This window comes from Gymnogyps californianus, chromosome 7 (assembly GCF_018139145.2).
Source record: "Gymnogyps californianus isolate 813 chromosome 7, ASM1813914v2, whole genome shotgun sequence".
Lineage (NCBI taxonomy): Eukaryota > Metazoa > Chordata > Aves > Accipitriformes > Cathartidae > Gymnogyps > Gymnogyps californianus.
This window is the reverse complement of record NC_059477.1, coordinates 37,906,894-38,150,686: the sequence shown is the minus strand read 5'-3', so window position 1 is coordinate 38,150,686 and position 243,793 is coordinate 37,906,894. Positions and strand designations below refer to the sequence as shown.

The window sequence follows — 243,793 nt, the reverse complement described above, 5'->3', positions numbered from 1 at the left end:
GCTTATATTTCAGCAGTTTTTAAACCCCTCTCATAGAAACACGATGTCAGCTATGACTGCAATAATCTGAAGTTAGTGTCGTCTGCTTTAAAATCCTCACGAGCGGGCATGTTTGGTTTACAACCCTAATTTCTCCAGGATCACCTCCTACCACCGACGCTGAGGGTACATGCTGTTCTCACCCTCCGTGTGTGCGCGGGTGTGTTACCGGGTGTGTAAATCAGAGCAGCTGCAGCCAGAGCAGCTGCAGGGACACATGCTCTCTGCTGATCTGTTTGTGGGGGGGGGGGGGGTGAGTGTGGTTTGTGTATAGCTGGAGGGCTTCCCTCTTGGAAATTCTGGGATTAATGACACATTAAGCCCTCTGCAAGAGAGTGGATTGAAAAGAATGAAAGAAAGAAAAAAAAAAAATTGAAACAGGCAGGCAGGCTGATGGCTTTTCCTGCAAAGTTTAGTACTTCAAAAGTTGACTTCTAAGCAACAGCAGATGCACGGACAAAACCTATCTTGGACAATATGCAGCAGCCCTTTCCTTTCCATCAGCATCTCCAACTTGTTGCGTACCTCTGTTGGATTCCCTTGTTGGCCATTAGCACTGAGTCAGCTCCATTAGGTAAGGATTTTGTACTTTTTAATTATTTGATAGTCATTTGGGGGATAGAGTTCATGTGTATTTTGAACTGAGGTGATCTTGTTTACATTTACTTTTGAATGTGGGTTACAGTGATAGAGGGCTATTATTAGAAAGAGTCTCCAAAATAGAATGGAAGTAAGGTTAAAATAAACAGGTTCTAAGGTAATGAAGAAGGTCACAGTGATAACCAAGCATGCTTACAGCACACAATGTTTATTGTCCATTAGAGGACTTTCATTTTCCTTTTTTTTTCCTTTTTTTTTTAAATAAAGAAATTACAAAGCTGTGAAGATTCTTACTTCCTACTAGAAAAAAATCTAATGATTAAAGAATATTCATAACATTTTCCCATAAATGGAATATATGAATTGAAACATAAAAGAAGAAAAAGCTTTAAAATAAGAATCTATTCCTCTAAGGAAAGAAGTATATACACCATATATCAGAGCAACATTATAGATTAGTTAATTACACATATAATAATACACAGTGTCTGGCAATAAAAAGTTCATGAGCAATTTTTCTACTACTGTACACATTAAATGTAAGGCTTGTTTCACTCTAGCATAGAGTTCGAAGAGGACATAGATTTTACATATGTAGTTTGTTTATACAGCTTTATTAATCTACTGCAGGAATACATTGAAAATCATGTTAGACATTATTCAACTAGTAAAAACAGAGTTAATAAAAAAACCTGAGAAAAGCGGTAGGACCAGAGCGTAGTGCTGTGAGTGATTATGGATACAGCTTTGGCAAACTCTGTGGAGGCACTCCCCCCTTAATGGAAACACGTTGCAATATTTTACAAAATTTAATTCCAGTAGAGTTTCAACTAGTCTTAAAAGTGATTGTCAGCCAGCGCTCATTAGCTCTATGAAGATAAAACAATTTAAAGCACTCTTCATTTGAATATCAAAGGGTCACCCAGAAAGGTTTACAGGACTAAACACAAGGCAAATGACCTCATCACCTTTATCTTCAAACAATGCCTTTAATTTCTGAAACCTTTTGAAGGGTTGCCAGTTTTATGGAGTGTAGCAGCTACTTATCTGATAGAACAAGCTTTTCATCAAGGGGAAATGACCTTTTAACTCCTAGTAACTAAGTAGCTGTATTTTCCACTGTATTTTTGTTACTGAAGGTAATACGTATAGACATACTTATTAAACTGGGAACATGAAACAAGAATTAAGAAATAGCTTGCTGTCTCTTAGATGATGCAGGAGGATTCATCAGGCTTGTTGGGTTTTTTTTCATAGTGTGAACTTGAAGTAAATGAAACTGCTCAAAAAAGTTTACGTTCTGACAGATTGTGTTGTGACATTATAAGGATATTAACAAAGCCATATGCTGTTTACTTTTGTGCTCTAACAAACCTACTAATCCCATAAAAATTTTGCTGTGAATAAGGAACGTCTGACCAAACAGCTTTTTGCAGATGCCTTGTTAAGAAGGAGAAGATGAAAATGTCCTTTAAAGACCAAGGAAGAACTTTATCATCTTCTGCAGTCTTATTTTAGGGAATGAAGCTCCTAGTGACTGAGGATATTCTCATTATTTGGGGTTTTTACATCATTTCCTGTGACTGAGAAACCTGAAAGGGTTGCCAGTAACGTCCATAGCTGCTCTCTGGTAGAAGATTAAGTAAAGCATCAGGGACAAAAGCAACTGGTGAATCATAGATGTGGGAGGGCTGACACAACACAGAGCTTGTCAGACTTGTCTCAGATGAAATTCTGTAAATAAGTCAATCAAAAGAAAAAGACAATAGATTTTTTACAGAGGTATTTTAGACAAAAGCATTTATCTTAAAATAGATAGTTGCTTGTAACATCACCATCGAGACAGAATTGCTCCCCATCCCCTCTGGAGCCTTTTCATAACGTACAATTGAAAAAGTTTTTAATTCGGATATGAGCTTCCTGCAAAGGCACCAGCCTCCCTCAAAGCTCACAAAATCCACTGGAGCTTCACTGCAAGGTGTTACATATGTAGTAAAATCAGATACAATTAATTGTTTGCAAGTTCACTCCTGTGGATTTTCCTCAACTCTGAAACACATAAGAAAAAATTTGAGCTTATCCTGATGTGAAGAAAGAGGAGAAGAGAGAGGATGGTGTCAGAGGAAGGCTGGGTGCCCACAGCCAGCGGGAAGATGGTGCATTCTCAAACGATCTGAATGGTCTAATTTGATTTAAGAAAGTAAATGAGAATAGTCTAGCATGGCAAAAATTGTTCAGTATGTCTTGCAATTTTATAAACCTTGGTCTTGCTTTCACTAGAAGAATGAAACGAAAATCAGAGTATGTAATCTGCTTTGTGTGCTACGCACAAGCAACCCATGATCTCACTGTGAGCTTCTGCTGTAAAACCTGAGTGCCGTGGACTTTCCACGCTTTAAGCAAAAATCTACTGGAGGTGAGAAAACATTTCCCCGTGAGTATTTCAAAAGGAATAATTAAAACTATTCAAAACCTTTCCCACCTGCTTCATGTATCTACTGCAGATGACAAACTCTCCCATCCCTTGGTCAGACCTCAAACATGCCACCCAGGACCCCAGCAACCCCCAGGAGCCCCAGGGCTCCTGCCACCCTCTGGGTCCCCAAGCACAGGAGGGGTGCAAACACCCCCAGGGAAGCCCCAGGGTATCTGGCCTGGAAACAGCTTGCAGGGATCAAGCTCTCGGGCTGTGAGTGGGTTTGGTCAGGGACATTCCCGTGACTTAGAAATTACACTGGGATTATTCTGGCTCCATGTCTTCGCTCTGTGGAAAGCACAACAGACATTTATAGCACTGTGCAAACAAAAAATACCCTGCTGAATGCTTTCCTGCAGAAGTAAAACCAAGACTCCCTGGCCATGGCAAATAAGCAGTAACAACTCCCAAAGGGAGAGGAACAACCTTTACAGCATGTGTCTCTCCAGATAGTATTTTTAATTGGTAAAAGCCGTTTACAGGTTAATATTTTATTTCCCTCTTATTTAAGTTTTTGTCAACATCAAGTAACCCCATTGGCCTCATTGTCTGGAATTAAGCCAGTTCGTATTGTTTGACCTAAGAGTGAAATCTGATTTTATCTGATTATCTGCCGTCAAAGTGAAGCTAGTAGCAGGGGTTGTACAATGGTTTCTGTTTGCTGATAACTTTTTTGTTCTGCTCCATTTTATCTGCAAGACAACAGGGTTACGCTTGCTGCAGGAATAGTTCTTTCATAAGGAAGGCAAAATCGGGTGGCTGTTGCAGTCTAGGGGTGAGGGAACCTCTTTCACCTTACGATGAATGTGTTTGTGACTCTCCCGAGCAGTGTCAGTATGTCACTACTGGATTTTAGGACTTTGAAATTTGGTACGGGAATAATTTTTAGCTCATGCATTTGCCTTTTAATCTTCTGATGACAATTAATGATTGTTTTCAAATTTATACAGGCTGACAAAATACGTTTGGTGTGAGAGGGCTGCCTTTCACAAGGATTTGCCTATTTCCCACTGACCTGCCAAATGTGTAAGCTGTTTAAACTTCTTAACAGCTATGTATTACTCTGTGCTGTACTAAAATTGAGGATCATTTTATTAGACACTGTTCATAACAGTATAGGACATTCATGGGCAAAATGTTTGCTTTAATGGTCCAGTTCCTCAAAGTTATTTTGTCTCCAAATGCCAAATCCGAAGAAGTATTGTATACATCTAACTTCCTTTGCAATCGATAGGAGCTGCAAGTAGTCAAGACAAATCAGTGTTTGTTCCTAAATTGACAAGACAAATTGCTGTGGAGAGAAAGCATCATCATTCTGTTTTACAGATGGGATGGAGATGTGAAGTGGCTCAAGGTCATGCAGAAAATCTTTTGGTGGAGCTGAGATCTGTACCGAGGCCTCATGAGTCACAACTCAGCCCCATTAACGGCAGCACAACTCATAACCAAAAAGAAAGCCAATATAGTAAATAGGAGTGTAATAAAAATGCTGAACCTTTCTCCATCTTCCTTGTAAACTCTGAAGTCAAATGGCTACACACACAAACTCAAGGGGACACAAAGTATTGTTGGTGGGTGTTAAACTACTTAACATATTTTAGATGACCTATACTTGAAATTTCCCTCAAATCCCCTTTGATTTCAATCAGGAAAGGATCCATTCACTTCCAGAATGCTGTATCTACTTTATCATACAAATATAGTTGAAGAAAAGAAGGAAAAGTCATTCCTGCACTAACTTCATTAGAGACAGAATTTCTTTTCTGTTTGTTCCTACTTCTTCCTAGACCACTTCTGGAGCCTAATAAAACATTTCTGGGTTTGGAAATGGCTCTTTCATTCCAATATATTTCCTCCAATTTTTTTTGTGACCTACGCTTGCTGCTTCAAAAGGCTGAGAATATTGTGAGAAGTACCACTTTGTTTATTTTTCACTGGGTTTGTACTGTACCTCTTTGAATAGTTTGTTGGGAAAAGTTCTCAAGGCAGCCAGATTACTGGTTTGTCTCATTTTGTCTACAAATTTGTTTCCTTAGACATTTGTAGGTTTGTTCTGACTTTTTGGCTACTTTCTTCCTGGATGAAGCGTCTTTCTTGTCACCTCACAGATGGACGTTTAGTGTTGGACGTTGCTGATGCCCAATCCACTACAAAAATGGATATTGTCTTTAACGCTTGGTTAGCAGCATATATTGCTTGTTTAATGATTTTTAAGTTTTCTTCAAAGTAGTGTATTTTACCTTCAGTTATGACGTTTATTAATTTCATTGTGGCAGCTACACTATGTGTTTTGCCCTAAGTAGAGATTATTTATGGTGAAATCTGAAAAAAGCGGATTAGTTTGAAGAATATTTTTCATCTGACTTTGAAACACCAGTAAAACCATGTGTTAGTGCAGGCAATTGTTTGTACAGCTTTTCTGGAAAGAGTTTTGTGTGTTAAGCTCTTAGGAGATTTACTTAATGAATGTATGTACTCATTTGCTTCTTTCTGACACATATTATTTTGATTATTCTGACGTCTATTACTTTGATTGCTGTGTTCACACTGCATGGCATCCACAGGGAGCCGCAAGGGAATATTCTACATATTGAAAGGAAAAAAATTGATTGCCTAATATAGTTGAGGGATTGTAGTAGTCTGCTCTGCTCCTTTTGCTGGTTTTGTATTAATTCATCGATTGAGAACGAGTTTATCTTATTCCCCTATTTTGTTCACAAAGCAGCTTCCGCAAGCTGGATAGCAATTTATCTGCGTACCACAATAAAGTAATGCATCTCCTGTGGTAGCTGGAGCATTTTACAACTCAACTGTCCCTTGACAGCCTTGTGTGTTGACAGTTTCAGTAAATGGTCCCTCATGTAGTATCTTGCTAATGCCTCATCAGCTCAGTAGCTCTTGCACTTTCCATGAACTGGTGGATACCCTAACTTTTCCTCCTCCTTATGCTAATAAGAAAAGGCATAACATTTCCCATCCTGGACTCGCAGTCTTACTTTCTCTTCATTTTTTAAATGGCTGATCAAGTTATGTTTGATTTGTCTCAGAAGGCAAAAGTCTACGGAAAAAATCTAGAAGATGATACAGAGACAAGAGGGTTCTCAGAAGTTCCTGAATTAATAACTTTATAATGAGTTTAATGGTAAATGTGGAGAATGACTTGGGATCTGAACTAGACCATTCCTTTACAGAAAGGAGCCTGTCATGTCAACTCCTGCTTGCTTCTCATCTCCGTTTAAAATTGTATTTTGCTGGTGTTTGACTGTCATGCAAACTTTTCATGGAATTTTATCTCACTGATTTTCTACAGACCTATATGAAGAGCAAAGGGAGGTAAAACTCCATCACTAGTTTATTTAATAGCTAAGCTAACGTTTTGTTATTCATAACTTAATAATTAAAAATTTCTTTAGAATTAGCATTATTAGACCTCACTGCATTAGTCAGATATGTTATTTGTTGATCTGGTCCAGCTACCAGTACAGGCAGATTTGCAAACATCTTTCAGAGATTATTTTTAATAGTCTTCTTTGTCCCTTTCCTCCAATTATTTACTTTATAATCAACTGTGGGTATGCTATAAAATTAGTTGACTGTGACTCAGCCTCCCTCAATAACACAGCATAGATACTTTGATTCACTCAGGCTACCTTATCGTCAGCTCTGTTCTTTTCCTAAGGGGCTAGAGAAAAAAATGTATAAAAATTCACACAGCCATTTGCTCTGTTCTTTTATTAGATGTTAAGATTAGAGCTAGCAACAAAGACATAAACAGGGTAAAAATCTAATTAATTCCTTGTTTCTCTTTTGCAAGAAATACAAGGAAAATGAAGAGGAGGCTATTTCCTACCCCAATGTACTTGCAACTCATTCTTCAAGTGCTAAAATATGTGGGCATTTTGTTTTCTGAATGTGTATAAAGCAGAATAAAAATAAAGGTAAAAGAAAGCTATCCTTCTCCCTTAGCTAGCCCGTTAGTCTTGTAGTGCCAGTGGGACTCAGCCACCAGCCACCCACACCCCATAACATTCCTGAAATATTTGGGCTTCTTTTCTCCTATAATATCCTTTAAAAGTTTCACTCATAATTGTTGAATATAGGAATCCTCCAGTTTCAGAAAATTTTCAGTCCTTTGCCTGGACTAGTTATTTCAACTGATCCTGTAAAAGAAATCCCTAATAAACCACTGTGAACAGTTACACTGGGAAAGCTGGAGTAGCTCGTAGCATTCCCAGTCTGGAGCAAAGATGCATTTTGTTCATCCTCCACTCCCTGCGTGGGGGTACCGGTGCAGGGACACGACCTGCCCTGCCCAGTGGGCCAGCATCTGCCGAAATGGCGGCAGGCAGGACTCGCTTGTGGCCGCCCAGCTTGTACCTCCCAGCACAGCACCGGTGCAATCCTGCCCACTGCAACACACCTCATTGCAGTGAAGGTTTGATATATCCTTAAGATACCATAGTGAAAGACTACGGCCATGTGGAAGCACTCGGGCTTGGATGTGGAGGGCTGAAGTTCAACTTAATCCCTTTCGCTAGCTTGGGCTTGTGTGAGGGCATTAGGCTTAAAGATACTGATGTACTCCAGGATAGCTGGATTCGAGTTGCAGACTATGATCCCAGCACAAGCTATACATCTCCCAGAGGACTTTTACAACTATTTTCTCCTCTTGACATGATTGCTGCCTTGCAATACAAATAGCTTTGACATAAATCATAAATCTACTACCCACCCCCATTCCTTCACTTCTACTTCCTTTTTCGTATTTTCCCAATAACTGATATCTTAGTCATGAAAATCACCCACAGTTATTCCTGCTGCTTCATAATGTCTGTTATCCGCTAACATTTCTTGTTCCGTTTGCTGTTACTTATACTTTTTGCATGAGTGTGTAGATACTTTCTGTCATTAATACACTCCTGACAATATTATTCGTCTGCTGTTTCAAAACAACTTCATCTTCTGTCTTAGGTCTGAGCTTGCAGATTGCCTCCCGAGAATACCAAGCATCCTCATTAAATGCCAACGGGATGTGAGGGGACCTGGTGAGCCGTGCCTGGTCAGCCCTGCGCGGCTCCCAAGGACCCTGGCACAGAAGTACCCACAAGGTCAAAAAACTGTGCTGGAAGGAGCCTCTTTAACACTCAGAAAGGCTGGTGGCAGAGACGCTAAATAATAGCCGTATATACAATGATGAGCTGGAAAACCAGCTGTATCCCAAAGTCTGGTTTATGTGGTGGTATTGCATTTTATTTTTTTAAGACCCTTGAAGCAGACAACTTTATTCTGGCTTCTTTTAATCAGGTTTGGTGAGAAATCCTTCCCTGGTAGTGAAGCATAGGCTTTCTGGAAGACCTTTTGGTGAGGTTCTCAGATTTAAAATCTTGCAGCTGGTCAGCACACGGGGATAAGGTATGCCTTTGACAACCTTGATGTGTATTAATACTTATGTTGCTTTCAATGGGGCTAAATTGAATATAAAACTAAAACGTTGCAATCTTGTAAAAGGTAACACAGATGGCCATGTGTGTACGTAAGCATAGGAAACATCATTTTGGCCACCACTATTATCACTGCTTCATGTACTTATCGCCAAAATTAGTGCTGCAGAAATACTGCGAGAAAAAGTATGATGGCTGTTATAGCCCAGCTCTGCACTGTGATTATCTGCATAACAGTTTATAGACTATACGACTTCCCAAAGATAACCTATTTCAGGTTAAGTAACTGCTGTTGATCCACACAGGAAGGTTTTTTTTCTGTCTGATTGCTTTAACAATTGAAAACAATTAAAAAATTTACTTTCCCACTGAGACAGAACCGGGAAAAACCCAAAGTGCTAACTGATAGCCTGATATTTTGTTAATCACTTCTGACAGGAAAGATGTTGTGTTTTAGAATAGAGGAGCTGGATCGATCTCTTCTGTCACAGACAAGTGCCCTCAGAACTGGTCTATTGATTATGCCGGAGACAATATCTTTAGATCTCTTATTTGAACTGTTTCACTTTCTATTAGTAATTAAATACATCTTGGAATAAGTGCCAGTCTTCCATGTGTTTGTCTACTGTAAAGGTGTAAATAACTGCGATAGACAGCAGGTTCATTCATACTATGGCGTAATGTATATTTGCTATTTATAAAAAATAAAAATAAAGATAAAGCAAGTCCAGTACAGAGTTAGACAGGTAGATAGACTGATCATTCAACTGATCAATACATGTTTTTTTGTTCAAAACCATATGCCCAAGTGCGTGAGCCTCCAAATTCCTCCCTTCCTAAGATGAAACCTGTATCAAAAAAAAGTACAGGTCTTCTCAAAACTTGCACATTTCTATGAAAAGTTTCATTAACAGCATATAAAATAATCAACACTTAAAATTCCTGACCAGCTCTAACCCAAGCATACATTTTTTAGAAGAATGAACAAGCTAAATAAAAGGGACAGTAAATTTCAATATTAGTAATGATACTTGTTTGCGAGTCCCCAACAATGCAGAAAGGAGTGATTTATGTTCATTTGTGCTTATGAAGCAATGTTCTAACACACTGATTTTCAACCGGTTTTTTTAATCAAAGGTCCTTTTCTGCAAAAGGAAAGCCATTGAGTATCCTGTATCCCCTATTGTTTTATGCTTAAGAGAGGGCATAAGGAAAATGGATATTTTGGATAAAGAAAACAGGATAAAGTAAAACTAATTTTCGCTTTACAAAAATCATAATTTTACTGAAGGCAAAGGAGTCCTTAATTTGGGAGGCTCTGATGAGGGCCCTGGAGCTGGGGGCAGCACGTACCCGCTGGCACACAGCAGACAGCTAAACAGGGATATATTTGAGTAAATTCTGCATGAAGGGGGCTGTTGCACTATTTGTTACATGAACTGAAATTTGACATCTTAAGAGCCCCCATAGCTTAAATAATATTTCAGCCTATAAGATGTGCCTGGGAACACCCGTTCTCTAATATCAGAGGGTTTGAGCAAGGGGCTGGCACGGCGTTCCCCCTCCCATCCAGTGCAGGCAGCTGGGGGTGAGAAAGGCTGCTCTGGGTCTTGCTCCATACCCGTATCTAATAACTTCTTCAAGGCCATGGGATTATTCCTCCTCCTTAAAGCCACCTTCATTTCCTAAAGTGTTGTCTAGCACTAAAGTGCACTGTTAAGCTGCTGCCATGTTTTTCAATTCTGGTAGAAATTATTGTTCTATATAGTTTGATTTTAAGAGTGCATTCTGGCATCCATTTGGGGAAAAGGCACTATATAAAAGCAAAATCAATACGAGGGACAGTTATATTTCCTGAGCTTTTTCATTAGCTATAAAATATATACATTCAAGAAGGGAGGGAGAAGCAATGTCAGTTTTACCTAGACTGAAGGAGGACAAGACAAAGCACGGAAGAATATGCATGAAGGTGCACTGGCAGGAGTATGAACTATGCAGCTTTGCTGGGCACCGGCAGATCTCTGCTCTCACTACATCCAAACACTCCTGCAAGACACTGGCCTCTCCTGTGACAGACATCAAGCCACTGGAAAAATAGAGAAATATATGTATTTTGGTAAAGGAGGTGTTTCTTGACTTGTTCTCAGTTTTTGTTAAAGCCAAACTGACTGTTGGCTGAATATTCACAGGGAAACTTTGCCTTTGCTCAGCACTAAGAATGAATAGAAGAGCAAAAAAATAGTGCTGAGCCAAATTCTTCCTCAAATCCTCGCTGAACTCCACCCATGCTCTCTTTGTTCTTTTCTTCCAAAGTATATCAAAATAGTCTTTTTTCTAACGTGAGCAGGCTGTCCTTTCAAGCATCCTTGGATTAACTTCTCATCACCTCATGGAATATATTTTCTAAGATTTGCAAGCATAGAGCTGGAACAAATTCTGAAAAACTGCAATCTATATTTCTACAATTATAAACTTAAAGATATTGCAGTGAATTTTTACCAAAAACAAATCATTACTGCTTTGTTCAAGCCCAGCTGAAAAATTAAAATTCATACTGCTATATTAGCCAGTATTCTAACACAGGTTACTAAACCGTAAGAGCAAGCACCTTATTTTAGCTTGGAGTAAAATTTCAAATCACAGTGTCTTTTCAGTATCAGCATGCAATTATGTGAGTGAGAAATTGCACACAAGCCTTTTTTTTTCTTTTTAACATGGGCCTTCTATAATGACATTTTCATTAGTAGGAAATACCTGTCGTCTGTAGAAAAATAATTTGTCTTGGTTTTTGAAAACTAAATTATCCCCTTTAAAAGATTAGCTGAAAAACACTGTAGACGTTTATAACCATTCCAGATTAAATACAAAGTTTTCCTTCTTTCTGGTGACCCCTAGCGATCTGTTTTGTAAGAGAGTTCAAGAATGAACCCAACAAGTTATTTGTTTCTGAAACTCAGATAAGGCATCTGGAAGATTTTATCAGTGTGATTTTGCCACTAGCCCATAATTCAGGGAACTGGGAAATAAAGGCCCAGAAAACTTATCAGCATATGATTGTTCATTTGAAACCCAAGTGAATCTGCGAAGGAACGTGCGAGCTGACAATAACAGACGGCACCAAACAGCAGAAGAGCATTTGTAGGACAGCCACTGCGTAAAATTGGTCCCTTGGGTTTAACATGCCACTTACACTACGTGATTACCACCAAGAAGCTTTATGTATATCTTCCCATGTTTTTCTTTTTGCCTTATGCTCTCAGTTTTGTTATTCACAGAAACTCCCATCCTGTGTTGGATTCTCTTAGGGCTCTCAGTGGGGTAAGATAGTGAAGCAAACCAGAATTGGGCTGCAAAACTAGGGAAAAAGTAGCTATTAAGTGGAATTTCTTTTTTATTATCACAGATATCTGGCATACAGATCAAAACTTATTTCAAACCCACTCCATGAAGGTGCATCAGAAAGATGTCTCTCTCCCTGTTTGCACGACCATGGTATGATACGACTATGAGGCATAGCTTGTTGAACATATAATTTCATCATGAGAGAGTGCTCCTTGCTGTGCATACACTGCTGCATTATAGGAAAGGTTTGGATTAAAACGAACAAGCCTCCAGCTAGCACTGCCCTGCTGCAATTGTACAGCATGTCTCATACAAATAAGAGTCATTTGTCCACCTGATTCATTCCTCTTGAGTTGATAATTGTAAGATGAGCTTTAGCAAGATGTTTTGGTGCCCTTGTGCCATCCGTCACTGTCCCAGGACTCTGCTTTCCTCCCACCCTGCCCAGAGCCCACATTGTCCCAACATCTGCTGATTCCAGTCTCCAGCTCCTGCTCAGTCTTTTCCTGGGCAGCAGCTGGAGCTTGGACATTTTGTCTTCCCCAGCACCCTTTTTCCAGGGGGAAGGGGTAGGAAAGCATTTCTTGCTTCATCTCTAATAGTAGCAACAAGGTAGAACTTTACATTTTTAGCAGTGCTTTTGCACATCTCAGTATCCTGCTCAAACAATTGAGTTTTGGTTTCATACCAAATAAAATGGAATAGTGTGTCTAATTTCTTACACAGGGATCTCATGTTATGAACCCTGTAATACCGGGTGAAATTCAAGGCTGCTGGTCCCGTCCAACTCCATGGATTTTCACTGGGCATAGAGCAGTTGTACGGAGAGCAGAGTTTGGCTCATTTTTGCATCACAACAGCTGCCCTCAAACCCATTTTCATTAAAAAAACATTGAGACCAGCCTTACATGTAGCAGATTCTTGTTGCATATTTTTTTCATTGCTCCTCCCAAATCAAACTATTGAAAAAATAACATTCACCATCTGAATATTTTGATTTCTAACATGAGGAAAGGCAAGAAAATTTCCCTTCTGTTTTTACAGCAGAAAGATTTATCACAGCTTGCTAAATTCTGGAATGATTAAGTCATGTTAAAGAAATAACTAAAACAAGTGTTTGATTTCTGGCTTCTGAAGTTTTATACTTGGTTCAAGAACATGTTTTGATTTTGAATGTGATAATACTTCTTCACTATAATACAAATATTGCTCTCCTTCCACAATTGGTCACAATGAAGTCAATAAAATATGCACAGAAGAAATGCAAGCAGCATTTGGCTCAATATAAAGATTGATAATGTAACCACCTAAAAAAAATGCTTTTTATCATCATAAGTCTCTCCTGGTTTTTTATAGTTTTCATTGAGCAAAACAATCCATCATACCTGAACTTCAGGCACGTTCCTGAAGCCAACAGGTAGTACAAGTCAATTTTTAATTATGATATTTTTATAAAACCTACAATTTATTTCCTGATTTTGTAAAACACTTTAAACAGCAAGTCATCGATATAAATTATGTAAATCTCAAGCGACCCCAAAGTCATTAATCTGACTGGATTTCACAGTGAAACATAATATAGCAATAACCCACTAGCTCTCCATCTGACATCACAGAGCAGCAAAGATGGTTACAGCAGTGATGAACAATGGGAAATCACAGTTTTGTTCTAGACTAGTGCGATTTTAAACCTTTTAAATAAAACGCCCATTGTGTTTAGAATACCTGTTGCACTCTCACATTTAGGGCCAAAGGAAAATGGGTCTGTTAACTCTGAAAAAGAGAATAAAATGTTATCATCTATAGCAGCGTGCAAAGAGCGATGAACCCCTACTCCAAAATATTGAGCTTTACAGTCAGCCTGCCGGTGAACTTGTCGCCATCCTGTTCCTACAAAAAACCACAGCAAATCCTGTTGTCAATGGCAGAAGGAAATCTGCCCAGGAGGACTGAGAGCAACGGTCGCCCTTTGGTAGCAGCAGCAGCAGCCTCGTGCCGGTTTCCAGCAGTCCTTTCTGCTTTGAAGGAAACCGAAGGAAGTCTATTGTGCCAAACCCCTTCCCCATGGTTTTTTACTGCTACAGCCCAAAGGCTGCAGAGCTGCTAGAAAGGTATTTATTTTCCCCAACCTGTATGAAGTGCTAACTCCCCCTTCTCCTTTCCATCTCCCGTTACTGCTCCTTCCCCGGGGTCACCCCCCGGCGAGCGCTCCTGCAGCCTGCGAGGCAATCTCGCCGCTCCAGACCCGACACCTCTTTCTCTCAGTTAAGCCAGTTGGTGTGTGCCTCCTTTAAAACCTCTTTTTTGGTTTTCCAGCTGTTCTCCCTTTTGGTGGCCACCTCAGGCCTTTCCAGCTGCTATCTCTTTAGGCACAGCTGTGCTGGCTCCATCCTCATCTGCTGGCAGCAGCCTTCTGCCTTCCCTTCATTTGTGTGCGTGGACATCGCCTGTATCCTTGTTGACTTAGTGTTATTAAAATGCCATTGAAGTATGTAAAGGATGAGAAGGTGGCACAGGGACGAATGAGGATTTTTTTGCTCACGCACAGGAGAGAGAATCACAGGATTTAGCTTGTAATCTTCACTAAAAAGAGTACTTCGTGTGTATTGATTTTTTTTTTTCTTTTAGAAGCAGGATGTGGTTATTGTCTGGGTCTCAGTCTACATGAACTAACATCAGTCAAGTTCACATAGACCAAAAAGAAGAGGAACTCTTAGAAGGCAAAATATCCTGGCTGTTAGACCTTTCCAGCTTCTCTTGCTTTCTATGCTCTTTCTTTCGTTTCATGAAAGTTTGTGCAGGAGACCAGCAGGTGAGAGGAAGCAACTGCAGCATTTTAGGATGTTTGCTAAAATGCAGTTGCAGAGTAGAGCAAGATGGCTTAAAAAAATCCGATGACTTTTTGCCTTTCCTAGGGGACAATTCCCACATACTCCATTCTTTCTTCAGCACTTGAAATGGTTTCTCTTCCTATTTATAGAGTAAGATATACAGTCTGTACTTCAGTTCATATTTTCTGAACTTCAGATGCTCTTCTCCATATTAAAACATCTCACAGGCAAATGCATATCCTTATTTATACTTCTTATATTAACCCAGTTACACGGTTGCAATAAAATTCCATAATAAGAACTAAGAGCTCTCATTGCACGTTCAGAAAGCCCTCCAAAGAACAGAGGCAGAACAGACCGTAAGTCTCATAAATCCAGCTTAATTTATTCATAGTAAGAGTCTACAAATCAGACATTTTTATATTCCAGGATATTTATGATAAGGTGGTGAATGTATAAACCCCCCCAATAATTCAATAATTGATGATAAAATAACAAAATAGATAATAGTTTTCAAAATTTTTTTATCAAAAAGTGAAATATTATAAACAATAATGTGCCCTGTAGGCATTAAATCAAATCTGCAGTGGGTGAGGGCAAGAATAACATTTCAAAACTTTCGGAGCTCTCTGATCCCCTGAACCAGAGCCTTCCAGCTTCGCTGCTTCAGTAGCTGCAGTAATATGTAGATATTTTCCCTTCATCAAATATACCCAGGTAACCTGTGGGGGAGATTCGATGCATCATACTCATTTTCACTCTCCAGAAGGTTTTTCAGGTGTTACATCCACAAGAGAAAGGGGGTGGTCTGCTAGAGCTGTCAGTCCAGCCAGCGTGGTTGGAGATACCTTTGGCTTTTTGCAGGCCACACAGAGGAGGACTTGTTTCGGTCACACTCAGGTTCTGAGAAAATACACTGGAAAGAGGATTTGGCTAATGCCACCATGCAGAGCTCCTTCAGTTACATTATAAAAGCCCCTCCTGTACGAACCATGTCATTGCTCTTGCTCAGTCCAAGTCCCCTGCTATAGAGGCAGCCTTCAAATCCATCTTAGAAACAGATATTTTGCTCAAGTCACCCAGATCTTTACCTTTCAGTAGGTAGAAATTCCCTATTTTCCACCCCAAATATGTTCATAGATGTTGCTCCTGGAGCAGATATTCTCACAACAATGTGCTCCCTTAGCCTACAGAGTTCCCTTCCCCGCTATGTACGTATCAGCAACATGAAATGCACCCTCAGTCTCCCTTTTGCTAGGCTAAGCAAATTAATTTTCATCTCTACTTACGAAGCAAGCTCTTCATTCCCCTGATTATCCTAATAGCCATTCCCTCTGCTTGCACAAATCTGAACATGTACGCAGGGATCCAAATGAGGTCTATACAGTGGCATTAATTTAACTGTTGCTCTACTGTATTTTCAGCACTGAAAGTAGCTTTTCACATTACAGTGGAAACAGTCACCTTGTGATCAGATAGTATATCCTTCTTTTATTGACCCAATTCTATTGTTAATTCCCAGGGTTGCTAATGTACTGCTCTGCCCTGGAAGTATTCAAGTCTCATTTGTATGTGAACAGGACTTAAAAGGGTTTTTGGAGGTAATTCTAGATAACAGTATATAAGATGTGTGCATACTCAATTCAATGGTATTTGTTAGAGAAGAGGAAAACGAATGTGCAGCAACAAAGGAAATTCTGTGACTCAGCTAGAAAGGTAAAAAGCAGGAATCCAGTAAATATCAGTCTTTTGAGATAATAGCTTTCACTGTTCAGCTATTCTTCACCAGTTCCTTATCTAAAGCCTCTGTGGCACACACTGATGAGAGAGAATTCAACCCGCAGAGCCTCACAGGAGAAAGTGATGTACACTCTAGGCCCACTTTTCAGCCACTTAACGATTATGAATGCTTTTTGTTGATCATATAGATTAGAAATCAAGCAAACAGGACTTTCCTACCTGGAAGGAGGGTTCTGATTTACAGTATTTTTGCTTATGGAACCTATTTCTCCTGTTTAAAATTGTTCAAGTCTGTGTCAAGGTCAATCTTCTGTGAAGATAGAGTGGCCAACAATGCAAAATCAGTGCTTGGATGATTTTGTGTGATTATGAAATTCTCTTGCTGCTCTCAGGAATTCCCACACAACCAATCTTTTCTGCCTTGCTCTTTCCCGTTTAAGTCGTTGTGAAACACTCCAAAAAATATAAATGTAAATGCAGATCGGCCTGCATCCCACTTGACAGCAGCTTACAAAACTGATGGTGAATCTCTTCACAGCTCTGCTTTTTTTTTTTTTCTCCCGGGTGAGTCTATCTTTCTCTAGGAAAGATGAGGCATCCAGCCTGGTTTCTTAAAAGTCAGGCTAGTGAGTAACACGCAGCACCGCCAAAGCCCGTGTGTTTTTCCTGCCTCTACCTCCCAAAAGAACATGCCATCTAGACGTCTAGGAGGGACCAATCCTATCTCATTCTTCATAGTCACAGAGGGCTTTTATAAAAACAAAAGGCGCTGCATGGGGCTTGAAGAAGCAGGACAGCAATCCCGCAGCCCGGATGGCCTCAGCCGCCGCCGCGGTCCCCTGCCCCTTGCTGTGCATGAAATGCAGGAAAGTCAGGCAAAATATAGACATGTTGGAATCAAATGGCCTTTTTCTAGAGTGAAAGGAACAAGTACTTAGATACCTCTTTTAGCCAAGACCTGTAGGAGAAGATTACTTTTTGCTGTCTGGTGTCTGCAGAGAGCCACAGTCTCGCTCTCACTCAGCCTAATGACACACTGGTGTTCATGCTTTATTTCAGTCTTCAGCAAGCATTCGCAATTAACATAAGGAGGGTAATACTTATGTATTAGTTTCTGTATTTGACTTGAAGAGGCAGATGAATAAAACTAAATAAATGTCAGCTGTCAGACCATGGGACTTAATGTGGTTTTGGAAACAGGCGACGGAAGTTTTAATTGCATGCAGAAAGATTTCAAGATCATTGAGATCACTTCCATCTGATGCTAATGACTGTGGTTTCCCAAATCAAATCCCAGAATTTACAGCCAGGCTCAGCACCCATTTTGCTTAGATCACTTCTTATGAGCAGTAATGACCAGTAATGAAACAGCCAAAAGCCCAGGTGGCTCTCCTGCAAATGTACATTTTAGAGCCTTGAGACCTGATCCTGCAGCTGCCAGCTTCACCCTGTGAAAACCATTAGCAGCTGGCTTCACGTCTAGAAAAAGCAAATGAAATATGCTGCATTTTCACAGCCATCAATCAGCAGATGCAGTGCCAGGAAAGCTTCATAATGATGTAGATATTGCCAACTGACTTTGCAAAAAAATGTGCTTTTCAGGAGAGAAACGTAGGCAAAAAACAACAGATGATCTCAGCGTACACTTGTGTGCATGCGGTAGTGATCACTTTCTTCTTTGGACGGGAGGGGACTGAGACCAGAAAGCACCTCCCCTGCCAGAGGTACCAGCGCTCGCCCTTGTACCTACGGGCGGCAGCGGGAGCAGGAGGGTGCATTTCTCGGCACCCTTCTGCACTACCTCCCTGGAGCCGTGGCAGCAGGCTCATCCCCAGCCTTACATCATTAGATGAGTGACTTTGCTTGCCTTGCTGAGCTTTCTGTTATTCTTACCGAGAAAAAAGTTCTGAGCGCAGAAGGCCTTAAAATGAAAAATAAAGTTGGAAACTTTAGAGTTACGTAACGGATGCAAGTAAACACAGTGGGGAGCAATGCAAAGGTATTAATGAACAAAATGTTACTTTTGGGGGTTGGTTGCTTTTTTTCTTAATGTTCTGCAAAATGACTGAAAGCTATCAGCAGCATTGCTGCTCTTAAATGTTGTAGTTCCAAAGATTTGTCTGCATGTACCCCTTTTTATTATCCTTCCTGACTTCCTGACAGAGATACTGAAATGTCTGGCATGACTCACGCTGTGAGCAATCCTTTTGTGAGAACTGAATGAAAATAGGCTGATAACAAGGGCGATTTCATTAAAAATACAGCCAGGTGACTGGTTACATGGGATGTTATTGAAATTATGCATGCAGAACTCTAACACTGTCCTATTGTTTTAGATCATGTTTTCCATGGTGCAGGAGAAAGTATCTTTGTCAGCTCAGTGGAGAAAGGTTGGAGATGATTGAAGTAAAACAGCAGGAGGAGGCTGATATGATTAAGTCACATAGCCAACTGCCCATGTATAACACAGTAATGGAGGTGAAAGTAGAGGGCAAACTAAAATTAAGTCGAAAGGACACAGGAGACAAAAGGCTACACATATAGGACAAGGAGAGGATGTACAATGAGCCGATCTGTACAGCAGGTAGAGTGCAAAATTTTCATGCCCAGTATTTAGATATTTCCTGTTAATATTGATGCAAATGCTGGACTAACTAGTGCTGGAATGGACAGTCTGTTTAGCGAGCATGCATGGAGAGAGGCATGTTTAATTAATTTTACAGTCGTGGGCAGAGAGGTCAGATGACAGCCTGTGAGTATAATCCCCAGCAGCTAGATTGGGACAACAGGAGGAAAAAAAGAGTATTTGGGAGAAAACAGGGGTCAGCTCTGGACCCGCTCTGGTGATTGTTCACACCTCTTCAGCAGAAAATAACATCTTAATTTTGCTACAAGCCACCAGGTAAGAATATAATTATTGTAGGAAATCTTGGTTGCTGCAATGACAACATAGTCTACTTTAAATTGTGCCCTCTAGGTAGAACGATGCTAGATACAAGTCACAAAACAGCTGGTCATATCAGCCATAGGGCAACTGGGATATCAGCACCGTAGTGCTCTCCGAGGAAGAAACGAACCATAAAAAGTCATTAGAAACTTCTGCAGTTTGGTGCAGAGGCTGCTGGGGGTCACATCATGTCAGATTCTCATTTGGTCCCCAGTAATCTCAAGCAAATATGTTGGGGGAACCGAAAGCTTGCAAAGATCACTTTTGCTAGTCATCTTCATGGTACTATTTCAGTCTTTCATGGTGCTGTTTTGGCTTGAGGCCTGAGTTCACTTCAGAATAATTTCCATTAACAATTTACATCATTGCATACACTCACAAAGAGTTGTGCAAGTCACAGTTATCATCTCCAAATGTTTCTAGAAGACAGTAAGACTGCCTGGTACAATCATGCAGTCATCAGACACTCTAGGAGGGGGTGCTAAAAATTCCTATAAATTTATGTAATCACTAAGAGCATATTGTTCTCTCCGTCTGTGGATAAGGAACTACAAAAACAGAGAACAGTAACAGGGTCCTAGTTACAATCCCAGGCAGGAGTGAAAGACCTAACTTCAAGGCACTCAATGCCTTGAAGAAGCCAACAGGACACTACCCAGCACTTGGGGCAGAGCAAAGATTTCACCTTCCATCTATCGACACACAAAGTTGTGATGGGAAGCACTCACAAACCAGGAAACGCCAGAGCTAAGGTTGTTTGTGCTGCCTTAATTGGCTCCTCGTGCTTGCAATTTCTAATGCAGTCTCTGTGGCATGACCACACTCTGATTTGCTCGAGGACTGGCACTTCCTTCAGTGCCCAGGATAGATGGCACTCCATTACCGAGCACTGAGCCAGTATTTTATGTCATTGTTATTTGTGAGCAAGTGGCTTTAATGCACGTATGCCACAAAGTAGCAAAACCCATCTTGGAAGTGCCATTCATTTCCTGATAGGCTTTTTCCTTCTTTATTATAGTAACTGGGTGCTTAATGCACAGTCATTAATTTACTTTCACAGCCTTTGTGGGGTGAAGGGCAAATATTATTAATGTTATCAAGGCAAAGGAAAGTAGTGCGGGTCCATTAACAGGGAAGGAGAGCAGGTAAAATGACATAGGGAATACAGATGCATTCGAAGTCTTTGTTGCTTCAGTCTTCTCAGAGAAATTTAATTACAATCAGATATTTAGCACAGTTAATTTCAAGACGGTAATAGGAACACAAGGCACAAAAAGAAGAGAGACAGCTAAAAATGGGTATATCCAGATTGTCAGTAACTGCTGAATCCACCTTGAGTAACAGCCAAATCATTATTTGAATCATTAAAAATTATGTTCAAAACTTATGGAGAACCTCTGAGATCCAAAGAAGGACAAAGACAGAAGCACAAATTCACTACTTAACATCAAAAAGTGAAGAAAGGGTGATTTGAGAACCTACAAACCAGCCAGACTACCTTCAATGCAGGTTCCTAATGACTCGCGACTTGCAGTTATTAGGAAAAATTAACAAGAATAAAATTTGTTACTGAGAGTAGTGCACATAAAGCACAGCAACTCATTAGACCTGGGCACTTGGGCTTGAGAGGCCACAGCTGGAGTACTATGTCTAGTTTTGATCATCATACTTAAATAAAGCTGGACAAATTAGAGGCAGTTCAAAAAGGGAGCAGCAAAGCTAACAAGTGGCCTGGAAATGTGACCTGCAAGGAAAGTTAAAAGAAATAGGCTTATTTTAGAGAAGAGAGCACTGAAAGGGGTTGCATTTAGTCTTCTAACATGGGGAGTAGAGAAGGCAGCAGTTGGTTATTCCCCATATCCGCAGAGGAAGAAGGAGACCAGCCTGACCTCGGCACAGATGAAGGCTGGACACTTTCTAACCATGAGAAAGTTAAGTGGTGGGACACCTTGTCTGGGGAGATCGGTGACCACAAAACTCCCTTCACCTGGAGCTGAGAAGGGGATAGGCAAACCCCACAGGTGGGTGGCTTAGCAATATTAAATCCTGCCTCCGAAAAGGGGAAAATAAGGTGAGGGGAAAAAGCTGGCATGGATTATTAAGAACAAATTGCACCATATAGGCCAATTTCCTTCTCTGACAGCGTTACTGGTCTAGTGAGTAAAAGGCAAGTGCGAGGTGTGATGTATCCTGACTTCACCAGCATCTCCAGACCAAGAAGTTAATGGTTTCAGACAGGGAAATGGGGTGAAAAGTGTCCCATCCACTGAGGTGTCTGATCTCTGAACCCAGAGCTGCCCAAAGGGGAGCCAGGCATGGAGCTGCTCTTCCCTTCCATGAAAAGCACAGAGACTTTTTTTTTCACTCTTTCCCACTGGAATGAAACAAAACCCCTTTGAAATGTTTAGTAAAAGCACTTAGAAAGAGAGGGAAAGGGAGAAAGATTCTCTTCTCCTCCTCCTCTCCTCCCCCACCGATCCCCTAATAGCCATCAGCCCAGGAGATAACGGCATTAATTTGGGAAGTTTTGCTCAGGCAGACCCAGAGCAGAACCCAAGCCTCTCATTTTGTGGTTTCTCATGTGCTTTGATTATTCCAAAGCGCAGAGCTTCCTCCCTTTTCTTTTCTCCCTTTTTTTCCTCCAGCAATTCTGTGCTAAAAATCATACAATGATAACTTCAATGGAAAAACACACTTCTGTGAAAATCTCAGCTGTGGCAAGTCAACATTTTCCAACAGAAAAATTTTTCATCAGAAAGCTCGCAGCCAGCTCCGACATCGAGATTTCAGTAGCAGCTAAGCTTTAAGTGCTTCATATTTCTGTATATCAGGGTCGTCAGTCAGGCACCCAGAAAACGAGGAGCATAAAAGTAATGATCACCTCTGACACGGCTGGAGTGACTTTTCTGGTGTGACACAGGCCCCCGTGGCAGCCGTATCAATCACCTCCTCGGGGCAGCGTTCTCGGAGTATTTTTTTTCTCCGAAACGTCAATACTAGCTAACATCTTTTAAACACTGCCAGCCATTTCAGTCAATCTTATTCTTCATAATTTCAGTCTCTTTCTATTGGGAAATTTGGAGTGTATTTCATAGTATGAAGTGTCAAGAGAACAACTGCATCAAGGAACAACATCCTTTCCCTTGCCACTTATATTTGTTTGCCTGAGAAATATGTGCAGTAGCAAAATATACACATCCACCCAAGGAAGAGAGTAAGTAACAGTTCTAATGCACCACCACATACTAAGCATCTCTTAGACATGCTAAAAAGTTTAATATTCCAAATCTCTGCATGACCAGAGATCAGACTTTTAAGTAGTTTGATCTTGCTACCCAACCTTCTACTTATTTTTTTCCTCCTTCTTAACTTCTGGATTATTTAGATAAAATCTTAATGGGTAAAGCTACTGCTTTTCTAGTTTATCCATGCAATTGCCTTAACTCATTTATATGCAATAATCTCACAAAGAGCTTATACTTTTCACTTTTATCAGCCAAAAAGCATACTGGAATTAACATATGGTATCTCACTCTATTCACTTTATACTGATTCCAAATACTCAGGGGCAAGTTGTTAGCAGACAAGAGAGTAAAACAAGCATGTAAAATCCATGCCAAGCCCTATATAGACAAGGGTGTGAACAAGCCCCCCCTTGTTGTTGAGCGACAGGGGACTGCTCAGAGCCCTCTCCTCAGAGGGACCCTGCAGATATCCCCTTGGGGCAGCACCTGAGGCCCTGAGCAAAAGAATTTGCAAAGTTTTTAGGGAATTTCTGGGAGCTGCTCAGGAAGATAAGTTCTGCATCAAAGCAATGCACTCTGCTAAGAGCACAGACCAAGCAATGGTAACGTCTCTAAAGTTCACAAGTGTTATCCCGCGTGTGGAAAATGGGATTGTGTATAATCCGTGGTGTACGTTGTTGAATGCGGGTGGATTACGTGACCTTCCCCAGTCCTCTCCTGCCCTATTTGCTTTGACCTTCTATTGCATTTCCCAAGTGTCTCTTAGTTCCTTGCTCCTGGCTCAGGCTAGACCTCAGGGAAACAGGGACAGGCAGTCTGTTTTCCCCAACATATTTCTCTCTTTCTCCTTCTAGCAAGGTTTTGTCTCGTAGACAGGGATTTTTTTCCCCTGTCAGTATAAGAGGGGCTAACTCAGCTGTAGTGTTAATTTTACCTGGGCCAGAAGAAATGATTAATTGGTTTGTTTATTCTCTTTAATCTTAATGTTGTTTGTTAACAGCTCCAACTCCTACTTGATCTGGCAGAAAAAAATCAACTCTTATTTTAGGTATTATACATATATATACCTATCTTATGAAAAGGCTGAAAAGCAGACTCTTCCACTGTCTCCACATATATCATATGCACACACACATATGATCACATCTCAGTTCTTTACATCCTGCTCTCATGGGAAAGGAGATTTAGCTTAAAGACTGTTTGCAGAGCCTTTTGCAAAGATCTGGACTGCTCTTCTCGTGAAATCACAGCCAAAATAACCTGCTGCTGTAAGAAATCTTTGAAAGGATTTTGGCGATGCAAAAATACTGCAAATTGTTATTGCAAATAAGAATCAATCTGTATAAAAATCTATGTCATTCTTGGCATATACCCATGAAGTCTATGGACTATCCTAAGAAAAGGTTTGCCTTGAAAGAGAAAAGGTCATTTTTCCTACATTAGAAGAGGATTTTAAACGATGGGACACATTCCAAGAATAGGTCTGAGAAGAAAATATGAAAGCTGCAATCCTATGATCAGAGTGATAATGTTTTTGGTCCCTGATTAAAGAGAAATATTCAGCTTTGATGTGCTCTTTGTAGTCAAGGAGTCATAATGAATAAGTAACAAATATCAAGAAATGAGTTCGAGAGAAATACAGAAATTAACTGGTTCAGATGGCCACTTCAAGTCAGACCTACACTGTATTATCCACATCAGTGATTGAGACCCTAATGGCAGATCAGACTTGCTGGCAACATGAACAAATTTGCATCGTGGCAAAGAAGAATTGCAACCTAAAAGGGTGCAAAAATGTAGGAAGGGCAGTTGTCTCTCAGGACAGATGAAGTTGAAGACTGTGTCTTGCTGTTGAAGAAATATGCAAAAATATTGCAGATGACAGGGATCCAGAGTGTTTTGGACGCATAGCTAGGGGAGTCATTCATTTGTGTGGCTGATCACTGCAGTATGAGAGATAAATCAGAATTAAACATCTTTGCTTGAGGTGGAGGGCAGGGAAATACCTCTATTATAGAAGGACTGTCAAGAGACCGAAGTGGTCTCCTCGCTTCATGTTCCCATGCAGATGCTGTAGCAATAGTTTAGAGATAAGAAGGATTATCATGAAAAGCAGTAGGCTGACCCTCTTTTCAGCACTGCTCATGCCAAAATGCCTCTGTGCTCTTTACACTGGGTAATCAGGGTTGGGATAAGTGCCATGCCAAGACACACTTCATTCTTCTATATATTTATGCTGTGTGCATGCATTGCTTTCCTGACACCAGAACAATAGGAGCTGTGTAACTTCCAGCTTGTAATGTGATGGGGGTCTTGCAGGAGACCTGTGTTTTGGATCTGGCTGTCCTGCAGTCAGAATAAAAAGAATAAAAAACAAGGGTTGATCATACAGAGCAGTTCATGTGAATGAAGGCAGTTGAGATAGGGAAAACAAAAGCACAGAGACTGTGCTCCTTGGAGCAAACTCAGTGATACGAGCGCCCTCAGGAGCGTGTTCCGAGTGAACAGAGCTTGGGTTAAAATGGCATTGGCAACACTTTCCTCTACATCAGCAAGATCTACCATAGTTTCATTTTGAATGTGACAAACTATTTGGCCTAGAGAAAAAGAGGCATATTTTTCTAAAAGTTGAAATATTTCCTTTCAATGTCTTTGCAAATGAAATTACTTGATGCCTCCTGTTTCCAAGATATTTAATTTCAGGTTGAAGAGGAGTTTAGTCTGACTTTCAATAATTATCAGTCTTTCTTTGTCATTTTAGAGATTCTGTTTCTCTGGAAAAACTGAAAGCTTTCATTTTAGATTAAAATAAGTCACTTTTTCTCACTGGACTAGTGAATTGCAAACCATCTACTTACTGTATTTTCCATGTGCCGGTAACATCTGTTCAACAGTTGCCTTTTTCAAAATTTACTGCAGCACAGTATTATAGCTGTGTCTTTCTGTCCCTCCTACATGCAATCTTTTCCTTTCTGCTTTGCTCTGGGTGCTGTCTGTACTTATATTATTGCAGCAGAAAAATGTAGAACATTAGCATCTGTTAATCCTTTTATACCTCAAGTCTTCACATGTTTGGCCAACTCTGCTTTTCATTGTGCCTGTCTGTCTCTGGAATAGCCTCAAAATTCCAGATACAGCAAAATAACCCAAAGTGTAGCCTGGCCCCGTGGTACTGCTGGAAGGCTATTTTAGAATTAAGATAATTCAATGGTTTAAGTGTGTTTGCCGGATCCCTAGGAGCAAACTTTTATCCCAGTTTGCAGGGATTTAGCCATTCAGTTGTTATTAATATTGAGCCATGCTGCTGAATCTACATGTTCTGTAAGGAAATAACCTAGATTTTAATGCTTTCCTTTACACTAGACACTTATTTCAGCAAATAATAGAAAGGATGAAATGAAACTTGTCCTTAGCCTACAATTTTACAGTGGCATGACAGAGAAGGAATGAGAGGCTAAAAAATAGCTAGCAAAGATCTTCACAGTAAATTTGGACCCTGGCTTTTCTTTCACACCACATTTGAAAGTAATATGTGGGGTAAAATAGAGAGTTGCAGTTCCTGCCAAAAGGGTAAGTTGGAGGTAGGTGGGTAAATGGTGGGGGCTGAAGTGAAAAAGGGAAAAATAGCTGCATCTCAGTCCTGCGATCCCAGCGTGATTCGCCTTGGCAGGCCTGAACGTTGGGTCTTCTGGTGTTCGTCAAACAGAAACAACACAGACCTGTCCACAATGTGCTTCGAATGAGAGACAATAAGCCTTGTGCTGCATACTTCTGTTGATGAAAAGCTGATTTTTGCACTGCTGAGACTGAAACATGCCAAACATTATCAGCTGCAGAATTAGTCTAACCAATGCAAAAGACTCCAAAAAACCCAACCCAAACTAACCTAAAAACCAAACATCAATTTTTCAAAAGAAACAGAATTAATTAAAAATCAGGCAGGTAGGGAAGTTCTTTGAGAGGCACGATGATGCTATTTTTGACCACCCTTTGTCTCTGAACTTTATTCACAACAAATGTGATTTTAAATGTAAAGGTTGCTTAAATAACATGGGGTGAGAGTTAGTCCAGTAAGGATGTTTACTCAAACTGCAGTGCAGAATAAAGTACCCGGTCTACCTCTAAAACAAGTGAGTGCACTTATCCAAAGCAATTCAGCTTTGATAGTCCACGAGGAGCAATTTTCTTTGCTGCAGAGCATGTGGACCAGAAAGGCAGGAGGGCAGGAGCCACCACAACCAGGAGGCTGAGCAGGGAGACGCTTAAATTCCCACAGTGAGACTGGAGCAAGTGACAGCAGGTAAACCTTGTCCTTTAGGGACTTTGCATCTATCTCACCCACTTCAGAAGTCTCATCTGTGAAACCCTCTACCGCAGTAAGTGCTTCTGTCAGAAGCTCTCTTGCCTAGGAAAAAAAGGAGACATTTTCCGTCTCATTATAGCCAATAAGCAGAGATTAGGGCAAAGAAACTGGTTTTAATATCCCGATTCCTGGTTTCTATTCCACCGGGATATCATGAGGCAGCAGAACATTTTGGTATCAGACCTGTAGATTTTCTTGATGAAATTATGCATTTTGTAAATGTAATTGAATATGCATTGCTGCAAAGAAAAATAAAAGGAAGGGAAACAGCTTTGGAAGCTGGCAAAGTTGGCATCTTCTTATTTATAGTTAACAATATATACTTACGAGAACTATACGAAAGAGAGCAGTTTCAGTGGGAGGGGGCTCTGCCATGGAATAATCAAGTGCTTAGGCCATTGCCCCAGCACATGGCAGACCTGGTTTCAAGTCAGGGAAAACCAGCCAGCTCCAAATCTGCCAGTGGAGCCCAAAGCCGGTAGAAGATGTCCCCAAGTCACTCCCCCTCCTCTCGCCTGTTTGTTTGCCTTTCGTTGCTCTTCTGCCAGGTCTATTCTGCAGACTGTGCTCCGAACACATCCAGTGCCTCTCTGAGCATATCCACTGCTTGCAAACAATATTTATACAACTCAGTTCGACATCAAGGCTAAAAAAGGTTAATGGGATCCTCATTTCCAAATGCAGAAAGACGAACGTTGTGGGGGATAAAAAAATAGAAAGCCTTCTTGAGGTCCCCTATGAATAAATGTGAGCAGGTGTAAGGTCTGCGCAGCAGCATGTGGCACCACCACTTCTCAGTCTCTCTCAGGCAACCCCCGTTTTATTAATGGGCTGACAGGCGTGTTATTCACACCGCGGGGTTAAAAACATCATTACATTTCTGTAATATTCCACCCACACGGCGGATACCGTAGGAGATGCAATTGTCAGTCTTGCACGTGGGACCACAGCTGACTCATGCACTGATTTGGAGATGCAGGTCCACAGTGTGTCTTTTGAAGTGGCATATACCTGCTTTAGTGGGAACTAAACCTTCTCTGAACTGTGTTAACAGTAAAAAACAACAGAAGTAGAGCTGCCAGGGCTTCCGTGCTAAGTTTTAGCTATGTGTGCTTGTGCAGGATATTAGCAGATGCCAGACAGATCTACCTATACAATCTCTCTATTCTCTAAACAACTCAAAAAACACAACACAGAAGTGACCAAAGCCTGACATTCACTAGGTTTCGCATAATCAAATTTTACAAGTTTCAAAAGCAACTCGGCAATGACTGCAAATTGCTAAAGAATAAAGTAGCAAATGATAAATTGATTGCCTGCCGTTTCTTTGTGTACTAATTTGTGTTATGGCTTTCCAATCTGAAATTGCTTGAGTAGATTTTTGCTGTTTGTTTTTTTAGCTCAAATTGCAAATGAAATGACTGTGGTAAACTGAATGCATCGAGTGTAATGAAGAATTGATCAATTGTTATGTTGTAGGGCTTTTCTGAACAGTGGTTTCTAGCCTATCTTCTTAAGATGAAAATTACGGTTATTAGCGAATTACCAAGTAAGAATGCAAAATTGGGTCTGCTTTTGATAACAGAAAGATGGAAGAAAACCTGAAATAGTGAACGTCTGCCTGTAATCACCTTGTTTTACCTATGGATGGTGATACACAGATAACATTTTCCGTTGAGTTATTCCCTAGCAAAAGAATTAAGCTCTGGTTACTTCCTCCTTCAGTAACGCTGTTTTTTAAACCATCTTTTTCAATAAAAGGTGTAACTCTATTTTATGAGCTAAAAGTCTACTCTCACTGTTATCAGGCAAGAAGGAGGTGGAGGAGTAGAATTGAAAGCTCAGCATGGAAATGGCTCCACAGAAATAAAAAGTACTAGGATTCATCGTGTCTGGTGAGAAGAAACTATACTGCGTTATCAGTGTCTAAGAAAGAAAGAGAATGGTTCCCATCGAGAATACTCCATCCGGCAATCTGATTTTCTTTTACTTTCTAAAGAACTAGAAAGTGCCAGTGCTGCACCTCCTGTAAAAAGCTCCGGCACCACGTCAACTATGGTGGAGGAAATCTCCATCCCATCCCAACCCATCCCTACCCATCCCTGCGTGGGGAACCCCACACGCAGCCTGACCAGCCACTGAGGGACACAGCTCATTTCCTGGCTCAGAAGACCTCTGAGGACACAAATCTCCTCAGCATATTTGGAGTTGGTTTTAAGTGAGCATAAATTTTAAAACACACAAACCTACACTGTGATCAAAGTTAGTTCAGTGTAAATGAGAAAAAATCAGTCGATTTAGCTTCTGCACGGCTGAACCTGATCAAAACACATCTGCCTATAATATGCACCATATGGGGCAACAATTGTCTCGTGTTTATTCCTATGCCTCCTTAATCCCCTGTGTCCTCTGTAGGCATGCATATCTGTACCTGCAGCTCTAGCTGGACGGCCAGAGAAAGGCATTTTGCTTTACGCACATATAATTATGGAGATGTTTTTTGTTATTATGGTAATTACATCCTAAAAGATTGTGCAGGTAGCAGCTGTAAATGTAATGAAGACAGCCGATACCAGCTGAACTGGATTTTCTTTTATGTCAAAAAGCAGCTTATAGCTGAAGTCCTTACAGATTCCTGAAACCTTGCTATTTTTATGAATGCTTCTACTAATCTTGGTAAATAAGCGGAGATCTGTGGAGCAACCAAAGCAGAGATGACCCTAAACAAAAAGGAAAATTAGTACCTGTTAGAACAGTGAATGGGGACTAAATTCCTCTAAATAAAAATAGTAAATGCATTTATCAGGAGGTTTTCATGTGTAGGAACTGAAAGCCTTGCCCTTTCACGGCGTGAACAGATCTTGTTCAAGTGCTAGACACGCAATGGGCAGCGTTTTCCACAACCAGAGGTACGAGATTCCCCTGAAATACCACCATGGCTGAGGGAAACTGATGGCTGAAACTGTGACCTTCCTGTTTCTATAGGAGGAAGGCACTGATGCATTTTAATTTTGAAGATAATTATGACTATATGTACAGAAACCGTATCTTTCAAATGTTGAAGAAACAAACAGTGAGGATTGCTGATAAACTTGGTTTCTAGAAATCTATTAGACTTAATGTCGCACTTCCATGGTTGGGAGTACACAGCTTTATCTTATCATGCTGGCCAGGCAGGCTGCCGACTACTTCTAGCTCATAACCTTTTATTTTAATATTTTTAAATCCATCCAAAGTGCTATAATGCATGGGAAGGGGTTTTGCATCCGCAGCAGGAACTGCTATGTCCTTGAGCCTGTTTTGCATCAATTCTTTCCAAGTTTCGAAGAGTGAGCAGCCTATGAGAGGATGAAGGACAGGGTCAAAGAAGACCTGAATTTTGGTAGGAAGGTGGTGAAATCCTACCAGGTTTGTGCGTTAGCTGGGAAGTGGAGCGTGTCCATGTACATTGCTGCAGAACAGTAACGAATAAAGCCTTACTCCAAAGACAAGAGCAAACCCAACCATTCTTCCTAAATGTCAAAACCCTGACAGAAAAGCCCATTATAAACGTGTGAGGAGTGTGCAGCTGCCGAAACCACTATTGTGCCAGTGAATGGAATGAATAATAGCGATGAATAACAGCAAAACAGTAGCAGGAAAAATTGCCTCGTCACCCTGCATACATTAGGAACTAAATAACACCCAGGACACACACACGAATGTGGCATTTGGCAGCGCTAAGCTGCCTTCAGTCGGAGTCCCCTTATCTTTCCACCAGTCTCTGCTGCATCCTGGATATACTGGCAATAAGTTAGTGGTGACTCTTTCCCCAACGCTAGATCATCCATATACAGAATTAAATTGAAGAAGTGGGGGGAAATGTGGCCAAAATTCAGCATTTGCCATGGGAGCAGTCTGGAAAAATGTGTGGCTCGCAAATTGTAATTAGCCTGCATCGCAGTTTAGGCATGGAAACAGCTCAGGCTCTCAAAGGGGTAAACCATGAAAATCAAATTTCCATCTGAATAGAGCCCAGTGGGTTCGAAAATCAAAACATGTGAGTTCGTTTTTGCTACTGCTATTTAGGAAAGCTACATTTGCAAGTGTATGTTCAACTGAGATTAGGAGGTAAGAAAGAACCTTTTCATTTTGTTTCACTTTTTCATTCTGAGGGATGAGAGCAAAATAGACCAATCAATAACAATAATTATAATTTTCTTTTTATTGATTGCTCAGAAATCCTTAAAGGCATCATCATTAACTTAGAGATAACTTGAGGAAATTTATGAGGTTTTTAATTCTCTTCTAACACAGCAATAGTAAGTGATTTCTATATTCAGATGTTCAGCCTTCCTGGCTCTGAAGCTGAGCCAGAATTAGCGAGGATGAGACTTGGTAAAATTTAATAGAGTAATTGACACAATTTGGCTTCGTTGCTTTTTCTAACTAACTGGCACATTCAATAGATGAGGCTATATTTTGTAAAGCAGGGGAACTACAGACTTCACCTGTCCTGTCCAGCTGCCCGTTGCTTTTTATCCATGTGATCATGTGTCGTCCCTCTTGTGCCCACGTTGGTGAGAGATGCCAGATAGCGAGTCCTGGAGACTGAAATATTTTAAAGGACAACACTTCTGCTGGAAACTTCTTGGCTCATCCAGGTCAGTCGGCCACACATGCGTTGTTGTCCCTGAAAATAAATACTTGGTTCCTTCATCCTCTCTATTTATGGAGCACTGAAGAAAGCCCTTTTCAGCACATCTCCTGTGACAGTGCTCCAAACTCCACACTAAACTGCCCAGAAGTTCCTCAGACTTTGCTCACGTTTCTCGCAGGGACCTCTTGTTGTCACCTACTTTGTCAGCCCCTCTTGGCACCTCTTCTGGCCCCATGCGAAATGCATGTCTGCCTCTATCTGCGTCCTCCTGTGTGAGCTGTATGTAGTTCATTATTCTGTAAAGCATTCAGGGGGAACACAGACTAGAAGAAAAGTTTCATATAATCAATTCCTCCTTTCTAAACCACAAGTTAAAAATAGAAATGCAAGCCAAGATAAGTGATACTAGCATGAATAAATAATTGTTTTCTCTGGAACTGAACGTTGGCCCTTGGTTTGTCAATAGTATATTGCTTTACTTCATAGAAGACCAGGATGATAAGTGACCTTGTTCCCAGGCAAATGAAACTCAGATGCATCATACAGACAACATCTTGAGATTGTAGGAGGATTTTTTTCAACTACACTTTCTCTCAGGGCCCCGTGCTATTGCCTTTGTGCAGAAAAAAAGAATTCCCAAAGCATTAAGCAATAAGCTCACTAATCCTGCCTGATGGGAGCAATCTCTAGTAAGAGTTTCAGTTACATATACTGTACGTACAAAATATCAAGGGTGTTGTATAGAGCATCCATGGGACTGAGGGAAGAAGGAAAGGGATCTCTTCCCACATCACTGCCTCTGTCATTGGTGTTTGGATCACACTCAGGCACTGCAGGAGGATGTATTGCAGGCAAAGTTTTGTTTCCAAACATAGCAGATCTCTAGAGTTGAACTGTCTAAAGCCTGCCTCGAAAGAAGAGTGCTTACTCTGTAAGACACACATGTGAAAGAGTCTTTAATTGATGCTGAGTTCCCTGGGTTACAAGAAGACACCTTATTTTCAAAACAGTGTAATATCTAAGGGGAAGCATTAAGCAGCAGACTCCTAGAAAACCATGTTCCTGCTTGGCTTGATTTTCCTTCTTCTTAATTCTGTCTGTTATTCAGTACAAATTATATGTATGAAAAATGTCTTATTCTTTTCAGCGGGTGCTCAGCCTCTTCCTGGGTCAAATATTCTATAATTACATTCATTTTACAGAATGGTTCATTTATCTCTATCAATTTTGTCTTCTGAACGCATTATGACTTGTTCAAGACCTGGCCATTAGGAGTACGTGGTGTTTATACAATTTGCCTCCTTATCATTTCAGTTCAGTAGGAGGTTCTTCTGCTTCTGAGTTATCTGAAAATAGCTTTATTTATTAGCTATGAAGGTTTTTAATAAAATTATTATGTTTTACCTACCAGAGGAGCATGCATGTTTCAAGCATTTTTATGTAGTTATCACTTTCACATTCACAACAAATTCCTGTCTCTGAATATTTTTAGGAATAAAATTTTTGTCATCAGCATGCAGAATAATTGCATTAAAATCTTAGCAAGTATAGCTGAAATAAGACAGCAACTTTCATCTGTAATAAACTGTCAGATGTTCCTTAGCTACTAATGCCTGATCTATTAACAGATTATTGTTCACCTGGAACTTGCATCCGCCAAAAGAAATTGTTAAATGTTGTCAGATCAGAGCCTTCTACTGTTATTTTGAACACATCCATTAAGAGCTTGGAAAGAATTTCCCTTTCCCAACATGTGCCTTCCTTTTCTGCCCAAACTCTCTTTCAACGTATGGTAAATCATAACACAGGGAAGTGGATGGCACTGACACACTGAAATCTTCAGAATCTTTCACTTGAGCTTTCCTACATCAGTGAAATGCAGCCACTGGGCATGGAAGTGGCTGGCGATTACAAGGTTTCCTTCTGTCTCTAAAACAGAAAGAGAATAAAGTGAATACATCCTTTTTCTGCAACTAATTTGGAGTTACGGCTTAATAGCCTAGGCATTTCAGACCTATTTTTCCAAATGAAAATCTTTCATAATTTTCCTGTGAAAAGAAATTCAGATGCTCTGGAAAATGTTTTGTTCCACTATGGATTGTAAGAAACAAAAAGTGGAAATCTGAAAATCTGCCACAGAGGGACTTCAAAAATTTACTGTATGTCATACAAATGTCAAAAATACGAGTATTCTCATACATAATTTGAAATATATATACACATTCATATACACATATGCATACTTACATATACCTACGCGTGCATATTCTCAAATGTTGTACTTCAAAAGCTCCCCAGCACCTCCTCTCTCTGCCTTTGAGCGAAGCAATGTGAAAGCCAGCGGGCAGCCCCGCTTCCCTGGCCCCGAGGCTCGCTGCGGTTTTTGGGGGAAAGCTCCAGCCGGGCTCCCACGATGTGGGGGACGACAGCGAGAAAGAAATCTGCATCTGGGAATATATCTTTCCCGGTCACAGAACAATTACAGCACATCACCAAATGGTGCTGTTGGTTAGTATTACCTCGATCAGTCACTGGATTTTCATTCACCCTCCACACAAAAATTATTTTGCGATCGGCCAGCTATTTCTCAGAGCTTTAGAATGCCCTTTAAATATATTGCGTGGCTGGCACTGCTTTGCCCAAAACAAACATGCACCTTGGGCTTGAGGACTATATTTCTTTCAGGGTTTTCTAGCTGCCATCACCTATTGATATTATTTGATTTGCAGCCGCTATTCAAAGCAAACAAACAAAATCTCACAGCTTCTTAAACCTTCCTCCACATAAGGCACTGATATTTACTGGGAGCAAGAGCGACAGGTAGAGCTCTGTCACACCCGCACTCACCTGCCTTTAGAAATAAAGGCAAACGTTTAGTGAATTATTTCCTTTCAAGTTTTCAGCCTGCCGCTCCATTTTTCCTGGCATCCCTCCCTCACACGTCTGATGCTTCCTCCCACGGCAATGAGCATCAGTGGGGACGGATGGACCCTCAGCAAATGCCTGGTGGTCCCCACAGCAGCATCTTTTCCACCAACGCCTCTGCTCCAGAAGTGCATGGGTGGCTCGGCTGCTTGCAGATCATCCAGCTACCAACCTGCTTGAAATAAGCTCCAGCCAGCAGGCTTTTAAAGGTGTTAAATGTGTGGGCCTGTGCTGGGGGCATCCCAGAGTAATGCCCTAAAAACACCTTTCCAGACTCTTGTTTGGCTGGTCCCTGGTATAGCCCTGTGGAGCCTCTGTCCTCCCCAGCACAATATTGAGCAACCCACCAAGAACTGGCTTCTGGGCTGCTGCCCCCAGGATCTACTGACATGCATGTCTTCCTCCAGCCATGGTCACATCCATGTTTCCTTTAGCTGAGATCCAAACCCCAGGTCCAAAATAGTATTTCAGCATGAAAGACCAGTTCAGATATCCACTTTCTGCTCATTTTCCATCAGATATTTCTGGATGCTTCTGCCTTCTGCAGGAGGTTCTCCTCTTCCCAGCGAGCCCACAGGCTGCCCCTCATTTCATTTGCACATAACAACTTCCCGCACGTTAACGTCAGGTGAATCTTGACCTCCAGGCATTAACAGCAACTTTCCTTATGGCTTCAATGGAGACAGATTTTTCCCCACAGGACTTGCTTTATTTTGCTGCTAGAGTTATTCAAATGCCGTTTTCACTTAGCAGCTGCAACACGTATTGTTATTTGTTTGCTTTTTGTGTCAAAAAGGAGCTACTTAGTGTCTCTTTGCAACAAGTTGCTGCCACAAAATTGTTGGGTTTAAAAAAAAAACGCTTTAAATCTACTGAAGTGAACAAATCCTTATGTCTTAACAACAGCTCCTTGCCTATATCAAGGGTGATGGTGGTTCAAGAAGCAGCTCTTTGCAGGAGACTAAAGCACCAGCTACCGTGCAACATTTAATTCCAACAATACTCTGGACTGAGAGCAACAAAATCTCACTGCACAGTTTAATTTCTTCCTGAAGGAAATCTGAATGGTCATAATGACAATGAGCACTCAGCTCCCTGAAAAGCCAGCATTTTTTTTGTAAGCCCTTTTGATGCAATTATAGGAATAAAGCTGGGTGATTAAATTAAAAGTATAGGTTTCTCATACGTAAAGAAATAAATATTTCCTTTTAAGGGCAACCTAGCCTGCACACCAGAGAGTAACAGCAACTCCGTACAAGACATGGACGTGGACTTTTATTGTTTCCCCCAACAGAGGGGACAATTGTGATATTAAACACTTCATCACTGTACACAAACTTGACATCTGCATCTGACTTTGTCATGAATTAAAAATGAAGAGGAAGGCTTCATCTGATTAGAGTGTAGCTGCAGTCACCATAAGGTACAGGTGGGCATCCCTCAGATGAACAACCAACAGGGCTCAACTGTATCTTCTTGGGGTTTTTTTAAATAATGTTTTCATAATATGGTCTGATTACAGTGATGCCTTTATTTATTTATTTCTCCGGGAAAGGCAGTAGTAATTAACTTGTACCATGGCCTGCAATTTACATGTTAAAGTTTACAATGATTCTGTCTTAAGGCCATAATAAGCACCATTTTACAAGGGAAACTTAATAATTGAGGGATTGTTTTGCTCATGGCTTGCTGCAAAACCTGGGCAAGCTTTCGCTTGGGCTCCCTCCTGCTCCGTGCCAGCGCACTGCCATCGACTCCGGCGTGGTTCGGTCTGATCTGCATCAGGGTGAGAACAAAATCTGTCAGTCTGGCTCCAAGGGAGCTGACAGCGGATCAATTTATCTTGCTGCCTCCTCGATGACGTCCTGCAAGCATAACTAAACCCAGTCACAGGTATATAAACATTCTCTGACATTTAATGCAGAATAAAATACACCTTTAGTGGTGGTGGCTGCTTGAGCCGGAGCTTCACATATATGCTCTTTAGGGAGTGAACACATGGCGTTTATCCCAAATACTGTTAAATTGAATGGGTGAACCCCCCTCTCCTTACTGACCTTGCATGCCTCCCCCGTGTGCTCCTCCGAGTCCCTCCCTGCCCTTTGCAAGTCCCATCCGCAGCATTCAGCTCCTCTAACGTTAATATGCGAAACAGCATTTTCTAAACTTTGGCAAACAAAACTATGCAAAGGATGAAAAATAATTAGCTGTGTCTCAGTGTCTAATATATTTGCATTGTTTAGACAGAGTAGTTAATCATTGGTAAGACCACAACATGTTGTGTGAATTTGGATTATAACTAATACATATTGAGCAGAAGGTTATTAATTACATTTAAAGGGAGTATTTGATATTATTATTATTGAGAAACTGAGTGCTATTAATTATATTACAATTCTCTGGCAGGATTCCTGTGGCAATACTGTGCAAACAGCCGTTTACTTTTAGATTCTTTTGTTCAGAAAGGAGGTACTTAGGGCAAGCAAAAAGCACCACGAGCCAAAGTCCTGTTCCCATTAGCACTCCTGAAGCACTGAGTGATATTGAAGGGGTCAGCAAGGGCCTGCATTTTTTAACGGTTTTTAAATATAGGGTAAACTTTTCATTTGCTTAAAATAGTTGGTCGGCTGAAATGTAACTTATTCCCTTGGGTTGGGAATTGGCAAAGGACGGTCTCCATGTGGTCCCCACCGCTGGGCCCAAATCCCCAGAAAGGACATCTGAGGGATGGAATCGGATCCCAGATTTAATTAGCGGTGCAGTATTTCCAAATGTTCCCTCTCTAAAATGGCTCTTACCTGTAGAAAAGAAAAGCTTAGGGCACTCCTTTTTTAGGTAAAAAGGCAATTATATTAGTTCAGCTGAATTTTGCATTGGAATTGCACTATCGCTTTGACAGTTTAGTTCCCTGAAAATTGCAATAAAGGCTCTGTTACGCTACATTTTGTCCCCATTTGTCTTCTATACCATTGCCTTGCCTTTGGCACAATAAAAATAATCTTTAAAAATAGTACCATAAATGGATTGACTTTGACCTTCTGAGTATCTTGTCAATAAAATAAAAATGATAAATCTGTTTCAGAGTGCCACTGGCATAATATTAAAGCAGAGTTATAATCTGAAAAGTGACATTTGAAAAATGATATTATGGGGAGGGGTCTTATTCTCTGTCAACAGTGTCACATAAATAAGCTCTATTTACAGTGCAAAGAGGTGATTTAGCTAACTGCCAGGCTTGCTCCTGAAACCAGGTTGTGCAATTCCTGCGATGTGCTCTCTGCCTCTTACACCATCGTTAACAATTAAAGATTATTGCAGCAAGAAATTAGCTGAGCCTTCTGTTGCTGATGCATAAAGCAGAGCAACCCCACCTTGGTCTCCTCCTGTGACCCGCTCTGCAGTGCCAACGCAGCGAAAATGGACTTTGCCTCACAGAGAAATGGCTGAGACAACCAAGAAAAGGCCCTTTGTTCTACGTGATCAGCTTCTTGAAAATAAACCACTTCTAAAAGAATCACTGCAAGGCTTCTTTTTATTAGGTGATAAGAAACTACTGAATATTCTGTAAAAAAATCAAGAGATGTATGAAAATAAACAGGGCAGGCGTGTAAACAAACATACGTCGAGGGGCAGCAGTTTTGATTCGAACTTTGCGATGCATGCACAGAAGCTCTGATGTATTTGGCTTTATGGGTACATGCCTCAGGCGGGTCTGGCCTGTGGCTTGAATATTTGCAAGCCTAACTTGAGCTTATTTCTAAAAACCCTGTACTGTTGGTTTTTCACCATTTGTTTTTCTCGTTTTAGCATTTCTTGTTTTCATTATTCTAAATATGTATTTAAAAGTATGTGAAGTGCACTTTATACTTGACCATCAATTTATATCATGATTAAAATGCTCATGCATATAGTAAACTAAATTAAAAAAAATATTTTCAAAGATCACGAGGCTTTGGAAGCTCAAAACATTACTTGATTTCTGAGGAGGAGCAATTCAGATGTTAATCCCTAAAACTAGAGTGAGATCACATTAAAGGGTTAAGGTTTCTGGTTCTGATTCAGATATGATGAAAATCTAGATAAGTAAAATCTTTATGTTACCAAGCTCCCAATTTTATATATTTAATTCCAAATTTGGTCTTTTCCCAGTGTTTGCCTTGAAAATTAGCCCAATTCTAAACTGAATCTGAACATAAGAGGATGTACCCCCCTTTAAGTGGTTATTAAGAGTATCCAATTGAATTAACTTGAATTAACTTATGTAATCATTGTCCTTTTTCACCCTTTCCAGCTCCCGAGTGCTTGCCGGAGGGACACCGCGTCCTCCGCAATCCCTACCGCAGCACCAGGTTTGACTCACTGGAGCTGCAGCGAACGGCAGTTGAGGACCTGGTTTGTGACCACTCCTTGCCACCAGCATGGTACCGTTTCATGATCAACAACAGGCCCGCAGAAATGCCAACGAGATGTGTCGAAGTCAGTAAAACTTAAGTACTAACCCTGGTGAACTTGAATAAATCCTTTGATGTAGTTTTCCTTTCCAGCCACCTCTATGCTCTCATAGCCAGTAGACTGCAATGGGGACTGGTGTGTTGTAATGGGAAAACCACTTTTCCCATAATAATAATAATAATAGTACTGTCATATCCAAGGGCAGTAGTCAGAGACCAGGATCCCTATGGACTGAGCATTATGCAAACATAAACTTTAAAGAGAGATACTTAGTAATCCACATATGTCACCGTAAGTTATACTTTTTTCAAGTAATTCTGCTGCTTTAAGAACGGGTTCTGGAACCTGACTCTTTCCCCATATAATTTATTGTGAATTAGGAATATGTCCTTATTATGAAATCAGAAGGGAAAAATCAGAAAAATGAATATTAAAAGAGATTCTTTAGTGATACAGAAGGAAAAACTAAATTTGAGTCTTTTTCCACTATTACCATTTCTTGTATTATTTAGTTTCATAAGTATGCTAAAGGCTTTCTAGTGCAAAAAAGCTCTACCACATAAGACTACTCCCTAAAAAGAAAAAACAATAATTATCTGGTTTTATGTATATTTAATATGCATGACAATAACATTTAACTTGCAATCATTGTTGCCAGAGCAACTTGAGACCCTAACTAAAGTCGTTGCCATCTCAAATAGCCCAGCTGCAAGAGGTTAGAATAATTTCAAACACACTGTTAAACAAAATTATTCAGAAAATAATAAACTAATTACCATAAATGACTTTAAAGATGAAATATTCCACCTAGAGTACCAGGAAGTTTAATATTAGGTGATGCTACCCTAGCTGGAGAACCTTCTCGAAATTAGCAAACAACATTTCCTATCCATTCAAAATGGACCTATGAACTTGTCACAATAGAAGTATATCTTAATAATCTAAAGTTAAATGAAATGTTAAGAGATAATTGTTACTTCTGTGGGATTTCTAGCTCTCTGCATACACAAACCATAAATCTAATTAACGTGAACAAATTGGCATGATTATTATTGAAATATTCATTTCATGGCAGGTCATCCTTGAATATCCCAACTCATTATGAAGTTTTTTACAAGTTGCTCTATAAATGTATATATATTCTATGAAGTTATTTAATTTGTCATTGTATTTCAGCAATTTTGAGTATGTACTAATGCTCAACTGTATGAGATTTCTTTCCCACAATACATGCTTTGTTTCTTTTAATCTCTTCTCTGGAGTTTTTTATTCAGGTTCGTAGAGCTATATTCATTAGTTTAGTTTCTTATCTTGTAACATAATTCTTGCCGTTGGTTTCTTCATTATCCTCTGAATGACAGTAAATCTCTGCTTCGCTATGCTGATGAAGGATTACACCTGTTAGATGTCACAACTGGAAGAATATGCTTCTTTTAGATCTTCACCTTCTAAATCTGCCTCTACGTTCTATCTCTTCCACTTAATTAAATCATTGTTTAATTTGGTTTTCCATTTAATTTGACCAAAACCTCTGGAACAAAATAATTTAAATTAATAACTGCACAGCTTCCACTCCTTAATAAGCAGTTATTATTGGACATTCCAGCCCGGCTGGTGTGAGCTGATTTTAATTAAACAAGTCAAAGACAAAAAATTCTGAACAGATAGAAGAGAAAAGAGACCAAATAAAGCCCGACAATACAGCTGGAGAGTTAAGAAGTGCATTACTCCAGCACCTTGTAAAATACATGGCTGGTGATATTCTGTTGATACTGGCGAGATACAATTAGCTGCTTATCGATGGATAAGATTAACTTCTTAATTCAAAGTAATAGCAGGTAAGGATTCTTGTCACTCAATTGAGCTCAAAAGGGATTTAAACCATAATGGAGATTTAGTGGTCCTGCCCAGCTCAGGAGAGAATAGCGGCACGTGCTGGGTGGGCACGAGGGAGGTGAGCTCCCCAAACTGGCTGCGGTGCCTGGGCAGGGGTAGCTGACTCCTTCAGACACGCTCTCAAAACCTGTATTCTGAACCTTGCCACAAAAAAAGCTCCACAATAAAAATGTGGCCACGTCTGCATATAGTTTCATAACCAAAGTAGTGTATTCAACAGAGAGCAGAACCGTGTCACATACAGAAGTTATGAAAGCCTCAGTCTACAACCATGTCACACCTAAGAGGCACAGCAATTTTTGTAATGAAAAATGAATAACAGCTCTTAAGAAGCTGCTTCTCATCCACTAATTTAACAAACAAGTGAAAAACAAAGGGAAAAAAGACAGAAGAAAAACCCAAAAGCTTTTACGTCAAAGAGAGTGAAAACATGAATTGTGTTCATGAATTCTCCATCCTTTGAATCCAACTGCTGTCCATAAACTTATTCCTCCAGTGGCAAAATACTTTTGATTGAAAGAGCTTTCCAATTTAGACTTTGCCTGTTGAATTTCTCTGGGGGGTAAGGAATGATCCTGACCTTCCTCCCTCTATTTCTTCCTCGCCTCTCCCCCTGTGCTCCCGAAGGAGGCGCAGCAATTACCAGAGCCCGGGCATGCACTCTTTGCCACAGCCACTTCCCCATCCAAAACCAAATCCTAGTAGAACAGCAACACAAACTTGCAAATTTAGTATCCCCAGGTATTGAGGCTGCTGCCGACAGATCACAAACAACAGTTTGTTCTTCAAGAAACGCCAAATTCACTGTGAAAGGCAAAAACACTAAAGGAGGAAAGCGTAGGGAAGCTTTTACTAAGATTAAGGCACTGTACTAAGGAGCAAGAAAGAATGCACAGACATGGCCGGACCTAGTAGTGAAATGACCTTCAGAGAAAGAACAGAAGTGACATAAAAATTAAAGCTCAACAGAAAATCTATTAAAAATACAGAGGAGTACCTAACAGTCAATATAGGAAAAACATACATCAGTTACAGAAATTCAGGCTTCTGAATTAAAATAATATGGGGTATACATATACATCTGTATACATGTACATATGGGCAAGCCCCATGAAAGGAATGAATACTAAAAAGAAATGTGAAAGAACACAACCCACTAATGTTATTGAAGATCTGCTCTACAGTCAGATAAAAGATCAATCTGTGGATTACAGAAGAGCGGTGCATGCTGCTAACTGTAGTGCAAATCCAAATGCCACGCCATGCTAACGACAGGCAGGCCTTGCAACGCTGGCTCACGCCTCACGATGAAGCCAGAAACATAGCTGGAAATGCACTTCTTCCCCTTGTTTACATGGGGGTAAAAAAGTATAGATTATACTCTGCAACCTTAAGGAAAACATCAGTTAAGAATGTGATTATGCAAATAGTAACTGGTTCTGGAGCCAGCAATAATACTCTCGATACCACATGCACGAGTCGGCTTCATTACTTCTCAAAGCAATGTTAATATTTCCAGCTTTGAGTAGTCAATTGCAAACAGCAAATGATAAGTTAAAAAGAAAGGGATTAAAAAAACCTAGAAAACCTAGACAACTAGGAAAACTGTCACTGTCAAACTCTCGTCCTCTGAAACAGAGGGTTCGTGGTACCATAGTCCTTGAGCAGAGAGATTAAAACAGACGTTACCACACTGACCACAAAAATCACTGCACACCCACTGCCGAGGTGAGACACTGGTCTCACTGGTCTCCACATCTTCTGAAATGTCAGAGTACCTCATCAGCCAACAATTCTCCCACAACACCCATCAATACAGATGGCCCAGATGTATGGTTCAGTATTTATACATGAAAGCATACAAAAATATGCATACTACCTGGACTGATGGGCACATACCAGGTGCGTACACATACATTTACACAGATGCACACACACACACACATATACGTGCAAAGCACCACATCCCAACAGCTCAAGTTCAGCCTCTCAGAGCAGCCACTGCTTCACTCCTGGTTTCCTCCCAGTCTTAAGGCAACCCCTCACTTGGGTTCACTTTCTTTTCTGCGATCCTGTTGGCATGCATGGCAGGAGCCTCCAAGTGACCTCTTGCACCATGGCAGAGGTCCAGCAGCCCCAGGCGCTCGTCCCTGCTGGCAGCCAAATGTGGTTGTCCGGAGGGAAGGGCAGGAGCAGGGCAATAGTTTCGGTTTTGCACGTTATCAATCTCCAGCAACCCCTGGTTCAGGGGCTTCTGGAGTCAGACATGGGTGGTATGAGACTTTAAAGGGATTTCTCTCCCATGAGCCAGCCCAGTCACTGTAATTTTTTAGCATCCACGATCCTGCAGCAAGGATTTCTACAGGTTAGTTACGGACATGACACTCGGTTTTGGAAATGCCCAATAATATTACCTGCCTGTGACTGTATAGCAAGATTACTGCCAATATCCTCCTACAGAAATTTAATTCTCTAAATGAGCAAAGCCGTCTCCAAATTTGTATATGCTCTAAATTCATGTACAATTGTAAATGTGGCATAAGGACATGTTATGCAGTCAGGGCTAGTGTTTTCTCAACAGGTGCATTTTTAACAATATAAATTTATTTTTATATATATATACACTAGGCTCAAACACAGGCTTAAATACTAATCTTTGGTGTATAAAACAAGGTCATGTTAAAGTGTGTCAAATCTAACCTGCTTATGATGCTTAATATTGTAGCCCCTGGAGAAGAAGAAGATTTACTTTTTCCCATGCTCGGTTTAATTTCCTCCTCTACTTAACCTGTTGCAGAACATTTTATACTCACAATTAAAATACAATAGCTCAACTGCATACTATTATTTTTTTATTTTGTTTCAATTTTTGTTTTGCTCTGAATCCAATCCTACTTTGATTTCAAATTGTTTTATGAACTTAAAAGCAAGTGACACTTTCAAGGTATTATTTCCTGTTTTCATCTGTAATTCTCTTTCTGGCATGTATACGTGAATACTCCAAGATCATAATGGTAGGTATGAAGAGGTTTTGTTTTTCTTATTTGTTTTTCAGGCATACAAAAAGCCTTCTGTAGAAATTACAATTACAGCCTCTATTGTTCAGAAGCATGTACTTAAAAGAAACACAAGACAGGCACCGGTTTAATTGCTACTACAGATATTCCTGACGTAAACTGATTTCTGTGGAGTTTGGCCCCAGATCGAAACAAAAAATCTTATTTACTTTAACTTACTACAAAGAAATTAAAAAAACTAAGACAAAGTAAAGTTTTGAGTGGATAACAGATGCAAAATGACAATGCTTTAACTACCAACCAACAGTATACCAAAAAGCCTTCCATCTCCATCTAACCAAAACAATGCATTTCTCACATATGGTGCTACTTATTTTTAACAGCATAATTTCAGTGCAATACCCAAGTGACAAGAACAATCAAGCTTGATTTGTTTGTGCAATTATAACGAACCTTAGAGTGTTCAATCAAACTCGTTGATTCTCCAAACCCCAACTAAATGGAAGGAGACATCATTGGATTAAACAATAATGGTAGTCCTATTGTTTTGGCAAAGGGGGAACAAATTTAATTTTTTTTCATTTAAGTTTTCTGAACTGAATTATTTAAAAGATTAGCTGGTGCCTAATTATGAATCAAAAATACTTAATGAATGCTTACCTGCCACATAGAGGTGTTGTGAAGATTAATTAGGTAAGGTTTATAAAATGCTTTGAAGATTAAAAACACCATTTAATTATAATTGGATAAAATATGAAAGGATACTGAGCACTAAAGAAGCCTGGCAACAGCCTAAAAACTCCTTTTCCTGTTAGGTAAGTTCTCCTTTGTGCAAGCTGTGTCACTGGATACCTAATACAGATGCACTGAATGACCTAAATTTAGCGTTTACAACAATATCGTTTACTTCACTAACTTGCTGTTACATTGACCCGTTGCAAGTCCAAGTAAACATGTCAACTGAAGCAATCAAACGCTTGTGATCTCTTCTATGGAGTGTTGATCAGACGTCCACTGCAGCTCACCATCCAGACATATAAGGGAGACAGGATCTGTAGGGAGAGAGACTATTTCTCATTAGACCTACCAACATACTCAGAAATAAATGGACAGACTGTGGGCGCACACGTGTTTTCCAGTGTCGCTGGTAATGTAGCTTATTTTTCTTCCTGCTGCGTAGCTTCCATTTCGAGTGAGAAAGGCTGATATTTTGCACGCCACAGCAGCAGCGCTGCCGTGCGGTCTGCGTTACGTAGATCACCCGGAGAACCCCGCAAAGCCATGGTCTGATCCTCGCCGCTGGCTTCCCAGCAGACGAGCTCCTGCCTGCGAGAGACTGGCGGAGTTTGCTCTTCTGTGGAGGCAGCTGTATAATTCCTCTTCTTCATTTTGGAAATGCTGCTGAATTATGATGTGAGATTACCACAGCTTTATGCTATTCTTAACGCAGCCATGACTGTAGTTATTGCAGGTAAATGCTATATCGTCAATGCCAATCATTTACTACCTCTGTATTCAATTTTCTGGTTACTCTCCCAAATGACTGCTACAAAATTTAATGCTAATTATGCCACAGCTGGGACTTGAAAATTTTGGCTCTTTGAAGTCTCTTCTCCTAGACTTTTTTTTTTTCAAGTATTTTTTTCTTTGTTTTTTCTGTTCTTATCCGTACCGCTGGTTGAATACATGAATATACATTTGCCCTTGCCTTCTAATTCACAGAGGCCTCATGCAGCAAATCCTTTTGGCTAGCATGGGGCAACTTGCCTGACTCAGATGGACAGCATGTAGCTCAAAGCAGAAAATAAGTGCATGTATTTCATAAAGCTGCCAGGAAAACAGAAACACTTGATTTATACCAAAATTCTTCCTTGGCCAGCCTGTAATACTGTATCATAGTTTGTCACAATAACTTGCTTTCTCACAGTCTGACTTTTCCTGGGTGCAAAATCAGTCAAAAGGGTTCATTATTGCTTGTAATTTGTGCACATTACATAATAAACTATTTTGCTCAAACCGTTTCAGTGCAAGGTTTGCCAGAACAAATCCAGGGTGCTGCACATCACAGCGGGGGGTTATCAGAAAGCCAGCACACAACGCTGGTGGCTGACGTCAGCGATGCTAATCCATACTTCCTCGAACACTGAAATGGCTCACAGACTTGTGGCGAGGATAAATACAAAGAGGGAGAAAATCACAGTCCTCTTATTTCAGCGTTTTATTTTTTTCCTCTACACGTTAACAGGCGATACAGACCCACTTCTACGTACGGATCACATTTTGTCTTTTCTCACAGCCAGAATGCACTTGCATCTGTCTCTTTATCTACACAGCCCACAGCACAGCAGATAGATGAGTGTCTCATTAATGAATTTATCTTTTCAGCACTGCTGCAAGGCAGGGAAGTACTATTACCATCTCAGCCACCTCTACCTCTGGTTTAGAGATAAGGAAGTGAGGTACACAACGAGTAAGTGATTTGCCCAAGGTCAGGCAGCAGCCAGGGAAACTGAGGCACCGCGCATGCCTGGCCAGAGGCAGCCCAGTGGCTGCACTCCCAATGGAGCAGCGCTGACACGTTGGAGCCAGTTACACTGGTAAAGGCAGAAGCAAATGGATGCAACAGCTTATTTTGAGCAGCAAAGTCTTCTATAGAAAATTGTTAGAGTATTTTTTCAGTTTATTCAGTCACGGGTGCAAATGTTCCTTGAGACACAGGTATTTGCAGGAGATCGAGTCACCTCAAAGCAAGGAAGGTCACTTTCCAGCAACCGAATGTCAGTAAATGGCGGCAACAGCCCTTTGCAGTGGGTGTTAGCAGCACTGGGAACACTCCCCGGGGCATGAGCGGTGCCAGCATCCCTCCTCCTCCTCCTCAGACAGCAAGCTCCGGTGCCAGCCACGAGGTCAGCTCTGCAGGGCAGTGCCCCGGGAGGGGTGGGTAGGCTGCACTATGTCTGCTTGCCAAAACATGTTCCTTCAAGGCTTTCGGCGAGCTTGCGCACACTCAATGAGCTCCAGCCTCATTTATCTCTTCTGCTCTGCGCCCCCGTACTCTAATTCTTCCCAGCTTGTGGGGTTCAAAACACCTCCGAGGTACACTCACAAATACCTGTATTTTAATGTAATTTGAAAAATAATGATTCAGTCCAGCAATCTTTACTCACACATGCAGAGGCACTGAAGTCAGCAGTTACCTGGAGTAAGAGGAAATTCAAAGTCCAAGTATCTCATCAAGAAGATAACGTGAGTTTGAAGCAGAGACCACTGAGCTCCAGTTGCCATCCTTCTCTCTGCACCCGTCCTTCTTCCTTTGCATACAGTACTTCTCTGGATGACGTTTGCTCCACTCTTCTGTGTCATTACAAGCGTAAGCTCAGAAATGTGCTTTGGAAACATGTTACTTCACAACAGATCTCGCTCTCTAGGTCAGAAGTTCACCAGGATACAACAAATTCCCGACATCTGCATTTTTCCCAGCACAGAAAGCACCGGTGTCCCTTAAAGCTGTAAATAAACAAACAGAACAAATCTCTTTCAAAGTTACAGACAACATGGCTTTTAAATAAAGGAAGGGAAGGGATTCGTCTAAAATTCCATGTAAAAGCATTTTCATGCTGATCCCCTCTTCTCCTTTGCTAGCGCAACGCCGGCATGCTGTTCCTCAGGGACCTGTGGCGCTGGGCGAGCTCCGGTGCCTTCCGCAAGGACACCGGGAACATGGGCACCCGAATGGGAGGACAGGGTCAGCCCCTCTGCTCAGCTGCTGCCGCATTTCTGGGGGAAAAAAGACTTTGAGCAATTTTAATGGTGTCTCTCTGGAATCCTTGTTTTTAGAAGCCTGACGATAACTAGCTCCAAATGGAAATCAGACCATGTCATGCTATATGCTTTATTTTCTTCAAATACCTTTCTTTTTCTGGGTGTGCAGCCCCCGCTCCCCCATCCCCACTTTCTGGCTTGTATAGCTCCCAGGTAAAATTCAAACTACAGGAGGGCACTGGCGCATGACTTAATAAATTTGTCCTTTGACTTTCACCGCTTTCCCTGCTGTCGCAAACAACTTCTGATCTTAAAAAGTGAAGAAAGAAACCCAGGCCAATGGGAAAAAATGGTGGGATTTTTGTTTTTTTCAATGTGGTGTATAGCCAAATGTTCACAGCGGGAGGAAGCGTGTCCCCCAAGTCGGACTATTAGAGATAGTTCACTATCACTGGCTGAAGAAATGCAAAAACAACGGCAGCAGTCATTCACTGCGAAATATGACTGATACCTGAGAGTAAATTATTGTCAGTATTTGGTAATAATTTTCAAACTTCAGCTCGAATATCTGTATGCTTTGCATATTGGCAAATGATAGGTAACAGTGCAGAATAACGAGTTACCGTTGTAATTGGCTGTGTATATTTTGTTAGGCTCCTGTTATACCTAGTCTCCTCACTTGAGGTACTTAAATTAAAGACAGCTTTGGGTAACCATGTCCCTTGAGTCAGTGGAAAGAGCCTGGCAGGTACAGAGGGCAATTCAGATCTGAGGTGCCCGAATATCCATCTGTAAGATGGGAAAGGTAAATCTGGTGCAGCCTCTCCCAGCCGTGACCCCAAATGCCATAGTTTAAACCATTTAGGACAAACCCCTTCTGCTTTGGGATTTCCTGTGTTCAGGGTATTCAGGGAATCTGTTAACAGACAGAAGCCCAAAGGTCAAAAACCCCAGAAAATTTGATCAAATCATGTATGTCCTGCACATGTGTTTTGTATATCCTGCATATGTGTTTCTCTTCAAGAATGAGGGAGAGGCTCGGGCCCCAAAGACAAGTCCAGTATGTGCTGGAGGGGTAGGGCAGAAGCTGTCAGGACAATGGCAGCTGAAGCTGTGGCTGGTTTGGAGGAAGGTGTTGGTGTGTGATGCTCTGAGCATAGCAGTGTCCTGCTTCGGGATGGTCTTAACATCTTCTTGCCCCTCATGCTCTGTCAGCCTTTGCTTTCTTCAGCCACAGATGAAGCATGGATGGGAATGGCCAGCTGATGTGGCCCAAAGTGTGCTTCCCAGAGAAGGGATCTAGCCTGTTTACATGCTTTCATCTTTTTCATACAAACCAAGCAAAAATAGAGGAAAATACTTTGGAATTCAGTTATTGTGTTCTCTGAGAATTTTATCTGTGTAAAGTCACCTCTCTAAACTGAGCAAGACTTTTTCATCCCCACCTACACAGCTTTTTCACTGACCCTCCAAGTTCACCACACTCAAATTCTTGGGTTTTAGTGATTCTCCACGGAGTCTTACCACATTTACTGTAAACAGTTTCTTTTGTGTACATCCTCAGATGAATAAATGCGGGACGCAAGCTCCGGTGTGGCTGTCACTGAAGTCTGAATCCCTGCCGGTTCCCGGTGAGAGCAAGCGGCTCACAGCCTGTGCTACCTGGCAGGTCTTCTTCGGGGGCACCAAGGACTGCTGCTTGTTTCGGATACCCATTGCTGTCAGGAACTGTGGCGAATTCTTTGTGTATCTCCTGCAGCCTACTCAAGGATGCATGGGCTACTGCGCGGAAGGTGAGGATCAGCAAAGAATTTATCAATAAGATTGCATATGCCTCTCTGGCTGTGTGTTCAAAGGTCCTGGTATTGCAATGCACATCTCGGTGACCTTGCAAGTCAAGGATCACTCCCAGTAAGATGCAGAGCGTGTAGAAAATAAATCAGCAGCAGTCCAAGGTGTTCCTGAAGAACAGCTATTATTACCAGTGCAAAATGTAATCTGGTGTGTATTACTGAAGAGTTCTTTGCTTGGTTACAGTTCACATATAACCTTTCCTATTGTCTTTGGCTCCACTTTGGCTTGAAGTTGCACAGCTAGCGAGCGGAGGCATCTCGGTTTTATTGAGGCACTGTATCCAGGATACTGTATCTAAGGTCTGTTCTTATCTTCAGTAATCCAGTATCCCCCCAAAAAAGATAATTCTGAAACTCTGGAAGGAAAAAAACCCAAACTGATAACATATTTTTCAGGACATTCATATAATTACTCTCGTCAGAAATAATTTTCAGCCTGCTACAAGAGATCTAACCTCTGTTCAGTAACTAGGAAACAAAGAAAAAGCAGAAAGCAATTGCTCACTCAGTTAAACCTTCTGAACTTCAGAGCATGTTCAGGTGCATATAGATTTAGTCAGAAAAGACAGTTCTTTCTGAAAAGGAAAAAATTACCTTTATACTTTCCTTTTAGCATTTTTGGACAGAGACGTGACACACTGAGAAACTAGGGTTATCACCTTTCAACCAGGCAAAAATCAAGCTTAAATAAATTTTAAAGAGAGAGAGAACTATTTTCTTATCTTTATCAATATTTTAACATTCCCATATGAAGAAAAGGAAGGAAAAAAGGCTCAAAGAAAGTGAGATTAATTCACTATTTGAAATAAAAAATATCCATTAAAATAAATGAAACCGCTCTTTAATTTCCATGATTCTTTCTCAGAAATGACTTTTTAACTGAATACAGTCATTTTGCAGTTTAATCTTGGCTTTTTTTAAAATATAAGATTTCCACTACCCTTGTTTGAAGAATTTTTTACCAATACCTTTTGGGTGATTAGTTTTGTCCTTTCTGTCGATCCATATTTGTTTAGTAATGTAAATCTGCCTGCATTTTTCATAAAAGAAAGTTTATCCCATCCCATCTCTCCCAAACCAATGACTTTCTGCCTTTTTCTTACCACTGCTGTTGAAGCTTTCACCTTTATCCCAGGCATTTCTGTGAGGTCCAGCTCTCCTGAGTCTTTAACTTCTTGTCTTTAGGATGTTTTTGCAGTATCATGTGTTGGATGGAAAACACCCAAAGCTGCAGTATTTTTACTGGAGGTTGTTAACTCACTGTCTTAAATTCAGCTGTGAACATTGCCCCACAGGAGCCTCTACGCAGCCCCAGAGCCAGGTCCAGCTGGCATCGTCACGGCTTCTTGCCAGGGTCAATCCCCCAGCCCCATCCGCTGGAGGCTCAGGAACGGGACACCGGTCAGCACTTCCGAGCTGCAAAACAAAATGAATTTAAAGCTTCATAGCTTGGCAGAAAGGACACGGCTGGGGAAAGCAGCGCACGTGCTTGTAATTCTGCTCACTTCCTCCCATGAGCTGATCACCTAACTTTGTCCTTCTGGAATAATTTCCTGCAGAAAGTCATGATGTGAGCCATGAGTTTGAGGCAGCTTTCCTTAGAAACAAAAGAGAAAAGGATATAAACAACTGGGCCTTATTCATATTTTAAGTTAATTGTTTCTTTTTCTTACCTCTTGTTATTTGCCCTGGACAGATGTTAACATACTGGTTCTTTATTCTGCTATAACAGCCTCATACCTTATTCTTTTGGGCTTCCATAATATTTTCTACACTCCTCCAAAAAAGTTACTTAATTTATCATTTCAAAGCATCTGAACCACCTTCATGTTCCGCTTGAGTCCAAGTCTCTAAAGATGAAAGAACATCACCCTACAGTATTATACACCTCTTTGTTTCTACTTTCTAGGTGAGTTTAACAGGAAGAAAATTTTCAGACTTCATTACTTGTTGAAGCCTATAGAAAGCATGATGTATTTTTAGAGCAATGACATTATTCTGGGCAGAGGGAGACTATATTGAGCAGACTCAGCCTAGGTATGTCCCAGAACAGCCTGGAAAGGATCTTCACAGCATGGCAATATGGGCTGGCTGCTCTCTGAGAGTCGGTTTACCTCTGCAACATAATGATTTCTCATATCTCTTCTGTACTTATTGCAAAACTTGGATCAAAAGGCTGTGCTTCAGGGGAATGCAAAGCTGATGGCCTTTGCCAGAGTAATTAGTTTGTATTAATCTGAGTGCTTCATTTCAATAACATTTCTCTTCCTGCAAAATAGAAAAAAAAACCAAACCAAAAAACCAGGTCAAATATTATAGCAATGGGTAGTCAATACACAAATAGCAATTTTTGCATTTCATATGAAATACATTTTCTTGCCTGCATAGCTAATAATCAAATCACAAGAGTATAAAATTTAGTATTTCTCCCATGTTTAGTTATATTGAAATCTTCTTGTTGAGTGAACAATTGTAATATTAAAATAACATTTTGTCCTACATCCTTCTTTTGTTCCTCCTTCCAGACAAACTCACAAGCCTGGCTTTGCAACCAGTGATAACTCCCGAGCTTGTGCAAGGTCGCGTCCACCTGAAGTGCACCTACAGCCGCCCCTCCTCAAAGCCGCCGCTGCAGTACGTGGTGGTCTGGTCGCGCCTGTCCACCCCTGGCAAGAAAGAGCAGATTCAGCGTGACACCACCCTGCAGTCGTTTTCCTACGTAGAGATGAACGGCGTAAATCTCAGATTGGGAGACACGGTAATGCCACCTCGCCTTCAGCAAAAAAGGTCAAACACTCAGGGGGATCAAATCCTTTTCTTAAATCTTTGTTGTGTTTTTATTAGTGCTGCTCCTCACTCATTATACTTACAACTACTGCAGAAAAAAATACTGAAACGGTTTCACCACAAGATTATTAAATAGCATTTCCCAGATTCAGGATCTGTAACATGTCTTTGAATTGCAGTGAGTTCACAGAAGCTATCCATTTTACTATTTTCTAAAGGCAACTTGAATGTTTGCACTTACATTACAACTTGAATGCCGTGTAGTTGGTATGAGTAGTAGGTACATGTGCCTGAGCCAATTTTTGCTTAGCATTTTTTGTGTCTTGCAGCAGCGAGAATTTGTAGTAGAGGCAGGCTCAGCTGTATGCACTCAGTAATTTTTATACTCATGGACCAGAGACACAATAACATCTTTTCACAGAAAAGAAGGATGGTACATTTTAAAATAGAGGGAGGTTTGTTTTATGGTCTTTTTCACGGTGTTCTGCCTCTCTGATTCCAAATTCTTGGTTCAATAGCATACTGAAAGATAGAGTTCGTTACAAAACAATCTTTAAGAAGTATATTTGATGGCTTACATGGCAACACAGATCTAGTTTCAACAACAACAACAACAAAACAGAAGCCAATACAAGATGTGAAAAAAATTGACTTGTGTATGAATTCATGGCCTTTCATGGTACAGAAACAAGACTTTTAAAGTTAAATTAGGTTCATAACTTTTATAGGCAGAGAGCCGTTAGTGATGCTACAACGAACTGAAAGAATAAACAGGGATAATGGCCTTGTGTTAAAAGTAGGTTGGAAATAGTCCTGGCATTTTGCAGCTCTTCTTTGAGATATTTAAGAAACGTGAATAAGCTTTTTCCAGTTCTTGAAAGGATGAGTCATTTATAACAGTAGCACAATCTAGATAGTTTTTTCTCATTTCTCCTTGTAATTATGCCTCCTGAGTTCAGAATCTGACTGATGCTGCCCTCACTTATAATATAACCAGGCAGACAATTCTTCCAGTTTAAGACAAGTTTGTGTTATGAAGAGATATTTTCATCAAAATAATTTCACTTGCAATCTCTTCAAATCTAGTTTTAACAATCCTGAGGGATTCAGAGAAAATATAGTTCTGTTAACTAGTAGCATCACCAAATCTTTATAAGACCATCTTTATTATATTAAGTTTCCAGTAAGCCCTTCTTTGTCCTCTGCTGAAACTACATGTTTAATTTAGTGGGTTTAGTGAGACAAAAATGTTCTCTTCCTTGCTAGATTTTTTTTTAAAGATCTTCATGGCCTATTTGACTAATTATAATTATCCATAAATCATCACTGGTGAAAACCAAGCAGTGAAGCCTCAGCTGTAACTGAGAATTCAGTTTTACATAATAAAGATTAAAAAAAGCATTTCACCGTGTTTGCTGTCCTGCTCTGGGTGTCCAATAAGAGTCACAAAGGGGCAGACTCTCCTTTCACCTCCAGTGGTGTAAATCGGAAGCAACTTAGTAAGCGTTGGTAGCAAAGGAAGGGTGATGCCACTAAAGGGAGAACCAAACCCCAGGGACCAAACTCTGCCGCACAGAGGCCGTTTGTAACTTCCACCTGCCCACGAAAGATGCAGGCGGAAGGCTTTTTTCTCAGGCGGCTTTAAAGGGAGGCCAGATCCCCACTGATAAAAGCCGTATTAGAGAGGAGACAATGAATCGGGGGCATTTCCCAGTTCTCTTTCCCCTTCTCCATGCACAGCCCAGTGGTAACATCCCCACGGCTGCACACTGCCAGGGTGCATGGGTGGCATTCAGAGCAGAATTTGTCCCCCAGGATGCAGAATTTGCAGCGTTTTGAAAACTGCTTGCTTCTTTTAACCTACTCTTCATCTACCTGCACATAGCTCGAATTTGGTCTCCGTGCTTTTGGAGCCTGAAATCAGCATCTTCTCTGTTCATTTCTTGATAAAAAAACTACAGCCAAGCAAGAAGATTTTTTTTTTTAATCACCTTTTAGGTGATTGATATCTATGCTATTCTTTATCCGTCAAAAAGTCTCCAGGTAATAGGTTAGTCACAAAATAGAATATCTATTGATATATTTTAATACACAGTCAAACCTTAGAGAAGAGTTGAGATTTACCGGCCAACATTTCTGAACTTGTATTGACTAAACAGCCAGTTATTTTTTAATAGCCATCATGTGTGCTTTTCTCCCCCATCTTTGGGCTCCGATTTTGTTATTTCAGACAGTAAAGTTGGCAGCATAATGTTCGCGAAACTATTGCAGCCTTAAATAAATCTATAACATGCCGCTATTTCTATATAAACACTGAAAAAAGCCTACTCCATCTGATATGAAAATCCTGGCATTCCTAAGCCTTATTAATGCAATAGTGACAGAGGTCATTTCATTCCTCGAGGTACAGCCATCTATAAATTATAGTGGCACACTGTGAGTAATGAGTTATGCTAAGAAAGGTGTTTAGAAGAAAACCGTGCAGATTTTGCTCAGCACAGCAATCCAAAAGTTCATACGGCGAGGAGCATTTTTCACCTTACATAAACTGTGATGCACATTGTAAAATAAAAATGTTTAAGTAAAACCAGCCTTTCTGAGCTGTGTGCTAGACGTGGCTGCTTTGCACAGCACTCTGCAACAGTAGAAGAATATGCCCCAGCCAAAAAGACTGTAAATTGGTGCCTCAATATATAAAATAACTAATTTTCACTCAAGGGAAGAGGAGTGAAATTTCCCCCTGCTTAAATACTAATCCCATCCCAACCACTGGACTTGACAAAATCAACAACAGAAATAGGAAGACCTGCCTATTTGTAGGTCACACCTGAATTTACAATTTCTTTCTCAACCTTCAGGTAGAAAAATGAGGAGCAGCCCCACAGAAACAGAGCACTGGGTGGACTTGAACAGAGATTTTAAAGCAGAAAGGGTCAGAGAGATGATGAGCCAAACTCTGCAGCTGATAAGACACCTTACTACTACCCTGGGAAAATTTCTTTCCTTAGTGGATGAATGACCTACAGTCAGCCTCCACATACTGTTTGGCCATTTGGCAACCGGAAAGAGCTGCCTTCTTTATATATAGCGAGTAGCAAAGTGGCTAGAGCTGGACTTCCTGCAGTGTCAGGTCACGCTGCTGCACTGGCTCCCTCCCTTCTGCAGCCAAGAGCCCATCACAGGGAGCAATTCACAGTGTTCAAAAGCTTTAAGGTCTAGGTTATTAATTGACTCAGAATCAGATTCGCCCTACTTTCCCCTTCCTGCTAACCCTTCTGGAAAGCCTTTCCAGAGACTTTGTTCCTATTCCTTTCTGCAAATACCTACAGCCAGATCATTTCTTCGAGCTAATATGAGAACTACTTTTTTTTCCCTCCAGCTTCCCTAGAAATGCCATCCTTCAGCTCTGCTCATCCTTTGCTCTTTTCAACAACGCTGTAAACCACAGCTCCCGCCCGCACACACTCCCCAGCTCCCAGCAGAGCGACTCCTCGAGGCTTTTCTAACCCCAGCCCATTAGCTTTTAACAGAGCAGACAACGGCAGCTCGGAGGCCTTGATAGCCATCGAGAGACACCCTTTCACCTGGCCTGATCGATTCCCTGCCCAACCCTTCACCTGCAAGCCATGAGTGTGGCTCAGTGACTCTTACTCTTGCAGCCCCAGCCTGCCTTTTGACATGAGTGATGTAGCTAGGAGGGTAGATCCAATCCTGGAGTTAATCGAGTTAATCACCCACAGCTCAGGCGCCTGCACCTTACGAGCAGCACGCAGACTTCCCTGCCCAGTGAATGGGAAGAAGTAGATATCCCTAAACAGTACCTTATGTTGAGAAGGGAGCTTCCCACAGGTGAACAACATAAATTACTGACTGGAGCAGCATCCCTGAATTCCTACGCCACTCAGGAGATTGGATGTCCGGGTCAGGAACGTGCCTCCATCTACTTTTAATCCAGACCTTCAACTCCTACTGAGATGTACCAGGCTGTATGTAGTCTTTGAAAGATCACTACCAGTAAAAGTAAATGTTTCAACTTTAAACCATCGCTGTCGTCACTATGGGGCCTCTGGCACTACAGTACAACTCAAGTGCTTGCTGGAGAGATGGGAAATGGGTAGCTGGTCCTCCCAGCTGTGAGCTGCATGGGTGTCCTGCCCTTCCCTAGGGAGTGTCCCACCCCCAGGGCATGGGCTGTACTAGGAGAGGAAGCAGGGACAGCCACCCGGGACTGGCACGTGCATTTGCTTATTTTCTCTGGTGATTGTTTAGGTAAAACACGCGAGCAGTCCTGATGGGCAGACCCAAACCCAGTACTCCCATCTGCCAGCTCTCCCCATTTTGGGGACAAGTGCCATTGCCCCTGGGACACTGTTGAGATGGGTGGTGGCACCATTTCTGCCAGTGCTTTGAGAAGCATGTGGCTGAGGTTGGCCTTTTTGAGAGCTCCCAAAATTATCTGGCAAAACCAGGAGCCTTCACAGGTACCTGACTGATGAGCAGGGATGGGTTTTGATCACAAAACAAGTATCTCCTCTTTTGCCTTTGGGAACCCAACCCCTTATCTGAACATGGCTGGGAGAGGCTGATGAAACTGGAGGCATGGCCATGCTGGATGTGCAGCAAGCATCCCCCTCCACGTCCCAGCCTACGTTCCCCACGCTACATTCAGAAGTAATTAGGGGCACGGAAAAGGGTGAAACTGGAGGCATTTTTATGCTCAAAATGAGTATAAACAACTGATTTGGAGGAGCTTTGGATTCTGAAAGCTCTGGAAAAAAAAACCCAAAACATTTTGGTGTGCAAGTTGTTAGGGGCAAATTTGCCAGAGATGGTGACAGGTCCTAGGATTAAAATACTCTCCCAAATTGTTTCCCAGAGCTACCTGACCCTCACCAAATAGTGACTGAATTCTGCTTTTAGCTAAATATGCTGCTCACGGGGTTCACGGCAAAATGGGAAGAAATTTGATTAAGTCCGTGTAAGGGTGGAAATCTGCTCCAACTCACAGGAAAGGAGAAATTTCTTAGCTACCAGGGCCTTTTTCGATCAGAATTTTGTGCCTAGAAGTAGTTTTCTGCCCTATGGGAAGATCTGCCAGTGTACTGGGGAAAGGGAGCAGCCCATGCCAAGAAGCAATCCGGTCATCCTGTCCGAGGGTACCTTACATTTCTGTCCCTTTAAAAGGGATGATGAAAAAACATAATTTGATTTTTTTTAACAGATCCAATGAGTTTGTGGAAAAATACTGCCTAACCTGTCACGGCCATCAGCATACTCCTGTCAGTGATGCTTTTATCTCTTTGCTTTAAAAAGGCTGCATCCTGAGATGGGGGGGGGGGGGGGGGGGGGGGGGGGGGGGGGGGGGGGGGGGGGGGGGGAGGGGGAAGAAGAGAAGGAAAAAGTTGATTACTGAACTGGAGAAAAAAGAGCTAGTATTTAGCTGAAGGCAAAAAAAAACCTCCTTGGAGTGACTATCATAATAATTATGTGACAAACTGTCAACCTGTAGCTCGGTAGCCGATGAACATATCCACTGATTGTGAAGTGTGCACCTAACTAGGTAAAGGCACTACAAGGGAAGGAACAATATAAAAGACAGAAATAAACTGTAACTCATGACGGCTGTCCGTACACTTTGAATTTGTAAAGTTTGTGCTAATCTCCAAAAGTGCTGAAGATAGAACTGGAATGGACTGATGGTCTAAGAATATCTCAGTGTATCGTTACGGAGTAATTTTTTATTTTAGTATTCAGTGTTTGTATCGGGACTGCGTGGCAAGATTTTGGTAGTGCAAGTGCTACAGGGATGGCTTCTGTGAGAAGCTGCTAGAAGCTTCCCCTGTGTCCGATAGAGCCAATGCCAGCCGGCTCCAAGACGGACCCGCTGCTGGCCAAGGCCGAGCCCATCAGCGACGGTGGTAGCGCCTCTGGGGTAACAGACTTAAGAAGGGGAAAAGTTACTGTTCAATTGCAGCCAGAAAGAGGAGTGAGAATATGTGAGGGAGACAACTCTGCAGACACCCAGGTCAGTGAAGAAGGAGGGGGAGGAGGTGCTCCAGGCGCCGGAGCAGAGATTCCCCTGCAGCCCCTGAGGAAGACCATGGTGAGGCAGGCTGTCCCCCTGCAGCCCATGGAGGTCCACGGTGGAGCAGATCTCCACCTGCAGCCCCTGGAGGACCCCACGCCGGAGCAGGGGGATGCCCGAAGGAGGCTGTGGCCCCGTGGGAAGCCTGTGCTGGAGCAGGCTCCTGGCAGGACCCGTGGCCCCGTGGAGAGAGGAGCCCAGGCTGGAGCAGGTTTGCTGGCAGGGCTTGTGACCCCGCGGGGGACCCACGCTGGAGCAGTCTGTTCCTGAAGGACTGCACCCCATGGAAGGGACCCACGCTGGAGCAGTTCGTGAAGAACTGCAGCCCGTGGGAAGGACTCACGTTGGAGAAGTTTGTGGAGGACTGTCTCCCGTGGGAGGGACCCCACGCTGGAGCAGGGGAAGAGTGTGAGGAGTCCTCCCCCTGAGGAGGAAGGAGCGGCAGAGACAACGTGTGATGAACTGACCCAAACCCCCCTTCCCCGTCCCCTGCGCTGCTCAGGGGGAGGAGGTAGAGAAAATCAGGAGTAAAGTTAAGCCCAGGAAGAAGGGAGGGGTGGGGGGAAGGTGTTTTTTTAAGATTTGGTTGTATTTCTCATTATCCTACTCTGCTTTGACTAGTAATAAATGAAATTAACTTTTTCCTCAAGTCGAGTCTGTTTTGGCCAAGACAGTAATTGCTGAGTGATCTCTCCCTGTCCTTATCTCAACCCACGAGCCTTTCATTTTATTTTTCTCTCCCCTGTCCAGCTGAGGAGGAGGAATGATAAGTGGCTTTGGTGGGCACCTGGCGTCCAGCCAGGGTCAACCCAGCGCAGTGCTTTATCAATAAAATATACCTCTAAAATATATATGTGAGAAAATACAATGCTCGCAGGGAATGAGGCTGGGTTCTGACATTTCCCAGGATGTCACTTTGGGGAAGATCACCAGGAGATGCCTCCGTCAGTGCCGGGCATCCTCGTGCACAACTTTCATTATAGCTCCCTCCTTGGCAGGAATGCTCCACGTGGCGTGCTCAGAGGGAAGTCTCCATATGAACGTTTTTGGTAAAAAGCATTGAAGCCAAAAGTGCAAACAGCCCAGCAAGTGTAAATATAGTATCTGCAATGCAGGTGCATTCGGTTTGCTCAATGAACTCTGCAAGGGGATCAGTATTTTTTTTTTTTTAAGTAGGGGAAATATACGTTATCTGAACTGTTTCTCTGTTGTCACCGCCTTGTTAGATCCTGATTTTGCAGACTCTCCCCGTGACAGCTGTAGGAGAAGCAGCAGGAGGAAGATCAATTCTCACCTTCCACCTTCCCAGAAGAAGAACTGTTTTGAAAACCCCGTAAGCTGAACACGAGCCTTTAGGGAATGCTTGGAGATAATAAATGTCTAATGATAACAGGGGCTTATTACCTTGAGGAGACAACGACTTGTTCTCCCTTGGAGGCAAACTGGCTAACTACGAAGTATCTGAGGAATTTTAACTGTAAAGTATCTCTGTGAGGCCTGTGTCTTTTTTTCCCCCAGCACACCCAGTACAACGTCAAGGCTTCCATCTAGTTAACAGAACAAATAACACCATTTTCACTGGGCCAAACTGGCTGGAGCTGTCAGCAAGAGTGAGAAACTTTATGAAAGTAAAAACAGCCTAAAAGGCACATAAACCTGGGACTGAGCTGGACTGGAAATAATCTACCTGAAGAGCACAGAAAACACTTGGTTTTTCCCATAGCCGTACAAATGACTCTATTGCCGGTGGGGCATTTTCATTGTGCGCAAACGAGTTAGGCAAGAGGATTCTTCAGTTTGGAGGAAAATCATGACTTGATGGTAATGAAGAGGGATTTTTAGGGTGGTAAAAGAAATATCCCAGAGTGGTATGCAACTTATGCCCACCTGACCGTATGAATATGGGAATATTCTGGTTTTGAGCTTGTTCTGCTGCTACTGGTCATGAGGGTCGTGCCTTAGCAGGCAGGTGAAAGCAAGTGAGAGCAGCATGGCCGGTGGGTGGTGCTGGAAAATCCATCCAAAGGAGTTTATCACAATGGAAAATAAATTAGATTGGTCCAATTCTTCCTCATGGATTACTCGAGACTTAAAAAAGGCAGTAGCTATAAATATGCCATCTGACTATTTGGAACTGATTTAGTATGTCACAATCTGTTACTCCATTTCCAAGAAGAGGCCAAAAAAAAAAAATTCAGAACTACAGTTTCAGAGCCTATTGTCATTTGCTTTAAGGAAAATTTCTGTAGTTTAATCTTACGATCCTAGAAATGATGTTAGCAGTTTGGGTTTTCTGAAACCAATGAAACATTAAGATGGCAGATGGTGTGCGGGCTTAGCAGAGATAAAGGTTGTGTGACTGTGCTAGGAATAAAACATAAACGGCCTGGTACATTGTGTTTGGTGGAGTTTTTTGTTTTGGGGGAATTTTTATTACTTTTTTTTTTTACAATATAAACCCTGTAGGCACATCTGCATCATCTTTTATAATGCAATAAGAAAAAAAAAGATCTTCTTATATTGCTGACACAGTTTCTGAGACCGGATGACTGTTAAACTAATTTAAATTTTAAAAACTGCTTATAAACATGGTACAGAGAGAGGATATTTGATCCAGTGGACAGACTGAAGTCGGGGATCCCAAGGGCTGATGTCCTAATCCTGACAGTAACGTCTATGAACAACGTAATTCCCCCTATTTAAAATGAGTTAGTATCACTAACCAAGGTGCTTGAAAAACCGCAGAAGGAAACACATTGTAAGCATTCAGTGTTACTAATTGTTGAGACAGAAGCCATGTTTCTTTGCTTATTAAATGCGTCAAAAATTCTTCCAAATCTCAAGATTTATGCATAAATATTTTTAAAGGCTAAACCCCCAAAATATGTTTCAATAGTAGAAAAAATGCTTAACAACTCTGATCAACAGGAAGATGCATAACTATATGAATTTTCTTCAAGAAAAGCTATAGCATATGCTGTTTATTTATTACAGGTCTTTTGCACTGTCACCGCTTTCACGAGGGACACTCCTGAGCAGCAGTCGTTGCCTGAAGAGAGCAAAGGTTTCTATGCCGGGATTAAGGTAATGCCGATGGCCCTGATTTACTGATTTGGCATATCCCTAGGGAATATTTACGCATTATCTGACATGCTCTGAAAAACAAGACCCAGAAACATAAGCCCTGATCATCATAACCAGTGCTGCTTTTATGATCACTTTGAGAAAATGTCTCAATAAATTATATGGCTTTCAGTCTCTTTGTAAAACACCCTAAAGTACCTATCATCAGCACCGTGTGCAGGTGTTGACACTAATGCACCATGAAGAATGTGCAAAACTACATCTTCCAGTAAATACACCCCAAAGTACTCTGGTGGTTGTGTATAAAGGGAAGACACACCTACAAGGATGCAGAATTTCATTGTAACCAAACCAGAACAAAGTGAAGACAAAAGTGAGTTTTTATCCATCATCTTCTTACGGTCAAGCACTACAAAAAACAAATTGCTGAAGATAAATTCACACTGAGTGCAAAAACCAGGAATAATCCCACTCAAGGATTAGACTGGCAGTCTGGCAGTCAAGGAGATTTTGAGATCTTCTGAGTATCTAAGCTTCATACCTCCACGAATGGTGTTTGAAAAATCTGGCAGCCCATTCTGTGTGACGTTTGAAAAACAGTTTCGTTTTTTTTGTAAATGTCAGAATTTCCCAGGGAATGGAAATTCCCATTTCTGACTAGCCCCGAGTGCTGTTTCTGCTCTTGCCCCAGGAAAACAGACAGGCAGAAGTGGCACAGCCCAAGCTCTCTCCCTGGCACAAGAGCCACCGAAGCTGTAATATATTATGCACAGAGAAATCCTTCTTCCTGCCATAGCAGGGAAGAGGAATCAGGCAAAAATTGCACTCAATGTGCACCTGGGGCAGAGTACAAACATAGAGTCCATGACCACGAGGTAATGCCATACTTTAGGCCATGGTATTTCTCCTAGTGCATTGGAATTGGAGCTCCTTTTAACCAGGGATATTAAAAATGAATAAATTCTATGGTATCATACTATTTTCAGGCTTAATAAAAACCTGTTTTGAGATTAGGAGAAGAGAAGCAATTAGACACTATATATGACAACCGCAAACATTTTCTTAATCACCAAGAGTTAAAGTATTTTAACAAAAATTTCACCTTATAAAGTTGAAGATAATTATTACAAAGATTATTCTTATTATGAGGATTATTAAGACGATTATTATTATTTTACAAGCAATTATATCTTTTCATAATTGATTAAAACCACTCAAAATTTCATAAATATCAGTATTGCCTAATTAATCTGTCAAAATGATCTAAAAATTATTTTCTTATTTCCAGTTTTTACCAGAATCACTACAAATTGCAGAAGACGGCAAAGAGCATGTTTTGACCATTCTGAGCACTGTACCCATTGCCTGTCCTGGGCATGACGATTCCTGTAAAATCACTTTGCAGCTAAGTACTGAGGATTTGGGTAAGAGTTTTACACATTGGCATCGAGTCAATGTGATTACTTTTTCCTGTATTTATGTTACAATGAATTCTAATAGAAATTATAAGAAGTAAATAACAACAAAGGGCAGAAGCAATAAAATCAACAAACTAGGCTATATATTTGTTTGCAAAATAAAATAGATGATAATATACGCAGGTTTTTGAGAAAAAAACCCCATCTGACTAGCAATAACCTGAACGGTAGTCCGTTGAGATTTAAGGATGAAATAACTATGAGTAGAAGAACTTATTTTACATTCCGGGAGTATAAAATTCCATTTTAAGTTTTTGTAGCAGCAATGGTCTTAGGTAGAATAATTTCATTAATTATCAATAAGAAGCTCACCTGCAGATTTATTATTCAGTAAATGTGTACTGAAGCCTTTTTTCTTTCTTTTCCTGGCTTACAGTTTTTGTCTAACTTAATATAGAAGAAAAAAATCATTCTTATGCTTATATATTATTCTTTCTAAAGGTTGTTTTTTTTACTTGAAAACATTGACAATGTCACTCAGAAAATTCTTGCCCTTTTAATCAGTAAATGCTTTCCTCAGGTTAATCTGATGGAATATCATGCCTAACCGAGGGGGGGTGCATATACATATATATATTTACTTTCCATTTGCACTAAATAAAACACCCACCCCTTTTTCTAACAAGGCATTTATTTCTCTTCCATAGGTGACTCAATGAGAAAAATGTTTAGAGATAGGATTACAGCCACAGTTTCTCTACCCACAAAAAGCCAGCTCAAAAAAATGTTGGCAAAACCCAGATAGTTCCTGATATTTTTCCTTTTCTAAATCCCTCTCCTTTCTCTCCCCATCATCAGCCAAGAGCCGAGACAGAAGAAAAAAATAATTCAAATTGTATCATAACACAATGATCTTAAACTGAACGGCACCTTATGGTTCCAGCAGCTGTGTTGGCTCTCGTATGTGGAGTACTTTGCATTTCTCCATGGCTCAGTGCTGCTCTGTTCTACATACTGCTCTTGGCTTAGAGTCTCTGCCGGTCCATCAGGCAAACATCCGCTGAGCTCATGGGAACAGATTTTCTTAGATATTGAGGTAGCTAAAAGCGCAGGCTGGTGTGTGGTGGGACGTCCCCACAGACTCCAAGCAACTTAGACACCTACCATTTATGAGGATCAAATGAGAATTAGTCACATAGATTGTCAAGGTCATTTTTTTAACTCACATTTTCTTAGGCATCGATAAAGCCTTTCAAAATCTCACTGATAATGAATGCATGGTCCAGGAGCTCTCAAGTGGGGGAGGCTGAGTTCAACAGATCAGGCTGAGACTGAGGCTGACCCCTTGCCAGGGTCTTCTCCAGTCTCACAACATGCATTTGACTGGAAGAAAGAGGGGAGGCAAGGCTTGCAGAAGCAGCTTTATTTTCAAGCTGTCAATGGGCTTGATGTATTGGTGCCAAGGGGTGCCAGGATGGAGGCAGAACTCAACTAATTAACTAATCTTTGAAGGAAGTTGTCACTGAAGTGGAAAATTTCCGTTAGTTTTAATCAACTCATTTCTGCAGCTTAAACTAATAACCAGCTCTAGCCCTTGATTGCTCCATCCTGAGGCTATTTCCTTGGATGACACTTGGGCTGTTTATGATCAATTGGGATATCTATATATACTTAAGGTTGAGTATCTGCTGCTGGGTGTTTGCATAACCGCATGTTTGTTTTGTGCCTTTATTGTCTTTAGAGTCCGTGTGTTTATCTGAAGGAACACTGTGGGCTTCTGAAAAACGTAGGGTCAGCCACAGTGCTATAAATTGAAAATAAAAACAATTTTAGCTGAGATTCGTTTATACTGAATAAATTAACTGACAAGCTCCTTGTCTGACTGAATCCATATAACAACACTGTTGTGCTAATTATGTAGGGAATAAGTGATAAGAAAGCTAATTACAAGCACAGAAATATCTCTCTAAGTTCAGACAATATCATAATGAATGCCAAGACACAGCAGAGCCACTGGAGTTCGGCTTCTGTTAAGTTTATCATTACTATTTTGACAAGATGATTTTCTTTGATTTTAGACTTTTTTTCTGGGTTGTGAGCACAGCTCATGGGGCTGTAATGGCAATAACTATTCCTCATGGAAACCTCCAATTTAATTGAATCAAGAATCTTGAAAATGAGCCAGGACTTTTCTATAAGATGTGAGGAAGCCTTTAAGGATTTGATATGAGAGATAATATGCTATTAATATTTGTAGGTTTTTAGTTCAGTTCCTATAGAACTCTACAGGGTTAACTTAAATGATATTTTATGAGTCTTTTCCATAAGGAATAAAAAATTGATTACTTGATCGTGTTAGAAATACCATCTTAAAATACTTGAATGCCATCTCCTATAAATTATTAAGCAATTCTACAAATGGGAAAAATGATATGAAAATCACTTATTTTCATATCAGATTAATTACATTGCCACTGTTTCTAGAACTTTGTTCTTATCAGCTGATAATTAATGGTCTGGGACAGAAAACTAAATACTCAGCACAAACACTGGCGGTCCTGAAATCAGCAGCGAGATTCTGCCTGGCTTCAGTAGGGCCACAATTTCATTTTTTACCCACCAAAGCATTCATGAAGGGTTGAGTGACTTCTTGAGGAGCTGATACACACTATGTAAAATGCGGACCAGATGGCTCAGAACCAAATGCTATCATAATTCAGTGTTTGTAAATAAAAAACACTTCTATGGAAATAAAAATCCAGGTTTGTCCTTTACCTGAGACCTCAGCATGAAGGGTCAGGACCCAAGAGAAGTGGACACTACCAGTCTTGCTGCTAGAGGAGGTCCCTTTAGGAAAGATATGATGTGCAGAGGCAGAGCTGCATGAATGACTTGGATTGCCATTGCCATACTGATTTTATCACGACCCATCGTTCCCTACCCGTCACAGATACTTACATAGCCAATACCACCATAGCTTATTACTTTTCCAATTCTTTTAGTGAATTTATCCTCACAATGCCTCTGTGAAAGATAGAAATAAAACTACCATTATTGTACAGACTGGAAAGTAAGGACCATAACCTAGCTAAGCCAAAAATACAAATACAAATCTGCTGCATTTGCCTTTCTGTCATGGCTCCGAAGTTCACTAAAAACTGACTGGAGAACCCTCCCTTTCCAGATCAAGAATTCTCTTTATTTTAAACTAAATAACTTCCAGCAGATACCTCCTTATAATAAAGCTAGTGAAAGATAAATGTTTTCCAGAAACACAGACTCATCTCTTTCTTTGTCATGAGAACTACTCGTCTTCATTCCCTGGGCATGGACCCATAAAGATAAGACTGTCATTCCAGAAATATTAGCACCTGTGGAAAGAAAAGCACCACTGAGTTTTAGTAAACTGTCTACTGCAGGGGAAAAAAAAAAGCACAGTAAAATGTGCAGAGGGATGCCAGACTGAGTCAGTCACAACTGTCTTCATGCAAACCCCATCTGGTTTCAAGGCATGTGTGTCCTGGAATGTGAAACATTTGTGTTGGACGGTAAACAGGGTACGGGCAACTGTTTGGTTAACTCTTGTCAGACTCGGTGTTCGTGTTCATTTTAGATAGCCAATTACTGGGGCCCCCAAACATCGCCCTTTCGGCATGCCAGGTGGATCTGCTGCGGGCGCCCTGCTCGGAAAGCAGCTGTGCAGCAGCCGCGCTGACAGTGACAGCCGTGACAGACTTTGCTCAGGATGGGAACCGCATCAGCCGCATCAGAGCTGAGCCAGTCGGATGGAGGGATTTGCTTTGGAGGGCTTACACACCCAAGGACGTGAAGGTCGGGTCCTAAAATAATTTGGAAAACGTGTCAAATTTAAATGGGAGGTTTCGTATTGAACAAAATGAGACGCTGATAAACCTTAACCATATAAACATTTGGGGATCGCTGTCAGCAAAGTAAACCAAAACAGCCTCTTTATACACCAAGAAAATTAACATGTAAAGCCTTGTGCTTTAACAGATTTAGGTTTGATTATTAGTCAGCACATCAGTAAGGCCAACAGCTGGATTATAGATGTAACAAGGCGTGCTTGTGTACGCTGGAAGAGGCGAGAGGGAGAACCTGGTTTAGGGAATTAGCACCTTTTCGAGAAGGAGGGAGAGGGAGAACCAAGGGTTTGGAGAACAGTTTCTGAAAAAGCAGAGGAAAGGCAATGCCTCGGTAATGAGAAAGGAGGACCGGGACTCAGCAGTGCCTTGTGTAATTTGTGACGGTGCCAGGAATCACCGGGACACCTCTGACGACACACATGGCTGCTCCGTCTCTTCATTTATCGCTGTACAAAATGTCCAAAACAAAAATAATAAGAAGCAATGAAAGAGGCAAGCCGCGCTTTCCCTGCAGAAAGCCTGGCCGAAGGAGCATGGCGAGCAGGGACCGCCCATTGTCTGTGAAGTTGTTTCGGGGCCTCGGCTGGGAGGTTTGAGAGCTGTAATCCCACCGCCCAAGAGAATAAGAGCACAGATTTGACTCAGCGAAATTTCTCAGAGCAGTGGCACATCCAAGCTGGTATATTTTAAGTAACCGAAAACAAACCCCCAATGAAATCTATAATTTCACTGCCCTAATTTTTGTGGATTTGCTCATGAGAGAATGAGATTAAACTGGATCAAAAGAATTTTTGTCTTCAAAGGTAGAATGCCTAGCATGGGACTATATCCTTTCCTCTCCAGCATAGGCTTCTTTTAAACTTAAGATTTTTAAATCAGAAATTGCAGCTAATTCAGTGTAGTACACTCACATACCCATATTTTTTCTTGAAGTTACAAATGCTTTCATTAAAATATGAAAATGTAGCAAGTGTGAAATGGAATTAATCAATTTTAATAATAAATTCCATCTATCTCAGTTAAAACTTGATCTATGGAAGCATAATAAACATTACCTTCCCTCCCCCCCATTTCCCCGTTGCTGCTTTGCAGTTATTTAGAGGCCTTTATGTAACACAGTTCCTGCAACATATCAAGGAAAAATCCATATATTAAAATCCACATAATCTTTAGTCCTTCAGACTTGTTCAAATATTTTTGGTTTATCTGAAAATTGAACGGAAATGGTGGGCAGAACATCCTGACACATTCAGACACCCGATAAAGTGGATTTCTTCAGCAAACTAAGACTTCCTACAACTAGGGCTTGCATCCTCTGCTGGTATCATGCAAGAAAAGAGCAAAGTAGAAAGGGCCGGGTGGATTTGTTTGTGCAAATGTTTTACTTAGGAAGGTTGCGGCCGTGGAGAAAATGGGAAAATTCTGAGACACTTCTTTATATTATGCTGTAGATACAAATGACAAAATTGACCTCAGGTCAAAATGCCGTTCAAAGAGGTGTTCAGTTTTTCAGTCCTCAAGACCCTCACTCTAATAGTTTGGTATGCCAGACACTGGTGGGTGTCTAAGCAGTGTCTCTGTGTGATGGTTAAGAGGCATTTGGAAATACAGATGATGTATTGCCACAGGTGAGGAATTTTGTCATGAAGTGGGGTTCTATCTTCACCTTCTTATTCATTTATTTAATTTCACCACTGTTCCTAAGAGCTAAGTTCTGCTTTGTCACTGAAAGACTGCACGAGAATATAGCAGCCATCCTTCTTCCCTGCTCCGCAGATCGTGGTAGAACTAACTGAATTGCACCTCTGGACTTCTCATGGGCAAAGAGCGAGCAAAGAATTAACAGCCCTGGCCAAGAAATCAGCCTGGCAGGCTGGATATGGGAAAACCATAACACTTCATGACTCCCACCAGTATGACTGGGAGCTCTTCATATTGCAAATCACTACACAACCCAGTCTTGCATTTCTGAGAACTGGATAGCAGACTATTCAGCCACGAAAAAAACCACCATCTTGAGCAGACGTGGCAATGCAGGCCCAGCACTGCCTGAGATTCAGGTATTGCAACTTCAAACGAGTTGCCCTACCTCTGGCTTTTGCAGACATATCTGCTCCTTGCAGGGCACCAGGACTCTCAGACCTCGTCTGTGACCCAACTTGTGCCCAAGTAACCAAGAGCTGATGCAGCTGAAGATCTCTGTTGCTATAGTAGATCTTTTCCTCTTTTATTCACGTGCTGAAAGCAGACAGCTCCAGCAGCCTGATGTGGGGCCTCGTCACCAGTACCTGATCAATAACCTGCACATCAAATATATAAATCAGCCATTCAGGTGCTGTATCAGGAAATCTAAGGTCAAATTAAGGGACAGGCAGTGACTACTACTAAAATATGCTAATGCTACTTAATTACAGCATACCTTATACCATACTTCAGGCATTAAAATTAGTACAATTTAATAAGCACTCCACTCTCCTGATAATTTTAGTGAATGATCTACTTAGCAAAAAAGTTTAATAAAAAAGCTTCGTTTTTTACCAGATAAAGAAAGACAGTGCATTACATCAGGTGGAATAGGAGCACTTTGAACTCCGTTATTGCATGTGATTAAACTCCATTGTTTGAAAGCGAAGCCTATTTTGTACTCATTCGCAATCATGTTTTAGAAGTCAGATTTTAGTTTGTACTTGACACATGAATCCTGCTCCTAATGTTTTGTGAGGAACAGTAATGAAGAAAAACTGCTGTGTAGACTGTATTCATTACGCATTTCATTTTAACTAGGTCACAGTTCGAGACCTCCCAACAGGGAACTGCTACTCTTTCACTGATCCACACATTATCACATTTGATGGATGGTGAGTATTCTACTTTGAAATAATTTTGCTCAATTACTGCAGTTTTCAGTTTCTGGATGTAGCATGCATTTGGTTTTACATTACAATATCAAAAGAGTGTTGTACTAGTTTGCTTATAGTGATTAAAGTAGTGCTTCAATAACATACATGATTTCCTTCCACCTGTTTATACTCCTTTTAAAGAAAGGACTAGAAATTGATTAATCTTGACGTGGCAATGGTTTTGAGTCTGAATAATTTTTACAAAACAAAGGTCAGATTCCAAAATGTTCTTCAAACAGAACCATCATTAATGACTTTGAGAGGGATTCTACACCATGCAGCATCGTGTTAGCAACACCCCGGTTCCGCACAAGTGAGCCATTACGTCCCTGTAGCATCACAGCACGCAGGGACAGCCTGGTCCTTCTCAGCAGTTTAGTAACACTTGATGCAAAGCCACTCAGCCCAAGGATGCTCTTGCATTCTTCTACTTCCAGAGCTGGTTTATGCACAGCTGCATCTCTGCATGGAGTTGACAGTCATAATCACAACCAAAAAACCATAAAGATGGCTGTACTGTCTCAGATAAAAGAAGTCCAGAAAGGATAAGTGGCAAGTATAAGGGAAAGAGTGCAAAAATAAAGTTGTATGTCCTCCTATACTGTCCAGATGCCCTCCTTTATTATCCACCAATAAGTTGCTTAAAGACTTACTGAGCCAAAGGTGGTATCTTTGTGTTTGACAGTCTGTACTGTACAGAACTTTTCTCCAGTTAACTTCCCTAATCATTCATGAATCTATTTACCCCTGCTATTTAACATAACAGAAAGTCTTTAAAGTTTGCATCTGGCACATTTGATCCAAAGTTGCTAATATTTCAGATCACATTCCAGGTTTGTCATTCCGCCGTTAACCTCCTAATGGCACAGATAATGACTTTAGGCGCACAGCATCCACAGGGGCTCGGCAGGCGTGATATTCTAATTTTGATATCCTAATGTCCCAATTTCAGTCCAGCATGCTCTGGAGGTAGCGTGTGAAGTGATGTTAAAGCTGGAGAAATCTGTCAATGAAATGTGAGTAAGAAAGGCAGTGACTCCATTAAAGGTTATATGTCTGCCCCAAAGAAAGATTTCACCTAAACTGGGTAGTCTCAGCTGGGAGATTAGCTCTGCACATCTCGGGTTTTCCAGTTTCCCTCCTGCTTTGCTGAATACCATCTATAATGTGGTCAGGCACTTGTTTCATGCAAGTTTGGTTGCTCGACATGAAGCTGCGGAAGAGCTGCAAGAGATGCAAAGACATTCCCATGCCTCATGTATCTGCAGTTATTTCAACTCTGGGATGTTAAACTGGATTAGAGTATTATATCAAAACTCTTTATACATTTATATTCTAAAATATTCCTTTCTGATTTAGGGCTAAGAATGGACAGTGATCTGCCAGGTTGTTGTGTTTAGGAAGTCATCAATTACTGAAAAGTGCCTCTTGGAATGGGGGAATGCTCTCAGCCACCTAGCACATTTTTACATTGCTTCCATGGGAAAAAAGTTCTAAAATAAAGTAAAGCAATTTTATTTGAATAACTCATTTTGCAACCCTGTTGTTGATAGCACACAGAAATGCTTCTAAGCAATTTATGATTCTGTTTGAGCACAGGGAGTTTGGAAAAGCCCGCCCGTCTGTGGCATCCTGCCTCAGAGTCACACAGCCTTGAAACAGAAAAATCCCAGGATTAGCTTGGTCCCTCGATAACCGCACGTTTCTTCCTTGTGGACGGACATTCATTACTGCTCTGTCCAGTGCAGCTTTAAATAAGCCAAGCTGATGGGGCTTCTGCCATCTCAATAACTAGGTTATTTCACTAAGATATATAACTTCTTGATATTCAGCCAAGTTTCTTACTCATCATTTCACAGTCCCATTACTCCTACTTATATTCCCATTTATTATTGTAAATAATTTCTCTTTCAATTATTGTAATGATTATGCCACCCTATTACACATCAGTTAAGCAACTTCTCTGTCTGCCTATCCAAAAAAATGTTAACACATTAGCAAATGATTTTAAAGCTCTGTATTTAAGGAGTGGGGAATACAATTCCTGCTTCTGTCCTGATACAAACCTATCACCTAAAGACAGAGGCTGACGCAGAGGTACGGAACTGAAGCATTCCCCATTAGTCGTGAAAGGGTACGTGGTGGGAAATCATGTTTGAAATGACGTGTGCATTAGGTATTGTGAATGGAAGAATTGTACAAAAAGCTTGTGGGCTCAAGGAAGAAACCATATGAGTGTCCCTCAATAATAATAAAATATCGGAAAGAGACCTATCTGCAGATTGTAAACAGCGAAGCAAGAGGAGAGAAAAAGCTAAGAGAAACTTCTCCTAGGGACTATGAAGCAACAGGCTGAGAGGATGAGTAGAGCATCAGCACTTGGGCATCCAGAGCTACGTCGACTATAACTGATCTGTAGACACAGGCTCAGGTGAGAACATTACACAAGAAAGAAAAGAAACATCCAAAATTAGTCAAAGAGAACTGAAGGAAATAACAGCCTTTACTCACCTCTATATGGCTACAAAGATGGCAGCAAACAAAGCTTAGTAAACTATAAAAACTGCTTCTGAGATCAACAGCAGAGCATCCATCAAACAATATAACCCAAGGAAATCCATTTGTCCCACCACAAAGCCTGTAGGCCAGCTTATGAGGAGACAGCAGACTCTAAGAGCAAAATGTTGTAGGCAGAGCAGCTGTGGATGGGTGGGGATCAGCTGTCTCTTTGGCACTCTTTCCACCCACTTGAGTCCTGGGGATGGCTCGCTGAAGGACTGTCACGTGAAAAGCAAGGGAAAGTCTGAAGGTGGGGAACATTGCCAACAGCAAAATGGTAGGAGTGTTTTCTGTGCAAACAGGCATGCACATAAACATACTCCTGCCTTCCACAGAGTTGCTTACCTTCTTTGACTTTCCCGTTAGCAAAGGTGAAGAGAAGGAAAAATACACAATGGGGAAAAGCAAGGATGAAAACAAACATGAAAATAGAGAACTGCAACCTTTTTTGGTTTCCAAAATTTAAATGAAAATCATTAAAAATTTAAAATTTAACTTAATTTAAAAATATTTACTAGAATAATTTCTTTAGCAGATTTGTTGGAAAATTGAAAAATGGCATGACAATCAAAAGACTGGAAGATTTTTTTCTTTTGGTAGTAAAATTTTCCTGCTGAAACGGTCAATTCCAATGTATATGTTGTTTTGTGAGATTTCACAATAATATTTCATTTTGTAACTTCTATAGTGATGTTTTCAATGGTTTTTGATCTGACATACTGAGTTCACATTACATGTGAGGTAGTTAGCTATTCGTTAGATAACTCAAATACCTAACTCCCACTTCTAATGATAACACTCCCCTTTGGTATGCCTCCTGCTAATATATTTCTGTAGAAATATTTATCTTGTAATCTTTTCATTCTTTTGACCAAAGGAAGTGACTGAAAATCAAAGAAGAATGTGTCATATTTTACAGTGTAAGCACAATCAATTTGTGTATAATGGAGCATAGATGTGAAATAGCGTTAATTATACTAGCTAAAATCCAGAGAGAGCACTTCCTTTTATAGCAAAGTACTTTCTAAATTAAACAAATGTAAAAGCCTGGTAAAGCAAAAGTATAACCCTCATTACTAGTTATGGCACATTATAAATATAAAAGCTTTTCATGCCATAAATTGTAGATTCTTAAATATGAAGTACTAGCTTAAAACTAAATATGCAGAGAATCCCTGTAAGGCAAAATATAAAAAGGGAAATATTTCTTGATTGGTGAGCTGTATATATCATTCATGTTATTTTGCATTTTACCTTAAGAAAAGGAAAAAGATTTTTCAGATTTCTCAAACATTTACGCTTATCATCATAGAATCATGGAATGGTTTGGGTTGGAAGGGACCTTAAAGCTCATCTAGTTCCAACCCCCCTGCCATGGGCAGGGACACCTTCCACTAGACCAGGTTGCTCAAAGCCCCATCCAGCCTGGCCTGGAACACTTCCAGGGAGGGGGCAGCCACAACCTCTCTGGGCAACCTGTTCGAGTGCCTCACCACCCTCACAGTAATGAATTTCTTCCTCACATCTAATCTAAATCTACCCTCTTTCAGTTTAAAACCTTTACCCCTCATCCTGTCACTACACTCCCTGATAAAGAGTCCCTCTCCATCTTTCCTGTAGGCCCCCTTTAAGCACTGGAAGGCTGCGATAAAGTCTCCCCGGAGCCTTCTCTTCTCCAGGCTGAACAATCCCAACTCTCTCAGCCTGTCTTCATAGGAGAGGTGCTCCAGCCCTCTAGTCATCTTCATGGCCCTCCTCTGGACCTGCTTGAGCAGGTCTATGTCTTTCTTATGCTGGGGACCCCAGAGCTGAATGTGGTAGTCCAGGTGGGGTCTCACGAGAACGGAGTAGAGGGGGAGAATCACCTCCCTTGACCTGCTGGTCACGCTTCTTTTGATGCAGCCCAGGATGCGATTGGCTTTCTGGGCTGCGAGTGCACATTGCTGGCTCATATTCAGGTTTTTGTCCACTAATACCCCCGAGTCCTTCTCGGTAGGGCTGCTCTCATTGCCCAGCCTGTATTTGTGCTTGAGATTGCCCCGACTCATGTGCAGGATCCGTCCATCAATATTGTTACAGGGGCAATAGCACCATTTCCTGCACAATGACAAAATCCCTCAGCTTGCACAGCTTCACGCTTCTGGTTGGCTTTAATGGCATTCATCATAGTAGCCCACAACTAAGTCCTGGGCTTGAGTAGCCCTGCCAGAGGTGGTGTTCTTTTTGATAGTCTGTAGAAGTTTATACATCCCCGAGAATCCGGTGACTGCTGAATACGATCCAACAGCTTCGCTTCCCGAGAACAACATGACCAGTCCTTAGCGATGAGCGCTCTGAAACCAGGGAACATCCTCCAGCATCACCCAGCACCTCCTAGGGTCACAACTAGCATAGAATAGTTCCTACTAGCAAGGAAGGAGGGTGCCCAGAGGGACATGGCAACAAATCAAATCATTTGGTGGCAAAACTGCGGTGGAAAATCTTTAGGAGCAGCCACAATAATAACTGAATTAATAAAAAGATAAAGTGTAGGTTGGTGAATAGTAAGTGCATTGTGTTAGTTAATCTAATGCTACTACTACTAATTGTTTACGTATATTTATATTCCCTTCTGTCCCTCTCTTACAATAAACCATGATTCCTATAGCATTTCACTGTCATAACCAAAGACTTAGGAGTGTTTTATAATTCTTGGATTAAGAGCACAGCTTGAGCCATAACTTCATGCTGGGACAAGAACTTGCTGCACCCCTTGAAAACCAACCCAAACACATAGATGGGGAGGGAGGGAACCACTTTCCACCCAGTACATCCATTGCTACAGACTATTAGGGAAGCAGGATGGGGAATTGCACTGTGGAGGGCAATTTAGACACAAGCAGTGGCGCCTGGTTCACAAGGAACACAGAGCTCCCTCATGCAAGAGCTCCAGTAACTCTACTTCATGCTTTTAGTGCCACGAGCAATTTCTCAAATGTTGTCCAAAGAATCATTATCACAATTACAGTTGTATAAACATCACAAAAGTTTACGTGACTACATTCAATTATCCACTCAAGTAATTCAAAGGCAGCTGAAAGCTTCAATTTAGACACACTGCAGATTTGTTATGTGCTATGCAATCTACGGCATGACTTAATTGAAGGACTCTAAGTGACTTCCAGGAGAGTTGGATTGGGTCCACTGTCAATGCTTATTAAGCGGTAAATAGCTCCCATAACTGCAATGATATTTATATGTATATGCTAATATAGTCTTATTTACCAGATACAGCAGATTAGTCTGGGTACAGCCATTCTGATGCCTTATTTTCCATCAACCTCTCTAAACACCTTTCCTTCTAAGCTCCCCCTGTTGAAGGAAACTGTGGAAGGTGATTCTCATAAAATATCCTGTCTCCTCTGTCTCCCCTGTGAAGATGTCCAAATGGAGGTAGTACTTGATGGTGAAAGAGATTATCTATTTTTTATGTTGTCCTTAGTTCTAATCAATCTTAGCAACAGCATCTGCGCAGTGTACTTAGGATTTATGTACCTGATTAGAAAATAAAATGAGACAGAACCATTCAAAATCTTACCGTTTTATGGCTGACTTCACTAAGTTTTTCAAGATGAAAGATAAAGTCAGACGTGTTTTCTAGCAGAGAAAACCAGCTGGAGTTTAAATTCTTACTGTGTTTTAAGCTACATAGTTTTCTATGGCTATTATTCTGAAGAGAAATAAAATGCAGATATATACATGCTAAAAAATCTTGGTTCTTGAGCCATTTGTTCCTCTGTATAGGAAACATTAACAGACTGAAAAAATATTGATGTTTGTATGACAGTGCTTAAAAATAATCCTGTTATTTAGCTGAGGTATTTTATACATTCCTTTTTACATTTTCTTTTTTTATTGTAGAAAAGAATAACGCTTATTATTATAAGCTTATAGCTTAGTTTCCATATTACTTAATTTCATAAAATCATGTTTAAAACTAAATGCAGTGCCTTAAAAGGAAGTAGAATAATCCGTCATTTTTAAAGATGGCAGCTGTTGGTTTGTGAGGAGAAAACTCCGGCAACATATATAAAGTATAGAGCTACTGTTTTCTTTACTTTTATACTTCACGTTAGAGTAAAATAGAGTAAGAATAAGACAAGCTTACGGAGTGAGAAAACAAAGAATAAAACAGAGTAAGAATAAGATGAACTTATGGAGTGAGAAAACAAAGAACAAGCAGAGGAGGATCCTCTCGCAGGTTCCTGTTGTGGAAACCCAAGGGGCTGCAGGCGGGAGGAGTTTTACCTGGCTCGGGCAGAGGGGAAAACACTCGCAAAGTTATGAAAGTTATTCTGCTCATGGCCTCGCTCAGATGGAGCAAGGACTTTCTGTACAGAGAAGAACGAAAGTCCCAAATTGTTCAACACACTGCACTGTGCCGAGAGCAGAAGTTGTGCTTACAGGGAAGTTGTTGAGGGGGGGAACCAACTTCATTTTAACAGGTTTTCAGTAGAATCCCAGTTTTTCACATGAAGTGTTCACCCATCTAGCCACAGTCAGTCTTGTAAAAGTTAGTGATTAGTCACAGAAGAGGTTATTTGAGCACTGATTTTGCTTTGAAGAATATCATGCTGTAAAGCATCCAGTTAGAACCAAAACATATTTATTAAGGCCTGGAGGCAGGGACTTTTTCCCATTTGCTTTTTATCAAATGTTTATCCTTTTTATCCATGCCCGTTGCCATAGCAGCAGCTGGGAGACAGCTACCCACTTTTCACATGAATTCTTATGCACTTCCAGCTAATAACTGCGATGGCGTTCCCTTGCTTACGGTGCCAGAGAAACGCTTCCCTGTGTGTTGATTTTTCCCTCCTTCAAGGCCAGCCACCACGCTGGTCTAATTAAGGAGCGTTGTTGTACGAGTACCAACAAACAGCCGTCGCAGGTGGACGCTCTGGGTCTCTAAATCCTCTTTTTTGTTTGTTGCTGTTTAGGCGCTACGATAACTATAAAATCGGCACCTTCCTTTTATGCCGGAGCATGTCGCGGGCGTTTGAAGTGCATGTTCGGCAGTGGGATTGTGGAGGCCACCGCTCCGCCACCGCCTGCAATTGCGGCGTAGCTGCGCGAGAGGGGGGTGACACCGTGGTGCTGGACACCTGCAATGGCCATTTTCGGGAGAGCAGACCCCAGCTAGCTGTCAAAAGCACCGAGGCATCGCCACATGTCAAAATCCTAAAGTCCTACGGAGGGAGAAAAATAACAGTACGTGGATATTTGAGTACTTTTGTTGTTGTTCTTTAAAAATGTGAGTTTACTATTTCTGAATTATTAATGAGGTTGCTACAAAAATATCTATCTGAAGCCATAAGAGCGCCTGCAGCAAAATGTACCGAAAAACACGATGCAGGGAAGAAGCTGGTTAAAGTGTTAGTTTAACAAACTGTAAAACAAAACAAGACAAATATCTCTGGAAATTTCTCGGAGACATAGCGGAGTGCCAATATTGTTACTTACTCACTGCAGTACAGCAATCCGCTCTCAGTTTGTTTATGCTAGGCACTACCCAACTGCATCACATAAAGCAATTTTTTTTGCAGAGCTTATGATATAAATATTCAAGGAAAGATCACAGGTAGCAGAATAATGTAGTTTTAGAGTGAAACAGTAAGGCAATATTGGTCAGATCCAGATAGCCCCCAAAGCCATGAAAATGGGCTGCAAATGTGCAACATTTGGTATAATTTAAAGTATTTGCCTAAAAAATATATGGCCACAACATACTTTGCATGCTTATCACTTATCCACACTAATCCAGTGAAATCACTGGAAGAATAAGAGCAAGCTGCACCAGGGGCTTTGGTGAGGAGAAGGGCCACAAATTATGGCCAAGAAGATAATTTTATCCTAGAGTTGTACCATCAAGATTTATTGCCAGGAAATGTTTTGGGTGAAGATAGGTCCACAGTAGAGCCAGAATGATGCTTGGCTCTCCTTGTGATCTCACTTGGAATAGATCTCAGTAAGGTAGTAATTGAAAGTCTGTTAATTATAGAATAGAGAAAAAGCAGGAAGCAAGCTGTCATTTCATTTTGCAACTGAATGCAATATAATTACTGTTTTATTACTAGAATAATCTTAGCAAGGAATCCCTATTCTCATTTACACCTCATGTAAGTCTCAGTGAAACAAATCAGGACACCCCCAGGACATGAATATGAATCCTGCCCTGATCTGAATGGGAATCTCTAGGAACTGTGCAGCAATGAACGCAATCCCTGATCACACCGCTGTGCACGGTGCATCCCGATTTGCTCAGCAGTTGCCCGTCGCCAACTTTGCACAGCACAGGAGCTGGCTCCCCCACACCGTTCAAGGCTGATGCTTTGAATGGGGTGAAGTGACTGTCTTTTCTGTGCAAGGTAGCAGCTTCCAGCAGCCAGTCACTATGTATCTCTGCAAACTGAGGTCTCAAAAAAGCTTCTTCAAAGCCTCAATTGGCAGTCTTAAATCCAGGTGGGTTACAGAAAACCTGGGCAGTTGTTAGGTCCTCAGTGGCAGGTGGGATGCCTTGCCTGGGGCAGCAGGAGAAAAAAGGGTTACAGCCCTCCAAATTCCTGAAATAAATCCACACCTGGAAATATTAATCCAGACAGCACAGAAGACTGAAGCAGCTCATGCAGTCCCGAATGCGAGGATTTTATATCCAGCCTTATAGGAAATGCTCCTCCCTGTAGTAAAGCATGTAATTAGAAGGCACATGTTTATCTGAAGAAGGAAATCAAATCCTACCCAGCACTGTGTCAACTGCAGTTCTCCTGCTCTACCTGTTAAACGACTAAGAAAAAATTAACTCATCAGGCCATTTGAGCTTTATGTTGGGGAATCTTTTTATTTTTTTAAACTTCCCTTGGGAAGTGAAACATGCAGCCAAGGTGGAGGTGCAGCCAAGGTGGAGGTACAGCCAAGACCTTCTGACATATTCAGAGAACTGGTTTTATATGATGACTTCCATTATTCACCAAGGCCAATAATTTTTGAAAAGAGGATGTTTCAAATGCCCTGATCAAAACACAGGGGGCCTGAGTTCAAAACACAGTGTCCCCAGCTGTTATTGCCATCAGTGGTACTTTGCCACTCTGCTCAGCTGGACAAGGAGATCACTCACGGAGAGCTCCTCAAAAAGTATTCTCATGCCTGAAATGATGACTGGGAAGCTAAAATGGGCAAGAATATAATTTAGTGCAGCCGAAGTGTAAACTCTGGATTCCAGCACAGAAATACAACTATAAGCTAGTTGCTTATTCACAGATATGAATAGATTTGGTGGGGAGGAACTTATAAGGGACCAAAAAATCCCCACCAAAAGAAAGAAAAGCAATGGATGTTATTTGGCTGAATAAATTATACTTAAGCAGGAGTCACTTAAAAAATGGAAAATAATTATTTTGAAATTATTGTAATGAGATGTTTCCAACTATTTAATGTACTTTTTAAGATTAAATGAAAACATTCAATTTTGGATAAAAAAAAAAATGCAGGTTACTTACTTATCAGGATAGAGAGCTCCTGCTCCCACTGCTGGCACAGATCAGTTTCAAAATAATTTTCTTTTTACCTGTAAAAATAACGCAAAGAAACAGAAATACATTTCAGTTGAACAGATTTTTTCTTTTCTTTTTTTTTTTTTATTATTTGGTTGGGACACCAACCTGAAAAATCCATTATCCACACAGTTACTTCTTTGTCTTAACCTCAAGATTTTTTTTTCTTTTAAAGGTCAGTGTAAGCCTACCACAAGTTCTTTAATGAGAAAATTGCTTTATCCACTTTAAAACACAGTCATTTTCTGGGTAATCCGGCCTTGGACAATGAAACGATTTTCCAGAGGGAAGAAAGTTGTTTTTCAAACTTGGCAGTTTATCTAAAAGAAATGATTTCCCAGGCAAAGACACAAGGGTGGCCTTATTGTCATGGAAGTCACTTCAAAAATTAGCTGGTAACTTACCAGTGGGAAAACTTCAATGGATGTAATTATTAATTGAAAAAGAAAGTACTTGTGCAGTTTTATATTTATGCAATGCTATCAGATATTAGTACCATAGAATCTGAAAGCAAGCTAAATAATAGCACAAATAAATATTTATAGTGTATCTAAGTGATCTTAAATTACCTCTGCCATCGCCAACGTCCTACTTTGATATTTTTGTTTATAGAAAGGGACACTTCTATGGCATAAAAAGCTTGGTAACAGCTTCAGTTCACTGGTTTTTTTCCTGCCTCTTCAGATCCTGTTCCCTTCGGGAGCGTTTGTTCGAGCCGACGTGAGCGAGTGGGGAATGGGTCTGACGGTGAGGACGCTGGGCAGCGACTTCAACAGCACCAGAGGTTTGTGTGGCCTCTTTGACGGGATCGGTCACAACGACCTGAGCAATGTGCCTGAGGAAGACTTCATAGAGGAGTGGAGGTACAAAGCGAGAGAGGATCCCGGCCCGCGACATGCTCTGTAGCGCTGTTTCAAGGGGTGCTGATAGGTTTATTTCATTACATACTCCCCTAATGACCCGGCAGAGAGATCTGCTTAACCTAGTGAGGGAAGCCTGGAGATCCATTACCATCCGAACAGCACGGGGCCTTAATTTTCAGTCAGCACAATACACATAAGCAGTTATGGAGAGAGAAGTTTTATATTCGTAAGCGATGTCATGTTAACGGCTGTGTTAAGATCCCACTCAGCTGTTAAAAAAAATGCAGTTCTCACCCACACTAGAAAATGCAGATAACTGACAATAGGGATTAATTAAGGGGTTGGTATTTCCCTTGTTCTTTTATTCCCAAACACTAATTACAATATGTGAGTATAGATTAAATGTTACATTTTGACAAAGTGTGGTAATATATGTACCATGCTAAAACTTAATATCTACTCGACTAATGATGACAGTGAGCTCTAAAAACTTGCACTTTCTGAGACAGATGGTCTGAAACCAAAGCCAGGAGTCTGGCGCGCTGACATACTCCTGTCCCTCTCCCTGTCCCTGTCCCTATCCTTATCCCTGTTCCACATTTTAACTCCTGTTGCTGAACTCTAAACGTGCCTAATAGGTGTTCCTAAAACCTAAATGGGTTTGGTTGACTGTGTAGTTTTGTTTGTGAAGTATGTTTTGCAAATAAGGAAAAATAAGGTGAAGCACCTTAACGTACCACTTAATCTGTACATGGGAATTTAGCGCAATCCTGTAGGAACAATAAATTTTAGACCTATTGCATTTCAGAAAATAAACAAACACCTCTACCATATTCTAGTTATATTCAATGGGCCTAATTAATGGCTATTTAATGGCAGTTTTGACCTGTTGTTACAAATTATACTATTTAGAATTCAACAGCCATCTTTAACATCTTAGTAATGTGATAATCAGTCAGAGCTTGCTTCTGGGAAGACAAATGTAGAAATAGTTTGGTGCAAGAACCGACCAACTGCTGACTACCCAAAAAGGGCCTAACGAGATCCTTAGGAGGACCTATTCAAAGCAAGTTTGTTGAAAGATCAGAAGCCAAAGCACAATATATAGGAATTTACTTATAAAACAGCGAGGAGTTTTCTAGGGCTCGGCACACATGATGGAGATACTTCAGGGAAGGCAGGAGAAGCTCCTGCTAAGTGAGAAGGGCAAGAGGGGTGATGAGTTTCACCTTGCAGTACTCCGAGGGATGGATTCTCAAGGACCCTTCAGAACCTGGTTAAAAAACCAAGCCAATGGAAAGGCTAAGGCCACCTGCAGAGGAGACTGGATCGGTCTCTGATCCACCAACGGAGAAATGGCACAGTAAAAAACAAAACCTAGAGGGTGATTTTTCTGCTGCTGTTTTTAATTTCATTTTAAATAACACTGAAAGCATGTTAGGTTTTCTCCAGCACCTGAAGCTAGTCTTAGTGCTCACCATCTGGCAGTTGAGCTCTTTCCCTGGCTCCCCCCTCTCTCAAGCAAATGCAGGGCTCTGAATGGCACAGATCTGTTTTAAACATCAGCTTTCCAATGCAACTTTTAAACAATAAAACAACATTAGAGCCTCCCAGCCCTTAAATAGTGTCTGGACAAAGAAGAGCTGAATTTTAAAACATGTATTTTAAGTAGGTAAAATAAATTCTTCAAACCGTTTTTCAAATCTTTTGCGAAACCAGTAACAATGCTATCAATTTTGGACTCTCTCTCTATAATAGCATCCAACTCAGTTTGAAAAACTTGTCTTTAGTTCTTCCTTGACTATAATGGGCAGCTAAGAGGAATGATAGTCTAGTCATCTTATGCAGGGGACAGAAGGCACATCCTAGCTTACTGAGGTGCTGTCGGTATGTGCACACCTGTGAGGAAGGATGGGGTTTCCAGTGGCTCCATCCTTTCCACACCAAACACCTTTGTCCTGTTGACCAGGGCTGACCAAAGCAAGGTATCTGGTTTCACATAGGAATAAAAAAAGGAACTTAAATAAACTTAATAACTTATATAAACTATATATAACTATATAAATAAACTATAATAAATAAAATATCAAGGCAAAAGAGTTTCATTTTACTGAAATTTTCATTTGTGTTTTCAGTTTCTGTCCTGATTCTGGACCAGTTTATGTGATTTTTATTTATTTATTGGTTAAATATATGATATTTACCCTAGCCTCTAGTTTATGTAGTATTCCCTCAAAGAAAGAGCTACTTCTGCTGCCTTAGTTTAGGTTTACAGTTAGGTCATGATGCAAGTCTGGGCAGCTTCAGCTGCAGGTAATCCCACCATGCAGAGCCAGAGGAACAGCGCACGCAGGAAGCCCACTCAGACGCTAAACTGTGTTGTCCAAAGGACTAGCACTCCCTCAATCACCAAATATGTTTGATTGTTCTAGACTGTAGGAAAGTGTAGGAAATAGGTGGTGCATTTCTGTGAGCATGAAAGCCGTCCTGTTGTATCAAATTGTATTCTGCTCTGCCCACACTTTGGGAAAAAGGGTTTCATAAATGTCTGGGCTCATGTTTCAGAAGGAGAAATTGGTTCATTTTGCCTGTGTCACTGTGATGTTTTATTTAAATGTTAGTATTGTATCAATGATCAAAATAGTAATATCATATATGCCATTTTCAATATATTTTGGAAAAATTGGATAAAGGCAATTACATTTTCTACAACAGTATCTAGCGTCTGGCTCCAAAATGTTGGCAAATGCTTTCACTTTCCTGAGATCTCTACATTGTGGCTGCAAAACAAAATTAATGCCAAAATAATTTAAATTTTTGGTGATATTTCAAATTTGTCTGGAAATGAAGTGCTGCTAACTATTGGGACAAGAAGCCTACCTTTTTCTATAAAGCTCCAGGATTCCTCTTGTGCTGCAAAAATAAGATCAATAAGAGATCTTGTGCTCTTGAAATTTCTGAAGAAACTTTAATCATGGCTGCTATTCAAACTGAACTCTCTAGAAGTTCATCCATCATTAAAGCTGGACTAAATTAAAAAGGGGAAAAAAAAATCACCTCACCTTATTTGATAGCCTAGCCCTATGATCAATAGAAGACTGCTTTGTGTCAAAAGAAAAACTCAAAGAAAGCTCCATTAGAAGACAAGAATGAAATGAAGTATGCACGAAAAAATTTTAAAGGAAAAAAACTTTAGAAAGAAAAAAACATAGTGACCCAAGTCTTAGAGGAAACACCTGGTAAGGAGAGCACAGGCAAATGGATAAAGATGATTTTTGTAATAAAGCATTTGAAACAAATACATCTTTTTTGTCATTTTCCAAGCTGTATCTGAGTCACACCAGGGACAAATCCAAGGCCTTTTTTCATGTGTAATATGCAAAGGGTAACCTGCACCTTGGAGAAAGTTCTGCGAAGAGAAGTCAAGCAGTTAGGCAACACTCCAGCAAAGCACTTAAGCATCTGTTACTAAAAAGTCCCCATGTAGTGCTAAAAAATGTACAGGACAACTCAAGAAGGGCAGTGCAAAAGCAACTAAAGAAAACAGAGATTAAACTTAAGCATTTTCTTAAGTACTTTGGTAGATTGGGAATTTATATGTTCCCCAGCCTCAGGGAAAGAAAGTTTACTTGGTATTGTAGACTAATTTGTTGAAAGTTTCCTCCCTCTAATCTCTTTCTATTTTTAAATCAGAATACCTCCAGGGAAGAGTTTATTTGACAAGACTCCAGCACCTTCTGAGGGGAAGCAAAGGAAAAACTACTGCAGATGTCAGGAGAGCACTAAGTCCGTTCCCGTGGTAAACACACTGAATGCCTTTCAGACTCCTTTCCCTCAGTCCTCTGGTTGCCATTATGATCATGTGGATTACACCTCTGCAATCCCGTATCTAGATGTTACGTCAGAGTTTATCACTTCCTCAGAAATAGAGTCTACTTTAAGAAAAGATGAGAAACTGTTGACCAAGTCTTTTGATCAAAGATATTTGCCTAAATCAGTCCAAAAGCGAGGTAGCCCTGAGGACCGATTAAAACCCCTCGCACACAATGTTTCCATGAAAAGCAGCAGTTCCGTTAACTCTACCAAACCAACAGAAGACCTAAGGAGAGCAAAAAGGCAAGAAGACTATTATGAATACTCATCCTTTCACCCATTGCATGGCCCAAGCCAGAGGGACTCAGAGAGCTTTGCATATTTTTTCCCAGAGGATTACTTTGAAGGGATTCGGATGAAATTTCCACTGGCATGGCCCACTCCCAATGGCCTAACTGCCACCAAAGCTCGGGAGATTTGCCACCAAATTCTTGCAAATTCCACCATAGGCTTAGTGTGTAAAGGTCTCCTTGGAAAACAGATGGATGAGGCAATTGATATATGCCTTTTAGATCTGCAGCTCAAAGATGACGTGGCTTGGGTGAGGGCACTGATAGCCCTTTTGGAAAATGAATGTGAAAGAAGAGTACTAGGAAACAGAAACAGAGTATTTCATGTAGGAAACCAGCCATCTGCTACCCAGGAGGAAATCCTCACTGTTCTCCGGTGTCCTGCTTTCTGTAACGGCAATGGACACTGTACTGAACTGGGCTGCCAGTGCTTTGAAGACCACAGCTCCTACGATTGTAGCGTTGCCAAAAGTAAGTACAAAATTCTGTTTGTTCCTACCCTACCCATCTTTCCATGGTATTAGAATTATTAGGTAGAACATCTGCACAGAGTTGTTTGCTCGTCAAACAGCGCTACCAATAAGGTATTTGATGAATTAGTAATCAGGTTTTGACCTTGAAGAGCCGATCAAAATATCTAGTTGGCTGGTCCTTCACTTTTTCGCCTCAGTAACTTTTAAAAAATGGATTTTACAAGCCCCTTAGCAAATTGGTTTTGCAGAAGTGATTTTCTTTACATCTGATCTATCACCGACATGCTGACAAGCAAGCTTCTGACAAAAAGGAGGGTCCTGCTCACCTTGTGGTCAATATTCATGTTAACACTGTATAGATACTTCTTTTTTTTTTCCTGATCAACAGAGAATAAAGTCTGAAAATTAATTTCAAACACTGTACTAGTAACAAAAAAAAAATTAAAAGTGACAAAATGAACAGGTAACATTGTCAAAGCCATAAAATAGCTACAGGACATATTTGAATCTGCAGACCTGATTCCGCAAATATTTATTAATTACTTTTGTACAGGAGACTATCCCACTAGGTTTGTTTCTTCTTTACAGTTGAGCCTCTCAATGGATAAATCCAAGTCCAATGTGAGTACTGACAGTGCTTGAAACTAGGCACACGCATAAATGTTAGCATTAATTTCAAGACGTAAGCCCTGCCTTAGCAAACCACATAAGCTTATGCTTGAAATTACAAAAAGGTACTTAAGGCTCAGCCGTACAGTTGAGTTCTTGCAGCTTAAGAAGTAACAGTATTTCAGCTAAACTGAAATGATAAGGTATGCTCTCTTAACCCATCCTAAATGTGGGGGAAAGCCTTTTTCTGTGATGCTTAGGACATTATTCTGTATTTAGAACAGATAGAGCTCATATCTAGGTTGAGTCACCATGGCTTAGCTGAGACATCCAAATCTCCATCCAGCCCCAGGAGCTCAGCAGCACATCTGATACCCCAGTGCATTTACTGGCTGGGATGGGATTACCCAGGTGCTTCACAATAAACATGTCTTCAGTGCGCTGATTTAAAGTGGTTAAAATATATACTGACATTTGTTTTTTTGTTAATGGCAGGCTAAAATTTGCAGGATCATTTCCTAAATATGGAGGAATTCATTCTCTTTCACACAGAGAACAACTGACACCAGTGACTGAAAAGCGAGTTGAGCAATTTTGCAGTAATTGTCCAATATACACTTCAATGTTTGACTTCATTTTTCTGTGACATGGTCAGGTTAGGGGGGTTGCTTAGGCCAGATTTTTAAGTTTTATTTTATTTTGCTATGGTTGAAATCCCTCATATTAGAGTAAAATAACTTCAATATGACCTTTCAAGTAAAAGCTAATGGCACCTTGTCTTCTTGCTGCAACATCAAATATAAACAAGGAAAGAGTACAAAGCACAGCCTGAGATTGCACAGGGAGGTGAGAAGTGGAAAACAAACATACGTCTGCTGTGATGAATACACCGTAAACCATTACTACTCCGGGTCTGGCTGCTTCGTCCGTCTCTCACTGCCTTTGCTTCACTTTTCTCCAGTTGAGGAAAAGGTGGTAGCTGCTCTTTGCTTCAAATAATTTCTCTTTGGGGGGCCTGGTTTATTAGAGTTCAAAGTACATCAAATTATTCCTTCCAGTTTTCCAAAGGGTCACTAGTATCCCAGCTCCCCCCGGCAGACTCCTACTCTCTCCAGTGCCATTCACCTGGAAACCTGCTCCGCTGCTCCGGGGCTTCCGTGGGGTCCCCACTGAGCGAGAGCAGCTCCACGGAGGCTGAGTTTTTAGCACAAGCATCCTCGTACTTAGCCTGGTCCCTGGGGGAAGCAAGCTTGGCGTTGGACCCGCAAAAGAGCCACACTGTTGCAATTAGGAAAGTATAAATTTCCCTTAACGCTTATACTGCTCCATTTGCTAGGGGTGAGTTTGTTAGTGTTGTGACAAAATTAACATTGACAGCTTCAGCAGTTTTCCTAACACAAGGCAGAAGGCCCTTGTCCAAAATTCCCATACAGTTTTCCCAACATTTCAAGGGCAATATTTGATTTAAAAAGTGAATGGCCCTTGTTCTCTCTGTCACTCTGTATACAACCCACTTTATCTTAGCTGCAGCTAAGGACTTGTATTTTTTTTTAACTAATACCTGTAAAATATTGTCTGTGGGTGTAAACTTTAAGTACAAATATTTTTTATTTAAGAAAACCTACAGAACACATTAATAATAACTACTTGAGGAGAAGAATGCTTTCTAGCTAAGTAAAGTGAGCTCAGAAGAGAAAGCATTAAATAAAAATGTAGTAGAAATTGCCGTTTTGAGTCACCAGTATTTATTTTTCTCTTGAGGAAAAGGTTGTGGCATAACTCTCTGATGTGCAGGGTATGTCTTCCCAAGGGTGCAGCTGACCTGGGGAACATTTACCATTCATTTTTCTTTTTTCTGCCATACTAGTGAGATTATATGCTGCCCTCTCATCAACAGCTGTCCATCTCCAGAGGTGTAAGACAACAGTCACTCCTAGTATATTCCCCACCATGAACGTACACTGGGAACTTACTTGTTTGTACAGAAGAAAAATGAAAAAAAAAATCAAAATGTCACAACATACTGTTATTAAGGCTAGTGGAATTAACTTTAATCACTAAGATCTTCTCTGCAAAATAGAGATTTATTTTTTCTACTTGTAATCTATCTACCAGCTTGCACAGGCTAAAACTCTGAACATGCAACGTGGTTCATGGGGATAGACCCCTCAGCCCATGGAAATGTCTGAGCTGTTTTATGCATGAAAATTAGGACGTTAAAGAGGAACTGCTGTTTCCCAAATATCCTTGTAGATAATAAAACTACTTAGCAATTCATTGTGTGTTCCACATCCTAAAGAAAATATTTATTCAAAACATTTTACAATCTGTTTTTCATTAAAATGGAAAAAAAAAAGCAGCTGCTTAAGCAAATATAACTTAAAAAAAAAAAATTGCCCACAGACTAATGAAAAAAAATCCATTAACATTTTTGAGAGTTCTTTTGTTAAAGAATGGATCTTCCTTCATATAAAAACCTAGGGTTTGTTTCACTGGATTTGGTTTGGATTGCTGTTTTTTTCCTCCAAAATGGAGACACTAAAAATAAAGAGCATCCATTTCCTGATCAAATTTACCTAAACATCACGGTATTTACAAATAGGAACAACGGTGATCAGGAGAATTGGAAATACCTTCTGTAACACGGGTTCCACAACTGCAAAACACTTCGGAAAATATACCTTTGAATCCATAAATTGCTATCGCTTGACTCTTCCCAAAGCATGTTGCCAGAACAGTCCTCAACTTCTCCGCGTGATGGGTGAGCGGGAGGCAGTATGAATTTCCCCCGATGTCACTGGTAACAGTTAGAAGATTGTCATCATATCCGCCCCTTTAAAGAGAAGGGCTTCCTTTAGTTTGGGGAACATAACATTGAAAATTAACTTCTCAGCATGTTCAGTGGATACTTGCCAAGATTTTACTGAAGACCAGGGATTAAAGCTATCTTTTCTCTTATACTAATTTCTGAGTATTTGACCTTATGTCTGCGCAACAATCTTCGAATGCTACTTCTGCGTAGATAGTAGGTACTTGCGACCTGGATGTCAGAAAACACCTCTTCACCTAAGTACCGACAGAGGCCCATAATCATTAAAAACAACGGACTCCAAATTTGTCCACAGCTTCTCATTTACTTCAGAAGGTTTATGCTCGTCTTACAACAGCCCAAAGTCAGAGCTTTAGACCCTGGAAACTGAGCTGACCGTAGCGCTTTTGGAAAGCAGTGATCTGCAGGGTGGTCAAAAACACAAGGCTCTGAATCCAGTCCCCTGGAGTAACCTTCTCCAGCTTTAGGATCCCTTGGAGAAGCATTTGAAATGGTATGTCCTTGTCCTTACAGGAGGATCGGTAATTTAATGTGGATAATTTGGTTTTAATTCTTGACACCAGACATAAAAGCATACTTGATAAAGAAGAAATTAAGAACAGGATGTGTCTTCTGGTACTCATTCCTCCTCCTCTCCCAGATATCCTGTACGAACTAACGCTAGACTGATGAAACATCAGTAGGTGCTGGGAGGGCGATAGCTCAGACAGCCACACTGGGTGGCTCCACATCAGAGCCCAGCAGTGAGCAGGACCTGGCTGCTGGGTTAGTCCATCCCTTGTACTACTGGGACAGAGATAAAGGGATGGAGAAGCATTTGAAGTTCAAGCTGACTTTAAGCAAAACAGAAAAAAAATATTCCAGAAAAATTAAAACCGAGGTAACAACTGGCATGCTTAATTTGCAGAACCTTCTCCTTTGTCTTTGGTATAACTGTAGAGAAGCTAAGAGAAGACTTCACACAAGAAGTTGGTTTCAGCATTGACTATGGAGAGGGAAAAGTACTGCCACAGTCTAGAGTGAATCAATGTGATGAACTGCAATGAGCTCCATGTATTACAGACTATTTATGAATTCATTTATGAGTGATCTAGAATACTCTTTCTCTGTATACAAAAATACAGAAACTGTGTATCTATAAAAGTACCTGATCTTGTAAATGCAATGTAAAGCAGATCTATACATCCAGTCAGAGGTAAGATTCCCTACAAGGACAAATAAAATCTTAGTTCTGGCACGTCAATCACTCTGACATTATAATGCTTAGGAAAGGTCAACTAGTTAATTTGGTACAGACAAGCAAGATGATAAGTATTAGGGTGAGCTTCACCTTTAGCTGTTCTGGATTTTTTAATTTCATTCACAACATTTTTTAAAGATATCTGCTTGGTTTTACATTTCATAGGCAGAAATGTTCTACATAGGCAGCATAGAATCATAGAATCGTTTAGGTTGGAAAAGACCTTTAAGACCATCAAGTCCAACCGTTAACCTAGCACTGCCAAGTCCACCACTAAACCATGTCCTTAACTGCCACATCTACATGTCTTTTAAATACCTCCAGGGACGGTGACTCCACCACTTCCCTGGGCAGCCTGTTCCAGTGCTTGACAACCCTTTCGGTGAAGAAATTTTTCCTAATATCCAATCTAAACCTCCCCTGGCGCAACTTGAGGCCATTTCCTCTCGTCCCATCGCTTGTTACTTGGGAGAAGAGACCGACACCCACCTCACTACAACCTCCTTTCAGGTGGTTGTAGAAAGCGATAAGGTCTCCCCTGAGCCTCCTTTTCTCCAGGCTAAACAACCCCAGGGCTGTTTATATGCATACCCCCCAGGTATGCATGTGATGTAACACCTATTTGCAGGGAAAAGTACTACAGTATCACATAATAATTATGTACTTCTTAAATGGCAGTTTAAAAGTCTGGAAGTCCTCATAACTGAAGTCCTGCTGATGTCACTAAAGCCAGGATTTCACACTAGAAAAGGCTATTAGAGATGAAGAATTAAGACCCATCTCAGAAATAGAGCTTCGAGTTCCAACAGGCACAGCTTGAGCCCGCTAACCGGCAGCTCAGGCATCGTGACCCGGCGCAGGCAATCAGCACTGTGCAAGCACAGGCAGGATAAGCCTTTGGGCTTTTGTGCTAATAAGCAGAGGTTCTGTAGGAAGGGAAGAAAAGGAGGAGAAATTAAGAACTGAATTAGGTTTCTGCAGGACATATAAAACTGCTGCCTCTTTCACTTTCTTTTAAAAAGGCAGGACCGAAGAAACAGAAGAATGTATGTTGATTTCGGAAATGCTAACTCCTAAATGCCATTATTAGGAAAAAGTTATTTTCCAGGAGAAGTTACATGACTAATGAAGGAGACGGCAACTCCTTTCGCTGGCCATATATTTTCCCATTAGCTCCAAAACAAATCTCCATCTAATTTTCTCAGGCTGGAATTATAGATGTGAATTAAAACTCCCCCAAGATCAAGAAGGCCATCAACATAATTCAAATATCTTTTCCAAGGTCACCCAATCTCAGCTACACTGCTGATACATAATAATGTATTCTACCACTGGTTTTGACCAGCACACACACACAAACAGGTGGCCGTGCAGTATTTTTAAGGATGAGAATACAACCCATAACATATTAGGAATAATTTTAAATGAAAACATGTAGAAAAAGAGAAGATGCAAAGTGTGGCTTGCAGACAGGCTTACTCCTCTGCTCTGCCTGACTCCAACAGGAGCAGTCCAGGTGGCCAGAGCTATAATTATCCTCACATGAAAACTGCAATTTGGAGTTGAAAGGCACCTCTGAAATTTGGCAATGCTCCAGAAGCTTAGACTTTCTTAATGTTGCTTAACATTTCATAAAACCCCCTAACACCTGTATAAGGTGCTTAAAATGTCATTACCACCTGTAATTAAATGCAGAATCCAATTACCGCAGATAGCAAATCAGGTTGGTGCTTACCGTTTGTATATATTGATCATGTTGCTTATAAAAAAAAATCAGGACTAGTAAAGCACACATAGAGGGATGTAATATGTAGATTGTATGAAGCTCTAAAGAGCAATTACAAGATAAAAGGTAATGAGGAATAATAAGGACAAATTAGTTTCAGTGAAGTAATGACACTTGAAGTTTAAATTTCTGTGTGGAAAGTTCTGGGAAAAAAAAAAACCAGCAAAGAAATCAAAGAGAGTAAAAATGATGGTGAGAAGGTGAGAAGGTAACGCTTACTGAACACTCTTACGGATATCCCATTTTCATATCAATAAATTTAAGTAGCCTTATTAAGAAGTTCTGTGAACCCAACCGCATTTTCAGAGCTGTGACCCACAACCACACAGGTCCCTCAGACCCACCTGCAACAGCAGTTATGTGAATTACACTCTGTTATTTTTAGAATGACTATATATACCTTTCTGAATTTATCATACTGCTTTGGGCTGAGTCTTGTTCGTGTGCTCTAATTAAATAATATTAATTAAAGCATCAATTATTTAAAAAAAAAACTATACAGAGCAAAAGTATGGGGTCAGCTATTACAGTTCCTCGGCTGGGGTCTTCTGAACGAAGATGTCTCTTCCTATGGAAGAATAAGCTCAGAGCTTTAATCAGGCCAGTCATGCAAGCTGAGGATGAAATACGTATTATAGAAATCTCACCGTTTATACAATTGTGCTTTATTTTTAAGCTTAATTCCTGTTTTCAAGGACAAAACATGAGGGAAACATTTAAAAAAAAGATTTAAACTGTTTCGAGATCCTCAGGTGAAAGGGGTGAAACGTATTTCAGTTCTCTACGTCAAACATCTGCTTTGGAGATTTTGTATGAGAACATATTGACTTTGAAATAAATACGTTTCTCCCACTTCTATCAATTCAGTGGTCTTTAAATTCCAGATCATGGTGCCATAATGATTATTTAAGGGCTGTTAGTCTGTCAACTAAATTGATACTTTTTGGCACATGCAATATGCGTTTTGCCGACATGATACATCACAACAGCGCAGACAGAGCCATCAGGGTGTATTGGGTCAATAGAAGCTCTCCGTGCATAAATTAGACTATACAAAGTAAAAAATGCATACTAGACTTTTCAAAGAAAAAACAGTTTATTTCCTAAATCATGAGGATATCTACAAAGAAACATACTGCTCACTGTATGTAAAGGTGATAGCCTCTGTATCTGCAACCAGCCTGTGGTGCTGGTGTGACTAGACCTTCAAGGGAAAATTACATTTTATATCACCATAAGGGCCTCAGAAGCAGTAAGCTGAAATTGTGGAATTTCTGTCTGATCCTCTCCACAGGAATTGATCAGGCTTTCAAATTTGTTTAGATTAGTAAACAAAGAAAAAACACAACCAAGCTTTTCACTAATATGGCAAAACACTATATGGTAGTGAGGATGCAATACACTTTAACAATTAATTGTATCAGTTTTTCAAAATTGGATTTCAAAAGAAGAGTCAAACATGCTTGTAAGAACAGCAAACACCATACTTGCTACTCTTAAACTCTTCTGGCCAAAACAGAGTGCTATTACTATAAAAAAAAGAAATTATTAAATGGCATTATTCTTTAAAAAGCTTTTTTTCTTTTCAAATAGTAAGTCATTGGGCTTAATTCTCCTCTTCATTATAATAATTCCACTGACTTTGGTGGACATAATATTAACAAAGTCACAATTACTATTACTTTCATGAAGTTCACATTATCAAGAAAAAAATAGGTCTCTCTTTATAAATGCTCTTTTCTTTTTCCTTTTTTCTCATATTAATTATTGCCTTTTCCATTCCACAATGTTGAGTTTTCTTATCTAGCCAAGTGAGAGAGGTTTGAAAATTTCCTATGCCTATGCCCCCCACGTCCCCTCGAGTATGTACTTGTTCACTTGACAACTGATGGACAGTTAAGTGAGGCAGTGTTATGCCATTCTAGTTTAGAAGGTAAAACTCAACTGTTTCTATCAAATACATTTTTCTTCAGTAATAATTTCTGTAAAGCAAGGAACATTTCATACAGATCTCTATATACTGTTGCGACATAAAACACACTTTAATATGCTGCTTCCATTCCACTAGGATTGTGTTCTTTACATAGAGCTTAAAGATATTAAGAATATATTCTTATTTCCTTCAAGCTGACATTAAAGAAGTTGCACTAAGATATCAATACTTCGTAAAAGAGGTTCTATATAACTTGAAAATGAAAACCTTTCTTTTGAGACCTGTTATCTCCACTTAATATCAAATTTTTCCTCAGCTACTGGATAATATTGGAAAATAGATAAAGAATAAATATGAACTACATATTATGCAATTCAAGATTTTATTGGTTTCAGTTATTCAGCTTTTTCCTAGTTAAACCAATTTTTAATTTAATACTGAATGCAAACTGGAAAAAAAAAATTCTTTTAAATGTTTGTTTACAAAACACACTGTTTCTTTCTCCCAGACATCTACAGAGGAGTGGTCCTCATCTGAGTGAGCTGTGATTTCTAATAATAATGGCATATTATATGAATAAAATTATTCTACAGTATCTACAGATCTGGGCCATAAAAATTTACACCAATATATTATTTTCGGGCTAAAAACAAAGGTGGCATTAGTGGTCATAATTACAAAAGGCATAATAAGTAGGCATAATGAGTAAATATCAAGGCTTTGAGATTACTCATGAAAACATAAATTTTTGAACATAGGACTTCTCTGCTTTTGAAAATATCACGAACGAATGAACACCTCCAACCACAAAAAATTTTAGTAAGAAATAGAAAATTTACAAAAGAAACATAGTTAAGAATCAAAAGAAAATAAAAATTGTGAACCTAACCTACGATTGATGCATCCCGACTTACACCTATGTATTCTGTTTTATACTGATGGAGACAGATTTTTCCCAGTCACATAAAACATATTTGTGGGTAATTCTAAGGGACTGACAAGTTTCATGCTAGTTTTGAAGCTTTTCTTCTTTTCATAGCAGTTTTAGTTTACTTTTTGATGGGGCAGTTGCAATAAACACGCATCTGAAAAGGCAAACATCAATACCAACCTTAATCTACTGTTTTAACTCCCAGCTCTTTCCATTCAAAGCACAGACCTGGCTGAGCGGGAAGAAGGCTATTAGCTTGATAGTTACAAAGTCAATAGAAACTGAATTTTAAAAGGATATCAAATCTTCATGGTAAGGGACATGGAAGGTTGCATGCTCAGTGATCCATACTATTCCCTGCAAATCAGATCAGGGAGATTAGTCTTTTCTGGCGATTAGTTTATTTGCTTTAATGCAAAGCAGTGAAAGCAGTTCAGTGAAACATGTAGCTAAACAAAACTATTTTCTGAAGTATATAGAATTAAATGCTAGAAAAGTTTACAAAATTATATGTCTGATTTAAAATGACCAAAGCCAGACACTCCAGATGCATGCCTATAACTTCTTTACATCAGGCTGTTTGCAGGCACCACAGGAAATTTCAGCCTTAAATCTTGTTAAATCCAAAACAAAGCAAAAAGCCCTGAACAAAAAACCTCCTTCCCCAAATACTCACACACACACACACACGATAAATAACAAATTCATGACAGTTTATGAGCTATAGAATTAAAACCTGCAAAACATTAAAAGGTCTGATTTAAACTGACCAAAGCCAAAAATTCAGAGCAAACCTATAACGACTTTATATCATGCTTTATGTTGTGTAAAGAACCCACAATCTACCAGTACAGAATGTTCAACCAATTGTGAATAAAAACCCAAGTGTAATAACCAGATCTTATTCTAATTCAGTAACTGTAAAGATGGGAAAATTACTAAAACCAACCAGTTGGATACTAGTGTGGACATAAGGACCATGATGACACCCACGAGCACCCTCATGCCCAAATCCCTTTGAGTGGCATCACTGCAGTCATTCGTGGGGATCCGCAAGATGTTGCCAGGGGTTCTGCCCTGAAGTGCCATCGAGGGACTGCAAGTGAGAACTGCTTTTGTACGCCAGTAAGCACCATGAATGTGCAACCAGATTTTACATTTTACCACCTATCAAGGCCATCTAGAAAAGAGGCAATATTCTATAGTTAACAGCGCACTCCTCTTCCTTTCTATTGCTAAAGTAAATTGCTAGTAAGCCTTTTAAAAATAGAAGGATCAAAGGAAAATAAAATGTCATGGTGAGATTTCCAAAGCAAAAATAATCTACCATATTGTTGCAGCACATGGATGCTTTCAGTGTGAAATTGAGGCAGTCCATTTCTCACATGCAGTGAGTACTTGCAAAATGCTTTTCCCATACTCTCCTAGGGCTCACTTCTGCAATCTGTACTGGGTACCAGAGACCCTCAAAGCAGAAAACTAGATTCACTCGATGTCAGCTAAAGATCATAGGTCTTGTCATGGTTTAACCCCAGCTGGCAACTAAGCACCATACAGCCGCTCGCTCACTCCCCCCCCAGTGGGATGGGGGAGAGAATTGGAAGGGTAAAAGTGAGAAAACTCATGGGTTGAGATAAAGACAGTTTAACAGGTAAAGCAAAAGCCGTGCACGCAAGCAAAGCAAAGCAAAACAAGGAATTCATTCACCACTTCCCATCAGCAGGCGGGTGTTCAGCCATCTCCAGGAAAGCAGGGCTCTATCATGCCTAACGGTTACTTGGGAAGACAAACGCCATCACTCCAAACGTCCTTCCCTTCCTTCTTCCCCCAGCTTTATATGCTGAGCATGGCATTATATGGGTCAGCTGTCCTGGCTGTGTCCCCTCCCAGCTTCTTGTGCACCCCCAGCCTCCTCGCTGGTGGGACAGGGTGAGAAGCAGAAAAGGCCTCGACGCTGTGTAAGCACTGCTCAGTAGTAAGGAAAACATCCCTGTATTATCAACATTGTTTCCAGCACAAATCCAAAACACAGCCCCATACTGGCTGCTATGAAGAAAATTAACTCTACCCCAGCCAAAACCAGCACAACATGGAAGGTGAAATCTCGATGACATTAGCTTTGGAAACATCTCATGACAGTTGGTAGCTGGGTACTCACCCATACAGATCCTGCTCTTGATGGGGGAAACACAATCAAGGTTTGGCTGTTGTTAATCGCTCCCCGTGTTAGTGGATGAGTAATTAAGCCTATGCACAGCATACGCTTGTGGGCCAGAGAGGTGGAGACGTGAGAAGGAACTATTGGAGAGCCTGAGAAACCTTAGCAAAAGAGCTGCAAGTAGTTCAGCGGAAGACTGGGAGGGAGAAAGACAGGAGCAAAGGAAAGAGCTTGGAAAAATCACAGAGGTGAGAGTAAGGGCAAAAGTGCAGATATCCAGAGAAAGCGGAGGTTGTGGAGACCTGGGATGGATGTCTGATGTCTGTGGAGGGGCAAGTTAGAGGCAGGAGAGAAATCTGCGGGAAATCAGGCAGTGCATGGAACAAGCTTGTGAAAAGTATGATCTGTTTGAACATTAATAATTTATGTTTAGGAGTGTGAATGCCAAAATATAACAAAATCTGGGACAGAACATCCTCCTTCTTTTCTCTGTATGGCCTAGAGGCCAAAAACGTACTTTGACTTTTACTGGTAGATTAAAAACTGAAGCTCAGGTTAGCACCTGGCGCTCAGATGGGTGGCAGGGTGCAGTCATGTTATGGAGGAAGATCTAAGGAGCTGTCTGTTCACATCCGCTGGCTCAGACATGGGCATCCCGATACACTTCTAATGCCTGGTCTGCTCACACACCAAGTAAGCACACCAGAAATGCATCTGTCACCTGGTAGAACATTGCATTGGAACACTGATGAACAGCAGCAGATGTTGGGGAAAAGAGTTAAAAAATCTCAGGTTTTAATGAAACTGTCTTGGAATAAAAAGGAGAGAGGACTCTGGAGTTGAGGATTGCATGTAAAAGGCCTCCAGACCTCAGGAGATTAGCCAGAAGTAAGGGATCTGTCCTGTTTGGTTTGCAATGCTTGCATTGTGCCTCCCTTGAGAGGCAAGGACCCTCCAGGTGCCTGTGTTTTGCGCCCAGTAGGAATTTGCAGGAAAGAATAGTAAGTTCAGAGTTGCTGGCAGTCCTGACAGTGCGGCTTCTTTCTGTAAGCATTTACATGAGTCAAACCTGACAAGGAGCACAGGCTACATAATAGACTTAAAAAAACCCTGCATAAATACACAATTGGTTTTATAGATATTTGTTGCAGTGTATTATGTAAATAATAAGTATGTACAGACGTAGAAGTAAAATGGAAACAGTTGACACAAAATCAAGAATCTTGCAAAACTACACTTATTGAAGTCTTACTGACAGATAGATATGGTTCAGGTTGGGTTTCCACTTTTGATTAGAAAAGTATCCTAGCACAAATAAACATTCTTCTGCAGTGTTTGAAAGCTACACGTGCAACTTTGGGCTGGAGCAGCAGACCTGAAAGTAAAACTGGCAAGAACTTTGTTCAAATAAAGAGAAGGAAATGGGCTGCCCTGCTTTTCTTGATCAGGATGATAAATAAGCAACCTAAGTCATGAAAAGCAAATCAAGAACCAGATCATAAGCGCTGGGTATGGTCACAGCTTTGCTGAAGTGCAAAAGAAAATTGCCCATATTGTCCAGTTGCCCTGTCCTTGAAATCATATAGCTGGTTGAGCAAGCTGCTGTGCCAGAGCTTGCTGGCATGGCTGTGGACATCCTGCTGTTGCAGCTATGAGGGTTCTGGATCAGAGCAGACTGATGCTTAGTTATCTTGCAGCTTGGACAGAGCAAGTCTGAATCTGCCTCCATTCAAATACATGCACAAATATTGTATTTCTTTCTTTTGTATGTAGGGTTATTACAGCAATCATATACACAATTATTGAATGCATTGTTCTGGAACTCATGCTATCCGGAACCCAAAGCTCATTTGAAAATCCTTCCTAAGAAAAAGCGTTAGCAGCTATATGCTGTTTGCCAGGAGTTTTGTGCATCAGTGACCTCCCTGGCTTCTAAATGAAGACTGTGTTTGTCCCTGCTTCCAAAACCAGTTCTCAAAGAACCAGAGTTTGTGATAGTACCAAACCATAGACCTGTGCTGGTTTGGACTGGGATAGAGTTAATTTTCTTTGTAGTAGCTCGTATGGCGCTACGTTTTGGATTTGTGCTGAAAACAGTGTTGGTAATGCAGAGATGTTTTCGTTATTGCTGAGCAGCGCTTACACGGGGTCAAGGCCTTTTCTGCTTCTCACCCCGTCCCACCAGCGAGGAGGCTGGGGGTGCACAAGAAGTTGGGAGGGGACACAGCCGGGACAGCTGACCCCAACTGACCAAAGGGATATTCCAGACCATATAATGCCATGCTCAGCATATAAAGCTGGGGGAAGAAGAAGGAACGGAGGGACATTTGGAGTGATGGCATTTGTCTTCCCAAGTAACCGTTACATGTGATATGTGATGGAGCCCTGCTTTCCTGGAGATGGCTGAACACCCGCCTGCTGATGGGAAGCGGTGAATGAATTCCTTGTTTTGCTTTGCTTTGCTTGCGTGCACGGCTTTTGCTTTACCTGTTAAACTGTCTTTATCTCAACCCATGAGTTTTCTCACTTTTACCCTTCCAATTCTCTCCCCCATCCCACTGGTGGGGAGTAAGCAAGCGGCTGCGTGGTGCTTAGTTGCCTGTTGTGGTTAAACCATGACATGTTTGATTGAAACTGGCTAATATACGACAAAACTAGAAGGCAGAGGGAAAGACAGACAGAAAACCACATTAAAAAATGCCTAAAATTCCTATGCCCATTAAATGTGATATCTCATTTTAAAAACCACTTAGACAAAAATAATGGCCATTTTCAAAAGTGATGTACTGTCTATGCTGAGGTCTAAGGTCTGAACTCTAGTATCCATTTGTTTAAAAAGGAGTCATTATAATTACTTTCATTTTCCATCAGACTTTCTCCGTCTTCTTCCTCTCCTCCCAATACTGCCTGTGAAAGGCCTTGGTAAAAACCTGCATGGAGACTCCACCACCTCCTCAGTACCACATTTCAGCTGGCCAGAAATAAAGGAATAGAGCATTAAATTAAATATGGTCTCCCACACAACCATGCTATGTATTCCTCCCTTTAGAGTGCTCCCAGCTGAAGATGGCTTGACACGTCCGGCTGAGGTAACAGAAAAAAGCCCACTCAAACAACAGCTCAGTCCCCTCCTTCTTCCCCACCTTCATCAAACGACAGAAAACACAAGGCGCATTTTTCTTCCATGAACCTTTCACCCCTTTCACCGGAAAAAGAAATCTCACTTTCATCCTGATTAACCCACAACATGGCAAATCTTGAGAGAAGATATCCAAAGCATATACGGCGACATATTTCCTCCAGATTTAGATCAATTGAAAGATGTTGTACAAAAGTGTGTACAGAATAGTTTGAGAGAAATAAATATGAAATGTCGTGCTGATACTGTAAGTCATTTCAAAGAGCATTGAGGCTGGATAATCTTGCTGTGGCCCTGACACAGTGGTGTCGCGGTAGTGTCAGGATGCTCATAAAGAGGGAAGGAAACCCTCAGGGAAGCAGGCGGGACTCATCAACAAGCAACCAACCTGAGAGTGCCTTCCTGGAAGAGGAACGGCTGCAGGAGCACACTTCTGTGCCACACTCCTTCCCAGGCTATGAGATTTTACTTCACCCACAGAAGCCTGAAAATCTGCAATGATAATGAAAATGTTAATGCAATCTGAGCTACCTCAGTACTAGTGGGGCTAACTATTAAAATCTCATGAAAAACATAATGAAGCTTTTTTTTTTTTTAATTTTTATGCACTAACCACAGAAGAAGGCAATTTATCAAAACCATTCACTACATCTGACTAATAGTTTTGTAAATTGCAGGAATCCACAATGAACTGATGAATGCTGACAAGCTGTAAACCATTTCTCTTCTTGTAAATATTGCAAAGCGTCCAACAGTGCTGCTAATACTGCTGCAATAAAATCAATAAAAAAAAAAATAAAAGAAAGAAAAGCTAAGAGCATTTCAGAAGTACAAAAAAAATCTTTTCACTATTTTGCACCTTTATGTTGCTTTCCTTCCTTTCTCTGGAGAAATGAGAGTCATGCAGCTATGTTGTTATGGGCTGCAATCTGGTGGCATCGCAGTGTTTAAACTGCATTCATCCTAGTTACAGCTTAAATGGCAGAGCCCTGAAGGAACAGTGAGGTACTAGGGAAGGTTATCAACTCAGCTCAGGGCATTTTGCCCCTTGAATCAGAGCTGAACCAATGTACCATTAAAATATTAGGCAATGCAGAGCTTCTGTTTTAGATAAACTACAGCTCAGAGAAAATTGATGGGCAATATTGCTTTGCCAGAGCAGTGGTGATGGGGCAGGGAAGGGGAAAAGCTAAGCAGCCTCTTCCCACTGCGTAACAGGGAAAACAGCTTGCACTACACTGTGCTGGTGCATGATGTGCCTCCGAGGGCTCTCGGTCATGCCCCTGCTATTAAGCATTGTTCAGGAAACAAGACGAAAATTTTCTGCTTTGTGTTATTTGTCATCATAGTGGCTTCTCCTGACCATTAGAACTACAAATATTATCAACAAAAATACAAAACCACGATCCTGGCTGACTGCTGCTATTGACATAGGATATTAGAGACTTTCTGAGTATTGTGCTATCCAAGTGCCGATGCAAATATCTGCCTAATTATATTTTTTCTAAAGATGTGAATTCTGCCATCCAATGAACTTGCATTTTTACTCTGTAAAAATAACCCCAATATGAAAGCAATGAACAATTTTAAATAGGGCATACCTAAAGTACAACAGAACACAAATGAAACTTTATCTGAGAATCATAAAACATTTTAAAAACAGTAATGGGTGAAATTCAACCTTGTAAGGGGGGCAGCACAGGCTGTACATCACTTAAGCCCTACTTAAGGCCTCAAAACAGGATTTAAGTGAAACTTAGCTGGTGCATGACATTTGTGCTGACACTGTGCAGAGCTGAGTGCCACCCATTAATGACTTAACCCTCGCAAGCAAGCATTCCTTTGAGGATCATTACTTTTATTGCATCCATAGCTTTTGAAAAAAAGGACTGTCTTTTGCACTGCTGTGTCACATTATGAGAAGCCTGGTGGCATGGTCATCTTCAGATATTTCCACTTCTCTTTCTCATGCTTCTCTATGCTATGGGATGACACTGTCCCCTCAGCTGCGCTCCCATCCTGTTACCTGGGTCAGCAGAAGTATTAGCACTGGAGACCTTTTAACATGAAGCTGCAGCTTCAGTTAATTGATTCCATGAGCCGTGTAACGCTCACTGATACATCTTGCAGTACTGGGTGCATAGGGCAATTATTCAGTGGAGGTTTTCTGCTTCCCATTTTGACAACTGCTGCTCCTCTTTTCAAGAGAAATTCACAGGGAGGCAAGGAAGACCCCAAGGAAAAGAATTAAACCAAAACAACCAGGAACAACAACAACAACAAAATCTCTGATAAACCACAACAGAACAGCATGTAAGTGCTACTCTCTAAAGCTTTATATCTATCTCACCCTTTCAGAGCAAGCTTTGGAAATCACAGGCTTAGAGAACGGGGGCCTCTGCGACGTCCGTGCCTCTGACTGCACCAGGATCCGGGTGTTTGGCCTCGGCTTCAAAGAGTCGCCCAACCTGCACTGTGAGGTCACCAGATTAATTGTAAGCAACTTCCCATGGGCTCGTAAAGTATTGATGACACAGTCAAACTTTGACATGTTGATATTCAAGCCTTTTACCCTGAACTGTGCCGAGTGCCATCATCTCTCACTGCCACAGCGGGGTGCAAATACCTTCAAAACCCATCGCCAATATGTTTGCTACGAGCGAGGGGAGCTGAAGAGGCTCAGCTCTTTCCAGGACTGGTTCCTTGGAAATGCACAGCTATGCATTCCTGCTAATTTTCTCTGTGGGGTTTTGTTTAACTCTTGTTTGGTTCAGCTGCACTGTAGTCCAGTGAAGCCTGAAATCACAGTATTATTTCTCATTTTGTGCATCTGGAATCGGTACGCTTGGTCGTTTTCCTGAACACATTTGAATGCTAAGTTTTGTGGTTAAATGTAAGGTTTCCTCAACACAGTTACAGAGGCTCTCATTTGAATTTTCGTAGTCATAGTTTGATATCAAATCAGAAGTTTTAATGAGTATTAAACCCACCTCTTCTGCTAACACTATAATTTTATTATAAACAACTATACACAGGCAATGCTAGGACTAAATTATTTAGTGGATCAGCATACTCAGATATGAAGTGTTTGATTCATCTCATAAATCCACCTCATAAAAGACGAGTGCTAACATGCTAATAAGGCATAGCTGAGATTTGCCTACCATGCCCGCTTAGGGCTCCGTAGGCTCTTAACAAGCAGTGATGTCTTGTGCAGCTGATCTCGATACGTAGCTGATGTCGCCTTCAAGGAGCAACAAGCTGGCTGCTGAGCTCCAGGAGCAAACACAAAGTTCCTCCACCACATTACCCTGTCTCATCCCAGCTGCTCATCCCAAGTGCAGACCACAGCACTTCCCGAATCAATAGACCACTTGCATGCATAGATGAGCATGGCTTGCTCTTTACCGCGGCTATAGTAACAGCACCATTTCTTTCAAATAAACCATCTGGAAATGCCTTATATTATTAATTAGAAATATAAACATATGTTGACAACTGGAATTTCTTTATACGAGCCTTCAGTTTCTGCACTCTCCTTCTGTTTTACTGTAGCATCTCAATGGCGAATGGATATCAAGAGAACAAGAAACCACAAAAGCAGATTTTCTCAGCTCTGAGGCTGTTGACTGCCAAATTCCTCTCCTGAACATTACAGAGACAGAGGCTGTGCACTTTGTGGCCGGTGATGAGCCGTTCGCAAGATGGCAAGTGAAAGTAGGAATTTCTTATGTTTCTAAGAAATTATTTAGAAGGAGAAAATCAGTTGTCATGGTAAATTAAAATGCAAAGCACAATTTGCTTCCCTTCAGAAATGAAAATGCCTGTAGAAATACTCACATTAATGTCACGTAGGGAAAAAAAAAACCCCACCAACCAAAACAATATGAGTTAAAAACAGGTGTCTTCATAGGCAATCCAAAAGTGCAAATTACAATCACTTCTCCAGGTAATCACCTGAGATTGATGCAGTTGTACTAATCAATTGTTAATCATTAGTATTTCATTTCTGGAAACCCCAGCTCAAACTTCTGATTAGGCAGGAAGTATAAGACACCTTTGGCTCCCTGGTTGCAAGACCGATGTTTGTGCAGTGCAGGAGCAGAGCACTGGCTGGCTCCTGGGCAGAAGGTGAGGGCTGGCATGGCGTGAGCAGGGGTGTCATGGTCATGATCTTGGTCTTGAATGACTGCAGGAAGAAGCGTGTGCAGTACCTGCTCATGCCAGGTTCTCTGCTGTGGTTTTTGCCCCTTTTGCTCACAAAATGATACCTACTTTCTAAATATTTCCAGGAAATCCGTGCCTTACTGACCCTGCACCTGCTACCCTTGGTCTCACGCTCAGCCTGGATGGTTATTTTCTGCAGATTGGTTGGGTTTTGTAAGACTGAGATCATTTAAAGGCTCTATAGCTGAGAAAAATATATTGCCATTGTAGGAAGACTGCAGATGTGCTTTGAAAATTGCAGCATGTAAAAATGAAACACATAAAACACTCACTTCACTGTGGTGTTACTGCCTGTCCTGCACCCCACAGCTGTCTGTACCCCAGACTGGGGACACGTGCTGCCATGTGGCTTAGGGGAAACAGAAAGATATTTGGTGGTGCACGTTTTCTATCCAGTCATTTATTTTAAATAGATAGGGATTTGTGGTTTAAGAGATTAATGTAAAAGATCTCTGTGGGAGCAGAGCCTGACCATCGGCTTCTGGGGTGGACCTTGGACCTTCCTTCTGGAGAAGGTGCTGTCAGAGTGGGCAGACACCAAGGCTGAACCAGGAGGGCAGTTCCCGAGCTTAGGGCTCCAAAATTTCTCAAAAGAGATACTGAACTCTGCCAACCGTGAGATGAAATGCCTCCTCATGATGGAAGGATCTGAGAGGGAGACACCCTTGATTTTCCTGGCCCAAGAGGACAGCTAACATTTTTGCACGTGCACAGGGCTGTTTCTCCAGTGTAACTAGGATAGCTTCCTCGCAGCTCAGGTGTATTACGATGCAGTTTGTTTTCAAGTGCTGCCTTTCAGCCCTGAGGAGGTCTGTACAATTTTTCTCATTTTTTTCCCCTCAAAACAGACACAGAATGTCTCTTTCCTTGCACTTAAATTCAAGAAAACCTCTGCACCTGTAAGCCTTCTGCCCTTTCCCTCTCCTTCAAACCCTGCAGAAAAAACAGGTTGATGGCTATGCAGTGAATGCACAATTAAATCATCTCAGTCCGCATGCGAATCCTAGTTCTCCTGTGGATCTTTTTGCTGATCGAATTGGGAAGGCAGAGCTCAGTGCTCAGTTTCAAAGGCAGCTGGCCTTACACGGCGGCACAGAGAACAAAACAATGGAGCTTTTCAAGATAAAAAATGATTTGAAACGAATTCCACAGATGTTCAAAAATTTGTGCTCCGGAAAATTCCTGATAAGACTTACTGCAACATTCATCTTCTGGGTTATGTTAATAGATACTTTTTAAAATGTAGGTAAAAGATTTTTCAGAACCAAGAATCAAAACAATTCTTTCTGGAAATATCACTGTTCAATATTTTCAGAATCTCTCCCCCCTCCCAAATCAAATTTCAGAGGAATCAGCAAAGTTCCACATAAGCTTTTTTCACTACCAACGTTGAGGGAACGGGGCTTGACAAGCTCTTCTCAGTGCTCTTTCATTTTATCTGCTCTTGTATTCATGTTTCAGATTTTGCTCATTCTTTCCGTGACATGCTGCCGAACGTAGATAAGAAAGTACATGGGGCTACACCAGAGCGTTTGGTATAATTAGTTTAGATATCAAAATACAAACACTTACTTGGGCAGCAGATGATTTGGGCTGTCCACACAGATGCCTGGGTGAAGATGTGAAAGATGTGCTTGGCAGATACTTACCTAATTTGGGAAGCAGGCCTCTTGCTTATCCTCAATTTGTTATTGTTGCCTGTATTTGTCAAGAGCAGAAAAAATATTTGTTAAAAAGTCAGTGAGGCAGAAACTGAATTTGAATTCGGCAAGTTTTTACAGCTTTCATTTTTCGTTTACAAACATTCGTACGAGTCAAATTGTATGTAGATTATGAGTGATACAAATAGCCAAGATTGTTTCGTGATGAATGAAATACTTCAGGCAGAAGCGACAGACTTCCTGATTGTCCTGACTGCTTATCCAGAAGAAGTGGCTCTTTCTTTCCAGATGATACGTATGTTCAAGCAATCAAGGCACAACTCTACGCACGTCTTTGGCTTTTAAGGGCCAACCGAATTTGAAGAGAGGTTTGCTCAGCTTAGGTCTCATTGAAGTATTTGTTCCACATCACTAAGGTGACTAATGGAAAAGCAATTAAAGTAGCTATAAAACAACCCAATTCTAAAAAGACACCAAAATGGATGTTTATAATAGAATGTGGAAAAAAATACAGATTAAAAAAAAAAATCAAATTGGCGAGAGTTACATTTTACTCATGATGCTCACTTCAGACAGAACAATTAGTGCAATTTTATAGCTTTTTATATTTTTCCCTGTCTACCCATTTCTTCAGCCATTATTAGTGCACCAGTATTGAGACAACATTGGATGCTCTGGATAAGAATGAAATGAAATGTAAATTGCATTAGGAATAATATATCCTTAATGGAAGTCTTGCTGCCAATAAGCACTGTCGTTCAGTGAAGAACAGGTCTTGAGGGGGGTTGCCTGTTTCATTTTTTTCTCTTCTCAAACTGCAGGATAAGTTCTTCTTTTAAAAGAGTTTTTACCTTTAGTATAACACACAGTAGTCTAATATCTCAACTGAACATGATGCCCAGGAAAAAAATTATGGTTTTCCTTAAAGTTATATCAATGAATTTTACTGGACCAATGAATTTTACTGAATTTTTGGACCAATTTAAATTAGTCCAAAGAAGTTGTTTCTCTTCCACAATTTCAAATCGTGAATATCCATTAATACTGCCTGTTTACCTCCTTGTGTTGGTTTCGGCAGAAACAAACACTCAGCTCGCAGTGCATTTTGAGCTGAGAACCATCACATGTGATATTGTGGGAGTATCTACTGTGTTATGTTCCGTGAGCTTTCAGATCATTCTTAGTGAACTTATGATAGTTGGTGCTTTTTATGAAACTTACTAAACTAATTTTTACTCTCTGTACTTCCAGTTATCTTTGCTCAATTTAACATACATTCTTTCTGTGAACTGAAATAGTTTATTAATTGATCAAAAAACTTCATACTCTTGACCTCGTAAAAATCCCTTGTAAAGGGACTGAGGATGTTTCAGCTTTGGGGTCACAGGAGAGATGGAGGAGGGCTTGGGGGTTGTTTTATAGCAAGAGGACAGAGGGGTACCTGACTGATCCAAAGCAAAGGCCTTGTTAGATCTGCTAAACAGTGGCTTTAGTTGGACTGTGAGAAGCCAAAACCTAAAGAATACCTGACAGAAAGGGCTTTGCTTTCCTGCTGGTGTTCATCAGCATTTACAGCATGGTTTTGGCAGTGTTTAAGGATGCTTTTTAATGTTCAGACCTCTCAAGAGGTGTCACAATGCTTTCTCAAATCTAACCCTTTCCACACTAGTCTGGTATCTTTTCATTTTTATTGTAGAAAAATTAGAATATAAACTCACTTAACCCTTTGTTACTGTGTAAACATTCACATATGAAAAATGCCATGCTGAATTAAGGCTTTCTAAATTACCTACATGTACAGGAAATTGTGAGCTGGGACAGGAGGTGACTGTTCTAATGTATCTTCCTATGGAAATGGGACTGTTGCTCTCTGGTATTATCCACCCTAGCACTTTTTTTTAAGGTTAATTTAAAATCACCTATATAATATGCATTCTCTTTTTTTTTTCACCCCAAGGAGTTTGCTTAATGATTTGCCATTAGTAAAAAAGCAGTCCTGAATTTCAGCCAAAAATCTTAATTTCATTTCACAACTCCTTGTAAGACCCGCTTATGGTACTTGAGTACAGTTTCCATAAGGATATTGAAAAAAAACCTCAGAAGAAACCTAACTGCAATCAGAAAAGTTGAATGCCAGCTGAGCCAAAAGATCTTTTGGTTATTAATGAATAGTTTCCAGTTTGGAGCATTAAGCAATTTGTTAGCTTGCAGTAGAGCCACTCACAAGTGGTTTAATTTATCTTGCTGGCAAGCATCCAGTTCAAGGGGGCAATGGTATATGCTCCAAAATGAGCAGACAGTCTCCATATGGAAGATTATTACTTATAAGGATGATTTTTGTATCATTTAGATCACTAACGATGGCTTCCAGTACAGTAATTCCAGAGTGCTGACCCTGTACGATGCGGTCTGCCAGGCCTGCCAATTCCATCCAACCGGACTTTGTAAATTAAAGGTAATTTAAAGATCATAAAGGTTTAATATGGATCGTTCATCTCTTCCTTAGCCCTCTCCCTCCCTTTGATGTAGTGTGTGCAATAACTGCTTTAGAAGAGGAAAATCTATTTCATAGGTCGGCTGCACAGCCTAACACTTTTCTCTCTTTCTTTTTTTTCGTATTTACGTGGGGTATGAATACCTGATAGAGCATGCTTTATGATGGACCTTTCTCAGATAGCCACTTCCAGAAAGACCGTGGTTGACAATATTTATACCTTGCAGCTGTTAATGGAAGTAAATAAGACTGAAGAGTCTCCCCTGAAAGGCAGCTTAACTTCACTTTTTAAGCGTCTCTGCTATTTTACCTCTCCTAGCCTGTTTGGCGAGGGCACTGTAACTGTAAGGTATATCATTTCTATACCCATTTTCTGCCTTAGCAAGAGGTATACTAAGATGCATGTTATACAGTTTTTGTCATGGGAAAACACCCTTGAGAGAACATAAAACATTCTTGCTTACATTAAACACTGCTAAGTACAAACATATAGTATTTTGACAGTTTCAAAACCGTAATCAAAAGCCTAGTGCTACGTTTTAAACTGCCAACATGCTAGGAGCTGCCTGGAGAGCACTGTAACCCTCTGTTCTCCTGTGGACTTATTAGTGTAACATCTCCCATCCCTTCAAAAAGAGCTCCCCTGCTCTTATTTTCTAGAGAGCTGCGTTAGACAATTTTTCTGTTTTTCAGTGGGGTTTCAAAAGAAACTTTTGGAGGGTATTGGGTGGGATATTTGAATGTGCTGATCCTGCTTTCCTACCCTGAGGCAAGTACGAATGAATAGGAGACCACCACTCTGCATTTTTATAAAACGAAAATTAATCAGGTATATCTTAACTCATTTGCCTCACTGTTCTCGTTAACACTAATGGGAAAATAGTTTTCAAACATGCACTGATTGCAAGAACATATCAGTTACTAAAATAAAATGAAAGTTCACAGTTTTTCAAATAAATCAGTGAACAGAAATTACTTTATAGGCCCAAATAAGGGCAAAACCACTTAAATTTCAGATTAAAATAATTGTGTCAGAACCATTTCAATTAAAGCTAGGGTGGGTTTTTTTGTCAAAGGCTTTCCTTATTCTTACATTTTTGAAACTCAGAAATATGTTTTCTCAATATGCTGGTGTTCTCTAGGGATTATAATAATTTCTATCCTAAGATGCTTCAAGGGACTATTTGAACTAGGCTTCCAAATGCATCAGACTACATTCTAATTACCCCTCTTATAACATTACTTTGTAATACCTAAATTGCTTTCAGAAAAGGTGTTTCTATTAGGGGACATTTTATATCAGGCCATTTCACATTCTGTGTTCTTTTATGAAGCTCATTCTGTACCACACTATCACATCAGACAAAAGCATCTTTTTCATCAGAACATCAAGCCTTTGAAAACAACGATGTAATAAAATCTACTTAACATCCAGATTTTAATGTTGAAGATATGTTGCGTTCTATCATGTCAGGGCAATTATGAGAGTCCTTTTTGTTTCTCTACCTTACCCATTACTCTTAAAGTGGTATTATTTAAAATATTGACTAGTATACTTTGCGAAAGAAGTTTGAGAAAATAATAAAGCCGTAGATAGAAACCACAAGGCCAGTAACAGGGGACACATCAGTCTCAGAAAAGCAATGTGTATTCAAAGGAAGGAAAAGGAAAAATGTCTTTGGTCCTGGTAGCTTCTCCCTCCCGCTGTCCCACTGCAGCGGTGACATCCCCCGTGTTCCCAACCGTGCCCCATGTTTTGCTGGGAATCGGCAGTGTCAGATAAAGTCCCATCTGCAGGTGTGCCCCAACACAGGCTACAAGCAAAAGCCATAACTCTGCCATAGGACCTTCCCATGGCATAGATGTTTAATTACAGCTGTTAATTACGTCCCTGTGCTCACTTCTCAGACAACCCAAGTGTCTTCAGCCCGCGTGGAAGCCACTGGGCCTCCCTGGCCCTGGTGGCCACCCTAACTAGGAGAGGACCAGGTCAGCCTCAAAGGCTGCTGTGCCCACAGTGCACCACATGAACTTCTGCTGGGATGTTCTGCCCAACCTAGGCACCTTCAATGTGTTTAGCTCTTGTTTACAACTATCTTATGGAAGCCTAAAATCTAATGCACTTCTTTATTCTGCTTTTATATCATTGCTTTTTCATATTTTTATGAAGAACCTCCAGAAAGAATTAAGTGACCAGAACAGGATTCCAAAATTTCAAACAGAGCTTTTAGCTGGTCTCAGTTTTTGTTAGTCTCATGGAGCTCACTTTTGAGCATTACCTAATAACCATCGTATTAGTAGTCACAGCTGGGAATCATGATCACACACACTACAGAAGTGTGGAAATGAAAAAAAAAAAAAAAGAATCACATTCTGTTGCATTCATCTATGACAAGCAACATCACATGTTGCCTAAGCTAAAACATTCAAAGCTACAAGGATCTCAAACTGAAACTGGAAAACTTACATGTCTTGTTTTCTCCCTGTCAGGAGAAAGTACCAGAATTTAAATTGTTACTATTTTATTGTTTCAAGAGACAAGTGAGTTTCTGATTATCTCCAGAGATTATTAACTGCTAATTTCTTATCTTTCTTATTTCTTTTTTCCTTGCCTCCACCTCCCACCCATTTTTTATTTCCTTTTTTGGCAGGAAAATACTTGTAATATAGATGGACTTTGCTATGGTGAAGGAGAGTCAAGCCCTACCAGTCCTTGTCTTCTCTGTGAACCTGACATTTCTAAGTTCACCTGGTCTATTAATGAAAGTAAGACAGTTTTTTCTAAGATTTAGAAGCACTTGTCTGGGAATTTATGACTTGGTCTATGAAATACATCGTTCCTTCATTTGGCTAACATAAATCTATCCTGCATAGTGCATGTCGACAGTTTGCAGTGGGAATAATTGGGTACACCAGAAATGCAGACTGACCAGAAGCAGACAGTACTCCACCGCACGCACTATGCATCTGGGCACATACCTTGTTCTGGCTGAAACCTGACAAATCTCAAATTAATAAAACAAAAATAACACCTGAAAATGAAATTTTGATATGCCAGTGCCCCATGCAGTGCCCAAGTCTGTCAGCGAAAGGTGATGGACTCTAAATACCTCTGTCATCATCTCGCAGGTACAAATCTTTAAGGGGACAATTTGGGGAAAATACTATTTTTAAAACACTAGTGTATATTTTTGGTATCTGGAAGAATTGTTTCCTTTCCCTGATCCAAATCCTATGAAATGCCACACAAAAGACCTTGGCTTGGCAGGGAGTCTAAGTGATAGGGATCAGCCACTCATTACCTTCACTGCCACAGAACCTAAAGGCTCATTCTGCAGCCCGTTGTGGCAGGGGTCATGGAGAAGGCTGCCTTTTGAAGCACCTCCTGAATGCTGAGGACTTAATCATAGCTTTTTCATGGCTACATCCCCGGTGTAAACAGCAACCATTACTTACCGCATTCTTTACAGATAATCCATGTTTCTAGCAGCATTATCCTCACAGCGCATCTCCCCACTTACATGAGCACATTTGCATCTGGTCAATATAAAGATTATATTACTGCTTTTATGTAGATTCATGTGTTGGTTCTAGAAAGAGTTTCTCTGCACTTTTAGGTTCTGTAAACACAAGCAAATTACGGAAAGGTATGTGAGTGACAGGACCAGTTTGCTTTGTTTGTTTGCAGTTTTATATTCCTTTAGGGTGACTAGGTCAGCAGGACCCTTCTGGAAGGAGAGGAAGATTGCTCTTGTCCTTGGGGAACAGCTGGGGATGCTAAGGGACAGAGGCTCCTAGAAAGTGCAAGGTATGGCAGCAGAAACGGCGAGAGCTGTATCACAGTGGCTGGAGTCCATAGCTCCGCTCTTCTCAGAGGTGATGGAAACGCCCTTGAGGAGAACCAGAAAGGACCCAACAGTTTCCAGCAACACAAGAAGTCATAAGTTGTCTGAAATAAATTTTGGAAGCAAGAACACAATAGGAAGGTTGGGAGTTGTACATGAGTCCTTTTAATTCCTGTTCCAGGATAGCCACTTTGAATTTTCTCTATTTAAAAACATGTGCCTCTAGTTTATGTCCTAAAAAATACAGCTTTTGGAATTTAAAACTCCTTGTCAGGAAAAGGTGTAGGCAGATACATCCCAAGAGTTGGCCAACTAAAAATCCCATTGGATATTACTTGGATGAGTAGTTAAAATGCCTATGGGTAAGCCAGACCTGAAGAAGAGCTTGTACATCCAAAAGCTGTGTTTTTTCCCCCAGGGATATAGTTTAATCTAATGAGAGATATTATCTGTAACTCACAAACCTTGCCTCCTTTCTGTCCTTCCACTGTGTTGGCCACAGCAGTAGCATCTCTAGGAATGAGGTGATCCTGACTGTTATATAGACAGACTCCTTACTAATACCCAGACAGTTCCATTTTAAAATCCAGAAAATGGTTTAAAAGGGAAAAACTGCATTTGTTTTGGAATTTATAGAGCTAGAAGTGATTTGGGAAATCTGAAACAGGTCATGGTTCACTCTTCAAGAATTTCAAAATTTAAAAATATTGAAAAGAAAGGGTTTGTCAGACTTGTTTCCAAAATTGTGAAAACCTTTTTAAAAGTTCTGCAATAATTGGGAGTGTATATATATTCACTGGATGGCAAAGAGATCTCTGTGGAATGAGAAACACTTATTCACAGACTACTTTCGGAACATCTGATTTTATGTTATTTTGTGCCTACAACTTCTCGTTACCCTCCATCTAGTTAACACCTTTCTGTTTATCTGTAAATGCATACCCAGCATCAATATTTCATTGATTACTTTGGGCACACCTTTTATGGGCTCCATGGTTTAAGTGTTTGGGAAATAAAAGGTAAATTAATAGATGGAAGCTTTCAACAGTTATGCCAGGACAATCTGCTGGACAAGCAGTTTAGAAAGCTCTGATAGCACAGCAGCAATGACTGGAGAGACACATTTAAATAATTGCATAATATGAGACATGCTATGGAAAGCAAAGCTTGATAAAAGGATATGCACCACAAAAAAACCCTAATGATGACTTCCTACAAGCATAATGCAAGGACACATGCAGTCCTTATGAGAACACGTATATAGTTCATAGTTTTAGAGCGTGACTTGAAACTAATCCTCAGTATTAGAAATGTACTTTAAGTTAAACATAACTATGGTCAAATTACATTGTGAGAAGATTCCTTTAAATATCAATACATGTCAGTTTGTACTGCTGGTTAAAGAGGAAAGATGGCTTGAGACTGAGGAGGCTTAGGACATGGAGACGAACTTCCTGACCCTGCACAGAGCTGCTGTCACCTCAGGGTACTCATCTGATCTTACTTTTCCTTGGTTTCTAATTATAAAATGTGACATTTTTCTCTATCTTGTCCTCCTTACCTATTTATATTGTAAGTGTCTTCAGGTAGCGTTTGTCTTCTACTGTAAAATAGCCTTGTACAATTAGGTTTTTATCTTCATTAAGGAAATAGTGAATGTAAACAACAACACGAGAAATAACAATGCCAATGGTGACATGACACGCGCTACTGTCACTGGGGATAGAGAATCTCAGCATCACTGACGTACCTCTGCTGGCACTGAAAAGATCTTTATTCCTGATGAAATGTCCAACTGAATTCAGTCAAACCGCTCAGGCTTAATTACTACTCATGTATAAAGGCAGGAGAGTCTACTCAATGGAAGAGTTAGTTACACATTTTTTTTCCCCCTGAGTTGCCCACCCAATTCATTTGTCATTCATCATTTTGAGATTTAGTTTACTTATATTTAAATGGATAGATAGATAGACAGAGTGGTAGACAGAATAAATACATATATGTAAGTATTAGAAATGCAATTAATTAAAGAACTGGGGGACTAGTGGGAGGTTATAGAAGTCATGTCTGATCTCCTCCCATGTATCAGATAACACATCAAAAGTAATCAAAGTTCGGTATGGGAGAAAAGTTCAGTATGGGGCATGAAAAAAATAGGAGGAAAAAGGTGTACTTTTTGGTAAAGACCTTTGCTGCCTCTAACGTCTAAATCACTTCCTCCGTCTGTCTCAGGGTACGTTCTGTACCTTTTTCTTTGAAAGCACGCCTACAAAGACCCACGCTGTGAATCTTTACATGGGAGAAACTGGCATTTATGTAATCATGGTTTCATTTTTGCTGTTTAGACAACCTGCCTCCTGTGTTCCAGGCCCCCTCCAGCCAGCTGCTGACATTTATTGGTGAGAATTTTGTTTACCAGTTAATAGCAGTGGATCCGGAAGGGTCAGCTGTGCTATTCATCTTAGAGGCTGGGCCACAGGATGCCAGGCTCTCTCCTGCTGGCCTTCTTATCTGGAAAGTTGATTCAGAAGAAATGCAGACCTTTGAATTCACTGTGTCGGATGAATGCAACGCACAGCGCAGATACTCTATTGAGGTAAGGAAATGAACACTTTAAAGCAAAAACAAAACAAACCTGTTTATCATGTCATTGCTTTGGTGCAATTGTCATTATAGCTAATAATTTGTTACTGTCTTGAAAACTAAGACTTCAGCTATTTCCTCATAAGTGTATATTATCCAGCACAGCAATAATGATCTATTCATGGAATAAATATCTCTGAGAACATAGAAACTATATATACAAGGAACAAGAGAGAGTGCTATTGATTGCTGTTTGAAAGAACACTCTTGCAGAGCCTTTTAATGGTTCATTAATCTGCTTTAAAATTCACATTCTGCATTTGGATTGCAGAAAAAAGCATATAACATAAAAGACCAAGTTTTAGCTATAAAAGGGAGATTATAACTCATTCTCAATGATATTTTTAGAGGATGTCTTGCTCTTATGTCATTACTCCACACTTCAAGTTTCTTGGCAGAGCTTGTGCATTGCTTTGTCTTTATTGTATAGTCTAACATTAATCCTGTGATAGGATGGGCTAGTAAAGTGGGATGCAGACTCTTGACATAAGAACAGTTTTGCGAAGAAAAGATTTTCATTCCTAAAGATTCCTATTTTTACTCATTCAAACCACTGTCGTCAAAAATACCAATCTGCTGAACCCACCATCAAAGGGGAAACTGGAGTCTAGATACAGTTTTAATGGAAACATTTCAAAACTAGACCTATGTTTAACTACGTGAAATAATACAGAGGTTTGAATCTGCTGAAATGCTGTTCCTGTACATACGTAACATACAACTATGGACCTCTCTTCCCTGAAGAGAGACCAGCTAAGGAATGGCACAATCATGTTCCTGCCTGGGAGCCATTTGTAATGTGAAACAGTAAGGAGGGCAGGCAAAGAGAAAAGATTTTTCATTTCTTCTTTGAAGAATAAGGAACAAATTCTGCCCTCAGATACTATGTAAAAACTGCTGTTATAGCAAATAGGTTTTTTTTTCTTACAAGAAGTTAGAATGTGCCCCTAAATAATGGAAAAAAAAAAAAATCCTTTTAAAGTCAAGCCTGCAGTCAAATAAATAAGTATGCTGAGTATGAGACGATCTATCTAGACAAAGGAAATTGTTTAGAAATAAGTTTTCATAATACTAGATAACATGTTTCCACTGGAAATCTGTCCCTTCCTAAAGGGTAACAATATACCTCTTAGCTGTGATTATTCGGAGGAATCTTACCACGAATCCCTTTTGCCTTCCTCAGGTTGGAGTGAAGCCCTGCAGCTGCCTCAATGGTGGAACATGTGTTACCAATATTAAATTCCCTCCAGGCCTTGGTGAATACCTGTGCTTATGTCCAAATGGATTTGACGGAGAGTTTTGCCAGGAAGATATTAATGACTGCAAATCAAATCCCTGTGGCAGCGGAACATGCGTGGACAGTGTGGATAGCTACTTTTGTAAATGTCCCCCTGGTTTGGGAGGTAACATCTCACTGTTTCCATCTCTGATTTAACTAGAGATACATTGTGCTGCAGGATTTTTTGAGTGCAGCATAACCACAAGCATCTGTCAAATGGACTACATAAGCCTCCTCTTCTGCTCCCATGGCTTAGCTTTAGACAGATAGAAAATGTGCAAAACCAGCTATCTAATTATCCATGCTCAAGGAAGGAAAAATTACCTAAAGCTCTGCACTCCTGAAATGATCACCCAAGGATGCTGTGAACCTCCCTGATCTCAGTTTCCACCTGCTTATTTCCCATGGATTTGTCCATCCATGAGATGAGCTGGGAGAAGACTGAGTGGAAGAGAGAAAAGGCAAAGATCCAGGACCCTTTTGCACTCCACGGGATTTCACTAAATTAAGCCAACAAAAGAACTTGGAATGAAAGATTCTTCTAGGTTTAGGAAGGAGAAGTAGATATGGAAAACATGCAAAAATAAATTGTCCTTTAGTCCCACTTGAAGCTCCATTAAATTTAAGCATTAGAAAACCACAAGCCCATTTGGTTGTCAGACATGCTGATGGAAAAAAATCTAACCTTTAAACTGTTCAGGGCTGGCCACAATATGATTTTAAGAGAAGAAGGGAAGAGGGATGATCACTGCACCAAAAAAAGATTCTTTTAGAAAAGCAGAATGAAAAGCATAAAGAGGAGGAGTTGGAGAATGAAATGTAGTGAGGCCAAAGAGGTGGATGCAAGACATACAGTGCAAACAGGAATGGAGTAAAGACCTGAAGTGTGAGAAGAAAGAGAAGCATCTAATGGATAACATAGATGAGGAGAGAACATGTGTGTACCTATCATGCAATTTATATTCGGCTTCACTGCACTCAGGACATCTGTGAATGATTCACACACGAGAAAAAGCACTTGTGACAGCACGCGGACAATGACTCCCCCGTGCCCTGCAGACTGGAACTGGCAGAGCCAGCCATTAGACTCTCTGCTGCATTAAGCTTCTGGAGTTTGGCTGAGCTGAGTCACTGTTGGGTCTCGCAGAGTGCCTACCACCTCCTCCAAGCTGGGACCCACGCTCCAGCTGCTCGTAACACCGCTCGCTTCCAACATAACAGATTTTCACATTGGCCTACACACGCCTTCTCCTGGAGTTTCATGGAAGTTGTCTTTTCATTTCCAGTTTAGTTCTTCAGGAGGTACAAGGCAAATCTGAACATACAGGACTGGAACAGGATTTCTAAACCTGGCTCTTGCTTAGCTTTGCAAAGGGCCAGTTAAAATAACACCCACTCACCCAGGTCATTGGAAAGTAAAGACATTGTGTTACTGTCCACTCTTGTCAGAGTCAAATTAGTCTCCCACAGGTGAAAGGTGCTAGCTGAAACTGTGTTAGAACATCTCTCGGATCAGAACCATTTCAAAAGCAGAGTAAGAAAAAAACACCTTAGGCTGAGCTCAGATTTCAGTCCTTGAACCTGTCAAAAACTCTGCTGTGTTCACATACAGAAGCATGAATGAATTCATGAGATCCATAATGTTGGCTGCTGTGCAGTGCTATAGGTTTGAAAAATCACGTAGAAGTAACATCAAATGCACATAATTATTACTGCTTATAGTCTGTACATACAGAAGAAACTCAATTTTAAACAAAAACAATGAACAAATTTTACCCAATGGGCTCATGCAGGCAGCAAGGTACCCTTTCTGCCTTTCAGCAGTTCACAAAACCTTCTTTGTTCTGGTCATGTGGGACTGCAAGTCCAGATTTCATTAACTATAAAATTCCAGCAGAAATGAAAAATAAAAATCATTCAGAAGTGGAAGTTCAGAAAAATGGCCTAAAAGATCCATGACACCTAGACGGTATTGACTCCAGGTAATGCTACCAAATAGCCAAAGCTGCTGCTATCCAAAATGTTTATGCCACCAGAGACTGCTGATGCAAGAACACACAAGCCTAAGCATGGAGAATAAAGTTAGGAAATAAAAGTTTGATTAAAATACAAAAATCCCCAAACCAAACAAACATATGCAGAACGTCTTGAATCCCCCTGGAAATAACATTCCTATGAGCACAGGGAAATTTGGGAACCTTTTAGGCTGTATTTGGTTAAACACTGGAGATATACAATGAGAACAATTATTCATTGCCTGTAAGGAGGTGGATTAAATGAATAAAAAGCAATATAATTCCATGACTTAATAACTTCAGTGGATCTGCTCCTGTTGTTTGACCTTCACCAGTTTCACACTGCTGCCCTTCTCACTTTATGTGGTATTGCACATAGATGGAGTGAAATCAAGCTCTATTATTCCACATAAAATAGTCTGCCATAATTACAATGCATTGTTTATAAATTCACATGGAGTATATTCTGAAATGTTGTTCTCATTCTTACACAAACAGTAAAGAATTAAATATCCAACACTTCAAAATAACACGCTTGAAAGCAACGTACAGCTGACTCTAGAGACAAGGGCACAGGACACCTTGATGGCCAGAGAAACACTAGGTTTTCCTGAACCCTTAATTCTTGCCAGGTTAAATAAAAGTGCATTGGTTTTGCTGTTCTTCCCTGGCCCAAAATGCTAAAACACAAGCAACAACAGAAAAAAAGATATGATTGAGTGAAATAGGAATACATCTCAAAGTTTTAATAGCAGGTGAAAAATTATAAGCAAGTGGAGCTGAAAGCCAGCTGGGAAGTAGATGATTTTACTTCAGGGCAGGTTCTGTGACAACAATAAAAGCTCATCCTTGATGCTGTGTTTATGTCTCAATTCCCCAGAAAACCATCAATAATCTAATGAGAAGGCAATGCTATACTGCTCAAGTGACAGCACCACTTCACCATCAAATCTTTACAAATGATAGTGAACAGGTAGTAGAAACAAAAAGTTAACTCTTTTGAGAGCTTCCCAAACACCACTGCAAGAGAAGCAGCAGCACAGGGAACACAGCGTGTTGCTAAGCGGCAACAATTCAGGTGCATCGGTGTACCTCAGGCGATGTAAGGGTATAATGTAGGAATGGGAACAAGGCAGGGAGAAGAGCTATTGGAAAATCTGAGAGACAGATGACTCCAGAATTATTACTACTTTAAATTTCTGCAGAGACTTATACATGTTTATCTCACTGAGTGTTCAAAGCTCATTCATTTTTCTTCGACATTGTTAACAAGATAACAAGAATTCCTCTTGTTTCTTCTTTTAGCCACTGAAAGCAAGAACATCACCCACGTGAGAACAGAACTCATGCTTGAAAACTGTATCTCAATCACAAAACCATTCTTTCTTTCCCCATATACCAGTGATTAACATAAAATTGGAGGGTGAGGAGGAAGATGGAACTATAATTTTGTTTTACTTTTCAGGAAACTGAAGAAAACCTCAAGATTTGTTCATGGTTTGTAACAACCATAGAGTCCCTAAATGAGATTGCCTGTTCCTTTAGAGTCAACTTAATGTAAACACATTCAAAAAGTCTTTCTCTGCATCTGTAGGGGGTCAGCTCCTCTCAAGGCATAAGAGGACTTTATCTTCTCAGCCAATTTCCCATGCAGGGATGGAGAAATAGAGCTGGCACAGAAACAGATGTTTCAACCTTCCAACCTGAAGATCTTTTAGTCCTATTATTTTTATTTGTACTGTAGCAGTGCCAAGAGAATTGCGACTCCCTTGTGTTGCAGTGCACTGGAGGTCGTGCAAACAGAATAATTGACACTTCTCGGTGCAGACAATCTTCTGTCCATTTTTGCTGCTTCTTCAGCAACCTTCAGCCAAGTTTCAGACTTTGCAAACATTTGTCCTTGGACTCAGCTGGATTATCATTATGCCTGAATTGATCAGATACTGTTTAAAATCAAGTCTCTCTGAGTGAAAAGAAGTGCTTGCATAGTTCCACCTTTATGTTACAAAAATCAGTCAAGTGACTGAATTTTAAAATTTAGCTTGTTACTTATGGTGTTCCTTTGCTTTTTGCAATTCTCTCATCTTTGAGATTTTAAAGACAGCCCTTTGCAGCAAAAATAGAGTACGTAGGAGGGAGGAGAGGGGACTGAGGGAGAAGTGGCTGTTGTTACCGAAACTGGGAACTGCATTCCTACTTTCATTGTCTATGGTATCATGTTTAGTCTTTATATGATACTCAGAGAAAGAAAAGAATTACTAATCTAATCAGAGGGTAACTCATTCAATATTTTCCATAATGTGATGTCTAATAATTTCCCAATGCGTCATCAGAAAGCAGTATCAGAGAAAAGCAGCCTGATGCTACGAATGTGCTAATTAAATTATACAATAGAAATAGTAACCCAAATTGTAACAAGGGAGGAAAAAAAGTAAGTTAAGCCCTGCAACACTATGTGATGTCCAACTTAAATGAAAGAAGCAAGAAGCATGCAAAACCAGAACAACTTAGCCTGAGATGGCACCAGAAGAGGGACATGGCTTTTGCGTTGCTGTTCTTTTTTCTCTGCAAGACAAAGCAGGCATGAGAAGGTGATGTCACAAGCTTTTTTAGGCAGCTCCATCAACAGAGACTTCAATTTGAGTTTTTTACATGGAGATGCTATTTTAACTTGAAAGGAGTAGTGGAAGCTATCTGAAATGCTGAAGCAATGAGAGACGATGTTGTAGGAGATGAATAATAATCCTCTGTTTTTATCATCCTGTAGTTCATTCCACTGTGACAAATTTATTTTTTGAAGAAAAGAAACATTCTTTTATCCTTAGATCTTCTTTCATAATAAAGCTGGCATATCTGATATGAAACAAGCCTTTCTGTACCTTGTGGTATGTCTTGAAGCAGGTACCTGGACTCTCCAGAAGGTGTCCCAATCTCCTTGGCTATTCCTACGAGGGACAAAGGGCATGCCTTAATACCAGTGATATGGGCTAGTTTACGACCTGCTATCAGGGCTGCATATTCTGGTAGCCAGCAACAGCCAAGCAAGTTTTCCCAAGTGCACAGAGACAGCAGCACGCACACCTAAAGCCTGAGGGAGTTTTTGACAACATATGTGATTACTCTGCATCATTTGCTGTTCAGATAGTCATTCTAACTTTTGGGTCACCTTCCCCCATAGGTATCCGTTAAATCATCCAGAGTTGTGAATTTGAATATCAATTGCTTCAAGGGATTTTTAAAACCCTATTTCCAAAATCAGCAACAGTCAAGACACATTGTTTTGGGTTCAGATCCTATAGCAGCTTATCTTCTGTACACCAGCACTGTGGCTCAGAGACATTTTCTTCAAATTTTAATTTTAAATTAAAAAATTGTTTTTTAAAAGATCTGATCATTTTGTAAGGTTTACCTTCAGCCAGACTCTATCAGGCTGGTTCACAATAAGCTATTAGTTATGTGAGGTTCACATCATGAAAAGCACAATAGATCAGTACATGGCTCTTCATATCCTACAGCCAAAATGGTGACGTTCAGTGGCTTCTTCAGTATATGACAAAGACCTCACATAAACAAGACAACAAAAGCAGCAGCAAAGATATGAAATGCAGGGGAAATGATTTATTTAACATGCACAGTTTTCTACGAGCAGTAGTCTCAAGTTCAGCACTTCTGGTGCCAATAAAGACAGTAATAAACAGTGTGATAAAAGCAGGTTTAAGTGAGACAGTGGGGAATTTGGCTCTAACATGAGTGACGTACCCTGTAATGAGTTTACAGCTGAGAAGTAAGCCTTAGTCTGTTTCAACATTTGAGCTGAGGAATAAACAGGGAATCTTTCCTGATTATTAACCTCCCCTTTGTTTTGCCACAGGGCTTACTTGTCAGGAAGACAGGAATGAATGTGAAGAGAGTCTCTGTTTTCCTGGAGTGTCTTGTATGAATACCTTTGGATCATATGCATGTGGAATTTGCCCCAGTGGGATGGAGGGAAATGGTAAAACTTGCAAATGTAAGTGTTTTGCATGATTTATTTTAATAGATGGGGGAAAAAAAATGGGTTCAATTCTACTACTATTATCCTTAATTGAGTACTTTGCCACTCGCTTCAAGTACGGACCTTTAAATGTACAAAGCAGACTATTGTCATGTTATATTAATATGGATAATTGCAAATTGGTGTCTGCTATTTTTCACTGCAATTTAGTTTCATTTTGGTTAGAATGAACACCGTAGCATACAAAAAAGTACTTTCCAGATGCCAGCTCGATAGTTTGCCAAGGACGTTCCTCATGTTCTCCACTATTTCACTCCTAAATATACCATCCGCTAACAAGTACTTGGGGAGCACCCCCCAGGATTACTTTTATTTGGGGCGAAAGCTGTGTAAGCAGGATGTAGGGTAAGAGGAAGAAGGTCCATGTGCACCTCTTTTTCCAAGTTGTGCTTTCATTAGAGGATGCAGTCCACAGGTGCTGAGCTCATGCTTGGTGTAAAGTCATGCCACAGGTCCCAACTAGTGAAAGAAAGGGCCAGGAACAACTTTATACCTGCTCAGTATTTGCTTTTGGGGCAACAGACTCTTTAGTTGGGAGGCTACAGTGACTTTGTGCTCTGCTGAGACCTTGTCGTGGTTTAACCCCAGTCAGCAACTAAGCACCACGCAGCCGCTTCCCCCTTCCCCCTCCCAGTGGGGTGAGGAGGAGGAAAGAGGGGAAAAAAAGTAAAACTCGTGGGTTGAGATAAGAACAGTTTAATAACTAAAGTAAAATATAATACTAACAATAGTAATAATGAAATATAATAATAATAATAGTAATGAAAAGGAATATAACAAAAAAGGAGGGGGAGGAAGGGAAAAACAAAAAAACAAACAAAAAAACCCCACCAGTGATGCACAATGCAATTGCTCACCACCCGCTGACCAATGCCAGAGCCATGATCCACACCTCCCAGCCAACTCCCCCCAGTTTATATACTGCGCATGACGTTCTATGGTATGGAATATCCCTTTGGCTAGTTGGGGTCAGCTGCCCCGGCTGTGCTCCCTCCCAGCTCCTTGCCCACCTGCTTGCTGGCAGAGCATGGGAAACTGAAAAGTCCTTGGCTTAAGATAAGCCCTACTTAGCAACAACTAAAACATCAGAGTGTTATCAACATCATTCTCACACTAAATCCAAAACACAGCACTGTACCAGCTACTAAAAAGAAAGTTAACTCTGTCCCAACTGAAACCAGGACAGACCTTCCCAGTGCGTGGGATGAGACCTACTCACACTCTGCTTGTTTCAGTCGTATACACGTAAATCTTCTCCAAAAATAACATTTTGATGGCCAGAAGGAGAGAAATCAACACTGGAAGTGTTTTGCATTTGTTTGTTTGTTTGTTGGTGTTGCCAAAGAAATCCAAGAAGCAAAAGATACAGATATTAACTGTGCAGATATTAACTTTTCCTCATATTGACTACAAAAAGGAAAAAAAAAAAAATCCAATGTAAAAAGACTCAGTTGTAACTGCAGGATCCTGGCACCAGCAGGACTGCCTTTGCCAGATTTACCAAATATCCCTTCAATCGGATTGCCAAATGTCTGTATAGAATGTTTTCTTTGCTGTATTATTTGGCCACATTGGTTATTTCAAAGAGATTTTGCATCTGTTTCACTAACACATATTTTTGTAGCTAATTTGACCAATGAAGGAAGGATATACAAAGTAATGCCCTTTTTAAAATATATCAGAAAAGTAATTTCTTCCTTTGCATTTTTTTAATTACAGAAAGATTTCTCTACTTCCAAAATGCACATTTATTAGAAGGAATAAACCTGAGGGCTTCCTTGTCCACCCACAATAAGATAGAAATCATTCTTTGTGGTTCTGATATACAGACTTAACATACCTACTCATACTTCCCTTGCTTAAGCAAGTATAAAGGCTTCTGGGAGGAAGGAGGAGAAAACTGAATTAACTTTACAGCTCTTAGAGTGGGCTATAGCTCATTGCATTGTTTAATATATATGAAGAGTCATAGTCTCAGGCTTTATTAAGACTACAGAATATCCAAGAGACCCAGGGCAATAGCTGTTTAACTTGCAACGTTATCCTTGTAGACTTTACAGTCCCTAATTAATTCAAGAAATTATCTTAAAATTATGCAGAAAACAATATTTTTTAGAGTCTCCACCAATCAATTTTCCTCTTTACATCCACGTATACTTTGTACAGGTATTTTGACACGTACAAATTTTGCAGCTGAACTAACCAAATCCAACAAACATGCACCACATAGTTTCAGACAGAAGCTTTCAAGGAGACGCGGGAATCAGACAGAGCCCAGGTCCCAGCGTGTAGCGTAGCATCTTCATCCAAGTAACAAAGCTGTCTAATACACGGGGGCCTGGGGCCGCCTTAGTGCCCTTAGCTCAATAAAAGATCACTGTGCATATTAAGTACGTCTCCGAGATAAGCAAAGTTCAGTGAGTTTGGACATAGTCTTTTTTTCTATATTTGTGTTGAAGTTTTGCTGCGTGTCAGCAGCTGACTCACCTGATTTGCCTTTATTTGCTTGATGGTTGGCTTCCAGAATAAACTTATGTCAGGTTATCTGATTTGTTGTTACTGTTGCCTTTTATCATCAATCACAGCTAAGCTCTAACACCTTGTTTCCTTGTCTCCATGCTTTCTTTTCACAGCTGTGCTTGCTGCTGACATTACAAAAGCTTTAAGCATTGAAAAAGGCAATGGCAAAGGTGATTTGAACAAGACCAAGGTTAAGCAGCTGCTGCAACCCTTAGAGGCAAAGGATTCTCCTGTAATTAAGAATTTTAACATAAGTGATAGACGTGGTAGGTATACAAGGATATGAAATCTTTTTCGTTTGCTGCAGTTTACATATTCAAAAATCATATGTTTTACCATCTTAACAGTAAACTAGCTGTTTATAATACATCATTGAAAGATAGAGTTAAAAATAAAAACCCCCTTAATACAACAGGCTGTGGATTGCTGCTAAACAATTTTACGTGGAAGGGAGACATTGCAGCAATAGCAATCAGAGTGGTCAGGCTTAACTAGAAATCACATTGCTTCTGAGACAGAACAAATTCACTCCAAATCTTAGCGATCAACAGCAAGCAAGATGATAAGAATGACAGGTTACGCCAGCTTGCCATAGCCAAGTGATGCTGACATTTTATTTCACTATTTGATGGGCAGTCACTGAATTAAGACTGAGTTTTGAGCATAAGCAAAGATTGACTCGAAGTATGAACTTGACGGTGGCGGTTACTTTTCCCAGGGGTGGAGCACTACAGCACTCTCTAACGTGGGTGTGCGCCCGCACGATGCTTACGTTGGCCCTGTTCTAATGAGTGCTGCACGTTTAGCTGATTTTCTAGTGAAAGCAGGGAGCAGAAAAATTGAGACTGGGCATATCTGTTGTGTAGGGGCATATGTAAAAGAAAAGATTATTTTTTTCTCACCTTCTTTTTTTATATCTGTACCAGGCCAGCCAACACCTAACCAGAACTTGCCTCTTACAGGTATCCATCATAATGCTGTAGGTAAGGTGCAAGAATAATGCTGAAAATACTTGAGAATCATGATGGAGACCTCACTGGAGACAATTAAAAAAGATCTACAACCATCATTAAGTTTTTATTCGTCATCTGTTCTCTGTCTTGACACTATTAAATACTTCACAGGCAGTTCATATACACTTGCTACTCAGTGACATCATAAGTGATAAAATATTATATACTACCAGAGTGTTAAATTTTGCACGTAGTTCTAAGATAATTACAGTAGTCTCCCGTCATACAAGGTTTGACACATTAAGGATGATTTCTAGATCAGAAACATATGTACTTGACAGTGTATTTTTAAAGGTAGAGTATATGTGCTGTAGGGTTTGATGATTACCTTCCAGTTATAAAAGACCGAAAGGATGTTGAATAATACAGTTTCTCACTCAGTTAATCTTTCACTTATGCTGAAAATTACAGTTTCTATATTATCCATGATAAATGCCAAACAACTTTGAGTAATAAACTTGAAAACATGTAATTAGAGGACTAATAAATCTTGCTTTAATGAGAAACAGCTGTTCTGTTACACTGTGCCTACAGGACATTCTCATGTTTGGCTCAAGGTTTGGGAACATTCTGCATTAATTAGACTTTAAAAGAATAAAAGCAGTTACAAAGCTTTAGCTGGGCTCAAGCAGTCACTGCGTAATTTTATATATGCATTTGATTTGAGAAATTAAAACTAAACATGCTTGGACTCCCTTCTTTTTTAGGCCATGCAGCACCACTGTCACATATGACTACCTGTGCCAACAGGCCGTGTTTTCCTGGAGTGCTATGTTTTGAGCGGAAACCCCCTTACATTGGATACGTCTGTGGCCGATGTCCAGCAGGGTTTTTTGGAAATGGTCGAATCTGTACCAAAGTCCCCCGACCAGGTACTTTCTAAATTTTAGAATTTTGAAAAGGTTTTGCATACAAAGGCTGTAAGAAAATACGAACTAGTATGGCATTACAATACAATGTACTATATAATCAAACGCTAAAGGTTTTTTCTTTCACTCTTACCTGATGAGCAGCTAGCAGGTCTTATTTCAGGAATATCTGGCTCTATGAGTTGAAATTCAATAGATTAACCACCTCATTTGCCAGTAGGGAGAATTCTTCACAACAGGACTTACTAGATGGTATGAATCACCACATCTGTATTTCTGCCACAGCACTGGCATGGGATTTCAAAACATGTTTCCTCCTCAGTAAGATCAGAACATGACACATGCCAGTATCACTCCGCTTTCCTTCTTTCCTAATTCTTTTGCTGCAAGGCATCTGTTCTCCAAGGTGACCTGTGAAGATGATGATAAACAAAGTGTCATGCAAGAACAGCTATACCAACAACTGAAGGCGACAGATAATTAAAGCATTTCAATAGTATCGTTTGTAGCCTGAGCAATAATCTTCCTTAGGGAGCTCTGAAAGTCAGCTGGTCCCATTAATCTCTGAGGACTGATCATTAGAAGAGGTCTTCTGCTGTGATAAAAGAAAAGCTGGGTCCTGACCTCAGGCAGAAAGTGGCAATAGCATAGCAACCACTCATCAGTCATCCGATCCTGCGCTCTCTCAATGAAATTCTCATAATTCAATGTGTGGTTCTCCGGGGACAGTCTGGATGGTCGTCCCCTTTTTACTGCACAGAGCGATTTGCCAAGAGAACTCATGTTTATTCCTTAATAACAGTAGTTATTAGGTGTCCTGGTTTTGGCTGGGATAGAGTTAATTTTCCTCTTAGTAGCTGGTACAGTGCTGTGTTTTGGATTTAGTGGGAGAATAATGTTGATAACACGCTGATGTTTTAGTTGTTGCCAAGTAGCTCTTATCCTAAGTTAAGGATTTTTCAGTTTCCCATGCTCTGCCAGCAAGCAGGTGCACAAGAAGCTGGGAGGGAGCATGGCCAGGACAGCTGACCCGAACTAGCCAAAGGGATATTCCATACCATAGAACGTCATGCCCAGTATATAAACAGGGGGGAGTTGGCTGGGAGGGGCGGATCGCTGCTCAGGCATCGGTTGGCGAGCAATTGCATTGTGCATCACTTGTCTTTTCTTGGGTTTTATTTATCTCTTTTTTGTTATATTCCTTTTCATTACTATTATTATTATTATTATTATTATATTTTTATCATTATTAGTTAGTATTATATTTTATTTTATTTTGGTTATTAAACTGTTCTTATCTCAACTCATGAGTTTTACTTTTTTTTCCCCGATCCTCCTCCCCATCCCACTGGGAGGGGGGAAGGAGGAGGGCACAGCTCCGTGGTGCTTAGTTGCTGGCTGGGGTCAAACCACAACACTAGGTCAGATTCCTTGGTCTTCTTTGAAACCTTTTTCTTAAGTATTGAAGACAGACTGGCTTGAAACCTGTCACATTGTTCCCCAACCTCCCACACTTGACAAACCCACCTTCACTCCCCATTCTGTATCCAAATCAATGACTGTTACCTTGGTGTTATATTTTAATGCACACTATCAAAGCGGAAGCAATTTTACTGCTTAGTGGAGGTATCATCCAATCTCTTTGAACTATAAATTGATTTTAGCCAGTTCTCTGAATCTAAAGGTCACAAAAATAAACCCAGCATTTTTCTTTCTCTAGCGATAAGTATGTGCAAAGTATTACTTTGTCAGAGTCACTAAGTCAGCTATTGACTCTTCTATAACTTGGTGAAGCTGTAAAAGCAGTTGAGCAAAAAAAAAAAGAATCATTGTGCATATAAATAAACTAACATTTCTGTTATTGCCCAAAGCTGCACCTTGTCGTTAATGGGATAATGGGATATACGTTGTACACCCCAAAGGTCATTTAAATGCTCTTGAGTAGAACAGATAGTCTACAGCTGTAGGTATTGATACAGTAAATCAGACACATTTACATCGTGCTTATATAAACATTAACCAATAAATTTGTGTATGTTCTAAAAAGGGAAGCGTAGACAGTAGTTGCCATTTACTGTGATGCATACCTGTCATACACAACTCCAGGCAAGATTGAAGAAATATCCCAAGTATCAGGATCTGAAACGAATACATGCTTCTTTCAAAAGTGAGCTGTATATCAGTGGCTGGGGGGTTGTTTTTCTTTTTCCTCTCGAATATGCAAACCAAGTCCAGGACTTCATGCTGCAAATGTGGCCATCCAACCAGCTTGAGCACTTTGGGGAGAGAATGAAGAGGAATTATTTTTCGTTCCATCAGAACCTTTTATTCACTCATGTGAATTATATCACAATATAAATGATGAGAATCTTGTGCCTCAAGGTTAAACGAGAGTAGTCATTTGTTTTAATATTTAGAAATGAAAGCAATTGCTGCAGCTGTACGAGTGTCCTAATTTATGACCAAAATGATCGGTTTAACTTCCTTTCCCATGTGCTTTGCTAGTTGAAGCAGAAGTATCGTACAGCATTGATGATTAAAAGATATCAGACAAAAAAGAATGAACTTTCAATTAAATTTGTGTACAGTTATGGATTATGATTACTATGAAATCCTCCCTGTTAGTATAATAGCTTCTCTCCCTTGTAACTTATGCTATCAGTCTTCAAATGAAACAGAACAAATCCTCTTCAGCTTGCTACAGTCCTTGTGAAGGTACTGAGATTATGTGCCACTTCTTTCCAACTCTAGTAATTTTAATATAAAAATACTCTTGCTAATCCCTATTTTGTACTTTTATTGGCTGCTTTTGACATGAAGTTATGCTCAATTGTTGTGATTTAAGGATTAAAGGATAAGTATTTTTTCATACAGAAGCCGCAAAAATTACCCAACTGCCTTTGTAGACTACTGAGGAGAAAAAATATGCAGAAGAAAATTGTTTCCTAAGTCAGTGTTTGATGAGCTGCACCCAAAAGTCCTTCAATTTTGATTTATAATCAACCAAGTACCATTCCCTCAGCATTGATATGTGATAGGTATTAATCTTTTGATGTACTTGACTTACTGCAAACTATGTAACTCCACAAATAAGTTTCTGAGCTGTATTTACCTGCTCTGCCAACAATGCAGGGCCTCCTTCTGTTCTCACTTATGTGTTTTACCTGGCTTGTATACCAGTTTAAATCAACCAGACTTGGTTGCAATTGTTCTTGAAGTACATCAGATTAGTCTTAAGGAAAAACATCACCAGTATCAAAGCCAATAAAGAGTTTCATGTATAAAAGGAAATTATTATTTTTAAAAACACATTCTCATATCAAAACCAAAAAACTATTTCTCTCCCTTCAAAATCCATAAAGCAGGTATCCTACATTTTTTTTAAAAATTTACTAGTAGGATCAAAAGTCCCTTAATTTTGCTGGCATTGCAATAAAGAGGAAAGTCTAAGGAATTTAAATCTGTCCAGGCTTCCCTGAGCACATTTCACATTTGTATAAAATACCTTTTGTTAGAAGAGGTAGATCTATTAAATCAAACCATGCAGTATCATTGGTCATATTCTTGACACAAAGAAAATGAATATATCCTAATGGGGGATGCTGGTGATGTTACTGCATGTTGCAATATTAGTTCTCGTCAGACGCTACTGGTATTTCTCTAGACTGGTTTCATCACTCACAGTCACAGAGATACCCATCTGTTTGCACTTTCTTTAGCAGGTTAGAGAGGTTGGTGTCATCACAAAAGATTTATTTTTTTCCTATTAGTAAATCAGCAATTTTACTGGACAAAGCAGTGCCACATCCATCACCAATAAAAGATTGTTTGTTCAGAGGCAGCTCTTTCTGCCTCTCCTGGTTTAGGGAGCCGAAGATCAAGGGAGAGGATTATTTTATGATCTCTGTAATCGAGTTCTGCTTTTCCATTCTGGACACCACTGCTAGCTCTCCTGCCATAGCAGTTAATTTGCAGTATTGTAGACATTTCGCACTTGATATACTTTTGTATGTGCCAGCTATTTGTTATGTTTACGTACTCTATGTTTTACACTATTCCAGTGTCTGCACCAGGCTTCTGAATTCACTTTGATTTTACATCAGAGAGACCTCTGTGACCTTCTCATTTGCACCACTGTCAGATTAACATCAAGGTGTGGGTTTAAAAGGAGAATAAAATGTTTTGAATTAAAAGAATGTGTGTGTTTAAACACAGTGCTCAGTCTAACACCAGAGGAACATATTAGTCTTAAGTTTTACATTCTTAACTTTTAACTTTGAAATCACTGCTGTCATTATTAGCACTCATCATTGATCACTGTCCATGAAAAATAAATAACTCCAGTAAGAGCTTTGGTCACCAACCCAAGGTTTCATCTCTGGAACTAACTGCAGGAGTAGGGACCTCTTACTGCCTGGAACCAATCAACTGATTTTGCTTCAAGAGATGACTGAAGAACATAATGGACTCCCTTCATCTCTTATCTAATAGAATTGATGAATTTGCATTAAAAAGATCAAGGCCCAGATTCCAGTCTCACTTACACCAGTGTAAATCATAAGTGATTCCATTAAATGAATAGCATTACCCTAACGGAGTGAGCCGAGCACTGTTCCTGGAAGACACATCTTAAAACCTGTTAAGGTAGGCACATCACACAGAGAACTTTTAAATACGAAGTCTGTATGTACCAATAGGTGTAGATAAAATGCATACACTTTTCAGCATTCAGAGGGTGCTTTGCAATGAGTAACTAACCAGTCTTGACAGGTTTATGCAATGAGTTACAAGGCTTCCTTGAAGGCAGGAATATTTTGATGCTGCAGGCATTAGCTGTGAAGTTGTCTGAGATCCTTGCAAAGAAGGCATAACAGAAATACCAAATAAATAGTAAATAATACTCTGATTTGCCTCTGTGTGGTAATAGCTCTCAGTTATTCTTGTGGGCTCCAAAACCAGGAAGCATTGCATCTCAATGCCATGGCTTCCAGCTCCTAGCTCTGACTCAGGCCACTGAAACTCTGTCCACAATTCATCTTTGGAATTTATGGTGGAAGTTGTCAATCGCTTTTGTAAACTATGTTTCAGTGTTTCTCGTCTGCCTATTTCGGGACAAAATATACATTTTTTTCAGACTGACCAGTTATGATGTAATGATGTCTCCTTCAAGGGATACGTGATGAAATGGCAACTGAAGTGGGGTTAGAAATGCCACGCAAAGACATTCCATATAAATTTGGACTCATGAAAGGCACAGTTTTGCAAACGGTACACCAGTAATCTTTGTCTGAGGCCAAGATCAGCCTCACATTTTGGACATAGGCTGTGACCCTTTCCTGCCCTCTAAGTATGTAATTGCCACTGAAAATCCACTCCTGTACTTGTCAAGATAGAAAGGGAGTCTGAGAACTTTTCTGATGGCTTTCTCCTCCTTAGGGATACGTAATAAAATATTAAGTATTTTCAGAAAAATATCAGCAGAGGCCTGTATGGTATATGCTATGACCCAAACATAACAACTAAAGTAGGCACGGTGGGAAGAATATGTTTAGATAATTTAAAAGATAAACGGTTTCCAGCTTCACTGATCCATATACTCTGTCAATCCAGAATTTGTTAAGTGCTTCCAATACAGATGATATATTTAGGAAATGATGTAGCTCAGCAATAGAAGTCCAATGAAGCCCAAGCCATAAAACCACTAGGGAAGAGGACTCAGCTATATGCCATGAATAATATTTACATTCAATCAGAACATCAAGTACAGATTACATTTCTCTCCTACCAAGAATGTGCCACCTCTTGCTTAAGCAATCACTGTGCCATCATGACTTTTAAGTGATAATAACAACTCAGTCTCCGCCAAATAATCTGTGGAGGATACAGGCCCTGTAGTTTTTTACATTGACAGAACAGAGAGCAAGATTATCTCCTCTTAAAATTTCCAAGCTCATTTAATCATCTAGCTATAATAGCACATAGCTTTTAAAGAGAGCCAACCCTGTTTCCACAAATTTGATAAGATTGCTGTTTTGTTAAAGGCACTTAGAAGCCCTTTAAAACTGTAAGTAACTCATACTCGACCGATATCCTGGCCCCATTAAAGCAACACAAGAGTTTTGCCACTAACTGCAAAAGCAAAGCAGGAGTTGAAGAAAAAGGGTTCATAAGCAATGCAAAGCACAGTACAGCACGAGGGGTAAAAATAGGTGTGAAATACACAGACTCATCGTTGCTCAGGACAAATTTAGGACTCGTTCCTCGACATCTTGCTGTTATTGATGAACAGGCACCTACAGATGTAGTGGCACTCACTTCACTGGACTTGCTTGCAGAATCAGGCGATATTCACTGCCAAACCATGTGAATTTTGCCCCCAAAATTACATGTCACATGTATAGAGCTAGTTCATTTCTGAAGGGACACAGCAACAGCCTACAGCTAACACAAGACAACTGATGCTCTGGGATGCAGGAGAAAATAATCTCTCATGCTGATAATTTATTAGATTAAGAATTTCATAGAATCATAGAATAGCCCAGGTTGGAAGGGACCTTGAAAGATCATCTGGTCCAACATTTGATTTCTCAAAGAAAATTTGTATCATATATTATGATAAAAATACAAAAGATTTTTGTTTTGTTTTGTTTTAATTTCTATAGGACACAGGGAGGTAGAACCTCACACTGGAGAGCATCCCCAGAGCTCTCTGGTCTATAAGTGGTGGAACAGCTGATAAATCTTTTATATTACTAAAAAATAACAGTTCTCGCTAAGAGTTTCTCCATGTTAACACATGCTGCTTACAGTACTTATAGAATATTTTCTTAAGAATCTCAGATTTGAATCAAGCTATTGGTTTATGAAATTTTAAATTCTTCTTAAGCTAATGTAATACTTCACAGGAAAGGTAGTCCTTAAGCTTTCTTCTTCCTTCTCCCCCAAACGCCTCTGGCCAGTTCATAACTTCCCCTTTATATTTGTTTGAATGCAAAAATAATGGGACCTGTTATCTTCTTCACAGCTATTTATGTCACAGTGTTGAATCTCTAAGTGACCTCGGCTTGCTTCAAAATTCTTGCTCCATTAAAAACAATAATTTCCATAATAGATCCTCAGAGCCTAAAAGAGGAAAAGATTAAACACAACACTCTTGCTAGCTGAAGTGCCACTATCAAATGTCTCTACTTGCTTTCAAAATACACTTTTCTTAATACGCTTTCAAAGAGAAAACTACAAACGTTATAAAGGCAAGTCTCACGATACGACTGTCCCCAACATGCCACCATAGAATTCAAAGGGCAGAAGTAAGTTTTGTCAAGAGCTGATGACACCTACGTTACCAGTGAGCTATTGCTAAATAACCGTACTTCAGAAACTATTGCATTAACAGCATATGCTGTTCAGATGGAAGATAAGCTTTGAATTCTGCACTAATGCTGCTTAGCTTGGACTTAGGGATGCCGATCCCTCTTCTAAACTGCAACCTGAATTCAATGCATATTGTTCCTAGTCTTTATGCACAGCTAAATGGACACACTGTTCATCATTGCTAACCTGTTGGCAACAGTGAAAAACCCATTTGGTTAAACTACATATAAATTAGCAGAACTGACTAAGAACTTTTGTGACATACCATCTGAAAATTATTATTGAAATTCCTTCCTTTTTGTTTTCTGTATTAAAAAGAAACTATAGGTAGCTGTCAGCCTAATCAGTTGAAATTGTGGAGAATTCCATAAAAGCATGATTTCACTGAGGGTATTTATATGTGCTTATATGGCATTAAAATAGATTCATTACTGGTCTCTACCAAGGCATAGTTCAGACTGTTTCTTGGCTTTCATATGTAAAGTAACTGATTTTTATGTGTTTACAGCCCAAAACAACATAATTACAGTTTTAGACCATTTACTTCTTGAATCGAATAAAAGGAGAATTTCAGTAAAATATTCAAATTTAAGCTATTTTTTCTTTGATGAAATATTATGGATTTTGTTTTGAAGAAATGTTATGAACTTTCTTTATAATCTATTATTACAGTTCTAAAGGATTCTACATAGATATTTCAGAGAATTAGACAGGGATGCTTCAGAGACAATCTGTCTTGATTTAGCCTATTTTGTATATATCTATCAACCTGTTCAAGCCATGAGAGAGTCTGAAGGCCCACAAGGCATCATCAGATAAGAACACAGTTTCTATTAATTTTTCCATCTCTCGCAGTGCTGAGAAGTAAAATATACTGCCAATTCCTGAATAGAAAATATAATTTGGTTTTATGAACTCTATCTTAATACTGTCTTTGTAGCTGCTGAAATAGTACAGTTGCAGACTCAAATAGTTAAGGTAGAACACAAAGAGGAGAGGTAAAAGTTCAGACCTGAAAGATGGACAATGGATAATGAAAGAAAGGACGATAAAACAGTTACGAGGGGGTTAAGTGGGTGATCCATGGTGTTTTGAAACACAACCACACTTCTCCTCCGCCTCCTGTTTTGTTAGCTGGATATTCAGAGAAAAGCACAGGAAGAGCACTTCTAAAAACTGCAGCAGAGAATGGGTTAGACCCAAGGAATGTAAAGAGCATGGAAAGAGATCTAGTAACAAAGGAGCAAGAGGAGCAAGGCTCCTGTGCAAGGGGTGAGAGCACTTCAAACATGCTGAGTTTTTCCAACCCCTAGGAGAGAACTTTTCAATTAAATCTTGAAATAAACTGGAAGGTAGGAGAGATGTTTGAGAAAACATTGTTTGTTTGAGAAAACATAGCTGGTTTATAAATTTCCCTATGCAATCCAAAAAAGATACTGATAAGGAAAAATATTGATAGATGGAAAAAAAATCCCTGTTTGGGGAGCATGCTCATATCTTTGCAATCAGTAATTCTCACACCAGTTTTAAAAACACTGTCTCTGGTGACCCTGACATTAAAATTTCTATTGAAAACTTACTTACAGAAAACATCACAAAAGTAAAAAAAAAAACAAAAACCAACAAACAGAGTCTGCAAACAAAGTGCACAAAATGCCTTATTTTCCTCAAAGGCACATTTTTCTGTACAGCTGTCATTGTGCTCATCACCTTCTTGCACTGTTCTTGCACTTTGCCTGCGTATGATGTCTTGTCCCAAGAATCTTCCTAACCAAAAGCTGATGGATACCTCCTTGGAACACAGATACACATATATTACGTGAAAGTGTCATGTATTATGATAAGTTTCATATTTAAAACTGTTTCATTACTTTCAGACTTGAGTGTCATTCTAGAAATTCAGCTTATAGCCTGATACTATTATTATCTACTCAGGACACTTAAAAAGGAGCTGATCATTTAAAGTCTATGGAGAAATCTGGCTTAAATGAATATAAACTAAGGCAGTATCAGTGCCCCAACTCTAAGTTTTTTGTTTCTCTTAATATCTAAATTATAATGCTTTCTGTTGAAAAAGTTTTATGAATAGAAAAATATTTTGTATAAGCAAAGAGCTATACCTCAGCAAAATCTTTCTAAGGCATTGTTTTGGTATTTGTTGAGTATGAAAGGCATTATCTTTATGTATTCCTTGATATATCTTAGATAAGACTGAAAAGGTTCTCTGACATGTAGTTGGTAATATCATTTCTATATTCATGAACTGTTTGCTTCCTGACCAAGCATCTCAGAACCCCCATTTTCTTTAAATACATCAGTTAATGAATTGAGATGTCAATTATATTGTTCTGAAAACCTAGAGGCAAATGAACTGCACAAAGATGCAAACAAAACCAAAAGACTTTTAATGCGACATAAGCAAACACACTATCTCTTCTTGAGGTAATATTTTCTCATATACTCATAGGATTTCAACATCCCAGAACTGGAAAAGGACCTCCTCGATGGCAAAGTCTAGACCCCATTCCATTTGTGGGAATCATTTACTCTGAATACAGGGAGATTCATAAACAAAGTTTAGTGGGTGAGCTGGCTGAAGATCCCAGGTTTTCTCCTCCGCATAAAGCATTGTGTTAGAGCAGAATAATTTTGTATTTCATACACACAAAACAAATTTGCATTGCAAATTATGAATGGTGTTACAGAACTGTGTATGTGCAGCTGCAGCCACGTTTGACAAACAAAAGAGTCTGAAGCAGAGGAATAGTTCTAATCAGAAGTGGCTGAGTGATGCAGACTCCATAGAATATTCCCTATTGCTCATGATTTTGGTAGGTGAAGGGGAAGAAAATTGCTCACCAGGTAGCAACATCAGCAGCACAATCTCATTTTCTATCAGCCTGAAACATAGCTCAGGGACGGTGAACTAGATGTTCACCTTTTAATTTCATCATTAAAGCAACAAGTGAGTAAATTTACCCATCACAGAAGTGGTGGTTTGAGAGCACAAATTTTACTAAGAGTGAATGTGCCTGTACAGATGGATACAGAGTCACGCGACTGCTTTGCTCATGTGCTGACCCGTCTGGATGTAAGGCACGCTAGGTCCACAAGCTGTCTTGCTCTGTCAGCCCAGCACAAGCTAAATAGCCTGGCTGGTTTGGTCTGTCTGCCTATGCACAGCTAGTGGCTCGCACGCAGCTCCACATCGCTTTCTGATTTGCGAATTCCAGATCTGGGCACCTCTAATATAAAAGTTATTACTCATATCCTCTATTTCCACATTTTTCAAAGTGGGGATTAACTTTTGCCTGTGCCTACTTCCAGTGTGTTGTGTGTTCCTAAACTCTTTTACAACACATTTGACTCTTCAGTTTTTGACATAAAAAACAGGTAAAGGATCATGAACTCTAACTTAAGCTCCTATCTAAATTTATAATAATATCGCAATCTCAATGAGTCTTTAAAATGCTTTTGTTGCTACAAAAATAATCCTGGAAGTACACCCTTTGTAAAACTTGGGAAGTCGAAGCTGTACCTCACTTAAAGGAGCTGAGGAATTTATTCTGGGAGTTACTGCTTGTGATTGTAAGAGAAGGAACACGGGTGACTGGGAAGTCCAACCAGCATCTGAATGTGGAGAAATTCTGGATGCTAAAGAGGAAGGAAGGGAGAATCAAAGCTATATTTCTAAATATTTGGGAGAGGGAAGACATTAGGGTATGCTTGGATGGCTATACAGAAGATTTAGGAATTAAACACACTCTGACTGGAGAAGAAAGTTATGCCAGAACTTAATCAAATAAAACAGCAGATTAAGTATTAATGGAAAAACAGAATTTCCCTAGAGCTTCCTATTGACAGCTGCTCTGTTTCCCCTTTCTCACCAAGTAAATACAGAAAAAAATATTAATGTGGAAAAGTAGAGATAGAGAAATGGGATAATCCTTAATACTCTGGTAACAAGACTTCTTAGACCAGTGTAATTTTTCTATTCTCTCTTGACATTTTAAATAAGATTTATGTGCTGGTAGATGTTTCAAATTTTAAATGATGACCCACATAGTGTAATATGTCAGAAGAGCATTTCTCTGACGACATTCTTCTGAATGAGAAATGTGCTAGACAGCATGTACTACTAAATGTTAATAGCTCTAAAACTACACAAATTGTAAATTTATTAAATTGTGTTAATAATGAATTCTTAAACTCTTCACAGAATTCTGAAATAGTTGTCACCTGATCAGAATTAAAGGTGCCCATAATCTTCTGAACTGACAGGCAGAAGAGACCACAGCCAAATGATCTTGCTAAGGAGAAGGAGCCAGTCTCCATCTGAAGAGTAGACTGGTTTGGGGCATTTTATTAGATTAAAGGAGAGAGCAGCACTTGAGATTACATGGCGATGCTTAAGGTGTCTCCCTCATGCCATTATATAAAAAAGTTATACCTACTTTTAAAAAACAAAATGTAAGTTTCTAACTAACTCAGCTGCAAAGAGAAGTATGGCAATGAAAAGGTAACAAATACTCATGTCTACAAGAAGCTTAAACAAGTGTTTGAAGTGTCAGCTGCTAGTTGTAGGCCAGGATGGGGCTGTCTCCAAGGCACAGGGCTTGGGAAGAAAGGTGTGGAGGAAGTCTAAGACCAGCAAAGACTTAGGTGAATGGCACAGAGGAATATGGTAACCAGCCTGGTCCACCCTGTTCCAGGCAGAGTATGAAATGTGTGCTGCTTCTCTGGGAACAGAAATGGTTGGGTCAGAAGGGGATGGGATTTCTCTTAATTGAAATCCAGATGTGGCCTTTTTCTGAAAGCTTGTAAATGCAAAAAAATTACCAGAAACTCAGAAGAGAGAAAATTTATTAGATTTCTGTGTTTCAGAGTGTTGATATCTCACTCCGGGTTTAAGACACTGTCGAGTGTCTTCTCTGTTTGTGAACTGCTGTTTTCGCTAGCTTATATAGTCATTTTATTACCTTCAAAATGAACACAATCCTCTTCAACTACAGATATCTAGTAGTTCACTATAAAATGCAATTCAAGTGAGAGAAGAAATCAGAATTTGCTGTGCCTTAACAATGCCGTAATGGCACTGGCAAGCATGAACCAGAGGCTGGTTATGATGATTCTGATTTATGAGCTCAGTGCGAGTGCACAAAACATCTGAAACACCGGGTGAACCAAAGGCTGGGGGGTTCTCATGTGAGGGAACTCCTGCACCACATAGATGGAAAGTGTCCTGGTGTTGAGTTGGATGAGGGATGTTAAACTTCTGTCTCGGAAATTTGCCCTCTGTCACCCTGGTTCTAATCTTCCCCAGACAGGGGGACAAGAGAGGAATCTATCTTCTTGGGGACTGATCCATCCCGGCATTACGCTGTGCTTACAGCAATGTAACTCCACTGATACAAATGGAGCACCTGCCATGCACAGCTGGAGCAAAACAGCAGGTTCTTGGTCTGTTGTCTACCTCTGTGAAAAATAAACTCAGCCTTTCCACTGCTGCATGTTTCCCTGTGAGTATAGGCAGAAATACTGACAGGTAGTGAAAATGTGTTTTTTGTACCATCACATAACCTTGAGCACTTTGCCTTGTCATTTTTTTGTTATTTTCATCCAGTCCGATATGTAATCATACAGTGGCATCACAGAGAAAACCAGATTCATGCAATCACAGTGCTGCATTGATAATGGGTTATACATTTGAAGATATTGATCGACTGCAAGGAAAATAAATTGAAGTAATACAGGATTTGAGAAAGCTGTTGACTGCAGACAACTGAGTCTGCAATCTTTTGGTATACTTCTTTGGTTTAGCTTCTTTAGATATCTGGAAGACTGTAGAAAGAAATTTCCAGGTATTCCAGAAAAAATCTATCGTATTCTAATCATTAACTAAATTGTACCATATCACTATAAGTAAAAATCTGAAATAATGAAAGCTGAGAGGACACTCTAGTCGCCACATTTGAATGACACCAACATCTTATGAAGTTTAGTGGCCTCTACAGAGTGGATGAGGGGCCTTGATTAGTATATATCATAATGAAGAACCAACCAAAATGTACCACTACTCTTCATTGGTAGTATTTTTTGAGATGTAAAAATTGCATTATCATAGATACACTCCAACAGTATGCTCCCCTTTACAGGGAAGGCTGAAGCTTATTTGCAGGATGGGCATATCACCTATATCATCTGATAAAGAAATAAAAGCTTTCCCTTTCTCAGGTAGTCAGTCTGATCCCCTTACTAGTTACTTGTCACTTGTCACAACTAAGTAACTAGTTACTAGTTACTTAGCCAGCAACTAAGCACCACGCAGCCGTTCGCTCATTCCCCCCACCCAGTGGGATGGGGGAGAGAGTAGAAAAAAAAAACTTCATGGGTTGAGTTAAAGACAGTTTAATAGGACAGGAAGGAAGGAAAAATAATGATAATAATAAGACAATAGTAATACTAAAAGAATTAGAATATACAAAACAAGTGATGCACAATGCAATTGCTCACCACTCGCTGACCGATGCCCAGTTAGTTCCCGAGCAGCGATCCACCCCTCCCGGCTGACTCCCCCCAGTTTATATACTGGGCATGACGTCATATGGTATGGAATATCCCTTTGGCCAGTTTGGGTCAGCTGTCCTGGCTGTGTCGCCTCCCAGCTTCTTGTGCCCCTCCAGCCTTCTTGCTGGCTGGGCATGAGAAGCTGAAAAATCCTTGGCTTAGTATAAACACTACTTAGCAACAACTAAAAGCATCAGTGTGTTATCAACATTCTTTTCCTACTAAATCCAAAACACAGCACTATACCAGCTACTAAGAAGAAAATTAACTCTATCCCAGCCGAAACCAGGACATTACTAACATTTAGTTAGGAGGAAAACCCACTTAATTATGACACAGTGGAAGAAGCTCGAAGCTATAATCAGGGATCATTTTGGAAATTTGTCAGAGAGGTCATTCAGCCCTTCACTGTCATTCCTGTTGATTTCTGGTCCCTGAATCGAATTTTCTAAAGGCGGTAATGATCATCTATTACTGATAATTTTCTATGGGGATATTTCTTTCATCTTTCTCTCATTCATTTTTAAATATCCTTTGACTTCTATCCTCTCATGCTCTTTTTGCTGATGTTCTCCCTGCTTCACCATCTCTTTTCTTCCATTCTGTGTACCTCATCATTCATCAGCCTTACTTTGGACAGTAAAATCCATGTATTTACCTACTGCTTTACTAAATACCGTGTATTTACCTACTGATGTCCATAGCTTGATCCAGTACCATTGTAAAACTCCAAAACATTATGCTTCAGGGCAATAAAAACTCATCAGCCACCAGCAGAATGACACTGTTTGTCAGCCAAATAAACACAGCTTTGGATGCCAGGATTTGCTTTGATCTAGTCAATGCGTTAACTTTCATTTTGATCTTTGCCAAGCATCTTAATCTCTTTCCTGGCTAACTATGGCTAATTTCTATATCAATAGGAGTTTTAAGAAAGTGATTAATATTTATATTTAAAAGGAAGAGGTACATCCTGCATGGGGTTAACCCTAGAACCAAGTGAGGGTTTTTTTGTTCAGGATCCAATATATTCCGTTTCCTATGGAGTGAGTATGCCAGAACCGGTTAAAAATAGCTTCTTCCATTCATTAGAGTCAGCAGATGGCCATTAATCTTCCTGAAAGTATTGATTCAAACTACTCGTCTCCACTTTCAAGGCCCTTCACAGACTACCCTCTCCCCATCTATCATCCCTCCTTACACAGCTGAAAAGGTGGCTGGCTTTGTAACAAGTGGGTGACAGTTACAAACCAGCAGTCTCTCTTACATGCTGCCCCTCACGTCTGGAGGGAGCTGTACACAGCATTAACAAAGCTTTTCCATTTGTCTCCTTTAAATGCTTTCCTAAAACTTTCCTTTGCCATAAGGACTACAAAGGCATTACATAGTTATACACTGGTGTGATGGGACTAGAGTCTCCCTAGGACACGATCTTGCCAAGGACCTTCTTAACATTGTTTATGTCTCCATCTCTGATATCTATCTGTCCCAAACTGCAATGTCTTGTCTTACACCTAGACTGCAAGAGCTTGAATGGAAAGTCTCTGCGTTATGTACTGTCTAGCAGAACATTTCCCAGCACACTATTGCAATGTAGGCAGTTAATAAGAAACAAATATTAGCTCAGGTGGTCAAGAACTGTAGGGTGCATCACGGAAAGGTGCACAGTGCCAAAACCTCATGGACTAGCGTAAGCCAAAATCAGTAAACCAGCATGGCATGTGTTTTTGCCTGGCTGCAGTTTAACCCCTGTAAGCCCAGTGCTGCACCTCAAAGAATAATGCCTGACCTTCACTGAGACTTACTACTTTAGGCTCAATGTTAAGCCGGCATAAATATATTTCATCTAGTTCATGAACTGCCACCCTGTAAGTGTCAGTATTGCAGTTCCCTGTGCATCCACTGCTGGTGTTACCCATAGCAGATAACACCATATCATTTCTATGCCAGCCAGCACAAACATGCCCTTAGCATATATGATAGGTGAACTCTTTTACTTCTAGAATTTATGTTCTCTTGTTTGCTCAGAAGCTAAGTGTTCACTGCAGTTCCTTTAAACTCTAGACCAGTAAATATGGCTAATATGTATCTTCCTTCTGCCTTAGTTTCAAGATCTCCCCAAAGCCATGTGGATTTTGCTGGAAGAAATATTGAAGATGCTAGAGGCTCTCACCAAGAAAACATTTTAAAGACATCAAGAAACGTATATTCCCTTCTTTCCCAAACCCAAATTCCAAGACAAGAAACTATTTACCTTTTGGAAAGAAACTCCACAGTCATTAACACTCCAACCCTTACAATGAAAAGGAAGACTTCCCAAGCTCACATATCATCAGCAAAAAAACCTGATATGGAGTCCACAGCACCTGAGAAACAATCTTTTGTTGAAAAGAGAAGTGATGCACATACTTTCCTTCTGCATGAGGAGCCAGACCGCAGAGCCACAACTGTCAGTGTGACACCCCATACCCCTCTCCATTATAAACAACACAAACCAGGTACAACACGGACTGTTCCTTCTCATCGCAACACAAATGCAAGTTCATTCTTTGCAAGGCCACATGCTGTTCAGCAAACTCGTTCCAAGCACGGCTATTCTCCAAGGAAATGGCCCGGTCGAGTCGCAGTCTTGAAGACTAAACCATCCCAAGATTTCCCAATAGAGCAGCAGAGAGCATCTCCTTTGGCAACATGCCTCACCTCCCCCTTCCATTTAATAGATTCTTCCCTTGATACAGCTCCCCGGAGTGCTAGCGTCCCAGCAGGGTCTGCTCCCCAAGCAAGGCTTCCAGCACAGACCACAGCAGCCAGAAAGGCATACAACACAGCGATGGATCATGTGGAACTGCCAAAAACCAGCAGCAGGATGCATCAGAAAGTCATTTGTGCTAATATGCCGTGCTTTACTGGTGTGCAGTGCGAGCCGGCTGAAGATGGAGGATTTAAATGTGGGCCTTGTCCCACTGGATACAGCGGTGATGGAATTACATGTGAAGGTAAGGGGGAATATCCTCTTTCAAATTCTTTTATAACTTCAAATCTAATAACACTCCAAAGTAAAAATTAATTTGGTTATAAATTTGGAGATTTTTCTAGCTGGGATCATTTTGGTTTTCAAAGCTTATTATATTTCAAAATAATAGACAAACATTCTATAACTTTGAAAAAGCTCTTTCTGCTTACAAAAATGACATTTATTTGATAATATCTAATCTATTGAAACCAGGGACAGATTGCGATCTTGCTTATCCTTGCTTAAGGCCAGATTCATTCTACTGAAGTCATTACATTTGAAAACATAGAAAACTTCCGTGGGAAACAGTAAAATTGACTCCGTTTCTCTATACAACACATATTCTAGGAAAAACTAATTGTTCTACTACCTTAAAAATTACTTTTAAATAACTCTCTCATACCTTAAATACAAAACTGAACTTGTCATCTGAAATGTATAGCACCAGAAGGGTTTTCACAATATGAGTTATTTATTAGACAGCTTAGAATACCTCCGTAAAACAATAGTATTATGCACATTGTTGAAACAATGAATTCCCTGACTTAGCTATCATTAATTACACCTTTTGTTGAAACCCCTCTGATAAGTTGATATCTTAATTGGCCTTTCACTACACAAAGCAAAAGTATTGGCATCATCTGTTTCATTCTCTTTCACATCTGGTTTCTCGTGCTCTGTGCACAGAGCAGACAGGCATAGGGGGGTCTCAGCTGGGATGCACTGTGGAGGACCTTGCATGGATTCCTTGCTGTAAGCAAGGCTTCGTGGGGGTGTAAAGCCCCCAGCAATACTGCAGCCCTCTGAGCTCAGAGCAGTGCTGGAGATGTATTACAAAACGCGTAAGAAAAGGTTACTATAATCTTGGGTGCTATAATTCTTGCCTGTTTGCACATTTCTGAAATGCTCCTTCTAAAGGACTTAAGGTTACTTGGCACAAAAGACCCTGTCTTTGACCTCTGTTTTATACCTGGAGCTGGAAAAGTACCAAGTAGCTCCTAGTACTGGGAAGCCCAAAGCAAGTTTGACCACAGAATGGCCTCCCCTCAAAGACCAGGCCCATGTACATATGAATGCTTATGAATATGGGCATACGGCTGCTTTGTGTATATTTAGTATGCCCATCAGTATAGTTCTTAAAACATAAATCTGCCTCTGCCTTTTACTGTCTCGCAAGACGAGATGTCTTCTTCAATTACTGGTATTACTGAAAATCTCTCTGGAGAGTCCTTAGGATGAAATACTTTATTACCAACATCATTCTCTGTCTTGGGGCTTTATGACACGATACACAAACATCCTTTATTTGTCTCTTGTCACTGACTGTGTCACCTGACTCAACAATAAGCCTGTCTGCTCCCTGCTTCTCCTTCACCCTGAGCCTCCCTGCACACCTGTGAGCAGCACCTTGGAACGTGGCCAGAAGTGTGAAGAGCACCCATTGTACCTCCAGCCATTGATGTCTCTTCCCATGTCAGATGCAGCTGATTCATCATGACAGATGAAGTTGAAAGATGAGGATAATTCCTTGGACTAAGGCCTGTCATAACCTCAGCTATCACCACCTTACAATCATAGAATCATAGAATGGTTTGGCTTGGAAGGGACGTTAAAGGTCTTCTAGTTCCAACCCCCCTGCCATGGGCAGGGACACCTTCCACTAGACCAGGTTGCTCAAAGCCCCATCCAACCTGGCCTTGAACACTTCCAGGGAGGGGGCAGCCACAACCTCTCTGGGCAACCTGTGCCAGTGCCTCACCACCCTCACAGTGAAGAACTTCTTCCTGACATCTCATCTAAATCTACCCTCTTCCAGTTTAAAGCCATTACCCCTTGTCCTGTCACTACATGCCCTTGTAAAAAGTCCCTCTCCAGCTTTCTTGTGGGCCCCCTTTAGGTACTGGAAGGCTGCTGTAAGGTCTCCCCGGAGCCTTGTCTTCTCCAGGCTGAACAACCCCAACTCCCTCAGCCTGTCTTCATAGGAGAGGTGCTCCAGCCCTCTGACCATCTTCGTGGCCCTCCTCTGGACTCGCTCCAACAGGTCCATGTCCTTCTTATGTTGGGGGCCCCAGAGCTGAACGCAGTATTCCAGCTGGGGTCTTATGAAAGTGGAGTAGAGGAGGAGAATCACCTCCCTTGACCTGCTGGTCATGCTTCTTTCGATGCAGCCCAGGATGTGGTTGGCTTTCTGGGCTGCAAGCGCACATTGCTGGGTCACGTTGAGCTTCTCAACATCCAACACCCCCAAGTCCTTCTCAGCAGGGCTGCTCTCAATCCACCCATTGCCTAGCCTGTCTTTGTGCTTGGGATTGCCCGGATCCACGTGCAGGACCTTGCACTTGGCCTTGTTGAAATTCATGAGGTTCACACGGGCCCATTCCTCAAGCCTGTCAAGGTCCCTCTGGATGGCATCCCTTCCCTCCAGCGTGTCGACTGCACCACACAGCTTGGTGTCGTCGGTAGACTTGCCGAGGGTGCACTCAATCCCACTGTTCATGTCACCAACAAAGACGTTAAACAGCGCTGGTCCCAATACCGACCCCGAGGAACACCATTTGTCACTGCTCTCCACTTGGACATCGAGTCGTTGACCACAACTCTTTGAGTGCGACCATCCAGCCAATTCCTTATGCAGCAAGTGGTCCATCTGTCAAATCCATGTCTCTCCAATTTAGAGACAAGGATGTTGTGCAGGACAGTGTCAAATGCTTTGGACAAGTCCAGGTAGATGACGTCAATTGCTCTTCCCTTATCCACCAATGCTGTAACCCCGATGTAGAAGGCCACCAAATTTGTCAGACACGATTTGCCCTTAGTGAAGCCACAATGCCACCACGATTGTACTGACTTCGCTCAAAGCAGTAGTACTCTCTAAGAACAGGAAGCAGCAAAATTGAACAAGTGATCAAAGCTTAGATGAGACCAACATTTGAGAAATCTTCAGGCTTCGATGCAACATCCGTGGCAAGTGAGCAAAAATGTCGACAGACTCAGACACTACCGATAGTTGTCACCTTCCTATTTGATATCAAAATTCACGGAGACAAAAGAAACAGCCCACCAGTAGCAAGTTTTAAAACCTGTGGAGCTTGAGGGGATGTGACCTTTGTTTAATAGAGTGTCTGAAAATACTCTAAGATAATAAATACTTTACCAAATTATATTTATCTTTTGACAGAATGTAATTTTTTTTTTCCAGTTGTGCAGATTCAAAATCAGGCTTGGAGGACTGTTAGGGAAAAAATAAGCAGCATCCTGAAAACGAATTTCACTTCAAAAGTAAATCATATGACATTTTGCATCTGTAATATTCTTACCCCTTTGGACAAGCCCCTCAGTCTCCCTGTTATGATTTAGTTGGAAGTCTTCTCCTTCTGCTCTGTCTTCCTGCTTTGGGAATCACAGACTCACAGGAGTCCAGGCTGGAAGAGACCTCTGGGGATCATCAGGTCTAACCTATTACCTTCTTTTGGAAGAACATAGCTAGATGTCAGTGTGTTTGGCTTATATTCAGGCATCTAAACTGAGATATGTTCAGATGCTCTTAGCAATTTCCGTTTAGATCATTCCCTTCACTACCGACAACTTTGTCATCTGTAAAAAGTAGGACCTTGCTTTTGCCCATCTTGCTTTGGCGTAATAAGCATTACAGATGCTTAATTCTTTTACTTCTGGCAGCAGCTACTTACTCTGCAGATGAGGTGAGATGAAGTAGTTCCTCAAGGCTCTACTCATCCCTCCCATGCCCTTTCCTATAGCTGGCCGGGTTCTCAGCTTGTAGAGCTCTTTCACCTTCCTGCACAAAGGCAGTATCACCATTTATTAGTGGCCTGATGTTAAGACTAGTCTGCTAAACAGGCAAGGCCTTGCAAAACTTCATTTCAGAGTAGCATTTTGGAGATAGCCAGCATCACCTACACAATAATAAAAAATAAGTAGGGGAGATAAGGCCTACTGTAGTCCACTGGATTCTCCCGCATGTTCTCTTGCAGAAGATGCTCGCTAGCATTTATGGAGTAAACTTAGCCAAGAGTTCCTCTGATGATGAGAGAGGTTACTAAATACCTAATTTCCACTCTGAGTGCCCTTTTCAAGGATATATACCATAAAACCAGTGCATTACCATGGTACGTACACTCCTAGCAGTTTTACGGGACAGCACCTATCATCTGCCAAAGCGCGCTGCAGAAGTGTCATAACACTTACAGAGCTTTAAACGTTTCAGCTCAGTATGCCAATCGAGTAAAAACCTAGTACTTTAATAATCCATAACTAGTCCAAAGAGGATTGTTTTCAGAATGTTTCTGATATTTTGTCTGGTGTATTACAAGTGGCACATTGTCCTGGTTTCAGCTGGGACAGAGTTAATTTTCTTCTTAGTAGCTGGTACAGTGCTGTGTTTTGGATTTAGTGGGAGAATAATGTTGATAACACACTGATGTTTTAGTTGTTGCTAAGTAGCGCTTATTCTAAGTCAAGGATTTTTCAGTTTCCCATGCTCTGCCAGCGAGGAGGTGCACAAGAAGCTGGGAGGGAGCACAGCCAGGACAGCTGACCCAAACTAGCCAAAGGGATATTCCATACCATAGAATGTCATGCCCAGTATATAAACTGGGGGGAGTTGGCCAGGAGGCGTGGTTTGCTGCTCAGGCTTCGGTCAGCGGGTGGTGAGCAATTGCATTGTGCATCACTTGTCTTTTCTTGGGTTTTATTTCTCTCTTTTTTTTGTTATATTCCTTTTCATTACCATTATTATTATAGTAGTAGTAGTAGTTAGTAGTGTATTTTATTTTACTTTAGTTATTAAACTGTTCTTATCTCAACACACGAGTTTTACTCTTTTTTTTTCCTCCTCCCCACCCCACTGGGAGAGGGAAGCAGCTGTGTGGTGCTTAGTTGCTGGCTGGGGTTAAACCACGACACACATGTAATGCAGCACTTTGTAACATTTGAGGCTAGTGTTCTGAAATATTCATTAATGCTGTTAGTCACCTTAGAGCAATCACTCATCGTCCTGCCTCTGCTCCCCGCTCTACAACAGGGACACACGCTTGCACTTTCAAAGATGCTGTATCCACTGGACAAGGAAACAAATACTGTCTTTTCCCTGGGCTCGGTTTATTCACCAGGGTCTGTGCATATGGCACTATCTGAGAGCAGCTGTTGTACTTCTTGAGCTCCTTAGGGTGCCCTAAGGTGGAACATGTCCTTTCCATTCGATAACAGGGTTGAAGTTAACAAAAAATTCTGCTCTGGTCATCATTGTTGTGCTTCTTTCTGAGAGACCTAGACCTGAAGACTGAAGAAAGATAAGAATTTAAGCCAAATTTCTGGTCATCCTTGCTTTTATTTCTCTAACCCCAAGTTCATTCGATAGGGAGCATCTGGTTACTAAAACTGTATGATTAAAAAGTCAAAGACTCAGTTCCATAGAATACAGACAATTACTTAAAGCTATTTTGGATTAGGTGACAGTTAAGGACTACTATCTTTCTAGTTTTTTAGTAGTCATAAAAGTTCCTCAGAATTCCTATGGAAGATAAAGTCATGCTGCTTGAGAAACATTTTCTTAAAAATGTTAAGTCAGTAAAACTCTGGGATATTTTATAGGCTTTGCACAGTATTTTCTAAGGGAAGGGGGAGCCTAGAACAGTAGTAGTCATGCTTTCTGCTCAAGAGTTAAAAACACAGCATTGCCTTGACATTATAAAACCACTGTTCAAGCCAAATAATTTTCAAAATAACAGGAAAGATGGAGTAGTTGAGAAAGTATTACGACCTCAGGATGAACAGCTGGATGAAACGAGGCAAAAAAAATCAGGTAGCTGACATTCGTCTGTTCTGACATTTTTACACCCAAAAAGCTCTACCATATCAGACCAAAAGTCCTTCCCCCATCGCCAATAGCTACCAAGAGCAGATGTCTGGCAGTATATGGGAAAGATACAGGGATACTGTCCAGAATAGTCTCTCAGCAAGTTATGGATCATGGGCTTCAAACAGCCAAGGTGATGCCTTTGAACAGTACCCTGTTCAACCTTTCCAGGCCACGTCTGATTTTGCAGTTTTCTATCCTATCCCCCCAAGTCATGTCTTTCCCAAAGACCTAATCTATTCACTTGTTCTTTGTACAAAAGCCCTTCTGTAACTTTGGTTATCCCTGTCACCTTTTTCCGCATCTTTTCCACTTTTACTATATCTTTTCTGAGCTGGGGGATCAGACCTGAACACGGTGTTTAAGATGCAGCTCACCATGGATACAGACCATAATAAAGTCTGGCATTTTGTGCTCTGCTCTTTTCTAAGTGTTAATTCCTAACATTTTATTTGCTTTTTTTGACTGCAGATGAGCACTCAGCTGACATTTCACAAAACAATATCCATTAGCACAACCTAACCAGAACCGTTGTATGCATTTGTATTCCCACTTTATTCAGTGAAGATAATCTTAATTTTCTGTGTGCTATGATAGGTATTTATTTCGTAACTGGGCTCCGGACTGCTGGACTATTTAAATATGCATATGAGTTATTTTAATTGCACTAATACATGCTTTAACCTTATGCTTTATTTCCTTTATCTGTGTATCTTACATGCAAAAGAAAGGCTTCAGTCCACAACTTTTCAAAGGAAAACCAGTAACCTGGTAACTTTCTTTTCCATTTTTTTCTCTCCCTTGTGCTGCGCATATTCAAACTTCATCTGTACATTTAGGAAATTAGATTAATGCATCTTTCAAAGAAAAGAAATAATGTACAATGACTGCATGAAACAAGGTAGACTACACTCCTTCCAGTGAAGTCTGTCCTGACCTGACTGGTTTTCGAATTTTTAAATGGAACTTCAGGTAATGCTCTCAGACCTCTGAGCCTTGCTTTAGTGGCGCGTGCCCAGGACCTCATGTGCCGGATGGCACAGGGAGTTTACTCGCTGTTGAGGTGTTAAGCAATAACTCTGTCCTGGAAGCCATTTGCTGATTAGGCTATCGAAAATGGAGGAAACAACACAGCATCTGGTATTCCTGAGTACCCCCAAAGTTATCGTAGAGAAACTTATAAAAACTGCATGATCTCATTTTAATGGAAAAAAGAAGTTTCGGGATAGTTCCCAAAAAGCCCTTTCAAAGAAAACAATAACAGGCTTCTCCATTTTCACCTCCAGATTTTAAATTATAAACATAAACATATGTACATTTGACAGCAAGATTGACCATTTGCAGCAATGTTTTCCTCTTTACTGATATTTTATACCATCCAAAACCGCTTAGTATAAAAACACTGCAATACCTTTGTACAATTTAGCAAATGTTTATAGAAAAAAAAATTCATTCCAGAAAATGAAAGACAGAAGTTTTGGAAAAGAATTTGACACAAACAGTGTATTTCTATTATGGAGGGAAATGTCTTTTAGGTGACTATTACTCTCGCTCTCACGTTGCAGCCAGTGTTCAGTTTTTACCTTTTGCTATTCACCAGTAATAGAATAGTTTTAAACATTTTACCATTAAATGTCACTATAAGAGCTAAATGTTTTCATATCCAAAATACCATGTTCTTTTCTGACAGTTCAGATGCATCTCGAAATGTGTAAAGGCCAGATGGAAAGTACTCTATTCAAATGGACACATTCGCTTTAAGTGCTACATACAAAACACGCTGAAATAAAGCATAATATGTTTGAATGTCACTCTGCTTGGCATAGCACTTAGGCACCTGGAGGCTTTATGCAACCATCGTCCTACAGGAAAGGCAATCACATTTCACGTACTTCAAAAAGAGTGGTACCTTTTTCCCAGGTTTTGTGTTTCCCTGTCTCCATGCAGAGAATATTAACAAATTCTACCTACTGTTAATTTCTGATTGCAAAGAAATCCCTTTATAAACACGTCCTGTGCTCACCCAAGCCCAGGAGAATGGGGGTGCTTCAGATGGACGTGTGTGCAGCGGACGGGTCGGCATCCTCCTCTCAAAGCCCTACGCCTGTCATTGACTTCAGTGAGATTTAGCGCAAGCCCCCGAACGCAAGTGGTGGCTTATAAATATAGTGCTGCACTTTTAAAGGAATAACAAATTTCTTTGAAAACAGCTTCAATTTCTTTCCCTTTCTTCCACTTTCCATTTCATCATGGAGTGCTACCTGCTGTTTGCCTTAATAGCACGAGACCCCGGGCTGCCTGAGCCTCTGACCTGCTCCAACAGCTGCTACCGGTGGCTGAATTAGAAAAATTTTGGGAAAGTTTAACACTAACTGCTTAAATGGGTCCAAATCAAACCTATTTAGTTGTCCAGACAATGTCAATTTTTTTTTATTCTTTTTTTCTGAGAGATGTACACTTCAAATTTCAGCTAAACAAATGCTGAATTGTAAATGTCTAAACCTTATAGCCCATCAAATCAAAACTAAATTTAGGTTAATGACATTCTCAGCATGTATAGTATGGATCTAAACTATATCATCTGGTGAGTCTTCTGTTCTCAGGCATGTCAAATCCTAAAGTTATTTTAATGCAACATTGAAAATTTCACTGTTAAAACTGTAGGTATTAGGAAAAGTAAATACTGAAGTACCTGTGTCCTGGTTTCAGCTGGGACAGAGTTAATTTTCTTCTTAGTAGCTGGTACAGTGCTGTGTTTTGGATTTAGTGGGAGAATGATGTTGATAACACGCTGATGTTTCAGTTGTTGCTAAGTAGCGCTTATCCTAAGTTAAGGATTTTTCAGTTTCCCATGCTCTGCCAGCAAGCAGGTGTGCAAGAAGCTGGGAGGGAGCACAGCCAGGACAGCTGACCCGAACTAGCCAAAGGGATATTCCATACCATGGAATGCCATGCCCAGTACATAAACTGGGGGGAGTTGGCCGGGAGGGGCAGATCACTGCTTGGGCATCGGTCAGCAGGTGGTGAGCAATTGCATTGTGCATCACTGTTTTTTTTCTTGAGTTTTATTCCTTTTTTTATTCCTTTTTTTTTGTTATATTCCTTTTCATTACAATTATTATTACTATATTTCATTATTATTATTGTTAGTGTTATATTTTACTTTAGTTATTAAACCATTCTTATCTCAATCCACGAGTTTTACCTTTTTTTTCCCAGTTCTCCTCCCCATCCCACTGGGAGGGGGAAGGAGTGAGGGAGCGGCTGCGTGGTGCTTAGTTGCTGCCTGGGGTTAAACCACAACAACCTGAAGAGCAGATCTAATACCAAATATATTTCGTTAACGTTATTTGTGTCAAAATGGTTTATTTAAAGGTACCTTCTTGGAGCTTGTCTTTTAACTGCAATTGGAATTTTAACTGCAATTACACAGTCCATTTTCCAGTTTTAAGAACAAAATGTGGTACATTAGGTTTTTTTTCCCTTGTAACAATACTTAAAATGAAAGATGCTTTGTTTCAGATCTCTTTGTCTTCATTTTGCCTTTTCCTTGGAATAACCTTGCTTAGCTTCATATCCATTATAAAAGACAAAACTCTGCCAGTAAAGTGTGCCAAAGTACAACATTTTTCTCTTTATTCACTTCCCAAGCACAAGGAAAGATATTTTTCATTCTGTTATGTGAGGTGGCTTTTTTTCCCGAAGGCGTGAGAGCCAGCTGACACACATGCCTTGCTCTGCTCCTGCACACAGCACTTCTTCGAGTGTCAGTGGTTGTCTTCTGCCTTCAGTGGTCTTCTCTCCTCCTCTCCTGTGTTTGGCATACAAAACTACCTCTTATTAGAGGGCTGCAAATAGAAGTGTTCATGACATCAGATGTCAGGTATCTACCTCAGATCTTAGGTTTAAGAGGCTAAACCTTCCAGGCTCCCTGCACAACAAAGCCATTAGGCTCATAACGATCAACATTTAAAAAACAAACACGTGTCTTCAGCAAATAGCCTGTTTCAGGAGCTGCAGTACTTTCCAGCTTTACGCAGTACACCCGCTCCTCCTCTTTCTTCCACAGAATGACATTGCATATTGCAATATGTCAAGAAATCATTATCTAACTTGCTGCTTTGTCTGCAGACCTCATACTACGTATTAAACATTGAAATTGTTACTTAAATGCTTGTCATTTTGCTGACAAATTCCCATACAACTCTTTTCGATATAGAAGAAACACTTCATCTCTGCTTTAGTGTAGCTTCTGACACCTGTTAAGGCTTGCCAAACATCCACAAGGCAAATTTGTAGAGAGGGATGGGCAAGGTCTTTAGTATTAACTGCATTTGTACTTGATCCATCCGTAGACTTCAAAAATACATACTTAAAAATGTGCATGCTCAGAAGTTAAATATGTTAAAATCATTCCCTTGCAGACATTATATAGCTGGTCATTAGTGCTGTATTACAAATGTGATACCTACTTTTATCCTGCAGTGTTTTCCTCAGTAGCCAAACTACTTGTTGGATTAAAAAAATGGTATGGGAAAAGTCGTAACAAGTGCTGTGCTCATAAACACACAAAATGTAATATTTGAACTGTATTTTATTTTCTCATGTTTTATTCTTGCAGTGCAGTGTGATCCACCATGTGAGCATGGAGGAACTTGTCTATCTCAAAACACTTGTTCTTGTGCTTATGGATTTGTTGGTCCTCGATGTGAAACAAGTATGTATGAACTCATTCAGGCTTTTCTCCTTGTTACTTGTTTGAATTTGCAGAAAATTAGAAGACAAAAAAAGCCTTTTTATTTTTCTATATTTCCCCTTAAAATGATGATTGAATACAGCAAGGAAATCAAAGTATAATATATTGAAGTAATACAGTAGCTAAACTATTTCAGAGCATATATTTACCAGCAGCATAGTTGTATTATGTAAAATTATGCACATCTATATCAACATTTTCTACATAAAAGTGCTTCTGGAAAAACAAACAAACAAGCAAAAACCTCCATGTTATTTATAGTAACATTTATGAAATTCAAGGTTGTGTGAGTGAATGCAGTAATACTAGTTTTGAGAACACAAGAAGACAACCATACCTATTAGGAGTCACGTTATTGTGCAATACCAGGTACAAAACAAGTTCAATATATAGAACATCTGGGAAAAAAATCAGCCTTCAAACCCTTCTATATTAGCTGAATGGTGAAACATACGCAGTTGCGTTATTACAGTCCTCGCTGCATATTTAAATATCAGATTGCCCTTGACAGGAATATAATTTTATCTCTGAACCAGAGTAGCTGGAATATTTAAAAAGCAAAGAATTCTAGATGCAAGACTTCTAATAGAGAAAGAAAACCAAGGAAAGGGACAGATTCATCCCTCGGTTTACTTCTTGGACTAATACCATTAGTTATTTGCTGTAATAGAGCAACGTTAGGATCTGCATTGGTGTTACCGATAAGAGATTTTGACCCTTTGCGTATTTTCCAGTGGTGTGTAACAGACACTGTCACAACGGCGGGGTCTGTGTGTCACCGGATGAGTGCAAATGCAGAAATGGATGGAGCAGCCCTTCTTGCGAAACAGGTAAGTGGTTAGAAATGACTGGTCTCTCATGTCTTTTGCTGCCTGAAATCCATGGGATTCCCGCAGTTCAGCGGCCAGACTGGGAAATGCTTAAAGAATTAAAGCATAAGAACAGAGCATTAAAACATAAGTAAAGGGGAAAACCTTGGAAGGCTTTGAGTTTATGTAAGTGTTCAGAAGTTCAGATGTTTATCTAAATCTCAGGGTCGCATAGAGGAAACCCACAAACAAAACCTTTTTGCAGCTTTTTAAGCTTGTGTGATTCTGGAGTTTGTTCTTAGCACACACAAAAATGAAAATAAAGCTATTCACCGTTTCAGAAGTTACAGCCTTACTAGGTAGCTTCTGCAAATGAAAATAATTCTCACTGGGACTTTGGAGATATGTTCATTTACACTCTCAGCTGCCATGGACATAACCTTGCTCTTTGTTGGTCTTGTTCACAGAGAGCTCAAAGAGTAAGTCCTGCCCCACGCCCGCAGTGGCGGAGATGAGGGCAATGCAGCCATCTGCACGGCTCACGATCTGTGCAACCTCCAGTTTTCATTGCTTTTAACCCTAGACATTTCTCTCAAGGTATGATGGGGGGGTAGAAAGAAGGGTCTGGCTTTTGGTGATCTTTAACGGTATGCAGTCAAATCTGAACTTAAAAATACAGTATGTGGAGACAGGAATAGAAGGAGGCCAGTTTAAGTTAGGACAAGAACATAAGCAAGCAAACGTGACTTCTGCTGCTAAGTTAGCAACTACATACGCACTTCTAATACTGCGTAGCCTAAGGAAGAAAAATGAGCCTAGAAAGGTAAGTTATCGGAAACTGAGACTGACTACCAAGATTTCTGTGGTCCAGTTCTTGGATTCAGTTTTGGTATTCCAGAAGATGGCTTGTGACTGTACGGGACAGAACAAAAGCCAGTTTGCAAGGAGAACATAACCATTCACCCCCTAATGTTAAACATCCTGCTGCTGCCAGAACTCACACTGCTCCTCCTGCCTGCATCTCATACTTGCCAAGTGCCTACAAAAGGTATCCACAGAAGTGTGCGTGCTCAGAGAAAAGCCACCTCCACCCATCAGTACAAAATGACAAGGTGAGGAGTGGAACTAGGTACCTATTTCTAGTCAGGACTCATAGTTTTGAACCCTGTTTTGAATAGATACAGCTCAGACCTTCCGCTCAGGGTCTAAGCGCTAAAAGCTGGAGTACATATTTTTCCTCCAAAGGCACAGCAACTACAGCACTCACCTGGGTCAAGGCATGCAAAATAGTGAAATATTAAAAGGAGCAAGAATGAGGAGTACCTTAATCAGTGCCAAACCTCAAGGCTACAGAGGCAATCTGCCTCTGCCATAGTGAATATTAAATGACTGAGACACCTTCAGCCTACATTACCTTTCCTGGAAGGTGAGAGATGTCATTTTAACCTCCATCTCCCGGAGATTGCTCTTCCTGTAAGTGTTGAAATGACAGACCTATTGAGGACACATAAATTAGCCTAGCTAAGATCCATGGTAAATGACTGGGATTGCCACTAGCTATTCTGGTTCCCGCTATCTCCTCTTTTTCCTGCCGGAGATTACTCTGCTTGAGTTCTGCAAATTTATTTTGGAGTGGCTTTAAACAGGATTACTCCAAGAGGAGGACAAGCAACAGCAGCAGAAGCAGTAATTTCCAACCCAGAATAACAGTAGCAGGATTTGTTTGTCTGCCAATACCTTAGGTGAAAGACTATCAGGCTCACCTCTCCGGCGCTGTTTTGTGTGCCCCACACAGGGTACTTTGTGGATACTGTTGGGGTTTCCTGCCTCAAGTGATATGACAGGAGTTTCTGGATGAACACAGACATAGAAACAAAAAAAATGGGACTTAGGGGACTTTACCAAAGGAAATGTAAACACTGTCAGAGTGTGGACATCTGTGAACTAGCCAGGACAATGAGGCAACTAATCCAAATTCACTATCAGCAATGAATGAAGTCCCTTTTGACTTCATAAGTGATTGCTGCTTAGTCAGAAAAGCCTCTCATCGAGACTACAATTTCCCTTTTTTTTTCTTTCCAAATTGACATTTTATTTCTCCTTTAGTTCATCTGAAACAGTTTAGTGACCCTTAATTTATTTAAGCTTAAATGTATTTAATTTATTTAATGGGCTATTCTGTAAGATACTGAAAGACAAAGGGAACAGAAGGAAAAAGACTGTTTTAAAGTGTCACTCTGCTTTACAAAGAAACCTTTATCAGATTCCTTATTCCTCACACACTAACTTGCCAACTAAACTAATTTGCAATTCTAATACTTTTTTTTCAACAGTCAGGTACTTGCCGCATAGAAATATGCAAGACAGCTTTTAATTCCTAATGCCTGTTAGATCATCTACAGTAATAACAGATAAATAAAGAGGCAAAGGGAGCTCAGCCAGTGGCTTCGTTGGTGATGCATAAGCCAATATGTTGTGGGAACTGGCATTTAAATGAGGCAGAACAAACAGAGGTTTTGCGGTGCATACCTATTCAACTTCACGGAAATGCCACGATGCTCCGCTGAACTCAAACAAAGCAGCAAATGGTTAATATCTCATCTCCAGGTTATCCAGGCTGTATGCAACGTGACTACATTTTACTACCTTGGGATCGTGTTTGGTGAGGATACTAGACTGGAAGCAAATGAACTGTGCAAATCAAAGGAAGACATCAGAAATAAACTATTAAATTATATTTTATTTCATCCCCCAAGCTATGCTAAAACACCACTGAAATGCTCCCACTGTGCTGACAGTGAATAAATGCTGCAGCACAACTGACCAGCAAGGATTGTGCGAAATTTATCGCAATATTACTAGAAACGTTTATTCTAATGACATGTACAGCAGCGAAAGAGTGCCTACTCTAAAAAAGTCAAAATTATAAGAGATTCATAGAGTTATCTTATATTCACATACAGCTGTGTGCAATCCTGTGTGCTTGAATGGAGGAATCTGTGTACGGCCAAACATGTGTACATGTCCTTATGGTTTCTACGGGCCACAGTGCCAGAGAGGTAAGAAAGTTCTATTTATCATCTTGATAAAGGATCCAGGCTTAAAATATAAACAGCAGCCTATATCATTACCTGCCCCCACATGAAGTATATCCAGAGACTTTCCTTGTCATAACTTCCTGTGTGCTCCTTTGATGTTATAGTCTGTCGTAAATCCACATTATATTGTTCTTAATGGTATTGTGAAGGAGTAAGCACTTATTTATAATGGCAGTAATGATAACTAAACAATTAATCTAAAACTATCTGAAGTCAGTTATATCACTAATTAGCAACTATTCAATGCAATGATAAAGCATGGCTCTACTTTGTTCATTTTGCATACTCTATAGTGTGTACTATACTGTGTTTCAGAGCCAGATGATAATTTATCTTCGAATGGGGCTCACAATATCACCTACTTGACCATCCTAGAGTGTAGTGGATTGGAAACTTGTGTAGGACTTCTTCAGATCCCTGCTCGAAGATCTGATCAAATATTGCTCTGCCTGACATAGAGCAGGACCTGATTTTGAATCCCTGTCCTAAAGGGGAGAGCTCTGAACAGAGGCTAACAGTATCTCGGGCTTCTTGCTCACTTTGTGCTGCAAAAGTCAAACAAATGAATACTTTAACTACCCATTAGCTCAGACGGAATAGACAGGAGAGAGGAACCTATGTTTAAGGCTCAAATAGCAGGAAGGCCCCTGTGCTTGTACTACTTGCTTTTCATTTTTTTGAGCATGGCTCTAAAAACCCCTCCTGAACCTGGGAATATAAATATACTCTTATTACCAAACCTGAACTATTTCAATATTAAATGTTCTTTTCTCTTTCTCTCTCTCTTTTGTTTCCCTGGAGTTCCTAGATGAATGCAATCCCAATGCATATTTTTGCAAGTGAATGATTCACACACAAAAATCTAATTGCAAATGGAGCTTGCTGGAAGCAATTTGTTTTTGTGAAGTTGGGGGTGAAGGAGAGAGTGAAAATGATACAGACTCTGTAATTTGATGATCTTTCTCGTGAGGTTCAACATGGAAGGTGATTTTCAACATCTAGGTGATTTGGAATTTTTATCCTTAAGTGTTATGGTTTAGACAGAACTAAAACTTGAAACTAAATATCCACATTTGTGGGATATGGAAGTGATATGGGGAGATAGTGGATGGATGCTGAAGAAAAGCAAAGCCCTTCCTTCTGCTTCATTGAGAAAGGGGGAAGAAATAGTACCAACACCAAGTTAGCAAATACCAAACACTGATCTATATTTCAAGGGCAGAATACCTTGAAGAAGCCCTTTAGCTAGAGTTAAAAACCTAAGAGATTCTCAGGAATATTCTGACCACTTAACTGCAGGTATCTAAAAGAGAGCCTTAGGTGCTAGGAATCATGCCCCACATTCTTTCCACAAACAAGAGAGAATCAGGATCTCCAGCTCGGCATCTGCCCGAATCGCCCTTTGGAGAGACACCCTCTCTACCCCAACTAAAGAAAAAAGCCTCTGCAGGCTGGTCTCCCAACACAGGCACCTAAATAAGGCACCTATATTTAGGCAACGTTGATCCCGTCTGATTTCGGTGCACAAAACTTTTGCTTTCCTTTCACCAGCTGTTTGCATTCCCCCTTGTAAGAACGGTGGTCACTGTGTTCGAACCAATGTGTGCTCCTGTACCGAGGGCTACACTGGAAGAAGGTGTCAGAAAAGTAAGTAACAAACTTGCCTTTGCTTTCCAATGGTCTCTGACTCTTAAACAGTTTTTCTCCTTTTTGTGCATTTTCAACAGAATATTTAGTCTGGATTTATGCCGTGATCTCCTATCTTTCCATCAAAGCACATATAGCACTACGTTATGTCTAAAACCAACTTGTTAATTAGAACAGCATTAGGCCAAGTCAATGTAGAGTAGAACGTTCTGCTAGAATCCTCTCTAAATATTTCGTGCATTCAGAATGAGTAACACTCATATTTGGAGATGAATTAATTATTTTGCATTAAAGATTTTTTGGGGAAAAAATTAAAGTCAAAGGCAGAGCAGCTGACTGAGATCCTTAAAAATATTACAACATCACACTTCTGGCTTAATTAAGACAGTTGGTTAATAATGCTTCAGCCTTGCCTTTGTTCTTGTCACTGAAAACTCCCTCTTCACCTTAGCATCAGTATTCATATTCGATTCTTCTATTCTTCTGGGGAAACAGGTTATTCTGGCACTTTTACAAACTCTATTGCCTAACAATATCTGTCACCCAGGGAGTTTAGGATATGTATGTGAAAACTTTTTTTTTTTTTTTTTTAATTATTTCTTAACCAGTTTGAAATTGGCAAAAGGGGAGCTGTGAAAACAACCATTCTTGGCAGGAAGGATCTGTATGTTTCCAGAGCACTTTATGTCTCTCACACACAGAGAAAAAAAAGCTAGTAAAAAATTCCTTCCAGCCACAAAAGCCCTCTCAGTCCCCATACTACAGCTCTCTCCTCCTTCAGCAGGGAGAATCACGATGCACAGTTCTGCCTGGCTGCAAAGTACACAGTTGAATAGTCTGTTCTGTCAGGAACAAGCTGGAGGGAAGAAAGGAGGAAAAAAACCTTATGTTTAGCATCTTGTTTTTGAAGTTAGAGAACATTAGAAAAGTGTTGTTTCCAGCTTTAAAGATACTACCACATCTCCAGACAGATCAAAGGAAAAAGAGGTGATCATGATTGCAATCTAGCAAAGCACTCCCCTAAATTCTCCAACTGCTACCAACCCACAGCATGTTTCCTTCCACTTTCAAAAAGTTTATGAGATTTTGTTGCCCATCTTGGTATAATCTTTTCCAAAAAAGCATTCTGATATGATGAAAATATTTTTGTTCTGTCCAATCTCAGCCTCCATTCTACTTCAATAACCACTATATAGTCTGTTTTATTTAGCCTGGTGTTATAAAAACTAAAATGAAGGCCCTGTGTCTGTGATGAATGAAGAGAAACATGATTAAGTAGAAGGCAAATACTACTATTTACTTACTCTTACTGGCCACTGACTGTTAATAGGTAAAAAATGTTGAGTAATGTTTCTTTTTTCTTGCTTAAAATCAATCGCACATGGGATGGGTATCACGATCCATAGAAAGAAGTAGGTTATTCACAAGCTTTTCACAACAAGCAGTTGCTATTAGAGCTGTATGTCTCATCATTGTTGTCAATATGAAATAGCTTCTCTCTCCTCTGCCAGAGGATCCAGATTTCTCCGCTCCTCTGGAGCAAAGGACTGCAGGGCACATGGCAGAACTGAGTCTCAGCTGACATCTGCAAACCTTCCCCCACGAACAAAATGGAGAAAACTCACGCTCCCATCAGTTGGAGGCTGCTCTCAGCCCCATACATCTCAGAGTTCAAATGCGAAAGGCATTTCATACCTTTTTTTAGGCATGATTTTATATCATTTTCAATCAGGCATTGACCTGATTGGTGGATCAGTTGACGTACATGGCATACACTTAAAGGCTAGGAGTATATACATAGATATGTATTCCTAACTTGTTTACACATAGACAAATGAAAAAGTGGAAAATAAATTCGTAGCATGAAGAAGTTCCACTACCAAACCCCTTTTTCTTAAATAAAACATATTAAAAGTACCATTTGACGTTCCAAAAAGAGCTGATGTATCATGTAGCTCATTCTGTCTCATTTGCAGTGTCACTAGCAGTATATATATGTATTTATACATTTATCAAATTAATTTCGATAATCCTGTGGCCTCTTGGGCAGCTGACTCAGCAGAGGTGAGACCGGTCCCTTGGGCTGTGTGCCTGGGTGCTCAGAAACCCAGCTGGGAGATAATCCGTGCAGTGCTTCTGCTAACCTTTCTGGGGAGGATATGGCAAGAAGGAATCAGAAAAAAAACCAGTAGATTTCTACTTTACAGAGAGGGTTTTCTCTGGATTTGAGCATCTTTTCTGTTGCCTTTAAGGACCCAGCTGTGCCCTGAGTTGCCCAGGGTATTACAGCTTGTTCAGAGTTGTAATATCCTTATACAACGTCCTGGTTTCGGCTGGGATAGAGTTAATTTTCTTCTTAGTAGCTGGTACAGTGCTGTGTTTTGGATTTAGTGGGAGAATAATGTTGGTAACACACTGATGTTTTAGTTCTTGCTAAGTAGCGCTTATTCTCAGTTAAGGACTTTTCAGTTTCCCATGCTCTGCCAGCAAGGAGGTGGGCAAGGAGCTGGGAGGGAGCACAGCCAGGACAGCTGACCCGAACTAGCCAAAGGGATATTCCATACCATAGAACGTCATGCCCAGTATGTAAACTGGGGGGAATTGGCCAGGAGGGGCGGATCGCTGCTCAGGCATTGGTCAGTGGGTGGTGAGCAATTGCATTGTGCATCACTTGTCTTTTCTTGGGTTTTATTTCTCTCTTTTTTTTGTTATATTCCTTTTCATTACTATTATTTATTATTATTATTATTATTATTGTTAGTATTATATTTTATTTTATTTTACTTTAGTTATTAAACCGTTCTTATCTAAACCCACAAGTTTTACTTTTTTTTTCCAATTTTCCTCCCCATCCCACTGGGACGGGTGAGGAGCAAGTGAGCAAGCGACTGCGTGGTGCTTAGTTACTGGCTGGGGTTAAGCCACGACACACAAAGAGTAAGGAAAAGAACTACATACATGACAATAGCAAAACTGTAACTAGATACAAAGTTTACTGGAAGTTTAATACTGCAACAGCTCCCATTTGCAAACCACCAGGACAATGTACCACATTTTCAGAGGAACGGCCAGAGGTGAACCTGTAGCCCAAATCATAGCTCGGCGGTGTCTAACCTGTTGCTGCCAGGTTACCCCACGCTAAGAAATGTACAGCTGGCTTAGCCAAAATAAGGAATGTGACAATTCTGAGAAAAACTATTCCTTGTGAGGGGTTTTATCATTATTTTAGTTGTTCTTCACTCTCTGAATACGATTTTTCAGTGTCCTTAGTCCTTTTACACTTCCAGTACAATTTCAAAAATGTCTGACAGCAAATCAACTTTACTATGTATTTACACTGAGTCTCTAATCTTAGAAATATTGGGTGGATTTATTACCTGCCTAATAAAACCTATCAAGATAGAGTGAGTAAACTTAAGACTAAGAAAGACAAGTCTGAAGATGTTTCGCACCCATGTATTACATGCAGAGCAGCCTCACATTCTTGATCTTTAGTTTGGGAAAATATTTGTGGGTTTGGGAAATTTCCCATGAACCATAAAAACTGAGAAATAGTCTTTTCAGAAACAGTGATCTGAACAAAAGCATTACCTTTCTGAACCTGCAGCGAATGCTTGAAATTGGCAGTCTTTTCAATTTTGTCATTGTTTATACACAGCAGTACACAGGTTTTGCACAGTTATCTCTGAAACCTACTAATAATGATATGAATTGCATCAGTAAACCCTTAGATTTCAGCTTTAGTATGCTCTGACATGGAGTTGGAGCAAGGGGAAAATTGCTGCCATGCACAGCCCTGATTACAGTAGGGGTGCTACAGTTTGCAGGCTCACGGTACCATAACACACTTCTGGATGACCCCTTTGATGGAGCTACGTGAAGTCAGGGAAGCCAGAAGCACTTGGATGCCCATCCTGGAGATAATTCGTACATTAGGGTTGTTCCTAATGTGTGAACCCAAGTGTCTCACAACTCAGATGTAAGTAGCAGCTGGTCAAGTGGGACAGACATTTGTCCTTGTGATGAGTCAACAAAATAATAATAATAATAATAATTGTAGGTGTCTGTTTCTCCAGCTATTAATGCTCATAACTACTTCTTTCATCTTAACAAATATCATAAAAAGGCACCTTAATATCCATAACTGAAATAACAGAATAAAGAATTCACATACTCTAAACAAAGTGCATATTTGTCATGATACCAGTTTTATGAAGGTTGGGTTTTTTTAGGTAGGAACAGTGTTTAGAGGCAAAGAGAAAAGTAAGTCCAATCAGGTTTTTGGTCACTTTTACCCCTTGGATATTTTGGCATTGTTTCCACTGCTTTTAGACATTTCTCTTTCCATCTTAGTATCTCACCTGCGTGAACAGAGAAACAAAAGCTTCTGTTTGCTTTTGGCAGCTTCAGATTCTCAACTGAAGGAGATAATTAAAACTAAAAGCCATGGCAACCAGTCAAAGACAGGTTATTTCTAAACCGAACCCAAATACCCTATTGGTTTATTTTAAACATATAGCAACATGCCTTAGGATTTTCACTTCCATCCCTGTACAGTTTGGCATTTCTAATACTCTTTGCCTGACAGCCAGAAACATGCAGGAGAGAGTGGCAGCACCACGTTTTTGCCGTTGGGGCTTACACTTCTTTGCTTCCTTAGTGTACGGAGAAAGGCATTCAGCCTGAAAGTCTGTGTTTGTTTTGTATGTAAATAAACATCGTCTCAAAAAAACGTGTAAATCAACCAGCTCTGATTGGCTGCCAGCTGAAATATAAGGCTTTGCTTGGTGTGTTTTCTGATAAATAACTGCCTGGTGATTATGCAAACCAGACACCCACACCCAGGATGAGTGGGTGTCAGAGCCGACAGTGAAATGTATGGTTATGCCTCAGCAATCGTACAGCCTTGTATCCTCGCTTGCCATGCATTGTTTTCAGTATAATTAGTCTTGTTGAGCGGAAAGAGGCAAATGCTGGCAGTACCTCAAAATAAAATATATTTCTGAATCGACTTTGCATCAAACAAACATACTCCACATTAATACTAAAGAAAAGCTATTCGCACGTAGTTTTAAATTCCCTTTTGAAAAAATGCACAGCTGTAACAATCCTCAGATATCACTCCTGTTCATGAGGCTTTAAAGCAGTGTTCACACTGATTTCTACTACATCCTTACAGAAATTATAAACAAAGAAAATAGGTTAGATTTCATTTATTTACCACACGTATTTTCATAGGACTGCTTTAGAAACAACTCTTTAAAAAGGCAAGCTAATAAAAGCTGAGTTTTCTTGTGAAGGGTTGGAGTGAAGAGAAGGGGAGAAAAAGAGAAATTCATGGGACCACAAGTTTATCCCTTCTCCGCTGCTATCTGCTTCTAGTGAGTTCATCTCTGAGCAAAAAGGCAAGCCACAGCTCCCTCTGGAGCTCATCAGCAAGCAAAGGTCACAGGAGAAAATGCTGAACATCCTCCTCCTCCCTTCTCCAGAATACCAAGCACACCTGCAGCCTGACCTTGGCATCTCTTTCGGCAGCGTACCTTCTTGCCAGTCGTCTCGCAGCCAGCTAGCTGGAGTTTACGTACGTTTTAAAACAGAGACCATGTTTCTGCATGCATCTATTTTATCGTGTCAGGCTAAATCCTGCCGACTTTGTATCACATAAATCATCCCACTGACATTAGGACTTTGCAGATTGGAGCTCAAAGTTAGTAGATAACTATTTCTCCATTTCAGTAATTCCTGCAGGCAGGATTTATAGCCAATACGCAGTGCACAATATAACTCACGCTCATTCTTCCAGCTCTGCTTGCTCCTCTTCCCTCCCCCTCTCTTTTTCCTTCCCGGTACCGTGAGGACTTTACTTGCATGAGAGCTAGAGGCAAACTAATTGGAAATGTGAACACTGGGTTTCAAAGGTAGCTTTTTGCTAAGCAATGTCATATTATGAAAGTCACTGATTTCCCATATTCCAGTCTCCTCATGTTGTTTCTGTAGATTACTGCCTTGCCAGCTGCATAAGCAGGAAGTTTTACTGCTCAACAAATTAGAATTCCATCGAGTTATCATCCTGTCAACAGGTGATATATGCTCTGGAATGCCTTCACTGAGTAGGCAGATTGACTCAAGCTATCTAAAATCAGCCAGTTTGCAAACCAGAGGTCCAGCATACCCTCCCACACAACCGAGCAGGGAACAATCCACGTATCTCATCTAAATGGATGGAGTAATCATTTGCGTTAGACTTGCTTTTCAGATGTCAAGGATGCGCTCAAAGGCAACAACTATTTGTCCAAGATTTCTGGATGGCCAATATCCTCAGATAGTGGGTGTTTGGAAATAAGTAAACAGCTGCTCATAGCAGAGAGACTTGTAACGTACTGCTAAAAGCATTAGTTTTGTGACAGAAGTAGAAAGATTGGCAGGTTGGCTTGACTGGTTGGTGCGCAGTCCGGAGACACAGCAAAAGGAAACACTGGTCTCAGTTCTTACTTGATTTTCCAGCCCATATAACAGAATAGGTTCATATTAATGTCATCTTCCTTCCTTGGGTAGGAAATAGAACAGAAGACGAAGAAAAAAAATCAGGGCTACTGCTGTCTTTCCCATTCAGCTGAACACAACATGATCCATGCATCTTGCCTGGGGCGAATGCGGAGAGCTCTGACTTCCCGGGGAAAGGGAGAGAGCCAAAGGGGAGACAGTGACTCAAGGTACAACCTGGTTTGTGGTCTGCTCTCAGAGCAGTGCTCCTCTCTGCTTACTCTTAGTAAGGATTTGTGACAAAACCATTAGTTGGCCTTTCTTAAAAGCTACATTTTATTCATATATATGTAGCTGATGCATTTATTTTAATAGGGGTTTTGAGCACAAGCAGTTGTCTAAATTTATTTTGCAGGAAGAGAACAAGAATATATCTGGGTAAGAATTGAATATATATCCTAAATAAGCCCAAAAGCCTTATTAAATTTTTATTCATTCCATAAGCAAAACATTCACAGACTACAGCATGAATTTTACTAGAGTAGAAAATGTAGGTTTTGAGCCAGTATTTCTTTACTTGTATCTTAAAGGCACTAAAGAAATGTGTCAGACCTGTTGCTGTATGTAAACGCATACTTAAAGAGCAGGGATTCCTGAATTACTGCATTTCTCTTTGCAGTGGGCTTCTGTGTGAGGATAAGTGCTTTTTTCCACTAATCGATTTAAGAAACAATACTTTTGGGGGTCTATTTTTAACTAAAATATTTTTAAAATGTCTCTTAAAAAAGGGGCATGGGATCTACCACTTGAAAATCCCAGAGGACGGACAATTCTGGAGATGAATGTTGTCTGTTTATCCACAAAAAGACATTGGCAAGACAATCCTCTCCAGCATCGATTCCCAAGTAAGCCTTGGCTTACGTTCTAAGGCAGATAATAACAGGATGACTAACAGATTAGTGCAGTGCCAATGCAGACAGCAGTCCTCTTCCGAACCCCCTGACCGGGCTCCCACCTGAGGTCCTCGCCCTTCGGCTGGGTTATCAGCTGGACCACAGTGGCCTGTGGCTGGTCTTCTTGGCTTGAGACTGTGTCTCCCATGCCAATGCGGTTCTCTTCAGTTATTCTGCCTGAATCTCCCTTTTCCTTTGTACAGACGAAAACAAACCAAATTGCATCAAGCATAGGCAACGGCTTAGCCCACTCAGCGCAATGAAAATGTGCCTAAATGGCAGGTCATACTGCAAGCACAGAAGCTGCAAAAACAATCAACAGAGGAAAACAATGTATATGAGAATCCTCTTTCACTTCTTATTCAAGCATGACAAGAAAGCAGCTCAACAGAACAATTTATACACATGCTGAAATGGTTCACTGACCTAATAAAACACAGAGCATTCTTCAATGAAGAGAAAATATTACCAAACCCAAGACCCTAACAAGATGGGAATATAAACTGTGCTGAGAGTATACTTTACAATTCCCCGCATTAATTATATACTAACAGTTGCAAAGATGAGAATAAATTATAGCTATAGTCTCTTTCAAATTAATAGTGTTGCAATCAGACTAAAACCAATCAGTAAATGAGAAAAAGGTTTTGCTAATGATCTCAAAATCTGATGGTTCCTAGCAGAATATTCCCCAAATATAAAAATGTCCACCTGCACATGCTTATTTTGTTTATAGTGGCTTTCATTCTGAAAGACGCTGAAATATTTTGCAGCTATCCAAACATCATAACATTGTATCTCTAGAAAGAGTTTCACCTGACAAGAGACAATAGGCAAAATGAAGATCAGGAGACCTAGAGGGCGAACCATTTCAGTCCAAGGAGAGTGGAGAGTCCCCTGTCTGTATTGGAGTGACAATCCCTCATTGGTTTCCGCAGCTTCCTGAGGTTTAAGAGTCTTGCCTACCACACACTACCAGGGAATCTTTTGGAAGTACAGATGGAGAGACCAGGATCCTCTTTAACTGCTAGAAAATGTTATCATCTGATGAGAGTGACAGGACAGCAAACAGGAATGCAGTACATTACACACCGACACTCGGAGTTTAGCCTAGCACCTCAGTAGTTTTGCCGTACAGCATTAATCATTTTTCCCATTTTTCCTGAACTAATACCTAAATTAGATTTATTTCCTGCTTTCACATCTCTAAAAGGCCCCATAGGTATATCAGAGTGCGCATCAGAATGAAGACCAGACACAATTAGGCAAAGCACTGGCATTGCACTGCTATCTATATGGTCTACAATTTTTCAGACTGTTTTTTTCTTCTGAAATGTGTGCTAGGTCATGCAAACTAACTCATATTGCTAGAGCTGTGTGGTAAAGTGAATATATTATAAATGCAAACTGTCACCACACCCATCACAATTACATTTACAGCTCCCTCTGTGTCTTGTAGTAATTTGTTCTCCCGCACTGCATCCCTCAGAGGTTTCTACCAGATCATTTTTACCATTCAGCAAGGTAATTTATTGAAGAAGTGCTTTGCATCTCTGTCAGAGATATGTGAAGCAAGAAATAGGGATGAGCAAACCTCAAAATGATTGGTAGCTTGCTATGGATAAGGATCCAAATTTTAGGAGAATCTTGCACAAAAATTGCTAACAATTTTATTACATGACAAGTATTCCTTCTTCTTAAAATTTAATCTGTGGTTATAATTACTGACATTCAGTGGATCACACATCCGAGGTTACTCTGATAGAGCTTGGAGAGAAAGTTATTCCTTTATTTAAAAATCCAAATCAACATAGATGAGGAATTCCAGAGAAAATCACTCTCTGGAAAAACATATGTGCCTAAAACTCAGCACAGGCAAAACTAGTTCCTTACTGCCCTTGGAAATAGAAAAAAAGGGACCAGAAATTGCTTGTGTCCCGAATCCATAACATGTTTTTCAGAGCTATGTGCATTTGGGACCTTCACAGCAGCAGATATATTGGTACATCCATCTCGCTAATGATCTGTTGAGCATCAGTTATACCCTTTGAAGGGGAGAATGACACTTTTTACCTCGACTAGTTTCTGCTAGTGTCAGGGCAGTAGAATCCAAACGATGGTGCCTTGTGTTAGAAACACCCTTTTTGGCCAGAACACACCCATTTTGTGATTCATTTTTTCAAAGGATTAAGATCTTTCAGCAAGATCAAATCTTTATTTGGAGCCTAGAAGCATCCAACCAATTGTTTCCTTACTGCAGTCAGGATAATGTTTCATTTGAGCAGTGCTGCTGGGATGCATAATGCATCCAGAGAGATGGGGAACCTTCTTTCCAGTCGATCAATTGAACTGTGCTATTTCATGAAACGGCTGACCTGACCCTCCAGTTCTCATCCTACAAAAAAATCAGCAACCTCCCTACATTTTAAGGCTGCAGTCTCAAGATCATCCCATTCCTGGCACAGAGCTTCTCCCTGGTTTTTGTGTTTTATCAATAGGTGATGTACATTACCTATAAACATCGGAAAAGGACTAGAAGTGCCAGTTTTAACACACAACCCCACTGCATTCACTTCTACTGGTTTCATTTTTGTTCTCAGCTTGAGTTCTGTCATCTGTATTTTCCTGACAAGACCAGTCGGTGTTATTTTTAAATCTGTCCCATGCTCTGTGTCCTTACTGTGTCATATCTCCCCAGCTACAGCTCTTTGGTTTTGAGAATATCACACCGAATCAAGATAACCACTAAGCAGAAAGGAGAAAATGAACATTAAAACAATATGTACACATACAAAAGCCAAAACTGCGACTGATCAAGCTTCCTGCTCCTCAAAAGAGCAACAGAAAGAGCAAGTTGAAATATGCACTATATCCGCAGAGAAGACAGTCCAAAACCAACACCAGCCAGAAATAAAAGCAGTGCCTGTGAATCACATATAAATGACAGCACAGGGATGGTAACTTAAAGGATACGTTGAAGTATGTGTCTACCAGTAGGTGCTTTTGGCCGCATTTCTGTGTTCTTTGTCAGTAAGCTATAGCCTGATGCATTACCTTAGCTGGCCCACACAGATGTTACTGCTTGAGGCTATTTCTCTCTTCCATCCAAAGGCAGAATGCATCCAGAAGCAGGTCAATTTTCTCAGCTTCTACAGGGCATATAAAAAAAAAAAAAAAAGAAAAGTTGTCTTGAAAACTACATCTTCTAATCAGCACTGCAGCGTGACGCGCTGTCTCCCCATCAGCAGCATGGCTCAGGATATGCCATGACAGGTAATTTTTGATTCAGAAAGAAATAGTCTGTGCAGTCTCATTGTCAGGAAAGGACATGGATGTTCAGCTGCGGCAAGAAGTATACCTGAAACATTGCAGAGGGTCCATTTCTGCCAAGATTTTAGGAGCCTGATTTAATATTCCCTCTGTTTTGACTTTATGAGGGTGGTGATGAAGACTGTCCTATTTCAACAAAATTACAAGCTTTTCACTACTTATTATTATCTAGTTCTAGCGAGAAAAGGTGTAATGAGGTACTTACTTACATCAAAAGGTGGCTTAGGTTCAACTTGAAAAGTTTTTGTCTTCCAAGCCACAGAAGCAGTGGGAGTCTGAAGGAAATGTCTGGCTTCTTTACGCCTGCAGCTGCTTGTTACCTTATCAAAAGCACCCCTCACCTGAAATACAACACGTAATGATGCTTTTTTCTTTAACCTGCATTATCACCTTCAACATAGGCTTACCTCATCTAACTTACCAGTTTTGGAAAACATAAGATCACGGAAGTCCTTTCTAGTTTTAAACGGTGGCCTTATAGAATTGTGGCACGTTATAGAATTGGGTAACTATTGCATATGAAATTCTGTGCTTCGGTTCTTACTGAAGAGCATGGAAATGTCGACGGTGACAGCCAGGGGAATGGGATTAAAGCTTTAGTGATACTTACTGACTGCCAGCAAGCTTGCACCCAGGATATGTTGATAGTACGGGTCTCTCTCTACCCCCAGGGATATACCCTACCAAACTGCAGCAAAGGGAAGACACGAATGTGTTTAATCCATGTCATTAGGGCTAGTCCCCAAGGCAGTGGGAAACCTATCAAACCACTGTTGTCTTTGGGTCAAGATGCCAGGCCTTTTTTAAGGGGAGGGGAAAAAAAGACATGTGAGTCTTTTCAAAGTCATGCCAGTGCCTAGGAGAATTACAATAATTCGATTTGCTCTCCTAGCGTCTGATAATTTATTTAGTTTCCCTGTGAGAGGCTATAACATTTTTGTTTGCTATTTTCAAATTGGAGCTCCTCCACAGAGGCCAAGGAGTGGGACTAGAAAGGATCCAGACTAGTTATCATCAACAAATGTTGAAGTGTGCCTGATGGGTATTGAGACAGAATTGTATTTAAGAAAGTTAAAGAAAGGGAGAACAAGATGGAGATGTCAGACAGGAAAAGGGGAGAGAGAACACTGCATTCATTTCCATAAAGGTGCTTGTGCATTCCCTAGCAAGAAGAGAAAGTATCCACCCCAGAGGGCAGGCAGTCAGAAGTGCCCTTCCAGTTCAGAACAGGTTTGGTACTTCCCTTAGTTCACTTTGAATTGAACTCCTTTGGATTTATCACCGAAGTGAGAGATGCCATAAGCAATAAACAACGTAAAGGAAGTTCATGCTATATTTTCGTAGTTACTTGTTCCTTTGTAAGGCAGCTGTACAAAAAGAGATATAGATCCCAAGTTGAAAGTCAGTTTGAACTGATATATTTCACTCAGACCAAGATTGGACCTCACCTGTTGCTTAAAGTTTTGCTGAATTACAATGCAATTTGAGCTGGAACAAGTTCAGTTATACACAAACTGAAAACTAAAAGTTAATGAAAAACCACACTGGTTTGACTCCCTGTAATTGAAGGAAAAGTCTGTTGTTCTACAATTTTAAAAATCTGCTATCAGTACAAAACAACCAGGAATATCTTAAAATGTAATTGTTTGTATAAGGTTAAAAATACACAGAAAATGTAAGGGACAAAAAAAAAGGAGAAATACCCATTTGAACAAGTGCTACTGTGCTTCTAGTTACTTTTTCTTGGCTTTACTTTTTAAGGGGTGGGGGGAAGACATTGTCCAAGTTTCATAATATCTCAAAATCAAATCTCTAGATTTTCAACTGATTTTGGGACAGCAGGTTAGCATTGGGGACACTATAGTCCGTGAATATCACAAAGCATAAGGTTATTTGAAATCTAGAACCAAATTTTATGGTTTGGGGTCATCTTTTCTAAATTCTGAATATCATCTGAGCTGTTTTATAATTGAAACGGGAAGTCAAATACAACACAACATAAGACTGTAGGTCAGAAGTCCTTATTGGAGAAGTAAGATCAAAAGGGAGAGAAAAAGGAAGAGGGAAAATAAAAGATTAAACGATTTCAGAGTTACGGTTGCCATGACACTTTGAACTCATCTAGGTTTTAACTAGTGGTTGCAGCACTTTTTGATAGTTCAGCAAGAACTGTAGATCCCTGTTAGCCTTAGTAAGCAGAGGACAAGGTTATGGCACGGATCAGGAGAGGCGGAGAAAGAAGGACAGAGAACGACAGTTTAAGGGCTTAGATCCAAGCAGCCCTTATAAGCGTGGGTAAGTCTGACCTGCCTGAGGGCAGGTCACTACGCTGAGGGATCCAGGAGGCTTGGCACAGAACAAAATGCAAATGTAGCAGCCAACCAAGAGCAGCAACGTAGTGCTAAAAGCTGCCAGTGCAGCGGCATCTGCACTGAAGGAATAGACCAGGACATGAAAAGCCACAAAAGCAATATTTCAGTACATCAGAGGAATAATTAGGGAATCTAAATCTACCTATCTAAAAATGCCTGATCACACCTGAGAGGAACAGAAGGTTATTCTCCCATCAAATAACAGTTGCTGTATTTTTGCATGCTATTTTTTAGTAATCATTCCTATTTTGAGGCTCTTTGCAGGATTCCACCTTCTACAGTAAAGGTCTGATGACTTGAAAATCAGAATTGCTACAGCATTAGTATTCAAGTTCTGTTCTTACTGCTGATGTGCCAAAAGACATCACAACCTTAAGGCTAATAAAGGCACTGTAATGCTATATTTTAGCGGTCAGCCCCCTCGGTGCCTGCAGAAGCAAGTAGCCAGCTCCCTGCTGAGGAAGAGCTGGGTGTTCAACAGCCACCCGGCTCCGCAAGCAGGGATGGCTGATGCCGATTACCACCATGGCTGGGAAATCCCATTGTGCCTATAAAGCTTTAAACACGGCAGGAGCCATTCAACACAAATGTGTTCTCAGACCTTCATGGACGGATTCCTCCTGACTTGACTCTCAGACTCCAGTCTAACCACTTGCTATGTATGTAACATGGCTTTATTGTCTTCACCCAGTTATCCAATGCCTTCTTCCATGTAAAAGGCAAATCATTCCTACTCCCATCATACCAGCACTGCCATGTTTCTAAATTACACTGCCTCTGATGGGTCCTTCCTACACTTACCGTAACAGGCAAGGAGAAACAGGAGATGAGGACTTTGGGTATCTGCCTATGGCATCTACCTGTATCAAAGCGGGTTGGGAGATGTTTCACGTGCCAGAACAGTGAGATTTTACTGTTGGATGTTGTAAAACAACAATATTGATAAATACAGGGCTTAATCTGAGACACAGAAATTAGCAATTAGATTTCTAATGAAATCTAACAAAAAAATCATCTGGTTTCCTGTGGTTGAAAGAACAACTTAGCTTTCACATCTTATTTGTATGAAAGAATAAAGTAAAAAGGTAAGTACTTTAACAAAGAATGGTGCAAAAAGGCGATGCAGGAATAGATCTATTTAGTCTTTATGCTTGGTTGAATGCAAAATCATTCCCAAAATTTTGTGAAACCAATCTATCCTCTTCAAGTCTTTTCTTATCCAAATGAACATCTGAGAACATGTTTTCCAATCAGGAAGTGAAAGCTCTAACAAGTATTAGGTCTGTCCACAGCTGCCACAGAAAATTCTTACTTGTTTTTCTGAGAATCATTGTAATTAATGCCTCTCTCATTTTTCTGGTCAGGCAGCTCTTACTGGATCTTCCCCGAAAGAGCTTCCACACAAACTGCAGCATTTTCCAGAAGGATTTATGGGAGCTATCAAGCCTCTGTGTTTCAGATTCTCAAATCCAAATTACTTTTCTGGTTTTTAATTACAAGCAATTGAACCTTCTGAAAGGCAGCGAATAAGTCTCTAGTAAAGTCTTCCCTCATTTCCCAGCTACCATGTTCTTCCTTTGATATGTGTCTGCAGGTGTCTGTGATCCCATGTGCATGAACGGAGGGAAATGTGTGCGCCCAAATGTCTGTGACTGTCCATCTGGTTGGAGGGGAAAGCACTGTAATAAATGTAAGCACCTCTACTGCCCATCAAACAGATTATTACTACTTAGGCCAGTCAACATCAATTGTAATCTTCTTTTCATATTAAAGAACAATGATGTAGTGAATAGAATCGGTTTTGCTACTTCAGCAGTTTGAAGAAAACCAGTTTTAAGTACAGGTAATACAAAATGCTATAAACATTTGATGCTTGCAAAGGAAAAAAGCTGCGTAGGGGAACCCTGGTTCTCCTTCATGCAGCTGTCTGTTATACATCTTGTTATGGAAATTCATTTTTATAGTATTAAACTTGAAGCATTGATTTTATGTTTTAACAGCTTCACACATTTTGTTATATTTTACAGAGAAATGCCATATATTTCAAAATGCAGAACTATTTAAAGCCTGCTATAAAGCCTTCCAAACTGATATACTCTCAAGGTCACCAGATACATTTTGGTGCATAATTTGGAGAATGATGTGTTCTTACTCTGTAACTCTACCAGATCTGACTACAGTTACATAAAAATGTAATTAAAAAAAACCTCTCACCCTAAAATATTTTCAAGGAATATTTTTCCTTACGTGGCTATTCATTACCATGGTGTTGACAGATAAACTGAATAAATTTATAATCAAGATGACATACTGTATATAAACCAGATTAAAATAATGGCTTTTTACCCTTTAGATCCTGATAGTAAATATTATTTCAGGACCAGTGTTTTGAAATTATAATATTAATAATTTATTCAGAAATTCTGAAGGAAGTCTGTGTCTCACACACATATACACCAAAACATGCATTCACTTTTTCAGGATCTCTGAAGAAATAATATATGCAATAAACATATCAAACTTTACTATGAGAATCTATGTATTTATAACATGGAACACATAATATGCATATAATACATATGAATATATCATATGGAGAGTATTCTTAACTGATGGTGAGCTGAGCATTAGAAATAGCAAAGCTCACAGTAGGCAGTCATCAAAGATAAATTTCTTAAGAAGCAACTATCAAAGAGTCCTGAACACTGATTATCTGATGAATAGAACACATTCACTTCTTTAGAAATTAGCCATATGGAATAAAACCTGGCAGGTCACCTTTCAGACAGATCTTGAACATCCAGATATATCATGTACATCTTCTCACTTGTTTCATGTCAATCTGTTCAGCTGTTTGCCTGCAGAAATGTCTGAACGGTGGAGAATGTATAGGTCCAAACATCTGCGAGTGCTCTGGAGGATGGGTAGGAACGCTGTGCCAGACCCGTAAGTGCTGCTTTAATTACTATAGTTTTGTAGCCACGCACGTTGCACCGGAGATCTTTACACATTACATTTTCTACTATTTGTATATTGTGTTAGGTTTATGGTTGGACTCAATGATCTTAAAGGTCTTTTCCAACCTGAATGATTCCATGATTCTATGATTCTGTTACATGTAAAAGTCAACCATAACATGATTAGCACCTAAATTCTACCTCTTATTTGTCAGAACAATCTTATGCTGCCAGAAAAACTATTACTTTCAAAGACATTTCTGGACTCAACCTCAACGTGAGAGAGACCTGACTCATCTTTCACTTATGTGGACGCTAAGCTCCACCTGTCAGAAAAAATTAGTAGTCTTTAAATTAAATAATTTGAAATACGAGGTAAAAAAAGAGGGGTCAGGGACAAAAAGAAATGGAGTAGCCCATTCTGCATACCCAGATGGCATTAAGCACAGAAAGAAATTCTGTGTATCTGCTAACCTAAGAGCCCGATCCTGTAAATACTACGCGTTCAGGCTGACCACCGAGATAGCTGGAAGTATTTGCATGTGGAGGGACTGGAACAGGAAGAGATCCATTATTGCCTGTTACATACAGGTCACTTCAGTTTATGTATGTTATTAGCTTTACAGTAAAAGGGCATGAGGAAAATACCAAGGCATTATCCCCTGTAAAGGGCAATCTTTCTTTCCTCTCACACTCACAGAGCGTAATTACTTACAGAAATCTTTTGTTCGTTAAATCCCAATGGCTGTGTAATTGTTTCTTTGTGCCAGCTGTCTTCTAGTTCAAACATGGTAATGTTTAAAGTTATTTATTAGTTGATGACATATTCTTGACTCACTTTATTAAATAAATAAATGAATCGTGCTTGTTCCTGTGAAAGGCATGTAAGGCTTACTATCATTAACAATTTCTGCTGTCCTATGCAGGCACACAAGCCTAGGCAACTTTTTATGTATCTATTTAACCAGCTCCTTTGAAACTTTGCTCCAAATCTGTTCACTTGCTAGTCGCTCTGTTTTTACTATTTCTTCCCATGTTTTCACTGTAGTAGGGAATTAAATCAGCTTTTTGTCCAAAAGGAGCTGGCTGAAAGTCCTAGGTCCCACAGCAAACCCAAATAATCACCAAGTGGTTGGAATTTCTGGGTTTTTAAATAGAAAGAGAGAAGACTACTGTCAGAGAGCAGATGGTGAGGTCTTATAATGTTGCTCCAGGGCATTCACAGTGAGGCAGGGAGGAAGCAGGGGAACAAGAAAGTCGTCATCCTCACAGATGTTAGGTATAAAAGTTTCGCACAGAAGTGTAACCTCTGAAAGCAAGTCTGGTTTTGTGTTTTAATGGGAGTCTGTTCGCCCAAATCCAGAACTCAATGAAACAAATGTATTTATCTGCCTAAACATAAAAAGCCTTCTGAGTGCCTCCCTTGCTCAAAGAAGTGCTCGCCTTCGCCTCAGCTCTGGCACTGATGCGCAGGCTGCTAGCAGAGAGGACTGTAACCAACCTCTGGTTACATCTTTTTGTTGCCCTCTTATTACTTTGGCCTGTTTCCCATCTCCCAGCAGCGCACAAATAGTGGGCCAAATCCATGCACTCCGCCAGAACCAGTGCATTTCTGGCAAGGAGGCGTTTGGTTCATCACACTACTCCCCTGTGCAAAACTGCCGTGTCAAATTTAAGCCCCCGACGTTTCCCTGTGCTCGGCACCCCCTTTCCTGCTTGGGTGCGTATGCCCAAATTCTGTGCTTCGCTATAATATCAGCAACAAGGCTGAATATGGCCTTGATTTGCACCGCTTTAACTACAGACTTTGGCTGTTAAACTCAACAACAGAGCAAAACGTTCACTTTATAAGATAAGAAAGTAGTAGCAACGTATTATTCGTGATATTCAAATATTATTTCATATTCTATATTAATTTATTTTGTTACATACTATATAAAAACAATATATATTATTTATTCTATTGTATATGAATTTATTACTTTATATTATCTATTATTATATTTTCATATTATTCATCATTTTGCATTTCATAATGCAAAAATTCCATCTCACTTTACAAGTAACAATCCAGATGATAACTTTTCTCAGCAATCACTGTACTTTCTCCACTATCCAGAAGCAATTAGGGCTGGATTGTTTCTCTGGGCATTTTTCAAGGGTAGGAGGAGGTTAGATAACCCCCGCTTCATTCTTTTCAGCCTGTGAATTCATGCAGCTGCCCTTATCAAGATGGCAGATGGAAATGGAGATACAGGTTTCATCTACACACTGAACCCCATTTTTTCCTCATTAACCTCCTAACACACATCCAGTAGGGTGACCAAACCAAAGGATCTACAGAGACTTCCAGTATTTTCTGGACATTTTTCAGAAGGAAAAAAATTGTTTCAATCCTCTATACTGAGATAGCTAGCCAGAGTAAGCCATTAAGTCAACAAAGACGACAATGGACAAATACTGACAATTCATCTTGGACATCCACTTTTGATTTATCTTTAGTAAGAAGTCACAGATCACCTTCATCAGTGCAGTTTCTAACTCACAAAAGCCTAAGCCTACGTGGACAGGTCAAGAAGATGTTTGGAGGCAGCAGTAGATATATCTGCCACAATAATATCTTTTCTAAATCTTCTGTTCTCAGTCTTCTATAAAACCAGAAAAAGCAAAACATGACATTCTCTACTTTCAGGTCCCTAATAATTAATTTAAATACTTACAAGTGCAAATACCGATGTCCCAGATTTACCTGCCAACTTTCACCAGGAAAGAAGGGCATAGGTCTCTATCACAAGTGATAGTCCAAAACGTTTCAACCTTTCAGCAGACAACACCATTGACAGTAACCTAGAGCAGATTTTCAGTTCTGTTGCAATGAAGATTGGCACTGTCTAAGTCAGAATAACTTTATCTCTAAAGTATTTTGAAAATGCTTCAGAAAGCAAGACCAGTCTCTGGCTACCACTACACTGCAGAACTCTGCAAGAGTAGAAGTAGAGACTTTTAGGAGACATTGGTAACAGATAAAACACAATAGTCCTCTTTTATCAGACTGTAAATAAAGAGGTCAGTCAAGAGAATAGTTTTGCTCCCCACTCATCTGTAACTGAACAGAATAGCTTCTGAAAGAGAATCAATAAAATAGGTCATTTGTCCCAACAAATAAGGTGTACGGTGGAATACACACATTATCCTTGATAAATACCTGTGACTTTGATGGTCATAGATTAAGGAAAAATGGTCAAGTTTCAGACTGTATTGCAAATGTAGGCAAATTACCTTTCGGGAGGACAGGTTAAAAAATGCCGTTTGAAATATTCAACATGTCTCAACTATAGAAACAAGCAGCTTCACAGATTAGGCTCCCTCCATTAGAACATATTTTCTGTCTGACTCTGTTTTTAGCTTTCATGACAGCAGCACAAACATTCCAAAAATTCCCTCTCTGAAAACACATAAACAGTATCTCAGGATCACCATGTCTTCGTCAGTGATTTCCTTCCCATTCCATATTAGATACCCAGTCTGAAGCTCCATGCTTATGGCTTCCCCTGCCTCCTGCAATGTTAACTCACATCTCTTTTTCTTGAGCTAGAAAAGAAACATTAGAACAAAGCAGTGAAGACCTGACAGTGCAATCTGATTACCCTGACAGATATAGCCAAAACACAACCTAGTAAAGTCAGAAGGCTTCTGGCCAGGGATATAAGTCTGTTGTTTAAGGCTCTGAATGCAGGATCAAGGTATAATTCTAATAATTAATTATAAAGTAAAGAAGGTTATAGTTGTGAAGGATCTTCATCATTAAAATTCATGCTGCTATCTTCTGTTCTAATATTATTGAACCCATACTGGCTCCTCGTTGCCCTTCAGAATATCTTCTCTTTATTTGCATGTTATAAGTGTCAAGCTTATAGCCTTATAATTTCCTCAACATTCTTCCTCATTCTGTCTCTCTGCCTTGAACAACATCTCAGACAGCCTTTCTTCTAGCTTTCCTATGTAACCCTTTCAAACCTTAAAAAAAGAAAAATCTTAAAAAAGAATATAGTTTGCATGCAAATTATAGCTCTGTTCTTTTAACACCCAGGGATAAATCTCTTTTTGAAACGGGCATTTATTGATTATAATTTTAACATAAGCTTAGCTTATTAAATGACTTTCTTTGCTGAATCTGTACAGGATAATGTATACATAGCCTGTGTCATTTTTAGTGTTTAGTGGCTTAGCTTCCCTTGTAAATACATTTATGAAATATTCATTTGAACTTCAGCTATGTTATTATCCTCTGTGATTTCAATTCCAATTTTCTTCCAAAATGTTTTTAACTTTTCTCCGAACTCAGGTCTTGTTTTTCTGAGCACTGCAGCAGGAACCAGTGGGTGGAGAGGGAGAGACAGGCAGGTAGCAAAGGATAAAAAAGGAGGAAATCTTTTCCCTTTTTTTCCTTTGTTTGCATCAACTGAGAATCAAAGAAACCACAGACAGAAAAAAGCCTGGTACCTTATCTAATGCCTGTTCTTCCACCCATGCATACCAGAACACCCCCAGCTGCTATAGGGGTCTCCAGAAGAGTGCACCTCTCTTTGCCTTACCTGTTCTTATTTTATCCACTACCAAGCTGAAAGGAGAATCAACTTCCATTTTTCCCCAGCCCAAGTTCATATCAAATGAATAATAGTAATATCATACACAGTTCTCTGTAATAGTAATATCATACACAGTTCTCTCTCTTCTAGCTCACTACACAGGGGAACAAAACTGGTGTGGGCACAAGGACCCCCTTCTGCTGACGAGGCACTCCCTATTGGGAAACGTTTTTGTTCCAGTGAATGAAACGCTAAGATTTTTCCAGTTATAAATCTGAGTTCTTTCAAAGTTCATGGAGGGGCTGAAGTAGCAGTCGGCAGATGATGAGCACGCTGTTCTAGCTTGAGCATGATTTCATTCCTCCTCTGCCCCATCCACACCCAGGATTCAAACTTGGGCCTCCCCCTCTCAGAAGAAGGAGAAAATCAGAAGTTTGCAGCTGCCCATTCTGGGTCTTGAGTGTTTTGCAACAGACACCTAACAAAACCAAGCTGGCTTCTTAAAATCTTGTTTCAGCAAAAGAGCACTTTTACCTTTTCAAAATTGCAGAAATATATCAACTAGCTTATATACGAGGAAGGCAAGTCGCTAGCTCCAGGTCCCTGGACTCCTACAGCAGCTAACCACCTGACACAGCTTGCTTTTTGAAAAGGAGCACCTGAAGGTCACCAGCATGTCCAGGTCTCTGCATGTTCTTGTTCTGGACATGGTATGGGTCAGTAGTTTTGACACAGCATGAACTCTCATTACCTGACTGTACTACTAAGAGTAGCAATTTGCCAGGCTGTTTACAGCCTCTCCTTTTTAAGATGCGTAGAGTGGCAATCAGTCTGCTTCTTCACTTCTCTGTCCCGTAGCTGTCAGACCTGAAGTTCAGCATACATATTTAGATTTTAATATTCCCTACCCTGGCAAAATCTCAACCTCCTCACTGACTGTTAGCTGCCATGATAACCTGATAGAACAAAACCAATACAAACTCCAGATGTTGTTAAACATCTTGTTGCTGGCCTTCCGAGGTCACTATAACAATTAGCGTCACTCTGAGAATCACATTTGGATGGGTTAGGATCTCACTATGCGTTTTCTAAAGAAATTTCACTGGCCTGGTCTCTCTCTGAGACTTCAGATCGTAACACAAAGAATTTGCATGGGCTTAAATCTGTGTCAAAATCAGAACCTAAGTCTAACAAACTGAAATTCTAGAATTTATTCCTTCAATTTGTTGAAGTTGATTTTCTGTGGAAAAAACCCTCATAGAGATACATTAGACTCTTTCAAATCTGATGGAACACTTTGCTCCATGATGAAGGAGATGGTATTGGATCATAGACATGCGCCTACTGTATTTTCAGATCTGTCTTAATGGTGCATGGTTTGCAGCCTCCTAAATGCCTCTGCCACACAAGAAAATATAAGAAGCCACTTGTTGATACACATCTGACCAGTTTTGAAGGCATTTAGTTTGACTGCCTGTAACTAGGATACAATATTCTGGCAATATTTATGGAAGGTTTAACTCATGAGATCTAATTAAAATACTATGACATGTGTGTTCTTCTTGAGTTGGTGCCCTATGAATTGGCTGTTCTCTTTCCTCTATGCCAAATCAATGTCATAACAATATAAAATGCTAATGAGGATGAAAAACTGGCTGAAATTTGACTAATTCAATTGATTATCTTTTTTCTCATGTAAAAAAAAAAAACACTGATTCTTTTATTAACACAATATCTTCAAACGGATGGGCCTCTGGAAGCACACTGGTACTCTAGATAAGACAAAAAATGGTTTCTGATTCCTTTTTACTTGGAATAAGTAGCTCATTACTGATTCTGCGAGAGCATGAAATTACATGTTCTTATGCCCTGCTTTCCAGAGGTGTAAAGTATGCAATTCACCAAATTCTCCCTTTTATTTATTGTGATAGCATCACCTTTGGGAGTGCATATGTAACATATCTTTTCAGCTCAAGTCAAGAATGGATCTTTTAACAGCTGTTATTTTATTTCAATCGGAACAAAAGAAAATCAATTTTGGCACAAATCTGACCCAACCGTCAATGCCCAGAATATATCCTGGCTTTCAAAATTAGGCCTTGCACTGATCCATTTCCAACTGAGCTGAGGCAATTACTTTAGCACAGTCTTCTCTTTCCCCGCCACTGGGGAGAAAAGAAAAAAAACACAGAAAATTATAAACATAACAGACACATAGGCATGAAAAAGCCTATGGTAAACCATCTTTAATGCCTCAATATTTTTTTATTTATTGTCCTTTCCTCCATCATATGAAACTACAGAATCATAATATATTTTGTCACAATATTTTCAAAAGCATCTAAATATTCCTTTTCTAATTACGAGACTTAGAATAAGTGTGTTTCTAAACAACTTTATCTTTCATTTGTAGCACTTTGTGAGCAGAAATGTCTATTTGGAAGCAGATGTATAAGACCAAATGTCTGTGCTTGCAGAAGTGGCTATACTGGTTCAGCATGTGAAAAGAAGGTAAGGTCCAAACCCACTGATTCTTATGGTAACAGGGACAAAAATAACCAAATGTAGCTGAAATAGCCTACAGAAAAATGGATTAAAGTCTTGTTAACATTATGAAAAATGTAAATAAGGTTACAAAATAGTTTAAAGGACCACTGATTCTTATGGTAAGAAGGACAAAAACAACCAAATGTAACTGAAATAGCCTACAGGAAAATGGATTAAAGTTTTGTTAACATTATGAAAGATGTAAATAAGGTTACAAAATAGTTTAAAGGAAGTTTAATGACTGCTAAGCTGCCAAAATAACACCGTATCCAAATTCTATACAAAATTTTCCCTTAAGGAACAGTTTAATACTTCAAATATAAAACCCGCAAAAGCTGTGTCTACTCTGGTAGTTAGGGTCATCCTTAGTACAGTGCTCCTGTCCAAACCCACTGATCATCTGCACAGCAAACCCTGGAGAAGAATAGCTAGTTGCAGTCCAGCCCAGGCCTGGAAGTTTTTCTGAATTGCAAGGGCAACCTGTTCCTCCCCACCAGACGCCCCTCCACTTGCTTTTCACCCCGCTGCCTTCCTAACTTCCCCTCTTGTTGGCAATGTGAAACCTCAGGCCTTGCACCCAGGAGGTCTGCGAGCAGCAATTACTCTTGTTCATTCCTTCTCCACTCCAGTTTCCGATGTCCACAGACAGCCCGCTGCTTCTTGCTGAGCTTGACCTCCAACTCTACATTCAATGTCACTACAGACCTAGCCAAAAGTGGCAAAACACCAAAACTATTCTTGTGGTCAGAGAGGGATCCACCTCACTCCTCCAAGTAACTTTGTTAAAAGCTCTTTTCCAAGATGAACTCTCCTAGCACCTGTTAGCACTTGCTACTCCATTACCAAATGGGTCCTCCTGCCTGTGCTCAAACAGGGCTCTCGTGGTTTAACCCCAGTCAGAAGCCAAGCACCACACAGCCGCTGCCTCGCTCCCCGTCCCCCTCCCCCTACTCCCGGTGGGATGGGCAGGAGAATTGGGAAAAAACGTAAAACTCGTGGGTTGAGATAAGAACAGTTTAATAACTAAAGTAAAATATAAAATTAACAATAATAATAATAAAATATAATAATACTAACACTAACACTAATATTAATAATAGTAATGAAAAGGAATATAACAAAATAAAAGGGGGGGGGAAGGAAAAAAACCCAGTGATGCACAATGCAATTGCTCACCACCCACTGACCATTGCCCGAGCAGCGATCCGCCCCTCCCGGCAAACTCCCCCCCGTTTATATACTGGGCATGACGTTCCATGGTATGGAATATCCCTTTGGCTAGTTGGGGTCAGCTGTCCTGGCTCTGCTCCCTCCCAGCTTCTTGCGCGCCTGCTTGCTGGCAGAGCATGGGAAACTGAAAAGTCCTTAACTTAGGATAAGCGCTACTTAGCAACAACTAAAACATCAGTGTGTTATCAACAGTATTCTCCCACTAAATCCAAAACACAGCACTGTACCAGCGACTAAGAAGAGCTACTAAGAAGAGTTAACTCTGTCCCAGCTGAAACCAGGACAGGGCTGATGGGACTAAATCTTCTGTGCCCTGCCAAGGTGAATGACAGCCAAAACAGGCGACACTTGTCCTGCTCTGTGTCTTCTTGCTGCGATAGCTGTTCCCATTGCCTTATGAAGAAACAATGATTTCTTTCTTCCTGGCATTGACCAAAGCAAACTGAAGTCCAGTTCATGCAAATCTTTTTTTGCATGAATTTGAGAAGCATTGACTTGGGCAAATACTATCCTCACCCCCCCAAAAAAAAACCACTAAGCCATGTCCAACTGCCAGAATGGTTTGCAAGGTTACAGTACATCTGATGGCTGGGCTTGACCTGACCATCACATCAGTGTATGTCTTTGAGTCCAGTCCCCCGCATCACCACCACGACAAAACCTTTTTTTCCATGTTTCCTGGTGTGCCTAAACACTGTATATATCAACTTGAATTTCCCTTTCTATTTTGAGTTCTGCTTTATTTCATATCCTGCACCCCCTGTTTCTCAAGAATCTTCTCCCTTCCAGAGTCACAAACACCCAAAACATTTTACATGTTTACAATTGTTAAGGGCCACATTTTTAAGGCATGGTCATTTCCCATAAGTCAAACGCTATTCCACTCAGATATCTTGACTGGCCCAAGACTCTCCAGCTTTCAAAAAGCCAGGTTGCCCTGTCATTTATATATATACTGAAAAGCTAGGGGCAAAAATCAACATATTTTCATTTCAATTACATAATGCATTAAGAGAAAGCATGAAAATCTATTCAGATAGTCACTGTATTCTGTTAATGATAATTAGATTTTAATACCAGAATTAAAGTTCTGTATGGATTTTCTTAACAAGTACATTCTCATACTAAATTACAGCTCCTACATCAATACTGAAATGCAGCTGATGTAGATAAGATGAGTAAGTGTTGTAATTTTCTATATATAAAAAATCTATTAAACAGGTTGGCTGTAGCCTAGGAAAATATGGTGCACATTTTCTCCAAGAAATAACAGAAGTCGTCTAAACGGAAGCAGGAATATGCCAAAATAAACTGGAGTTATTGTCTGCTGGTGTTTATATCCAGGAGACTTTCCCTTGGTAGGTCAAGAGTTGCCCTTTTTGATACAGCAGACAAAGATTATCAGGATTGCTTTAGAGCACTATTCTAGTTGTGAAAGTATGATATTTGTCATTTCACAAATGAAGTGGAACTTTGTTGCACTTAACAGAAAATATTACATCAAAAAAACAGGCTTCCTTTTTCCCATGAATAAACTATTACACAGTAAATCAGTCCTGAAAGAAAAAGAAAGTAGAAAAAGACTTTGCATATTATGTATGTCCAAAATGCCAAGCCATCAATGATACATGTAAACACATGGGTCTCTCTAGTGATGATTCATCTCACATTTTTTAAGACTGTTTGAGGCACTCTTCAGTTTCATGGCTTATTCTGCAGAAATACTGATTGGCTGCACTGATATGAACGTGCATTGCTTTGATGTGAAGAAGGAAACGTTCTGAATAAAAGGGAATTAACAGGTTTCCTTCAATCCATGAGCCTTGCTGAAAGCTAGAATCAAAGTTAGTAATAAAAATGATGGATTTAATGATGTCTAGTTTAAATTACATGGTTTATATTATATGAAAGCAAATGAGCTACACCTCCAAAAACCAAAATTATGAGAAAGATTAAAATACAAAGCTCATTTACCGGCATGGATTATAGTAAATTGTAAACATAGGAATTCATACCCATATTACTGTAGAAAAGTTGGGATGATGGGCCTCCCAAGAGTTAATTTATCGGACTGGATCAGGTATAAATGAACAATCTGAACATGCTTCAGTCAACTTCTCCAAACCTGTCAGCTGTGGAAATCTCACAATTTGTCTAAGTAATTGTTCAAGTATTTAACTACATTATTAAGGCACAGTTTTGTTTTTCCTAACACTGAACATAAACCCAATCTGTTGCAAGTAAAACTGATACTTCTTGGGGTAACCTTGGTGGGCACAGAGAAAAGTTATCACAGTTCTTTCAGTAACAACATTTACATATTTGAAGATAATTAGAGTCTCTGCTGCATGATTTTCTCCCATTTTCCTAAGCTAACCCAACCAAGTTTCAAACCCTGTTCTCTGTTGCTCTTGTCTAAACTCTCTCCAGTTTCTCCATATCCTTCCTGACCTGCTGTAGCTGAGTGCCAGCACGGGCTAGTGCCCAGCAACTGCTGCCCTGTGTGGTTCCCCCATCTCCGATTAATACATTTACAGCAAGAGATTTACATTTTTCTGCAAAATCACTGCAACCTGCTCAGTCTTTTCCACAGTGCTGATACCTTATCCCTTATTTCCCATTTGGCATTTGTGCAGTTGACTTTTCCTCTGTCAGCACCATCTTTATTGTCTTTACTTAATTTTGTCTTATGGATTTCAAGCTGTTTCACCCATTTATCAAAAAGATTTCTAATTCTAAGCCTGCCTGCACTGCCTCGAAGTGTGATATTGTTCAAAAACGTGACATCTCATTGTCTAAGACATTAATGAAAGTAGCAAATAGTAGAAAAATTAGGGCCTACAGACTATTGATAAAATTATTGCTTGATAATACTTTCTCAAACAGGGCTTGCTCCTTACTTATTTCATCTGAATCATACTTACTGCCATGACTCTCTGAGTCATATCAGAAGTCTCCCTAAAGTGAAAAATATATCTGCTCTTGGTGGATAGAGTGGCTGCTTCCCTTATTAAGCTTGAGGTGCTTATAAATTGATTGTTTAATAATTTGTGTTAGTATCTTTCCAGATACCAACTTAGTCTGAATCTTTGGCCGTCATTCCCTTGCTTTTCCTTTTTTTTTTTTTCTCATTTAAAGATACGTACTGTGTTTATTGGGACTATTTATATCCTTCAGGAGTTCTCAAAGCAAATCACTGCTGGTTTGGAAACCGCATCTTTAAATATGCTGGGGTAAACTCTATGAGGCCCTGTTGACCTGGAAAAGCTGCTTCATGTAAAGACCCTCTTATATACTAAGACTTCCCATATGGAGAGTTAATGCACAGTAGATAGCATACCATAAATTCAAATCCCAGTTTATTGCCTAGTCATTTAACCTTGTAAACAGGCCTTAAATCTGACTTTTCTGAATCTAAATACGCAGTTCCTTCCCTACTCTCCCTTGCATTTCTGTTCCCTTGTTAATTCTGATCATGTTAAACCTTTTGTCACATTTAACCTTTCCGTGAAGACTGAAGAAAAGGCATTGAGCACATTAGCCTTGCCTGTGTCATCTGCAATCCTCTCTCCTTCCTGTTAGATTTACCACTATGTTTTGCTATAGGAGTTTAAACACATGCTTTGCTCTGTTTCTGTTATGAAACTTCAAATAATGGGAACAATACAGTAGCAGTGGCATGTAAAATTTGTCAAAAAACCTGGATTAAATTGGAGTGGAGCAGCCTCTTCCCTTCCTTCAGCGGCAGCTGACAAGGGATGCTCTCGGTGACTGCACTTGCAGCTAACCGAATGGCGCCAGCCTCCCTTTCCTAGGGAAGGAGATGCAAGGGAATTGCCACTCACCCAGGCTAGGAGACTGATTTCCTCCTCTGAACTTAATTTCTGGTCTTCAACTTAGTCTCACAAAATTAGAGTGAAAAATTCATTTTCAGTAGCATTTTTTTCAGAGTATAGACTGAAAACACTAAGGAGATAGATACAGGGAGCAGGAAAAAAAAGGCCTCACTGCAGAACTCCTTTTTTTTCCACAAACTAAGTAGTGTCTGGAGTCTGGTTTTGCCAGTGCATTTGGAAAAGCTGGACGGCCCATATTTGCTTAATCAAGTTATTCCCCTTTCTCTGCTGTAATCTCGGTATAGTTCCCCTTTGTGCAGTTAAGATTCCTGGAGGAACAATATACATTTTCCCAAATTATTCATCATCTACATCCTCGTTCTCACATTTATATTGCCAAGTGATTTGCAATTCATTTTCTGACATTTTTGGTTTACTTTGTTTTGGACTTCTGCTAAACAAAGCCTGCCAACAGCATTCCTCAGAAGGCTAATGAACTTGCTAGAATAGCAATCACTCTCTTAGAAATCTTTTGTGTATTTTTAATTTGTATTGACTCTTTGAGAGATCCAGATAATTTAGCAAGTTTCGTGGCAGACATGAAGACAAATGCTCCTGCTGACTTTTACATTCAGAATAGCCATTAGAGCACATTTGTTCAGGGCTGGAAGGGGCGACCCAAACAAAACAGACTAAACAGACTTCTTTTCCAGTGGAACCACAGTTAGAAACTTTGGCACTACTCCCAAAAGAGATTAAGACAATCACTGCGTCATTTGTACAACAGGGAGTTTTTCAGAAAGTTGAAATTCATATTGTATCTCTTGTCCTATCTGATACCATCATGCTTTCCTTGGGGTTTTTTCCTTTCCTAATGGATTAAAGTAATAGCATTAATTAAGCCAACAGAATTAATTTAAGCTAAACAATGTTATCTAGTTAGATATAAATGGTACATAATATTACACTATAAGCTATCATGATGGTGTATTTTCCCAGTAACAGTTTAAATATTAATGCACTAAACTTGCCTGTCTGTTGTATATTTATTCTAAGGCATAAAGGTACTGAGAAGTGTAGCCTGTTACAGAAAATAATAATTAAGAAAAGACAAACAGTATAACAGATATTTTTAACAATGGAATTTACCAGTAAATGGAACAGCAACAGGCCATTCATTTCCTATGAATGAACCCAGTGACTGCCTTCCAAAGATTAAACATACTATTGATTTCAGTACAGCCTGAAAATACAAGATGTTTTTAATAAACAATTCCTCATATTAAGCAACCCTTTGCTGCACTTAGTGACCTTAACATCACTATTACTTTGTTCATTTATACATTAAGAGACATTAAACCACAAATCACAGTGCTCAAGTTATACAAGCTGTATTCAGTGTCTGTGAATATACAAGCAAGTCATCTGTGGAGTTTGAGGAAAAAATGGCATGCCTATTCATAAATTATTTGACAAATAAATGGAAGTAATATGAGATAAAAAAGGGAAAGTCAAATATAAACAGTATCGAGCTACACATGTATGTCAGTCAGACTATTTGCTTGCTGATTACAAAGGAATGTAAGAGGAGTAAAGGCTATTTAGGCAAGAAAAATGACTGTGATTTCCTCATCATATCACTGAATACCTTCAACACATATACTTGTTCATGTATTCAGATTGTATTCAGAGGTGTCCTGATACACTGTAGTTAGTCTAGACCGGGAAGCACCCAAGAGCTTGGGCTTCCAGGAGTGCCCAGATAAATCCACGCAGAGATGTGCCCTACCAGGTGAACTCACCAGCTCGGGTCCCTGCTAACCTGGAGGTCTCCATGTATGCTCATCCTATTGACAACAAAAGCCTGCCACTGGTCCTTAAAGGATTTAAAGAACTATGGTAGTGCACATAATGAATACTTGAACATACTTTTAGTCTCAGAGAAACTTATGAAGAAAGAAAATTTATAAAAGTGTTCATTCTGGAGTTCTGCTGTTTCCTTGCAATAAAAAGATGCATCCTATTTCTTCTCTTTAAGTCTAAACTGGACAGAAGAGCACTACTGATTTGGAAATCACAATGTTTTTCTTTAGCTCTCATTCGAGTTTCATGAACACATGAGAAACCAGTCTATCGAAAGTCTTCCCTGATATGTTTTGACTTCAGTTGACACATGCCTTCAGAATGGAGTTCTGGGGTGATTGCAGACAGGTCTGTGTAACATGAATACTTAGAAGTTTCTGCCCTGTTTGGTACTAAATATATGCTTCAAATTTCTTCACACGTTTCTGCCAAAAGAAAGCAGGACAGGGCCTTTGCAGCATTTTAAGTTTCATAATATGTCCTATTTTATATATAAACATACATATATATATATCTGCATCCAAAGAAGAGCAACGAAGCTGGTGAAGGGTCTAGAGCACAAGTGTTATGAGGAGCGGCTGAGGGAACTGGGGTTGTTTAGCCTGGAGAAAAGGAGGCTGAGGGGAGACCTTATCGCTCTCTACAACGGCCTGAAAGGAGGTGGTAGCGAGGTGGGTGTTGGTCTCTTCTCCCAAGTAACAAGTGATAGGATGAGAGGAAATGACCTCAAGTTGCGCCAGGGGAGGTTTAGATTGGATACGAAGAAAAATTTCTTCACCGAAAGGGTTGTCAAGCATTGGAACAGGTTGCCCAGGGAAGTGGTGGAGTCACCATCCCTGGAGGTATTTAAAAGACATGTAGATGTGGCAGTTAGGGACGTGGTTTAGTGGTGGACTTGGCAGTGCTAGGTTAACGGCTGGACTTGATGATTTTAAGGGTCTTTTCCAACATAAATGATTCTATGATTCTCTCCATATATATGTTTACACATACAAATATATACACATCTAAAATCCAGATATATATTTTAGTATAAATGTGTATATAGATACATGGGAATACGTAATATGACACAGACATGCACATACATTTTTATTTGACCTCAATAAATATATATCACTCTTCCAGATATTACACACATTATTTCCATGTAAACTCAAATCCTTACTCTAACTAAACCTGTCTAAATCCCAGCAGACACTTGTAGAAGTACGCTTTCTTTTCACATAAAATAAATGTGCCATGTACTATTCACAAATAAACAACTGCTATCTGGATGCATCACTATCAGAAACGAAGGTAAGGTATTTTAGAGTCAAACAGGGAAGTAAAATTTGGATACATGATGCTAATATCAAGGTTAACCTGTCATATCACAAACAGATACATCAAGATTAAGGAGCACCTTTCTTCTTGTCCTGAATAATAAATTAATGTCAACATCTTTATGTGCTTTGTAATATAGATTTCTATAAAACTGCCCTTCAAAATGGGTTCTTAAATCTATGTGCTAGCATAAAATAAAGCTTTTCATATCATCTATTATCTTGTTTTGGGATAAAGAAAATTCACTCGTATTTAAACCAAGATGATATTCACGGACAGCTTCTGCTGTATGAAAATGGGATAAGTGCACTGAAACGCTTTCAGGCAAGAAGCCAACAATCTCCATGCGTTATACAGAAGTAGCAGAGTGATTTTTTTAAGGCACACCTGCTTTAGATGAAAGAAATTGAATTCCAACTCCATAACTGTCAAGCGCCACCGCAAATAATAGAGCCTAAGCCGAATCATTTCAGCAATATAGCTTTTTTCCTGTTGAAGCGATGGAGCAGAAATCAGCCTTAGCTAGATGATATCACTTTATGTGCACGCTTTGGAAACAGTTCCATTCATCATTTTGCTGCTTAATCCCTTTCAATAACGTGTTCTTCATTCCCTGGTTAATAAAAACTTTGGTTACCTAAGTCAAAATTCTGAAAAAAATGTGGGTTGTGATTTTGCCGTAATTACATAAAAATTCCAAAGAAAATACAGTAACTACAATAAATCATTTGAACACTTGCACATAATATTTCTTACATGACATCACATGCATGAGGCTCCTTCTTCTATAGTCCCTTAAGCAGCTGAATCCTCATTTCTTTTTCGCAGCTCCCAATAGGATGAAGATAACATAACAGCAGGACAATGAAGACAATCATTTGGGTATTGATAATCTGGCACTGAGCACATTTTTCATTTGGGAAGATATAGTGTAAAGAAATTGCTAGTTCTCTCCCTTCTACCCTCATATAATCACACAGAAGAATAAAAAGTCCCTTCTCATATGTCAATAAACCTACATTTATTTTCAAACCTGTCTATGGCAAGGCTCAAATTCATGATCCATGGCTGTAGTGACACCATCAAAATGACTGTTCCTGACAACAAGATTTTAAAATGGTACAGACCATTTTATAAAGATTTTTAGTGCCGTGTTATTCTGTTTTCATTAAAATTTGAAGGCACAGATAAATTTCCTCATTTCTTCCCATTTTTTTAAAATAGGTATGTTTACCCACAGTCTAGAGAAAAGTGAATAAATAAGATCCTGCTTCTACTGAGAAATTTCAGTGACTACCAAGGGAAAGACCTCAATAATGTTTAACTAACACTAGCTCCAGCCTGTAGTGTCTTTCCGCTGAGTAACTGCTAAAGCCAAATGCTCTAGTTTTCTAAGTTGTTAATGTGTCAGCATTTATTTGTGGAGGTACCAACGCAATACCTGGTGAAATGCTCGCTTTTAGTTGCCTCTACACCTGAGCTCTCCTTTGCCCTTTACATTGCCCTTAACAGCTTTACATTGCTCCTAGGTGAGTTAGCGGTTGACATGCCAAGGACACACAAGGCCCCATGTAGCCATACAGCCTTAATCCCTGGAAGCATTTTAGAAAACTAGCTTTCTAATCATACAATAGGGGCTTAGTGAAATACTGGAAAATCTAGGTGCTCTCAGAAATTTGCATCTTCATCTGAAAATTCGGATTTACAGAAATCTACCATTGGCTCACCTACCAGTGGCCAAAAGATGAGCCGCGTGTTTCATCACAGGCAGCAGTACTGACGTAGGATGGGATGGAGCCGTGGCAGAAAACCTGGGGGGAGGAGGAAGGAGTGCGAGGAAGGGAATATGGACACCAATTATAAGTTCACTTGGAAAAGAAGAGTTTTAAACTGTTACCTCGGACAACTCAGGTTCAGTAAAGTAAATCCCAAACCACGCTCTGGGCCTTCAGGCTCTCCTTTCATTTGTCTCACTGGAAGATTCAGAGCAACTATAGACCAAAATCTTGGTGTCTTGATGGAGGTATACAGAAGTTTTGACATTCCCTCACTCTTCCAGAAGCAACTTAGGGGAACAACGATACAAGTAAGGATTTTTTGATTGAACCTTCAGGGCTGCAACAGTAACTAGATATAAGATTTGATCTGACCCTTACTGTCAATTTATACGAATAAAAAATACTGACTGTGAGACCTTTGAATACTGCAAATTAAGTGTTTAAAAAAGCTTGGAAAAACTGTCAGTACTGTAACTCACAGAAACATTCCTCCTCCCTTTCATCGAGTTCCTAATAGTAGCATTTTTTCCCCACGTCTAACTAATGTAGCAAAATGCTTTTAAATGTATCTATTCTGTTTTCCAATAAATGATTCTCTATTCTCCATTTCTGAAGTTTCACCTTTCATTTTATGTTATGAACTGCTCCAATGTAAATAGTATCCCAAATGCAAAAGATTAAAAAAGCAAATTACACTTGCCACTCCTTGCAAATTTCCTACAAACACTTAGACGAAGGACCAGACTTCAGAAATACTTACTATATTTTACTAATACATACTGATCTAGATCACAGTTAGCAATGTTAATATGAAGTTAAGTTTTTAGCATTCACTTTAACAGTTCCAGGAAGACATTAATACTAAAACAGAACATTGGCACCAGATGAGTATCTACAAGATTAAATTTAGGGTGGCAATTACACCTTTCTTGAAGTACAGCCCCAATCAATAAAAAAGATTTCTATTATCTTGCCTCCATAATGTCTACAAGAGATGGTGCTAATGAACAAAACCCCTTGCCAAGATTGGATTTGAAAACCTAAAACAGCTTTCAACGCCTTGCAGCTTCTCACTGTATTTCTATTTGAAGTGAATAGTCAAGCGACTATTTGAGACAATATACATCCTCATCTATTTTTAGACAATTAGAAAGTTATTTTGCATCATTGAGGATAGTTCATGTGTGGTTATAAAACAGAAACAATTGCTAATAAATAGCAACGCTCAGGTTCCAGTATCTGATCTCAAACTATAGATTACCTACAGTTACCGTAGGTTCTCAGATCATGTCAGTGTAACACTTCTTTTCTGGAGGATGAATTCGACAATGTTCCTTTTCTCCCAGCCACTTTAGCACTTAACTGATTTTCTTCCCTTGATTGTTCAATATACTTTTCTAAAAAGTCACTAGATACAGTGATGACTATATTCCCAGCTTGTGTTTTAAACAAGATATAGAATAATGTAAGAGAAAAATTTTTCTCTAGAATTTCATAAGTGTTTTCTATCTTGTTGAAAAATATCCAACCGGGACATTTTCTTGCAAATACAGGGTCTTATTTTTCTAAACCTTGTCTTATAAGCCACTTCTTGTAATTGTTATGTGTCCAAAAATACTGCAAGGAGCTTAAGGTAGGAGTCAGTCTTACTAATTGCACTCTACCAAAAAAATGTACCAGCTCAGTATAGTTACTTGAAGTTATAAGTTACTTAGTTCTAACTTCTAATTGTCATTATGACTTCCAATACTCTTTGTTTGCTGAAGACTTATTTCAAAATCCTATTAAAACCCAAAATAAATAGGGTACATTAAATCATGATCTCTTGTTATGGGAATAGCAAACAGAACCATTAGGCAGAAGGGGATTGTTCGGGTTTTTTGCTTAATGTAAACCTTTTCAAGAGCACAGTCATTGGCAGATTTAACTCATCCATGGCTTATAATATTCATTCATGTGGATGTTTAAACATTAAGTCCCTGGCTTTATTCTTTTTGAATTTTCATAGGGTTTGTGTTGTTTTCAAGAGAGAAGATGACACTAACACTTTTTCTACCTAGAAAACAGGAGACTGCAATAAGTAGGAAGGAGTTAAATTTTGTGCCTACTCTCTACCATTATTAACTTTTGCCAAAAAGATGGAGCAGGTGATATGCTTCATTGAACATATGTATGTATGCACATATATGTGTATCTCCATAGTACATTAGCTTAAAACCTCCTAGAAATTGCTATGAAGCAAAGAAAATGCTCTTAATGGAAAAATAGCCATGCTATTCAGTATTCCAGAAGGAAAAATACCATTTTCTTTTCATTTAAAAAGGGCTTTTTCTCTCATGTTAGGAAGTGCAATGTAAGTTGAAAGAAGTGCATGTACTCCCTGCAGAACAGGTAGGTAGACACAACGTCTTAACTCCTTTTACAATGAGCAGAGTTTTGCTCTAGAAATGTACCGCTTTCGGGGGCCTGCGGATGTCATTCCTTGGTTTATCCAAGTACAGCAGCAGCTCGACAGCAGAAGCCACTAATTCTGTCCTAGGGAGACCACCCGTAGGGGAGAGAAGCATGATCTGGTCTCTATGCGTATTTAACGCTCAGCCTTCCTGCCAGAAAACCCTGTTCTGCACAGGTCACTGAAAAACCAGCAGATGATGGATTGAAATGAGTACATTTTGGGGCTCAATTCAAGCTGATGACACACTGAGAGGGTCTGCCAACTCATAAATCATGTCCCAAATGAAAAAGACTTTGCAATACTTCATATACATAAATAAACACACACAGAATTATGCATAAAATTATTTTCACTTTAAATTATTTAACTACAAAAGCTGTAGAGCATGACATGCTCTGTGGGCCTAATACTACATCTTTATTCTCAATTAATTTTTTAACATTAATATCAGTTGGAGAAGGAGCAGGACATACCAGAATATACATGGTATGCATAACAATATGTACCTCTAAGATTACCATTTATACTTCGGCGAACTAATTCATACTCAGGAGCTCTGGGTAGGAGCTGCCACATTGGAAATTAACGTTCATTATTCAGAACAAGTTTTCATTGTGCTGGAGAAGAGGAGCTCTGGATTGATCTCCAGGCACCTGCAAGGCAGGTTTGGAAAGGAAGACGATCTCTGCCTTACAGGACGCAGATAGACATTACTTTCTTTTCTACATTGCTTTCTATTTGTATCAGCTGAGATTTGGGATACTTGACATTAGCCAGTTTCCCCTAGGAAGAGGAACACATGGGTGCACTCTGCGGTTTATTTATATGACCTCCAAGCCCTGCACTGTGAACAGAGGCAGGTAAGCGGCCCCGCACGAGCTCCTCCTGCAGAGATGGTCAGGCTCCTGCAGCATAGCCCATGCCTATCTTCTCTCGGTGCCTGCCTCCCTTATCCAAGAGGATGTGTTCTGCCTCTGTGCTCCTAAACTAAGACACAAATTGTCCAGAAGTGCCTTTCTTTTCTGCCTCCGCCTGAGTCACAGGCAATTCAGTTCCAAATTAGATGTTAGTTGAGCTCTTCAGAGTTCAAAGAATTATGTCCTTCTCTCCCTCTTCTGTGCCAGAGCCAGTTCTGTTGTTACCTTCCTGTTTGATAGATAACTCAACACCTCCCCAAACTCTGCAGCTAACCTGGCCTGGAGAAGCCTCTCTATTAAAATTGATCAAAAAATGGAAAGTGCTTCCGAGGAAAAACCCTAACTAGACAAATTCTCAGTCTGAACCAGAAAAAGAACTTTTATCCTAATGATCATAAATTTGTGAAAAATTTTTGTACTAACTTTACTCTCGAAACTTTACTCTTCTGTCATGACAGTGTTCCTGATGGGATCAGCCAATTTCCCAGCTGATTTCTTTGACACTTGGTTAAGACTTTTTTTTCTCCCTGTTTAGAATAATTTCGATCTAGACCTGTAACTTGCTGGCATTTGTACTGTAACAGGAAGATGGGAACAACTTGTGATAAGTTTACTGAGAGAATACAGAGGCTTTTAATCAGTTTGCCTCAGAGCCATGGAAAGAAAGAAACATACTCCTGGTCTGCTCTTAAGTCCCTCCCTTTTCCCTTTCCTTTTTTTCCCTGAAGCAGCTTTCGGCATGCATTACCCATGACTGATTTATTAGATTGTTAGTGCTGTCAGAGTCCGTGTCAGGTATAAGACAGATTTGTCATAAAGGTGTAGCAAAACTAGATTACCCTATTCAAAAGCTGCATGCCTTCACTCTACTCTGTGCCAAGCTTCTGAGAGTCAACAAAGAGTTTGTTACTAACATGGATGTCTCAGAGAAAGAAGATCCAAGCCTTTGTGATCATCAAGCCTGTTTATTTCACATTTTAACTAAGTCTGGGGTACTGAAAAATAATTTCAATGGGCACAAAATGAAGCAGCCTATCTGTTCAATACCACAAGTCACTATCAACCTAATACGTTCATTTGCCCTTTAATACAGAGACCATTTCAAAATCTTTCTCCTGCTATTAAAACACTTTTAAAAGCTTATGCCCTTATAAACCAAGCAATCATTTTCCCCTCGACAGTTACGACCTGCCATCACTTTACAAGACCAAATTACTGAAGAAGACTGGAGGTTCATGAAGGCAAGTGGCAGAGATTTCCTGCAGGAGATAAAAACGACCAAAGCGCTATTCACACACAAAATGAAGTTCAAACCTGGCTTTATTCTCTATTTCTTCATACATAACAAGAACTATTTTTGCAGCTTCTACTTGGAAACATCTGAGAATAAAGATATAAGTCAAGACATGAACAATGAGCTAAACAGAATTGTTTTAAAAACCGTAGCTAGGAAGATCGAGATGGAAAACCATTGGTTATTGAAATTATGCAAGGTTCAGGCTATTCTAATATAAAACAATGTAATAAACAGGGTGTTATCTGAACAAGGCAAAAGCACAGAGATTAATAACTGACATAAGGCTATATAGATATTACAAAGCAAGCCCAGAACATTGATTTCCCTTTCCTTAAAAAAACAGAATAGGAGGAGAGAAATGAATCCAAAATAAATAAAAGAAAGCCAGGCTTAGTCTCAAGGTAGCAAAAGCTGAGAGTGAATTTTTGAGTCATAAGGTCAGGGGGAAAAAAAAAAAAAGAAGAACCTGAGCAAGGTTACGGCAGCAGTAGAAAGGAGCTGGGGGAGGGGAGTGGATAGGATCTAAATTAGCAGCTATTACACTAGAGACTGCCTGGATTAAAAAAGGAAGATAAAGAACGTTTACATAAAATAATAGGAAATTATTATAGACCTATAAAGTGGATTACAGTCTAAACAGGAAAATGTTTACATATGAAGAGTATTTAAAGGGTGGCTACAGAGAAGATGGAGACTCCCTTTTTACAAGGAGTCACATGGACAAGATGAGGGGTAATGGGTGCAAGTTACTCCTGGGAGATCCAATTGGATACAAGAGGAAAATTTTTCACAATGAGAACAATCAGCCATTGGAATAATCTCCCCAGGGAGGTGGTGGATTCCCCAACATTGGACACTGTTAAGATTCAGCTGGACAGGGTGCTGGGCCATCTCGTCCAGACCGCGCTTTTGCCAAGAAAGGTTGGACCAGACGATCCTTGAGGTCCCTTCCAACCTGGTATTCTATGATTCTGTGATTCTATGAAATCTCTTTAAAGGGTTAAAACATTGATCATGAAGGGTCTGCATATATGCTGATCTTAAACTGAGGGAATCTATCAGTGGAAATGCTGATAAAATCTGTATAATCATGGTACCTGTTGTGTTTTTAAATAATTGAGAGAATCAGACTCAAACCCAATGAGTTAATTTGATATAATTGATCTGTAGATGCTAAACACATGGGTTTGCAGGAAGTACACAAATCTACTGTTCATGCCTGTACTTTTGGAAATGTTACTGGTTAGGCGGAAGAGAACTGCACTTGTATAAACCAAGGTTTCTACACAAAAATAAAATAGTACTGAAAAGGGCCTCGAGGGGATTTTAAATTGTTCTTCCACCTCAAACATTCCTGGAACTATTCACAAAGCAGAAGGTACTGGAATAAGGAAAATGGATTTTCTGCTGAGCTGTGACAGGCCAGTCATCACAACAGAAAGTGATGGGATTTGAACAGGGACTTGAACGCAAGTTTTCAAAGTCCAAGTCCTGAGCCGTGTATTATGTGAACACACAGTTTCTTACAATCTATATACACGAACTGGACAAATGAAACACACCTGTGAAATGAAGAAATCAGGTGCAACAAGGCAAGGCACCTTCCACAGGTCTAATAAGATGCTTCTGCCAGATCCAGCCATCTCTCCACTGCCAACGGCAGTGAGCTGACTGAGGTCCTCCAAGAGACCAAGGAGGAGGCAGATGGGGAGGCCTCCACGGCCTGAGTGGGCGGGAGGAAGAGAAACAATTTCCAGTGAGGCCAAGAGGAGAGCAGAAGCAGCAGTGGCTGTGCTCACACAGCTTTCTGGAGGCTGTGGTTTTCCTAGCAGCTGGTGCTACCAAGCCAGACCAAGCCTATTCCAACACAACCTTAGGACCAAGAGCTGAATACAAATCTCTGAAGTCCCAGACCGATGCTCTTACATTAAAGCCATCTTTCCTTTCTAAAGACACTGACTTTAGTTTGGTCTTGCTATATTAAAAAAAAAGAGCCAATTATATCAAATAAGTAATATTGAACACTACTCAAAAGTCTTAACTCTTTCAAAGACTACATGACTTATTTAAGGTCACAGGACACCACAAAGGCAAGCTACAACTCAGACAAACCAAAATCAAGGCAAGTGTTTCCAAGGCCATGCTGCCACCGTTTAGTCCACAGTTCAACTGAAACAAACTTTAGAAAGCAAAGTTCAAGCTATTTTAAACCCATTTTAATACCTTAGTTACAGTATGAACCTAAATGCACTTGTCCACTCATCCCAGTTAATGAGCAATCTGAGAACTAATAAATATTCCATAGACGTGCGAGAAATTGTCCCTGTGCTTAAAGAGAAAAGTTTTGTGCCAGCAGCCTGGCACTACAAACTGCTTCTAATGTTTGTGTGGTGTTTTGCGTCCATGAAAGGAAATCTTAATCTGCAATTTTAATACTGTACTGACAACTACAGTACTGCAATCTGTTACTGCCTGAGAGCGCTGGAGAGTGTTTTGCCTAGATGCTGTAGGCTAAGTCCTGTCCTTGGGTGCAAGGGCACAGCAAGATGCATCTGTATACTTGAGGGCTAATTTTAGATGAAGGAGAAAAGGCCACATGAGATACAGAGTTCCACTTTGGATCATTTCATGCTTGGATTTGTAGTCAGTAGCTTTAAATTTTCCTAGTTAAGAGAGGGTACCTGCAATACACTCAATTTTATGCAAGTTAGGTGTGCTCACAGATTCGTAGTATGCTGCTGAAGTAGCTCCTACCTGAGCAAAGCTTGTACAAAATTACTAACACAAATGTGGGGGAAAAAACTTAAAACAGCAAAACAAATTAAGCAGGAGTTCAGAAAGTTTTCTTGCTAATTTTGAGCTCAAGCTTTCTCAGGATCAAACAGTCTCACAGCCCTTTTGTACACACAAAGGAAGATGCCTGAAGGAAAGCAGAATCCTCTCTGACTCCATAGCTGTACGGAGAAGCGTATGCTTTGCCTGCCCTACTGAAGCCAGGCCAAAAGTAATTCCAGCTCCTCACTTTCCTGCAGCTCCCTATAGCCCCTCCACATGCTTTTCAACACCACCTTATCTATGCTGGAGTTTCAGTTACAGATGCTCTTGCCCATATATTCTGTAGCCAAGGTGTGTCGCATCAAGCAAACGTTCAGTGTGTATACGTTGACCTACCTAAAAACTATCTGCATTTCCTCCTTGGGCTCCCTAGAGACTGGGCACACAGGTAACAGGAGCTATTCAGTATACCAACTCAAGAGCTTAAGTGAACTAACAAGCAAGTGAACCTTCACAAAAGAGAGAATTTCTTTGATTTCAAAAGGTTATATTTTTTTATAAAGCCCTGGAACTGAAATTTGGAGAAAATAAGAGCTTGTAACTGAGTTCTAGACTGTGGATTTATCAGTCCATAATAGCAAAACAAAAAACCTGAAATTATTTGCAAATTAGAAAGATGTCTAGTAGGCATTGGGATTTGAAGCCAGCAGTCAGTGTATTTTTATTGAAAAGCATAGTCTCATTATTGAATATGCCATACAAACTAAGCAGAGATTACTTTACATTAACAAAATTACAGCAAGAGTTATTGAAGACAAAAGCTAAAGCATTATTAAATAATACACTTCCATTAAAGATTATAAAATGATTGTTTACTTCTCTTTGATAGAAGTAACTACTGGAGAACACAAATCCAACTGGACATTTATTGGGCACAATGCACTTACTTTTTAATTAGTAGTTTATAGGTAAAATAATGTATAACTCAAAGAGACACAATCAGATCAAGCTTGGCCTTTAGATTTTCCAAAAATTAGTTTAATATTACTGTATGTTTTATCTTTATTTTATAAAATTACCACCAAGACAATGGAAACATTTACATTTTATCTTTCTAATTGTGTAAACAATTTCTAGTGAAGAAAATATGCCAGCTCAGAGCACCAAAACTTGGAATGGACTTCGATCAAAATATATAAGGAAAAGGAAAAAAAAAAAAATTATTTGATTATATAATCCATCTTCAAAATGAGAGAAAATAAATAAATTTTCCAGCCAATATGAGATTTCAAAATATAAAGCCTTACATCGTATATGTGTAAAATGACTCATTTCCTACTTTTGTAATATTTATATTATCACTAAATACACCTTGATTCCTATCTCCTCCCTTTTATACACTGTTCATATCAGCCGAGAATAGGTAAAAGTCTGGTTTTGAGCTGAAGAAAGGATTAACAGTTAAAACTGGAGTTTACCAACCCTTCATAACCAAGTGAGGCATTATACCAGAAAAGTCCTTCAGCTTGCACCAGCTTTTCTTGGTCATTTCAAGACCGACCATATCTTCTCTTCTTTAGGCTCTGTTTCTCCCACTCTTTGCTCCCCGCTCTTGTTTTCACATTGCTGATCATTCTCACTGCTCTCCTCTGCACTTCTGTCATGGGCGAGACCTTTCCTGAGGTCCAGTTTCCCTGTCTGAGCGCAGGGAAAAAGCTGAGGCCTTCTGGTGCCAGGCAACATTAGTACTAATGCAATACTTTTCTTTATATATCCCTGAATGCTTTTTGACTTCTTCTCTGTAGCAGGACACTATTGACTCATATTTTGTCTGTGATCCACTATAATCCTCTATATGCTTTTTTACAAAAATGCCATCTACCCATCTGGTACTCAGGCTGCTAATTATTCCTGCTGAGTGTGGTATGTTGTACTTGCCACGGTGGAACAGCATCCTATTTTTTCAGATACCTGCTCCAATTTATTAAACTTATTTTGAATCTTAATCCTACCTTCCAGTTTGCTTGCAGCCCACTGCAGCTGTGGATTACCTGCACATTTCGCAGGCAGGATCTCTGTCGTACCATCCCAGTCACTAGCAAAAACAGGCTGTCACCAAACACAGGGCAGACCCAATGGAGTCTCACTAAAAATGTGTCCACACAGATACTGTGAACCATCAGCCACTCCTCAGATTTGCTCCCTCCTCTCCCCACAGCAAATGCACCTGGACCAGGTTTCTTCAGCTTACTTATGAAAAAAGTTCTGACACAGTTGCAAAAGACAATGAAGTCAAGACACATACCACTTTCTGCAGAAAAGGATAGGTTTGACATGATTTTTTCTTAATAAATTCATGTTGACTATTATGCATTTCCGTGTTAGTAACCAGGCTAAATACATATAGAGACATAATCCTCTATCATCCACCTGCTCCTCCTTTTTCCCTTCCTTTCTTTAAGCAGATCCCATTGTAAATCAAAGCCCTAGAGCCAGATGATATTCCTTGCTCCTTATCATTGATTTCATAATGGAAGTATGATGGATATTCTGATAGAAATGAGGATAGACACATTAGTCCATAACAATCCTGTGTTCTCAAATAACTTAAGGCACCAGTTCAGCTTCATTCATTCAGCAACACAAAACATTATTTATTGGCTGTTAAAGAAAAATATGGCAGTTCTCCATGGCAAATTCATCCTTGTTTTGAAACATATGTTATCAGTGCTCAGAAGGGAACTGTAAGTATAGCTTTTAAAAATAGTCTTGCAAAAACATTATCTCTGAAAAACTGAAAGCGAAGCTGCCAGAATGCAGTTTGGTACCATATTGTTGATAATGTCTGGAGATGTCACAGTAGCACATTTTCCGTATTTCCAACATCATTCCTAAAACATAACTGAAAGCCCAGAAAAGTGCTGTGCTCACACCATCGACGGCAGGTGCTGGAGGAAAGGCGGCGCTTACTCGGGCTGCCCGCCTTCCAGGCGTCCCCTGCCACAGGCTCAAACCGCAAACACACAGCACAGGCTTGGGGCATGTGGGACTGCACGCCGCTTGAAATCAGAGCATTCTTAATCCTCCAGACAGGGTAATAGAGGTCAAATACCATTTACAGTGTTTAATATTTTATTTTTAGGAAGACTGATGACATTATAGCTCATTGGATATTTATGAAGAGACTGAGTAGTCTCATTTTCATGGGTAGCGAGCGCCGTGGACAGAAATGTTCACACAAAACCCAGCTGTTGATGAGCTGCATTGGGAATTTTTTGCTATCCTACCCAACATCGACATTTTTAAAACTGTCAAGCCTTATTTTGAGGAAAGTAACCCATCTTGTTAGTGTTTCCATACAGCAGAAAGCATACTGAGTGAACAGAAACAAGCAGGGAGCATTCAGTAACGCAGGTTCATTAAGTCATTGCAGCACAACTTAATTTGGCTGTAGGACATTATTTTCCATGGAAACTCTGGGTTGTGCTAACGCGACTCTACAGGAGGTCTAATCGGAAATGTCTGATGCACTTAGGGGGAGCAGACAGAGGAGCGCCTTGCTGAGCCCCGCAGGTCCTCGGCTGCCGGGATCGGGGCTTGCGGGAGCAGAAATGTCTTTAGGTTTGTCTCCAGCTTCCCGAAATGCTGGAACCCCTCAAGCTCCTGGGACACAGGTGCAGGAGCTGGAAGGGCAAGCTGTGCCTGCCAAGGGTTGGGACGCAGGATGGCCCATAGCGTTGTGCCAGAGCGCCGCTCAGACCCCTCTTCATAGCAGGAATAACCTGACAAGAGTTATTTTGCCCCAGGCTTGTTCAGACCGGCCAAAGCCACGTCCGCAAAGCCGCTCTGGATGCCAGGGAAGAGCCCTGCGGGGCAGCGGGTCCCATAAGCTCTTCCTCCCCACCACGGGCACTGACACCACGGGGCTGCCAGATAACGTAACCGCTTCTGCAATGGCAACAGGAGAATCAGGATTGCAAGTGCAATAGTCTGTAACAACATCTACTGAGATGAAATGGCCTAAAAACAGGCCATTTATCTTTTAAAAGTTTCTATGTCAGGCTGTCGGCGTCAGATAATGCCAGGCTGCTACTTATCCTTTAAACCTTAACAATACCCTCATAAATGGAGTGATGTGGGCTTTAATTACAACGCATTTTTCCACAGGATCCTTGCTTCAGCTGGTGTGCTGTATGGACATAGGAAGGGGCCAGAGTCAGATTGCACACAGTCTGCCATACATCTGGCATTTCTTACCTCTGAGCACACAGCAGATTTCCTCTTCTTCACTCAAGTGCCCTCCCTGGTTCAATTCTGATAGCTAAAAAAAATGGTACTAACTCTGCCTGCAAGATGAGAAAAGATTGTGGAAATAATCTCTGCTGGAGATACTAGGGGATGAAAGTGAGATGTAGATAAAGAAGTAAATAAGGAAGAGGTGAGGAACATTATAAACTTCAGTGCTTGCAGGCTTCACTTAAAAATATATAAATTATATGTAGAGTTTTGATAATCAGAACAGAATAATAAAGTATTATCTGCTAATCTTTTGAATTTTAAGTGCAGCTGTTGGCTCCACACAAGCAGGGCTTGTTACTGTTTAATGTCCCTTAGAGACTTTCCGCTGTCTTGACTACTTTCTATCACATTATATCACAAGTACAGTTTTCCAATTAGTTGGGATACTTGATAGAAGTTTTTCCCCCTTAAAAAAGTCAATTTTACAAGCAAGAAAAGCTTTAAAATCGAGGTGGTATTTTACCAGATTAGTACATCATTTTCATTAACTGAACTTCATCTATTATGTTATGTGAAAGAAAACAGTTAAACATAGATAGACAGATAGAAAATTTATTGAATTTAATTTCTAGAGCTACACTACTTAAAATCTGATTATTTTCTAGGAGCTGGACAGCCTTATTATTTTAAAAGTAAAAGATTATATTGAAGGTAAATGCTACTGTCACTGTTAACATGGTAGAATAACATTCAGTATTCATCTCGCATGACATGCATGTCACAATAATGAATAATTGTTCAATTTACTGATTATATTCACATTAAAATACTTCCTTTTATTTCTAAATAATTTACTCTAGGTTGTACAATCTATTTTACAATTTTTATCATTAATAATTGCAAAGCTGATCTGTAACAAATGACTGCTTTCAAGTTTAAAAGCAAGAACTTAATGTTAAGGAGAGTGGTCTAAATATCTGATATTTCAGGTGGTGACCTACCAAAAAGTACTATTATTTATTTTTTCTCATGATTTTATTTTGTTTCAAATGAATGTAAGAAGACAGTTATGCCATTTTTAATTCTGCTTTAGGTGGCATTTACAAAGATAATGAGCTAATACACCTTTTAACTTATTAAAGTGGTTAGCACACTTGCTTTCTACCTGAGCTGAAGGAAAGAGTTACCAATAAACCTTGAGTTCATTTTAGCTTAGTGTGGTTTTATGTCTAACACAACCTATTAACAGAAAAAGAAGATACCACTGAGGTGTAAAATTCACTATTCCTTCAGAACTTCTTCACCTGGAAGTTCAGCATCTAGCATCAACACTAAAATAAAACAGTATAATGCAGTAATAGTCTGAAATACTGCACAGTCCATGTAATAAAGCTTACTGTTAGCACAAAGTATTATAGAGTTTTAACCTCTAAGACAGCAAGAGGCAGGAGAAAAAAAGCTATAGGTTTATTTCTCTAAAATTTCCCATCTTTGTGAACATTGGTTTAGCTCCACTGGTTTGTAGCAAATTGAAGTCTGCAACTTCACAAAGCTCCAATAAAATGCATAATGTTCAATTTCTCCCTTTCTGAAACTCACTGTCCATTATCATATAGGACTTAAAGACATATCACTCAATTCTGAAACTATGTGTTTAACATACAGAACAGACATACATTCAACACAGGTACAGGCTTATGACAAACAATTCAGGCAAAAATGTGTTAAAAGCATTATGAAATCTGCTAGTATCTCCATTATTAATATACACGACAGCTATAAGATGCATGGCTATTTATCCCTGCCTCTCTGATTTTAATATAAATATTCTGACCTCAGATAAATAAATAAACAAACGTAACTCAACTTTACTAAGGTTGTTTTATTTTATTATGAAATCTAAGGCTTTTTTAAAGATAAACAGACTATGAAAATACACTATAGCTACTGCATTTTAAAAAAATGTAGGTTATGACGCATTCTCCAACCGTTCTGGGGAAAGCAGTAACAATTATGAACAAGCCCCTTAAGGTTATAAATGGATTTTCCATAAACGATCATATTTTTCCGGCTATTATATTAATTTCCATCTTACTGCCTCCACTAACTTTACCAATAACATCTTTTCAGCCTTCTTATGCAACAAGCTAAGCAATATTCCATGTAGCTGAATATTTATTTTTGAGAGATCAGGCTCGAGGCTCAGCTGAAGGAAGCTACCTCTTGGGAAATACTCTTGTAAGTGTAATGCATTCTTCTACTTGGCCTTGTATAGAGAGATTTTTATGCAGTAGTAATCTTCTGACAACATCTTGCTTGCACCAAGGGACAGAAAGCGGTCAGTCTATTGACATATAAGTTGTTCTCCTGCCAGGTTTTTTGCCTTTTTTTTTTTTTTTAAGACTAGCACCCATTCTGATTTCTTCCATTTCCCAACGTACATGGCTAGGTCTCATTTAGCATAGGAGGGAGCAGAACACATTGTAGGAATGAGTTAACAGTACATACCATCTTGGAAGACCCTGCCAGTCTCCCTTTTCCACGGGCCTGACTCAGAAAGACTGTGTTAGGACTGTGTGAGACTGAGTTTAGGACTACGGGAGAGAAAACATCAATTTTAATCCTAAATCTGCCACAAATTTACCATAGACCTTCAGCAAAGACATTAAAATGTTCTATACTTCAATAACCTCCATTATTAAGACATATAAAGACCTTTCATTGTTTTGAAAATCTTTCCTTTAAAAGGATATCCTCATGAAAAGGATTAACGGAGATGAAATCCCTTATGGTCTGCCAGTCCTCTAGGCATGTCTCACCATTACCTACTGCAACAGTACCTCCAGAAGCATCACACACCCGTAAGGATTAGCAGTGAACCAGGCCAGTTATGAACACGTCTGCCTCCCTGTATTCCTCTACTTCCTGACGCATTCTTCACCATCACAGTGTTCGAATCGTCCATGTCTCACTGACGCATCGTGCCTCATGGACGGAACACCTGCGAACCCCGTTGCCTTTAGACCACATACGGAGGAGAATCTTGGTTGTGATCTGAATTTGAGTTTTACCATGAGTGAAAATTCATTCTTGGCACATGATAATCCAGTCTGGCAACAGTTCTCTTCCCTGCTATTTTTGATAGTCTTCCAGCAAAACAACTAACATCTGTAGCCTGGAATAAATTTTTTGAGATTGTCCAAATTATTGTTTACCAATATGTGAGCTGCCATGAGGTAACCGGCAAACAAAAGCTCTGGCATGAATATAATGTGTGCAAGAAGAACCCAGGAAAGAAGAGGTCCTTCCTTATTGCTTCAGCCCATCTCCCTGTCATTTGCAGTGATAAGGATGAAGGAGGTGGACATCATACATACAAAACCAGAGGTGTGGGAAGGGAGGGGAAGAGGCCGAGCAAGGAGATGGGTAAGGACAAGTTGATTCTGCTGATGTCAGGATGGGGAGGAAAGAAGGGAAAAACAAGGAAAAGTAGCAGTTGCAAAGATCACCCAAGAGGCATGAAATTATTTCTATATAATTGCAGCTTCCCTCCTCTGATAAGCTGAGTCCTTGGGTGAGTTTCCTCAAAAGCTCACATCCAATCGATACACATCAAATTAGCACATCGTTACCCATGCTTTTTTTAGGGATATTAGCTCAACAGAACTAGAATTCAGGTCTGACTGAGACTAAATTCATGCTGAATTTTGACTCATTTCAAACAACTGGCACCCATCATAGATGAGCCATGAGTTCCTGGAAGATCGGCTGCGATTTGGGCCTTGCTGCAGTTTTCACTGAGCTGATGAGAATTTTGGTGAATATTTCCACAGCATGTGCCAAGCCTCAGAGGAGACTAAGCTTCAAGGGAGGAAGAAGAAAGCTTAATTAAAAGCAAACTAAAATCATTGCATTGAATCCTCTGAGAGACTTTCACCTACTTTTGTTTTTAAATACTGCTGCAGCAGGACTCACTGCAAGCAAAGTAACTATAAAACTTTTTGCAAAACTTCTTTTGCACGCAATTATGACAGAATGTTTCACAGCCAATTATAGACAAAACACATCACATAAGAAAAGGAGTATGAGGCGGGAATCATGCCACTAATGAAGATCAAGTTCAAAAAACAATAAATTCAATATGGCTAAATTGTCAGGGAGGATTCTGAGACTGAAGAATTTAACTGGACTTCATAAAGGTCCAAAGAAACAGGGAGGAAAGTAAAAAGAAGACAATTTTCTTCCTGCTCTTTTTATAGATTCTATAAAAACATGGGATAAGACAGGCTGTCACCTTCCAAAGATAACTGGTCCGTATTGTCCAAGCATTCTCCAGTTGCTATTTCAGACTTTTGCCCATGATGGCACAAGAAATCCCACCAGAAAGCAGCAGCCTAAAGCCTGAAGCTAAAAACTGATTAATCGATTGAAGAGGCCTTTTTTTTCTCTGTCTAGATAATGGAGCCAGTGCCCAGCCATATATTCCGTTTTGCAGTGTGGTCACATAAACTCACGCTCCTGGGTAGGCAAGTGGCGAGGGAACAGGATTGACGATTGCCTGGCCCCAAGGAACTGCAGACTCCACGCCGCGTGGTCCTGCCTCAGCTTGGTATTGATTTCTCTGCTTACTGATCAGTCAGAGAACCAGTTAAGTCATCATAAACATGTTTTTCAGACTATTGGGACAGACGCTCCTCCACTACAGTGTGCAGTTGTAAACTCTGTTTAATACATTAAACTTGCAAGCTAAATTGCATTGGTAATATTGTCTCCTTACTTTCCTGACCTTCACAGGTTTAAAAATCAGATACTTAACCTTGCATTAATGGCAGGGGTTTTATTGCACAAGATTACACATTTAAAGCCATTATTATAACCTCTGCTCATAGGTATAAAAGGCTGAGAGGCATTCAAAAGAATGCCAGGAAAATGACTGGTAAGGAAGAAGAGGAAACCTTTTTGGCACCATCTTTTGTTTCCATTTTTTTAACTCTGTTATTAAACTTAGCTCTCCCAGTTACTATACCAAAAGCTCTCAATCCTAACAAAATTATATAGACATTTCTAACGTTTTTAAGAGTGACTGGTGCAACATTGATTGTGGGATTGTAATTCATGAGTTAGGCCTTGTTTTCACAAGGAAAAGGTTTGGCATTTGCCAATTCCATGTAAAATTCTAGTAAAGGCAAAATTAGTGTCATCCTAACATGAATTTGTAAACTGACTTAAAGAACAACTCAATCATAAACCCTAATTTTCAATTATCTTCCACTGTCCACACGCTTACAAAAAATCCTCTCACTCAAGCTTTGTGCTATTTAAAATCCAGGTTGCTGGAGGGGCCGGGTATAGCTTGCAAACTCCTCCCAAGCTGCATTTGTTACGGGTGCAATGAAAACACACTCATGCTCAGCCTGCTATCTCATACCTGTTTTCAGTAGGATTTCACTTTGCATTAAACCTACCGAGATGCTCATGATGAACCACCGTTGCCACGCTGTTGTGTAGGTATAGATTGCAGGCCAGGCCTGACAGCCAGTCATACATCTCAGGAATTGAATCTATTTTTGCATAAACAGTCCTTTATTATTTTTGTTTTATCTCAAATAAGCACTTTGGTTGCAGAATTTCAGTTTCTAGGTCTTTGGAGCAAAGCAGACTGACTCTAACTGGAAAGGCCGTGTGCCTGGTAATGTTATTTTTCTGTTGCATTAACTACCGCTTGTGATTCAGCGTTACCCACTCTGTCTGCAATTTTGCATTCAGGTGGAGCAATCCAGTAGTTACCAGACCTTATCAATATGCAATAAAAGGTGGCAGCTCTTGTTCATGCTATCACTGGGAATGCCAGATGGCCTTTTCTGGCTCATGACCCAAATAGATTGCTGGTTATGTTGTTAGTTTACTTCAAATGTCTATTTGCTTTAATTGTCACAGCGCTATGTTTTCTAATGATATGTCTTGAAAAACCATGAATTTATTCTTTTCACTCGCCACTTCTCTCTTAAAATATGATATTAAGATAAACTAAGATTATATCAGTAGGATGGAAGTTACATTTTTTTAAAAGAATAAAACCAACAAAAACTTGGAAAAACAAAAACTTTAAATTTCATTGTATCCATAGGTCTTTATGGTTCACCTTAGATTTACTAGTATCCTGTGGAGACCTTTTAAATGCAGTAAAATGTCTGCCCCAGGTAAAATTGCCAGCACTTTAGAACAAAGGTTTTGTAAGTGGTGGTTTATAATGCATGTGGGATTTGAAAAGTACATTTTTTTCTTGTCTTGAAGATAAGTCTTATTAAGATGGCATACCACCTTGGAGGCAATAATGGTTTTTTTCCATACTTCAAGTTTACAATAATACTATTTCTTGTAAGAAAGGCAAAAAGGGTTTTTTTTATCCTAGATGAAGTTGATGCTTTCTGACCCAATATTGTTATAGTCAGATACAGATTTAAAAGAACTCTTGACCTTCTAAGCACAGAAATCGCCACTGCCAATATAAATCACCAATATTCAATCTATAGCTAGACTTAAATCTTCTGTTTTTCATCCTGTGTTTCCTTCACATCTTCACAAGTAAAGCTACTTGAGGTGTATAGTGCAATTTTAAAATACAATATATTCTAGAGATGATAGAAAGCTATTATGTCAGCAAATCCAAATCAGGATTTTAAGTATACTTCTAATTATGCTTCTAAGTAAGTATATTTTCTAAATGCTTTCAGGAAGCAAATTTCAGGGCTCACCTTGCACCTCTGAACCTTGCCGGTATCTCCAGACCACAGCTGGGCTATCACTCCACCACCCCGCCAACAAACTGGGCTCCAGAATGGTGTTCTACAGACATCAGGCTTTGAAAGCACTCGCACTGTCATTCTGTTAGCCCGTACTTCGTTTAGTTGACTTGCCAAACAGAATTACAGCATTTTAAATATGCAGATTGTTCTGAAATGTTCTATTGTATGACACTGGGTATTAAAGTAAATCTTGCTGAATGCATGCAAAGGCAGGTGAATCACTTCAAACAGCATAACAGGCATGCACATTTCAATTATTCTAGTGTTTCACCTGTAAAGTATTGTTTCAAGCAAACTAGATTTAACAGAACATTGGCTTTATAGTAGCATCAATTTGTCAACTAAATTAGAACAATAAATACCAAAAAACTCTTTCAATAGACTTGCATTTTAAATCTGGTTTAAACAATATAGAAAACAATTACCAACACAAAAACTCTCATAAATGGCTCCTGATCACAAGGCGGGATGGGATCATATGGCTCTCCCATGCCCAGATAGAGCCCTGGGTTCCTTGTAGGGCCCCCTGGTAGCTGCAAGCTTTCCATGGAGTCCCCAAAACCTTTGTTTGGCTACACTGGAGTTTGACTACAATATGTGCAATCTTTGACCACAAGCTACTTCTCAACTCCACTCAGAAATCCTCCTTATAGACTATTAATTCATAGGCTTGTTCCCTCCTTCCCTGCTCACCCCGCCTCTCTGAACACCCCCCTGCAGCAGAGGCCCAGCTGTAATCGGATGCTCAGGACACTGCACAAAACCACAGAAAAACGCAGGCTGGAGGTCACCCAGTCCTGCCTCCTGCTAGAAGCAGGGCCAACTTCCCAGGGAGGCCAGGGTGCCCAGGGACATGTCCAGCTGAGGTTAGAAAATCTCCACAGCCTCTCTGGGCTCCTGCTCTGGTGTTTAACCACGTGCACCGTGCCAGTTTTTTTTCTGTATGTCCAATTTGAATCTCCCTTGTTGCAATATATGATTGTTCCTTTTGTCCTTCCCCTGTGCCTCTCTGAGAAGAGCTGGGGGAGATTGCTATTAGGTTCGGTCTACCCCATCCCACCCTTCTCTTCTCGAAGCTAGGCAAAGCCAGCACCCTAGCCTCTCCTCGCAGGTGAGCAGTTGTTCCTCTCCATCTTAGCAGCCCTCCACAGAAAACCCTCCTTTTTGTGCACATCTCCTGAAACTAGACATAGTCTTGTGGATGCAGCCTTCCCAGTGCCATTCCCAGGAGGGAATAACCTCATCCCTTCTCCTGCCGGCTGCAGTCCTGCTAACGCAACCCAGCCTGCAGTTAGCCTGCGTTGCTATAAAGCCGTGCTGTTGACTCATGTCAACGTGTTGTCCACCGGCACATCAGGTACTTCTCAGCTGCTACCCCGGGAGTGAATCTCCAGCCTCAGCTGTGGCACAGGGTCACTCCATCCCAGGTGCTGGACTTCAGATTGGCCTTCGCTGGGCTCTGTGAGGTTCCCGATGGCCAGTCTGTCCAGTCCGTTGAGATCCCTCTGAGGTCCACCCTCCTCCTAAGCCACCCACCTAGCCCCTGCTGCCTCAGTTCGGCTGTTGGGATTTGGTGGGGTTTGCCTTGATGGCTATGCTAATATTGAGCCGAGCAGCACTCATGGCTGTCACCCAGCTCACAGAGGGAGTCTTCCCGTCGGGCTGGCAGTCACATTAGCCAAGCACGACTTGCCCTTTGCAGACCGGTGCTGGCTGCTCCCGTGACTTCCTTGTGCTTTGTGTGTCTGGACACAGCATCACATCCACGGAGACTTGCTCCATGATTTCCTCAGGCACTGGGGTGAGGCTGACAGCCCTGTAACTCCCTAGGTCCCCCTTCTCACATTTTTTAATGATTTCAGATGCAGAAAGTGTCATTAAAATCTGATATTTTGGCCAGGGCCTGGATTTTTTTTTTTTTTTTTCAATTTTATCCTATTATCCTGAAATTTCCTTCTCATTTTTCTTTCCAGTATCTCCTATTGCATTAGAGCTTAAGGGAAAGTTTAATAAGCAAAAAGACAACAACTTTACTGCATATTATTTTATTAGTTCCAGAACCAAACTCACTAATTCCTCTGCCCCTTTATATTTACATTCTGCATTTGCAGGCAACTACTGTGTCCTTTTCTTTAATAGTTGTTAAGCCATGCCATGCATATTTAACACTTAATCATTTCTCATTAGTTCATCTTTCCAATTCCTGGCTCACTTTTGTGAATATTAATTAGTTTGTTAAGAGCTTTGTGCGTCTATGGGTCTCAGTCCTGCCTTTATGGAAACTGAGGGAAAATTCCAATTCAAGGGACCAGGCAGCCCCTAGTCCAACCATGACATCTCCGGGTAGGAAGGAGAATATCATCCTTTCTCGTCTTCACTCAGAGCATTTCTGTCACTTCTCTGAGCCCCAACTGCTATCGACTGCCCAAAGATTTTCAGTTGTAGGGACTGACTTTTATTACTGAAGAAGCAAAGTAACTTATTCTCTCAATAAACTGGAGATGCAAAGGAGCAATTTATAGAAAGAAGAAAGAAATACTTTAGTTAGGTACTGGAACAGACAGGTTGTTATACAACTGCTTGGTTAATAGCATAAATATTGATCAATAGCACAGAGTAATATTAAAATAAACGTTCCTTCTCAGAGAGAGGTACAGCTAAGCAAAGAAATTTACATCAAAATTTTAAAGAAAAAAAAATGGTGATAGCTAACATGGAATTAAGAAATAGAAGAAAAAATGCAAGAAACAGGAGAAACAGGCAAGCTTCCTACCTTTTAAATAAAATCTCTTGATTCTGTTCTCGTTTTAATTTATTTCTTTAATAGTTCCTTTACTGTGCTTTTCTTTAATAGGATGGAAACATAAACATCTTTTTTGACCTAACCAAACATTTTAACAGCTTTTGATTCGGAAAAATACTTGCTTTCATTCTCAAATTTTAAAAGTCAAATGAGGAAATCCATTTTTATCCAAGTTCAATTTCATTTTCTCACCAAGTAAATCAGTAAACAATACTTGATAGACAAAAGAAAGTCCATTAAGATGCTCAATTATCTATTACCGTTTAAATGCTGTATGCTTTAAATACTATGCAGTACCTAAATCATGAAAGGAAATGTTAGCTAGAACAAATAAAATCTAGGAAGAAATGCTTTCAGCTTAAAAAAAGTTTGTATCAGTTATTACCATAGGTCACCTTCAACTTCTGTATTACGAAAAGCACTTATTTTTATGCAGAGTCCTGTCTGACAGAGGGGTTTGTATTTTCCTTTAGGATAAAAAACAAATGGTACTGAAACTCCTGCAAGTCCCTAAGCTCATTCATTATGTCGAGAGAACTAGAATATTAGTGCAGGAAACAAAAGCGTCTGAAGAAGAAAATGGAGGTGGTTATGGTAGAAAAATATTATTAGTGTGTTCCTCGTCCTCCCACTGCTCCCCACGCAGGAGGGGGACATGGATCCTTGAGCAGAATTCTAGGTCTGCTGCTCTCTCATGGATTAAATCTTTCTTTTAAAAAAAAAAGAAGCAAATATAAGAAACACTGAACTTCTGTTGCAAATAAATTAAACAGCGTGCTCACATCTTTCACAGTGTTGTTACACGTTTAAAACAGTGGCATTAGCCTGAGGTCTATTTAAAATAATTTGCATAGTTCTGTATGAATGGCTTTAAAAAAGAAACAGAGGGAGGGAGAAAACAGGGATGACTTGCAGGAGTTATTTTTCAAACCCAGCTGTAGGACATCTTCATTGCCATGCCTTAAAAATGCATCTTCCATTTGCAATAAGAAAGATGTGGGCTCAAATCTTTGAGGCTGCCTTAGACTTCAAAAGAAGTGAACCCTTCAGAGGAGATTTACATCTGATCAGTTGTCCTTTGGAACCATCATTATCTTCAGAGAAGATGAGGGCTTCCCAAAGAGCTGAATAACTTTTGCAATCATTGAAAAACACGTTCTTTTTAGCTATTGTTTTAAGATGCTTTAGAATGTAAACATTTTTTGTCTTGCGATATATACAAATACACACCCTTCTGATTACTTTGAGCTTAAGAAAAGCACAAGAAAAAATAACTGATGCAATTCGGAGAAACCGCACTGAAATCAGTGAAACTTTTCCACATGTACCAGCATATCGTCATTGCAAGGGCATGAAGAATTTACTTCACCTTGTTTAATTGCTCAGAAACTCACACGATCAGTTGGTAACACAACGGGGAATAGTGGTTTGCAACACTTCATGCATGCTCCAAGACCTGGACAAAGCTGCTGCCAGTTGGTAAAAAAATTCCCCTGGTTCCGCTGGATTTGTGCATTCTTGAGTAATGGATTATCTAATTAAATTAAATGGCTTAGTAACATTGTTACTGAGGTTATTGTTAAGTGTTGGATGAGGTGGTTCACATGAAAGTAAGACTCAAACCCTACCAAAAATTCAAATCAGGCAATTCTGACATTCTGAGCAAACAACTGGTTTGTATACCTTTGTGTTTCTCCATAAATCTAAGGGAGAAAGAAAAGGGCTAATAAATAGAAAATAGATCTATCCAAGGATTTCAAAGAGCTTTTTAAAGTATCAAGTCACTTAGTTTCATAACAACCTGCAAGGCAAAGAACCTATTATCCCTATTTGACACACGGCTGAACTGAGCAGGGGTTTGGAGCAGCTCTCATATGAGAAGGGACTAAACAGACAAGGACTCATCAGATTGGGAAAGATAGCAACTACAAAAACATGACTAGCACAGAGAAGAATTATTATACATTATTTTTCAAAATACAAGGACTAGGAGGAACTCAAAAACATAAGCAGGAAACAAGTTTTAAAAGCAAGGGGAAATAGCACAGTTTGAGGCACATAAGTCATTCTCACCCTTTTCAAAGATCAGCAGTTTGTAAAACAAGCCTTTGTCTAACCTGCGCCTTGGAAAATAGCAGTGGAAGTATGATGAGGATCAGAGGCAGGGAGAACGGCTATTAGGGGAGAAGAGGTTGTGGGACAGCGTTCCTTATACACACACATATTTCACTATAGGCGAATAAGACAATTTCTTTAGAACAGAGATGACCTACAGACTATATACAGTGATGCATATGGTACTTTTTTACCTAATGCATTTTAATCGTGGAGCTCATTGCCAAAGAATTTTGTGGAAACCAAAAGAATAAATTGATTTTAAAAGATATTAGGAAGATTAATCAGGGCTGCCAGGCATGGTGCAAATGTAACCATTCCTCAGTAAGGCCCTAAACTGCTTCTTGCCTGGGCTGAATGAATATGCCAAGAGGATGTTTACCTTACGGTCCTCCTATTTCTTTTAATAAGCATCTGTTACTGGAAATTGCTGGAGACAGTGGTCCGCTTCAGTCCAGCAGTTTTTATGTTGTTATCAAAGGAGGACAAGTGAAATCCTGCCCCCCTGAAGTCAGCAGGTATTCTGCCATTGCCATCACTGCATCCAGCACATCATCCCAAACGCTCACCCCAAATATTACAGTAATAGCCGTGTGAGAGCCACAAAAAAGTCTCAGTCTCCTGCAAAAGACAGCATTACCTACACCTTCCACAATCTGTATTTCAACACTCCTCATCTCCCAAGGAAGCAATAAAAAAATACCTCAGCATATTTCTGCCCATTTCCAAGATTTAAATGTTTCTGATAATTTGCATAAGAAACCAGATCTTATTATCCACAATCCACTGTGATATCCATTGTGAAAAGGTTATTTTTCATAGTAAACCAATATTCAAAACCCACCAATAACTGTCCCTGGCTTAGGTCATCTAAACGATTGCGCAGTTAGCAAAACACTCATGAACAAATGAAGTCCACCTCGGGCTGCGTGAGTGAGCTGTAGACTGGCTGTAGCTGTACGGGGTAACAAGGCATCATCGTTCATACAAGAACGACAAACTTGCCAAAACAATTAACAGGATGTAATCTCCATTCACCCCTCACGCCAGACCTGAACTGATTACTCCTTGCAACCATATTTTTCAAAAATAGCCTCTTAATATAATCAGTTATTGTTACATCCCCACTTGCTGAGGGATGTAATGTAGGTAATGTACAGGTAATAAAATGCTTGCTCTGCAAATGAGAAGATCCTGCATTCAGCAATGAATGAAGTTTCCACACCGGATTTAATTATTTCTACTTTAAAATATTATCTCTCCTTGCAGAATAAAACTTCTATTTGTGTAAATCACCATGTCAGGGAACATGCATCATAATCATTCAACTTTCAGTAGAATAATTGAATGTGGGGGTTTTCATCATGCTCATGTAAGAGATCCAGAAGATATTTCCCAACAGCAGTAAAGTAACTCCAGGGAGTGTAGTTATCATGATTATCATCAGGCAATTACTGTCTAGCTACTGAAGGATAAGAGACCTTGAGTTGCATTACTTGCATCATAACACTGACATTAAGAGTTCAATTATCACATAATACCTGCTTGTTTATCCTGTTTTACTATTTAACTTTCTAGTATGCATAAAGGGAGAAAAGCAACAATAAACACACACAAAGGGCAAAGAGCAACAATAAGAATGTACATGGAAAGAATGCATAATCATTAGGATGTTTTAAAAATTGAAAAAGAAAAAAAATCTTTAGAGAAGACTATCCAAAGCTATTTTTTGAGTGCTTCTGCAACATTTTCCCTGGATTCTAACTTAATAAACACTTAAAACACAAAAAGCTACTTGTAATCACACAACTAATCCCACCGTGAATCCGTAAGGCCTTGATCCAGCAAAGTGCTGTTCATTCTGACTCACTCCAGCAAAGCACTTAACTCGTGCTTAGTTTTAAGCACTTGAGAATCCCTCTTTGACCTCAGTAAGATTTAAGCATGATTAAAACAAAGTGTATCTTTAACCTGCCGTGCGATTTGGGGTTCGAGCAACAAGGAGTCTAATTTTATATTTTGTCTAGGAAGAAGGAAAAATAATATTTCTGTAAAATATAATGGTAGTAAAATAAAGACATGCTAAAATATTCTGAGGAAGCTAAAATCCTCCAAGAAACATGTCACTCTATGCATATATTACCATGTGCTGTCAATTAAATGCACATTTGGTACTGTATAAAGTGTATTGTCTATGCCTATTGCCATATGCCTACGAATTTTTGCTTTTCAGACTTTTTACCTGTAATTATGCTTTACCCTATTGTGAACAGGACGAATATTGACATGATTTGAAACTCCAGTACTTACATAGCTGAGTCGTCTAGATCATTTTTTGAATGCTGGACCTACAGTTTTTTCCCAGGAAGATCTCCAAGTAATTTTAAGGCATCCCATTCAGTTTCAATGGAAGGTTTTTCTCAGAAAAGAGGATTTTTGTGGTTGGCACCGAAATAGATTGAGACAGTTCAGAGGAAGCACAGTTTCATACAAACATGAAAGTATGGGCAATTTATTACATTTACTGAATCTCTAAGAAACATTGCGAGGGTTTGGTTGTCTTTGTCACTTTCTTCCATAAGGATGCAAAGAAATAACCACAATTAACAGTGAAAGCATATGTCTTTAGGCAAAAGTATACACAGCATAGGATATGTGTACCTATATTTAACCTCACAGATTTAAATTTCTTAGCTTTTAATCAAGTCTTTTATTATCTTGCAATGCGATATGTCACCCAACACTTCAGATGTGTATATAACTATACATTAATAGCAATGGCTATTTATAACAATCGTAATTGAGTTCAGTACAGTGTTCTAAGTCTAAAAGATCGTCATCTCCAGGAAATGCTTTTTGTGCTCGTTAACCTCACCGCAATAAAGGCAAGAAGAACCGGGGTTGAAAGGGAAGAAAAACATCGGTCAGGTAAATCTGCAAGCAAGAAAGATAGGAAAGTAAACAGTCAGGACACTGAAAGCGCTGCTATTCCTCTTCCCTCGGTCGTTGTGGCAGCCATGTGGATAGTTTATATTGCAGTTTCCTATTGCTAATCAAACTGGCACATCAGGTTCAAAGGATTCACGGAGGGTTTTTTTCAAAGCCAGCTAATTTGCTGTGGACTGGACTTCATTCCTAGCAGATGTACAACGCTGTTCCCTGGGCTGATGGGTAGCAGCAGGCTAGGTAGGTGTTTACACAGCTTTTAAAACTAAAATGCAGCCTTGCCACATTCGGTGACCTCCAAAGTGAGTAGAATTGCAAATGGCAAAGACTGAATTTAATTCAGTACCCAGGAAGCCACTAATGTTTTACATGCATGATCAATGAGCAGAACTGGGATGTGAAAAGTGCTGAATATTCAGGGCAATGAAATTCTCTAACCCTAATTTCAAAGATAAAATACCATCTTCACTTTGACAAGACTGTTTTGGGTGTTTTCCAAGAATAGTGATGTACAAAAAGCTCATTAGAAACTTTAAACTGAATGAATAACCACTGTCCTTTGTCAGGCCTAGAATTACTTAGGGTATAATTGGTTACGTTCATATGACTTACTGGCTGTGGTGCATATAACACAATGAGCTATCTGTGCCAAATCATCCTGAATAGCTTGCCACATTGTTATTGTAACCTTCACACTTCTTCTCCCACCCCTATAGTTTGTTGGTGCCGTTTGAGGTTCTCAGCTGCACTCAGACTTACTGGTTTTGTCCGACTCAGTCCTATGGAAACAGACCTTGCAGTTTGAATGCTACAGAGACACAAAAGCATCAGGCACAGACACGTCTTTAACAGAGCTGTAGGAACACTTCAAATATAGATTGTACACTCTCTCCAGAAGAGATCATTAAGATCAGGCAATTAGAGGGACCCTGTATGATGCCACCTGTCCGAGTTATGGCAGGGAAGATGAATTTCAGTCCCTCCTACCTATCCTTCACCAGCAATTCATCACATGCTCACTTCAGGTTGCTGGCCCTTAAGACAAGAGCTGTAGAGCAGGTGATAAAAAGGGGTGTCATAACCTGTGAAATTTATATCATTCTCTGTCTTAAAACCAGCATGAGATCTCGGTGGCCTGTACCCAGGTTCAGTGTAAGTACTGACCTATTAAATCTACTTGTAGTGTATCCATCCTTTGTGATAAATTCAAACCATATTTAACCTAAGATCAAACTTCTAAACTTCTGCAGAGAAGGACAAAAACGTACTGGACTCAAGAGCAATTATGTCCAGACAGAAGATCCTTTCTCGACAATCAAGAAGAACAATTCACCCAGGACAGTCATTGATTCATTTGGGCAGAGTAGACCAGATGAGGAGCAAAATCTTGCACTCCACCAGGGAAGAAATTATATCCCTGCTGGCACTGGGTCACATCTTGCATCATTTCTTCCACTAATTTTTACTTCGAGCCAAATCACTTTAAGAAATCTTACATTAGTTTAATTTTCCATCTATTTTTATGCAAATTTTTATTGTTCTAAATTTACAGCAGAGGCTTTTCTAGGGGATTATCTAGTTGCAGTCGGGCTTTTTTCCAAACAATTTCAATTTTCCTTTAAAAGTCTCTCTTTAAATTCCGTTTTTATTACTACAATTCCATTGAATGCTAACAAGTGCATTGACAGTTGTAGGCATGTAGCTTTCTAATATTACCTTGCAAGAAAAATGCCCTTTTTTTCTCCAGATAAAAACCTCTTTCCTATTGACATTATCCTTTTTCTACATCACAATATCCTGCAACATAGAAGAAGATGCAACACATGCTGTTTTCTCAGAGATCTGTTACCACGACTACATATTAATAAAAGCTTTCTGGGACAGTATTCCCTTCCTTTAGAAATCTCATACTCCTCAAATGCAGAGAGTTAAGCTCTTAACCAGAAAGATGGAAGCACATATATCTGGGAGCTCTGACGATGCAGAAAGGAGATTTGTGAAATTACAAAGCAAGAACACAGGTTCTGGTGACTCACATTTTGGAGAAGCGAAAGGTGCTGTATTTTTACTGCATCACCTGCTTGAGCAGAATTTTAGGGGTTTTTTTCTGGTTTCACTATGCATTTTCTCTGGCCTGCACATTTTCCCTTTAGTTCAAATAAAGGAATTTAAAGTATTTGAACTCCAGACAGGGAAAATATGAGATAAGTTTATTGGAATTCATGGTATTTTCGCACATGGCAGGCAGTGCAATAATTATCTCCTGAACTCAAGATATCATTACGATAAAATTGGAACTGGAAACGACTTGTTTATTCTGAAAACTACCTTCTACAAACAGAAACAGCAGTTTAGACCACAAAGACAGGTGGTAAATTAATCCAAACCATAACCGGAGAATTAGGTGAGTGTCGTAGTTTAACCCCAGCCAGCAACTAAGCACCACGCAGCCGCTCGCTCACTCCCACCCTCCACGGTGGAATGGGGGAGAGAATTGGAAGGGTAAAAGTAAGAAAACTCGTGGGCTGAGATAAGAACAGTCTAATAATTGAAATACAATAAAATAATAATGAATTGTAATGAAAAGAAAAATAACAGAAAGAGAGAGAAATAAAACCCAGGAAAAACAAGTGATGCAAATGAAAAACAATTGCTCACCACCAACCGACCGATGCCCAGCCTGTTCCCGAGCAGCGGCCCCCACAGCCAGCTTTCCCCCTAGTTTATATACTGAGCACAACATCCTATGGTCTGGAATATCCCTTTGGTCAGTTGGGGTCAGCTGCCCCGGCTGTGTCCCCTCCCAGCTTCTTGTGCACCCCCAGCCTCCTCGCTGGCAGGGCAGCGTGAGAAGCTGAAAAGTCCTTGACTTCTTGTAAGCACTGCTCAGCAACAATGTGTATCAGTGCATCAGTGTGTTATCAACATTATTTTCATCCTAAATCCAAAACACAGCATTATACCAGCTACTAGGAAGAAAATTAACTCTATATCAGAGCCGAAACCAGGACAGTGATGCTCCTCAGCAAGAATAAGTCAAACCAGACATAGAGCTGTTCAGATGTTTGCAAGCAGTAACAAAAGTTTGGCTGCCAACTACTCAAACAGCAGAAGTGACTGCAAGCTTGCATCATGCTGTGACACAAAATTGTGTGAGCTTTTCACCTATTAACTAAAGCTCCCCATTGTTGAAAAGCAGCACCCCCAAGACCTGCTCTGATGATACACTACAGTATCGTTGCAAGGAATCAGGTGTATTTGGGACGTGCTGCAAGGATTAAACTTGCATGTACACAAAGATGTCCTGCAAAGCTCAGACCTTGAATGAGATCCAATAGCCCCAAGTTTGAATTTATTCCTCAGTACTCATTTGCTTTTAAGCACAAGTTGCAACGTATGTGACAAGATCCATATCTTGCTCATTTTAATGTCTGTGGTAGAGTGCTGGCAATCGAGTTTGTAAACCCTGTCCTCATGCAAGCTGTCATATCTTATCTAAAATGTATCCATGCTGATTTAAACACTCAGCCTTACTTTCTGTTGTTGTTCATAATACTAAAACTCAGTTGCTCAGATGTTTGCAGGATATAAACATCTAAGAAGGGGAAGTATTGTGAAAGTGTATTCATTTGCAAATTCAACATGACATTCATGGCAAAAAAAGAGCACTTACATTCACCCAGCTATTTCTCTAATGATTTTTAATGCCTTCTGAACTCCTAATTAGGAAGACATATCTGATAATTAAATACTGCAGGACGTTATATATGAATTATTGTCTCCAAGTATTTTGTCAAAAGTGCAATTGCAAGTACATTATGTGGGAGAAAAGCTAGTTTTTCAGCTATTTATGCCTGTGGATATATTTACCTTATGTCTCCGATGAAATTTGTAAATGCAGGTGTGGTTTGATTACCAAGAACATTTTACATAATTCACATTGACTTGCAGACAGGTAGAAATGTAGTTTTTCTCTTTGTTCTTACTTTATTTCTACATCCCTTGAACAAGTGTTCTCCGTATTTGTTCTCTGTCTTTGGCATGGGTGGAGGACATGGGGCAGCAACGCATCCAAATCATCCTTTCCCTCTCTGTGCACCGAGATCCTCAAGACAGTGAGTAATGGGAACAGGGTTGTGCCTAAATTGCTCTAGAGATGACTATTCGGCAAAGGTGATTATCTAGAGGCAGGTAACCCAGGCAAGATAAAGTTCATCACATCAATAAACCAGCTTTTTGTCTAATTAACATGTGCTGAACGCGACCCTGGCCTGATATACAATTCCATCCATCGGGGTTTAGGCTGGAGCCTGGGTTACACAGAGCGAGTGGCTCCCTGCGAGGCCAGTGGCTCTCTGCTGTAAGCCCCAGCCTCCCTGTGCAGTCGAAACAATGCATTTCTGCTGCATTTTTGAGTGGCTATTCATAAATCGCATACAGGTTCATCATTAAAACATTTCTCACAGAGATGAGAGTTGAACACACACTTGTTTTTTCTGGTGGCCTTTAAGCAAGTTCATATTTTATGTAAGAATATTAAGGCATGAGCTTCTTTAATCTTAATGGTGTATGATGACAGCTGCAGGCCAGGCGTCTGTCCTGACTCCTGTACAACATTTCACGTGATACAGTGTTCCAAAATCATATAGTAGTTGAATAAATTTCAAGTTCTTGACACCTGATAGCAATGAAAATGGAGAAAAGTCATAAAGATCATGCTATTATTATCACATGCACCATTAGGATTAAGATGAGTAGTAGACACACCAAAAACTGAAAGTGTAGGAATTTCTGGAGGGACAGATTATATACAGCACAAGTACATGCCACCTCACACAGTCGCATCTTAATCCTCACTGGAGCATACAGGTACAGTTGTACATACACATTTCATGACAATTTGACATGATTTTTCATAAAAGATAGAGAGAAATATATCAGACAGACTTTAAACTGTTGCTGAGATGTGAAAAAGAGCTTTGAATGGAGAAGCAAGGATTTCGTACCATGCCGTGTTGATCTGTGCAAGTGAAAACTGGAAAAGCCAGAAGGGCAGACATTGCCACTGGCCAGTGAACATCCAGAGGGATACAGTTTACTAAAAGGTGCTGTGCCATGGGAAGGGTGAAGAATCTTGAAGAAGATGGCTCATAAAGAGGAACACAGTCATAGAAACTAAGAAAAAAAAAAATAATTTGAAGAAATACTTGGGTGTCTGAGAGGTTTGCAGCTTTACTAGTCCTGTTCTTAAAAGATGATGCATAAATTCCAGGGCATCTGCAAAAGCAAATATAAGGACAGAGTTCAGCACTTAAAACAATCTTCACTCGGGCAGTTATCTCCACAGGAAAGATTCTAGGAAAAAAGCTTTCCCTAGTAATCTATAGTTAAATAATTTATTATTCTCTGATGGACTAGGATGACCTGACACATTGTGTACCACAACCAGAAACAAAACATTAGTTGGAAGAAACATGTTATTTGGATTCAGAAAGAACAGAAAAGGAAGAAGGTTTAAAAAAAAAAAAAAAAAAAAAAAAAAAAGGAAGGAAAAAAGAAGCCAGGAGAAAAGAGAAAAGATGAAGGCTCTTGACTGTTGGTCCTCTCGTGTTCCAGAGCACCAGTTTTAGAGACTCCAGTTGAACAAATCCTTTCATGTCTGAAATAATGAAAAGGTTTCTAGTTAAATACTCGCTTCAGGTTTTGAAAATAAGAAAAAGTCAAAACATATGCATGGGGATGAAGGTGAGAGAAACAATATTACCCATACCACCACTGCCTGCAAATTAGTATGTCCTATACAGCAGAAGAGAAGTGGCAAGCCCAGAAACAGCCACTGTGGCATTTCTTTCAGTCATGCACGTGCTAAACAAAAAACTCTCACTGGAGGCAAAGCCCCAACAGGGTTGTCCGCAGAAGCCTAGCACTGGACTCCTGGTACTCAAAAGCAGAGGGAATGATGCAGGACTGGGCAGTAAACTGTTTTTGCCAAACACTTGCCGCTGACTGAGCAAGGAACTGGAGAATAACTGCAGCAAAACAGGGGCTGGGGTCCTGCAGGCACAGAACCTTATACCATTTCTTACGCCAAAGGCACATGGGATTCAGGGTGTGATGATTTCTGACAGACTGAGCCAAACTCATTCCTGCTGCAGCTTCACCAAGGACAGCAGACTTCCATCACGGATTAATTTGGACCACTGTCTTTCCAGAAATACAGTACAGCTGGAACGCTGGGGGAAGGAAGCAGCCTTCCTCTTGTCGCCACAGGCAGGTTGAAGCTTGTTGCTCAGTTCAGTTAATGTATGCACTGAACGTCAGAAGGTTCACTTAGTAGGACACACTATTAAAAAAAAAAATTCAAAAAAAATATGAAAAGTTTTGTTACATAGTTTCCAACACTTCAAAATACTTTTGCAGGACAGTATTCAAAATGGGTCTGACCACAAAAGTATTTCTGTGAAGAAGCAGCACTCCATTCCTGGTGGATTTCTCCAGCAATATCTTTTCCACCTGGCGGGTTTCTTTTTTAATACAGAAACTATTCACACTGAGGGATTTAAAACTAATCAGTTTGCAAGCTGTTCTTAAACATCTACACTCCTATGAGACTGAAAATAATGTTCAACCATACATTCTCCGTCTACATTGTATCATTCTCTAATTACATTTCACCACAAGGGCATAAAAAAGCATGACATCCTACCTTTAACACTGCAAAGGTGGGCAAAACTCTGTCATCTCAGTATTCAGGATCACTTAGTGTTAAATTTGCTTCTGTTCTGACGTTTATTTGTACTTGCACAGGCCTCCATGCCAGCATGTGCACAATTCCTCCACGCTTCATCCGAGAACCTTTCTACCAATTACTTGATCTTCTCCCTCTCTCATGTGGCAAGTTAATATGAAACTGATCCAAATAAAACTGAAACAGAACCCTGTCTTTGGATTTTTCCAATTAAAAAAAAAAAAGAAACTATTTTGAAAAAAATACACTTACTAAAGAAAGAATCAAACAAACGAGGGATGAACATTTTCATCTAATTGGAACTATTATAGCTATGGCTTAAGGAAAATCCAGCTTTCATGGAAGAGATGTAAAAATAAGAAAAATTAAAATCTACATTTGTCTGTTGTAAAGAAGAAAAGCCGCCAAACCAAAACAACTTATCTCCTATTAGGAGACAGTCATCCCTCCCTTTCTCAGGAAAGCCAGGGTACAAACAGAGCAATAATAAAATCAAACGTCCACTGCTTTAACTAATTGCACTGCTTGCTTTAGGTTTGTGCCCCCAGTTTGCTGAGTTTGCACAGAACCAGATGTGGATCCAGAATGTAAATCAGTGTGCAATCTTCTCCCGGTACCGTTCACCCAGAACAAACAGTCAGTTTGAAAAATAAGATCATGAGGTTGATCTCGTTCAAACTCTGTCCTTTCCAAGCTAAGGGACCTGAATTTCCTCTTTGACACAGGTAAAGCGGAGATCTTCCATAACCCATCATTTTAACCAAACTACTCCAGCGCTTTCAGTGGCACTTGAACCAGTTTGCCCAGTGGTACGCCGCAGTTCCCTGGGCACGACAAGCCACCTGGAGAAGCAGGCTTCTGCCAAAGCATGGTGGGAGCAGTCTGCCTGGGTGGGGATGCTGGATGCCCACAACAGCTCCAAACCCAAGTGGCTCCCAGGGAAGAACGGCCTGGGGGTCACCCGGACCACGTTCACTCAGTATCTCTGCAAAGACTTCAGCTGGCAAAGAGCTGATAAAGGACATCGCAAATAAAGCGGCTCAGGAGAGTGCTATCAGCAGGAAAACATAGCGATTTATCAATAAACGTACAATCACATTGTCAATTTAAAATACTTGAGTAAAGCATCTAAATAGTCAGCATCTATTAATTATTTATAAACAATATCGTTTGAGTTTCCAAATACACATGCATACATACCTACATATATATACATATATGTACACATACAGATCACTCCTCTGCGTATATACACGCAAGAACATACAAAACAGACTCTCAGTTAAAGCTACATGGAACTTCTTTGTGTGTCTGAAAAAGCACTTGTCCAGACAAAAAAATATGTGTGCTGAGTAAGCAGGATAAAATCTAGTTTTGCAAAACAGTTTGATACAGGTGAATATATTCCCCAATGAATATATGTGTGTGTATATATATATATGCTACATTTCTGAGATAAGAAGCTTATTACATCTGAGATGGGTACTCACATAGTCACAGCCACAGACTGTTCCCAAAGGACATGCAAGTAGTAATTATTAAAAAGGATTTCTTTTATGACTATGTCACACTATTTAAAATTTGAAAGTGAACAACATAGGTACGATCTCAGTGCATGTGTCTGTACCAGGGAGCATTGTGGCTCACCCCACAAAAAACCTAACTGTCCCAATCACAGCTAGGCTCCATTATAATGCTGCTTCTTACTATTATCATCATTTTTTATTCTCTGGTCAGAATACACATGATTAAACAGAGGCAATTAATTCACACTAAACAGTTTATTCCAAGGGAGCCCAGCCCATTACTTCCCCTCTGTATATACCAACTGAAAACACTGACTGATAAAGAAAATGTTTCTGCGTACTTTAACAGAAAAATAGCACATTAATGCAGGCAGAATGTAGTTTTCCTTTTCAGATACAAGGCAATACAGTAAAATTTCCCAGTGAAGGTTTCTGGCCTCTGAAGTCATTTAAACCTCATGGCAGGGAAAAAACCCCACCACGTAGCTCTGATTTAAACAATTGGCTCACATTCCCCAAGCTACTGCCTTTCCATGCCCCTGTCCTTCCAGTCACTTGGAGAGGTTAGATTTGTGATCAGAGGCACTTCCTTGCAATCAGTATAAATGCTCACATTTATAGTGACTCTTTAAAACAGCACATGGCCTTGAGAATCAGAGTTTAAGCGCGAGGGAAAGCGTGCTAGAAGACTTCATAGCCCAGCACAAAAGAAATCGCATTGACACTATGTAAACCTACATTGACCCTGTTTATAAGAAACTCAAGAATGATTTTCAACGCAGGCTGTTACATTTATCAAAGCTTTTACAAGTTCCTTCACAATATTCCACTACCAATTTGAATTCCCTACACGAGCTGAGATTTCCAGAAATGAACAACAATATTAATTATATTAAAGTACACAATAGTTCCCAAATAAAAACAATATTTTTACATTTTTCCCCAAGTTTTAAATATGTATTTTTAGATTCCTATATTTCAAATATGATATCCTAGAAGATAGTTAGTATTTTTTCCCCTGGCTAAGCACAAAACAATATTAGCATCTCTAGCAGAAAGTCCCAGTAATTGGTTTGACAATTAAAAACACAAACATCAAACCGCCGAGGGAAGATTACCCAGGTCCAGTAATTTGCAGTTTTGTTTAGCAGGACAGGATGCTTAAGGGCATTAAACAAACAGCATAAAATGTACTATGTAATGGCAGTGGCATTTTCAGTTATCATTATTGTAAAAGACAACAAAATACATATAGTCAGCTAACATACCTGCAACGGCCTGTGTCCTCAAAGCATTTGTTCAAAGAAGACATTTTTAGAACCATCCCAGATATCTGGGGCACAAGGTCCTTTACTTGAGAAAACTCAAAACCATACATGAATCCTGACTTTCTGACAGACAACTCTTTGTACTGTTTTGATCACAATAGTACTCTAAAATAAGTAAACGGCAACTCCAGGGGCTGAAGACCCACAGTCTGCACTAACCCCTCCAGCTTCTCCACCGGCATACACCAGCATACCAAAATACATGGGTGCAAATGGTGCCTGTTGCTCCCTTGCCAGCACTCATACTGACACACCCATAAAAACCAGTTCAAGGTGTTGCCTTCCTTGGGCTTCTCATTATTGAGGATTTCAGTACCTGCAATATCTTTGCAACTGTTCCATCTCTAGGAGAAAGTCATTCAAATTAATAAAAAGAAAAAAGGTGAGATGCAGTCAGTACAATCCAGAATCCTACCTGCAGATAGTTAATCGACAAAGACAGCCTAACCAACTGCTCCATCTCATTTTCCTCATGAAGAAATAATTCGCAAATAGCAGTAGCAGAAGAAGAAAGATTACATTTCCACAGGGAAAAAATCCAAGAAATTCAGCTAAGAACATTGCACATAAATGAAAAGATATTTTCTTTGCTTCCTCCATTTAGACAGAACTGGACAGTGCCTGACAGAAAAAAGCACTCAGTTCAGTCTCTAAAGAAAGTAAAGCAAGTCTAGCTTTCCAGTTTACATTTCTGCCCAATCCAAAAAGGAACAGAAATAAAATATTTTTTGTCTCTTATATGTGCTACAGGAATGTAGCAATTTGCTGTAACTAATGCTAGGGATCAAAAATGCTTTTACAATTACTATTTGGAGTACAGATGTTCATTTCTTGACTCAGTCCCTCTTTTCACTGGTATATCATTGGCAATCTTTTTGCAGCACTTTTGCTCTGCTACTCATTTTTCTTATACTGGCTTTATACACTTAATTTTCAGTGTGGTGGTACGGGGTTTTTTTATATTCTTTGCTAGTGTTCTCTCTTTAAGTAATAAAACACTGGCATTGCTATGTGCCTGGAAAGGTAACAGCCAAAAATAAACATAGACCGTAGCAGTCCACATCTGCTGCTGCGGTGAATCAGTGCATCTCCCTTCCAGTCATCAGAGTAGCATTTTGTTTTATTCCACCTAACGATCTGGTCCTCAGTTCATATCTGATATACACTAAGTCTCACTGCTGAGATCTTCCTGGGCTAATGAAAACAATCTCATTTGTTTTGTGCTGTGAGATTCAGCTTCTTAAATATCAACTCAGCCCGAGGACAAGGTGCAGGGGGAATATGGAGCATCCTCTGCGTGGTCTATTGATCTGTGCTACAGACTCCCGTGCCTTCACAGCACAAGGCAGGGCACAGGGCAAGCCTAGTGCATCATGACTGATTAAGGATCCTGACTGCTGGTCTTATGAGAAACAGTTAAGGAAGCAATTGGAGAAAAGTTAAAAAAAAAAAAAAAAAGGAATGAAAGAATAGAAAATGAAGTGTGAAAATAGCACAGACAAAGATATAAATGGGTAAAGACAGTGATGAGTCAGGTGTGCTACAAGAGTGAAAATTACCTTGAAAAGAATTAAAGGGCATTAGAGATTGGAAAAGGAGCACATTTTAAAGATCACGCTCTCACTTTGGTTTGGGAGATTCCTGTTTTGAAGAGAGAGAAAGAGATTAGGAAGAGGTAAATAATGAGTCCACATCTAATTTATTAATAAACTAAAGCCAATCACCAACCCAACTAAACAGCTTGTAGTTCAGTTGGGGTCCTCTATAAGACTACTGTAAAATTAAGAAGGGGCATTCGGGACTTATATTTCAGTTACCTAACTCTTAATTATCTTTGCCTTGATTATCTACCTATGCAGCAGACCACCTTGATATGAGCATATACACTACCCTCCACCTTAGAGGCTCTACAGCAGCTGACGCTAAGGCCAGCAGGATACCCCTCTTTCCGCAGGGCACGTAGTCCATATGTTTTTCATCCATCATTAGTAGCAGCCTATTTAGACATCAGCAAGATGGTTAAAGATTTCAGATCTGCTCGTCAAGACATAGATTCAAAGGCCCAGCTTGCAAAGATCAGGTTCTTTCTGAATGTGAGGTACTGCACACACAGAAGTTGTATCAATCAGATAATTGAAGGTTGGCTAATAATAATTACAATAACTTGGTGGGAAAGTATGCAAGGCACAGGTAAAATTGTGCCTTTCTAACTCACCCTTTATCTCCAGCTCATACTCTCAAAATAAGACTAGTCTGCTCCCTGAGAGTACTAAAATTTTCATAGGATGAGAACTACAACATGCCAGCCATACGGACCAGGATGCCAAAGGTGAGAAAAAAAGAAATGTTAATGGATTACAGACAGGAGATGACAAGAATTCTCCAAGGGACCTATTACTCCACTGCTGGCTGGCCTACAAGAAGGCTCGCTCTGCTGCTACATCCAAGGGCAGCCAAGTACTGTCAAGTCCAGCAGCTCCTGCCAGCTCACCTCCTTCCTCCGCTGATGTACCAGGCTTCCCAGGAGCCACCAAGCCATCACTTTCCTGCAGGTATCACACAACATCCTTGCCATGCAACTCCAGTACTGCTCCCACAAAAAAACATGTATTGGTCTTCAGGGCACCTGTATCACCAGTGTACTTCATAAATATGCATCTGCTCAACTCACTTGTAAAACAGACAATTATTTTTACTTTTAAGAAGAAACTCTGAGGCATAAGTTTAATAGGAAGGTTGTAGAGGCAAAGTTTGAACAGGGATTCCTCCAGCCCCTGATAGGATTTAAACCATAGTAACACTCTTGCTCAAAGGTAATAAACTCTCCAAAGTAGGCACTCTGTCTTCCTGCGTTAAGAATAATACTCTGAACATCTCAGGGATTATCTTGTACTAAGAAAACACTTATTAACAATCTATACTAAATCATTCAGACATTAGATTTTGTCCATTTTATAAGGAAAATTGCATTTTTTGAATGAAAATGGAAAGGATTTTAGCCTACCTAGACCAAGGTTTCAGTTGGGTACCTCCATCATAAATAACAGTTAGAAATGAAAAGCCTTTGCTTTTCAGTTAGGTCAAATGAGGTATTGGCCTAAAAAGAAATCATTAGGGTCTCCAGCAAAATCCCAGACTCTGGTGCTGGAAACCCAAAGAAAAAGTAATTTTTTTATCTTGAGCATTTAAACTTCTGCATTCATAACTTCTGAAGAAAAGAGATTTTGTTGTTGGCAATTTATAAATTTTTTTCCTCTATTTGCAAGAGGTACAGCCTTCATTCAGCTTTTTAAAATTCAGAGAGATTGTGAATATTCTCCTGAGCCCTATGTCCCCGCTGTTCATGATCAAGAGAGACAGTAGGAGGGCTGGAATTCTCTGAGTTCTTCCAAGAGTGAAGGTGTTCCCTACTTACTACAAAGGAGGACAAGAAGCTGCCCTACCACTAAAACTTTTCCAGACTGAAACTAGAGTTGCAGCACATCTGCAAAATGTTTATTTGTTATTGCAATGCGTCCTCATAAGCAAGCTTGTTTGCTTGATGTGTCACATCAAAACACACATGCAAATTTAACTAGGAAAACTGGCACAAAATCTGCTATGAAGCACAACCAAAACAGGTAGCGGGCCCTGTTAAGCAGCATTCACCCGCAGTGGTTTCTTCTGTCTTTCCGCTCCTACTGAAGGGACAGAAAGGATTTTTGAGAAAATTATCAGGACAGATAGGTGTTTCCCTTTGTTCCCTTCCCAAATCCCTGTAATCGTGTTTGGTGAAGTGCAATTTCCAATAGGCCAAATCCCTACTGAAAGTGTCTTCTGCTGCCTTGTTTGTTTGTCCTTCACCTCGTTCCTTGCATATAATTTATGTGCTTACTTTCTGCAGCCTGCAGAACGCTCATCCTCTTTTCTAAACCCTGGAGCAATTTGACATTTTCAGCTATGAAGGCAGCCTTCAGATTCTTCTGCTTCTGAAACTGATACATTTTTAGTAGTCACATTTCCTTTTTTCCCCTCCTGATTTATTTTTCTCCTTGATTTCAAACCTCCTCCCACTTCCATAGGACCTGCTTTTATATGGATGATGTGTGGATCCAAGAAATCCTCAATCACTTTGGTGCCTGGAAACACAGTCACCTATTTGTCAGGATCACAAGCCATCTCCTCCATTAGAAGTACAAACTTACATTTCAGACAGACAAAGTCTTCTCTCTTCAAAGCAGGCAGCAGACACACCATATCACATAGTGGCCACAATAACTGATCGTTCTTTCTCCTTTCCTATCATTGACACAAAAATGTACTTACTGGAACTTAAACTCCCGATAGGAATATTCCTATTAACTACTCTATATTTACTACTCAAATGTTTGCTGTTGCAGCATTTAAACCTGATCAGTCTCTTCCCTCAGTAGCTCAGCAAACTTACTAAAGTAAAACTCAAATATTAGATCAAGGTCTCATATCTCAAACAAAACTTTCACAGATCAAAGCTGAATTCCTAAATTTGGTCATAGGAGACCTGCTGACCAGATCTTACTGACACAAAACGAAACCCATCTCCAAAACAGAAGTTCAACATTTTAATCTGCAAAAATCCTATCGTTACCATCAAAAGTTGTGATTTTGGACTTGATGCATGTTCCTTTGAATAATTCATAATTGATTTTATCATGAAAATTGCTTTTATCAAGGTTAGAATATGCTCTAAGAACCATCTGCAATGACTCAGATCATAAATTCAACCATTTTAAGTAAAATTTGTATGTAAGAATTAAAAATAATAATATTACAGTTGAACTCCAAAGAGAATTCAGACAGGCAGAATGTAACCGTACCAGATGGAACTTGAGTTGAATTCATTTAAGCTGACACCTCCTCTATTGCAAAAAAAAATTTAAAGAGTATTCTGTCCTCTTAGTTCAACACTGTTAACTTGCACAATGATCATGTACCTTGCAAATCTCTATCGATTAAAATCTACTTCAAATCTCAGCAGTTTTGAGCCACTCAATTATCATTTTACCTCATCATTACTAAAATGTGCTACCTGTATCTTAATTTATTATTCACATACATACTCTGAAATCTTGCTTATTCCCTTTGGAAGTCATCACCTTCACTGAGATAGACTCATCCATGATAGATAACAGCTCTGTTAGCACTTAGTAATCCAGATCAGATTATTAGATTAGGGCTGAACGTGCATTAGTATAAGACAGAAATCTATTCCAAATAGAGTGCAAACAAGCCCTACTTTAGAAAATAAATGAATGCAACTCATCTTTGAGTACACCATTCAGTAGAAAACAAAGATGTTCTGCTGAGAAAGCCTGAAAGAGAATGTGATTTGTGGAATGGGCAGAGGTCCAGAAAGCATTACATCTTGCTCATCCTTTCCTCCTTTCTTTATAATGAGATCATCCCTAAAAGCCAACATTCACATATACACTAATTATAAATAAAAATAAACCATCTGAATTTTTGCTATCATGCTGTAAAAAGATCCTACTTTGCTTTGGACACAGTATATAAACAGTGGTCCAACTTTTTCAGTTTCCTGGAGTCTTTGTTGCATAAATTTATGCAACAAAAAGCCATGAATCTTACTCTAAGCCTTTCCCCCAGAACTGTTTCTAGGGTTTTTTGCTTCGGGATCTTTCTGTTCCATTCTATAATCTCTTCTGCCCCAAAGGGACTCTTCAACTCTTTATCCTTTCTCAAGTTAATAGGCCTCAGAGGATTTAGCAGAATAATTCTTCGTCTCCAGGAAGGGCTCAATAGTTTCAAAATGTGATGACTTAACAATACGCCTTTATCCACTGACAAATTTCTTGCTCTTCTCCCTGTCTTACACCAAAATGCAAAATTCAGCTCAATCCATTTTAACTCCTAGATCCATTTTTCAGTTTTACAAACTAGCAAGAAAGACTTCAGAGCTGTAGTGTCTTTGGCTGAGATGTAAGACAGGGAATGCTTCCAGCTCCTCAACCCACCTTTTCGGTTCAGCGTTGGGGTTAGAGCTCTCCTCTTCCCGTGTCTTGATTTCTCTGGGCAGGACAGCCAGGCACACGTGCTGGAGGAGAGCCATGGCATGCTGTTGCAAGCCTTCAAGCAAGACAGCAAGACTGTGAAATGTCTGCCCTGTGGTCTAAGTATACCCTCTGACCACATAAATCACATATAACATCAAATATTCCTTGAATAAATATCTTAATTTGATGATAGATGAAGACTGAAGAAAGCAAGAGAAATGGAAGTTTTACTCTGAACTTCTGCTGTGTCACTTCTCCCAATTAAAAGTTAGGGAACTGGTCTGTAAGTACCTGCTATTCGAGCAGCTTCCCTTCAGGTAACCAGTTTGGCTGAAGAGATCAGAACCGCCTTCATGAGTCAGAAAAAACAAACACTGCAGAAGTGGACGTCAGCATTCAGACTGCAATGTTTTCCCATCCTCCTGCACTTTCTCTCTGTATGTCACCGTGCTGACCTGGGAGATAGAGCTGAAGGAAAGTGGAAAAGCTTGAACACCTCAGACTTTGATCAGGCAACTATGTATGTCTGAGCACCTAGTAAGTGTTTATATAGACAGGAGCCAATGGCACGTCTACCTTGCAGCCAAGGCACACAAGCTAGCTTTCATCTAGCTGTCTTGTAAACCCTTGCCAGCTACTCCAGTAGCAAGAAGCTCAGTACAGACTGCAAAATCCACCAAAGAGTAAGATAAACTAGCCTGCATGGAGCTGCATTTTCTCTTGAGCTTATCAACAAGGCCTTGCTAGGACCTCCAGGCTGCCTTTCCCGGTGAGCTTGCGTAGTTCAGACTCATTCGCGTATCTTACCCTGTACTGAAAATAGGAGGCTTGCAGACCTGATGCGACTGCCGTGCAGACCTATTCTTAATTTTCTTGGAATCCCTGCTAGCCAGCTAGGCTGCTTTTCTAATTTTAACACATTTTATAAAACTCTTTGTGCTTTGCAGCTTCATTCGGATGGATCAGAATCTTCTACTGTTCTGCTTGCAATTCTGCTGGAATCTTACAAGGAAATTGAAACCAGACTTGAAAAAAGTATTTCAACTGCCAATTAGACATTGTGAAAAGATAGGTTAATCTCAACGGACCTCAAAGTTGACAAAGTCATTGTTTAATGTGTTTAGATAGAAAGCTAAAAGAAATTTGATAACAGCAATAAGGCAGTTCCAAGAATATCGTTACCATGAAATAATTACATCCCAACAGGATTAGAGGTAATCAGCCACACTGTGTCTCAGTACACCTCGGGGGGTGATTATCTTACCATAACACCACCACCCGTTGTGTTTCATTGCTTAAATGTGTTCTGATAAAATAACATAGTTTTAAAGTTTGTGTAGCTGTTTGTGTCAGCAGAGGAGCAAGAAAATTATAGTCACAGTAGATTTTCTTTTCCCAGTAACTTTGTATTTTAAAAAATATAAATCCCATTGGAAATTTACAAACATATTCATTACAAAAATATGTTCACCATTTAGATTGCAACATAAATAATCAAAATTAGGACATTCAAATTTATCTTGGCAAGCTGTACTTTTTTCACACTGCTATGACTTTAATTTGTGTCAGCATTTTAATGTTATTTAAATATGGAATTTTACTTAATGTGTCTATGAATTGCTAGAATGAAAGAAAATAAAGAAATGTTTCATAGAAGATTATGAGCCACACAGAATATTCTTTATTTACTTAAATGACCAAAAAATAAAGTAATAAATCTTAGTCTCTCAAATAAATGAAACTATTATGCCTGATTGAATGTATTTATTTATACTAATAAAAAATAATATCTCTACAGGTATTACTTTGCTATTATTTGTTATGTGCTGTCAGTGTGCTACGTAAATATAAAATCAAATAAAAATGTATGACATAAACAAGAGCTCCACGGCACTATTCCATACAGTGTAGCAGTACAGCACCATATGGATTCTGTTATGTTTTCTTAAATCTGTGCATGGCAACTGAGAGTATAGGTCAGCTTTGAGAGTGGAACATTACAGGCGCCATGCTGGGCTGCTGATCTGTCAAGCCCAGTATCCCACATACAGTAATCACAGGTAAGCGATATTGTCTATTACTTATTTAGCATTACAGACAGATCTAGCGGTGACAGTTTACTTGTTCTGCAGATATTCATGTGATTCGCGTGATCAGACCAAATTGTCCCAATTCCTTTATTACTTGAATATAACATTGGCACTTGGGTTGGCAGTCTAAACTTAAGAAAAAACCAACTTATTCTGAGCACATGAGAAGCCTTGGAATTGTAGAGGCACCCCGAGTGGAAACAATAAATTACAAATGAAAAGAGATTTATCAAGAGCAGCTACTACTCAGAGAAAGATCATGTTTTGGTCTTCTTGACCTTTCTGAAGACTGGCTTTCTGGCTTATTACTAAGAACTTTAAAAACTATTATAAATGGTTGACTCAGCTATTCTAGAAATGAATTATGCAGACTATAAAGGGAATTTAACTGACCTCATATACTGCCATCTTTTGAATGACTATTTTGCTTTGAATTAAAAGTCAAAGGGAAATTAAAATGGTTATCTTTATGACTGCTTTAAGGAATTTTAAACCCATAACCGAAAAAAATATAAAAATTTGCATTTTTATAGCACATTACTCAAGAATCCCAAAAAACAGTTAATGTATGGGATCTCCATTTTACAGATAAGAAAACTGAGGCACAGAGACAATAAAGAACGTCCACCCAGAAAACTTACTGCTTTTTACAAACAGAAACTTCTTCCATTAATGCATCTCCAGACTATGTTCTATTAGTAATTACTATACCATGTCATTTTTACACTAATTTCCACTAGAAGAACTTGTCTTTCAAGAACACTAGCATTTCAATGTTCAGGAAGCCAAACTGAGAATAAATAATGAAACCATCCCTCTCCCCCATGGCACTATCTTCTTTCATAGGACCCCTCTGAATTAATCTATTTTCTGTTCATACTGAGAACATCTAAATGAAGGTGCTAATGCTGCATGTTTGAAGAGAATCAAAGCTGAAATCAAAGAACAAAATGTCTTACTGTGAAGGCATCTTTCAATTTGTTCTGTGCCATTTTGCAGACAAAGAAATAAAAGCCTCTGCACTATCAGTAGGGCTTTGTTTTAACTCTGCATCACAGAGACTTGTAAATCTACTGTCATAACTGCTCCGAAAATTAGTCTACAGTCAGCCAAAAATCAATGATTATATTAGAGGTTTCCAAAGGATTATTTTTTTTTTTAATTCTGAAAACTATTTATTTTGAGGGACAATCACTGCTATTTAAATTTCACAGTGGAACTAGCATATACACATGAAACAAAGAAAACATTTTGCTTTACCTGTTTGTTTTTTTTCTAAAACCTGTAACTGCAACAGCATCTGAAATCAACAGCTATTTTTGGCATTGTATGCCTTTCATCAAATTGCAGTCAGTAGAAATACTTTCCGTAGTGATCTTCAAAAGTCTGATATACATGTCATAAAAATCTATTCAGAATTCAATATCCACATTAGTACTGGTGCCATTAGGGAATACATCATTTCGACAAGGACTCAAAATGCTTACGTAAAGGATGACTGGATGAGAAAGATTTCCTTTCTAGTTAGGCACAACAGGACAGATCTTAGTCTGCTTCATACCTCCTCACAAGAGGCACAATGCCAAAAAAAACCCCAAATCAAACAAAAAAAAGGAAAAAAAAAAAGCCAATGTAATTAGCTGCTTGGAAATCCCTTGCAAGGACTGGAAATCCTGGGTGCCCAAAGACAAAATGTGTGGTTGGGAGGGCTCTGAGCCCCAGCCACTTCTGGATTCCACAGCTTCTTTAAGAGCCAGAATACCAGCTCAGAAATTGAGGATGAACTAAAGAAAATACCAGAGGGTCAAAATCCTACCCTCTGCTGTTGTAGGTAACCATGAAGAACCAAGCTTCTTCATGAACCAACCAGCCTCTGTCCCACGCTGACTGTGGTCTGTTCCTTTACTGCTCCTGCTGGAGTACTCTACTATTGTTATTACCCTATATTCAGTGTATTACACTGATCCTTCTTTGTTTTAACAATACTTCTCACCTTTGGGCCTCCCTATCAACTACAACAATTTTAAAATGTCCCTTAGCAGACAGAAGGAACTGGGAGAAGGAGGAATTCTTACAACTCTGCTGGCACCGTATTTCACTTTGCAGAACCAGGCTCAAGCCTCTTCCCTTTCCATGCCAGAGGTGCATAAGTTTCTCTGTTACTCTTCTCTTCTAACTCATCTGCTTGCCCATCCTAGCTTCTGGTCTCCCTCACACTGTCTGCATTTCCTTCTTTATTCGTTTCCTCAAGCCATTACTATGCAGTAGTCCCCCCTCTCAGTACAAACCTGTGAGTTTCGTTTTTACTAGCCCCATTGCTTCTCAGGTGATCATTTTTCTTTCTGTTTGTTGAACTTCTTGTCTACGACAGCTGATCAGAGTTGTTCTTTTCCAGTCTCAAACTAGACCCAGTTCAATCTAGCTTTTAGCTACCATTAACTTAGTCTTAATGTAGTCTCTAAAACTTGAATCAGCTTCCATTCTTCTATTTCTTCAGTTGTGAATTACTCCCTCCTGCAACCAGCCTTTCACTTGAATTTTTGTCTTCCTTTGACTCCCCTGTGACCCTGTCACCTCCCGATTTTCATTCCTTCTTCTTCACTTGTTAAATGAGCCTTTCTACCCCTCTTCCAACTTCCTAGGTGGTTCCACAGAGTTGCATCCATTGTCACCATTTTTGCTCCTAGCTCACTATCTGTTTGGATAACGCCATCAAAAATACAAACTCAGTAATTGCCTTCAGGCTGATGTTTCACAGAACTACTTCTCCGCTTAGACAGGTCTATCCAGGTGCTCGCTCTCTGGCATCCTCTACATGCCAAGCAGTCAGCCAAAGGGCAAGAAGCTTTCAAATCAGTCCCCGAGGATCCTTACTTCCAACACAGATACAAGCAGTACCCTCACATGCTCATCACATGTGCACCATCTTTGACTCAAAACTTACTCTGGCTTCTCACATCCAGGCTGATTCCAGGAGGCCCTTTCTCTTATCTGAAGGCTTTCTTGTGCATCCACGTGACCAGGCTTTCATCTTGGATCCCAACTGCTGAATAAAATAAGATGGTACTCTGGATCAGTATAACTCTTCACATTACCATTGTCTGAAGACAAGAAGCATCAGCTTCAGACAGTACTCTTAGTGGAGGAGAGATACACAGTTCTTTAAGGTATATATTTTGTTTGTATATAATACAACTTGTCAGATCAGCAGATGCCCCAGACACCCCAATGTTTTCTCTGCTGAGATATTTGAAAGCTGCATCTTGTTACCAGAACTTTATTTTAGTGTTTTATCTCTTGCTAGATATTTCTTCATATGATGCAAAAAAGTGAAGCTTTAAGAGTGAAAACACACAGACTCCCTAAACTCAAAAGCTTCCCAACAGATTCCGCAATTGTAAACAGCAATAGTGGCTACTTTTTTTTTCCTCCTCATTTCATCCAGCACGAGTCTCTTTCCAGTGCTCGCTGCCTATATTTTTCCTCTCAAAATAACAAAACTTGTTTTGGAGGAAAGAAGCACTTAGAACTGCTGTTAACATTTCTTCAGTATTCTAATGAACTTAATAAGCTCCCATGATGCTTCTTACAATGTAGAGAAACCTTCAAAAATATTAAAGTGACTCTGTTTACTCCAGCAGTAAGGAGCATTCCAGACGACTGGTGCAATACATCAATATTACATGTGTTCTCTTAATGCTGGAAAGGAACTCACATGAGGAAACATTCACTTTGAAGCTTTTTAATATTTTTGTATGTGACTCAATTACAATATTCTGCCTGTACGCTTATTTTTTGTTTCACCTGAAATATCACTTGATTTATGATGAAACCATATTTTCTCATCCATTTCTAATTTCATTTATAACGCACTTACAGTTTCTCTATAATTTAGTGGAAGCTGCAGTTTGACACTGTTTTCTGACACCTAAAGTAGCTCCACAAGCTAACAAAGTCCCCTGACTCTGCCAAGAGTTTTGAGATAAAGAACTCTTATTTTTCCTACAAAAGATGTGTCGAGACCCTCACAAAAAAAATTTTAAAAATTAAAAAAAAATTAAAATGCAAGTTATATAAATTATTAAAGTAAAAGCATAAGTGTCCTCATATCCTATATTCAGAAAATATCCTTTATTATAACCCATGTGATATATACAATTTCATAACATATGCATGAGTAATTCCATCTTTTAAATACTCATTACATACATAACATTACATATTGTACGTGTATTATATTCATTACACATAATTGTCTGGAGTATTCCTAGCATTACATAAGTAATTATTTGAGGTAAGATTTCAGCTGAAGTTAGCTTGTTGTCACGATCAGAGCAAGACGGGGCTTGGCAAGGCTCAGTACCTGCCCGCTCCCAGTTCTGCCAGTGGCTTGCAGGTTGATTTAATCAGTAAATCACCTCAGTCCTGCAAGCCTCTCTTTCCCATCTATAAAAAGGAAATACGTTGCAGCCCTCTCTGTAAGGCATTTTGAAATCTAATGATTATGCAAGTGAATTTTTCACATATCAATCTTGTTATTAATTGAAAGTCTGAACCGTAAGGCTAACTGAATTTGCATAAATAGCTGTCTATTGAATTTAACTGAATCAGAATCAAGCACTTATCTCAGTTACACTTTTAAATAACTTTTAGAGAGGTAAATTATTTTAAGGCTGAATTTTTCAGGTGAATAAGTAGATCACGTTGCTAATATGAATTACTATAAACTGCCTGATTCCCCCAAAATACGCAGAAATGATAAGAGAAATTAAAAAGATTAAGTGAGCACATTAGCAGTAACAAGAGACTTCAATTTACAAACTAATTGGGACAGAGGAAAAAAAAATAAAACATTAAAAGGAACAGTTTGTAGACTGATTTCTTACTAACAAGGAATCCTAAATGAAGCTATAGCAGGGAAAGGCTAAAAAAGGGCGCCCACAACATGATCAGACACGCCTCAGTACCACAAGGTCACCCATGGACCCCTACTACATCGGTTGTAAGCAAAGGGCCTGATCCCATGGAGCAGTTCACAGGGTGCTGCAGTTTTGCTCATGATCAGGAGATCTAACACGAGAAGTGCTGTGCTTTACTGGCTCAAGACTCAACAAGTCTTCTGGAAACCAGCACAGACCTCCTTATTCTGAGGGATCAGCACTTGTGCTGGCTTTGCATAGCGAGGGGGGGGCTACAGGGGTGGCTCCTGTGAGAAGCTGCTAGAAGCTTCCCTGGCTCCAACCCGGACTCGCCTCTGGCCAGGGCCGAGCCCATCAGCAATGGTGGTTGCGCTTCTGTGATAGCATATTTAAGAAGGGGAAAAAAAAACTCCTGAGGTGTGAGAATAAGATGGAGGAAGAAGAAGAGGAGCAGCAGCAGCAGCAGCTGCAGTAAAGAGAGCAGGGGAGGAAGAAGAAGAGGAGGAGCTCTAGTGAGGAGAGGAGTGGGATGTGAGAGGAACAACCACGCACACACCAAGGTCAGTGAAGATGGAGCAGAGGGAGGAGGTGCGCCGGAGCAGAGATTCCCCTGCAGCCCGTGGTGAGAGGGCAGGCTGTCCCCCTGTGGCCCATGGAGGTTAATGGCGGAGCAGAGATTCCCCTGCAGCCCGTGGAGGACCCCACGCTGGAGCAGGTGGCTGGGCCCAGAAAAGGCCGCAACTCTGTGGAAGAGCGCATGCTGGAGCAGTTTACAGAGGACTGCAGTGCATGGAAAGGACTTGGGTTGAAGAAAATCATGGGGGCCTGACCCCCGTGAGAGGGACCCCATGCTGGAGCAGGGGAAGAGTGCGAGGAGCCCTCCCCCTGTGGAAGGAGAGGCAGAGAAAATGTGGGACGAACTGACCACAACCCCCATTCCCCATCCCCTGCGCCGCTGCGGGGGCAGAGGAGGTAGAGGAATCAGGAAAACTGAGTCCAGGAAGAAAGGAGGGGCGGGGGGGAAGGTGTGTTTTTAAGATATGGTTCTATTTCTCATCATTCTACTCTGAATTGGTTAACAAATTAAATTGGTTTATTTTTCCCCAAAATCGAGTCTGTTTTGCCTGTGACCATAAGTGGTGAGTGATCCTTCCCTGTCCTTGTCTCGACCCATAAGGTTTTTTTGCTGTATTTTCTCCTCCCCATCCTACCTGGGGGGGAGGAGTGAGCGAGCGGCTTCATGGTGCTTTGTTGCAGGCTGGGCTTAAACCACCACAGAGCTGTAACAGGACCAGCTGAACAGGAGGCCATCAGCAAGCCTACCATGACTCTTGTCAGTCGCAACCACCAGCGAAACCCGAGGAATCATCATCATCCCCTCCACATACACTATGTGCTCTTCTGCATTTTTGATGTTATAGCAATGCTAGCACCTCCTTTTCAGACACAGCCCCCCCGCCCCAAAACATATAAAATTACCAGATTTAATAAACCTTCAGGAACAATTAAGAAGCTCAGGTAGGAAGTGCCCCATGTCTCACATGCTACAACTACAGGAATACATCATCTGTAGTGTAATCATGCCAGCTGGATCTTACTCTGGCTTTCCACAAGCAGGGACTAATGTTTCCCACTATGATCTTGTGTATTGGAAATTAATAAAAATAATGTGGAAAAATAAATATAATTAATTAGTTAATAGCCTATTTGGTGATGAATTTACTGATAGCTTAATTGTAAGGATAATTCATTACATTTGTACTAAAAAAGCATTGCTACTC

General features: G+C 40.0%; 1 protein-coding gene across 1 annotated transcript; it reads left to right on the top strand.

Annotated features, from left to right (window-relative positions):
* The first annotated feature begins 362 nt into the window (after nucleotides 1-362).
* LOC127018516 (von Willebrand factor D and EGF domain-containing protein-like) lies at nucleotides 363-192,121 on the top strand. Its single transcript, XM_050900208.1, has 29 exons — nucleotides 363-613; nucleotides 38,880-39,064; nucleotides 49,280-49,508; nucleotides 52,094-52,326; nucleotides 61,435-61,524; nucleotides 62,813-62,948; nucleotides 66,556-66,773; nucleotides 69,611-69,684; nucleotides 77,262-77,532; nucleotides 80,556-80,734; nucleotides 84,428-85,368; nucleotides 102,355-102,491; nucleotides 103,552-103,713; nucleotides 108,235-108,339; nucleotides 111,030-111,144; nucleotides 114,569-114,819; nucleotides 116,050-116,269; nucleotides 122,032-122,169; nucleotides 124,848-125,000; nucleotides 126,455-126,619; nucleotides 142,660-143,550; nucleotides 154,064-154,159; nucleotides 154,933-155,028; nucleotides 157,971-158,066; nucleotides 159,657-159,752; nucleotides 174,485-174,580; nucleotides 175,741-175,836; nucleotides 182,850-182,947; nucleotides 192,067-192,121. Exons 1-29 carry the CDS (start codon nucleotides 517-519, stop codon nucleotides 192,079-192,081), a joined length of 5,679 nt encoding a protein of 1,892 aa, XP_050756165.1. The 5' UTR covers nucleotides 363-516; the 3' UTR covers nucleotides 192,082-192,121.
* The last annotated feature ends 51,672 nt before the right edge of the window (nucleotides 192,122-243,793 follow it).

Bases quoted from the DNA above. Each gene is read 5' to 3' on its own strand.
- LOC127018516 (XM_050900208.1), top strand. From the start codon at position 517: ATGCAGCAGCCCTTTCCTTTCCATCAGCATCTCCAACTTGTTGCGTAC. The intron at 49,509-52,093 runs GTGAGGATCAGC...TCCTCCTTCCAG, and splicing joins CATGGGCTACTGCGCGGAAG to ACAAACTCACAAGCCTGGCT. The intron at 125,001-126,454 runs GTAGGTATACAA...CTTCTTTTTTAG, and splicing joins TAACATAAGTGATAGACGTG to GCCATGCAGCACCACTGTCA.